Source organism: Osmerus mordax, chromosome 14 (assembly GCF_038355195.1).
Source record: "Osmerus mordax isolate fOsmMor3 chromosome 14, fOsmMor3.pri, whole genome shotgun sequence".
Classification (NCBI taxonomy): domain Eukaryota; kingdom Metazoa; phylum Chordata; class Actinopteri; order Osmeriformes; family Osmeridae; genus Osmerus; species Osmerus mordax.
The window spans coordinates 7,360,664-7,642,154 of record NC_090063.1 but is presented as its reverse complement, the minus strand read 5'-3'; the positions used below and the strand labels follow the sequence as shown (position 1 = coordinate 7,642,154).

Sequence of the window (281,491 nt, the reverse complement as noted above, 5' to 3'; positions counted from 1 at the left end):
TGTGTCACTCCCTGGGAGTGGCTATGTCTTGACTGGGACAGCTGACCTACGCACACACACATAGCCACTCCCTCCAGGAAGTGAGTGGTCTACAAGCTTGAGGTTACACTGCTAGTTAGAGGATCTGAGACCTGTTGATTCCTTTACCAGCCTTCTAAGGCCTCAAGACAGAGATTACACTAATAGGTGCACCGTCAACAGGGATTTTGTTGTCTTAACATGGCACTTGACAGCTTTATTTGCAGAACATTTTACATCATTACAAAGTGTATAGTTCTAACCAGTTAGGCTTTTCATTTAGCCTCGTCCTTCATACAGTTGGCCTTAAAATGTGGACAGTCCTAAATAAGATGAACACTCTGAAGTATACAGTATTGGTATGCCTACTGGCTTAATGAGTTAGGCCTATTACTGAATGTCAACATCAGATGCACAGAGCTCAAATCTGACCTGGAGAGGCAAGCAGACATTTAGTGTGATGCCTTCAGAAAGATACTGACAGTGATCAAAGTAAACTTTTGGCAGAGTTGTATGCTCACTGACTGTGAATAGAGCACTACAAAGAAGACTAAGGGTATGTCATGATTCATGAACATAGTTGCAGGGGTTGTATTAATTTCAAAATGTGTTTTTTTACATGTGCAATCTTGATTATATTTGTGTTCATTGAGAACATCCTTCATGAAGCATGTATTGTACAGTACGCTGTATTGTACAGTATTTAATTGTCCTGAGTATGTGAAAGTCACTCACGCTTAACAACCTTCTTTGTTAACCTGCAGCCGAGGAGAGGAAATCCCGAGTGCCACATCTGACTGGGAGGACATCTCCCACTGAGACGAGTTTCTATCAGGTAGGACAGTGCTGCTTCTCCTCTACCCCCTTTCTTTTCTTCCCTTTGCTTGTGGGTCTCCCAGCAGCAAATGCATTCCTAAAAAAACTGTGAACACTTTGGATCTTAAGAAAACTGGACTCATTTCATCAATCTGTTTTTACTTGTAGACCAGTTTGGAGTGAGCTAGAGAGGCTTTTGTAGCTTGGACAGTAGGGACTCCTTTTTAGCACAGCAGGCTAAGATTAAGAGCTGGATATTCTATCACTTTTTAATGCTGATGGGCTTCTTAAGTTTAAACTTACAGCCTGTCAATGTAGTCAAGTGAGAACGTGTTTACGCATAAGAGCACTAGCGTGTCATTAGCGCTAAATGTTTGAGGCATAATTGGCACTGTCAAGGGTCCATTCAGCAAGTTAGAGGTGGAGAAAACCAAACAGCTGTGAGGAGAAACCCGGACACCCCTCTCCAAGTCTTGATGACTTTTCCTCTTCTTTAGGCCATTTCTATCCATTCACAAACAGTAGTGACTTTCACAAGCAGAAGCAACAATGTCTGGTTCCATTGTCTGAGCTATCATTTCACAAATCATTCATATTAAACACTAGCTACATAGTCAGTTAAGGTAATGTCCATTAGAATTTGAACTGCTGACCTTCTTCTATTCACAGATCTAGTGACCTTTGGATAACCAATACACTCATAGACTTTCTACCCACAAAGAAAACATGATTCTTCAATGATGAAATACAGAAGTCTAATTACTCATGCTTTGACTAAAACCTCTTACACCCAAATCAAGGGATCATTTAAATATCCAGGACTAGGTAGCAATATATAACAGTATTATAGTTACATAGGAACTGTTCTGTAGTTACTATATAGTTCATTTATGATTTAGACGTAAGTGACACTTGGTCGGGGGGAGTTTGGGCTTTCCAGGGGTAAGTGGATGTTGACACTGTAAAGGAGAGTGTTGCCCCTTTATAATCAAAATATTAGTATTGGTGTGCCGCTAAGGCATGCAATTGGTGGCTTAGTTTTGTTCTCAAAAGCATTGTTTTGTAGCCAAAGCACTTTGTTTCTTTTGTGAGCACTCTGTCCTCAATTTTTTGCAGCGACCAGCAAGCTTCTGTCAGTCGTCTAGTGATCGCCTGATGTCTTTTGTTGGACAATTTCCTCAGTCATCACATGTCCACAAGTTGTGTTGAGCACAGACAGAAATAAGCACACTATTTACTTTCACAGAAAGCAAAAATACCATTTGAAAGTCAAAGTGAATGCTGTGTCTGAATTTTAATACTTTGGATGATATCAAAAACGTCCTCCCTAGTCATCTTTCAGTTCTTGGACAGCTTTTATGTTTGTTTTTTCATTTAATTTAACTGGAAGCCTTCATGAGAAGCGCAAATACATTCATTCTTTGAGGTTAAGGTCACTGACCAATGCATGTGATCTTCTTCCAGGCCCATATAGGACCACAGAGTGGTCAATGAAGGCCTCCAAATCCAGCCACCCATTCAACAGAAGTTGCACCAAATATTTACATTTACATTTAGCAGACGCTCTTATCCAGAGCGACTTACAGTAAGTACAGGGACATTCCCCCGAGGCAAGTAGGGTGAAGTGCCTTGCCCAAGGACACAACGTCAGTTGGCATGACCGGGAATCGAACTGGCAACCTTCGGATTACTAGCCCGACTCCCTAACCGCTCAGCCACCTGACTCCCCATATATTGTGGAAAATTGACCCGTTTCCTTATGAATTTGATATCCCAGTAAACTGTGCAATGTAAACGTTTTACTGAATCCTCTTTAGAAATATTTTGCCTTCCATGATTTTGAAGAGGCAGAGACTCCCAGATAGTGGCCATTGTCAGTATATGTCTGTAATGATGCAATCTCCTTACCTTAATACTCAGCACAATTTGGCCTTGGAGCTGTCAAATGATATTTCTGTTGTCGGTTTTATACAAAGTATAAATCTGGGATGTGCCTGGTGTAACATAGTCAGGATTCACAAGCCTTAAAGTTGAATTCCTCTGTTTTGGCTGGATCTGTAGAGAATGGATTAGTGTGTTTATGAACAGTGGTAGCCTTGCACACAGCTCCAACTCCAAGTCATTTTCAAATTAACTCCAAAATTCCAAATATGAATGGTATATTCTTGAACTGCTGGCTTTAGAAATTTTAGGAAATGAACAGCATAAAAGTTACAAGCAAGTTAGAAGATCTGTAATAATTTTGCCATGATGCAAACTGTTATTGAAATAACTTGACGTGTTAGATCTGTAACTGAGAGGTGGCCATACTGACCATTGTAGTGACCACAATCCCCTGAACATGAGTTATTTTGTATAGAGATAGACCTATTTTTATATTTGACACCCTTTGATGCTTAACAAGTTGCTGCAGGAACTACGTGCACTACAAAACATGTTTGTATAAAGGACTCAAACTCATATCTGTGGGTGTGAACAGTTAAGGGTGTTCTCAGAAGTCACACATCTGAGTAGATTCTCAAAGTATTTACATTTTGTTTGGTCAGACTGCTACTGCACCAGACTAGATACATACATCATTCCTTTCCAATTGAACTGAGGGGAACAGTAGTAATTCTATAATAAGCTAGATAACACACAAACAATAAGACTCATCCACAAGACTCATTTTAGGATGGTGATGGTTGTATACTTTAGCTACACTAGCACCCTAACGGTTACCCTCTATAGTCAGTAACAGCATTTATGTGTTAGAAGTCATTGGTCAGTATGCGAAAATGTGCACTTTTAAAAGAGCAGAAGTCACACTTCTGCTAAACGTCTGCAATTTCCATGAACGTTAACTTCGTTTTGGGACTTTTGAAATGAGTTCCCCCTTTCTAGGCTTGTCATGGAGACTTAAGTGAAGATTCTATAATTCCCCTCAGAAAGGAGGAAGTAGCTTACTGTCTGAAAGATTCGACTTGGATGCTTAACACCATGGCCCTCTTCTCCCATTTCCCCATCAGTTTGAATATTGCTTTAGTTTCTTGCACGGTACAGTAAGAGGTGAAAAAACACACTTTCCCTTTGCCTCTCATAATGAAATGATTTCACAGAAACTACTGTTGAAGGTAGTGTTGAAAGTATCCTGCTTCTCTTTCCTCAGTCACTAAATCATGCATTTTCAAAGAACTGTTTTAAAATGGCATGTAACATCATACTGTGGCATATTTACACGGTTTTGGGTACGCCTAACAAACCATCCGGCTCGTGTTCTGACGGCAGGTGTAACAGCGGTGGAATCAGAGAACGGCAGTCATGGTGGCACTGTCACTGAAGATCGGCGTGGGGAACGTGGTGAAGACCATGCAGTTTGAGCCCTCCACCATGGTGTACGACGCATGCCGCATCATCAGGGAGAGAGTACCGGAGGCACAGCTGGGCCAGCGTGAGTAGTGAGCTGCACACACAAATAATGTTCCTTTCACGGCTCATATCGTCGATAGCCAATATATTCGTCAGTTTGCCGACCAGGTGTAAACGAACCGTAGATGGTCCGTGATCCGTAAACGGATCCCCATAATTCCCTAAATCTCGATGCAAAAATGCAGTGAAAAAATAGTGTGTTCAGTGTTTTGCTCTGAAGTGCTAAAGTTTACTTTGATACGAATTAGCGGCCACCTACATTTGATACGAATTAGCGGACACCTAACCTACAGGCCCTGCATGGAATTTTTGTGAACTGACCGACCGACAGCGCGAGCAAGTTGTTGCAGTAGGCAAAAAAAAGAGAGAACAAAGTTTTGTTTATGAACCGGGCATGTCCCAACAAATAAATCCAGGATGCATTGCAAAAAGCCAATAAGAAAAGAGCTATCTTCCGAACTGAGTTTTCTGCTCCGTTGCACCGCTATAGCATGTGCACAAGGCCACATGCCGAAGGGTTTAATTGTGGCACAAATGTTGCCTTCATCAACGCTCAAGAATGGCGTAGCCTACACTAAAATGACAGAGTAAACTTTAAGCTGACGATTACAAATATCAGCATCGTCAAACGTTGTGACAATGACGAACCAATGTGAGTTTATACGCCAATTACACTCGGTGCTAGAATTAATCATCAAAACATACACACAATATACCAAACTGTGGCAACAAGTGATGATTCGTTGGTAGTCTAACACCACCATGACAAAAACATTTAGTAATTAGAAATTGGGAAAGCCTGTGAATCCACACCCATCTTTCCTCATACAAAAACGCCTTCTTCTTGTGTCCTGTCATTGTCCCCAGCCAGTTGATTTCCCTCGTGCAATTGGGTCATATGCACCTGGTCCAATTGGAATTTTGCAATTGCTAACGACCATAAAAGTTACACAAGTCTTTCTAAACTTGTGCTTTGTGGATAGTCTCTTCTTTACTTGTCCCAACCTGTAAGTCATTTTCCACTTATAGCAGGGGGGAGAGAGACTGAGCCAGAAAGAGCTAGAGGGAGCATGAGCGAGAGAGGACAGAGCTGGCCAACATTAACAGCTAATATGGAATGTTCAGCAGCTTAAATGGCAGAGACCTATGTAGCTCTGGGGTGCAAGCTATAGGCATTAAATATATATATATATATATATGTCCGTGTGTCCCTGTAGGGCGTTATATATAATGCCCTACAGGGACACGCTGTTACATTCTTTCTAATGTGGATCAAGGTAAAGCACTACAGCTGTTAGTTGTTGACACCATTGTAGCTGTCAGTGGTTGCGTCATGCTTTCTAGATTGTTTTTGACAAAAGCCACACATCATCCAGATGCATGGCATATTTAAATAAATCTGTCCAATAAAGGTTGGTATAGCTTACATGGATGAATACACACACACAGCCTTTGACAGGCTATTTTGCTCGTCTTCTACAGCCAACGACTATGGCCTGTTCTTGTCGGACGAGGACCCAAAGAAAGGCATCTGGCTGGAGGCAGGCAAAGCCCTGGACTACTACATGTTGAGGAATGGAGTGAGTAACTTCCAGTTGACCAGTTTATGCTGTCCACCAATATGAATCCCAACACTCCTCAGTGGTTTTGTATCCTTGTCTTCTTTTTCACCCAATACAACATAACCAGTACTGAAGTACTTGTCACCTACTTTTCTTCTTAGGGCCATACATGTTCGGATTAGTATTCTGAAGGGCTGTATGTGAACTTGGCATGTTCAAAGTTATTCTACACCAGAGTGTGTGGCACACAGCGGTATTTAGATATGTGCCGTGATGATTCTAGTAGCAAAATCGAATTACAAATTGTACGCAGTCATCTTATAAATCGACTGCCAGTGAATGCAATGGCTAATGTCTAACCTTGTATATTTTCTTTGTCAGGACACTCTGGAATACAAGAAGAAGCAGAGGCCACTGAAGATCCGCATGCTGGACGGGACAGTGAAAACCGTCATGGTGGACGACTCCAAGATTGTCAGCGACATGCTTATGACCATCTGTGCCAGGATAGGTAAGTCTGGATGTATGGCAGTATCCTCGTCACTAGCTAGCTAACACAGTCACAATCTCTTAGTTGTGGTAGTATGCTAATGTGAGTTGGTTGACTACCTAACTAACTAAAGTTTGGTACACCTTATGATGTAGTTGATGAAAAGCATTTTGACAAGAGTTGTCAACTGCCTCCTGACAATCCATTTTATTCAGGTATCACAAATTACGACGAGTACTCATTGGTTCGTGACCTTGGTGAGGAGAAGAAGGAGGAGACCACAGGCACTCTGAAGAGGGACAAAACCCTCCTCCGAGATGACAAGAAGATGGAGAAACTAAAGCAGAAACTTCACACAGATGATGAATGTAAGACGCATAGAAACTCATTCACTCAAAGGCTTCTCCTCACCAGGATAAGGCATCTTATATCCTTGCTGCTCACTATATCCTGAACTGTCATCTATTGACATGAATTACATTGTTTCACATGAGCGAAGTATTTGACATTGCTTGACAATGATATGCAGCCATACTGCACAATAATACAAATTTATTGATTGTGACTATTCATTTATTGACAGTGGTCTAGTGATTGACTGACTCACTGTATAACTGACTGTCCAACTGCTGACTGATTGCTGTTATCAGTGAACTGGCTGGACCACGGGCGTACCCTGAGGGAGCAGGGCGTGGAGGAGACGGAAATGCTGCTTCTCAGGAGAAAGTTCTTCTACTCGGATCAGAATGTGGACTCCAGAGACCCCGTTCAGCTCAACCTGCTCTACGTCCAGGTAAATGCAACCACAGACTCAGAACTCAGGCTGATGCCTCTACACCTGTGAACAACCGCCGACACCACGTATCCATAACACGCCTGCTCCGCAACACTGAAAGAAATCCTAGGGGAAACACTGGGTGTCTCTTTCTGTCCTTTTACTCTGTCAATTTAAAAATAATTAGCAATTTTGCGGAAGAATCCGACATTGCAGCATGAAGCTATATTTAGTTTTGTATTTTCATTGGAAGTTACTCAGAAACCAAAGGGAAACTCCACAGTATCCAGTCACGCTGTTCTCCGCCCTGTTTCTTTCTGCTGGCTCTGTTGAAAATCCTGTGTTCTCTCTTGATTCATCATTTTGTCATGTTTTGCTTGTAAAATGGAGAGACCTGCAAATAATGACCCGATTGTGCCTTTTTATCCCTATGCAGGCACGTGATGACATTCTGAATGGCTCCCATCCTGTCTCTTTTGAAAAGGCCTGCGACTTTGCTGGTTACCAGTGTCAAATCCAGTTTGGTGACCACAACGAGACAAAGCACAAACCAGGATTTTTAGAGTAAGAACCTATTTGATCAAAACATCAAACAGGTTTATAAATGGTATCTTGTTGGATGAATTGCAAATATTTAGTTTTTGCCCATCAACTCTTTTTTCTTCTTCTTTGTAAAAGTTTTTTTCTATTTAATAATAACCTCCCCCTTTTGTCCTATTCATTCTTGTTCTCAGTCTGAAGGAGTTCCTCCCTAAAGAGTACATCAAAAACAAGGGCGAGAAAAGAATCTTCCAGGTAAGGCTTTGCAGTTGGCCAGTACAGTGTCTAGACCCTCAGCCCCATGTGAGGGGGGTCAATGTCAGGTCAGTCATACTTAATCTGCTCTGGCGCTGATCCAAGGCCATGCAATAGAAGTCCTTTGGGTCTGAAAATATGGTAGTCTTTTCAGCGGGTGTTTGTTATAATGTAAAATAATAACAAAGGCCTGCTTCTCTGTCTGCCATCTTTTTATCATTGTCAAAATATGCATGATAACAAGTAAAAAGAGTCTGACTTTGTTGAGTTTATTGTTGCACATAATACCAACCTTATTGATGTAGATTTATTGTACCTTGTTTTATATCACTTGTTGTAAATAATCTAGCCTTTGATTATTGGGCATATTTACTTTTTCCTTTCTCTACAGGCACACAAGAACTACCAAAACATGACAGAAATAGAGGCTAAAGTCAGCTATGTCAAACTGGCCCGGTCTCTCAAGACCTATGGAGTGTCTTTCTTCTTAGTCAAGGTAAAGTAAGACCTCCCGAGATGTAATTGAATGTTTGAATGCTGTGTGCTTGTGTGCAGCCTACATAGTGCTATTATGCAGTCAACAAACAAAAGTGCTATAGTATGACATTATGGCATCAATTGGCAATCCTTATTCAGTCCAGTTTGTAAGTTTTTTTTAAACCCCTCTCAAATGCCCCAGACTGTTGAGGATTTGAAAATGCTGTTTGGCTCTAAACACTTGTGTTCTTTGTAAGGAAATGCTAAAGTGATTTATTGTCATTTTATGTGCATTGGCCTTTAACCGTTTATGTGGACAATCTCTCTCCTGCAGGAGAAGATGAAGGGAAAGAACAAACTGGTACCTCGTCTGCTGGGCATCACCAAGGAATGTGTGATGAGGGTGGACGAGAAGACCAAGGAAGTGATCCAGGAGTGGAACCTGACCAACATCAAGCGCTGGGCTGCCTCACCCAAGAGCTTCACCCTGGTAGGTCATCTTTCTCACCTTGACCCACTTAAAACTCTGTATAACTGCTGGTAATCAGCTGTCCTGAGAGTTCACACCTCAGCTCACTGTACTGTGTACTAGACTGTTAGTGACCAGTATGTTGTACTACTTGGAATAACCATAGTATATACTAGGCTGTAGTTTTGACCCAAATGCTGCATTCTACATGCCACAGGGACATTTTAATTAAACATATTTATCTTTTCTGACCATGTTTATGTTTTTTCTAACCACAATACAGTTTAAGTTGATGTTATCTGAATTCAAATGGGCATAGAGAGATGTGTACTGTCACTTCCTCTGAATATTTGTACTCTTTCGGTGAACTCAGTGATGAGACTAGTACAGTAGCACTAAGGCAAAGCATCACTGTATTATATTACTAGTAGATGAAGTGGTAGTGATGGGAAACATGAGCAACAATGTTAATCTCAGAAACGGATGAATAATGACAACAACATAAATATTTGTTCTTATTATTTCATATTTATTTTTCATGTAGTTTTTGCTTTATCTTTGTTCATCTTGAATATTTTGAATGCTTTAAAAAAAAGAATTAAAGCAGTGTTTGGCAGGCTTTGTTGATTTTGTTACAGCCCATAAATTCATGGTCTCCATATATTTTATACTGTGATTTATATATTTCTAATCCTGCTGTAGGATTTTGGGGACTATCAAGATGGCTACTACTCTGTCCAAACCACTGAAGGAGAACAAATTGCCCAGCTGATTGCCGGTTATATTGACATTATCCTTAAAAAGGTAAATGTGCAACATCAAGTCACACCAAATGTTGTTTGACTCATGAAGCTGGTTGTGGTGTAAATACTCTTTACTACATTAGGACAATTAATTATTATCTAGTGATGAATCCTCTTTATGTGGCACAAGTGGTGTCTGCAATGCCCTTTGTGTAACTTCTGTAGGGAGGGACAGCCAGAGATCTTGCATCCTCACATATTTTTTATCCTGCACGGAAATAGCAGAGCTTCATGGAAATACTGAATGTACAGTCCATAAACAATACATGCTGTGTTTTCTAAGTTAAGCACATCACAGGCACTATACTGAAAGTGAAATGTGCTCTCCAAGAAATTGTAACCTTCTAAAGATCCAGCCAACAGATTCAAAATGTCCCTTTGAACTTCTTATAGATCTTGAACTGTAGATTCAATGACTAACCCTTGGTTGAATTACTACATAAACTTAAATATCTCATTTCCTGTCCTTCCTCAGAAAAAGAGCAAAGACCACTTTGGCTTAGAGGGAGATGAGGAGTCCACTATGTTGGAGGACTCTGTGTCGCCCAAAAAGTGAGTGCAGCTGTTCTGCAGCAGTGTGTTTGTGTGTTTCAGATATTTGTCATCCGGTAGCATAGCTTCCTGTCCGTGGGTGTGTATTCAGAGTGGAATGGAGTGAAGTCAGCCCTGTCATTGGCTACATTCTTGTTTGTAGGGCGTATGCAATTTTTTAGGGGCTTGCAATTTTTTTTTTCATGTTTAGTATGTTTTATAATATGCTTCTGAACTGTGTTGCTTTAATCCTTATTTGTAGCCATGAGTGATGGTCCATGAAGCACAGTATCGTATTAGTTGCCTGATATTTTCCCTCTGCTCCCTCTTCCCTATCCTCTCCCAACCCCTTTTTACCCTTCCACTCCACTCCTTTTTACAGGTCCACAGTGCTACAGCAACAGTTCAACAAGGTGGTGAAGGTAGAAACGGGCTCTGTGGCCCTGCCTGCCATCATGCGCTCGGGAGCCGGGGGCCCAGAGAGCTTCCAGATGGGCTCCATGCCTCAGGCCAAGCAGCACATCACCAGTGGACAGATGCACCGGGGACACATGCCCCCTCTGGTGAGACCTAATGTCACAAGATGAAGTAAATGCCAACATATGAGGCTAGATGTCGTTGCTGTAGCTGGTTATTCCAGAAATACAGTAGGACTGTCATTTTGCCACACAGATTTTTGTACCATTTTGAAGGCTCGGTTTATAAGGAAAGTCGCATCACATATGTAAATAAAAGATGTCTTTCATATGGTTGTGCTGTAATGAATATGATAGCTGAAAATTGAGTATAAAATAGCATAAAACAAAATGTATATTGTGAAATGTATCTGTGTTTTGGGATAATTTCTCTAATTCTGTCTCCCTCCCCTGCAGACGTCTGCCCAGCAGGCCTTAACTGGCACCATCAATTCCAGCATGCAGGCAGTGCAGGCTGCCCAGGCCTCGCTGGATGAGTTAGATGCCTTGCCTCCGTTGGGCACGGACGCGGTAAGACACAATTGAAAATCTGTGTGCAATATGACTTCTCCCTTTTTGTTTAGTGTTGATGATGATCTTACTTAGTTTAGCACATTTTTTGCAGTTAAATGAATACTTTGAGGAATTCCAATCATACACACAAACAGCATTTGTTCAACTGCTGCTAACTTTAAGAAGACCAATCCAAATGGAAAAATGTATATTCAGCTTCAAGCTGAGTCTTGTTATAAACTGTTACCGGTTCCTCCCCATGTCCAGGCCTCCCAAGCCTGGCGCAAGAACAAGATGGACGAGTCCAAACACGAGATCCACTCCCAGGTGGACGCCATTACTGCAGGAACAGCCTCCATGGTCAATCTCACTGCAGGTGCGGACAGCCCAGCATGGCCAGCACTGTCTTGGACTCTAGAACCTTAGACGTCTGGTGGTACTGGTGGTGAAACTGCTCCATCTCCTTTCAAGAAAGGGGAAAGTAGCATTTCGTTTTATTGTCATTTCCACCCCATTTTTCCAGGTGATCCGGCGGAGACTGACTACACGGCAGTGGGCTGCGCTGTCACCACCATCTCCTCCAACCTGACAGAGATGTCTAAGGGTGTCAAGCTGCTGGCGGCCCTCATGGAAGACGAGGGCGGCAATGGACAGCAGCTCCTGGGCGCCGCCAAGAACCTGGCATTCGCCGTGTCCGACATGCTCAAGACGGCGCAGCCGGCCAATACTGAGGTAGGGTCAAGAGGATGAAGGGAAATTAAGTAGTGTTTGTTGCAGATATATTTATCAGGTATTCGATATTCCAAGTTGTATAGTAAAAGTGTTTGGTCATATGTTCTTGGTTTTTACATTGCATTTCATGAATGGATTGCATTGGGTAAGCATTTTAATTTAACTAGTCACTTAACAAAATTGTTTTGTAGTTACCCTTTTAGCTATATGTATTCAATGTTTCTACTCTATATAATATTTGAATTCAAGTAACAGACACATAGTAAAGAACAAAGGTATTCAAGCTCATTAGGGAACCGTTAGCTGCCAATGTTGTTCTGTCATGTGACCTGTGTTTTTGTTGTCTTTTCCCCCCAATCAGCCCCGCCAGAACCTGCTGCAGGCTGCAGGCAATGTAGGCCAGGCCAGCGGCGAGCTGCTTTCTCACATCGGTGAAACGGATGCAAACCCTCACTTCCAGGTAGGACAACCATAACCCCACCCAGAGTGAACCAGACCAGACTAAACAGTTTGGCTATGCTGATTCTAATGAACACAATCAGACCTGATGTATATTTGTCTTATTGAAACTTTAGTGGAAATACGTAGCCTAATGACTGGCCAAGTTCATATTCTAAATAAACAAGGCCTTCATACCAAAAAATAATCCACAGTTGTTGTGGACTAACTATCTGTATAAGACTACCTGGCCATCAAATACTATAACCTTATCTTTTATGACTGCGTTATTCAGTTTTTAGGTAAAGGATCTTTCAGGGCTGCCATGTGGAACGTCCCTCCTTATTGTCAAATGATGGTAACAAACTTGTCCTTCAAAACGCAAGCAAATCAGTCTCACTGGCCAATCATACTACTGTGTAATTCAACATCAAATGATGGAGATCCTAATTGTGCCTATGCAATCTCAGTAACTGTCTCCTTTTTTTCAACTCGCTGTCAAATGATTTGCATTTCAGAAATCAATAGTAGTTGCATCTGGTTTCTCCTTTTGTCATGAAATTGAAACAGTCCCGTTTTTGTGAACTATATTGTCAATAAAGGGTACACCATTAGTGTTCCGGGGATCTCGTTTGAGCCAAGATTCAATGTGGCTCTGTCTGTTCCATATCAGGAAGTAAAGGGTTTGTGGGTCTTTCTACTAAGCTAAAACAATGCTTTGGCAGCAGTAAAATTCTAACACTAAATACGCAATACACAATACACACTGTTAGAGCCCAGTTAGTGAGAGTTGGGACACTGAGAATATGTCCCAGACAAGATAGATGGGTCTCACACAGTAAGTGACAGTGGAACGTTGCTTGACTTCAGAAAATCAGATAAGCCCTCTTGTTCCCTCCGCCCCCTCCTCTGCTATACTTCCCTACAATAATGATGTAGCAGAGGGAGCTTCCAGACCCCCTTTCTATCTAGAAACACCCTCTCTAAATCGAACATTTTGTGTATGTCCACAGTTGTGTTCCATATTGTACCGTAGCATTTGGACAGCGAGCACATATCCTGTATAGTGGCGTATACTCTGGAGCAGCTTTTAAACCCCTTTCTTTCCCCATGTCAATGACTTCCATGTGTTCCGTGTGCGTGTGTATGTGTGTAACAGCGTGGCCTGGCTGTCTGGCACGGCAGTGTGATAACAGCCAGGGTCTCTCCAGCTTGCTCGGATCATGTTTCACACACCTAGCAAGGCCCCTCGTCACTTTTTCTTCCAGGGGGAAAATGCTACTGTGCTGACATAACACGTTTGGCAGCACATGCATCAGTTTTCCTCCGTTAAGAAATATCTGATATCAGGATTTAAACAGTTACACATGTTTTAAGGCATTTCTACCTCTTTGATACTCGGGCCCAAACTAATGGCAAGTCCAGTTTTAAATTAGATAGAATTAGTTACGAAGCAGAAAATATGAAGATCCATTTAGACATAGTTGGTGACCTCTTCATTATAAACCTCTAAAGCCACCTCTCTTTCAAGGGCAAAGGGTCAGTAAATTCAGGAGGGGTTGGCTTCTGATCACCCCCGAAAAAGTTTAATCAATATTGTTAGTGTATTTTAAAGCCACGAACAGAGATGACTCTTCAATCTGGAAATGCGACCCAACTCTGATCCATGCAATACAGAGCTTGACTAGAGTTGAACTCTTTCCCCTTCTGTGGGTGAAAGAATTTTGGGAAGTTATATATATATATATAGAGAGGGATGTATAGATAGAAGAGTCACCAATACTACCCTCCTGTTTACCTGTGTGCCACCTGCTGGGGTGATGTCATATATTCTTATAGCAGATGCTTTTATCCTAGTGACACACCGAGGGGGGGACTAGAACCTTTGAAATCTTGATCTGCAGGGCTGTGTTAGGTATATTTGAATTACATGAAATGAAAAGTGTTCTATACACTCTTTCTATCCTTTGTAGTGGCAGTTTTCCCTAAAATCTTGATGCAATATTCTTAATTTACACAATTTAATTTCTAGAATTTTCCAAACAACTTGTAATTCTGGAAATTCTTTTTTTTCTTTTTTCAAACTGTCAACATAATTTTTTTCATTTTAGGTTTGGGGTTGACTAATAATAAAGCTACCTACTGTACGTTAACAGGATGCAAAAACAGGTGTTTACCAGTGTGCTTACTTGGTTTCCAGGACATGCTGATGCAGCTGGCGAAGGCTGTGGCTAATGCCGCTGCTGCACTAGTGCTCAAGGCCAAGAACGTGGCCCAGAAGACGGAGGACTCGGCCCTCCAGAATCGCGTCATTGCCGCCGCAACCCAGTGTGCCCTCTCCACCTCCCAGCTGGTGGCCTGCACCCGCGTAAGTGATCACTAACTCAATCCTTCTGTATTTTGTTACACTCTCACTTGTTAAAAAGTTGTCATCATCATACTAATGATACTTCTACCCAGACCCTGACATCTCTCTCCTTCATCTTTACCTCTGCTTCTCCTCCCCTCCCCCCCTTCCAATCTTTCCCCTCAGGTGGTAGCACCCACCATTAGCTCGCCAGTGTGCCAGGAGCAGTTGATTGAGGCGGGGAAGCTGGTAGCTAAGTCGGTAGAGGGCTGCGTGGAGGCTTCGCAAGGCGCCACCAGCGATGAGCAGCTCTTGAAGCAGGTGGGCGCCGCCGCAACTGGTGTGACGCACGCCCTCAACGACCTACTGCAGCACATTAAGAAGTATGCCTCTGGCAGCCAGCCAATCGGACCCCACGGCGAGGCCACCGACCGCATCCTAGACGTGACGGAGAACATCTTCAGCTCCATGGGAGATGCTGGTGGGTGTGGGAGCCGGACGGGTCAATGTTTTGCTGGGGGGGTCAACCTCCAACTAGTGATTAGTTATCATGCCCAACGTAGGGAAATGTATGCATTTAAATGACAATTTCCTTGTTGGATCCTTCCTACTTTTGCTCTTGCACCATTAAAACCAAATATGGATTAAGATCTTGCTGAATCTTTTCCTTCTCCATTCATCCCACTCTCTTCCTTAACACCCCCCTTTTTGATTCTCTCCTTTTCCACTGCCCTTCTCCTTTCCTCTTTTCTGCCTGTTAACATCTCTTTCTCCCCCTCTTTCCCCTTCCCTCCAACCCTCTTTCAGGTGAGATGGTGAGGCAGGCCCGTATCCTGGCCCAGGCCACCTCTGACCTGGTCAACGCCATCAAGATGGATGCGGAGGGCGAGTCGGACCTGGAGAACTCTCGCAAGTTGCTGTCCGCTGCCAAGCTGTTGGCCGATGCCACTGCAAAGATGGTGGAGGCTGCCAAGGTCTGACATTGAGCTACAGCCCCCCCAACATACTCTTCCCTCATCCCATCCCCATCTATTCCCTCCATCCAACTTCTAAGATTTGAGTGTAGTATTAGGCACTGAGGCTTCGATTTAGGAACTGTGTCTGTCTGTGTGGAGCAGTAAGATTTGAATGTTGGAGTTGTGTAAGGCCTTTCCTAGCGTTCATAAATGATGTACCTCCAGATCCGTTTCCAAGCTGTGAGTGTTTGTACGTGTTCTCAGGGCGCTGCAGCGAACCCAGACAGCGAGGAGCAGCAGCAGAAGCTACGCGAGGCTGCTGAGGGGCTACGCATGGCCACTAATGCCGCCGCACAGAACGCCATCAAAAAGAGACTCGTGAACAAACTGGAGGTGAGGAGGAAGATTAGGAGGATTGTGGTGTGTGCCTGTTTGTCATGGGAAAGAGAATACCCACAGGGCTGCCAACTGTCACGCATTGGCCGTGAGACACCTGCAGTTCACATGCCCTCACTCCACACCTTGTATTTCTCACGCTGAGAAGGCAACGCCAACCAAGTAGTCCTGCTAACGTTGCAAACAGTAATGGACGAGCCGCAGGCACACGGAGTGAAGCAACATAGACCCGCGAAAGCTAGCTCCAAGGTTTTTTGAAAAGTTGGCAGCCCTGTACCCAGACAAACAAGTTGAGACTAGAGGCTAAAACGAGTAGGGAATATTTGAACATCTGCAGCAGATTTACTGATGAGCTTGAGAGCTCCCTATTCAACCATACTGAGAGCTATTAAAGTCCGCCTACTCACATTACAATAGCCCCCCCCCCCCCCCCCCCCCAAAAAAAAAAGAACAATCAAAAAACATGTTAAAGAGCACAATAATCAAATGTTTTGGTGTTATAAATTCACCTATTTGTGTTGCCCTATGGCTATCATTAATACTACCTAATGTTTAGTAATACTGCAGGTCCACAAGAACAGCTTTGTTGGAAGTTCCGCTGTAGCAACACGTAGCTAAGACATGTCTTAACTTAGTAGAGAGGCATAGGCGTGTAGAGCAACGCTTCTGAAAGCTTTTATTGTCAATTCTGTCATGGTCACACAATGTGTTTATGTGTGAAACACCTAGCGTCATTACCTCTTGCTGCTTGTGAGCATGCATAAACAAACATTAACATATGCACAAATATTAAATCACATCAGGATGTTTGCTTTGTAGAAGTTAGCATAATTCTGAGCCAATTTTGGTCTGTGCTCAAATGAGCAGATTAGCTTCAAGCGTGCATACAGTTAGCGCATGTGCTGTTTACAGAGGCTCAAGATTTGTATCTAACATAAATAACCATTTTATTTTTTTGTCAGAATGCAGCCAAGCAGGCAGCAGCAGCTGCCACTCAAACCATCGCCGCTGCCCAGCACGCTGCCTCCTCCAATAAGAACCCAGCTGCCCAGCAACAGCTTGTACAGAGCTGCAAGGTAAGAGAGCTGATGCCATGGCAACACCCCCCTCACTTCCTTGTCTCTCTTTTAGGCATTGGTTTAATCTCATACTAGCAAATGTTGTGGGTTAGGTGTCACACCTCCATACAATACACTGTGGGAAAGCAGTCTATACATGTGTCTCTATAGACTCACTGTGTGTGTGTGTGTGTGTGTATGTGTAAGGTGGTGGCAGACCAGATCCCACAGTTGGTCCAGGGGGTACGTGGTAGCCAATCCCAGCCAGACAGCCCCAGTGCCCAGCTCTCCCTCATCGGGGCCAGCCAGAACTTCCTCCAGGTCAGTTGGTGTTTCCTACAAAGAACTCTTGCCACAAATTTCAGTTGTATGAATATAAGATTTCCTTTCTAAGAGGTAAGTGCTCTGTCATGCCATATCAGACAGTGCAGTATAGACAGTTTTTGCTTTGTATTTACAATATGACACTTTATGACTCGCTTTTGCATTACTGTATGTATAATTGTTTCAGTAAAGCTTTTTTTTGAAGTTTTGCAGTGACACTATGTGTCTGAGTATCATAGAAGGATGCATGTTATAAGGAAGAGACCAGCGGAAACCAAACACAAAAGCAGGAAGCTTGGATATTTCTTCCGAAATCCTGTTTTATATGGCACACCACTGGGTGTTTGCTTGTCACTTTTGCAGCACCACTTAGCCCAAAATAACGCAAACACGCTTTCCTTTGTCTGTGAAAGAAAATATAGTAACCAGCAACACCTTTCTCTACCTCAGCCCGGTGCCAAGATGGTGACCGCTGCCAAAGCGACAGTACCCACCATCAGTGACCAGGCCTCTGCTATGCAGCTCAGTCAGTGTGCCAAGAACCTGGCCAGTGCGCTCGCAGAGCTCCGCACTGCCTCCCAGAAGGTACCATACCCCACCCTGATATCACAAGCAGGGACTGGGCTAGGGTGTGTTTCGTGTTTATTCAGGGCTTTAGGATTGTTCACCATTATTCCAATGTGAAGGTGAAATTTGTTGCCTCCCCTTTTAATTGTGTTCAACGGCTACGCTTGGGTTTTATTTATACCAATATAGCAGGACATTCAAAGACATACAATTATCATCAACATCAAACATAAAAACTGGACTTGATTTACTGCCATCCTCCAAGCTAATTGTATTTGTAACATGTCCTGCCTCTCTCAAAATGGGGTACCTATACTATTCCCCAACACACTGCTCGTATTCTTGTCATCACTTCCTGTTTTGTGGCGCAGGCACAGGAAGCGTGTGGCCCTCTGGAGATAGACAATGCTCTGACAGTGGTGAGGGGACTGGAGAAAGACATGCAGGAGGCCAAGGTCTCTGCTGCCGACGGCAAACTCAAACCCCTGCCAGGAGAGACGGTGAGAAAGGATGGCCAGCACACAAACACACCCACATGCCGTCTTACACACTCAAACAGGTCCAGAGGTGTACCGCCTACTCAAACAGATGGCCATCTGTAAACTTCTTGCACACGCACACAAACAAACTGTATTCTCACTCGAAACAGGAAAAAGTTAATTTCAAACTTGAAAACAAATATAAAAGAAGACTGTATAAAGTTCTATATTGAGTTGAAAATGTACAGAGTAAATGAGCTAGTGTCGATGCGGTTCTTGTTTGTTCCCGTTCAGCTGGAGAAGTGTTCTCAGGACCTGGGCACTTGTACCAAGGCTGTGAGCTCTGCCATGGCCCAGCTACTGAGCGAAACCACCCAGGGCAACGAGAACTACACAGGTACCCCTACATTAAAGTACTGCAGTACACTACACTCATGTCTGGATTTAATCAAGCGATTTAATCACTTAATAATGACTCATCTATTGTAGATAAAATATCACATTTTATCTACAATAGATGAGTCATTATTAAGTAAACAGGTATGTATATGATAAAGGTCATTACTGTCGGCATTACTTGCATATGTAGATTAGTTTGCTTGAGAAGCTGTGTGTGGGTGTGATTCAACTGGAAGTTATGCAACAGGCTCAGACAGAAGGGCCCATGACTGAACAGCACCCCCTAGTTACCCCTCCCCATACTTTTCATATTCCACTTTTCACTAACTGCCTTTCTCTCTCATGTCTCACCTCTCTCTCCCACCTCTCCCCCATCTCTCTCACCTCTCTCTCCCCCATCTCTCTCCCACCTCTCTCCCCTTTCTCCCCCACCTCTCTCTCACATCTCTGTCCCACATCTCCCCCACCTCTCTCTCACATCTCTGTCCCACATCTCCCCCACCTCTCTCTCACATCTGTGTCCCACCTCTCTCTCCCATCTCTTTCCACTTTGTTTCGCTCTCTTGCTCTCCTCCCACCCTCTCCCAGGTATGGCCGCCAGAGACGTGGCCCAGGCCTTGCGTTCCCTCGCCTCCGCGGCAAGGGGCGTGGCAGCCACCACCGTTGATCCCCAGGCCCGTGAAGCCATGCTGGACTGTGCCGGCGACGTCATGGACAAGTCAGCCAACCTGATCGAGGAGACCAAGAGGGCCATCGCCAAGCCGGGTGACCCCGACAGTCAGCAGAGACTGGCCCAGGTAGGAGATGAGGGAGCAAGAGAAAGAGATGATGGGAGGTAGTGGTAGGTGGCAAGACAGCAGGGTTTTTCCTGCATAGAGAACATTTGGGCGCACGCCTAAGCCGTTTTCCCGAGCGCCTATGACAAATCCCAAGCGCCTAAGGCAATTGCGTGCAATGCATGTGAGCGAATATGTTCTCAATAGTATGTTTCAAGTAGGCTACAGCCGAACCCTCGTTCTGTTTTGATCAATAGTAATCGAGTTGATAAGCGTGTCTTCTTGTCTGATCAATACGCAACTGTGAGGTGCGCAAATGGACAGAGTGGCCAGTAAACTGTCATTCCGCTGCGAGGGCCAGCCCGATGTGCACGAATACACCTGTACAAATGCTAATGAAATTTCCACTCAAAATGCTGACAAAAGTTTGATTAATGATTTCCAACGCAGCCTCCATTGGTATTCTTAGCCTGGAATGATAATATATAGTGTAGGCACGAAGAAAATAAAAGGAAATGGCAAAACACCTGGGATAAATACATTGATTTGAAAATATATATATAAAGTTCTATGTGCTCGCTATAACTTCTATTGGAGCCGTCATCGCAATTAATCACTTGTGCAGTGCATGTCCGCGAATATGTTTAATAGTATTTTTCTATTGTCTATTTCTATTTTCTATTGTCAATCTATTAGCCTATCTATTTTTATCTAAAGTGGAAGCAAAATGATTTCCTCAAGCATAGCCTCCATTATTTATGAAATGGTAAAAAAAAATACATAGATGCCTGCTAATAAGGTGACACGGTAACATACTTCTTTTTTTTTTGAGCACCGAAGACCCATTTTGACCCAGGAAAATCCCTGGACAGTACAATATACTGTATAGACAGCACTATGTCTGTGTGTATCTGTGTGTAGGTGGCCAAGGCTGTGTCCCAGGCGCTGAACAGATGTGTGAACTGCCTGCCCGGACAGAGAGAGGTGGACAACGCCATCCGCACAGTGGGAGAGGCTAGCAAGAGGCTACTGGCCGACTCTGTAAGTCATCTTAATGTTCTGCCGCCTGACACTTTTGTAAGATTTATAAATATTTATATAACAATTTTTATCGTTTTACTAAGTATTCTTATATTTTTTAAAAGATTGCTCTAATCACCAAAATACTGTTAGAAATAAGAATTTTTTAACCTTAATTTCCCCCTCCTCTATTCTCCTGTCTGCATCTCTCTCCTCCCCTCCTGGATTCTTCTGTCCCTCGCTCTCTTCTCTTCTTTCCTCCATCCCTTCCTTCTTACCTCCCAAGTTCCCAGCCAGCGGGAAGAGTTTCCAGGAGGCTCAGGCTAACCTCAACCAGGCGGCGGCTGGCCTCAACCAGTCTGCCAATGAGCTGGTGCAGTCCTCACGTGGCACCACTCAGGACCTGGCAAAGGCCACCGGCAAGTTCGGTCAGGACTTCAATGAGTTCCTGGGAGCTGGTGTGGACATGGCAGGCCACTCGCAGGTAGTGTAGGGGTAGGGGGGAGGAGAGAGACACCTACCACTAGTGATCCGTTTTCCCCCTGCATGTCTGACCCCTGTCAAGTGACATCACATTCCCCCATTATGCTTGACACAAGTGCATGTCATCGACCCCATTAACCCTGTTTACCCTCCATCTTCTCCTGCAGTCCAAGGAGGACCAGACCCAGGTGGTGTCCAACCTGAAGACTATTTCCATGTCTTCCAGTAAGCTCCTGTTGGCTTCCAAGGTCCTCTCCACAGACCCCAACTCCCCAAACCTCAAGAACCAACTGGCAGCCGCTGCACGGTAAGAACCTAAAACAGTTCCTGATCATTGCACCTTATCTCCGCTCATCTAATGAAACTAGTCCCTGGTCCCATAGCATAGGTGGTTCTAAGTTCTGGAACTTGATAGAAATCCAGTACAGTTCTGTCTGTTTGGGATTTTGCTGCAGGGCAGAGTGTGCGTGCATGTTTGTGTGGTGCACCTATGATGATGATGAATGGTAATTATGTCATGATGCCTCTAGACCTGTTGTTCTAGTATCATACACACACACACACACACACAAATCATATACACGCACACACCCATGCATGGATTTACAAAAAAGAAACACCCACAAGCAAACGCCCACACACAGATTCAGTATCACATACTGTTACGTAATAAACACACTCACATAAATGTGCAATAAACCAACCCTATTGAGTATGGGCAGCATCACAGTGCATAACAAGGTGCCTGAAAATACCGTAGCAGTTTTTCTGGCATGTGCTTGAGTGCTGTACTCCTTCTGTCCCCACCACACCTGGTTGTCTTTGTATTGAGAGAACTTTGACAGTGGAGATGTCTGATGAGATGCCAAGCGGGAGAGCACTGGAGCGGGTGTGGGCGAAGTCTAATTTACAGCGGCTGTCGCTCTCCATCCCTCTCTACCCCTTTACACACACACATACACACTCAATCACACATGCGGTCTGTCACTGGGTCTCTCACTCACTCTCTCTTTCCCTCATGTCATTTCAACATCTCTCCCTCCCCCTCTTGCTCTCTCCCTCTCTCTTACTCTCTCTCTCTCTTTCTCTCAATATCTCTGTCTACCTCACCTCCTCCCCGTCCACAGTGCCGTCACGGACAGCATCAACCAGCTGATCACCATGTGTACGCAGCAGGCACCAGGCCAGAAGGAGTGCGACAATGCTCTCCGGGAGCTAGAGGTACAGTCCCCCTCTTCCTTTTAATTCCTTCTCTCCTTTTTTCCCCCGCTGTTGTTTTTGTTTGCACAGTATCTTCTGTGTGAACAGTTTTTCTGAGATGACTCGCCAAGTGTTGCATGTGTGAATGCTACTGAGTTAGTGGTTGCTAAGGCGTTGTGTGTGTGTGTGTGTGTGTGTACAGTGAATCTTTTTCGTAGTATTGGCCTGACACTGGGGAGGGATTCACTGTTGATGTTCTGCTATTCTCTCCAGATGGATTCTGAGGACGCCCTCAACGTTATTCATAAAAATCGGAAATTAGGATTTAAATGTACTATTCTGTAGAGTTTTTGTAGTCTGCAAGAGGAATCTTCTGTTTTGAATAGTTATAAGTATGTCTATTTGTTTTGATGGTGGAGATCATAGATAAGAGTAGTGTGATACTATATCAACCAGAACTACAGTCGCTAGCAAAGGGAAGTATTTGAGGGCTAAATATTGGATGCTATATACTCTAGTTGTTATTCCCAAATGGCCATTTCACCCGGAGTATGTAACTGACAGGTGTGATTGTATGTATGTGTGTATGTGTGTGTGTGTGTGTGTCATATGTGTCTGCAGTATTGATGTATTTGACTCTGCATGTATGTGGAGGTGTCTTGACCTGAGCACCATTTCTCTCCAGACTGTTCGAGGGATGCTAGAGAACCCAACCGAAGCCGTCAATGACCTCTCTTACTTTGACTGCATCGACAGTGTCATGGAAAACTCCAAGGTAAGCTAGACATAAAACACCTCATTTTTCCTCTCTCCTGCCTGCCTCCTCCTCCTTCCACCGCCTCCTACCCTCTTCTCCTTCCCTGCTTCTCCATCACTTATTTAAGATTTGTGCCCTGATCCATTCATATTTCTTCCATCTCCCCAACTTCTCCCTCCTTGCTTCTACCCATCTTCTACTCTTCACTGTTAACTACCTCTTCTTCTCTTCTGTGGGGAGACATGTACTTTATCGTGATAATGAAAACAAGGGCCATGTACTCTTTCAGTTGTAAACATTGATAGGGGAAAAAATGGCTGACTTCAATACATACAGTACATCATCATAACGCCATTTCATTGGTGGCATTTAATAAAATTCATACAGTAATTACAATAACGTCTTCCTGTAACTTGAAGAATTTTTAGTTTAAAGGGTCTGTTTTAATAAAATTTCAAATGTTTTCAACTAAAACTGTCAAGTTATTTACCTTCACCCCTTAGGTCCTTGGAGAAGCCATGGCTGGAATATCCCACAATGCCAAGAACAGTAACCTGCCTGAGTTTGGGGACTCTGTGAGCGCTGGCTCCAAAGCCTTGTGCGGCCTCACTGAAGCAGCCGCTCAGGTAATCCATGTCGCTGTTATTGTGTATATTCCATTGTGTGTTTCCTCTGTTTTGTATTACTTATTCTCTCAACTATACACACAGAGTTTCAACTTAGACTCAAGTTGCAGAGGGGTTCTTCTAACCCAGTAGAAACTGGTATTGTACAGTCAGAGCCCATAGGGGAACAATGTGATGCATGCTAGACGATGAGTCACGCTCAAATACACCTGGCCTAATTGTGCTCTCGGCCAATTGGAAGACTCGTTACTAAGGCCCCAATGCGTGAGACATTTGTTTGAAACATCTGGAGCAAGGGGGAGTGGGGAGCTTTTCAGTAGTGGATTTACTCAGTTTTCATGCATGTACACACACAATACATCTTTATCATCTTACAGCAAAGGCAAAAACAAGCACAAATATTCTTCTTTGGAAGAATTCAGATCTAGCTCTTAAGTTTCTCTTCAGTATCTATTTTGCGGGCACGCACACACACACACACACATTGACACACAGACAAAAAATAAGAGGTGGATTACGTTCTGTGTGCTTTCCTCTGAAATCTCCACTCACAACCAATCACTACCTGCTCCTCTTCCAGCACTCTCTCATTGTGCTTTCAAATAGCTCTCAAATAGGGCACATGCAGTAGACAACTGCATGTGATGTCATGTGCGTTGGTTGTTGCCATGGTAAAAATGACCAAAATCCTGTAGCTAAAACTTTGCATCAACACATCTTAACTGTGGATTTCCATGATCAGGATGTATGTTTAAATGTCCTGTTTTGGTCTACTGTATAATTTGTTAAACAAAAGATACTTTGGTTTAAGACTCGATATTAAGATTGGTACAGTATTATACTAAACCTAACTGGTTTGTTTATGTCAAAAAAAATTCTTATTGGCTGGATTTTTGTGAATCAACCAATGATCTTCCTTGATCTTGCAGGGTGCCTACCTGGTGGGTGTGTCAGACGCCAACAGCCATGCCGGTCAGAAGGGGCTGGTGGACCCTGCCCAGTTTGCCCGTGCCAACCAGTCCATCCAGATGGCATGCCAGAACCTAGTGGACCCAGCTTGTACACAGTCCCAGGTAGAAGAACGCACACATGCTCACACACACGAGGAATCAAACTCAAACATGCACACACATCATGAATGAATGAGCACAAACTCTCATTCTTGAATGAGCAGAGACTTCTGTGTGCTCGATCACTTACCCATCCATGTGTTCATTGTGACAATGACCTGTGCAAAGTGTTGTTCACAAAAATGATAAATCTGTCTGTGTGACTTCCACGTCTCATAACTTAAAGGTACTTTATAGGTTAAAAAATAAAACTGACAAAGCAAATTGTTAACAAGGTCCTTTGGGAGTTGTTTAGCAACACAGACAGCTCAGTGCCAGTGGAATGTCAACTTCAAATTTTCCAGCCAATTATATTCCAACATTCCGGTTCCTTCTCATCTGGTGAGATGGTCTTATCTTCTTCGTTTATTTAGTCAAGCCAGTTTGAGCTGAAGGTAAGCACGGTAGTTCAGACAGGATGGGGGGTGCTGTTTCTTAAGTTAACTTATAATGTTACCTATTGAAGCATTAATTGCCTCATCGGTCAATGCCAATGGACACTCCCACTTCATGACACTTCTCTTGTCATTTCCCAAGGTCCTCTCTGCCGCCACCATTGTTGCCAAACACACCTCTGCTCTCTGCAATGCCTGCCGCCTCGCCTCTTCCAAGACCGCCAACCCAGTTGCCAAGCGACAGTTTGTACAGTCAGCCAAAGAAGTGGCTAACAGCACCGCCAATCTGGTCAAGTCAATCAAAGTAAATCACAGTCCCACTGAGTATTATTTTAAATATTATAATAATTCTGAGCGGTTGGAAATTTGGATTTGGTGAATTATATTTATTTGAAAGCAAAACGAATATATTGTGAATGTGACTGCAGATGAGAACTTTTTGTAGACTTTATAAGGCTTTTGAACTGGTTCTGGAGAATAAACTTGTTTTTGATTTTGTTGAGAACGCAATAACAAAACACAGCCGTTATTCATCAAGCTTAAGGCTGTAGTCCGTTTAGAGATCTCTGCAGACACACAGAATGTGGTGGGGCATGTAGCCTATATAGGAGGGTTGTAATATGAGTGAAATGTACGTAAAGTATTACAATGGTAAACTAATGTTGCATGATGGTCCTTGACCAGGCCCTGGATGGAGCATTCAACCATGAGAACCGACAGAAGTGTAAAGCGGCTACAGGCCCCCTGATCGAGGCAGTAGACAACCTGACAGCCTTCGCCTCCAACCCAGAATTTGCCAGCGTGCCTGCTCAAATAAGCCCTGAGGTACCTCATTGTACTAAGTAGCACCAGTAACCTGCCCTCTTAAACTCTACAGATCAATAGTGTGACACTATTGTGACCCACAGCGGTGGTCATTCGAGTTACATTATTTGTGTGAAGATTGAATTTATAATATAATCTTTTAAAGTATTATGATATTATTGCCTTCCTGCACAAGCTGCTGTTTGTGGGAGAGTATATATTAATGTTATGTTCCGTTTACATGCCCAGCAAATTTAAGCCAATTTTGTCTCACTTTGTCAGATAAGTCATTCACCATAAAAGATTCAACCCTTAAATCTGTCAGGGTCACGCAGCCATGGAGCCCATTGTGGTGGCAGCCAAGACCATGCTGGAGAGCTCCACGGGCCTGATCCAGACCGCACGTTCCCTGGCCGTCAACCCCAAGGACCCACCCAAGTGGTCTGTCCTGGCGGGGCACTCAAGGACCGTGTCCGACTCCATCAAGAAACTGATCACCAACATGAGGTATGACTAGAGTGGAAGTTGGATGTTTATTACATCATTTGAGTGGCTAGGGATATGGAAATAGCACAGGAGCTATGAATGAATTTGTCAAATAAACTAAATATTTCTCAATATATATACATTTCATTTGACTATACTTCACATTTCAATGAATGCAAATGTTTAATCACCATGCAGCACATGCAGAGACGCGTTTCACAAAATCGTGATTGGCCAAGGGAATGCCTTGTTTTTTGTCATTAAGATGGGGCCGTTTAATGTCTTATCTGACATTGATTATTTGTGTGTACAGAGATAAAGCCCCAGGCCAAAGGGAGTGTGACGAAGCCATCGAGGTTCTTAACAACTGTATCCGAGAAGTTGACCAGGCCTCCCTGGCAGCCATCAGCCAACAGCTCACTCCCAGAGAGGACATCTCCCACGAGGTTTGTGTACCTTTAGTCATTTAGCAGACGCTCTTATCCAGAGCGACTTACAGTAAGTACAGGGACATTCCCCCGAGGGAAGTAGGGTGAAGTGCCTTGCCCAAGGACACAACGTCATTTGGCACGGCGGGGAATCGAACTGGCAACCTTCTGATTACTAGCCCGACTCCCTCACCGCTCAGCCATCTGACTCCCTGTTTAATGTGTATGCTATTTGTTTATCAAAATAATATACATAATTAAATGGAAAGGAGGCAGAGGTGTTTGCTTGACTGCTGGCTGTCGTTAGATGGTCATCAGATTACATGATACATGGAAAGTGCTGGAAGTTAATGGAACATGTGTTTGTGTGTCTGCATGCGCCCATCAGGCTCTCCATGATCAGATGGCTGCCTCAGTGCAAGAGATCAGCAATCTGATTGAGCCAGTGGCCATCGCTGCCCGCTCTGAGGCCTCCCACCTGGGACACAAGGTACTCGGCTTTCAGACCTCCAATAACTGAAGTTCACAAGTTTAGGCTACATGCAGTATAAGTTGCCTGGGGGGAGGGGGGGGGGGTGCATTTACTCTTCAAAAAAACTCATTTTTGTAAATTGCCATATAACATACTGTATTTAATTGTTTTGGTAATTTCCTGTGTGTAAATACAGGCATATTATCCCTTCTTATTTTGATATATCTTGCTGCTTTCTCCAGGTGTCTCAGATGGTGAGCTACTTTGAGCCCCTCATAATGGCATCCATCGGCACAGCCTCCAAGATCCTCAATAGCCAGCAGCAGATGGCAGTGTTAGACCAGACCAAAACGCTGGCCGAGTCTGCTCTACAGATGCTCTACACGGCCAAGGAGGCTGGAGGAAACCCCAAGGTCTGCTCTAGTTCTACTGCACTGTCAAGTTGTTCAATTAACTACTGTTACACGATTACTAATGTTACAGTTACTACTGTTATACTACTATTACTGTTAAAGGTACAGTAGCTAAATAACAAAACATTCCCTAAACAGGTTGTGTTAGCTAATGAGAGTAGACCTCTGACAGTTGTGTAGCAACACAGACAGCTCAGTGTCAGTGGAATGTCCATTGCTAATTGTTGGAGCAGCCCGCTTTTTCCAGCCATTCCTGTTCCAGCTAATCGCCTTTGGCGAGGCAAACTTTCGTCCTTGTTTTATTTTGTGAAACCACTGCTAATCTAACTCGAGCTGGAGGGAAGTATGGAAGTTCAGACAAGAATTGGGGGCACCGTTTCTCATATTTGAATGTATTAATAATATTACAGTATAATTATATTGTTTAGAATCAAAACTCTTAGGTAGTAGTGGCCGATGTCTCAGTATACTGCACGTTAACATGTGAAGGATATCTAATTCTCATGTTATGTGCCTCCTCCCTCCACAGGCGGCCCACACTCAGGAGGCTCTGGAAGAGTCGGTCCAGATGATGAAGGAGGCCGTGGACGACCTGGCCGCTACCCTGAACGAGGCCGCCAGCGCGGCCGGCGCCGTCGGCGGCATGGTGGACTCCATCACCCATTCCATCAATAAAATGGAGGAGAACCCTGGTGAGCCCGAGGGCACCTTTGTGGACTACCAGACCACCATGGTCAAGACTGCCAAGGCCATCGCTGTCACTGTCCAGGAGATGGTGAGTCAAATTGGTTTCTAAATTCTAATAAATGCGGCCTCTTATACTCGTAATGAATGTAACTTTTTTCTTATGAGTACAAGTAATAAAGTGAAATACAAAGTATTTGTTGTGTTGATTTCAGGTGACCAAGTCCAACAACAACCCAGATGAACTTGGAGGCTTGGCCAACCAGCTAACTAATGAATTTGGAGATCTGGCCACAGAGGCTAAATATGCTGCCATCACTGCTGAAAACGATGAGGTAAAAAACGTCTTCTATTGGTTTGTTAGGCCAACAGTCTCCTCGGTCAGTTGTTGGTGTCTTATGTCAATGCGATACAGAAAATCAAAGACTATTTTACAGCAAGGAAAAAATACAAAATGTAAACATAGCAAACACCCATTAGGCCTACAATTATGACAGCTGGCTCAATCATTGTGCATGTAATGACTTGTGTAATGAAATAAATGTCTAGATGTTTGTGGGGGTCATCTTACTCACCAACTGCATCACGGGCACTGTGCCCTATTTATAATTCCAGATTGGCTCCCACATCAAGAAGCAAGTTGGGGATCTGGGCTTCACCTGTACAGGCCTGGTCACCAAGGCTGGAGCTCTGCAGTGCAGCCCCAATGATGCCTTCACTAAGAAGGAGCTGATCGATAGCGCTCGGAAGGTCTCCGAAAAGGTGAGCAATAACCACAAGTCTAGTAGGGGAACTCTCAGTATATAGTCACCGTAGTGCAGGAATTTGACTTCCTTAAGCACCATTTTATATACATTGTCGATTCCATATATGCTATACATATAGAATACAGTACATGCAACAGTATTATATGTAGTACTGTAAATAATGTGTGTATATATACAGGTTTGTGCAATATCATATATATATTCCATAGTTCTCTATTTACTGTAAATTGAAATTGAATCTTCTCTCATCCTCAGGTGTCCCACGTGTTGGCAGCTCTGCAGGCTGGTAACCGTGGCACCCAGGCTTGTATCACTGCAGCCAGTGCTGTGTCGGGCATCATCGCTGACCTGGATACCACTATCATGTTTGCCACAGCTGGCACACTTAACCGCGAGAATTCCGAAACCTTTGCCGACCATAGGTAGGGCAACGACCATTTGGAATGGAGAATGGAGTGGAATGATCAAATCACTGACATTTTCCTGTATTCTGTGTTTTAATTAAATGCGCTCACTATGGCAGACACAGTATTTTATTTTATGGTAATGCTATGCTTCACTATACTGTGTCATATAGAACACAAACATAATAGTAACAGTATCTTATTATGTACAATCTAAAGTGAGAGCATCTAATTCCTTCTGATAATGTGTATCTGTCAGTTGACCCTGCTACAATGCTTGTCCCCCAGGGAGCATATCCTGAAGACTGCTAAGGCCCTGGTGGAGGACACCAAGCTGCTGGTCTCTGGTGCCGGGGCCAGCCAGGAGAGACTGGCCCAGGCCGCACAGTCCTCAGTCACGACCATCACCAAACTGGCCGATGTGGTCAAGCTGGGTGCTGCCAGCCTGGGTGCAGAAGATCCTGAAACACAGGTAGAACACCTGAAACACAACACGTGAAACACAGGTAGAACACCTGAAACACAACACCTGAAACACAACACGTGAAACACAGGTAGAACACCTGAAACACAACACCTGAAACACAGGTAGAACACCTGAAACACAGGTAGAACACCTGAAACACAACACCTGAAGCACAGGTAGAACACCTGACACACAACACCTGAAACACAGGTAGAACACCTGAAACACAGGTAGAACACCTGAAACACAACACCTGAAGCACAGGTAGAACACCAGAAACACAGGTAGAACACCAGAAACACAGGTAGAACACCTGAAACACAGGTAGAACACAGGCTGCCTGTCGTTGTCCCTGTCTGGCGAGGGACTTCATATAACTGTGTCTAGTATCAACAATTTAGCTTACGGTACAAGCCAACACATAAAGTACATGTTCAATTTTCACAGACTGATTTTTCGAAGGCCGTGTCATGTATAATTGTGTGCTCTGTGTGTGCTTGCTTTCCTTTCCTTATTTGTGGATAAAGGCCCTTTTCTCTGACCATGGGGCTTCACTTTCTGATGATGTGGGTACTCTCCTTGTATCTGAACTCACCCATCCGTCCTGTGTGTGTTTTAGTGTGGAAGAAACGACTGTCTATGATGCAAATTATTAGGATGAAGAAAGACATGTTGGGTGATATCACCCAACATGTCTTTCTTCATCCTAATAATATATAATAATATATCCTAATAATATATTCTATATATATACAGTTAGGTCCATAAATATTTGGACATTGACACAATTTTCATCATTTTGGCTCTGTATACCACCACAATGGATTTGAAATGAAACAATCAAGATGTGCTTTAAGTGCAGACTTTCAGCTTTAATTTCAGGGTATTTACATCCAAATCAGGTGAACGGTGTAACGTGGAAAGATCAATCGATTTTTTAAATGGGAAAGGCAATCAAAAAAAGACAAGGGTTTGTACTTGCCTTCCTACTTTCTTTTCAGTTAGTTTGCCACTCTGTGACTGGCTCTGACCGTCACAGATGAGTCAAGGAGGAGACATGCACACCATGTGACATCCTTATCATGGTTTCACAGTGGCAGAGAACACACAACACACAGCTGTGCCTTCACTTGTCAAGTTGTGAGCACAGTTTGTAAACAGGAAGTTTTACAAACTTCCTGTTTACAGAGTTGGCTGGCTCTGCGTTTTGTGGCCATAGAAGTACCCTTAGCCTATCAGCCGTCTTTATTCATGCAGATGTCTTGCAAAGGGTCCCGTTCTCTCATATTTGGTGGATTTTGGATGTACTTTGCTTGCTTTGCTCTTAGGCTTTGACTAACTAGGCTAACTATTTTGCATAAACCTGGTATTTATTGAGTGTTATTGGCTGGTCCAAATTCTCATATATACAATTGTTTGGCATCTTCCTGTGGCTGTTCTGCCCCCTTAACATCTTTTTTTTTTTTATGATCATGCTAGGTAGCATTTGTAGTTATATAAAATAAGAATAACATATAAATAATTATTCTTTATTGATCTAGTTCAAGGCTGAAACTGAAAAGTTATGTTGGGCCACGATGGTCTTTTGAGGAGTTACAACATAAGAATGCCACTGGGATCCATCCCACTGCCTGCATCACAAGAACCATTCCCATCCTCACTGAGGTTGATTGGCTGGCACGTTCACAGTGGTATCTTGTCCATTCATCATGTTGTGTAGTGGAGTTAATCATGCAATCCTGTGCATGTGTGTCTGCGTGTGGCCTGTGTGTTTGAGTCATTGTGTCCTTGTCTGTGTGTAAGACAGGAAATGCCACCCAACCACATGGGTCACATCTGCAAAATGTCAACTCACATGTAACTGTTGTGCCCCCTGTAGGTGGTTCTGATCAACGCGGTCAAAGATGTGGCTAAAGCTCTGGGTGACCTCATCAGTGCCACCAAGGCGGCGTCGGGCAAGCCCCATGATGACCCTGCCATGCTGCAGCTGAAGAACTCTGCCAAGGTAAACTAGTCCTTCTCTCTTGTGTAGAAACACTACGGCTAGTTGACAACCTAGACTACTACTTACATGAAGGTAGTACTCTACATACAGTACAGTTACCATTTCCCATAACCCAGTTTCACATAACCCTCGCACCTGTCATTCATATAGCTCAAACCTGACCACTGTATGTGGTCATAATGAAAGTCTACCATCAGTTTAGCAATGTGGCAGGATGTACCTAATGTCATCTCGTTATTGCATAGCCAGACTACACCTCAGCAGTCCATCATCTACTTTTAGGAGAGAATAAAAGGGTTATTGGGTGTAAAGTGGTGTGTGTGTTTGCTCCGTTACCAGTTTGTCTCCTGCAACAGCTCATAAACAGGTCCACACACTTCTCAGTGTCCACCTCTTTGAGGAACTGCTCGTTCACATGCAGGAGACACTCCTGACGTGTCTACAGAGACTTCTTCAATCCTGGTGTCTAGTTTTTCTGCCCTTTTCATTTAGATTTTCCGGTCATTAATCATCTTAGTTAGGGCCAGAAGTATCTGACAACAGCTGAAGAGTAACATTAGACTACCCCCCCCCCCCCCCAACACACACACACTGTCTGAAATGCTCTCACAGACAGACAGAAAGGATTACGACAATATAGAAACAGACACACACACCCACAGACTCTCCCAACCCCAGATTCAGACATGGAGGTAACATGTCCTACCAGTTTCAGTAGAGCTACATTATACCACGACCCTCAAACTGACATACACACAAACACTTTGCAAAACTGGCTCATGCTTTCTCTGTTTACCGTCTTAGTGATTACCTCTGTATGTCTTTCTCTGTTGACCTCTATTCTTACCTTACTGTGCATGAAAACGCAACGATACAAGGGTACAAGACGCACAAGGGGTACAACACCATCCCATTTTATTTAGAAGCCCTGAAGCACAGGTGTCTGTCCCCCCAGGTGATGGTGACGAACGTGACGTCGCTGCTGAAGACTGTAAAAGCAGTGGAGGATGAAGCCACTAAGGGCACCAGGGGGCTGGAGGCCACTATCGAGCACATCAAACAGGAGCTGGCTGTGAGTGCTACTGTCACAGCAGCGCAAGTGTCTTCGTGTATTGTATTTTACAGTGCAAAACGTGCACATATTTTCACCAACATTATTGCCCAAGAATTTCATATCATACTGTACTCTTTCGTAACATCTGAAGAGTTTTCTAATTATACCTTTTGTTTAGCTGATATGGTTATGATAGAGTTCTGGTTATGATAGAGTTCATTAGTCAGCGTTATGATGTCATTAAGTTCAAATGAAACTAATGTTGTGATTGTTCCGGTCTCAGGTGTTCAGCAGCTCAGACCCACCTCCTAAAACAGCCACACCAGAGGAGTTCATCCGCATGACCAAAGGCATCACCCTAGCAACTGCCAAAGCAGTGGCTGCTGGGAACTCCTGTCGCCAGGAGGATGTCATTGCCACAGCGAACCTGAGTAGGAGAGCCATCGCTGATATGCTGCACTCGTGCAAGGTAAACAGAATGTTAATACAACAAAACAAACCATAACCATCAGACAACCCTTCATAAACATTTAAAATGTCAGGAAACCTGCCAGATAAATAATATTGACAAATTCAGGTTTATTCTAAAATATCTGTCACTGTTTTTACAATTATAGAGTATAACAGAGTTACACAAACTTTAAAATTCACAGACCTACTAACTCATGTTTGACTATTGATTCTTCTAACTGCTTTGTTGACTCTTCAATAACTACCATGTAGATTTCACATTTACCCTTCCTTTCTCACTATTTGTATCACATACAAATCACAGCACCACAGTGGAGGACAACAATGGAGTGTATGGATATGTACAGTATATATGACTGTCACACTAAGCTAATGGTCTCCCTCATGTCTCCGTAGCAAGCGGCCTATCACCCTGAGGTCAACATGGAGGTGCAGATGAGAGCCCTGCGCTATGGCAACGAGTGTGCTGTTGGGTACCTGGGTCTGCTCGAACATGTGCTAGTGGTGAGAGGGCTCTGCTGTCACACACACACACTCAAAAACACAAGCACAACCATGCAAACACACACACTGTACATTTCCTGCTTTTGGATTCCTGCTATTCTCAAGAATCTGTAAGAATATATTTCAATTCACAGATGTTAGAATCTTTAGAGTGCACAGTTCATGGACAGCTAGCTGTTGCTAACCAATCCAGTTCAATCACACAGGTATAACTTCTTCATAATTGAAGAATGAATTTGTGGGTTCAGTAACCCAGTAACAGACCCAGTCTGTTACTGCTGGTCTGGCAATAACAAGCCTTTCAAAGAAAGGTGTCTGCTTACAGTGAAGTGCACATAAAGACCAACAGCCTTCCCACCCTGCTTACGGTCACAAAACTAACAGACCGTGCCCCCAGTGAAATATCGCCCTAGCCAACCCGACCCTGAACCCTTTGTTATTTGACATTTCATGTCCTGTTTCTACAGTGGCTAGCTCTCCGTCCACTTATGGAGTGCCCACTCAGCCACTTGTTTGTGAAGGAAGGGTACAATATAAAATAATAGGATGGAAATGTTTAGCTTAATTAGAAATCCTAATATACATTATGTTGTGAAGCATTTAAATGTTTTTACCAATTTAAACTAGAACATCTAAACAAACCATTGGTTCAGCATTAGATTTTTTTTGTTTTTTACCAAGGTAGGTAGGTAGGCAGGTGTTAAGCTCCAGTAATATCCAAAGTATTTTTGAGATTTCACTCATGCAGAGTTGTAAAGGGTTAACCATTAACATTTCCACTGGAAGAATGAAGTATCTGTTGTTGCCAGGTATGTTAGGGGTGTCCTCATGAGAACCCCAATAGAAGATGCATCAAGCTGTTATCTTAGCTAGAATTAGTTCATTTCCAGTTTATTGGTTCAATAACATCACAGTTATCTTTCACTTGCATGCCTCCATTTGTATGTCCATGAATGCAGTGTTAATATAAAATTCCCACATATGAAAAAAAAGTTAAGAAAAAAAGAAATGATTTTGCCCCCTCTATTCTTCCTCCATCCAAACATTTTGTCAATGTTCCATCAATGTTGACTGTGATAGCCGGTGAGTAAGGCAACATGATTGACCTGCACGAGTGTGGAGCAGCTTTGGTTGGGTGCCTTGGGACATACTTACAATTCAGCAGGTCTCATAAGAATAACCCCATCTCTCCTTACCTGACTCTGAGCAGACATTAACCCCTTTGGATCTTTAGATGAATGCCATGAACTACAGTGTATCACATGATGGAACAAAACCATGTGAAAGGTTTGATGTAAACTAACATGATCAGGCTCACAATCCTTTTTTAAATAAAATGGCTAATTTGAGAATGGTGCACCCCCCCCCCCCCCCCTCCTCTTATTTTTTTATTGCATGAAGGTTTGTGTGTGTGTGTGTGTTACCGTGCGTTTAACATACCATGCCATTCTTTGACGCTCATTTTGAAAACATGTTCTGGTGCCATTCAAGTGGGGCACGGGTGATAGAGCAACCATCCTATGTGTGAATGTGCTGTTCATGTGTGTGAATGTGCCGCTCATGTGTGTGAAAGGGCTGCTCGCTGCGTGATTCGTGTGTGTGTGCATGTGTGTGCAGACATGATGCATTGGCGTGTGGCTGCTGTATTAGTCACTGTCATTCTACGCATTCCCATGCAGCCACTCTCATGCGTCTCCTGTCTTTTCTTAGTAGCGCATTTATAAGAACTTGAGCACGGTATGCCTATTCGCTGTGGGCCTGTGGGCACAGATAGCTCCAGTAATGTCCTGCACCTGTCATCCGCCACCCACGACCTGGCGAGGGCGCCTCAGTAGAGGACACTCTGAGGACAGTCACTTAGACTGGAGCCAGCTTCCCCCCCCCCTCCCCATGAGCCAGAGACAGGCAAACTGTTATTTGAGCTGAAGTGACAATGGTTGCCATGTTGGCCCAAAAGGTTCCAGGGCTTAAATAAAATGAACAAGCTTTTGGTTCTGGAACCTCTTGTTCACGCTCTGTACACTCTACGATTCTTCGGCAGGCCACCCTGTGTCACAGTCAGGCAAGCCCTTTTAAATCTCTGACATTTCCCAATCTATTATTGTCCTAAACAAGACCACAATAGTAACTGGTGGTGCCCTTATATGTGTAGTCTGAATTGACCACATTTATTTTCCTATCATGTCCAAACAGTTAAATACCTTACGCTTCGTCACCCTAACTTATTCTTAACGGAAGACACAAATTTCAAAATGTTTAACAAGCCCATTTTATTATTGTGATATGGGATGGATGTTTGAGAGACACGAGCTGTACCCCTACAACCATAGTATGCAAAGTGAGACTTGTTCTTATTACACCTCCTACTGTATGTCAATTAATTACGCATGTTTGAACACAGAGGTTGTCGTGTTTCCAGAGCCATCTGATGGTTGTCCCTTTTTTGTCCCCTTCCAACAGATAATCCACAAGCCCACCCATGAGCTCAAGCAGCAGCTGGCCACCTACTCGAAGCGCGTGGCTGGGTCTGTCACAGAGCTCATTCAGGCTGCGGAGGCCATGAAAGGTAGTTTGACCTACGGGCTTTCAGATATCCAAACTACACACACCCCCTACGCGCACTCTTCCTCTCTCACGTCTCCCGTCCTATAGACTGTGTATAGGTTCCATAGTTCACTTCCTCATAGTTTTCTCCTCCACTTCAGTGGAGGAGAAAACTCACTTCAAAACCCACTTCAAAACCCACTTCACTCCTTATCCACTTTCCCTCTCTGATCTGATAGTACAAGATATGCAATACCAGTACGGACCATAGCAGTATGGATGAATATCAATAGCCTATAAACAGTGGTGGTCTGATTGGCAAGGGCAAACCAACGAGGTCAAGATGAAGTATGTCCTTGGAATGAGACGCAGCCAAAGTATGTCTTAAGAGGAGGGGGGGGGGGTCTCCCTCGCTGTTGACAGCCTCATTTTCACCAATGCTTCTCAGCTGATGTCCCCAGGCCCTTCTCCTCTTACACACGACCATCTCCACACTCCCCCCTGCTCTGAAGGTGTCAAGTACAAACTGCATCGTCCTCAAGGCAACAGCATGACTGCATCAACCACCGATGTTGTGATCCCGCCCCCCGCCCCCACCCCCCCACCCCCAAAAGAAAAAACACCCCCTTGCTTATTTCGACAAGCAATCTTCAACAGCTCTCATGTAAGAGGACTTAAGTGTAAGAGAACCCTGCTGGCTTTCGTGGTGATAATGCCACATCTTGATTTAAGGGCAGATGAAAATGGGATGTCTATATCTGCCCTTTGAGAGAGAAGGAGCAGGAGATTGATGTGGTTGGCTGGAAGTGGTAAAAGGCCCACTGAAAAGCACATCAATTCGCCAGTATTAAATACTGCAGTAGTCATTTCCAAATAGTTAGAGAATGGATTTACTAGTCTACGTCTCTATACTTAGCCAATATCAAGTCACAGGGAATGTTATGTAATATATTTTCTTATGTATCATCATTATATCGTTATAAGACACAGAGAATGTACAAGTGAACATGTAAAAGTTCAGTAGTATATTACAGCATGTTTCCTATGCCCTAACATTCCTGAAGGATAGTAACTGTGCATGATCCCTGACTTTGGGGATTGCATGCTTTTGATGAAGGCCAAAGAGTGAAATATTTACAGTGCATGTGAGGTTTGGTCAATAGTCATTAATGACTTCGAATGATTGTTTCTTACAGGAACAGAATGGGTGGACCCCGAAGATCCAACCGTAATCGCAGAGAACGAGCTCTTAGGAGCAGCAGCCGCCATCGAAGCTGCCGCCAAGAAGCTGGAGCAGCTGCGGCCCCGGACCAAGCCCAAGGTGAGAGGGGTTCCTCCACCTGCCTCAGGGCTTCCCATGGCTCACACCTCCACCCTGCTAGCTTAACCTCAGCCCTTCCCTCAGCCCCGCTGTTGCTCACAGCCTGCGTGCAATGCTCCTCAACTGGTGGTGCAGGTCTTGACTCTTGACCTCAGGCGTAGCAGCTTCAAAACGCATTGCCTTTGTTAGCTTGTGCATTTTAAAGAGAGGACTTGGCGGTGGTTAAGTAGTTGACACCCATGGGTCCTTGTGGAAGTTGCACAGAACCACACTATTAACATCAGAATGGGTGTGCTACTGTGTTTTGATGGTGTTCAAAACGGGTACTTGCACAGTCACGTCAAGGTAGTTGCATTGTGTTTGTCAACTAAAGCATACTTGCTGACTCTGTAAACAGGAAGCTGATGAGAGCCTGAACTTCGAGGAGCAGATCCTTGAGGCGGCCAAATCGATTGCGGCCGCTACCAGTGCACTGGTGAAAGCTGCCTCAGCTGCTCAGAGGGAACTGGTCGCCCAGGGAAAGGTAAGCCTTCTCAGGTTTCATTGTAGCAAAGTGCTTAATGATCCCTGGCCCTATCCTGAAGTCTCATAAAGATTCTCATTCTGTGTTGACACTCTCTTCAACCCTCCTTTGTGCCCGTCTCCTAGGTTGGTGCCATCCCAGCCAACGCAGCGGATGATGGACAGTGGTCTCAGGGTCTCATTTCAGCTGTAAGTGTCATGATGTCTCACACTATTTGATTCTCACAGCAAATCGTCCTCACTAACATACTCCACACATGCGTCAGGCCCGTATGGTTGCAGCAGCCACCAACAACCTGTGCGAGGCAGCCAACTCTGCAGTGCAGGGCCACGCCAGCGAGGAGAAGCTCATCTCCTCCGCTAAGCAGGTGGCCGCCTCCACGGCCCAGCTTCTGGTGGCCTGCAAAGTCAAGGCGGACCAGGACTCCCAGACCATGAAGAGGCTACAGGTCGGTGTGCCCGTGTGTGTGTGGGGGGGAGGGGCAGAGAGGCGGTGTTCATATTTTGGTTGGTGTCTCAGTTTCTAGGTTTACTTGTGGCTCCCCTTATGTGTACAGCTGTCACATCAGGCTTAGGTTGTCTATATTTATCCCAGTTTAAAGCAAGACTTTATATGCAGCTTTTATTTAATACAAACTAAGTAGCACTTCAGGTTGGAACACTGCTAGGAACCACAGTTTATATTGATTAGAATCCTGCAAAGGGAGTGGGAATGTTGAATTTAGTTGGGTGATGTGGGCATGTCGCTTTGAATAAAAGTGCCTGCTACATGAATAAAATGTAAATGTTAATTCAGGAATAATGGATGTAAGGAAGAAAAATATTCCAGCACACTGTAATTAACTTTGGTGTACGCTGAAAGTGATCCACTCATCTCATATCCCAACTTGTCCTGTAAGGTTGTCATGGTTGACATATTGCCAACAATTTTCAATAGGTGACAGGAAATGTATGAAGTTCAAAACGTACACTAACGTATTTAAAGCAACCCTGTGTCAATTCTAGATGCCCAAGTATGTGGTTAGTTTCCACATACAGTACATTTACATTACATTTAGTCATTTAGCAGACACTTTAAACAACCATGATCCCATACACTCCTTAGATATAGTGTGTCCAGGGCTGTGAATAAGTCAGCTAGCTCTAGGCACACCAAGCACATCAGGGAATCTCATAATCTGTGGTCCAATCAGCAAAGACTTATCTCCTTCTTCTCAGAGCCTGCAGCTGCCACTGGGGGTCATTCCCATTTGTTTATACCATCATCCAGTACATAGACTTGAGATGTTCAATCCGCTGCTAGAAACTTTAGCCTCTGTCTATGATTTCTGCGACACTAAAGAATTTGCACACGACAGTCGTTGAGTCCTTTCCCTTTTTGAAAGAAGTGTGATTAGGCCTACTCAAGGTGCCTGACCTCATTTATAAAGGTGCGTACGCATAAAAACCATGCATACTCAACCTCTGTACACAAGTCGGCATTTATTACAAAAAGGAAAAAAGTACTTGAGACTACACACATTCCCATGTGGCTCTAGATCATGCTTAGGCACATTCTGATGAGAAGGGAACAAAGCACCTTTATGCACTGCCTTTATTTAAAAATATATATATCAGGGGTGGGAATCTTTTGGTACCTTTCGAATCGATTCTTGGGGTCACGATTCGATTAAAAATCGATTCACGATTTTTTTATTCAAATTTCAATTCAATATATGCTTACAGAATATTAAAAAACAACTAGAAAAAACAACAACTAGAAAATCTATTATTTTAATTTGTGAATCGATGTCAATCGCTAGAAGACTGAATCGAGATTCATATGTGTATATCGATTTTCCCCACCACCCCTACTAGGTAGTGTGCTAGTATGGATGTGGATATGAACTGATATCAGTTAAATTAATTATCAATTGGTTTGAGTGAGATTTTAACCAGGGGTACCGTGTTTGGCAGTAGACTCAAAGGTACACATGCTTACCCACTGAGCCACAGAGGGTTCCTGCAAAGTTACTTTCTACAAGACATTGTAATTGCCGTTATGATATTTCGATTCAATATATGCTTACATTAAAAAATATATATAATTGAAAATCGATTTTTTAAATTTGTGAATCAGTGAATCGCTAAAAGACTCAATCGCGATTGATATGTGAATCAACCCCTAATATGTTTTTTTATTTTTATATTTCATCCTTTATTGGACAGTTTTTAAAGGTCCCATGACATGAAATGTTCACTTTAGGAGGTTATTTAACATTAATACGAGTTCCCCTAGCCTGCCTTTGGTCCCCCAGTGGCTAGAAATGTTGATATGTGTAAACCAAGCCCTGGCTATTCTTCTCCGCCTTTGAGAAAATGAAAGCTTAAACGCTCGGTTTTGAAAATGCTGGTTTTATGATGTCATAAAACCGAAGGTTACCTCACCTTTTCTGCTTTGCCCGCACAGAGAATTTGGCCCACCAATGACAAAATGAGCTACGACCGTGCGAGCGCGATATTGGTTTTCCTCGAGACATCATGGCTTGCAAACGACCGAAGCATGGCAGTTAGCCCCGCCTCTTTCTTCCTCGTAGAATTTCAAGCTACAGACACAGAAATAGCACGTCCTGAGGAAAGCTCATTGTTGGACTGCTCGTAGTGGCTGTAATTCTGCACCAAGGCTGAATTTTGGGAAAGAAACTTCAGATACAGTATAAGGGGACCACTAAGGCCTATATAAAAGCATCCAAAAACAGCATGTCCTGGGGTCTTTAAGTGAAGTGTGACAGGAAAGGCAGAGAGAAATGGGGGCTACGGGCAAATTTGATCCCAGGTCACTGCAGTAAGGCATCAGCCTACATTTGAAGTGCGTGTCCATAGAGTGCCAATCTTTATCCAAACTGAGCCTTTCCTCAGTTAAAACAGTGAGCACCGACCTTGCGTCTTGTACCCTTGAACAGCTGTTAAGTATCTGAGAGGTTTATATAGCATTGTGTGTTTATGTCAAGGCAGGGTCCAGTCACATTCCAGCATGACATTAATCAGGAGGCGGGGAATTTAACAAAGCCAGCTTTGTGGTGCCCTTGCCAATGCAGCGCTTCTTTCTCTTAGCAAAGCCTCAAAAGGAGAAAAAAAATCAGACTCCTTGTTTGCAATGCGCCGCCAAGAGTCTCTCAGAGATGTATGTTTTGCTTCAAGTGAGCTACGACGAGCAGCTTTCTTGCCTTTTAAAGTAATCTCCTCAAGTACAGAGAGGGGAGAGTGTTTTGGTTTGCTCGTCTTGCTTTGGTAGGGGCTGACATTTCCTTTCCAGGGGCGAAAGAGAATTGGATTAGTCATGTTCTTAAGTCTGTGTGCGTCAGTCACCAATGCTGTACACTTCTGTAAATACCTAACTCATCTCCCAAAACCCTTAGAAATCCAGGTAATATCTACTCAGAGCACAAAATCAGTTTGATTCATGTGAATCCCTGACTGTCAGACAGACTTCTAGGCCCCATTCTAATATTGTTTGGCCTTTGGTTCGGTGGTCATGACTCCCTTTAACCATTCTGACCTTCCACAGGCTGCAGGAAACGCTGTGAAGAGGGCCTCAGATAACTTGGTGAAGGCAGCTCAGAAAGCAGCCTTCGATGCCCAAGATGATCAGGCTGTTGTGGTTAAGAGCAAAATGGTGGGCGGTATTGCCCAGGTAAGTCCTTGAGTTTCATAATTATCCTTAGAATCAAATACTCTGTTCTAAGATTGCATGTGCAATCTTACCTGCACCGTTTGGGGTGTCTATAATCCATTTTGAGTGTGAAAGCTCATTGGTTGTGTTTTGTTGCAGATTATTGCTGCTCAGGAGGAGATGCTGAGGAAGGAGAGAGAGCTGGATGAGGCCAGGAAGAGGCTGGCGCATATCAGACAGCAGCAGTACAAGTTCCTGCCCACAGAGCTTAGAGACGATGGGCAGGAGCAGTGAGATCACACACACACACTTTTTAGACACACAGCGGAGACAAATCAGATGCTCAGGGCCTCGCCCGGGCTATTATTAGAGAAAACTATATAGTGTTATGCTTTAAAGAGCAATATTGGGAAGAGTAATTAAAGAAATTATTGGGGTAAAAAGTGAAAGTTGTCTATTTTCGATGTGTTTTTCTTAGTTTGTCACTTTCAAGAGCCTTATTACAGTGCCACTGATTGTTTTTTGGATTATGCAAAAAATATATGCAAGTCCTTGAGGTAACTGCGCTTTTCATAGTTTCTATGTTAATAATACAATAGTTAGATCCTTTAGGCTAGCTCTTATATCTAGATTGCATGTCTGCCCAGCATCTACACTCTTTTTACTCAATAAATTGTCGCAAACAAAAAATATATTTTCCTTCACTGCTAGAGCAATACTATTTTTATAGGGAGCACAATGACCATCTGGTTGGAGGTATCTATGCTGTGTTTTTAATTAGAAAAATGCAGCCACCAAAAGTACTGCTGTGGGTGGTGGGTAAGAGTGAAAGTCATACCTGACTGCTCAATGATTTAAACTGTCCACTAGCTATATCATGAAACATAGTGATGTGATTGCCATGAACGAGTGTGGGTCTGGTCATGTTCCAAAGACGACAGTTCAACTCAAACAAGGGGGGTTTGTCAGGTGCTCTTAACCAAGGACATTTACAGTAACTGCATTTTGATGCAATTTGGACCAGAGGTGCAATGATTTACTGCGATGAAAAATTCATAGAAAGAATAAAAACATATCATTTTTTTAAGATAAATAAAGCTATGACATGTGTTACCAATGGTATCTTCTATTAAATGTGTATGTTAATAAAAGTGATTTGTTTGTCAACGTTTGGAGATCATCAGTTCTGTTTGGCAAGCTGTCTTGTTTGAAGCTCGTAAAGCCATATATTTCTTTTCTTCAAGACATTGTATTTTTAAATCATTAATGCTATGTTTCTTTGGGTGCTATTGAGTGGTTAAATTGTTAACTGTGTTGTGTCAAATAGACCTAACCAACTGAAACCAGTACATTTTGAGAAACAAATTTAAATATACAGTATATTGTGGATGAAATCCTCTTTACAGCACAATCGTATGATAGCAATGAGGTAGAAGAATATGTACCCACGTTCTCTGTTTCTTATGAGTAATTATTTTTCTTGAATTAGCTGCCTATTTCACATTTTCACAGGCTTCAATGTAACCTTCTGTCTGTTCAACATATCAATGCATCAAAAATTGCCTGCTTAATGTATTTTACAGTAATGTGTAACTGTTAACCTTTTCCATCATCAAGTGCACTTATCCATTTGTTTAACTTAACAAAATATAAATTCACTCTTTTACAAAATGTTTCTTGCATTTGTTTATCTCAATAAAATATTAAAGGTACAGTTTAAAAAGTTTGTGAACCCCTTTGAATAATTAATTGTTTTCAACTCTGCAGCCTGAATTCAAAATAAACAAAACGTTTCTGCTACACCAAATATCTCTTAGTAGAGGGAGGTAGTCATGTTTGGTACCTGGTGGCTTGGTGTCTGGGTACAGTAATCTGTCACTCTCCCAAACTCATATTACAACACTAATATGTTTTTTAATGAGTCAATGATAATTCAACAGTGGACCATACTCTTTTTTTCTACTCTAAACAAAGTGGAAAGTGAGCAGCAGAGGTACATGATGGATTGATCCTAGTGTGTTACTTCAGACCTGTGCTGGAACTCTAGATGTACTCAGGGTCACATATCTAGTGTATTCAGATGAGAGGTTCCAGTATTGGATTATAATAATAGTAATACATGAAATATCTGTATTATAATCAATTTTGAATGTGGGCTGTTGGATTGAAAATGGGAATTAATTAAAAAGTTCACCAACTTTCTTTCTGAATTTAAGATACAGTGTTAATGTATATTTAATAACAATAAACATACATGATTTCTTGGCATAGGCTACTGTTTGCTCATTTACATAAATTTTCTTAAAATAGGCCCTCAGGATGTTTAGGGGGAAAATAACCATAATTATTAGAATAAACACAATATTTTAGACGTGTAGGCTGTAACTGCTTAGGTATTTAACTGAAACAGTCATTGCAAATAAATAGTCGTCAACGGTAAATGCTATAAAAGAGAAAGGCTTGGACTTTTCACTACATGTTCCCCTAAAATCTTCCATCCGTTATTTACTATGTTTGTCATAGTGCTCTTACGAGTTAGGAAAAGTCCATGAAAGCAATTCTGTTCATTTGAAAATGACTATTTGAAGACAAAGGGGCGCACGTGCGTGACTGTCACCCAGATAACACACAGAATCTGTCCGACGTTTCGGAACATCGTATTCCATTCTGAGTCTCACAGACTTCGGGCCACAGGGGGATTTCGTCTAAGGAACTGTTAAACCATCGTGCGTAATGTTAGATTCATATCTATATATATATATATATATATGGATCACGGATAAGATTTATGCAAAAACCTTTGAATAAAGTGCTATCAAATCTATACTTTGAATAAAGCACTTTGAATAAAGTGCAAAAATATCTTTACAAAATCAAATATACATTAGAATAATATTATACCACGGTGACGGTTAAGATGAGACACTCCCAAAGATGGACAAAATATCTGCGCTCAATTACAAGCCAATGCTTTGTAACACTGACGCACGACGTCACTCACAATTCAAAGTGACCTAACTGAACTTTCCAAAAAAGTCTTGACTCCTTTGCTGAGAATTCCACGTTCCCCTCCCTCCCTACCCAGTACAGGACAAGCTTTGGCTCATCACTCGGCGTGTGCTGCTGCTCCTGTGCACTACAGTCATCTGCGTCTCTGGGGCTCGTGCGCGTCTGTCTAAACTCCCAACTCTTATCCCTTTTCGTCTGATATTAGGAAAAAACACCAAAAGCAGCCATGGATGCCATCAAGAAGAAAATGCAGATGTTGAAACTGGATAAGGAGAATGCTATTGATCGGGCAGAACAAGCTGAGGGAGACAAAAAGGGGGCAGAGGACAAATGCAAACAGGTATGGGAACACTGTAGGACAGTTATTCTCAAGACAAGACATTTTAGCATTAATGATGGTAAATATTCACCCCTTCATAATAAGGCTACAGTGGAAATCCCCCCCCCCCCCTTAAGAAGGCATGGAAAGTGATTTATTGCTCCTGATTTTGAGTAGCATTTGCTTATGGATGGACTTTTCCAAAAATTGAGATAGACTCTCATTCAGGGTTGTCCCTGATGTAGATTGATAGGTGAGACAAATAGCCATACAGGTGACACCAAGAGACCACACTTATCAGTCCGGACCGTTTGAGGTTATTTAGCCAGTGCTAGTTTCCCTGACTCAAAGCACACTGATGAGTGGTCAGAAGCTTATTAAGTTCATTCTTGGAATTTTACTGAGCCTAGTGTGAAGGAGAGACATTCTAACTCCAACCTCATTTGGGATGGTACATCTACAGTTAAGGGAGTGGAGAGTTACTGACATGGTATTAGCTAATGACCATTATTATTTGGACCTTCCACATTCTTCTTTATCCTTAAAACTTATGCGATTAGACAGAACTGACATCAGTGAAGATAGCAACAGATGCCCAGTTACATGACAGCAAACTAAGTGATCTTTAGTTTTTGAGCCCAAATCTGAAACCAATCCAAAGTGTCACATCTCAACTTTTTGTCCACAACATTTTCCCCCATCGTCTGATTTCCATGATGTACTGACACTTGGAGACACAATAAGACTACAGCAGCTTCAAATTTATCCTTTGAATAGTCAAGCTTGTCAAACTTGACATTGTTCGATTTTAAGGGGACAGAACCTTTGCTACACTTCGGAAAGTCAGGTCTACATGATATGAGGTCTTAACATGTGTAGTCCAAGCCTGGCCACACCTCAGTTTCTTCAGCTAAAGGTGGCTGCGCTGTTACTATAGATAAAGTAGTTCATACTTGGGTCACTTCGTTATTGTATTCTATTGTTGTTTTCCATAGCAGACAAATATATTTTGCTCTGAGTTCCCACTTCCATTTAGTCGTCAAGACACAAAAGCCTCCAGTGGATAGGGAACCAGAAACCCTTGAAGATTTGCTTTGTCTCTGGTGTGTTTGCAATACCAAGGCAATACAATCAGTTCTAGACTGTGAATTTTAGAAATGGAGTAAAGTAAAATGTTTTGGGTTTTGTTACCAGACACCAGAGACTACTGATCTTAAGTCAACACATTTTCATCTCACTCCACCCCAGCATTTAATTGATGGGCTCAGCATGCAACATATGGAGTCTATAAATAGCACCACTGCCTTAACAAGTATTTGTTTTGGAAGAACACACCTTGGATCTATTCCTATACCAGCACCACTATTTGTCTTCACTGCAGCCTTGATACTGGCATGTCTATTTCTGTGATCAGTTTAAAGACCCGCACCTTCTTTGAATTGTTGTCTTACAAAGAAGGGGTCACAGCTGGGTCCAGGGTCAGAGATGTCACCCCCTTTAAACCACATAGAACCAATCCAGTGCCAGGTCTGGGATGAGAATGTCCCAGGGACTAGAGGAGCTATTTCTGACCCAGAAGCTACAATGCAGACGCATAGTCGAAGCCTGAAAGCTTGTCAAAATCTGTCAGATGTAATAAAAGAATGACATGGGGTGGAGTTCATGCATTGTCATTGTCATTCACAATAGGCTTTTATTAGGACTGAGGTAATTCTCTCTCAAAAAGCGCTTATTGAGTTGTAGTTCACCTCGTTAAAGACTAAATCAGATGTAAATTATCTATAATAAACACTTTACATGACCATGGCTTTATATGGTGTATGGCCAGCGCATTTGATCTATTATCCTTCATTAGCAGGCGCAAGACCATATACAGTAGCATATCTGCTTGTGTCACCAGAGTACAATAAATAGGTGGTTACTTTTATGAGAGTGGGCTGTGCCCTAGGCCTCGTCTAACAGGGTTGTGTATAATATGCAGGACTTTATTTGACGCATGTTGAAAGGGGAGAAGGTACACCACCAGCTGTAGCCCACAGTCACTCTGTGGACTCTCTGAGGGGGACTATGACAGATTCCCCCCCTGCCCCCCACCTAACCTTCCATAACACTAGATGCCAACAAGCTGCCACTAGAAGTAGATTTATAGCAGGACTCATGACTGGAGGATGGGGTAACCTTCCATGGACCCTGGAACAAGGAAAATGTATTATATGAATATCTGAAATTATATGTGTATTATGTTTAATATGATCAGATAGCAGCAATTGTTAAAAAAAAATCTATAAAAATACTTGGTGTATGTTTTTAATAACCAAAGTCCAAAGTAACTTGAAAATGATCACTGACGTTTCCTGGTGTGTGTGTTGTGTGTGTGCCGTTGTACATGTGTGGCTCTTGGTGTGTGTGCTAGCTGGAAGAGGAGTTGCTGGGCCTCCAGAAAAAGCTGAAGGGAGTGGAGGATGAGTTGGATAAATACTCAGAGTCGTTGAAGGATGCCCAAGAGAAGCTGGAGCAGGCAGAAAAGAAGGCCACAGACGTAAGTAACACGGGGAGAGACCAAAGTGACGTCACAACATCAGCACATCTCACAACATCTCACCCTTGCCATTTACTTGTCCATCAAACTTACAAACATGGACATAATGAAGGGATATGGAGATCGTCAGTGACGAGTGAATAGAAAAATGGAGCAGTGGTGCTCTTCAGCTTTTTTGTTTATCTTAATACTATTTGACTTAAAATGTCATCCACCAACTCTGCTGCCTACTCTAAACATTACTGATATAAGTAGTCTAGGCCTACCCAAACAATGACATATCAAACTATTTCATTTGGAGCTATATACACAAGGATTCCAAGCCCCACCGCAAATATATTTTCTCAATTTCCCTATTGCTGTCATTAGAGCATACTAGTAAATTACACTCTGCAAAAATGCACACATAAAAGTATTGGATGAATATAGCTGCAAGCAGCAATGTTTTTCGAAAAAGAAACAAAAGGTAGAAACACAATAGGTGGCTTCACTGCTTGGCCCCCAATAAATGATCACACTTTTACACCTAATATGATATGTCTCCCTCTTGTGGTATTAAACAACACTGTACAATCTGTGCCTGTCCTACAGAGAACTCCACTTCTCCATAATCTTATTTTTATAGGGAAGAAACTTTAACTTCACAATTTGGGAGAGGGATATTAATGTGTGATATTAATCCAACTTCCCCAGAGCACACTTCCAGGTCTAGGTGGAAGTTGAACTAAGTATAAAAAAATCAGATTCCCTTTCCCCATCTAAACAAAAATATGAATGTAATTGTAACCTTAACCATGTAACCATTGGTAATGCTAAACCAGAGACTTGGGTGTGACAGCCCCAACCGCCCCTCAATCAGTCCTTGTGGAAACCACACTCGCTTGTCGACAGCTGCAGAGGAGAAAGTGCCAAACCCGTCCCGTATCAGATTCTATCAACACGTCATAAAGCTTGTCAGCACCTTGGGGCAAATGTTGGCTTTTCAAATGAATTTGATGAACTTGTGATTCGACTTTATCGGCTTCCTTTGATTACTTTGTCACTGTCACTGATCTGCACACGAGGACGACCAACCTCTAGTGTTGTGTGTTAACATGATGTCCAAGCTGCTCACAGTTATTATATTACTGTTCTACAGGAAGGGTCGTCCCTAAAACAATTGCAGACTATCTAAAAGCAGGATTTATTACTCTTAAGTAAACATTTAGTTACATTGTATTTTTACACTATAAATCATTCTGTGGTGTTATTGGTCAGGATTTTTTGTCACAATATACATAACAAACTTTCCAAGAAAATGTCCAGGTACACACTCTTCTAACCAATTCAGGAGCTGTTATGATAAATCCTACAGTACCACACTGAGTTGGTCACTGCATCCGAGTCATAAATGTAGCCTGCAAATTGCAAATTGCCCAGTTTAAATACCAATAGTCATCCTCACTACTACAAAATGTAAGGTATAAAGACAACCCCTATGAGACACTGTATCTCGTCAATGTAGGCTATGTTACAGAGCATCTCACATTAGCCTACTCAAATATCCTCCAGAAAACCTGAAGTTTAAGCTAATGAACAAGACTACCACTCAGTTATTAACTTGAGTCCACCTACGGCAAAAAATTGTAGGCCTATTGATGGACAGGTTGACCGTCGACCACTGTATGACGTGGAACAAAGTTTTTTATCTAGACCACTACTCCTTTAAAAAGCGGGCGGCCTGTGACATCATTCGGCAAAAAGATAAAGGAGGAGGCGGAGAAAGGAAAATAGTAACTTTTGTGCCTATCCGTTAAATTCCAACGGCATAGCAGTTGTAGTAAGAAGGGGTAAGCAAGCAAGTTACACTTGACACGTAATATTCGCGTGTTGCATATGGATGCAAACGGCAAATAAATATTGCACAGGTACATTGTGCCAATTTGATACTGGTGGATATAAAACGCTGTGTTACTCTACAATCCCATGATACCGCTGACGCTAGAGGCACCGCTATAACGTCAAATTCAAAGCCGTCTTATCTTTCATCGCTACAAATTGCATTGTTTCTTAGTAGCATCTAGAATGGCAGGATTAACATCAATTGAAGCCGTGAAAAGAAAAATTCAGACTCTTCAGCAACAAGCGGACGATGCGGAGGACCGTGCTGAAATGCTTCAAGGAGAGGTGGATGTGGAGAGACAGGCCAGAGAAAGGGTAAGATATGTCAGGAATAAAACCGGGTTATTCGACTGGATGCATAAGCTCTGCAATTTTTCACATACAATGTGGAAATACGTCCTCAAATTTTTCTCAGCACATTGTCTCTGTCGAGGGCAAATGCCACATTCCTCAGTTAATATACTGCGACATACAAAGTGTAATTTACGCTGTGTGCGAATGAGCCACAGTCTATTATATAGGACTACATAAATAGATTTAGGCTACAAGATTAATAAATTCTTTTATCTGGACAGTTGTGGGTGCTGGCCACAAATGCTCCCAAACGAGTGGCTTCTGAACTTCACGTCATTGCACAACACGTGTAATATACAATTTCTGAGTGGTGTTAAATATCATAACATTACATGTATTAATTTAGAATGAAAATATAGATTGGCGAGGACTAACACACATTAAGAGGACACAGGTCTAAGGCTGACACAGGAAGTGTGCCTCCTTTTGCATGAGGACACCTCAGAGTTAAATGGATCTCCCTTTGTGTCAAACTGACAAGTGTGAGGTGCTCTGTAAGAATACATTTATGAATGTATGTTGTTACAGGTCTATAACCGAATATTATAATCTGTTAAACTAAACATGAAAGAATTAATAGGTTATTCAACCATCTTCAGATAATTGGAAATATTGCTGAAGTCAGCTCTTTTAAACAGGATAATTTGTTCCCTCCCTTCCCCATCTCCTTCTGTCTCTGTTTCGCTCTCTTTCTCTGTCTCTGTGGGTACAGAAGGTTAATTATTTCCCGACTTTACTCAGCTGAAGGGGAACGGCCTTGGGTCAAACCATACAGCCCACCCTGAATCACTGTACCATTAACACGACAGCTGGACCTCAACCTCTGTTTGCCTGCCTGCCATGGGAATATGACCATACTAGTTTGAAAGATTTTGAAATCCCCATGCACACATTCGTGAATTAGGAAAATAGTAAACAACGTTTAATAATCTTCTTGTTCTCAGTCATGTAGCCTAATAATCTATATAGACATTAGAAGGTATTTGTGAAGTGCTAATCTTTGGTCATTTTGCCTGTAATTTGGTATGTTTTTTTTACTAAAATAAACTAATTAAGTAAGGTATTAAACAGGGTGAATTGTTTCGTGTGTTGTGGACTGCATTCCTGAGTTTCTGGGATTTGATAGAAAGTGTGTGTTTGTGTGTGTGTGGGGGGGGGGGGGGGTCTGGGTAGTTGTCTTCTGCTGAGAAATGAAGTACTGTAGTGGTAAGAAGTGGGGAGAGGGGACAGTGGTTCTTTTGTTTTGCCATCAATATCCCTCTGGGAAACATGGAATGCTTGTTTGTCTGATTGTCGTATCATCTCTGTGATCTACAGCTAGTCATGGACTGGCTTGCTTGCTGCTTGATCAGTGTCCACCTGATTGAACTAGTATGGGAAAATTGACATTTCATCTGCAAATGGAATGTTTTGTACAAGGTTTCATGTTGCTGGGACAAACATATTTATTTGGATTTACTCATTTGAACGCGTATCCAAGGGCTGACTTCTGTCCGATGTTTTTTGATGGAAGGTCGGTACGACTAACAAGGTCAAGGGCCATTATCGTTGGACAAATAAACTTGCATCAAGGTTCCTCCCCAAGTTATCAGTGCTGGATTTCTTCCAGACTTGTTTGCCATCCCGCTTGCTTAAAAAAAGGTAGTCCAAAAACATTTACATGCTGTAACTGTTACCATAGCTATCTATCTAAAATGCTGCAAAAATGTAACAGTTGGACAACCCAAAATTGGTCTATTTAAGGTTAGACTAACTTACAGACCAGCTCTAACTTAATAAATAATTAATTGCCAACACAGTGCGACAGTCCTACTGTATAAGGATATGTCCATTTGACCCCATTTAATAATGATTAATTATAGAATCACTTCCCAAGAAATACATGAAGCAGACAACTCGTACTGTGCAAAACATGTAGTAGATGTTTGTCCTAGACATTGTATTCATGTCGATGCTCTGTTGACTCAGTCCAGTTGAGGGGTTCAAATAACGATAGACCTACTGTATACCCTAATTTAAACATATTACATACACCCTCACAAATAACTTTATAGCACAAAACACCTACACCTTCTCTGACATGGCATCAAATACTTTTCTAAGCAGGTATGTGTCAGTCTCCCTTTGGTGCTTTCCTGTCTATCCTCTCTGACTCTGTTTGTAACCCTCACAGGCAGAGGCCGAGGTGGCATCCCTGAACAGACGTATCCAGCTGGTTGAGGAGGAGTTGGACAGGGCCCAGGAGAGACTGGCCACAGCACTGCAGAAGCTGGAGGAGGCCGAGAAGGCGGCAGATGAAAGCGAGAGGTGGGACCTTCATCTCTTGTTCTGGCCTACTTAACTCATGTCAGATCTAATCTAAGGCTGTGTCAGGATCCAGCTTTTATTTACTTTTACTGTAGTAAAGCTAGCTTCTGTTCGATTCCTCCTCGTCTATGCAAGTGTTGAGAAAAAAAAGGAATCAAACCTTACCTAATACAAGACTATAGGGGAGAATTGCTTAGACAACTCCAACTATGCATCTTTGGAAGCCCTTTCAGTAGAATGTCTATGTACAGTATGTGCTATTTGTGTCACTAGAGGAATTGTTATTTGTTAACAACAATACAGTCCAAATTGTTCAACCTTTTTGTTCTGGCCTCCAGAGGAATGAAGGTCATAGAGAACCGGGCATCAAAGGATGAGGAAAAGATGGAGATCCAGGAAATGCAACTGAAGGAGGCCAAACACATCGCTGAGGAGGCTGACCGCAAATATGAGGAGGTGGGTCTTCCTCTGCTCTGGTGTTTGGTAGACTAGAGATGCGCTGCTTCGGAACCTGTAGAGGTTGGCTGTAAGTTTCTTAAGCTCAACTTGGAAGTTTTTTTCTCAATTTCAGCATGGAAGTCTACAGCTAGTGTCTATTGTCTGTGTAGTTTAAAACATAAACTGCCATAGTGCAATAGGTTTTCATATGAGGTGTTTTTAAATAAGCACCCATAGGTATTTCTTCAAAGATGTCCTATGAAGCCAGGTTAACTGGACAGTCTCTTAACCAGATGTAAGTTTGCCTGCTACATATGGTGTAGCAGAGCAGAACAGGCCTATCATCTGTAGCTAACATCACATTCCTGACTCTTCATACTTGCAATAACCTTTGGAAGTGCATACTACTACATACTTGTAATAACCTTGTCTAGGCCCTTGCCTTCAGGAATGACAGGAGACATCACATGAAACACGAGATGATTCCAGTTATTCACACTTACCCCCATAGACAGATAATACATACTGTAGATAAAGTTAATGTTCAACTGCTTGACATCAACAGTTCATCGCAACAGCACTCAACAGGACACCTTCTAGATAGCTTGTTTAGATTAGCAGTATTGTTCATACAGTACTATACACGCCACCCACCAGTAGTTAATTACAAACTCCCTCCCTTTACTAAGGTGACTGCCAGTCTGACTTTGACTCCACATTCTCACAGTGTAATGTGTTTACAGACTGCTTAGAGCTTAGCTTGTCTCTGGAATTCACATGAGAGTCCTGTATTTCAGTCTGCAGGAATAGGCTGACTATAGATGTGACTATAGATCACATCTATAGTCTAAGAAGCTGGCTCTAATAAGCTGGCTAATTGACTTCCACAGTCCCAGCCCTGTCATTGTTGGCCCTTCTTCTTCTCCTACTTACACAGTAGCTAATAACACTCAGGCATTCGATTGCACTTCCCCTTTTAACGGCACTCTGGGAGATGGAATTGTTATGTCATTGGGGTTGCACGCTTGATAATGGCACGTGGATGGCACCACAGAATGCGTACCGTCCCTTTCAATTTCAAAGTTTAATAATGCACCTTCAATGTATGATTGTATACACCTGTTTACATGAGTGTACTGTTCGGTGAATGGGCTAAGCCTTTCTGTTATATTGGACCTCTAGACTGTAAATGGTACAGTGAACACGTGTGTGTGTTTTTCTGACTGCAGGTGGCACGTAAGCTGGTGATCCTTGAGGGTGATCTGGAGCGATCTGAGGAGCGTGCTGAGGTGGCAGAGGCGTAAGTTCAGCTCCTCATCCAATCAACACTAAACTGAGAACATTTTAATCTCTTTTATTTATGCGCCATTTGATGGTACTGTGGTTTGATATTTAAATGTCAATTACATTCAGCTGTGAAAATTTGAGTTGGTTCACCCATCACTAATACAGTATGCCGTAGCCTTTGGCAAGCAGAAATGTGAATCTGAAATCCATTGTTGGGATATTATTGCATGGACCCACTGTCCTGTTTATCAGATGCATGACTGTTTTAGTGACTGAAATGGACTAAAGAACAGCAGGCCCATTCATTTACACATTTCAGGGAGGTTTTCAACTATTCTCAGAAAACAATACACTTCTCCATTCCTTTGTAGTCCCATAGACATACATAATACACAAGTCACTTTGTGTCAGTGGAGGGGGAAGGTGTCCTTTCCCTGGGACATGTACGTCTCCAACCTGCTGCTTTTAGTCGTTTCAGTTTTCCCACACACCTCCCCAACCCCACCATACCGCCCCAAGTGTGAAATGCGAGAACACGGAATACACTAACCCACAGGTGTGCACCTGGATGTGTGTGCGTGTGTGTTTGTGTGTGTGTGTTCTCTCCCTTGTGTTTCATGTAATGCATGCCTGAATACACCACCACCACGTCCACAACCCCTCCACCTGGGACTTGCCCTGTTTCTGGTTCCACTGCCCCCCTCCCCTCCTGCCCCCTCCCTGGCTGTGGACTAACCCAGTCGAGTCAGAGAGCTGGAGGAGGAGCTTAGGCTAATGGACCAGAATATGAAGTCCATGATGTCCGGAGAGGAAGAGGTACAGCTGCCCCTCCCCCTTCCTGGAGCTCTAGGGCCTGATTTCAAACACTGACTTGCTTCCAAGTCTCTTCCTCCTTCTCCTCCACCCTTCCTTTGGCTTACCCTTCACACTTCTTTCAGACTTTGTGCCCTTCACTTGCACTCTATGGGGTTTTCCTGCCACTGATATCATGTAAGAGGATCATGTCCTACAAATCATAAAGGCAATATTCCATGAAGAGGGATCCTTGATGTGTCAATGTCCTTAGAGATGCGTTAAAAAAAAAATACTGTTCATAACTGTTCTCGATGGTCCGATACTGTCCATCAAGGATCCTTTCTTAAACTAGTTGAAAAGTTATTGGACTTAAAACTTCAGGTAAGTGGTTTATGGCATGCACTCTGCAAACACACTCCCTTCCCTCTGGCGGGCGTTGATTTTCCTCTGTCCTCTCAACTCGCTCTCTCTCCTTGTCCTCTCCCTCTTTTTCCCCTACCTCTCTTTCGGGATTTGTTTAGTAAATCTGGTGATCTTGAGGAAGAATTGAAAAATGTCACCAACAACTTGAAGTCTCTGGAGGCGCAGGCTGAGAAGGTAGGAGGGAAGCTGTTCAGAGACAGTGTAGTTTAGGAACACTCACACTCACACTCTCACACACACACACACACACACACACACACACACACACACACACATACACACACACTCTGTCTTAAACAGCCTTAATTGCAGCCATGCCGTTGTAGACGTTACTACTGTTTTAACATGTTAACATTTGAAGGATACTGTAGTCAGTTAGCATTGACAAGAGCTTGTGTGTTAAGAGACGAGAGAAAATAATGGAATCCCCGACATGGTGAGGTATTAGAGAAAGATATGATGCTACGACTTGAGCCCTAGCCTGGGTCAATACTATCAAGTTGCTCCCGTCTTTTCTTTGTACAATATAGCTCTCTCCTTTTACTTAAACAATGCATCTGCTACTCAGACTTCTACAGCATACACAGTAGCTTTGCAAAGACATTTGTACCTCAATGTGACAGTCCTGTAGGTCAAATTAAATGTCTTGAGTATGTATGGTTAATTGATTGATACATGTGAGTTCTTGGAAGACAAAGATTTGCTCACTTGTCAATATGCTTATTGGTTGTTTATTTTCTAGTACTCACAAAAGGAGGACAAATATGAAGAGGAAATCAAAGTCCTTACCGACAAACTGAAAGAGGTGAGTTTGTGTCTTCCTTTGTAAAAGTTTAAAAAAATCATACACCATTTTACGGAATAAGGATAAACTATTCAGATGCAGGTTAGGCTTGGGGGGGAAAGTATTTTGGGAATCAGACACTTCTTGGTGCTGGTGAAAATCAATTTGAAATACGTGTGCTCTGTTGCGTTCCAGGCTGAGACTCGTGCCGAGTTTGCTGAAAGGTCTGTGGCCAAGCTTGAGAAGACCATTGATGATTTGGAAGGTATGTCTTAAAACGCTCTTATTAAGTGCCACTCCTCTCTAATGTGAATCTGTACTTTCCCTGTAGTAAAGCCACTAACAGCATCGTCAGACTCACTAAGCATGATGGACTTGTTCTTACTCTCAAAGGTGCAAGAAAAACAGTTGCAAAACTTACATACCTATTTTTATATTAGTTTATCTTAGTTAACTTGCCACGCTAATTTTCTAGTATAACCATATGGCACATTTAGTCTGTATATTATTACTTAAATGTTGTAAAAACCACAAAAGTCTAGGTTTGCCTTGAAGTTGGAATGGAAATCAATATAATAATTTGTAGTTTATTATGACCACAGTTTATGGTAAATAAAACTTTTACCAGATTACGTAGTATTGGATATTCTAGCGGTACTATTTTCAGTCACAACATTTAAAATGTAATCGAATAAATCTGGTAGGGAATAAACCCAACTGGAAAAAAGTGCTTGACTTTAATTTACATTTTGTCTTGTTTACTCAAATTGACTTTTTCTCAAAACTTGTTTGATAGACACATTTTTGGCTAACTTTTAATAGTTTGGCACCATGTGCATGAGTTGTGTTTTAGAGTGGATTGCACTGCAAGTAGAATTTTATGATATGCTAAAGGCATCATGACCTGCTAACCTTGAGTGGATTTGGACCGGAGTTGGTAAGGACCTGGTTTGATTTTATTAGAACATGACTCTAAACTAAGCTTTTGCAACAGCAATTCTGGCTAAGTAAATGCACGTGTGGTGATAACCGTGTTTGATCTGTATTGATACATGATCTGATACACTAACTTCATTGGATTTTGACAGAATTTGATGGATTTGTTGCGTGTTACATCTTTGATGTTTTGTGGGTTGTTGCGGATAGCTTTTTAGACATTTATATGTTGTTTCATGATAATATAGATTATTATAGTTTTGTTTTCTTAGCATTCCTTTAGTTTCTTACTTTCCTCAGCCATTTTCTTAATCTGCTCATCTCATTGTTCTCTTCTTGTCTTGTGCGTCTCTGTCCTCTCTGTCCTTCCATGCCCCCTGCAGACGAGGTGTATGCTCAAAAGCTGAAGGGCAAGGCCCTCAGTGAGGAGCTTGACCTGGCTCTCAACGACATGACAACACTGTAGATGCTCCCTTTCCTCCTGTTTATCATCCCCCTCTCTGATGCTGTCCACCTCCCTCTCTGATGCTGTCCACCTCCCTCTCTGATGCTGTCCACCTCCCTCTCTGACGCTGTCCACCTCCCTCTCTGATGCTGTCCACCTCCCTCTCTGATGCTGTCCACCTCCCTCTCTGACGCTGTCCACCTCCCTCTCTGATGCTGTCCACCTCCCTCTCTGATGCTGTCCACCTCCCTCTCTGATGCTGTCCACCTCCCTCTCTGATGCTGTCCACCTCCCTCTCTGATGCTGTCCACCTCCCTCTCTGATGCTGTCCACCTCCCTCTCTGATGCTGTCCACCTCCCTCTCTGATGCTGTCCACCTCCAACGGCACTGTGTGGTTCACGCATTCTCTCTGTCCTGTCTTTTTTTCATTCCCAAGCTATTCAGACAGGACTGTGATCGATAAATCCATTGCAAAACACTCTTGGTTGAGAAAGGTACAATTCTAAATAGAAACATCGGATTCATAAAAGCTAATGCTACGTTTACAAGATTGAGACCCTAACTTGAGACCCTTAGGGATGAAGCTGTGAGCACTCCACAATGTTTTACCCAGAGAGACACGTCCCCTTTCCTTTTAGTTCCTCTCCCGTCCGTTGTGTCTAAGGTACTGGCACTGTCAGCAATCCTCATACAGTTTCAAAACAGCCCCTAGTATACCAGCCACCCACTTTGTGGTTTGTCTTTCACAATGTTGATACCTCGAGGAGATCTGGGTTAGACTTTGTTTGTCTCTTCTGTATTTATGTATTAATGTCAACTCTCGTATCTTTTCCTTTCTCTCACTGTAATAAATGTCCAAAAGCCTTCTCTTTACCCTCCTGTTTTCTTTGTGTTTATTTTCTTGATTCAATTTTTTTCATGATTCTATTTTCTTTGAATGTGATTCTTTCTCTATGATTTCTGTGATCCATATTTCTAATACAGGGTTAGAGTTACTCTACATGCAGATGTAGAGTTGGAGACGCTTGGGCTTGTGCCCGACTGAAAAATTATTTGATTTGATGCCAAGGAGATTGACTCGTTAATATCTGACTCCAATTTTGAAATGTGCATTTCAAAGTTACCTGTAACCTTGACCGCTAAACAATCAATGACATGAATCTCTGATGTAGGTGAGAATTGATCAGGGCAACAACCTTAAAGTAAGCTTTTTCACAAATCAGCCGTTTATCTCTACTATGGATATGGACATATCCACTGCGACAGTATGCAAGTTGACCCCCAGAGGCTACGGTATTAACTTCAGAGCATGGAAAGCCCTACTGAAAGTGACTCAGAGGCCTTAAGTTAAAACCTACTTCAAAAGTGTATGTCTATAAACAGTAATAGCCGTATCAAACCAACTAGCTCAAGCTTTTCACGGCCTTAGTGTGAGAGAAATGTACAAGGAGAACGTGTAACTTTAAATGCAAAATGATAGTTTATTATCTAAAAGATAATCAATCCATAATAATAATGAACCCAATCAATATAAAACATACCTTCAGAGCAATCGTTAAAGAAGGTAATCACAATGAAACTAGGTGCCTAACGCACGGAGATCGTATAGTAAACAAAACTTGAATTGATTGGTATAGCTTCGCCATATATACACCCAACCTGCATACTAAAATAGGGACACTGGCTATATGAAAAAACGTATACAAGTTGAAATTGGACCATCACTGGTTTCCTCAATGGCTGCAGTAGACCATATGTGATGCCTTTGCAAGACGAGGGAATATGTAAACACGTTTTGGACTTCTGTATGCACAAACTTTGTCAACCCATGTGAATATCCGTTTTACAACATTAAAAGTAGAACTGGAATGTGATATATAAAAGAAACAAAAACGTATCAAACATGACATTAAAAGCTGTTTAGAACTGTATTTACATGAACACAACTTTTAATGATAATTTCAGTCAGTTTACCTTCCTCGTCAACTGTTGAGAGCACCTCTGTAGTCCCTTTGGTGCAAATAAAGAAATGATGAAAGACAATCAACCTCTTAAATATAGTATCTACATTTCCATTGACTAGGCCTCAAATAAAGTTTGATTTTAAAAGTTTATATTCAAACATTAAATTCAGCCAAAATAGTAATTTTGTTTAATGATGGATACATATGTGTGAGTTGTCCTTCAATCAGTCTACAATTTTAGTTCTTAATTCAAACCATACTTGTTTGAGAATTTTTCTGTGTATATCCCCATTATAAAAGTGCCTGGAAGTTTGAATGTAGTGTCCCACTATTGCTCCATGTCATGCAATGAATGCCTTTGCTCTCCAGAAAGTCAAGTAAATTGACCAAGCCAAGAAGTGTCAAGTACAGTACCTCTTTGAGGGGCGGGGAGCTTTTTTCTCTAGTCTTCCTTTACCTTGTGAACTTTAATGCACTAACGTTTCCCTGTTTCTCTTTCTTTTTCTCTCCCTTTTCCTATATCTTCACACTGGCTTTCTATGATTCTGCTGGCGCCACAGATCGCTATCACAAGGAGGTGGACAAAAACCGAATTCTCAGTAACGAACTGAGGGTTGTTCTAAATGAGCTGAACAGCTGTTAAGGCTGAACCTTTTGCTGACTCGCTTCCACAATTCCACTATTCCACTATGAACGTGCACTTAATATTCTGACAAAATTTGGAACCGGTTGTTACTGTTGATTTTAAGGTTGAGAGAGACCAACTAGTACTGTAGGATATTTAGGCAAAGGGTTGATTAGGTGTACTCCAACGGATGATTTGTTTGGTTTGTTGAAAGGACGTCAGGATGTTTTTAGTTTGTTTTGTTTTTATGTGGAGGAAAGCAATAATAATTGGAAAAAAAATCATTGGTAGACTCAAATCATTCATATTTGGTTCCAAATATGTCAGAATAAGGAAATATCACCAATTTTACATTTCACGTGCATCTCCCACTGGTCACCCTTGAGAGGGCTTAATCGAGAGCAAGTCTAGCAATCTCAAATGTCATACAATCAACTATGTTTTTAACCAAGTAATGCCTAAAGTAAAGTTCTAAATAAGAAAACCAATACGGTAAATGTTCATTAACAATAACAAATAAGAACAAATCTTTAAGGTTTACACATGAAAGTATAGAAAAAAGACCTGCTGTTTATTTATGCATGGTATTCTGCTGCTCTAACAGATACATGGCCATACTTGTGCACAAAGCGTTTGAGTTTTTTTTATGTATTTTTTTAATAACATTATGCTCAGACTGTTATGCATGGATAGATAACCAAATGTGACTTTATAGGCCTTGCAAAGGTTTGAAGTTACCCTGTTTTGTGCATTCTTTTTTAAACTAGGATTATATTCAATAGTTGTTCAAGAAGCATCCATTCTTAATATGTATAGCCCTTAAATGTAAGTGCATTATCCTTTTACTAGTTTAACTTCCTCAATTTATTTACAGTAGTATCTCAGTTTTACTTGGACACCCACATTTAATAGATGTCTTTTGGGTGTTTACTGAAATAACTGGACTTCACTGCATGGTGGCCTCAAGCAAATTGGAGTAATTTTACCTTGAAAATTTAGCGCAATTGAAATTAGATTGTGTAGTTAGCTAATTAAGTATTGTGTTAAGTATTGTGCTAATTATAGTCACACTAGCTTTACTCTCATTGCTCTAACTACTATCTACCTTCACCTGGGCCATTGAATACTATGACAACCAGTAGCATCTGCTATCCTCTATATAAGAGTGTCATTGTGCACACTGAAATCCAATGCATCACCTGACATTCTACGGACACAGGAAGCACTGTCTTCTCATTTCAATGGATTGGTGCGGAACTCTCACTATGGCACTTCACCAGCAAGTAGAGTACGACAGACCAGCCTCAATGAAGTCTGGAACAAGGATGACTCACTTGTTGATGTAGATTAGACTGACTGGCTTTTTAATGACTTGCCTCATCTGACTTTGCAGGTTATCTTTACAACAGCCATAGATTCGCTTGCCTTTTTTTCTTTCTTTCTACTGACCACTTTATTCGTTTCGTATTTTACATAAACATGCAGTATGTGAAGTATTTTGTCAATTTTACTGTGTCACATTCCATTGTCGTTTGTGAGCCAGACAAAGCCTGGCTCAAGTTGGTGCTCACTTATGCTTTTGTCTCCCCCTTCATCACCAGAGAAACTGGCTCAAGCTAAAGAAGAGAACCTAGACATGCACCAGACATTGGACCAAACCCTCCTGGAGCTCAACAATCTATAAACAGAGCTCTGTCTGGTCTGACAAACAAGAGCCACAAGGAGAAAGAGAAATTTGAAAAGCTTTACACTTTATTGGGGCTCTTTCCTCTTTAATGCATACTCAACCAAATAATTAAAGTCTTGCCTGTTAAAGTGACTGATCTTTATGCTTTAGTAGTAGTTTAGTAATAGTGGTCAAAGCTGAGATAAATAAGATGCAGAAAGTAGAAATGAGTCATCTTATATAAGGTTTTTGCACACATGCAAGTCACAAATTCCAAACTTCACCAACTACAGTAGAATAGATTTTACAGGTGTAAATGCAAACAAAAGACATTGTGCGACAGAACATTTGTACATTTATACATTTGTATGTTGCATGTCTTAAGTTTGGGTCAACTTCAGATGTCAATGTAAAGAAATAGGATTAAATTAGCTTCATTCTTCAGCAATCTTGTCTGTTGTTATTCGTACCCATTGTATTGTAATATTAAATGTACAACAGACAGTATAACCCAGTGGTTTGAGCATTTGACTGCAGATCAAGAAGTCGCAGATTCAAATCCCCTCTGTGCTATACATCCCTGTGGATAAAAGTGTGTGTTAAATGAAGACATTATTTCTAAAACGACTGGTATTATTATACATTATATTATGATGTGCCACCTAATAAATTGCTCACAGTAAATATTACATTAGTATAGATTTGATCTGTACAGGGAAAATGACAATTTACTTGTTTGAGCTATTTCAGTCTTTTATCTGGGATTAATACTTTTGAATGAATGTCCATGTTAGTGTTTCAAAATGACTTCCCAAGGGATCTGTTGATATCCTCATAAACAACAAGTTCAGCAATCCGGTTTTGTTATGCCCATTTGCTTGAAATGTCATTCTTTTGATTTGGTCAATGAAAAGGCTTGTAGAATTGACAAATTCCACAGTGTACTATCTGCCCTTAACATAGAATTTGGCAATGTCCATATTTAACTATGTCTTTTTCTCAGTAACCCCCAATAGAATAAAAACTATTATTTTTGTTTCTTTTTCATCTTACTACGTAGTTCTTTTTTAATACAATCACTTTCTGTGGTCAGCGATAATTGCTAAGAGCATTCTAATTCGAGGAAAGAGTTTCAAATTCTGGAGGTTAGAAATTATTTTTTTCTTTCTTTTTTGTAATTATATAAACTTTCCAATCAACTGTGTAGGCTCTTTGTTTATGGCAAATACATGTTTAAAAGCAAGATGGATTTCAATTTTCAGAGTTGTTTTTAAGCTTCTCAAGTTTTTTTGCAAAGGAACTGACTGCTACACACTGTGTAACACTTTTGTGCCAATATGTTAATACTTTGCCATATCATTGGCAATGAAAACACAATGAAGTGTAGCCCATCATGTAGAAGAACTAACCCATAATTGCTAAAATATTACAATTTCAAACATTTCATTTAGCAGTCTAATAAATAAAAAATCCCAGTATGCAGAGCCAATTAAAGATAATTATGTCAGTGGCTTGGATAGTAAAATATACAGTGGTCTAAAGATGCATTAAAACCTCCTTATTGTTCATTTGATTAGTTTCAAAGTATCAGTTTACTGTCATACAGTTTTCGACTATACCCGCTCTTGACACTCGTGAAAAGCATGGGCCTGTCTCTTGATACTTCTGTGTGCACTTTTGATTAATAAGTCTTTAAAAATCGTTTTATTAAAGGGTCCTATTATCGTCCAGCTAGCTCTCCGCGCTCGTCGGAGAGACGATTGTCTTGATAATGGGAATAATGCCAACGCCAAAGGGCCCCCGCCCACACTCATTTACAAGTGCTAACCTGAAGACGAACCCGGAAGTGCTTTCGCTTTCAAAGTTGCAACCATTATCATAGTTTAGTAGCTAGCTTCTATTAAATCGGACTTCATTAACAAAAGCCGCAAGTTTTATACAAAGTAATTGATACATTCTAAATAATTTCGGGAAACGCAGACTTAATTTTACAAGCTAGCTCGGTATGCAGTTTGCTTAAGATGTGTAAGAAGTATCCATTAGTGCTTAGCTAGCCTACGGTAGCTACACCAAAACAGCTAAACCAGTGATATTGGGACTTCTGAAACAATAAATTGAAGGCTTCTAATATTTTGACGACGCAGATTATTGTATATGTACCACCTATGTACCTTTTTACGTCAGTTAGGTCAGCCAATAGCTATTAAGGTTTCACAAACTTTCTCTGATGCTAGCCACAGCCTAACTGGATTGAAATGACAGCTGCAGTGTTTTTCGGGTGTTCCTTTATTGCCTTTGGTCCAGCTTTCGCCCTGTTCATCTTCACAATCGCTAAGGACCCATTACGAGTCATAATTCTAATCGCTGGGTAAGATATACCCACATATAACTATTATGTGTAATGATGATTTTTCATTGAGTAGTCAACAGGTAGTTGGAGCTAGCTATGTGATCCATGCACCAGTACCGGTAGCTGATAATGCCCTCCCACCACCACCATTGTAGTTTACAATAAAACCTTGCTAAACCACGTTATTTGATTTTTGGGGGGAGTCTACTTTAGCACATTCATGGCAGTTGCTGTAATGGCGTTTTGTTGTCTTAAATCAAATGTCCACTTTAATCAACGCCACTAATGCTGCATAAAAACTAGCTGTACATAGGGAAAGAGTTCATAGTCCAAACGGATTAAGCTTTTTTGGTATGTAATAGTCTACAGTGATCCAACATACAAAAACACTTAAATTCGTGTTACTCTACCTGCGCTGGATTTCTATTGCTCTGGTAAAAAAAAACAGATGAGGACATATCTCTTCGGATATCATATTTCCTAGGATAAACATACCTAGTGCTAGGTCTTAGGAGATGTCCTCGTAGCCAGCTACATGTCCTTACCCCAATTACCGGCCTCATTTAAAATGAATGTGCCATGACTGAGGTGCGCCGAAAACAAGTACATTAAATAAAATAATAACTGATTATTAATAATCAAAAAGTGGAGTGGCTTCCACATCAGCAATAACTCCTAACTCCAGAATAATGTCTAAATCTGACTACTTTGTCTTCCAGGGCGTTCTTCTGGCTACTGTCCCTCCTGCTTTCCTCTTTGGTGTGGTTCATAGCTATGAAGGCCACCAGTGGCCAGGACCAGACTCTCCAGAAAGGCCTGCTTATTTTCGGTGTAATGTTCTCTGTGATATTGCAGGAGGTGTTCCGCTTCGGTTACTACAGGCTCCTCAGGTCTTGCTTCTATCTTTCTCTATTTTTTTTTCTCTCCAGATAGGATAAGGAAATGAAAAAAGCAAGACATCTGGTTATGGTGGCCATTTTAACATTATTTTATCATTTATTATGCATCTATATTGGTTTGCCAGAAGGTATATTACAAATCACAAACTGATTTGAGAAACAATATATACAGACTGCAGTCAGTCATTTGCCACTTTTAGTGGAATTAAACCATTCCCGTGAAATATAGTTGTCAAGTTGTGTTGACTGTCTAAATCTACAGATAAATGAAGTTCTGTCAGCTACATTGTGTGTAAATATACAGATAATGCAAAAGATGGTTTGCCTATGACGTCAATTTCCAAATGTTAAATATTTCAAATATTTTCCATTGAATCATCAGGAAAGCCACTGAAGGACTAGCAGCCATTAGTGAAGAGGACAGCCCACCCATTTCAGTACAACAAATGGCCTATGGTATATCAGCATCTTTAATTCCCTAGGATACCTATTGTTTGATTGACAGACCTCTGTAATAGATACATATTTCTATGACCATTTACTTTCAGTGGTGTTTACATTATGACTAATCTATACATGGACTTGTGTGCCACACAGTAGTGTTTCCCCTAGGTTTACAGATTTGTGTGTGTGTGTGGGGGGGCGACCATGTAGACAGAAATTACATGCCGTCGTGTAAATAAGATAGGGCCATTTAGTTTGTTTAATAAAAGAGCAAACTATAGACCTGTTTTATAGGAAAGGTAACCTTAAATGACTTATTTTGTGATCTGGCGCTATATTAACCAGGGGGGGGGGGGCTAATATAATGGTAGGTGAAACACTGCAGTACAGAGTACAGAGTTTTTCCCTGACAGCTCCCTTGCTCTGCCAGTGTGTAGGAACCTTGCTGACTGTGTTGATGTGGTTTCTACAGTGGCTGGGCTGGGCTTTGGCATTATGAGTGGCGCCTTCTCTATGATCAACACCCTCTCTGACTCCTTGGGCCCAGGGACTGTGGGTATTTTTGGAGACTCCCAGTACTACTTCATCACCTCAGGTACATGTGAAGATCACCAATAACCATTGCATTGTTCATCTTTTGGATAAGATATTTGGCCTTTGATTGGTATTTAGAGTTTTCCCTTGTTATGGATTTGGGTCCAGATTAATTACTGTGTAATTGTCATTGATCCATCTTTTCTATATCCAAAATCTTTAAATATTAAAATGTTGCTCTATGGCTTTCTCATTTGCCAGCCATCAGCCTGTAATGTACCCTTTGTGGAATTTTGAAATCCATTCAATTAAATGATATCTTAAAAATTATGTGCAGCCTTGATGTGGGTTTGAAATCATTAAATTATGAATGATAATAAAACAGCACTGACCTGTGACCTCTACCTCCCTGTAGCTCTGATGACCCTGGCACTGACTCTTCTCCACACCTTCTGGGGCGTGGTTTTCTTTGAGGGCTGTGAGAAGAAAAGGTGGTGGGTCATTGCTGTGGTACTCTGCCTCCACCTGGTGGTGTCTGGTCTGGTAAGGCACACACAAAAGCCTGCACATGCGTGTATACAAAGGATACACATGTTTTGAAATGCTTTTATAATTAGTCTGACTTTTTTGGATACATGTTGATGCCAGAACACACTACTGTCATGTGGCATATTTGTAAGATTCTTTGGCTATGTGGTGTGGATTAGGCAGACAGGTGGGATTTAGGCAGAAATATGTGGCAGACTTATCCTATTTGATTGACTAATATATGGTCTTTCTCTCCATCCAGTCTCTGTTAAACCCCTTCTATGTGGGCAGCCTCCCCCCTGTCTTTGTCATCATGGTGCTGATGGCTGTGTGGGCCTTCTTCTCCTCAGGGGGCTGCCTACACAACCTCACCTTGCTCTGGACTTGTAAGACGTCTAATAATCTGACATACACACACACACACACACACACACACACAACATGCACATACCAGGGTTCCTACAGGGCCTTGATAACCTTGAAAGTTTGTGAATTTGAGAGAGAAAAAAATCAAGGGCTTGAAAGTTTTTGAAAATAGACATGAGTCATTGAAATAGCTTGGATTTACATATTTTGTGCAAGAATAGAAATCAAACTGCTCTGCTGTGTTAAAGAAGGCAAGAGATCGCAGTCTGCCATCACTGTAAAACGTCACAATTCAATTGATATTCGATTGATGGTTTTATTTTTAACTGTTGTCTGTGAGCTTCTTTAAAGCCTGCTAGTTCTCATTAAAAAAATATTAGTGTTGTAACAGGAATCAACGATATCTGTGTCTCAAACAATGCCTTGGGTCCATGGATTTAAGGGAATTGGGCCTGGAAAGTATTTGAAAAGTCCATAGATTTGATGTTTTATAATACGCATACCAACATATGAATACATTCATTTGTTGGTAGGTGTATCCTTCAGTCTCAAGTTTGTGATTTCAATTTAGATTTAATTGCACTAAATTAACATGATCGATTGGTATGGGATGGCAGGCATTCATCCCATAGTGTTAATGTCTATACATTAATATATTGACATTCAAAGAAGCTACGTATAGACTACATTGTGTATGTTGCAAAACATTTTTAGCACAGGCTGACCCCAACCATAATGATGTCTGTTTCTTTCTGTGTTTCACAGGTAAGAAAAATAACGTCAACACCTCCTAACTCTCATCCTCTGATATTAACTCTTATGAGTGGTCAAAGGACATCTAAACTCTACGTGCTCTAGTCCGCTGGACCAACTGCATGAGACATCACTCTTCTCACTGAACTACTCCAGTTAATCTGGATGGGTCGGCCTAGCAACATCTAGCCCAGCCCACTCTTCTGAAAGTGAGTGCAAGCATCTGAAGGGAAATCCCTGTAAATAACCTAACAATAGTTTACACAGACATTACTACAGAAGCTTTCATGAATGCAGGGGATCTCTGTTTGTATTCAATTTTTCTGCTTTAAATTTCCTGGATTTTGATTAGGATTACCTTAAATATTTCCTGTTCATTTCATGAATGACGATTCACACAATAAATACTCAAAATACCTAGTAAGAGCATGAAGATGGACACATACATGTAGCTCAAAAGAACAATATAAAAAATACATTTTTGATGCTTTGTTTGAAGCATAAACACAATAGCACATTCTCTCGACTCAGCTCAACTTGATCTTTAGTGGTAAAAATCACGTGCAGGACACGTAAATATAAATATTCACAGTGTAAGACAGTACAAGTGTTAAAGTCCAAAGGTTTTTATGCAAATTATTGTTTTATGGGGCATCATTGTCCACCAGATAATTGTGGAAAGGAGACATGCTTATATCAGTCTTATGCATTATACTATTAAGATGGGCCAGTAATAAACCATGGTAGGCCTATCTGAATGAAGAAATAAGGATTTAATGGTTATGACAATTACGATTTCCTTAAACATTGAAAGTTAAAATGTAGTGTTCAAACAGGTGCTGTGTCCCTGCCATCATGACACATTTTCCACATACAGTATTGAATGCTTTCAGATTGATTATAATCTTATGTGTTATAATGAGCTTTTTTGGATTTCACAAAAAAAAAATTGAAACAGTTATGTAACTATATCTTGATGCAGTGAATCACTTTAATCATTCCATGTTTTAAGTGCTATATCAGTGCTGTGCATAAGTCCTTGTGCAGACCAGTTTTGTATTTAAATTTTGAAATGTACCTTTGATTGAATGCATTGACCAAGTCATTCATTTTACCAGCTAGTATAATAACCTTCCTGTAATCCAACCAATCCTGGTACTGTGTATCATTAGTAACATATATTTAAATTCTACAGTTAATTCTAATGTTATCATTGATTTTTTCATTGTTTTAAGTATTCAATATTTATCAATGCCAGATTTGACTGAGATGCTTTTGCTTCGTATTATGATTTTCTCACTTCTCACATATCCAATAATGTGTTCCATACGTGTTATGAAAGAGAAGTACCGTGTGAGTTTGGTACACTAGCAATCGCTGTACATCACTGAGTCAGCAGGCATATTTAATAAGTGTGTATTTTCTGCAGTGATGAGACACCTCACATTATGGCCAATGTGAAGTGATATTCTACAAGTGTGCATCATTCCATCTATACAGTGTTTTAAAGCACTGTGAAAACTATTAGTGTTTAAAACTCCATCAACGCTTGAAGAATGAAAATGTAAACTTTGTGCACACATGTATTGTTAAAGAGAATTGTGCCAAAAAGGATCTGATGTCACAGATAAAGCATTTGTAGTTAATAAAGTTGTGTTGTATGATTCCCATTATGTGGTCTCAGTTTCAACATTTTGTAAGGGGTGTGCATTTAATCAATCAAACCCTTTTATACAGCGCGTTTCATGCCAGGAGGCAACACAATGCTCTTCACAGAAGGAGGATACAAACACGTTTGACTATCTATGCCACCGACTTTTAAAGCCAGTAATACATATCAAAGAGTATGAAATAGGCAATATTAAAGAGGTATGTCTTAAGATATTATTAAACTCACTTAATTGTCCGTTTCAGCCATTCTTAGGTTCTCTGGAGTATTCCAAAGGCTGGGAGCATAAAAACTAAAAGCTGCCTCCATGTCTCTTGGTCCTGGCTTTTGGAACTGTTCAGAGTTCTGAGCCAGAAGACCTCAGGGTTCTACTCTGTGTTATCTTAATAAATTCAGGTGCATGACTAGGAGGTAATTGATGAATTAGTAAAATAATCTTAAAATCTATTCTATAATTAACAGGCAAACAGTACAGTGATTTTAAGACTGGTGTGATGTGCTGCAGAGTGTCTAGTTTTGGTGAGGACTTGTGCTGCAGCATTCTGCATCATCTGTAGTTGACAAATAGCTTTCTTCTAAAGAGCAGACAAGAGTGTGTTACAGTAGTCCAGCCAATTTGTGATAAAAGCATGCATCAGTCTTTCAGTGTCACCCTGAGAGAAAAGGTGTCACCTTAGCAATATTTCTTAGGTGATAAAAATATGTTCTAGTTATATTTTTTATATGGTTTTCAAAATTAAGGTCAGAGTAAATTGTCATACAGGCATTCTGTAACTGTTCATAGCCAGCAGGTGACACTGTTGACTGTTCAGTAGAAAATACTATCATTTCGAATCACAGACTGTTCTAGGATAATGTTTGGGTTGTATTTTATGTATTTTTAATAGGATGTGGCGTACATTGACCTACAGTACTGACGCGACTTCATCATGGCCAGTTGACCTATTGACATCACTAAACCATGGTCAATTGGCACTTATGGTTCCCTAAAGGCCAACTGGAAATAAGTCTATATTACATGTTTGCCTACATTTCTACGCTACTGAACATGAATGAACTTACAGTTAAATATTATTTTGGTGTTCCACACAGCCAATATCCCCAATATCGAATACAATGCTTAGGTCCGATTTGTTTATCAATATTGTAGTTTTAAAAAGTAGTGGTGTAATTTGCGTGTTGGTAAAATAGGACTATAATCTAAATTGATATTTTACCCCTCTTGCGGAGAACCGTCGTGTGCGACGTCGAATAGGGGCGGACACCTCTTTATTAAGGTCGTCGCGTCTCCACAAAGTCACAAGTGCATACAGCACAGAGGGAACAAGAATGGATATACTCAGAACCATCGCTCACCAACCCATAAGCAGCCCTAAAATGTGTGACCACTCGTTAAACAAGCCATCGGAGATCAAACGGAAGAAATCAGAGGAACACATTCAAGGGACACAAGAGATGTCCCGGATTGTTACAGACTCTACTACAGGGAAATGTTATTGTCGTGGAAAAGTTCTTGGCAAGGTAAGGATTTGCATAGGCTATGGATACTGCTTTAAATATAGAAACCAGCCATGTAGTTCTATTTTCCCCATGTTTTTAGAAATCTGTTTTTCGATTTTAATTATCATTATTGTAGGAGTAGTATTATTATTCAAAGTCAAAATTATTCCAACCATTTCGGTAGGATAGACTGTTGATGCATCTCTGTGTGCGTCCCCGCAAGTGTTAAGAGTGAAACACGCTACATGATTTAATATGCGTGTCTGTTTCAGTAAACCACATAATCAATCATGAATCTGCTTTGTCCCCAGGGTGGATTTGCCAAATGCTACGAATTCACAGACTTGACAACAGGCAAAGTATACGCTGCGAAGATCATTCCACACACTCGCGTCTCCAAGCCGCATCAAAGGGAAAAGGTATGCGCAATGGCATCTTGGTTTTTCCTGGTGGTAACGCTTTTGTTGATTGGCTATACTTTACAAATGCATTACCATAATTTGATTTACAGATCGACAGAGAGATTGAGCTACACAGTGTTCTCCACCACAGACACATCGTCCATTTCTACCACCACTTTGAAGACAAAGACAACATCTACATTCTGTTAGAGTACTGCAGTAGGCGGGTAAGATGAACCCTCCCTTGCTATCTAACTGCCCAACAACTAAAAGGAAGCTAGAGATATATTTCTGTACATAAAACCATCTGAATTACTGTCCTGTGGTTGTTGGTGACATCCTGTCAGTGAAACCTATGTAACCACTTTGTTTACCTTGCAGTCACTTGCCCACATCCTGAAGGCTAGGAAAGTTCTGACAGAGCCAGAGGTGAGGTACTACCTCCGACAGATCGTCTCTGGTCTCAAGTACCTCCATGGGCAGGAGATCCTCCATAGAGACCTTAAGCTGGGTAAGTTAGTTGACCAGTCACCTGTCACCTGAGATTTTCTTACTACCCAAATGTCATTGGCATCACTCTCCTTGGGTTGTGGGTGTTTATAACGGCTGTCTGCTTCATTGTTATCTCATTGCAGTGAGCATCTATACTTTGACAAAGGTTCAAGAAATTTGAGACCTTAAACGCATGTTTGGAATTGAATCAATTAAGCAAAAAACCCTCCCCAGACTTATTTAGCACAAAGGTCATTCCCCATCTTTTAATGACATCTGGCATGCCTCTCTGATGATGCCACAGATGTGCATGCAAACCCAGTTAAAATTAAAAACGAATTACCAGGTAGACCCGTGTCTAATTATCTAGTTATCTAATATTATATAGACTCTCTTTGGTTTACCTTCTTTCTTCACAGTAATTCTCCTCACCAACAACCAATTTTACTAAACCAGTCCCGCTATGTCTTCTATGACAGGCAATTTCTTCATCAACGAGTCAATGGAGTTAAAGGTGGGAGACTTTGGGCTGGCAGCCAAGCTAGAGCGGGTCGAGAACCGCAGAAGAACGATATGTGGCACACCCAACTACCTGTCCCCAGAAGTGCTGAACAAGCAGGGGCACGGCTGTGAGTCGGATGTGTGGGCCCTAGGTTGTGTTATGTAAGTTTACAAATAATTTGTGCAATGATTTGAATATGCTGCTTGTTATAGTAAAATATTATAGTGTGTTGTAATATTGATACATTAATGATACTAGTAGTAAATAGCTTTTGGACAATAAAGAGTGCATTGACGCATAGGATCAGTGGTTATTGACAGTTCTCTGGTCTCTTCAGGTACACCATGCTCCTGGGCAAACCCCCATTTGAGACGACCAACCTAAAGGAGACGTACAGGTGCATTCGAGAGGCTAGGTTCTCCATTCCCTCCTCCCTGTCGATCCAGGCCAAGCAGCTGATCAGCAGCATGCTATCCAAGACCCCAGCAGACAGACCCCACCTAGAGGACATTCTCCAACATGACTTCACACAGGTGTGTGTATGGGTTGGTGGGGGGAGGGGGGAGGGGGGGGGTAGTAGGCAACGGCTATGTTACAACCCATTAATTCCTTGCTGCACCATCCTCTTGTTCTAATTATCTCTCTCTTTGTCTCTTTCATTCTCTCTCTCTCCAGGGCTTCACCCCAGACAGGCTGTCATCTAGCTGCTGCCACACCGTTCCAGACCTCCACCACAACAGCCCGACCAAAAGCTTCTTCAAGAAGGCTGCTGCTGCCCTGTTTGGAGGGGGCAAAAAGGACAAGGCCAAGTACTTTGAAACTCTGAGTAAGCACTTTGCAGTACTCATCACCTTGGTGTGTTGATTACCAGTGAATGCAATTTTGGTAAATTGCACAAAGATCCTCCATATCAGTTGAAAATGACTTGACCTATTCAAACTGATTTAAGAGTACACATTTTGTCAATTTTCAATTCAATAATGACAGTCAATTCAGTATGTGGAATTGAAAATTCCAGTATATACAGTAATGTCTTACTGTATAAAATAGTTAAATATCCCCTCGTTTGTTCTTTACAGACAGAATGACCAAAGAGGAAGAGGACATCAACAGGTTACACAATGACTTGAGAAACACCTCAATTAGTCATCCCCCCTGCAGCAGACAGGCCTTAGAGGTGAGTTACCCAGATTCTTGCAGCATCATCCCCTCCAGACAGTGTTCTAAACTCCTCTCAGCTTCCCTTCTCTTCTCTTATTTCCAGTCCACCAAAACATTAAATTACTTAATATTTCAAAGCAGTACTGACATATAATTTTGAAGTAAACATGTATCTAATGTATTTACAAGATGTATTAGATTATACTTTTAATAAAAATTGTATAACAGTCCAACTCAAATCCCCCCTCCTTTTCATCCTTTCAGGACAGCAAGGCTCTGTGTGTCCCTGTGGTACACAATGCTCTACCACTTAAAGTAGGGGTCAGCCACAACACCAACAAGCAACAGCTGAGGGGCACCATTCGCATGATCGTCAAGGGGACACTGGGCAGCTGTAGCACCCGCAGCGAATGTACGTATAGTTGGCATGATATGACATTGTGGATGACATTGTGGATTTGCGTAAATCTTTTTCAATCGTGAAATATAAATTAATCTGTGGAGGATGGATGTGCCATGTCAAATTTTTGTTCTGTGCCACAAAACTCCATGTGGACCTGCAGGATGGATTTAAATTAGATTTTTACTTTAGGTCTGGAAGACAGTACAATGGGCTGTGTAGCCGACACTGTTGCCAGAGTCCTGAGAGATTGTCTGGAGAACATGCCAGAAGGTAGGTAGAACTGGAAACAAAATTCATCAAATTAATTTATGGAATGTAGACAGTATAGTTTTAAGATCTTTCACTGAATTTACTGACAAAGAAACTACAGTTTAGCATTCCAGATTAAGATAATTATCTTAAAATAATTTCTTGTTTTGCTCCTTCCAGCTGAGGACATTCCCCAAAACAGTATGGGCACCAGTTTCCAGTGGGTTACAAAATGGGTGGACTATTCCAACAAGTATGGCTTTGGCTACCAGTTGTCTAATCACATTGTAGGAGTTCTCTTCAACAATGGCACACACATGAGTCTACTGTCTGACAAAAGGTGAGTTTGCAGATTCTAAGCTTATCTGTATGGATTTCTTTGAATTTATGATGTGTGTGTATGGAAAAGTCCAGATCACTCGCGATTAGGTGAGAAGATTTGGGAGGTTCTGTTCAGAAAAGGCCAAAATTTTTGCTTTACTGTATCAGAATAGGAAATATCAAGATGTCAAATACAGTATGTAGGTATTAGGAGATGTGAGAGTTTATACATGGGTATAAGTAGAAAGGCAATTGGTAGATCAAGTCTTGGATTCAACATCATGTTTTTTCCCCACCAAATTGTTTCCCTTCCCAACTGTTTTCCATTCCCTGACTCTCCTGTTCCGTGTTCTCTGTAGGACTGTGCACTACTATGCAGAGCCACACAAGTGTTTGGTCTTCTCCACAAGCAAGGCACCAGAACCCTTCATGGGTCAGTTGACCATCCTTAAGTACTTTTCCCACTACATGGAGGAGAATCTTATGGACGTAAGTACTGTGGCCATTTTAAAGTTGACTCCATTAACTGTATTGTGACTATATAAATTTAGCATCTTAATATCTTTCTTATTACAGAAACTAAAAAGTAATATTGTCACTTGATATGACATACTACACTTAATCACCCTAAAGAGGAAGTACAGATACTGTACACACCTTGTCAATATAAAATACCTGTATGTCAATAAACCAAAGGAGTATACTCAAATAAATGCTGTATGTAATGTAAATATTGACCCCTCTTCGCTTTTCTATGTAGGGTGGAGACTTGCCCAATGTGACAGACATCAGGAATCCCAGACTCTACCTTCTGCAGTGGCTCAAGTCTGATTGTGCTCTCATGATGCTCTTCAATGATGGCACTTTCCAGGTATAGTCAGCGTTATATCTGACTATAACCCTGCATGCAAATGAGAATGTCCATTTCCTTTCATCTTATTTTCCTTGCCTGTCTGACTTCCATATTCCCTTCCTTGGTGATGTTCACACTGTTTCTCTGTTGAACTCTTTTCTAACTGACGCTATTCAAGTGATAAAAATGCAAAAATAAATTCTGGGTCACCATTCATCACTTGTCCTATAACCTCAACCATTCCTCTATCGCAGGTTAACTTCTACCACGACCACACAAAGATCATCCTGTACAACCAGAACGAGGAGTACTTGCTTACTTACATCAACGAGGAGCGTGTCTCTACCACCCTGCGCCTCAGCACCCTGCTCATGTCCGGCTGCAGCGCAGACCTGCACAGTCGCATGGAGTATGCACTCAACATGCTGCTTGAGAGGTGCAGCTAAAGCCAGGAACGACAGCCATTTTGGACCTTTCAAGGGGTTTGACCAAGCAGTTAACTGGATTTGGTGGACTTTGGCATTCAAAATAACCAATCCTATTGTGACTTGTGGCTTTGGATAAAAGAGGAAACCTGTCCTGAGTGGAGTGAAATTGGAGGTACAAGTAACTCATCCTTTAAATGAAGTCTTGTGAAAAAACAAGGCCGAAGATGAATAGAAACCTGCTGGGCTGGAACCAGACAATAGACAAACAAACCAAAACAATTTGGTTTCAACACTTGCTGTGTTGAAATGGACTATGAGACGGCAAGAGTTTGGACAGTTAATGCTACAGACTTCAGAAGGGCGCTATTGAATAACGTACTTCTCTGTAGAGCAGAGAACGTAAAAAATGAAAATGGTGAAAACTGTAAAAACATTCCTTAAAATTGTGGAATGGCAACAGCCCTATTGTGACATAAATGTTACAACAAAATCAACAAGGACCAATAGCATTTTAGTCTCATCCCAGTAATGATGAATTGTGCAGTATTAATTTATAATAAAAAAAAAGATTACATCCCATTTGGATTATTTTTGGTTATAACTTGCTGTTTGCTGGTTGAAAGATGCCGTTTTAAAATGCTCTAATTTCCAATAAATCATAGTTATTTTGATGTTATAAGTCTGTGTTATTTATATCCTTTTACTCATTATGACCCAACTAGACTCTTCTGAAGGACTAAATATTGGATCAATGATTGTGGTCACCAAGTGTTTGTGACAAAATGTTTGTTGAGTCAAAATGTAAACCCTGGAGGCCCTCTTCAGTAGATTTTTCGAAAGTGCCATTTTTATTATTCAAATGGAACTTTAGATGTGACACAGACATTGCTGGTTCTATTGTAAATTATAGTATATTGGGCATAACCTTGATAAGGTAATATGTGTAATATATCCAACTTCTTTACTTATGTCCATACACAACATTGACAAGCAAATGAATGCCATTCTACACTACTGTAGGCAACCTAGATCTCTCAGTTTATAAGTAGTTTGTAGCTAATGCTAATGGACCTGCAAAATATGGTGATTGACAAACACACGTGGAATTATTTAGCAATTTCCGACCATCAGTTTTCAATTTAGCAGGCATTCTTAAATCCATGGTGGCTGCTGCAAACTGCCTTCAAGTCACATTTTCTGTTCTGCTCTAAGACTAAAATCCATAGCGAGGCTCAGTGACTTCCTGTCTGATGGGGACCCTGCACTAAACACTGGTTCTTGGGGGATTAAGTCTCAGGAAATTATAAAGTTTTTTCTAAGCATATTTCAAACTACCTGGAGTTAATAAACCCAAGTATTCACTGCAAAGTGTCTGCTGGGGCACCAACAGAATTATAGAAAGACAGGGAAAAATACATCTGACAAAGATGAGCCTATCCAGAAAGGATTCTAACAAATTATAATTTAAAGTGGAAATGGACACACATTGTGCTGTGCCTACAGTGTACAAATACATTTCCAATTCCCCAGGTCTATCATCACACCACAGCAGACTCCATCAATAAACACTGAGGAGATTACATCATTGTGAATGTAAACCAGGGCAATACTAGAAATATATTTAGGTGGATTTCCATGGAAAATTATGTCAGTTGGTTACCATGTCAACGTCACTTGAATCACTTATTTTTTCCTGTGTGAACAAATGTTGCTCTCTCCAAAAGATGTTCCAATTGGCACTTTGTTCACTTGGTTCTGATGGAGAAAATTCTAGAAAGAAATTGAAAGAAAAACCAAAGGTTGATGACCTGTGCCATCCAACAGAATGGTCCGACAGCTGGCATCATTAGATTGAAAATGTAGGTCACTTCTGAAATGAATCGAAATAAAATGTCCTAACACAATAAATTAGGCAAACAATTGACATTCCTATTTGCATGAAACAGCATAATACTTTCAGTGCGTCCTTGTGGAACAAACTGTAAGGGAATAATTGCTTGCAGGCTCCTTGAGGTAACTTTTTACCTTATGTGCAGCAAGGTCAGGAGCAGCCATCCCTCAGTTGATGCAAAGCATTCTAAAACACTTAATATCTAATTTCATCTTGAACATAATTAATTCTCCACCACCTCTGAAGAGACACAATACCTTCTACATGATTGATAATGTTGTGCAGCAGTCCTCTTGTAACATGTTGAAGTTAACCCAGTGCCCATCTCATCACTTAGACAGCTGGTACTGAGGCTAACACTCACAGAAGACTTCATTTAGTAGTTTCCCCCTTAGTTGACATTTACACTGTATGAATATACTGTATGCATGCATGGTATAGTATACATTTTAATAAGTTTTTTGTTGACATTATTTTATTTAATACTTTTACATCTTCATGATTACATTTTTGTATGCCAGCTGTAGCTAGAAACCTCGATTGGATTTGAAGGATTTTGGCTTGTTCAGGTGTATTTTGGCAAAAGTCATTTCATTTATCCTACCTATTGAGTCTCCAGCTATGTAATGCTTTCATTATGTTGGCGAGGGGTGGTGTCACTTGAATGTACTGTTACATTGTATCAGAAGAACAGATGTACTGTAACGAAATGCTGAGAGTTGTACTTTCTCCTTCATTTGAACAATCCACTGAAATTTACCATCAAGTTCTCTCTTGTAGCCACATCCAGGGATGTTGTCAAATGAGCCACATCCAGGGATGTTGTCTACAGCACCATTAGCCTTGAAATTCATGTATGGTAGACACAGGAACAGGAATCAAGACCTCTGGAGAAGGACTCGTAGCCTTGAAATTGTAGTATATGTCTGACCTCAGAAAATGTCTTAGTTTTATAGTAATTTCTCTATGCTAGTTGTAGTGTGGTACATACAGTGACACATAACTGGAGTCCTTTTCTATTTTTGAACACGATGAATTTTTATATTCCAGGCACATGCAACTCACCACAAGTGAGACTCAAAAGTGCAATCATCTGCTTGAAACCAGTTTGTAACAGGCACAAATGGCATATAATTGGTACTTTGGTAAAAGTACAAAGGTGTTATGCTAAGCCATCAGTAAAGATTAATTTTATAATAGAATGTCTTCAGTTATTTGGAAGAACTCAATACTAATGTAATGATGTGCAGGAATAGCAAATAAGACTTTGGATCCAACCAGAGGATATGGCACATGCATGCCATACATTTCTTAGGGGCAAACAACATCTGAGGCCTGTGAATCACACTGTCTTACATAACTCCATCTTCCAGAAATGGCCAGGAATCCTTTGTGAGTGTCCAACTGCCCCAGATAACAGCATGCATCATGAGAGTCTGACCTATGTCCTTTGGAGGACAGACGGACAAACAAACGGACGGGTGGGTAGACACATTACCAGATGGACACTAACAAATGAAAAATAACACCAACGAGAGTAAAGCAGAGCGTTAGCTGTTACATCAAAACATTGCTGACATTTTCCCTCCTCTTCACAATGCCATGTTTAATCATACCGATCTACTGTGCCAGGTGAAGAATGTTGGTAGACATGGAGGTTGCTATGGTGGCAATCAAATGTCTTTTTTTTTTTAAGCAAATAAGATTTTCTGGGGATAGACCTTGAGGAGTTGTAGTGTTTTCTCAGTTTTTGTTCTACTACTGTTTGGCATCAACGTGTAGAAATCACCAATGTGTACAAATTACTTTGTATTGTATTTAATAAAGCCAGATTGACTGAATCTTCTGTTTTTTTCCACATTTAAATGGAATAAGCTGTCCTAGAAATGTATTCGTCGGGTGTCCTTCCAAACCTGTTTCCTGAGAAGGTGTCCTGCGGTGTCATCTACATTTTTGACATGACATAGCTTCTGTTGCTTTCTTCCCTCTAAATCTCTTCCAAAGCTCTAACAGGAATGGCAAAAAGTAAACCATCTTGACTTGCCAACCCTGCATACAGGTTTGAGAGGAAACCGGATATGATAGGCTCAGGCTGAAACAAGCAAATTCCTTAGAGGAAAACCCCCATGTCATGAAAATATGTAAGGCAGCAGGCAGGTTGGGTGTGATGGAACTTGAGGAGAACTCCATTCCCATGGACATACATGAAATGTCTGGACAGTATTACTAAACACAAAATGAACACCTGTTATGACCACAGAGGGCAGTGACTATTAACTGAATTCAATACTTCTTAACTCTGAAAAGGTGCACCCATTTGACATTTTGACAGTCTTTAAATACTTTTCAAAAGACTGGGAGGATTGTGATACTGTACATAAATCATACCTGATCTGCCCTGCATAACTCTGTCTGTTTGACTTGCTCGCTCATGTTTGCTCGCCCATGCAAAGGTAGCACCTCAGAAATTTCCTCTGAACTGATACCACACCTATTAGCACATTCCAAAACACTCCCAACCAACACACACACACACACACACACACTGTATCTCTCCCTCTGCCTACACATGGGCATGCAGAGACACACACAAACCCTTTCTCTACCTATAAACAACAGAGCATGGTGGAATCCTATCTCTACAAACAGCAACATTAACTGAACTTTAGTAACCTTCCTTTCTAAAGATTTTAGACATTTTGAACTGTCTAAAACGATACAAATTGTAAAACCTAAAAACTGTAATACCACCTTTTCTGTTGTATGTGAACCTGGCTAAAGCCTGTTGTTACCTACAATGGTGATACTGTAGGCTGCACAGTAATAGTAGTATTGTAAGCATTGTGAAACCAGGTACTATACCATACCAAAACACATACTCTAGCAATGTAGAAAGAATGTTTGACAGTAGTGGAAAAGCTTTCATCAATAAAGGAGAATATGTGGAGGATATTCTATATTCTCTATTGCCCCCAACTGTTACTGTCTCCCAGCCTTTTTATCCTTTGTGGAGGATCACCTTTGTGAACACATACTATACAGGTTCAGACTCTCTATCTCTTTCTCTCATAACCCCCTCCCCCCCAAACACACAAACAAATAATAATAAAAGCACACACACACATTGTCTTTGGGCTACGTGTGTGTCCCAATCTTTTCATATCCAGATGGTTATCCTATTGAGAAACCAGGTGGAAACTCATAGGCATGTTTCCAGCTGGATGTGAAACTGACCCCAGGACTCTGGACCACAGAGCAGAACAGCACCTGCAGTCCTAGTTACCTTACCACGCTAAGGCCCTTCCTCCCCAACTCTTAATGATTCCACAAGGGACTGGCCACGCTCGAGTTACTAGTGATTCCACTAGTGACACTCAAAAGCATGTTGGCATTCAGATGACCAAACAAAACCCACTGACGGCCTGAGTAGACCAGTCAGAGGAGACGCAATGGTGGAGAAGTTACTGTAAAAACCACAATAGTAAACAGCCATCCACAAAACCTGCACAGCTCACGTCTGGTGGTCGGAACTGGGAACACAGTGAAAGCTGCCACTTTGGAATCTACAGGACACACTTGACCATGCCCAACCTGTTTACCCAAGTAGGTCACCGATGCCTTACCAAATAAATCCTGTGATAGGAAGTGACTTGTTTGTCTAAGAGCACTTGACGGGGAGATTGGACTTGATAACACCAGTAAGTACAAGAGGGATAGAAGGAGAGAGGGAGAGAGAGGGAAAGAGAAAGAGAGAGAAACAAAGTAATCAGCAGTCAGGCTTAATACTGATGAAGGTGTAGAGCAAGCTTCAGGTCAATTGAGTGACGGTGACTTTTACTGAATGGTTTATTTGTGGATGTTTTCTGGAGAACACCCTCACCAATAACAACAATTGACTTGTGAATGTGACTTAAGTACAAATATGCATAGATCCCAGCAATAAATGTAATCAGAGACAACTACTAAAATAAAAGGTATGGAAAGGTGCCCTAGAGTTTCAAATATATACATTTAGTCATTTAGCAGACGCTCTTATCCAGAGCGATATACAATGAATTCTCCTTTTCCTCTTCTTGAATAAATTAATGAAGTCGTATCATGATGTGCAATCTCCATGCCTTTTAGCAAAGATATGAAATAATAAGAGGGTGTGATAATGAAGGGAACCCTCTACAATGCGAGTAAAACACTTGCATATTATATAGCTTGACCAAATTTCTCGCTATATAGGCGACTAAAAATGATATAATTAGCCAATGGAATATTATTATTATTATTATAACTAATTTATTATTCGTTTTCAATGACGCACTGTTGCTTGACTGAGAGCGCCCTCTGTCCAGTGTTGGAGTGCGAGTTAACATGATTGGCGGCAGGGGCGTCGAAAGGTTAATTTTTTTTATGCATGTGCTGAGGGGGTGCTAGATCTTTGACAGGGGGAGCTTATATTTATATTATATATAAATACTATTAAGAAATGAGCAAAACTTGGCCACTTTTGATGCTAATTTGAATGGAACTGCAGTTGTGCTAGCTGCCGTCTCTGCATCCGCGGCTAACGCATCAGCGGACTGCTCTGTTCCATAACTAATTTTTTGGGGGGCTATCGGGGTGCTTTGGTCTTTCTTTGGGGTGCTGAAGCACCTGCTAGACCCTCCCTAGCGCCGCCCATGATTGGCGGCTATGAAAACCCAGAAGTACAATTAGTTATTTTGCTCCTGCTCAACTAAGAAAACGGAGATAAAGTAGTAGAACAAAGTAACGGAAATTTGCTAGATTTGTCGCTGCACTGCCTCTGTTGCTTTTTCGCACAAAAAACTCGACGTGCTTTTTCGGCACTTACAAACACCGGCTTATGGATGCAAAGTAAAATAAAATTCGAGTATGAGCAGAAAACGCTTGATATTTTTTTTTGTTAAAGAGTCCTGTTCCTTGTTCAGATTCATCATTCTCTGCCAACTGCTAAAGAGCCTTCAGTGCTCATAAGAGAATAACATAACTGACTGCTGTTATAGTCAGTCTGGAGAACAGAATTTTGTTGGTTTGAGTTTTTTCAAAGACCTTTGAGAATACCGTTACTGGTTCTTTTGATTGCTCTTCCTCTGCAGCTTTACCTTTTCATACGATGAGTATGTCAATACATCAACAGCTCCACATTAGGCTACTTTGCACGTGTGTTTGCATTTTTCCAGGCTTTCAAGATTATTTAACTTCAGTTGTAAGCTGCCAGTTTAACTTTGGGCCTTATCAACCTCTGAAATTGCAATTTCTATTTTCATCCACTTGTCCAATGAAAAACATTCAGCATCCTCACATTGGAACTAGTTTTGTTGAAGGGTCTCCATGACATCCTTTCTCCATGAGTTTTCCTGCCTCATTCCTGCCATCCCCCTGCCCCCCCCCCCCTCCCTGCTTGCCTCCTTCTGTCAACACATCCATTATTTATGAATATTTCACCGGCATTTATGTAATAACGCCATGAGTGGATGAATTTTATATGGTGGGCTACTTGACAGGCATCTGGTGTTGGGTGAGGTCATCGTGTTATTAAACAGCCTTCCTAGCATGAACTCATTGTTGCATAACACATCCAGCACACAAAACAGCCTTTCCATCAATAATCTTTCAGATTCTATATGCTCTATTAGGCATGACTGATGGACATTGTTATTTGCAGTGAGTGATTAGACAATAGTCAATTTGTGACTTTTTCATGTACATGGTGAATGATGGAAAGAGGAGTGAATATACATGGATGTGTGCAGATCAGAAAAGCAATGACGAGCTGCTTACCTCTGGGTTTTAATTTTATGAACTTACTTGTTTAATGATTAGGCTGAGAGTGCTTTAAATGGGAAGAACTCTGTTGTTTCCATTTCCTCCTGTATACAGAGGCATAGCCCTGGCACCACTCAACACCACTTCTTCCTCTATCATCAAGAAAACACAAATATACTGTATGTTAGAGAACCTTCACATAAATCGCATAATGGTCTATAATGGTTTCACACAGTTGTTTTAGGAGTAAACCAGAAATCAGTTCCAACATGTATTTGAAACCGTCTCTCCATTTGATACTTCGTTCCCCTTGTGATGCCCAAATTAATTTCCTTCCCCAGGAGAGAGGAATCAAATCATGTGCAGAGGGTGGGTCCAACACATCAAGGCCCAGCACCAAATTGCAGCAAATTGTTTACAGCTAAGAAACGGTGCAGTCTCACGATAATGGCAGCCTTTGGCCAGATGACAGAATGGAGAAAGAGCTTGGCTTCAACACTGCCATTTGCTTTCCACCCCCTTCAAAGCAGGGATGTGTTTTGGCTTTGTATACTTGTGATTTGCGGCATACCCCTTCCTGAGATAACATCATGTTTGGATTTTCTAAATTTAGTCTGTGTGATGGCCCGATAGATAGGGTCAAAGCCCAAATTACTGACATTAGAATGAGAAGGGACCAGCGATGGTTTACCGTCAAGAAGAGAGATAGATAATGCAGATAGAGATGGCTGTTTCCATCTTTTGTTTACTAATGGTGGTTCTAGTGTAGCAGAGATAAAATGGTTCTGCATAATGAAAATGAAGTTTGACAAAATGTGTTTCATATGCACTGGCATTGTTCTCAAGGCTTCACCATGTTGGGAACTAGTATTTAAATGTAGTCTTTTGAACACCACTCTCCTTCCATTTCTGCATGTTCAGAGATAAGACTAGTGGGTAGAGATTGATACTACTGTACGTTTTGCTGTATTATGTTTCAAATCCGGAATGTAAACATTAGGGTAATCTGTGATCTCACGAGTGGGGTCGGAAGTAGGCTTTGATGGATAACAGCCCCACCCACAGAAATATCTTATATCCTCACCTGATCTTGTGAGTAAATAATCTAATGTGAATTTTGATTATGGCACAGAATCTATTCATTTTCAAATGTATAAAACTTCAGTGATTCTTTGTGCCTACAACTAATCTGTGCTCAACACATCACTTCCCAACAGAGCACTTCCCTATGTACAAGACTGGTTTATAATAGGGCTAGTATTATTTACTTGTCGTAAATAATTATGTTTAATGTTGGTGAGTATAATTTGAAGTCCGAAGTGTGATGGTGGTATTTTGCCAACTCAGAGTCACTGTACGCCTTGAGCGTCAACCACATGATCCAGCTCTGTCCTTTAATAGCAATTTATTAAAAGACTCTGCCTTTGACCAAAATCCATTAATCCCCAAACAACACAGTCTATTTTTAGCTGTATTGATGTTGTTTTGTTCTACATTCTCACTAAAAGTGCACTCCTGGTTGCTACTGCAAATAGCAAGCTACTCAGAATGTTGTAACTGGATGCCAAGTGGTGGTCTAGCATGCTCTCTGGTTATCCTCCAGAGATTCGTCTCCAAATCAGGATCAGACATTGCATCTGGGTTGAGGCAGAGCAGCAAAAGAGAGATAATAAGAAGTCCGGTAGAAGAAGGGCTGGATACAAATCAAATATGTTATGTCTTTGATATTTGTTTCTTTTTACAGTAAGCATCACAAGTAGTTTTGTTATTGTGGCTTTCATACACTTTGAACATTATACAATGACTATGAGTTTCAAGGGCTAACGGGGAATGAAAAGGGTATACAAAACGTTTTTGGCAAAGTTTTTAAGTCTTGATTCCAGGGTTTCGCATTTGCCTTTGGAGACAACTGCTGGGATATGACAACATAAAAAAGAGGAGTATAAAAAAACTCAATAAAATTATCTGTCATAGGCAGTGCAAACATGTTGGGCATGCTGCAAGGTTTGGTTTGAACTTTTCACCCTGTATGCTAACACTGCCCTTGCTCTGTGCAAAGTTGAGAAGAGGAGAAGAGCCTTTGGCTGCAAATACAAGTCTTCTTGATATACCTCTTACTTTGCACACCTTGAGCAGCTTCTCTCTTTATTGTTCTTAACAAAAAACAGATATGTATAGGTATATGTTTGGAGAGCGTCTTTCTTTTTACGGGCAGATTTGAGCTTGAGGTTAGGTTATTAGCCCACAAAGAGGTGCCATCACCAATTCTAGCCACCAATGGAGGCTAGAATTGCCTAGATATAGATATATAGTTTCTAAAAGCTTAGGGTTGTTTGCACAATGCAAGACAAAGCACATGCACCTTCATTTCCCCTCCAGGATTCTGACTGTGCATTTAGTTGTGTTACTGCTGCTCCTGTGGATTCCCTAATGAGGTGTTTTCTAATTCACCCCCCACTCAGGTTCTGAGTTATAATCCAAACTATGCTAGCATGTAATTGCCTCATGGTACTCTTAAAGATAGCCTATGTGATTTCCTGGCATCTGAACGTTCTAGAAATGTTCTTTTGAATCTTAAACACTAATGCATTTTATATTTGTAGCTGACTTCATTTTCCAACTACACTATTACACCATTGAAGGCAACGGGTAGGTAATGTTGTTGAGAAGACATTTTTGCAGAAATGAACTTCATATCCTGACAGCAACCAATACATATAAAAGGTTTGACAGTAAAATGAAATCAATCCGATATTTGTGGGCATCAAAGAACAATAATAAACACGACCAATTATTAAGGTCGGACCGGTACTAATGATTGGACGGCTTTCGGAACGAAAGCAATGACTGGACAGGCTACTTGTATGTTTGTCTACTTACTTCCCGGCAGTGTTCATGTGTTTTGGAGGAGTGGATTTTAAGGGACGGGGTGGGATCTTTTGGTTTGAATACTTTCAAACTCAAGCTAAAATACCTAGGTTCACAAAACTTACCTATCCTGCCTTTAATGTTGTGCTGTTGTGTTGGAAGGCTAAGAATCAAACTAGCACCTTGGGAAAGAAATACATGACTAACATGATTCATCTATTGATAAAAATTCAATGCTCAAAGTGAGAGAGATAAAGAATGATTGAAGAAGAATAAAAAAATACTTTATATTATCAATGTCACATGTCAATGTTGTTTCTAATTGATTCATCTGGCTTAATTGGTTTTGCAGACATAAAGGATCAATGTGGCTGGGAAACTGCAATTTAGTGATGTTAGGGCTGTCAATCCTGAGGTCAAAGCTTTTGTTAATAGAAATAGGATTTGCTCAGACAATGGTGATTACAGTATAATTGAAGTGTTCCCTTGTTAGGTCATCTTGACGTAAATAACAGAGGCTAACCCTTTCATGTCTAGTCAGTTACCTCGTAAAAAATAAATAAAATAAAGGTAAAATGTATAATCGAAATGGTCTTATATAAATAAAGTCAACTGATTAGTGGAGAGTAGCATTGTAAAGCTATGGCAATTAAGTAATAATTACATAATAAGGACTGAGTAGAACTCAATTTAACATCCCCCAAAAAACGAGTTAGGACAGAAACCCTCCAAATAACTGAATGTTCAGTAAATAATCTACCACACACAAAGTGAGAGGCTCAAACCACACCCAGAAACGTGCAATGTTAGCATGCACACGCACCCACACATTTACATCCCTGTAGTTCTAGGTCAATGACCCCTCATTCACAAATTAGATCAATTTTCATTATCTAAGTAAGGGTATCAATATTAAAGAAACAAGAAAGAGGATATGTGTGTGTACATTTCCATTTGAGAGTGTGCCCAGTATCCTTGGATGCCTGAGATTCCAGATAAATTCCCCCTGTGCCAATTGGAGAGAGGTTCCGCAAAGCTTCCGACAGCTTCAAATGCCCGTGACACATGGCAGGCAGAAAGGGAGACCATCAAGAAACCTTGAGATCTTAATCACAGTCATCTGTAGGGATACACTGAATGTTTGGCAACCAAAAATAGCACAAAAAAAATACACTTTCGGTGTTTGGCCGAACAAGTGAAAAGGGTGAATAAAGTTGACCAGATAATTATGTTTTTAATGACGCAATCAAATAACAACCAGCGTGGAGTGAGTCGCGAGCACTTTTATGCAGCAAACATTGTCAGCATGATGAAGCATTTCAAAGTTTCCCCGAGAAAGAGGCAAACATCACCACATCAGATCAAAGTGCCTTCAGAGTTACAAATTACAGAAGTAAAGATAGTTTTGTGCCCTTTCTCAGTGCTAAAACTCCATGGTATCAAATTTACATTACATTTACATTTAGTCATTTAGCAGACGCTCTTATCCAGAGCGACTTACAGTAAGTACAGGGACATTCCCCCGAGGCAAGTAGGGTGAAGTGCCTTGCCCAAGGACACAACGTCATTAGGCAACGCCAGGGAATCGAACCGGCAACCTTCTGATTACTAGCCCGATTCTCTAACCGCTTAGCCACCTGATATCCCATTCAAGTATCAAATAAAAAGGCATTCAACTGTAAAACTAATGGAAAATGAATTACTGTCATTCACATGCATGTCATTTGGCAAAGAATCATCCGATCTAACCTCTTCACATAAGTACACAGAAAGTACATGCCATACATGCTGGAAGAGGATACACAAGCCTACTAATAACCCAACACAGCCTGGTCCCTTTACGTAGTAGTAGTCTTTAGGATATTACTTCAAACCCACAGAAACCCATTACAAATCCAGTTTGGTGATGTGGACATCAATGGCACTCTCTCATTGCCTTTAACCCTTGTGTTATCTTCGGGTCATTCTGACCCATCAGTCGTTGTGACCCACCGTCGTATTGCGACAACTTTACCGCATACAAAAACAAAGTAAAGCATTTTCTTTTAACCGTTGGGCTGTCTCAGACCCCCCACATTGCGAAGGTTAAAAGAAAATTATTTGTATTTGTTTTTGTATTGGGTAAAATTGGGTAAACACAACAATGGTTCGTTATGAACCTTTGGGTCATGTGACCCGAAGGCAGCACATCCAACATGAGAGAGTAGAAAGCTTCTGAAGTTCCTAACATGCTCTTTGCGTGCTGACCACAACTGATTAGATACACCATTGCATCTGAAGAAAAGAGGCTTTCAAGTAGCTAGTTAGGATTCCAAATGTTGCACAATGACACAACAGGCCATGAGTAACTCCCACCCTACAAGTGGCCCACATACGCCCAGAAGAGGCGCTATAGGCCACAACCAAAGTGTACGTGATTTTCCCTCTGCCCTGCCTCATAAGCAATAAGAAAAAAAAATACAAAAAGCAGCCATATGACATTTGCACAAAATCTATGTACGTCCATAAATATAATTGTTTTTCAAACCTAACAGCCTTCAACATTACATGACACGATAAAAAGACTGAATTGTATGGGTGAATTTGTCCAAGGTTCCCCTTTCGGCTGTTGTTGCAGGCATAACTGATGTAGGCCTACACCATGATATGAGACCGAGTCGGTCGGAAAGATGGCGGTGCAAAGCTACAGTGACGTCATGTGACCCAAATGAATAGTAGTGCACATGCTAGCAGGCATATGTAGGGCTTACCTGGCGAAGCCTGCTGTCGTCGGGACTTTGTTTTGCTCCTAGCTTCAGGCCTGACCCCCGCGGTCAGTAACTTCTAGAGCTAACTACTGTTGAGTGGGATTGCTAGAGCTAACTGGGCAGAACGAAAGGGAGCCCACTTCCGTTTTACTGATATAGGATAGCACTATGCTAGCGGTAGGCTGGTTTTCGCTGAAACAAACATACAGGGTGTTACGGCCTGAAAATATAGCTAGCTAGTTACATAAGATGTTGTCACTCTGGCCAGCTGTGCCTGTGCATGGCATTTCTGCAGCTGTATATTTACATGTTGAGCTAGCTATCGCCTGAAAGCTAACTAGCTTTAACTAAACCAGACCTGTACTGCCGTAGGTAAATGCGCGCAGGTGTGTAACGTCGTGATGTTGGTGACGTTTATGACTGGCTAACCTTCCATAAAGTAATAGCAAAGCATTTGGAACGAGATGCACATTTTAGGACCATTCGTGTGTCTATAATAATTACAATTATAAACTACAAAAAGGTAATTGCTGAAAGCAGTTGAACTGTTTCATTTTGATAGCTTGTATATGAAGATTTTTTAAAGGTAGGCCCTATCTGCAATCAAATTTAGCATGTATCTATCATTATTTCATTCTGTGATATTTTCTTACTGATGGAAATTGAGAAACTATGTAAAAGAGTATCTTTCAGTCACTTACATTGGTTTTATAGCGTGAAAAGTATAAAAGATTGAAAGGTTTTACAGTTGTAAACAGCTGCTCAGCTTTAAGACAAGACAGAAATCATGTTATCAATGTCAAAAGGTCAAAACACACAAGCACATGTTAGCCTCTATCAAATAAAGTTGGCAGTGTTTACAGAGCAGGCAGCTTTGAGAAAAAGTAGAAACACAATAGGTTGCCTGCACAGCTTCGATGCATGGCCCCTATAAATATTGTCCTTACATACTATAAAGGTGTACATTTATTTGTGGTAGTGCACACAATTCAGAGGAAAGTTGTTTTATGCTGTCTGTAGGATGAATTGGCATCATCACCTATTTAGGAACCTATTTAAATTGAATCAACAAGTTTACGCCCCCTATTGGTATAAAAAGCTGTTTTCCATCAGTAAGTACTTTGGTCAAAACTGATTCATAGGACAGTGCGCCATCCCCCAGTAATGTTCATTAGAGGGAAGAAGCATGTGAAGAACAAAGAAAAACTTTTGCATGCACTTTTAAAGTCATTATACTACATTGATGCTAGGGCTGTCCCCGACTAAGATTTTCTTTGATCGACCAAGACTCGACTAAAACGTCTGAAAATCGACTAATCGAAATTTGAAAAAAAACGTACAAACATTTTCCCGATCTGACTCAATGGCTGCTGGACATTGTAGATTCAGCCACTAACAGCCTACTAATAATAAGACTCGTATCACCAGTACTGTTGTAACCGAATGCCGATGGTATTTAGTATCTCTTACAATGTACTACAAATTAAAAATATTTTAATTACTTTAATGAAATGCTGCCATACCACCGATTTCTTTGCCATTTTGACTAATAACACCGACAAAGTAGGCTATGGCAGAGTTTGTAGTTCGGCAGCCAATTGTGCTCTTGCCGTGTGCAAAATACCAAAACAAAGCGCAGATTAACGAAAGGGAAAACAGTAACACCTTTTCTTTTAAATTATATATTTTTAGAGTTGCTTTATTTGTCTTAAATAATATAATCTTCAATTTCTGTAGAACATTTCGTTAATTCAGCAATGATGACACAAGCGGGAATCAGATCTCACACTGCCATACGGCAGCTCGACTAAAAAAATCTTATTCGACCAAGAGCATATCGACCAGAAAATCGACTAGTCGACTGAGTGGGGACAGCCCTAATTGATGCAGAATTGCAATATAGCCTTTCATTATTAAATAAGTTTTTTAGAAAAATATTTATTTCTAGGTATGTAGACCTTAGCAGTGAGAGTATTTCCATCACCTGTCTCTACAGTCCACACCTGTAAGCAGTGCACATTGGGTAATCTGGTCATGGTTCCAGAGTACCAGAGTTAAAGGTCACCTTTATTTTAAGAGTGGCCTCGTCTGAAAGAGAAGTGTAAGGTTGAACAATTTAGCGAGTGTAAATCTAAATGCCAAACATTATTGTGAAAATGTCACAAGGTGAATATAAAAATAATCTAAATGTTTTATCTTACCATTGCTCAATAGTGAATTACAAAAATAATGCATTTAATAGACAACTTCATTATGTAACTATTATTTTTCATAATGAAATCCAAACCTAAAAAAGCCATGAAAATCGACAGCCAGTCACCAACTTCACATCTAATAAGAATTGGAATCAACCAGACACAGCTCACATCTGCAGCACAGGTAAGGATGTGAGCCTGAGATGTGAGTGATTTGCTAGTAAATATGTGGTCAGACAAGGAATTTTCACTTCAGAGGCCTCTGCCTGCCACTAGTTCATTTCAACCTTTCAGAGAAAGGTACCTACCTACTGGATAACCAGCTATTATATTACCTAGCTGGCTGTACACAGGTAAGCATGTTCTGCTCATCGGTAAGTTATTTTGTATTAGTTATGGCTACTACAGAAGAATCAGATCAAGAGGGTGAAAATTTGCCATTTACTTCCATTACCGAAGAATTTAACCATTTTGACCTTTCCCCCCCCCCACTTAGCAGACCCTATTTCTACAGTGGCGTACCCAGAGTCAGCCCAAGGCATAAGCAAACTAAGCGGCTGCTTAGGGCCCCCATGGCCACCAGAGGACCCCCAAGAGCACATGAAATTACAGCTTAAATCTTTTTTTTTTTTTTTTTTTTTACACCTCAGCGTCACAGAGGGCCCCCCAAATCAATTCTGCTTAAGGCCCCTTAAAGGCTTGGGCCGACCCTGGGTGTACCTGTACATGGAGGGGTTTAAACATAAGAGCTACACCCACCCCCAGTCAAACTATAATCAGCCAGAAGGACATCCACCAGAGAGCCACCAGCTGTGAATTGCAATCATTTTATTTAATAGCCTCCAGAACGGACTTTATTTTCACATTCATCATACGGTACGTATTATCAATCTTTTTCAATGATGGAACAAACATGTAGTCCAACATTGAAGTCTCCCACCGCCCCTTTGCCCCAACAAAAAAGGGGGGTTTCTTTACGGAAACAATAATAGTGTTCTTTCTCAAGTCCATTCTGAACGTTTGTCTGGTGGGTGAGGGGTGGGGTCTGTGAAATGGTGGGAGGGCCTCAGAACTGCTCATTCATCTGCTTTTGTGGTGGTGGTGCAGTTAAATGTGTGTTGGGGGCGAGGTTTCGGATGAGGGTTGGTCCTAAGCCTCGTCATCCGAGGTGTCGCTGCTGCTGGTCTCCGTCTCCTCTGTGGTATTGGTGACAATTTTGAAGTTGGTGGTCCTCCAAGCAGTCATTGGGTCAGAGGGAGGACTATTCTTCAAGAGGCCATTCTTCCTCAGACCATTTTTCTGTAGCTGTGGATGGTCAACAGACATTTAGGTTATATAGTCGGGGTCTGATTTGATAGTATCAGTATTACATCATGTGTGAAGGGAGTATTTACCTGTTCGCTGATGGCCTGAAACTCCCTCATCTCATCCTCAGTTAAAGGAGCACATGTCTCATCATTCTCACTCTCCTCCTGCCAGCCCATCTCCTTCAGTAACCTGACAAATTATAGATCGCACTTGTATGAATATTAACAGATTAAGCAATTACACCATCATCAGCAGCAGCCATTTACAGCACGACTGGAACCACCACTGGTGACCATTTCACGTCAATGGTATTGTTCCATTTCCTCCCCAATCATATCCTTGCCTTTGTTGCAAGCTGATCTTAAACAGCAAGGTCTTCATTACAATTCCTTAATCATGGCTCTTGCACGATAACACAAATCCAGCTGCTTTACATGTCTCAAAACAGAACACAGTAGCTGAGGTCTGGGGCCCGTTCTCCGTACGTCGCTTATTACATCCGAGATCAAATGACACATCCAAGATGACATCATCTTGCTTATCATGATCTGGCTAATTCGGTTCTTCGAACACACTTGTTGTTTATGATTAGTATAGCTGGATTGAGTTATACGTTGGTCTAAAAAGGGGGTATGTATCGATAGTAGAAACCTTGATCAGCAACGCTGCTATTGGCTGCTCACATAAGTCTATGGCTGCTCACCGTGGTCAAAATGAGCGCCCTGTTTTTTCCCCAACAGAGCAACAGCTTGCTCGAAGGTTACTCCGAATTTGAAGATTTTATCAGAACGCCAGGGAACACCTCAAAGTCTGAAAAATCCAAGAAAGAGGGCTGGCAAAAAGTAGCAGACCAAATTAAATGTAGAGGAGTGACGCGTTTTATCGCTTATTACAGTAAGCTATAGGCCTATGTTTTTTTTATTTTCATACTTTCATATTTTCATTTATCATCTTTAATGTCATATGATGTGGTTTCAACAAATGTATTATGTAAATGACACCCTCACAAAAAGACGATAGGCTATCCTCTCAAAAAGTATAGGCTAGCATATCGTGCTGTGCTTAAGGAGCCTCACGCAATGAGCAATTAATTCGGTTTCATGTTAAATTCTGCTAATTATTCTTGCACCTTCTGCAACAGGTTCCTGTAGTAAAAACGGACAAGACATGTCTGTGACAGACTTCCTGTATCACCTCTGCTTGTAAAGCCTCAATCTAATCGTGTTTACATAAAATAAACCTGCTCCCGAGCAGGTTTAAGCTTACGGACCTGTTGCTATGACAGCAAGTCCAGGATGAGCTTCGAAGAACCGAACAATCCAAGATAATGACAAATCGTCAACAATCAAATCCAGCTAACTGAGTTAGGGACGTACGGAGAACGGGCCCCTGGTTGGAATGCTTAACAACTACAGCTTTCCTTCCTGAGTCTTGGATCGTCTGTAAATGGATAGGTACATGAGTTCTTCTAGACCCAAGTCATCAAAGCCAGAGATTTCCAAAAGGAGTAAAGGTGGGAGCATCCTAACAGAGCCTTAACCTATGTGAATGCACAGCAGCAAGTCCATTCTTTGTGTACCTGTGCTCTGCCTCCAGGGAGCTGGACAGCACCTCCTGCTGGGGGAAGGTGGAGGAGCACAGCACCTGCTGCCTCATGCTCATGGTGCTGGGCTTGCTGTTGCCGTTCTCCAGTGGGCTACTTCCAGTGCCGCGCTCATAGCCATTGAGGTTCTCGTCCCCTCCGCCCAGGTTGTTATTGTGTAGGTGAAAACTATCCTCATCCTGGATGGTCAATAGACGATTAAAAGGGAAATTGTCACATAAAATACACTGCACAAACCTTTAGACGCAAACTGATTTAAGGCTTTCAAATTGATTGAAGGGGCATGGGAACTTTGATCAGTCAGCAATTGCACCATAAAATGAGCTACTCACACAAACACCCAATTACATGTTACACAAATTAAGTATTGACCTTGCAGTGTAGGTGAAGTTTCTCTTCTCCCACCATGTCCTGTTTGAGGGTTTTCAGGAAGTGGCTTTTCTTGTCGGAGCGCATGCGGGTCAGACGCATCATCAGCCGGGGCTGGCTGCCCTGCTCAACAGGGGAGGACGAGCTGGAGCGACTCACCTGGGAGAGACAAACATAACCAAGCACTCCATATTCATATATTCATCTGAAAATGTCAAGCAAACCTTAAGTAACATTTGGATCTAAATTTACATGTTGAAACGCAGAGGTACTTTTGTGGCAATAATCCTTGAGTGCAAAAAAAAAGTAGTTTACACACACACACACAGTAACCTATCCTAACCAAGATCAGTAACTGAGATTGTAGGATGCAGAAGGCCAATAATTCATTTCTGGGACCCAGATTGAGTGTTTCACCTTGACTGGAAGACTGACTGATTTCGGTATGGGACCCTTGTTAAGAGATGGGCCAGTGCCATTGCGAGATGGGCCCTGTTGCTGGGCTGGGCTGGTGCTAGACAGTGCCGGCAAAGATTCTTCCCGTGAGATGCGTCGGATCACCATCATCTTAGAGCCTCTGGACTGGGGGTTGGGAGGGTGTTCTAAAACAGTAAATGGAAAATTGAAGATCTTATTTCAACTGGTATTTCAAGAATTTGACTTTTTAATGCATATTGTAAAATAATGACTGACTTCACAGTTGGCCCAGGTGACCTTCTGGAGAGTACACAGCATCCACATAGAAAGATTCTAAGGTCACTCACCCCATACACCTGCAGCTTTGTTACGGTTGACTTCTCGTTCTGCATCAGGATTCAGAGAAGGCTGCAAAAAGTGTGTGTGTGTGTGGGGGGGGGGGGTTACATACATTTGGAATTTTACAAGTAATATGACATCCATATGTCTTGGCTGTTACTGGTGCTCATAAGTTTGCAACACAGAAAATACACCAACAGCCCTAACAAAGCACTTACAAAATCTTCAGCTGCAAACTTCTTGCGTTTATCCCCATTCTCCCTGTTGTCATGCTCCTGCAGGCCTTTGATCTTAGAGGTGCAAGAAGGGCCAACATCGCAGCTGCTGTATTGGAGAGGGGCCCGCGGGCTAGATCCCTCACTAGTGCCATTGAGGACCTTCCATCCATTCCTCTCGATCCTGGAGTAGCCTCCTATGGAACATGCATAGTGTGTGTTAATAACACTGCAGTGTGAACAGATATACACAAAAATATACATTTGAAAACGATCTGCTGATGTTTTCTGTGGCAAGTGTAGGTTAGTGAAAAGCTTCTAATGAGAACCACAACCCCTAACCAAAGCTAACAATGCACAAGCTAGATTTAACAGCACTCTATGCTATTACACCTTTACAACCAGGTAGCTATTGGTTTAATGTGCATCAAACATCATAAACTCACCACTGGGCAGTTTACTTGGGATTCGCCCATTGACTGACTCTGAGCCATCTGAGGAGTTGTGACATCTGCGACTCACATTGCCTTGGTTGTCAAGACGGTCAGGGGTAGATTCGTAGCTGTGAGAGGGCTAACACACACACACACACACACAGTCAAACTTACAAGAGCCTATGATGAGACCAAATACAAAAGTTTAGAATACAGAGGTAAGCATACAATGGACACACACACATACATGCCAACATGTTCCCATACCTTGGCCGGTGATGGTGCTGTGGGAAAGTTAAGCCAGGCTGGAGTGAAGTCATGCTGCGCCATTTAGGTTTGCGTCTCCAATAGGTTAGGCACGACATCAACACCTCATCATCTCACTGGCCCCTGAAAGAGAATGGAAACAGAGAGGTGAGAAACCAGCACATAATGCACTCATTGAAAGGGGACTGAGACTCAGTAAGCTTTCTCTACCAATTGTGTTTATGGCGTTTCTAGAAGCTAATGTTCTTGTACACTGTTTCTTTCCTTGTATAGGGCATAGAGGGCCTCTGCATTTGTTCACTGGAATTTCTCCTGTCCACTACAAGTATCCTTATACTGCACACATAAAGGATGTAGCTACATGCACACATAACTGGCTTAACTTTACAATGTCATAAGAACTTATACAAACCAGCTACGGACGACCGAGCAGAGGCGTCTGCTGTAGCAGTTCTGTAGTCCCACAGTTCTCAGTCCTTTACTGTTGGTTTTCTTCTCAATATGGATTGATGTCCAGTTAATCTGCTCCCCACATGAGGCTTGCAGATAGGATATTTTTCTAAATGTTTCCAGGTGTGTTTACAATCAGCTATCCATATCGGTCATGCAATTTCAGTCAATGATGATTCCTTTTAAGGGAAGGAGAACATTTCCTGTGGCCCTTTCTTGAGATGTTACAAAGGGGACATTGGGGTGTTTCTACTCTATAGTAACGCTTTAAAGTGATGAGATGTGGTATAGAAATTAAAGCAATCTATCATTCACCATTTCATATTTTGAGCAGATACATAAGTAACATAGAACTACTCAAATAAGGGTCACATGTTGCCACTGTTGACTTTAGTTCATGATTAACGGTTGGTGCATGACCCAATTTTAGCAAATCAATGGAAGACTTGTGAAGTAGTTGGTGAGAAATCGTTTCAATGCATGCCTTTGCTTATGTCAACTCAACTCCCATTGAAACTTGAGACACGAAAAACTTGCTAGCTAGCTACTTAATATCCAAGAAACCATTCGACATGTTCGGTTCAGTAGCTTCTCAGCCCATCCATAACTGTTCAGGTACTGGCGAATCAATCATCAAGACGCGTGAGCTGTTCCATGTAGCTACAGTGCCCACCTTGATCTAAAATGAGAAAACAAAACAGCTGTTTTATGTTTGCAACTATTACTGTAGCCAGTAGCCTAACTTAACGAGTTAGCGTAGCCTAGGTAAATTCACTATGAAAGCATACGGGCCTGTTAGTACTCAGCGAGCTAGCCATGCCGTTTACCTCAAGGCTCAAGCAACAACATGACAGCTTGTAGTTTGCTAGCAACCAAAGCTAGAACAGTTAGCCTAGCTAGCTCGTTAACACCATTGTAAATGTGTTAGCAAGCTATAGTCCGGTCCTGCACCCAACTCTGCTGCAAACTATAACCCGGATGGTTAGCTAGCTTGCTCTACACTGTTACAAGCCTTACAATCATTTTACAATAGCCCACCTAACGTACTATAGTAACTACCGTACACAGAGCAAAATCATCTCCATTTTGATGAGCGTTAGCTAGCTACACTTCAATTCATGCTAGCTAATAAACAAGCCAGCCTAGCCAGCTATGCAAGTGGTTGGCTAGAGCTATCTGTGTTGTTTGCGTTCGTTACCTTGCCGAATCTCACAGCTCAGTCCCCATTCGAAAGTTGTCAGTTAATCATTTCATTTTTAGGACCTGACTTTAACGTCAAAAACATAACCAGGTAGTTAGCAGTATATGTATTCACAACAAATATTTTCAGAAGTTGCTCAAATGTTTGCAAAATACTCCTTTATCTTTAAAATTTTGCCGCTTTTGACAAACTCCTTCCCAAAATGGCGCAACCGCAATGCTTCGCTAAAAGGAGAATCTCGTTAGCCTACCCCGTTGAGCTTCGGAGTGAAGTCGACCCCTAGCGGCTGTTGTCAGGTCACTTTTGGAAAGTTACAAAGCAGGTGTGATGAGACAAATAGGCACAAGTATGTCTCTACACTGCAAGGATATTCACTCACCAAGGCCCAACTACTGGGATTCTAAAATAATGTATTCTGTTTTGCCATTAGGTTTGTTCTGTGTTAACCTACATATCTGACACATCCAAAGATCTACAACTGCGACAAGTCAGAGGTTTTAACAAGTCGGTGGTTTCAACAAGTCAGAGGTTTCAACAAGTTGGGGATTTTAACAAAAGCAGTGCCAAGGTGCTGGTCAAGAATGGGTGAAAACATCCCTACAAACAGGCACCAGGGACCACATCACAGTGCTGGTATGCCGGAACCTAGCTTGGGGCGGCATACCTCCTTTCATGGGGGGGAAAATAAGAATTTTTTTTTTTTTTTTTATAAAATCCTATTTTCAAAAGTATTTATTTTTCCTAATTTCGGATAGGCCAGTTCTGAAATATGAAAATGTACAGCATGTGCAACAGGACATTTGGCTTAACATCAAATCACATGGCTTCTTTTTTTACCACATACACTGACAACACGTATCTGCAGATATGTTCCTCTGCTTTCCACCCTCAGTCCCCCAAGTCATTGAAATAATGTTTTGCATGTCTGGTTGATGCATCCTCATGGATGTCTCCACCTGAAACTATATCACAACAAGACGGAGCTACTCTTCATCCCTGCCTGATCCTCCCCGTCACCAGAGCTCTTAATCACGGCATCTCTGAGACAGCTTCTAGCTCAGAAAGATCCTCAGCAAGATGACAACCTGGATTTCAAGAAACACATTGCTGGCATGATGCAGACCTACCGGCATCAAGAAGATCCATCAGTATCTGACAGAATACTTCACCCAACTGCTCGTCCAGGCCATGGTGCTCTAACGTGTTGACTTCCATTCCATGTACCATTATGCATTCTACAGATCATCCAGAATGCAGCTTCCGCCTAGTCTTCAAGCTAGGCTGTAGGTTTGCTGTATTTCTATCTGCACTATTTGTATGTCATGTTGCTTTGGTTAAAAGCGACTGCTGAATGAATACTTTGTAATGTAAAATGTTTACATTTGGTGTTTCCTAAGGCGAGCATGGATCCAGTTAAATATGCACATAAATAACCAATTTCTTTTCAACACTCATTCAGATGAACACAATCTATTTATCTGTACGGCGTGTCTAGGTATGTGAATGGAGACAATAACTAGATATGATCAGAGCATCTGATTATTAAATAGATTTTACCGCGATGGGTTTAAAGTTTTGTAGCAAATGGCAATCAAGGAAAATAAATAACTGGCCATGATTGGCTGTGTACTTCATCCGGGTATCCATCGTAGCTAATCTGGTATTTTAAAGGTACCAATATGGCGGAGGTGAGTAGGAAATCGGAAAAGGAGCGTCGTAATATAAATGCATATCTTTATTATAATAGGGGGTTAACTGTACTAGGCTGTAATCGATTGTGTTTTTAAGGCTTTCATTTCAATTTTAGTGGAAAAAAAATATTTAAGAAATTACATTAGACGTCAAAGATTGTATTAGAAAATAGCGGCGTCCCCTGTTACAGATTTTTAGGCCCCGGCGTTTGCATAAACAAACTGCTAGCTTGCTGCTAGCGTAGTGGACAGTTTATCAGCTTGCTATCGAAATTATTCATTATATATTGTAACTTTTAAAATATTCATACACTTTGTATGTGACGTTTCAAAGACGATTTATACTGGTGGCAAATTCAAGAATTGTAGCTGATTGGTAACATAGATAGCGTTAGCTAGCTAACTTGTTTCTCCGTAGCTAAGATGGTTTGTAACAATTTCCAGCCAACGGGTGATTCAGCTGTTCATGAACATGAAACGTTCACGCTAGCAAATAATCATATCAGCGGAAGGTGGTGACAAAATATGATGCATTCACTGAGTTTACCTAAAGGCACATAAATATAAAATACAATTGTGTAATCTACAGTTTGCTATTTTCTAAGTCGTGCAGCATTTGGTCATTGAAATCTAAACTTCTTTTACTTTGCAGGCTTCCTTTGGAAGTACGAGCCCAGGTTGGTTATTGTATAATTGGTCTTACACACAAGACGATAATGCTGCTGCTGTTGCATGTTGTGATCACAACTTCAAACCCCTTAATGTCTTTACCATGAGCTTTATGGAAACGTGAATACACTTTGTACAGATTTCTCAATTTTACAATTAATTGATCAAGCCTACTGTGTTTTCTAGTTGGCTCTCTGTCTTCGGAAGACCATGACTTTGATCCAACAGCGGAGATGTTGGTCCATGACTATGACGACGAGCGAACGTTGGAGGATGAAGAGATGCAGGAGGAAGGAGCAAGTGTCAGTGCAGAAATAGATGATTTAGAAAAGGTAGGATAGTACTTGAAAACCGAGGCTTAGGTGTCCAAATAAATACTTGATTAAACGGTAATTTGCTGCAGGTAGACTAAATGTATTTGTCTGCATATCAATTTTTTATATATTTGATTATTTTGTGAAAACACTAGTAATAAGTTCTGTCTAATTTATCTCAAAAGAGCATTAATTGACTTGAATGGCTAACTGGGAACAGAGAGTTCTAGGAACAGAATATAGTTTTTCTGTAAACTTTGACTGTAAAGCTCATTTGAACCTTTAACATTCTTGCTAGGAGGGAAACATGCCACTAGAGGAGCTGTTGACAATGTACAGATATGAGGCCTCTGTCAGCCTGGCAGGAGGCTCCAGCGCAGATAGCTCTTCTGCAGAACTAACAGACGAGCTACCCGACATGACTTTGGATAAAGTGAGTAAAGGGACTAGTTTCCATGATGGAATACGTCTTTACTTTGCCAGTTGAACTAATTCAAACATGTATTTAATCTATTTTCTTTTTCTCCAGGAGGAAATTGCTAAAGATCTACTGTCGGGTGACGATGAAGAAACACAGTCCTCAGCAGATGACCTCACACCTTCGGTCACATCCCATGAAACCAGCGACTTCTTCCCTAGAACATTGCGCTGTAAGTTGCTTTTCAACAGGTGCTAGATCATATGTTTAAATGTTACATGTACTGCCACTGTCCGTCCACCCTGGTCCTAAATTTAAGTCACTTATTTGTTTCCAGCTAACGCCATATATGATGGGGACAAGGAATCAGAGGGAGAGGAAGATAGTGTGTGTCCTGACGATTCCAGAAAGGTGTGCTTTTGGTGATCTTGGAATGGAGACCTCATTGGTCAGTTGAAGCAGAGTTGTTCAATTGACTATACTCTGTATTTTCTTATTTTTTTCTTCAGGAAATAATGGTTGGATACCAGTATCAAGCTGAGATCCCTACACTTGTCTGCAACTATGACGATGATGAAAAGGGTGTGTGAAGACTTTTGTCTTTACTTTCATGCCAAGTATATTGTTTTATTTCGACATATATGTTTGGATGTGCAATGTAGCTAGCTTTCTGAAGTTCAGCCAACATAAGGTAACTTAAGGTCCTGTCTCCTCCAGTGTATGAGAACGAAGACCAGTTGCTATGGCAGCCTGACTCCCTGTCCGAGCAGAGAGTCAAAGACTACCTGCGTGACAGTGCCGCCCCATTAGTGGATGGGAAGGTGGCCACAGTGCCTCAGGGTTGTCTTGTTCAAGACAATGAGCAGGTAAATATGTCCCAACGTTTGCACACGTATACACTGACGGAGACAAACTTGAGACATGACTAATACATGTGCTCATTCTCAAGGCCTTGTATGAGCTTGTGAAGTGCAACTATAACGTCCAAGATGCTCTGGAGCGATACCGCAGGAGTGGCAAGACTTTGAAAGGTAGGTTGAAAGTAGATTTTGACCCAGATTGTGTACTAAGAGTTTGTGGAGTTTTACATTTTCATCTTCTGCCATTGTAGGACAAATGTCCCCGTGGTCCGAGGAAGAATGCAGAAACTTTGAACATGCACTGCTCCTGTACGAGAAGAACTTTCACCTTATACAGAAGCATAAGGTGAGTAATGATAAATTAGTAGTCATTTAATAAAGTTACCGTAAAGGAACAGTGCCTGAGAGTGTTTTGAAGATAAAAATATTCTTTTTGCCATCCTGACCTATTGTGTTACCCCCCCCAGGTGAAAACAAGGACAGTGGCTGAGTGTGTGGCCTTCTACTACATGTGGAAAAAATCGGAGCGCTTCGATTTCTTCGTCCAGCAAAACCGGTTTGGGAAGAAGAAGTACACCAGCTACCCCGGCGTAACGTGAGTGATCATCTAGCTGACATCAACCTTCACTATCCCAGAGTTCTGCTCTTTCTGTCAAAGAAGAACCTTTTGAAGAAGCATCTTTGAAATGTTTTGCCCCAAAAGTATCCTTGTAGTATTGCTTGACATGCACATTGCGCATCGTATTTATTCAATTTGTATTAATCAGGCCATACCTTCTCATCTTCTAAGTATGTTGCTAGTAACCCTGCCACCCTCTTCACCTGTGTCCCATGATGCAGGGACCTTATGGACCGCTTGGTGGATGAGGCGGAGGGCCTGGTGGATGGTTCAGCTTCTGTGTGCTCCAGCAGCAGTGGCGTTGGTGGGATGGAGCCCACAGCCGAGCAGCAGCTCAGCCTTCTCAACTCCATCACTGCCAGCGACCTTTCTGGTGAGTCACTGGAGGGGCTGCAAGTTTGCAGAGGACAAAATGGACCAAAGATGAGGCTGACACCGTGTCTTAACTGGTTACGACGCGGGCGAGTGTCAGCAACAAAATCAGTTAGATTGCCTTGTTTTCTACGGGAATGTCCCAACTGGACACAAGCGACACTGTGCGACGCGCCTTTGGACGTCTTTCGGGTGTCGGATGCCCTGTTTCGATTTATTTTTTGTCGCTCTGTTGAAAGCTCTGTAGGACACGGTGTCATAGGGTACATGGTTTACATGACATGTCAATATGACGGTTTGTTTGGACAGTGTCCCCTGTGACACGATAGTTGGATGCTCGCATTCAGTTAGGACACGGCCTTAAGGATGTCTTAGGGATATAGTGTGAACTGTATAAGGGTGTAGATCTCCTCAGTTGGTTGCTTGGTCGTGTGTTCAAAATGCAGTATAAACATGTAGATATATTGTAAGAAACAGGCATTTTCTGCTATGGTCATGTGTATTAATCCAGAGGAATATATGGCAAATAATAATTTTTTCAAATCCTTTCCACAGCATTGACCAGCAGCGTAGCATCGGTGTGCAACACTGCAGATGTAAACTGCTTGGACTCATACAGTTTTCCCCAGCTAGAGGGCCTCCACCGGGCCTCCCTGAACCACAACGAGGCCCTGGGCTTCACCCCCAATGGACCGGTAGATCCCGACTGTCTCAACCTGCTTGGTGCCGGGTTCTACCACTCTGACCTGGGACAGCTGGGTGCCTGTGCCACAGACTGCGAGCGCCCACCCTCCAAGCGCCTCAAGTTGAGCTTGTCGGAGCCCTTCAATCAGGCAGCCGTGGGGAACTTGGGGCTTGATTATGAGGCTGCCACGCTCGCGCACCACATCACCAGCGCCAAAATGGCTGTGTCAGTGACGGACTTTGGCAGCCGGGCATCTGGCGAGGCTAACAGCTACATGGGAGTACACTCGCACGCTCACACTCACACATTGCACCAACAGCATACGGCGGTACAATCCGAGTGAAGTGTGACCCTCCCACAGACTGTACATATTTGTTAGAGAATCTATTTGCTGTTCTAAATATGTGTGTGTGTGTGTGTGTATATGTGCGCACAGACACAACCTTTTTTACTATGACATCAGTGATGTCATCTTGTACAGAACTATAAGGAACTAGAGGAACAAAATCTTGAATTGTCAAGAGTTGAATAGCCATTTATTTTTCAGTCTTAAGCTCTGTGAAAGGTTTCCACAAACCACCACACACATGATCTGTAGTGTCTTCATATGGTGGGATAGACCATGCCCCCCCCCCCCCCCCCCCCAACCCTCACAGTGGCCCTACAGTCACACTCACTAACCTGACCCTGGATGTAGCATTTTTTTTAAAGGGTCTTAGTTTTTTGTATATTTTAAACAGATGCACTTACCAAGTGCAAATAAAAGACAGACTTTGTAAATTTGGGACTCAGAAGAAGCACTTCAAATTATATAATGGTGAGAAAGGAGCTTACACCTCAGAAATTTGCAAGTCAAACCAGTTCAGATTATTTCCCCCCCATGTTAAAACATAATTATTGTTTGTGGTGAATTCAGCCATGTTGAGATGAGCTGTATTGCAAAATGTAACAAATGACAGTAAAAATGAACAATCTTTGCATATGTGTTTAGCTGATGAAAAAGTTTGCTAAATCGGGGGGGGGGGGGGTGTCTTGTTTGGCAAAGTGTTCGTATTTATTACAAAAGGCATTGGACTGCAACTTAGTCACTGACATTGTATACTTTTTCCTGTTTTATACCTCTAAAAATGCTTTGCAGGCAGAGAAAGGCACATAAGCGCAATTGTGTTAGAAAGCACCAGGGTAGTATTGTTTGCTATGATTGCTATTTATACTTGGTTGCGCATGTATATCCCACAAGTTGTACTGTAAGGTTAAGTAAAAAATGGTTGGAGTCTTAACACCAACCATTACTAATAAATTATGCAAATGCTTGGGGTTTAGATTGCTGCTGCATATGCCACTACTCTGCCCCCTCTTTATCTGTTTGTATTTAGGAGGCCAGTGTAACTTTTTTTTGTCTATGCATTGGAAATGAAGGCAGTTTAACTGGAGGTAACTTTTGAGAGAATGTTGATGAGCATTTGAGAACTTACTGTAATAGTTTGGACATGAGTATGGTTATTGTTGCTTAAATCCTGACTTCAGATGTTTTGTCCTTGCCTATATCATAATGTTTAAACTTTCATATTGACCTCCAACCCTCACTACAGTTAGGGTTTTTCATTGTTCTAATCTCATAAAGGTGCAATTTCTTCCATACATTTACACCTCTGCTCCCACACCCACCCAACCCCCAAGTCTTAACAAGATGTTTGATATTTTTGCCCTGTCAGTGAAGTATGATACTGTATTGCTACCCTTGGTTATGGCAATAATGTGTGTAAATATGTACAGAGATCCAGGTTGACCCTCCTCTTTGTGGAAGTGGAACACAAGTCTAGTCTTAAAGCCAGAGCCACAGAAAACCCAGACAAAACAGGTTTATTTTCCATTTTTTGGGGTTCATTTTTGTTATGTTTTTGCATTCATGGAGAACATATAATTTATTATTTATTCATCTGATTAGCATTGATAATGTACTTGCGTTGTACAGTGCCCAATACTGGACTCAGGACAAGACAGTACACTGTTTGAAATAGTGAAAAAGATTTGGTAGTGAGAAAGTATGTACAGTATGCAGTATTAAAATTGTATCAGAGAATTTAGTCCACGAGTGTTCATGGGAAAGTGTTTGGAGGGAGAATGCCATTGCATTTCTGAATATAGAATAAACGTACTGGAAGACAGTTTGCTTGCAAGACTGCCTGCATAAATATAATTCCAGTTTGTTTTATTCCATATGGTGGCAATCCAGTGATGTTTATATGCAATGCAAAGAAAATTTGAGTTATACAGGACATGGCTTAAGAATGGTGTTTTACCAGCACTAATGAAGTCAAAGGTTTCCATTTGTTTGCAGTTTCTTTTCCCCCTTATACATATATATATACTTGAAATATGTTTATTGAGACCAGTGGTTTAGTCAAACTTAACATCATGCTATATTGGGCAATATAGTAATATGTGCAATTACTCATGTCCTTAAAGGAACATAACACATTTTTACCCAGAGCTTTAGAAAATAAAAATACTGGTGCAAGAATGTTAATGTATATCTAATGCTGTATTTTTAAATAGGTTGGGACAAAATAGTAAATCTAGTTATAGCCATTTTCTTACAGGGGCCTACATGTAAACTTTGTATCCCCTCACTTTGTTAAGGAAAAATTTGGTTTTTAGAAATAAGTCTTGATTGTCTTTTGTAATATTTTACTTTCCATTCGAAAATGTTTCCATAGAAAGAGTTTTCACATTTGGGGATTTAAAGACAGTTTAGGTTAAAATAGACAATCAAGACATGATTGAATATCGGTTATTCAAAGTAAAATGTATTGTTTATAAAACTGTACATATACATTTGTTTGTTTCTGACTATTTTGTATTTTATGTTTCAGTCCAATACAGGCTTTACAGATGCAGAAATAAATAGAAATGTTCTTATGAATATGGACATCTCTCTTCTTCATTTGACTTAAGAGAACCAATCCCATTTCAGCGTCTTCAAGGGTTGACCACTTAATGCACGATGGTGTAGTAGTTGGAGAAGAGTTCCTCTCCAGGGTGGATGTTCTGGAGTGAGACGAGTACCACACATCGCAAAGGCCTTGAAGAAAGGAATAACAAAAGGTGTGACTCTTCTCTCTACTGCTGTCCTGTACATGAAACTGATGGTGAGCAGGTAGAATTCAATGAATCTGTCAGTTGAGGACATGTGAGGCATCTATTTCTCTAATTAGAGACACTGATCTACTTTTCCTCTTGTATAGTTGAACATCTTGGCCTACCGCATCTCATGCTATCCTTGTTAGAGCCAGCTGTACTTGGTCTTTGAAGACTGTAGTGTACACTTTTGTATGAAATCTTCAGTTTTTTGGCAAAGTCAAGCATTGTCTGGCCTTCATTCCTCAGAACATTGATTGACTGATGAGTTTTCTAGAGAAACCTGTTTCTTTTTAGTCATTTTCACCTAATATTGACCTTGCCAGTCTATTGTATACTGCAGAAACTCAAAAACAAAGTTAAGCTTTGTTTAACAAACTAAATAGCTTTGAACTGGTTTGATATAATGGGATGGGATTTTCTAGTGGCAAATTAGCAATTTACCATGACTACAATGACTGGATGGAAATGGGACCTGTTAGATTAGTTTCGTTTTTTAAAGAAGGAAGAAGAAAACATATTCTAATAGTGATGGTGCTGTTTGCGTTACATTAGTATTGTCTTGACCGTACTTTGTAATTAGTTGAATGCCACTTTGGTTAATAATCTTACCAATTTCTTCCCTGAGGAGAAAAATCTGTACATTATTCTAAACGTTTGCCCCCCAGTGTATACACTGCACTGTTGTCAAGTCAACTGAAAGATTGACTTGAAGAAAGTGATTTCTTAAGTCTTGCCTCTGGGCATCATGTGTGTAGTTCACGTTAGGTAGGTACTGGCGAAGCTCCAGAGGAAATCCATCAGGCATGTCATACTCCTGATAGCACACGTTAGCAGCCCACTCTGCGCGGGACAGGAAAATTACAACATGCTATTACTCTGTGGGCCACACAATTGACAGTATAGAATAGAAAACAGTAGGGCCCCAAAATTAGAAGCTGTGTTGCTATGTCTATAACACTGAGAATGCTGCAAGAAGCCAACAGAATGATTTGATGAAGTTGACGTACCATTGGTGCAGTTATTGACATACTGACCCACTGCAAGTGGATTCACTGGATTGGCTGTCAACCAGGTGGTGTCACTCAGCGTTAAAGGACCCAGTCTGTCCCTTCCGCTGCATGACCTGGCGTACACAAACACATTCTAGAACCAACACTCACTAACGATGCATGTCTAATTGTGCAACAAAAACAGACATACTTGAGAACAGCAAGGATTATACAGTATATCATATTATACTTTACATACATGTACAGTGGGTTCCAAAATTACTGGCACCCCTTGGCAAAGATGAGTAAAAAGGGTTCTTTTTAAAAAGTCATTGTTTTGTAATTTAGCTAAATGTCTTTCGAAAACATTTGAAAAATCCAACATTCAAATGAAGTAGAGGCCTTTTATGCCGAATGCCTTCCAAATATATATTTTTTTTGCAAGGCATGCATGGAACTTTGACCCAAACGGTGTTCTAAGGAAGATTAAACAAAATGTAGCTTTTTGGCAAACAAATACAAAAACATTGGTGAAGTATGGTGGAGGGTCTGTGATAAAGTGTGGCTGTTTTTCCTCCAAAGGAGGGTTTGTGGATATTTCCACAAATGTTATATTGCTGGCTCAGCATTTTATGTGGTATGAGTCATTCCATATAGGCTACCGTATATGAAGTATGGTTGAACATAGCATTGTTTGAAATCTCAGATAATAACTAAATGGTTTAGCCATAGAATATAGTTCCTTAAGCATCTGTCTCACCTGTACACCATCTTCGAAATGCCTTTATCATTGCCGTCAATCAAAACACAGTCAATGCATCGAAACACAAAAGGGTTTCGGATGGACTGGAAAAGAATTGGATCATAAGCCTGGTAGACAGTGCCTGAAAGAAGGACACAAAATTTAGTAAATCACTCAAACATAGCAGTACTTTACAGATCAGTATTAGAAATGTCTTCTCTTAAGCAAGTTCTTATCATGACAGAAACTACATGTGTTTAATTTCATATGTATTCTGTGTTGTTACAGTCACTGTTTGTGTCTGAATGTGGTGTCCTGACTTCTACCTGGATACATGGCAACCGTAACTCCTTTAGGCACCCATCCTTTGGTAACAAATACCCCAGTTCCACCGAATGGCAAGGTGCTGGGCTGCCGCTCAAGACAGAACCCAACATTGTGTAACATCAAATCAAATCCTCTTTTGGGTCCATCTATTTTAAAATACATAAACAATGGAAGGCACAGGCATTGTGTCATCTGCAAGGAAAACACTGGAGAGAAAAAAACAAGCACATAGATTTGGTGGCATGTAGTAAAAACCAAGTTTAACCTCTACCAGCCTCTTCTGTGCTTTCCTTTCCATTGTCTTGTTGTCCGAGGTAATGTGTTTGGGCTGAGGTGGGGAGCTGGCTGAGTACGTCTCCCTGGTTGACCAGGTCATTTCTGAACAGGGCCCTGAAGAGTCGCAAAAGAGTCTCTGTCACCTCCTCATCAGGCACCAGCTTGTCTTGGGAGCGCTTTGTGACTTGACGAAGAGTTCTGAGAAATGATAGCGTATGTTGTCTTCAACATATTGTGGTAGATCTAAATATGGTTTCAAATGTAAATATCCTGGATTTCTGGGTAGTTTAAGGTAGCTACCTTTAGCACATACATTGTAAAAAATCTTTATCAAAATTAAACAAACACAATAATGGTAACTGCAAAATTACCGCTCATTTTTGCGGAGATTCAGTGCAATCCACGGGACAAATCGGTGTCGGTAAGACTTCCATTTCTCTTCAAATATTTTCAGTGCAGTACGAAACATAATATGACAAAGGGGGCTGACATTTTTCTCACTATCAAACTGCCTGTTAGTGTGTTATCGCCATCTTCTGGGCGGGAGAAATGTCATCGACGTTCAACATAATTAAACAATTGGTTTTTAAAAAGACAAAGGATTGATTTGCCCAATAATTAGGCGTACAATTATTTCCATTCAATTACAATCATTTCTGATTCATGTTACACAATAGAATAAGATGTCAAGCAGTTTTTATTGACGTTTAACACCTGGGGCCTAGACAAGTCTTCCAATCAAAACAGTGCGTGCAATTGTCTCACAAACCAGCCTTTTAAGACACAGCACAGTCCATACCATTACAATCTGCTCAAATTGCTCTATTAATCCCAATGTCATAACCCAATGTTGTAGCTAGCTGTAATCATTGATTAGTATCGGTTTCAGTCAGTGCGCCATTACATTGGGCAGAAGGGAGGGAAAGGCGGGTCTTCCTATCCAAGGGCCAATAAAATGAATAGGGTGAGTGTATCCGCCCCTTGTCTGAGCGTTGATAGAAAAAGTGAAAGATTCCCACCTATCAGAACGAGGACTTTTAATTTTGGTATTATTATAGCCATACGCTACGTCTGTGTTCGTTCCGGTGGAAGCAGAGGTGCAGTAACCGATCTTACCCGTTTCATTTGAGTGACGTAACCGTACCTTTCTGTTGACAACAGCACTCGAGCTTTTTCTAGGCTCACCGTGCAGAATGGCAGGGGCGGTGGGAAGCAGAGGGTGTTCCAAAATCAGAGGTTCTCAATTACGAGAGCTCCTCGACGCAAAGCACAACGTCCTTTTCGATTGCGACGGCGTCATCTGGAATGGCGAAACGGTGGTGACAGGCGCTCCAGAGGTGGTGACACTATTGAAACAGCAAGGCAAAAAGGTATTTTTCGTGACTAACAACTGCACCAGGCCCAGAGCTAACTACGTGACAAAGTTTGCGCGTTTGGGGTTCACTGATGTGGATGAGGAGGATATATTCAGCTCTGCGTACTGCTCTGCAGCTTACCTGCGCGACGTGGCGAAGGTGCAGGGAAAGGTGTATGTCATCGGTTGTCAAGGGGTTGTGAAGGAGCTACAGGAGGCCGGAGTTCCCATAGTGGAGGAGAGTGAAGACGCACAAACGGGGACCATTTACGACTATCCATTGGACCAGGACGTGAAGGCAGTGCTTGTTGGATATGACGAAAAATTCAACTTCATAAAACTGGCAAAAGCTACCTGTTATTTACAAAACCCCAACTGCCTCTTTGTAGCTACTGACCCTGACCCTTGGCACCCTCTGCGAGGTGGTAGAATAACACCAGGTAGGTTTGTCTCCCCAAGGGTTGAAGTGCATTGGCATGTGAATGGGATTTACAATGGGAAAGAAGGCTATAGCCCTATCAAGTCACTAGAGAATAAATAATTAAGTTCAGGATAGTTATTAAACTGCAGTCTGTTTCTAACCAACCTCTTAATCTACCTACTTTTGGTCTTTCATAAAATAAGTCAAACGCAACATAACAATTATACATGACGCAACATAATTATAAGCATTCAACGTATAAAGACAAAGATTTGGGAGTATGGAAGAGCCTTTGGACATTGCATTAATATCACTACATATACTACCCAATGTTATTTGTTTGATTAATGGAGAGTTTCCCATAGCCATTTATCTTCTGGCTACAACAGAGACCTAGTAAAACTGCTTTAAAATCGTGCAGCATCATGTTGAGCATCTGTTGGAACAACAACTGGGTGACTAAATGCCACATCAGCATCTTTCGTTGCATTTGTTAGCTGTGGCCATAGATGTGGATTTCTATAGAACGGGATTTAATGCAGTTTGAAAAAAAAGTTTCTCTTTTTGTCAGGCTACACACAATCCTTTAATGTATGGTGTTTGATATATGTGTGGCTGGAATCACTTTCTACACAATTACCCCCCCAAAATTCTGGAATCACTTTCTACACAATTACCCCCCCCCCACACGTTTTATCGGTTATCTGTAGAAATGTATTCCTCCAACCTTCTCACTCCTCTCTCTCAGGATCGGGGAGCCTCACGGCTGCCGTGGAAACGGCCAGCAGCAGGACGGCTATGGTGATTGGCAAGCCTAGCCGTTTCATGTTCGAGTGCATGGCCAGCCAGTTCGGGCTGGACCCTGCCCAGTCCATTATGGTTGGCGATCGCCTGGAGACGGACATCCTGTTTGGGGCTAAGTGTGGCTTGGACACCATGCTTACTTTGACAGGGGTGTCCACCATGGAAGAGGCGCAGAGCTATAAGGACAGTGACGACCCAGAGAAGATGCACTTTGTGCCAGATTACGTGGTGGAAACCATTGCCGATTTTGTCCAAGCATACGAGGAGGAAGGGAAGGAGGGCTGAAGTCTTAATGGACATAAATAAAACCGCTAAAGCTGTGCCTGTGCTTAGAAACTTGGACATATCACTGAATAGTGAAGTAGTGATCTGTATTTAAGGTGGTGTTGTGTAGTCATTCCTAAAAGGCCTCATGAATTCTGCAATGTGTTATTAGTCTTGCCATAAGCATGCACGGCGTTGTTCTGCAAAGACTGTGAGATGGCATGAAGCATCTGATGAACATATCACAGCATGCACCCATGTTTGGTGTTGCTTTGCATGCTTATGGCAGGTCTTTGCAATGACACATTCCCTAACATCTCAGAGGGTTTTCTGAATGATGACTTCAATAGTGTATACACATTAGAGCCTAATCAACACAGTTCAAAGGTATTGGCTTGTTGTCGAAACAGTTCCTTCAGTAACAGTGTTTGTGTTTCATGAGTTGGAAAATGTCTTATTTCCTTGATCACTGCTGACTCGTTTCCTCCAATAATATGCATATGCATGAATGTTGTTCTGCAAATGCATACAGCATCTGCTGTCCCAATATGGAAGGAGGTGAGCAAAGGTACCGTAAACTGTAACATACACAAAAACAGAGAATGGAAACAAAATATATATAGGTGTATCCTTTGCTTAAGTTTATTTTAGAAACAAAGTTCATGCCCTTAAGCATATCAAATGTGCAGTGCAAATGACATACACCCTTGTCTACAAAAAGAAGAAACGTGAAGGGGTAACTTAAAGCAACAATATTTCTCAATCCGGCAGTTCAATCCACACAAATGTACCCACACCGATGAGCCACATAATTATGCTGTTGGTCCTTCATGTGCCGCCAAAACAGTGCAGACCCGTCGACACATGGAGGCAATGCACTCTGTTGTGACACATTCCTCTATTAACTAAAAGTAGTTTGTCCCTCCTTGGACCACTGTCTGTAGGTACCATGTCTGACCAGGAGCACACCATAAGCTTTGGCTTTTGTGAGATGCTCTGACCCAGTTTTCTGGCCATGATTTGGCCCCTGTCAAAGTCTCTCAGGTTTTTACCCATTTCTCCTGCATCCAACATGATGACTACAAGAACTGATTGTTTGCTTACCATCTAATATACCCAGACCATGACCTCATGTGCCCTTGTTAGAAGATGATGACGTCACTCACTTCACTTATGCGTATAGTCATAATGTTTTGGCTCATTGGTGTACATACACTTGTAGATTAATAAAATGAGATCAATGTTTTTAGAATGTAATTCACAGTAGACACATGAATGGTGAAGTATTAAAACGGTAAAACAAAAAATTGGATGTTGTAAAAGCACCAAAGTGTATGGTGCCGGAATAGATAAGCATCCCAATAGTCCCTTAATCTGCTCAGCCCCTCATGTTGTCTAACCTGTCTTCATTTTTTGGTTTTATTAATCCCACGTTCTGATGAAATGGTGGGGAACACAACAGTGTGTTATGGATTGTTGCGCGTCAGATATCTATACCCAATCTGTACCTAACATGACAAGCACTTTTTCTTATCAAGGTTTAAAGACAATAATCCAGAAAGGCCTGCCATCCATTCAGAACCAAATGTACTTTTCTGTAGTCAAAGCACAGATATATGTGTTCTTTAATGTCCTCATGCCTCCTTTTTACATAAGGCTTTCGACATACTATGAAATGTGGGCTGATTTAATTTGGGTTATTGTTGCATCAATGTTTAACTTCAGCCTGAACATCTGTCCTGATGTGTAATTTCTTGAGAATAGTTTTGTGAAACTCGAAATGCCACAATTGTATGGTTCCTGTAAGGACCCTTCCCAATAGTAAAAACAAGATTAGCTTTGTGCCAAGATTGACCAATAGTCAATTGCAATACTTAATTTAATGAATCAGATACTTGAAAGATGTTGCATCTTTTACTGTCATTGAAAATTGAATTTGTTGTGAACAGGATCAATGATATGTTGGATAATAAATGCAGTATCATGTTAGAAAATGGTGTAGCACAAGAAATTTATAAATGCCATTATGGGTTGTTTCCATTGCAGTAATTCTGCAAAACAGTTTGCAAATAAGTGCAAAAGAGATGGGTTATTCAATTTAGTTTCAATGCATTTTTCGATTATAATTGCAATTTACTTGTTTTAGAAAGTATGTGTGTTTTCATGGGTAACATTGATAATGGTGAAACAAGATATGATTGATAATTTGAGAAATAACATTTTGTTCTTAAACTTAGCTAAAAATTGTACATAAAAATATTTTAGACTTGAAGACTACTTTCATACTGTAGATTAATTACCTAATTCAATGAGGAATGCCAAACAGTTCAGTGTGAATTACAACAATTAGACGTTATGCATATAGTGAATTATGTTTGAAATGTATGACTGTAGTGCCAATAACGATTTGATTTCTAATTAAAAACTCCTGCTTTGTATCAGTTTGAATTGTTTCTATCTATGCGATACTAACAAGTGCAGAATCATTTAAAAAGAGGTATGGATGTGAAAATGGAGGATTGTTGCCATGAATTATCTTGAGCTTTGATTTCAATGTTCCCTCATTTAACATGAAGATGTATGAGGTGTTCCTCAAATAGATGCTGCAGTCAATACACTTCTTCATAGAGGAAATGACAATAGTCTACTCTGAGACTGGTCCCCAGTGTGCCAGTGTGACATCTTGAAATGCTCAACTGTGTACATTTGGACTTTATTTTGCTGGTGCACAGGCAAATTATCTTCAAGTTATACGCATACTGTAAAAGCACCTCAGAAGTCTGAAATATTAATGATAGCATGCACCATAGCATACACTTATTATATATTCTCTAAGGGAGATTGCAGAATAGGTAGATCCAGCCTTATGATTTATTCATAGCTTCTTAAAACAGTAATGGTAGTAATAACAGTCAATGACTCACACAAAAACATTTGACATTGTAAATGTTTAATGTTGGGTTTATTTGGATATATGAAAAGTATTTTCAGCATGTACCATCACAAGTTATTAAAAAGAAACGGAGTGGTAATAAAGACTGAATATGGATTATGCCAATAGTCTGAACATGACAATACAGTCAGTTGTACCCATAGGCGATTTTACCACGGGTGCAGGGGATGCATTTGGTTTGTTGTTCTCTAATGATTAATTATACATTTAAGATCTAGTATTAATTCTGACAATATTTTTTAAGCAAAAAAAAATGTATCCCTACCCTTTGCACCCCCAGTTTTAAAAACTAGAATCGCCTATGGTTGTTCCCCTAGAAATGAACTGAAGTGGAAGCACGCAACCTAATTTTCTCATGGTTGAGATCTGTCTGAGCATGCCTCATCTGCTTGAGTCTTCTCAGGATCCTCCTCACTCTTGGGTCAGAACAGTATTTCTTACCATTTGCATATAGTCTAGAAGGAGACAGAGTGAGATTGTTAGACCAAATGTTGTAAAAAGTAAACAGAGGCTCTATAGAAATGTAAAATTAATTCTATGTGGTACTGACAATATAAAATGTGTAGAGTTAGACCAATAGGCAACTAGCATAGAGATGTCAAAAATGTAATGTCCTTGAAAGTGTTCTTGTAATCATGCAAAAGTATTTGATTCGGTATTAAGTTGTGAAACATAAGTCAACAATCATTCACTCAAGTGTATCATGTAAAATGTAATCCACCAGGGTGGTGTACTTACACCAGGGCTTCAATGTCACATGGCCCGTGGCTGTTTTGCATTTCATATCGTTCCACACTCATTAGTAAACTCAGAGGAAAGTGCTTTGAGGTTGCAACACAACATTTAGGAATGGCTCCTAAAAATAAGCATTGGTGGTTACATCAATACAAAATAACAATTAAATTATATTAAGTGGAGCTAAATGGTAAGATACTGCTGGCCATGTAGTCATTCACTTTGCACAGCTCAGAATTTTGAATACATATAAATGGTATTACCTTGCACACCAGCAAACCAAACACCAGCACAGAGCACTAGAGCAAAAACCCTGAGATCCATCAATGAAAGGAAAAAGTCCAAAAGCTGGAGAAGAAAGTGTTGTCTATCTTTGCCTTATCTCAATATCTGGTTTCCTTCTTCTAATCTTTCCAGCCTTTGCTTGTACGAATAAAAACCACTCCCTTTACAGGTAAGACCTCATTGGCTTATTCAATTATGGTCAACACACACAGCCTTTGGATAGGTTTTGTATGTTCTCAGTTTTTCTACATTTTTCAGTGTAAATTAAAAATGATAGTCATTGAAAGACTTCAGACAATTGTGTAAAAATGATTTGAATCCACAAAATACCCCATAATGAGGAACTGAAAAAACAATTTTTGAAATTGCAAATTTTAAAACACTGCACAAACACGTTTTATTACATTTTTGATTCAGTTAGTGCAAATTCTATAACATTGAAGCCCATGTGAGCAGGGAGAAGATACAAACTCCACACAGACAGGCCTCAAAGATGGCCTACCTGTGCACTGCCCCAAGCAAACCTTGGACCTCTTGCTGTGAGGTGATCAGATGAATGTGCACTCAGGCAGACACATAAGAAAAGTGGGATAATTTAAAACATGTTTATTCAGTACATGTAATAACTTAATTTACAATTAAATAGAGAAATAAACAGCTAAAACACAAATGACCCTTACATTTAAAACAACAGCCAGTAAAACTGAAATTAAAATACTATCATTTGTAAGGAGGTTTTTCCATAAAATTTGTTCAGAAGTGTTAAGACATTACAGAAAATTGTCCAGGTTATTCTGTTTTTAAATCAATGAACAGCAGCCATGAGTTAAAATACTTCCTGTGGATTAGGAATCTGCAAGAAACAAATAAATACAACATGAACAATTTTTATCTTTACTGTATTATGCCTTAATTGACTGAATTATCATGAACAGATCCATGCATTCAAGACTAGGTAGGATTAGATGTGAATATCGACAACATGTGCATGTGTAACTGGTGTCATCGCATCGCTCGTCAGTATTGCTTCCTCCCTTTCTTGCCCAAACTGGGGTTCAAACTAGGGTCCTCTTGACTCACACATGCAATGATGAACTCTCAAACAACGATTTATCCAGCTACGCCACCAAAAAGCTAGCAATTAGATGCTGCTTATACTGAGGAGCGAGCCATAACAAATGCAACTCAGTTACATATGCAGATGCACTCAAATTCTGTACCATGACCTACCAGGCCTCTTCCAAGAAGGTGTAATGTGAGGGATAGAGGACTGATCCAGACTGCCTGAGAAGTGCTGAGGAGGAGAGAGATCGAAGGGCAGGAAAGAGAGATTTAGACACTAAACCACATTTCTTTTCAAATCCCAATGGGCTTGAAAATAAAAGAATAACGTAATAGTTTACTGATACCTAACCAATTCAAAGTTGTTGTTTTTATCAGCAAATTCAAATGAACACATTGTATTGGAATATTGAAAGTCATGTCCCAGCAAGAGCTGTAGTCCTACATCATGTTGCTCTAAAATTGCTGTGGCAACTTTATTAGTAAATTCCGCGAAGGCACTTGTACTGACATGTCCGATGCGAGTGTTTATGTATCTCACAGAATGTGGCTTAAATATAATAATCCTCTATTGAGGCTCCTTGGTGATGTTTTTCTAAGGCTTGTATTACAGTTTCTCAGTCTCTGGTGGATTTCTCAGATCACAACTGAAATTCTCAAGAGTACATGTTCAAACACCACATCGAGTCACTTGTGAACGTCGTAAAAGCAATTTATCCTTCTTTTGAACAAATTGCAAATGCTGCCTGCATTATCAATGGCTCATGTTAATCAAAATAATAATACATTTTATTTTTACGGCGTCTTTCTCGGCACTCAAGAACAACTTACAGAGGTACAAAAAGCATTAAAAGCAGCAGAAAAATAAAGAATAAAATAACTTATGATATGGATCCCTGTAAAAAAGTCTTATTGATCACAATATCTCACCTGTTGCACATGCTGAATCTCCCGCATAGCCAGCCTTATAGATGGGTACAGCCTGGGAAATGTCCTCTTATTATCACCCTCACCATCATCCCCCCCAACACCTCTCCCCTGCTGGAGTCTGCCCTCCCAGCTCTCTCCCTGAGCTTCCATCCTATGTCTGCGGTCAGAGATCCGCCGAAGGACCGGAGGTCGGTTGTCAGAACTAGGATTTTGACTTGGGGGCATAAAGAGACGCTGAAACTCCTGGTGGATCTGGTCTGGTCGGGATTCTTCCTCCAACTCCTCCCCAGGCTCGAGGGACCGGGAGAAGGGGTGAATGCCATTCAGCTCCTCGTAGTCTGGCTCCTGGTCACACATCTGGAAAAAAACACATGAACAATTAATAGTTGTTGATGTCATTCTAAAATATTTCAAATTAGTATATAAACACACAGCACACACCATAACCGTGTGTATAGTCTAGTCTAGTAGTAGACCCCACCTGTCCACAGGGGCAGGTGAGCAGTTCCATTAAGGGCTTGATGCCAGTGTGGTTGTGGTATTCCACCAGGTCAGGCAGGGAAGAGTGGGCACGGTCCTCACCCAGGATCACATACTTCCCATTGGACTGCATGTCAATCATGTAGTGTCTGCAGCGGTTCTCCCCTCTGATTGGACACAGGAAGAAGTCACATGTCATGGGGTAAGAGGGTTTGGTCCCCAAAACGTTTTAGGAGTGTTTTTGACAGTGTGTGCGTTACCTTTAGCCTTACCTGTATGACAGTGTGTAACCCTTTCGGCTTTGTCCCACTCGGATCAGGAAACAGCCGACAGGCTTGTCTGTCAACAGGTCCTCAGATTGTCTATAAATCAGAGACACACCGACCAATGACAGTTAAAACTAAACAACAACCATGAACTGTCTGTTCACTGAATTCTCACACCGAATCTGAAGAACCCTGTGGAACATTTTTTATTTCCTGTCAAAATCAGCTATTACCTCATAATCTGTTCAATCCTGTCTTAGTTATCCATTCATTTGTATGTATTGCTACTGTAACTGACTGTGTTCTGATGACAGTCACAGTTCTATGATCTAGTATCCGCCTGCCTACAATAACATACAGCTATTGGCTGTATGTTCTTTGTTTTTCCCTATTCACTATAAACACTGTCCTCTGGCCTTCAGCACAGAGAGAGACATGATTGAGATCAAGCCTGGTGTTCATCTATTGTCAGAAATCCGGTACTCTCCCAATTTGCAGATTGCAAAATACTTATAAAATCCAGAACTCACCTGAACGGTCATTCCGTTAATAAAGACAGAGACTGAACCCTTTATTCGTCACCCCCCACTTTGTCTCTCACCTGCGTGTGATCATGCCATGGAACCAGCCGGGGAAGGCTCCGTCGCGCATCACCTTACGTGCCTGCGTCTCCTTAAACCAGCGAATGGTGTTCCTCCTCTTTGTGCTCCTCTCCCTGGCCCGCTCCTCTATGCTCCCTGCCTCTCCCACCAGCTCAGCCATGTGGGTGTTTAACGGGTCCAAAGCATTGTCGAAGGGAGTGGCCTTAGTGAGGGAGAATGACCGATATGAAACAAAACAGACAGAAGAGGAAGACATTGAATAGAAACTCATGGAGGTTGATGTGATAGGTTAGGATGTCATTCTGAAATCACAATAATGGAACCAAAAGTTGTAAAGGGTGGAAGTGGCAAGCCAGTGGTTGAGAATTACATGTTGATATGTTACACCACCACACTGCTATTTTGATCTTAAATCTTGTATCTTAACCACAGTCTATGATCTCAACTCACCTCAAACATTTTACAGCGGGGTCGAGGGACAGGTGCAACCTTGGGTCCCCCGATCCCAACGAGGATGGAGCGAGGCTTTGGCTGGGGCTTTTTGCTCCTGGGCAGGGGGACAGGTGGGGAGGCTGGTCCTGGGAAACACACAGGTAGGCAACAAACCATTCAAACAACCCCTGACTACAAAGCTTTTCTATTTTTGTTATCGATACTACCAATATTCCTGATCACTTCCTCAGTGATACAGATATAGAACACGAGTGACAAATATACACACACACAGAAAAAAGTTAACAAAATGCATGAAGAGATGAGAAAAACAGCATGAAGAGAGGGAAAACTAGCAGAAGAAAAGAAAAAAAACTCACTCTTGTTCTCTTGCTCCATTTCCAGACGCTTCTTTATCTCCTCCTCCAGCAATATTGTCCTCCTCCTCTCCTCCTCCTCCCTTGCTTCCCTTTCCTCCCCCTCTCTTTGGGCCTGTCTCTGTTTGCGCAATTCCACCAGCAGAGCCAGGTAAATCCTCCTGCAGCAAAAAGTGCGGTAGTCTGCAGAAAAGAGACAATTTATAGTTTTGTTTTTGCTTAAAATAAATTGAGTGGACAGTTCTCTCTTAATCTGAAGTTCCTCCCATACAATCACAGATAATAAAATGGACTCTGCGGGATCTTTGAGTTTTAGTGCTACTAGCAAGTGCATGAGTACATATTGCCGTTTGTACCACCATTGAGTCTTTAAGTCTGCCAAGACTAGATGCCAGGGTAACACTGTGTACTCAGATTCAAAAACAGTCTCTCTTTGTGCAATCATGTCCCATCATGTGCTGTTTAATTCAAGTGTTCACTATAATGTACACATCAGAAAAGAGATTTACCTTCAGGGTTCAGTCACAAAGCCAATAAAACTACACTGACTGGTTTCAGTGTCTGACTGGCAGTTGACTTTTTTGCCAAACGATAAACAAAGCCATGAACGTATAAGCTGAACTTTTGCAAGTACATACCTGTACACAGTATGACATTTGTTTCTAAAAAGTACATTAATATTAATCATTACAAGCTTATTTCTAAAGATTTGCATTCATGTCAAAAGCATTGCATCTATTGGCAAAAGGGCAAAAGCATGCTCCATGGCAGGGCTGACAAACTTTGCTCCTGGAGAGATCCTGGAGACCCTTCTGTAAAACCTTTCACCCCAACCCCAGTTGTGACAAACATGATTACGGTTGTCAACCAGCAAATGATTAGAATAGGGTGTACTGGATTTAAGTTCAAATGAAAACTTATAGGACAACAGATCTTCAGGGCAGGGTTGGTCAGCCCTGTTCTACAGTATTGAAAACATTATCATGTGCTTGGGAGGCTCATTACTTTTCTGGATGATGAGGGCTGCTCTGCCCAGTCTCTCCAGCAGCCTGGCCAAGTCGTCCTGGTGCCAGTGCTTAAAGAACAGACGAGACGAACTGCCGGAGCATAGAGAGACAGAGGAAGGAAAAAGAGAAGATTTAATAAATAAATATAAATACTAAAAGTAGCATGACTTCTTATGTAGTGCAGAGGATTGGTGCAGAGGATTACCTCCACTCCTCTAATCAAAGGGTTATTGTAAATTGTGAACCTTGACAATAAACTGACAAGAAATCTATGTGCAGCAACGCTTTTGTAAGACATTCCTAAAAGAGTCAACTGCTGACACATGTAACTGAAATCTAACAATTCAATTTATACCCAAATTAAATCCCAACATTAAATAGGTGTGGAGGGCATTCTTACCCACACTTCCAGCCATGGATCTCAGTAGTATTAAGAATGGACATGCAGCTGAGGAAAGTACAACACAAAAAAAGGGTCAAGTAACTTTGAGACCATTCTTCTAGATATGAAATAGACAACTGTATTTTGTGTTCAACTAAACAAAGTGCACTGTGAAAAGGTAAGCGTCCATGTTTTAGTTTAGGCTACCATTACATCCTCACATTTCCACAAAATACAAAGAGTACATCTATCCTTATGTATTAAATAATGAAGGGCGTACCTTTCTTTGGTAAGCGGTAAATCGGGTTTTACTAGCAGGATGTTGTACCTGGAGGAGAAGGAGACTCAGTGTGATAACAAACCTGCAGGTCAGTGTTACACCACTCATGTTACATACACAGAAATATATAACTCATTCTCTCACTCATGCACACACATACACACCTCTTTGCAAATTCTTGGAAGGTGGGCCGCCAACAGAATCCATCTCTTCGTATCCTGATGGTCTCCATTAAGCCATTATATCTCAACTGCAAAATAGAAGATGTGTGGTTCACATCAATATTACACAAGAGCCACTGGCACTTACTAAAATATCTGCACTGATTTCTTAAGCACAACACTGAAACCACCGCTCATTTTGCATTCAATTTCCATGCACCCATTTGAGTGCAATGCCAGTTCTGAACAGCAGGTGGCCATGTAGCACAGTGTCAATTCAAACAGATCAGAAAGCAGCTGGGGTCGTCTTATTTTAACAAGTGCTTAATAAAGAGTAAATAACATGCCTCAAATCAGCGACAAAGACACATGACACTTTTTGACTGACGCGTATTAAAGCTGTAAAGCTGAATCAGGGGTACATGACTAAATTATAATTGCATTCTCATGCGCTACAGATCTTGAAAAAACGATGTGAAGAGTATCTAATACTTTAATAAGAAGTAGAACTGTAATAATAATAATAATAATAATAATACTTTAATAAGAAGAACTACAAAATAAATATTAATTGAACCGCTCAAAGACTTTACAGGACCTCTAACGCCATATATGTCACTAATAGACAACACCCCTACAGGCTATACACTATAATGTTTAGAGAACAATGTCCCCTCTTCACTGTGTTAAGGATGAACCTCCTGAGGCAGAATTCCATTGACATTTACAGACAGTCAGCCAACCGGAAACCCTGTGACCTAGCAAGCTAGCGGCCTGTCTGGCTTACCAGCCACTGATTACTTTCCTTACAGAGCATAGTGGAATCACAACTATATGGTGGAGCACCCTACACCCTCACGGTTGGTCATAAAATATTTTGGAAGAAACCAGGTAAATCTAGTAGTTTTAAAACTTAACTATGTTGAGAATGAAAGAACGTGTATCCATAAAGCTAGAATATGTACTTAATTGAGTCATTAAGACATTTGATGTCGGTCATTACAGTACAATGGGACAAGACAGACAGCTCAAAAACAAGCTTCACCCGTTCATCAGGTTAAGCTAAAATGCCACTGAAAAATTGCCCTGGTTGCTGCACCTCTACAGTATAATTTGGAACTTGAAATATGGCCCCTTTAATGAAGCCAAGCCCATGTATTGTACTGTTGTATAGTAATGGTATTGTAGTGAGGATTGGTGTTGTAATGTGTTTTGTTCCTCACCTGGTCCATGACTAGCTTGCTGTCCACCTGATCTGGCAGCTTACTGCCATTGGGTTTGATACAGCGAACAAAGTGAGGATTGGCGGCAAACATTTTCTCCATCAGCACAGCCAAGGAATGCTAGAGAGATGCACAGGGTTTCATTATCCATGATTCTCTGCAGTTGGAGGCATGTGATGGAAATGCAAACTTGCTTATGGCTTTGAAATCTGTGACAGACTGATTTGCTTTCAATCCTGCCATACCTTAAACTGAGCCCCTACAGAATGTTTCCTGGTAGAATTGAAGTTGTCATCCTCTTTCTGTAGCAGCTAAAAGGAAACAAAAGCAAGATCCGTTTATAAAGAAACAAGGAAGTTAAGATAACCCCTGATGCCTACTTACTATTTTCCAGCCAGTCTGAGTTCTACTACACACACACACTATCATATGATGATTTCCTCTGTGAAATGAGACCAACAAAAGTGCCCACCTTTGCTTTGCGTGGCATCAGAGTCCCTGTTCTGGATATGGTGGCTGAAAAACACATTGAATGTGAATCACACGTGATTCGAGTTTAAGACACCAGACTGACAAGAATTAAAGTTTTAGCAAAGAGCAATAATAAATTATACCTCTGGTCTACTGGCACACACATGCATGGATAGTAGTGTATTATAGCATCATAGTACTGCAGCTAAACATACACAGTTCTAAATTAAGGGGAACTATCAGTACAATACTATTTTCAATAAGTAACCTTTAGATATTGAACTCTGAATAAAAGTAATCCCTTCAACTTCTCCTTTTCACCTGCAAAGAGCACACTGAGGAGAGGAGTAACACTGTTGATAAAGAGGCCTCGGATACTGGCTGGAATAGTGTCTCGGTTCTTCTCCAGGAAACCCATACCGTTATACTGGACCTGAGGAAAGGACACACACACAAATCACTGAAGAACAATATCACACAACAAATGATTTGAACACAAATATATCGTTACCTTGCAAAAGTAACATGCATTTTTCCTGACCGTCTAGACATTATACAATACCCCATACTGTATATTGACGAAGAAGAAAATAATGTATGATAACAAAATACAGAAATATCTCATTTGCAGGGGTGTTTCCCCCAAATGAGGGGAAACACACTACTACTACAATTTTTTTTGTTGTAGTAGCAAATGGTTGTCACCTTCCCGGCATAGTGCACCACGGTGAACAGTGGGCTGTGACTGCGCACCAGTTCGTAGTGGGGACTGCTTTTGAACTTGCTGTTCAGCTTCTCCACAAAGTTTTTATCTGAGGCCTAACAAAGAAGAAAGATGGTGGTAAGAATGTCTGTGTAAATCACTTTTGTTCAAATGAAAACACAGTCATATTTGCATGTCACGCTTTGTTTGGAGGACATTTTGCAAGGTTACCTGAGGGAAGGCACTCTGCTCGTCCAGGAGAGACAGTATGCCGATGGGCTTTGTGAGGAAGAGGTCCTGCAGGGAGAGTAAGGGACATGATTTAGGGTACAACAGCAGCTGGTCACAGACATTTGGTGACAACCAATGAAATGCATGCTAACTTGAGCGAACCAAATTCAACAAAAATTCAAATGTCTATCATGTGGCTTCAGCTAAGCTATGGAGAGATAAAATAGTTTTTGCCAAATTATACAAGTGTCTCCCCCTCTAGATACAGATAACTAACATACACAAACTTATGGTATGTTTGCATATGGCCTCTTCTGTGTCTGAACTGTAAACTAAATCATACTGTCAGCAGAGAGACAGAAAAGCATAGTGGTTTATTAGTAGAATGACAGAAGTTGCAACAGAACAAGAAAATAAATAAGGTGCAGATGAGTGTATGAGAAAGGAAACATAAGAGGTGAATATAAAGATGGTGTTGAGCATCCCTAACCAGTATAGGTTTGTTGTCTTTAAAGGCGATGTTCTCCCATTGGATCCCTTCTTCTTTGTATTCATTCTGTTCCATCAGGAAGATATGCTGAAGAGTAAAAAACACCATGACATGGTTATGCTTGACCCAAAAGTAAAGATATTAACTAACATCCCCTTTTCTGATTAACATCCCATTCCAAAACAGAGGGTCCAAAGAGGTCTGATGCAGTAAGAACATAGAGGAGGTTAGGGAGTAAGGATACAGCTGGGTGTTATTGCTGTCTGGCCTGTTTGTACTGTAGCACATGCATTAGTGCAGTGGTATAGAGCTGACTGAAAATGCGGGTACTTGCACATCATTTTTCTGTGGTGATTAATGGCAGAGGTGAAGATACTTGTGTGTATATATATATATATATATATATATATATATATATATATATATATATATATATATATATACACACACACACATTATACAAGTATCTTCACCTCTGCCATTAATATATATCACGCGTGTGTATATATATATATACACACGCGTACACACCCTGTACCTAACCTTAAAACTACTAACCTAAAAAGCATCAAAATCTTCTCACACACACGGCCTGTGTTACCCGCACATTTGTGTTAGTATTTTAGGTCAATAGCTTTTGTTTAAGAGTTTGGGTTGTAACATATCTTTTCAAGTCCTTCTAAAATGACAGTTAAAGCATGCATGCCTGGGCCCCTTAATAACAGGGCAACTTCCGTCTGCTGCTTCTATTTATACTTACATGGTTAAAGAAGAACTGCAACTGTTCATTTGCCAGATTTATGCAAAGCTGCTCAAAACGGTTGACAGCAAAATTTTCAAATCCAAAAATGTCAAGAATACCTGGAAAAAATAAAAATGTTAGTGGAATATCTACATACTGAAAAAGAAACCTTTTAGAAGGTTTATAAACTCACCTATTTCATGCATCTCAAGATCAACATTTGGAGCCAGAAGTTCGTTGATCTTGCTGACTATCCAACCAAACACTCTCCCATAGGCCACTTTAGCTATAGAATCCCTAGCATCTGTATTTGCAAAAACATGAACAAAACTTAAAAGCAGCATGTGTGACAAACATGATTTACATGGCTTCTCAATTGGCAACTTAAGTTGAGAAAATTCAGAAGTTTTTGGCATGGTAGAGACAATTTGTCCATAGTTTGTAAGTTATTTATGTGAGACATGCCCCCAGACAATTATATCCTAGATTTTGCATGTATCCATCTAGACATGCAGAACACAAATTATGTCAAATCCAGAAAGAAAAACATTAAAAGCTATGCAAATACCATCCCATTACTCTCTGGGATCAGTTTCACAAAGGAACTGTGCTCTCGGGCAGCCCTAGTGACTAGGGCAATTGAATCATTGAGGGTCTGTTTTAAGTGTACTCCTTTAATGTGCTGACATTGAAAAGACTGTCTTGGTTCTCACCTTCAGCTTGCTGCTGGTTATGAAGTCTTCGGATGACCTCACCTCGAGTCATGGTCAGGGTACAGGTCAAACTCCTCAGTAGCTCCTCCTCCTGAACCCCAAACTGACCCTGGGGGCCCAAACACATGCACGCACGCACACACACACACAACTGTCAACAGACTCCCTGAGCTCTTTCCACAATAAGATAATGAAGATGTTAATTCACAGCATGTTGCACTGCCTTGCTATTACTGCTAACAATATCTGACGTTGTACAAAAGTTAGTTCCGACCATGTAATTTGATTGGACGAGGCATTCCAGTGTGGATATTTATCAATAACAGGATGCCTTATAACTATGGAAACCTTTACCCTGCTACTTCTAACTTGAGGTTGTGCATTATTGTTGAATATCAGCACGGCTGCAGTCACCTGTGGCCTCGCTTCTACGACCCAATCACAGATCTGCTGATATTCATCAATAATGCAATCCCTCATGTGATATTGCTTAATTAACTACTGCCTTGTACTGTGACAGGCATTACTTGTAAGGAATAGAATACACATTGTGCAACAGTTTACCCTGAGAGAAGTAGGAACAAAAAGCCCTCAAACTTTCTGGTGACTCATTTTACTGCAACATTGTATATTATTTTGTATCATCATGTATATTTTGTATTATGCTTGTCAATACAGCTATAACAGCCATTTCCCCCGGGATGAAGAAAGTACTAGTGAACTCTCTCTCTGACTAGAACATGTTAATCATCCCTACAAGACGGCCGTGAAACTTACGTGTCGTTGGGCAAGACACTCCACCCTACTTGCCTCTGGGGGGAATGTCCCTGTACTTACTGCAAGTCGCTCTGGATAAAAGCGTCTGCTAAATGACTAAATGTTACAACAAAATGCAAGGAGTGGACGAGGGCTGGCTGATCCAGTTTAATCTTAGAAGTGTTGTTCACAGTTACTCACTCCCAACATAGCCTTGTGACCTTTAATGGCTATTTTGTCTTATCAGACCAAGCCAGATGAGGCTCAAGCTCTGCTTTAAAAAGGGTGTGGATGGTAGAGGGGGAAGGGCAGTGATTCATTAATGGTTGTAGAATGGGTTTGCGATCAGGCATGCACATGGTTACCTGTTAAATAGGGTTTCATGTTTTCTAGCGCACTATACAATAGCTGATGAACACATTCACAAAAACGTGCAAAAGGTACACTATGAAGTATATGTGCTAAATAGACAAATGGGTATGTACATCGTTTGCACAAATACATTTCAGATGGAAAGATTATAGATCAATATGCGGGTAGAGGACTGTAACAATTAAATCAACAATAATCTTTACCCAATGTACACTCAATGTAAAGTTTTTGGTTGGTGTACTCTACATAAACACACCCCTCTGGCTTTCGAGCACACACCCTTCATTCACCGCATGACTGCTGCACATGACGAATATGTCAAACAGAAACCATCCTCCCTTTATCTAGCACCAACCTTTGAATCATCTGAACATTTCACAACCAACCATATACTGTCGGGTAAACTGTGTTGTTATGTATAAAAACATGCACTACCATTTTAAGAGGAAGTGATGAAGGCAAAAACATAGAGGGAACATCATTTATGGTCTGTAAAAAGTTAGTTCTTCTAACCAGGCCAATAAAAACAGGAGTGTCTGATAACAAAAGAATGACTAATGTAATGGGAGAATAAGTAGCAATGACAGGACTTAACCTTCCTAATCAATCCAAAAATCTTACCAAATCATCCCATACAGATCCAAAGAGAATTGAGAAGAATATAAACTATCCCAACAAGTTTACCCCCCACCCACCCAAAACATACCAACTTAATCCAAATAACCAACCTTAGTATCCCAACCAGCCTAAAAGAGCCAGACTGACTGAAAGTTGTAGAGCGTGACTTACAGCAGTAGCTTTGAGCCAGCCCATGGACTTGTCTGTGACCTTGACACCATCTGTGTCGGTGGGTTCAAACATAATGTTGCCTAGAGACAGGATTCCTGCCAGAATGGTCATCATGTCCACCTTCTCCTGGATAGATGACAAAATACAGATCTTTCATTTGTCAAGCATATCAATCATTCAAGGAAATCAATTGACTGATTCACTGTTTTCGGAAATACAAAACTGTCAATAGAAAAAAACAAAATAAAGATTTGGCAAATTAGAAAATAAACTAATTGTCCTCGTTCATCAAAAACAATTCACCTACTGCAGCTCCTATGAGGAAACTACAAACACACCAAGGAAAACATAGTAGAAGCATGTAGAAAGGTACATAGTACCCGTACAATTCGGCAATTCATTTGTGTAAACAGTGAGGATTGTAATACCCAGTTGTCTGAGGTTTTACCTGTTCCTCGAAGCCCACCATATCCATGGCGTTGCAAACCTCGCGATACTTCTTGTTCCACCTGCTCCCCATAGCTTCAGAACCGAAGCGGCCGTCCAGATACCTAACATATATTCTGATTTGTTCATTTTTGTACAGATTCTATAGACAAAAGTATCACTTCCAGACAGCCAACAAATATATACAAACAATCCTACACAGGCATGTGAACAGTAGTAGAAGTACGCATACCAGGGTTTCCCGCAGAAAATGTGTTAGTTAAGGTTGTAGGGTTTGCCGTCAGACCAGGGGGGGGGTAGTTTGTGCGATAGACTAATGCAGGGGGACTAATGCAGAGTAACACGGCGGATATCGCTATTAAAAAATTAAATAATACTTTTTGGCGACGTAGTTAAGGCGGCAGGCGTGTTGCTTAGGCGGCCACCTTAACTGAAAAGTGCTGCAGGAAACCCTGCATACCACAGTCTTACAGAACTTTCTATGATGCATTCACACAGGCTTCCTTTCTAATACTCTACACGAGGGTACATGCACAAACTACCATCAGCTATCGGCGATGGACGCAGTGACAGTTGACAACATTTTGAATTTGAAAATGTGCTCCTTTTGCCCAACCCTAGGCTGAGACCCACCTGTACTGTGTAGGATCCAGAAGTCCGTACATCTCCTTGTCATCTGGTGAGATGCCTGCAAGCATGAAGTAGAAGATATGGAAGTTCTTCTCTCCTTCATCCTGGTGGACCACACGAGACTTCTCCAACAGATACTCGTTGATCTTGGCACCTTTTACTATTGAGACAGAGACAGACACAGTGACGACAAATACAATAACCCTACCAAGGGAGAAGAAAGCTTACACAACTGGTAGGCAAACACACAGAGCTGCTCACACATGATCAACACAAGGTCCATACACAAATATGTGACCCACCTGAAGAGTTGTAGAAGCGCAGCTGAATGTATTTTCCAAAACGACTGCTGTTGTCATTCATGACCGTCTGGGCATTGCCAAAAGCTTCTAGAAGAGGATTCACCTAAGGATGACAAAACACAACATTATTAAAGTAGAGGAACTCAGATGGTTGTCGACCGGAAAAGGGTGGAGTGCAATCTCCGGGTCGGGGAGGAGATCTTGACCCAAGCAGAGGAGTTCAAGTATCTCGGGGTCTTGTTCACGAGTGAGGGAAGGATGGAGCGCAAGATCGACAGGCGGATCGGTGCGGCATCCGCAGTGATGCGGGCTCTGCATCGGTCCGTCGTGGTGAAGAAGGAGCTGAATCGAAAGGCGAAGCTCTCTATTTACCAGTCGATCTACGTTCCTAACCTCACCTATGGTCACGAACTGTGGGTAGTGACCGAAAGAACGAGATCGCGAATACAAGCGGCCGAAATGAGCTTTCTCCGCAGGATGTCCGGGCTCTCCCTTAGAGATAGGGTGAGAAGCTCGGTCATCCGGGAGGGGCTCAGAGTAGAACCGCTGCTCCTCCACGTCGAGAGGAGCCAGCTGAGGTGGCTCTGGCATCTGATCAGGATGCCTCCTGGACGCCTCCCTGGTGAGGTGTTCTGGGCACGTCCCACTGGGAAGAGGCCCCGGGGAAGACCCAGGACACGCTGGAGGGACTATGTCTCTCGGCTGGCCTGGGAACGCCTGTGTCCCCCAGGAAGAGCTGGTGGAAGTGGCCGGGAGAGGGAAGTCTGGGCCACCCTGCTTAGGTTGCTGCCCCCGCGACCCGACCCCCGGACAAGCGGCAGATAACAAACGAACGAACTCAGATCCTAGTACTATGGCTTGAAATAATTGTCTGAAGCCTAGTAACATGGCTGGAATCTTTTTTTTAAACACCGTGAAACGCTTATGGAAACACTTGAACAAATTGATTTAAATATAAACGGATCAACTTAGTACAACCTATGGAGTAAATATAGTCCATACTCTCCGTCCATTTGGAAAGTGTTACAGAACCCTCTGCTGTCACTCTAGTGGGTTCAGAAACAGCTTCTTTCCCTCAGCTGTCCACCTTCTGAACTTGGGACTCAAGCGCTGACCACTCTCAGTAACCTTCCTTAGGTTTATTGCACTACACCGTTTTTGCATTTTAACTACTTAATCTGTACTTCAGCACATGTTTCTTGCCTCAATATACTGCACTATTAAGGACAGATGATAGAACAGTAATGTGTCTGAAGATATTGCACACCATCTTTTCACAAGTTGAACCAGTAACACAGGATCTCCTCTTAACTGAAAATGTGTGGAAATGTTTCAACTGGCCCTATCAAAGCTAGTTTATATGGGCCAGGCAACTGAGCTTGGTTCAGATCAAAAGAACACAGAAAACCAGTAAACAGTAGGTGGAAATGGAAAACTTGAAATTGCAAAAAGGCCTACTCCCTAATAGCTCCACTATACTGGAAGAATGTGTCCTGCTAGCCACTCCTTCTGTGACTTTGTGCTAAGGTACGCAAGGGAGCAAGGTATATGCACTGGTTCCACCTGAAGGAGGGCTCTGTATTTATTTATATATACTGATTACATGCAACGATGGAGTTCAAGTCTGAAATGCCTAGTGTTCCCTTGAATTAGCTGGAAGACATTCAATTAGGTCTAGGATAGTATTTGGCTACATACTGTCTGTACCTCAGATTAATTAAATGATGTACTCACCATCTACATATAGGCTGTAGATGTAGTGTGTGTAACACACACACGCACACGCACACACACGTTCCTGACCCCAGTGCAGTGTAGTTCACAGCCATGGAACAACTCACTTCAACTGGAGTTTAAATGCATTTTCTAGGAAGAGCCATTGGAATTTTCCACACTTCCTCAAGTTTTAGGGGGCCCACATCATCTCCTCTCCTACTGAGAATTTCTCCTGGCACAAAATCATGCGAAAATGAAGACTGTTGAGTCATCGGTAAAGTCAGAGTATTTACCAAACACAAACAGGGAAGCTATGGGATGTAAAGACAGAAGCAAAAAACATTCTGTTTTGAAATATCAAGTCAGTATCGAGTGGTTGAAAGGGGTTAGAAAAATTGCTATTGGTTGACTCAGAAGAGTGATAGGTTTGATTGTTAGGAACAGCTCAAATATAGAGATCTATAGGTTCGAATTGCATTTGAGGTTCAAAGGGGCTAGAATAATCTCCCTTTCCTCCCAATGGGTTGTCGCCAATCTATCAAAAATCCAAGGTTATTGTTGATGTTTGTATTACATTTTTATGGGAAATGTACAGAAAGACATGAGATAGGAGAATAGTACAAGCCTTAATCCATATAAACTACTTTGTTTACATAGCCTTGGAGCATACTTTGAGCTAATATTCCAGACAGAAAAAGACAGGGGCAGTTCCGTTACATCTCATCTAGCAAATCTCCATAGCGTCCAATTTCCTTCTAAGGATAATACAATTTCCTCTTTACAACAGCATAAATAGTTCAAAAGAAAAAAGCACAACCCCAGGTTCGTAAAACTAAGCTAATTTTTTTTACATACCTAATCGGAGACTATTAGTTTTTCACAATTGTTAACACACAAAAAGCAAAAATTTGGCACAATTTTCACAACCTTAACTTCATGTACCAATTGCTCGACCCAATTTGGCACTACTTCACACTCCCTTATCTGCATTAGACTCTGACTTTCCTTGTTTACACACTGATGTCAATTACACATCACCTTGTTGTCAAAACACTACACACAATGTTCAGTTGTTGCACACACTTCTCAAGTAAAGTCTCAAAGCATCAACCTACAACACACAAATATTCAAATCTCTAAACACTCAGGTCTGGTGAGCAATTTGCGATCAGGACTGCAGCATATAAAGGGCCTTGAGCCTCTGTTTTGTTTGGTGAACAATGGAGAATTTAGAACATATCAACAACCAGAGAAGGACAGGGATAAGAGTGAGAGGAGGACAAGGAAGAGGATTACAAGGAGGAGGAGGAAGAGGAGGACGACAAGGAGAAGGAGGATGAGGAGGAGGAAGAGGAGAAGAAGGAGAAGAAAGAAGAAGGAGAACGGTGATCTCTAATGAGATTCGGGCCACCATGGTTGACCATGTGCTCAACCATGGTTTGAGCATGAGGGAGGCTGGCCAGAGGGTCCAACCAAATCTCAGCCGCTTCACAGTTGCTGCCATCATTACAAACTTTAGAATGGAGAACATGTGTGAATTATATTTGCCTTGTGTACTGAAATACTGCATATCAATAGAAGTGTGCTCACTGTATTTGTATTTTGCAGGACTGAAAGATAACCACACCGTGGAGGAAGAACATGCACTTTCACAGCCGAACAGGAGACTGACATTGTGAAAATGGTTCGTGAAAACAACACTATCACACTCCGACAGATACAAACCAGGATCCTGACTGACCATGCCACATTCAGAAACATCCAGACCGTCAGCCTCTCTACACTGGACCGTGTTCTCCGCAGGAATGCCATGGGATGAAACAAGTGTACAGGGTCCTAGTCGACCGGAACACAGACCACATCAAGGAGTTACGGCAAGAGTTTGTGCTTGTAAGTCCCATACATTCAGCACTGACATTGTCATTCATATGGTGTGTTCCATTTTTAGAATTGTGTTTTCAATTTTGCACTACTGTGTGCTGTGAATGCTTGGTAGTGTGCAGCAAACGCTTATTGTGTGTACTGTTATGAATGGTATGTATGTTTCATTTGAAAATATGGCTGTGTGTACCAAATGAGAACAGAGTTGCATGTTGTGAACAGGCAAGAGATTTGATGGCAAAGAGTCATCTTGCAAATGGAGTGTCAGGTTTAGCATTTTGTGTGTGAGGTTTTCAGTTTTGTGTGTGCAGTTTTGAGAAAGCCGTTATTGTTTTGAGAAACGTGTGTTAACAATTGTGAAAAACTGTAACAGTTTGGTATTGAACCTCAATAATCCTTCCACCAAACACTCCTTGGTTGGCTGCTTAAAGTCAATGAACAAACTCTGCTTGTAATGTAGAAAAACGCATTTCTGGACTAGATGACGTTGAGCACGTTACAACCTGTAAGGCAGTGCTACAAGTCCAACCAGAAAATCTACTTGAGTAAAGGCAGTACAAACATACAGGGTTGTCATAAATTAATCAACATTTTGGGATATGACGTGAATACAGCTCAGTGGTAGAGCAGCTGACCACAGATCAAGACACAGCCCATGCCTTACTTCACAGGCAAACATACACAGACTTGTAAAACTGACAAACACACCATAATCTCACATCACACCAGCCTACTCCCTAAAGTACTATTGATATTACTTACCAATGTTGTAAATTACTTACAACATTTTGGGATATGATGTGAATACAGCTCAGTGGTAGAGCAGCTGACTACAGATCAAGAGGTACACCCGCCTTACAACCAGCCTGCTCCCTACATTACTATTGATATTACTTACCCTTATAAAGGGTAAGAGGACTACATTGCTGCTTGGTTATTCTTCATTTTTATACAATATTCTACCTGTAGTATCTGTTGTTCCAGTTGGGAGTTGGCCGTACATAACTCCATGATCTGTCGGAGCAGTAGCTTGGTGCTCTCAGTCTTTCCAGCTCCACTCTCTCCACTGTAAAAAACAAACAAAACAACAACACATACATTTAAAATACTGTATTGAAAAGAAAAAAACATGATATCCACAATGCCATGCTAGCTAGGCCTGAACATGCTTGTTCACAAACAAGTTGAGACTGCTACTGATCCAGGACTGGAAATAATTTGGCAGCCAAATTACCAGAGCCATGTATGCTTGCCTACCAAGCTGATAAACAATTGATATTAATTCACCCTAAAAAGGTTTTTTGCATGAGGCTCACAAATGTGCACATGCTTTCTTGTGTGTGTACAAACATGTTTAGAATACTTCTAATACTTTGATTCCAAGGCCATGGTCACTAATGTGTGGGAGTCATTTCCCCTAACTGATAACGTATAAAGCACAACACAATTTTCTGTGTTCAGAGGTTGTCGGAAGTTAGACAGAGCCAATATCAACTAAGGGGAATAGGTATATAAAAAACAAAACCTAGGTATATGCATATACTTTGAAAAATTGTTAATAATGGCTGAAATAAACACACTACTACCACCACTACTACTACATTCTTTTATCACCAATGGCAACTATCGCTTTAGCCCGTTACACACCCTGAGTGGCTGACCGGTTCATTGGTCAGTGACATTGTTGTTACCCAGGGTGACAGGGCCCATTCAAAGGCTGCTGGAACCAAGAGGCCAGTGTGCTTTACACACAATGAGAGAAAGGCTAAATAACCCAGATGTATGGATGGAGAAAAGTACACACGTCTTTGTTTATGCAATGTTAGGGTCAACCTATCCTATCGCCCAGACAGAAACTGGAGGCTGCCCACAAAAAAAATCACAAAGCATGAGAAGACTTTTTGTAAATTAGTTCAGTAGACCTGGTTGCTGGTTAAAAACAACTGCCAATTTGGAATACTAACTCATTGAAATCTTGCATTTATAGCTACATGTCACTAAATAATTGTTTTCCCCCCCCAGATAGAAATTCCCTGCAACACTTCTGGAAAGGGTTTATAACCTAAGCTGGCCCCCTTACATTTCTGGCTTGCAGTGCATAAATGCAGTCGTCCCCCTCAGAGGTTTGTGTGGTGAGAGAGTTAAAAAAATAACTGGGCTCTGAGATTAGGGTTAACGTGAACTTTGATTAAAAATGTAAAGTAAGCAACTAAATTAGAAACATCGCTAAATTTCACAAATACTAGTAGAAGAGTGCACTGAAATTGCTGTTGATCTGATTTGAGGACAGCTCATGCTTTCTTCAGCACACGCATAGCTAATCTATGGGAATGTTGAACAAAAAGAAGACATTTGCAATTTTACAAACTGTGTTTTAGAGTTTTGATACTGCTGCTTATTTTGATCATTACATGCTCATTTACAACAACTACCAGTTTTGAAGCCAGAAATAAATTATGTGTGTGTGTGTGTGTGTGTGTGTGTGTGTGATATATATATATATATATATATATATATATATATTTAAAAAATATATATACTTTCACCTTTGACAGCAGGCTCTAAACTCTTCACTGCTGCTAAATCCATTGAGCTGAACTTCCTTTCCTCAGCCATGTTTACAGTGGTTGTGCAGTAGGTTTATGCAAGGGCAGTGTTTCAGTGTAAGCTACATCCTTAGGGAGATATTCACATATTACAGTGGAAAACCTCTGCTTGATTCTGGAGTCACATGTAAACCAAACCAAGCCTCCCTCCTACAGTGGAAAAGTAATTATGGTTTCATAAAACTGCTGAAATATCATTTTAAGGATTTCTTTTTTTCCTGTAGAGGACATCTTGGATAGGTTACCACCCAACAATTATGAGAAATGTAGGTTGCTAATAAGTGGCGGATGAAGAGTGGTAAGAGAATGAGAACAAGACAGCAAGGGAAAGTGGAAATTAATGAGAATAAACAGATGGTGATGAAAAATACTGGTGCAACCAAACAAAACTCAATTTAGCCAGGCACACAAGAAAAACTGTGTTTCCTCAACAACTTATTCAGACAATTGCCTATTCAAGATGAAAGGTCATGCTGACATGACAAGACTGGTGTTTTTGTGACCACAAAAAAAAAAAAAAACACCAGCTAGCCCAACTGCAGCAATGCTAATGCATGCATATCCACTGACAACATCTTCATACAGCAGACCTGCAAGTTCTTACTATAAATCATTTATTGTATCCATCCATATGGTGAAAGGAGGGTCGCATTGTTATTATAATGCTTTAACTGAGATTAAATGGATTGCATAAGCCTGGGCTGGGCAGGACATGGTTGCATTGGTTTGAGTATTCTTCACATTATCATACTGTAGCACCCACCTGATAACAATACACTGGTTCTGTGGTTCTGTGGCCAGACGTCCAAGCATGGACTGGTAGGCTCTGTCTGCCACAGCGAATATGTGAGGTGGTAGTGAACTTTTCTCATGGCACTTGTAGCTCTCTGACACCTGTGGCCAGATTCAGGCAAGATTTTAGGGAAGGAAATAAAACTATCACTTTTCATTTGTTACACAATTAGTGTCCCTATAAAATACAGAGAACTGGGAAAATGTTGTTCAACAAAATATACTGTAAAGTGTGGATGTATATCCCTGACAAATGCACTCCTACAGGGCAGGAATGTTTGATTGCAGACAAAGGGGAGAATTAGCCTTGTCAGACTGAGTCATGAACAGGCCAGCCTTGAGGAGAACCTGCCAGCTCAACTAAACCAGTCTGTTTGTCTTGTGGGAGTACTTACTTTTTTCTCATAAAGAGGGAGATATTTAAAGGGATTGATGGCCACCAAGATGTCCCCAATGTAGGTCTGAAGAAGGGCAGCATGAAAGATAAATAAATGTTAGTTTACAAGCAACGGCTGACGTATTTTCATACAAATCTTTTATATTTTTCACAAACAGAAAATAATCCCTCGGTGAGATTCCAGTAAACCCTCACTAAATATTGGTTGATAAACTGCACCTACCAAAACAGAGATGAAAAAAAAGCTTTGCTTGAAAGAATTTAGCAACGTTTTAAAAGCACTGGGAGCTAAACGCAATAGAGGTGCAATCATGTAGGCTAATCATATTGCAATGAACCGGTGTTTGGTCAAAAAGTATGTGCAGATCTAGTAGCTTTTCTTTTTACCCATTTCTCAAAGCCATCATGAATGGCACTATGAAACAAATACCAAGACAGGGCAAATGGTCTATAATTTGCCTTGACGTGGAACGTACGGCACTTGAAAAAGAAGAGATAATTTAGTAGACTATCCTATGAATGCAAATCTCAAATATCAACCTCTAACATTTAGCTGTCGTCGCAGGATATGAATGTCTGTTTTTCTAAAAGGACTTTCAAATGTGGGTGAAACAGCAGAGTTCACGTGAAATTTTAAGCCTAGCTGTTTGTTCACTCACATAGATGCGATCTTGATTAAAACGTCGAGTCAGGGACTCCAACAAACTCTTCTCATCTAAGTCCGACAAGGCTGCCAAATCTTCACAGAGCGACTCCTCCATTGCTTAAATTTAAGGAGAATTTAAAACACACTTGCTAGGCTTCAAAAATGTTCCAAAACTTGACTGAAACCATAAGCGGACCATTAAGCCCCTGCTTGTGGAACAGCAGCAAAGTTTAAACCGCAGTGACCGACTGTATGCTGCGTATAGTGTGCAGTTCAAATCACATTCTATCTCCCTCGGAACTGAAAAGCTAAATTGCGAAAGGTTTGTTTGTTCCCGCCCCTTTCTTACAGACAGAGCGCTTTAACCAATTTCTTCCAACTTCAAATTTTAATCCAGAAGAAATCCAAAATAATGCCTACCAAAAGCTTTCATTTACTTGTGTATTAATTCATGATTAAATAGCCTACATGTTTTGATAGACGTCGACGGATGTTTTTTGTTTTATTGATGTAGGCTGTTATAAAAATAGTATGATGAAAACAATTCAGTGAAACATTATGTGTTTATCTATCAGCAAGGTGAAGTTAGTTTATTTGACATTCAACATTCGTCTCACATTCGGGAAAGCTAGTTTGCAGCATCGCGTTAAGGACCGGGTTTAAACTACCCATACAATTTAGAAAAATTAGGACATGATAATGTAATCAAAATGATGATAATATTTCTATGAATATAAAACGTCAAACGGACACCTGAGTATTCTAACAATGTCTTGTATACTTCCACAACCTTTACTTTTTCAATTACGTTTTTTTTAAATGATAGAAAATTACTAATCTCTGAAATAGCATGAAATCCTCGTTAATCGTAATAACTTTTTCAAACTTTTACTGAAAATTCTCAAATATAGGCTACACCAGATTATTCTAATAATGTCTGACCTACTTCCACATTATTTACTTTTTCAACTAGGTTTTAAACAAAATGATAGAAAATCACAAATCTCTGAAAATAGCATGAACTGAAAAAGTAAAGGGTGTGAAAGTAGGCCATACATTATTAGAATAATCTGGTGTATATTTGAGATTTTTTGACACAAATTAGAAAAAGTTGTTAAATTTGGCGAGGATTTCATGTGATTTTCAGAGATTAGCGATTTTCTATTATTTAAAAAAAAAACGTAATTGAAAAAGTAAAGTGTGTGAAAGTAGGCCAGACTTTATTAGAATAATATGGTGTCAATTTGAGATTTTTTGACACAAATTTGAAAAAGTTATAAAGTTTAGCGAGGAGTTCATGCTATTTTCAGAGATTAGCGATTTTCTATCATTTGTTTAAAAACGTAATTGAAAAAGTAAAGGGTGTGGAAGTAGGCCAGACATTACTAGAATCATATGGTGTATATTTGAGACTTTTCAGTACAGATTTGAAAAAGTGATTACGTTTAGCGAGGATTTCATGTTATTTTCAGAGATTAGCGATTTTCTATCATTAAAAAATCTACGTAATTTAAAAAGTAAAGGGTGTGGAAGTAGGCCAGACTTTATTAGAATAATATGGTGTTAATTTGAGATTTCTTAACACAAATTTTAAAAGATTGTTAAGATTAACAAGGATTTCATGCTATTTTAAGGTATGAGCGATTTTATATATATTTCAAACGTAATTGAAGAAGTAAAGGATGTGGAAGTATACCAGACATTGTTAGAATACTCAGGTGTCCATTTGAGATTTTATATTCATAGAAGTATTATAATAGTCATAATATTTTATGACTATAGTTTAAACCCGGTCCCTAAAGCGACGCTGCAAACTAGCGTTTTCCGAGACGAATGTTGAATGTCGAATATGAAACTAACTTCACCTCGGTAGGTCAATCATCATTATGGAGGACCATTGTATGAAGTGTAAAGTCTATTGTTTATTTTATTCATGTAATATTTCTAGCAATATTTTATATTTCCCAATTTGTTAATCAATTGCCTAATTAATTTCTGCCTTACCATTTTCATTTAATAAGATTCATACTAAATAGTGCTAAGTGCCTGTGATGCAGTCGGTGATGAAGATGTCGGTGAAACACACAAACCAGGGGCGATTCTAGGATCAGACCTTTAGGGGGGCTCAGCCCCCAATGAGAATGTGACATCTGCGCCATGAAATTAACTACCTACTTCTTCTCTCCTCTTCTGAAAGGTGCATGGCAACACTGGATATTAAACCTGTTTAAAGCCCTTTGAACCTGTTATTGTTATTGTCCTCTGTCACTAACAGACAGAGGGAGTCAGGTGGCTGAGCGGTTAGGGAATCAGGCTAGTAATCTGAAGGTTGCCAGTTCGATTCCCAGCTGTGTCAAATGACGTTGTGTCCTTGGGCAAGGCACTTCACCCTACTTGCCTCGGGGGAATGTCCCTGTACTTATTGTAAGTCGCTCTGGATAAGAGCATCTGCTAAATGACTAAAATGTAACAGACACTATTGCAAACTCTTACATTACAGCACGAAAACTTATTTAAGATAATAATAATTCATAATAATTAATTTTTTTAAATGTTTTATTATTATTTTTACGGATGCTGGGATTACATTTAGGTGTGCTTGAGCACCCCTAAAAAGAGTCTAAAATCGCCACTGACACAAACACTGATTCCTGGAACTACAGACAACCCACAACTGACCGAGGAGGCTAAACTTGTATGCTCGTTTGCGCCTCACTATATCCATGCCTCAAGAAACCAACCGAAGAGGCTAAAGTGTAAGGAATAGTGTTCTTGTCCTATAACTTTTGCGGCTCGTTTCAACACCGACAACCGACCGAGGAACACCTGAACTATTTATAGGCCTATATGAAAAAGATTATAGTCAAGTTTCGAAAAACATATTTATTTTTGTCCTTTGTACAGTACAGACCAGATCAGAAATAAATCCATCCATTAATATACTGACAATTAAGTATGTGTATCATGTCATTTCCAAATGGTATCAATATGTTTATGCTACATTTCAATCCATTGCTTCCAGACACCAGTTTCAACTTCAAAACATCAGCATGTACAAAATCTTTTATGTCTAGTTTATAAGTTAAACATAGATCTATGCTCTTAATTTGGCTCATAGTCTTAACAGTACAGTGTATAAATAATTTCCTTCAAAACCGGCATGTCATATTTGTATTCATAATAAACAAAAACTGTCTTGACAAAGTTTAGAAATACCAAACAGATTGGTGATAGCATGTAAAAATGATTCTCTAGTTCATTTCAATGTCCGGCACTGGCTGTCTCTTTCCTCTGTTGTCTTTCTCTTTCCTAGAAAGGAGAGAAGGTTGTCTGGTTATTTTTTTACTCTGTCATCTGAGTGTCAAGAGTTACTATTAAATTACGTTCAAACCAATTGATTACCAAATCTATATCTGTTCCTGTATTGTAGATTGCATACAGTATAAAAGCAAATGTGAGTTCCCTTCCCTTCCTTTCTTAAATGCTTTAACCCTTTAAATATTACTAAAACATCTACTTTACTTACTTTTGTTTGACAACAAGAACAATAGAAGCGATCACAGCCACTGTGAAAACTACTCCTCCCAGAATTCCCACAATCAAGCCTGAGACAAAGCAAAAACAAAAGCAAGGATTAAGATTTCAAAAATAATTGTTCAAATTCACATATAACCCTAACCCTTGAGAACAATTTAAACTAACCAAATGTATCAAATTATATCATTGAACCCAATCACATTTGTATGTTCAACCATTTCATACCTGCATCAGTGGTGGCCTGATCTGGGTTAGGGATTTCCCCAGCCCCAATCCTGCCTGCTCTTGCTGTAGAGAAAGAGGACACCTCATTTCAATTAGTACACACAGGAAAATGTTATCCGTGGTCATGGTGAGACTTCTTGTGGATTAAACAGGAACTGCACAACTGAGCAACTGCATGGCCAGGGGGAAGGGGCTGAATAATGTGGGTTTATTGCAGTTGCCCAACCCTGTTCCTGGAGGGCTATGATGTGGGTTTCCGGTTGGACAGCCCTGGTACAGCAGGGAATTGTGCGAAATGGGTGACTTATGCAGAATAACTTAATTGGAAAGATTGCAATTTTTTCATGGCAAATACCTCAATACATTTGTTTACTTAACATTCAAAATACACCAAAACCCCTTTTGTTTACCTTACAGTACTCTATTAGTCATTTACATATTTCTTTCAGTACATTCTTAATATGCTTATATGCTAATATAATATATTAGTATATTGTCATATAGTAATATACACACTATATGACAAATATTGATAACCAACCCATGCAGATACTCTGGCAATCCTCTCTGGTCTCAAAGCGGTTTCCATTGCCCTGGCAGCCTCCGTAGATGAATAGACGACAGTTCTTCTCCTCTTGGTTATAGTGGTACCTCAGGAGCATGCCGAAGCAGCTGCCTTGGTCTACTACGAGGTTACATACAGCATCTGGGAGAAAAGGAAGAACAGGAAACATGTAGATTAAATTGACATTGACCAGTACTTGAAATATATAAACGGTGTGGGAAAATTGAACTCTAAATAAGTGCAACTGTAATGCCTTAATTTAAAATTATAAGTGAACCTCATACAAAGGTTTATAAATGAACAAACAATTTTGCGGCAAAAGAAAAAATAGTTCTCAACTAAGACTTTAGTTAAATAGTATGATATAAATTTTAAAAACAATCTTGGTAAAACATTGAGTTTAGTTTACAATTTCCTTTATCATTTACTGCAAACAAAAAACATAAATCAATGTACAGGTCAAAATCTAAAATGCGAGAAGTTTGGTACGTTAACTTCCTTCCCGCCTTCTTACTCATTAAACCTCACTTCTCACAAAATGGCCACGGGCATGGCTAGGTGTCTGCCTACCTGCAGCTGGGTACAGATCATTGTACTTGGAGGAGCAAGACTCCATGCAGTCTCTGTCGTTGTGAAATCGGTTGTCATTCCCTCCCTGTCCTTTGTAGAAGAAAGGCATGCAGAATCCAGTACTGTGGTCATAGAAGTACTGCAGTTCAGACTGTTCGCCGGTCCCTTCTTCCATTTGCTTACTGCAGTTTGGGTCTAAGAGAAAAATGGCTGTTAGTCAGCATCATAGGAGTGACAGAGGTCATTCAGGCATGGTTTACTAGATACAAATGTTAACATCCTAAGCTTTTTTGTGGTCTTTGTTCTAAAAGTAGCCTTCTGCACCTGTTTGACACATCAGTCCTCCATACATTCACCAAAATAGCAAAACACAAACAAAATAACAACTGGGTAATCAAACACAGAATTATGACATCATACTAAATATGACAAAACAAATATATAATTGATCATGTTTTGTATCTATGTAAGCATTCTAACATGACAAAATCTGAAAGTAAGAAATTAAACATTTGGCCAATGTAGGGTGGCAAAATCTTACTGTTACAATAACACAATGAAAGCAAAGCCACGAGGTACTCCAGACATTGAAAAAAAAGTTTAATAAACTTACTTTCAGCTGAATTCATACAAAGTGTTACACCAAGTAATAACAATTGAAAGTAGATTTTTGCCATCGTGTTGCCGTTGCTAGAACCAAACGTAAGTTTACCGTTGAGGTAAAAGTGTCTCTCTTTTCAAATCCTACTCTTGTTAGTCCAGGTAAGTTCTGTCCTTTGGACCCCTTATCAAGGATTTTAGAGTTATACGACAAGGGAGTGTCTCTCTGTCTCTTCCCTCTGACTTCATGGTTTCTATCATAAAACATGAAAATGACTGACAGTATCGAAGCAATAAAGCAATGGTCTTTATTGTAGTTCAGTCAAGTTCAAACGAATCCATACAGTTCTTGATTCTTTGTCATAGTAGTTGAGGAGCAAGAAACAAACAAAATTAACAGTTAAACTTATGAACCAGTGCTTTCACATACAACATCATCATAGGGTTAAGAAACTTTCCACATATGATTTATGTAAATGTGAAAATATTCACCAGAATGAGATTTTGCTTTTATGATATCATAAGTGACTAGATGATGTGGAGGTTGAACAAGTAGCCTATTTTGAGAATTGTAGTTGTGATCTGAGAAATGTCAGTACCAAACCTGAAGAACTGTCATCATTTGCTGCATCATGGGCACTGAACTACTTATCTATAAATCCAGATATCTGTGTGTCACCCACATATTACTGCCTCTTTACTGTGCCCTATCTATAATTTTAGGAAGCTGTGTGTGTGTGTGTCGCCTACTTCATCACAGGCACTGTGCACTATCTATAGTTCTATCTATAGTTCTATCTATAGTTGTATCTATAGTTCCAGAAAGCTGTGTGTGTGTCACATCTTAATCGCCGACTGCATCACGGACGTGCACTAGTAATAACTAAAAGACAGGAAAGATTTATGCTGCTACGTATTTTTTAACTATTGTTTCATCTTCTTTTATTCACTTGTTTGAGAGCGTGGCGCTGTTGCCTTATTGTGAAAGTTTCACTGAAACGTGACGAAATATCTGCATGCACATTGGTTCGTTGTCTGAACCAGTCCAAAGCATTGGTTTCAACCCAATGGTTGGTTACCAGTCGCCATATCAACAATAACTCGTTAGCAGCTAGCTAACTGAAGGAGTAGAAATTTGTATCTGTCTTTCCGTTTAGGACGTCTTGTTCGACACGTAGGCTAGCATGTTCACGACACACACGGAAGCACACTCCAGCTCGCTTAGCAGCTATGTTGTACATGGTGTTGCAATTTGACCGATCTGGTTAGGCGATGTGTCAGCTAGCGATACTCGTGTGCTGGACAAGTCAATGTAGCCGATAGCTATGTTCAGAAATTTGTTTGGGTCAGGATTTCTTGTAAGGACTGCGCACATTATCCTAACATGGGTGATAACGTTAATTCTATTCCTACATGATACAGGTAACGTTATAGCTAACCAGTTACTTAAAGTGGATTTGCATGGACGAAGCTTAGATATTAATGAGAAAATCGTCTCCGAAAACTGACCCTAATTAGGGTCAGTTTGAGGTTTCCAACAAATTATTAGACTACAGTTACTGTATTAAGTATTTTCTATCTAGAATAGTTATTGTGCTAGTGTATGATACTCTAGCTAATGTTGCTTTAAGTTGTCACTGCATACAAAACAACGTCCATTCTGTGTGTAAAAGAGTTGAATTTTTGCAACTCTCGGGCAAAGTCGGCGTCTAGTAATATTTGTAATAATATTTGCTACTCATTATGTTGCAGATCTCCGAAAACAAGAAGAGTCAGGGAACCTAATACAACCTGTACTCTTCGTCCTTCTGGTTCTCTTGTCAGTGTTGCTGTATTTTACAGTGTCACTGATGGACCCCGGCTTTGTGCTATCTGATGACCGCGATTTGCTAGTGAGTTAGACATGTATTATGCTATTATTCAGTCTGTTATTAATGTCAAAGTGATGTGTTTTGCATTGAATGTACTGTCAACACACCCGGTGTTAAAGGTTCATATGACTGACATGCACCTGTCCTGCATTCTATTGTCAGTTCACTCTTGGCATTACTGAAGAGCAAGATGATATGATTCCACCAACTACAAAATCACTTAGACAACGTCGCTGTGGACATTGCTTACTTCAGGTAAGTATGGACCTGATAGCATGGACATGTCTAAGACAAATATTTAAAGTTATTAAAACATGAACATGGCAAACCTGACTGATTGACAATAACCGGCTTCTCCTTCTGTTGTTGAGCAGCAGCCAATGAGATCCAAGCATTGTCAGACCTGTCAGCATTGCGTCCGTCGCTATGACCACCACTGCCCCTGGATAGAAAATTGTGTTGGGGAAAGGAACCATCGCTGGTTTGTGCTCTACCTGGCTGTCCAGTTGCTTGTTCTGATGTGGGGTCTACATATGGCATGGTGAGTACTATTGCCATTGTTTGGACAGAGTTACACTTACAAGTCATTCACTCCAGTGGTTCCATAATGTTGCTCATACGGCACTGATATGGACATGCATTTTGTGATTAATGTAGTCATATATCATATGACTACTATAATTACTATAATAATAATATATTTTGCTTCTTCAGGTCAGGGTTCATGTTTGCCCCCACCTGGCAGCTGTGGTTACATGCTAACGGAGTGCTATTGGGGGCGGCTGTGATGGAGGCTGTCCTCTCCCTGACAGTGTTGCTCCTCCTCGGCTCCCACCTCTATCTTGTCTCTCTTAACACCACCACATGGGAGTTCATGTCACGCCACCGCATCTCTTACCTCAAACATTGTGGGATTGATGAGAACCCCTTTGACCGTGGTGCATTGCGCAACTTGTGGGGATTCTTTTGTGGCTGGGGGACTGTCGTGTGGGAGCAGGTGTACTTCAGGGAGGGAAACGACCCCATTTAGCTCATAGTTTGTCCTATGTCTACATACCTACAGTAGACGCGGTATTTATTATATTTGTCAAATAATTTACAATGTTTACAGAACAGTGTCTCTATTGGAAATAGATATGATTTTGATATGCACCCTGACCCCAACAAACGAAAATGTTTCAGAAACACAGACGTTATGGGGAATGATTACATTATACCATTCCATGTTTCCTTGTGCTATTCCATTAGTTCTAATGTACAAATATTTTAAAATAGCAGTGCAATTGAATTGCAAAATTGTTACAGAATTATAGAAGTAGACCAGAGAAATACCAACAAAAAAGTTCAAGGGGACTGGTACATGTATAGATTGATAGCAAGTAAAGCATGTGCAGACTTACCTTTATGATGATACAGGAGAAAAGTGAAAATGTTTATCTGGTATTGGTTCCTTAGCCATGGGATGAAGCTAGTTCTTTTGTGTGTTTTTTATAGACTCAATGCTTTTTAGACTCATTGGAGTAGAGCCCTATGCTGGGCATTTCTATAGGTGAGTCTCATGACTTCAGTGGAACTGGATGGGCAGCTGTGGGAAACTCGACCAGCACAATCATAATCTTAGTCATATCCTATTGTCTTGTCTCAAGACTTTTATACTCCTCCCCACATTGTTCTCTAGCCTGACAAGTATAAAAGACCAAAATGCACCTTTACCAGGTTTTAAATGCTGATTATCATGGATCATACTAAAGTGAGCAGTATTTTCCAGCTCATCATCTTGCCTACTGGGAATGAATAGAAAACATTGTATTGTCTGACAGGAACAAATGCACTCAATTCACTTTTGATCTCCAGCTGTATTATAATCAACCACATACCACACTACCTGTTACAAAGGTAGACTGTATCTACTAAGGAACCTGTTAGTTTCTTTAGTTGTGCTGATACTGAAAATCAACAACAAACATTGATCAATTATACTGCTCTGTACTGTTTTCCAAAGCACATTCCTGTTTTATGTTGTGTTTCTTGTAAGTAGTGTTATTGTCTAATCACTAAATTATGTGTACTTAATCTGTACAATAATGCAGGCTTAGTTTAGGCCCCACCACAGCTCAATGATGCATTTCCAGAGGAAAACATTCGAGCCAAATTATTAATGTGTACTCGTTTCATACTATTAACCTAATAACAGTAAAAAAACACTGGTATGGTACAACACCCGTTCTTTTTGTGAAAGGGGTATGAGGTGTTTACAATCAAGAAATACAAACACTGTTTGTATTTGAAATATCAACATTTTGTGAGCTTCTGTGGTTCATTGTGAAATGCTAAATAGGTAACTGTTTCTTATTGAATGGTACTGAAGCATTAAGATATTTATATAGAGTGAATCATTTTTAAAACAAGTCGGGTAATAGCAAATACCATGTCTAGTAGATAGTCACTGGGATTACTGAGATTATTTTTGTAAACATTTATATTTATAGTTCTAAATTAACTTCATCTGTCAATTTGTTTTATAAAAGAAAGTCAGTTTTACATTTTTAAAGTTGTTGTGTATACTGTGAGCACTTAAGTACTGTTAGATGAGGTGAATTTGAGAACAAGGAGGACTGTCTTGTGTATTCCTTTTACATTTTCTGCTGTGGAATATAGTGACTATTAGAGAGCAATAATTGTAAATCCTTATTTTTAAAGTTATTTATTTTGTAACTGTAAATTGTTATATTAGGATTTTGAAATGCAATTTTACATGATTGTTTGTTCAGTTGACTTAAAATTTTTCAATATTTATGCAACATTCCTTGGTTCTATATGTTTTCTACTTTGCAGTGTTTCCTCCAATAAATGTATTAAATGCAATATTTATTAAACGTCACTAACATTTTTGTCAAATATTGCTTTATTAATTTACATTTTTCTTCATGTGTATCATGCATATCAACTTCCAATTCAACTTAAACAATAATTGTTCACCAAATCTACTCTGGTAAATGAAATCCTATTCATTACTGTAAAAGGAATGTAAAGCAAGCTTTGATCATATATTTAACATTTCATATAATTTATCTTTGAGATAAATAAAGACCTTGTATTTTAGCGATGTTTACTGACAAAATTAGAATATGGTAATATAATGAAAAGTACATTCGACTGAACCCAAATTCAATCCCACAAGAAAAATGCATTTAAATGTGTAATAAAACAAAGCTTTTCATTCTTAAATTTGACAAACAATGGATGACAAATCAATAACAAACATTTGAACAAGGAAGAGACAAACAAGACCACCTACTGTAGTTAACAGAAGAACAAGAAATCAATTTAGCTAAGAACAGTGGTTCTCAAAGTGAAAGTAACAGACCAATGTCTCATTAGTATGCACAGATGTTGTAGGCAGAGTGAGGGTAGGATGCCAATGAATGTGTGAGTACACCAGACAGTGTACACGGGGGCTTGACTTTGCAAAGATAGGGGCAAAACAATAGAGCAACAGTGCTTATGTTGCCAAGGGAAACCATTCAAAATAGCTTTACACTAAATGCTTTGAGCAGAAGTCAAAATCAGCAAAGATATCATTCTGCTTGGCAGTTAGGAAGTAAGGTGTTTGGGGAGGGGTAAGTACAGGTCTGAGAGATGTGAACTCTTTGTCAAAGTTACTGACATCTGTTGGTGCTTTAATCGAGGGTATGAACGGCGGTTTCACCTTTTTGGCTAGCAGAGCCTCCCAGACAACACCCTGCAAAATAAAAAATACTGTACATTCAGCAAGAAGAAAACATTGAACATTGAAACAGTTTGCTAAAACAACCAATGGCATTCCTTTAAAAAATGTGTACTTCAAATTAAAAGAAATACCAGTAGCCAACCCAGTCGCTAAGGTTACATGCAACACCGGTTCTTCTCTTTTGACTGATATACAAGGAAAATGATGAGCTTTTTAACAAAAAGAGATGGAAGGACCACCAAACAGTGAGTGTTTACCTGGAAGAACCTGTGTCTCTTGACCTCGTTAGAATCCTGTTCTCCTGCTCCTAGTCTTCTCTCAGGGTTCTTTTGTAGCAGCTACAGCAACGGGAAATTGCGAGTCATTATCCAGGCAAAGGATATTCAACCACTCTACTTATATGATTCCATCTACGGACTTCTGTTAAGTGGCATCAATTCAAATGTTTTATTTAATTTAATATACACACTTGAAATGATAGTTAATTTTAACTATTAACTTACCTAGATTTACTCAACAGAATTTTCACTTCAATACCATTTGTCCTATGCACTGCCATTGATGAAACTGATCTTACTCTGCCATTCTTTAATTCAAGACAACAGACTACGTCAGTGCAACACACTATCTTACCTTTTGGATGATTGACACAGATTCAGGTGATAGGAATCTAGGATAGCGAACTTCATCATTCACAATGCTGTCAAACACCTCCTCTTCGTCATCACCAGGAAAAGGAGACTGTCAGTGACAAGAAAACAGAGGTAAAGAAATGCATCATAGATATCTTATGTATAACCATAATATTCATCATTAATATTTGTTCTGTTATAGCAAGCAAATTCAAAAAGTATATGTAACGGCGAAATAGACTTTCTATAGGCACTGTACCTTCGGGTCAACACATTATAGAACTTACCTCCCCCACCAGCATTTCATAAATGAGCACTCCCAGTCCCCACCAGTCCACAGAGCGTGTGTAGTTATTTTCTGTTAACACCTCCGGAGCTAGAAACTCAGGTGTGCCACAGAAGGTGGAAGTGTAATCCCCGTGGCCCATACCTGCATTCAGATACACAGAAATATCAAGGCTTGAAGCAGGCCAACACGGGTGTAGTTAATGAGCATAATGAGTGCCGAAGTGCCAATGCCGTAACTAAACTTCGCTCATATGTTGTAAACTACTCTTGCCATGTTGCTGTAGCTTGGCTTGCTACATTTCCCTGGTGGGTAGCTTCAGTGTAGCGAAGCTTCATTTAATGTAACTGGTATCTTAAATCACTACATTTTCCAAGTAGCTTGCCCAACACTGAGTATGGACATTTTACCATGCTTAATGATCTATGGACAACTCTGATATTGATTAAAAGTCACACCCAAGTAAATGGCATGTTGTCAAAACTTACTTACCTTCTTTGCACAACCCAAAGTCTGCTATTTTTACAAAGCCATCTGCATCCATTAGCAGGTTGTCAAGCTTCAAATCACTGAAAGAGTAACAATTCATAGATTCATTTGGCCTTCCACTTAAAACAGTTATACATCTACTGCTACTGGTATTTAGCCTCTAGTTCAAAATTGGTGATGTTGCAGCACAATGGACCCTTAATTAAAACAACTTTCAATTACATTTATTAAATTGCACCTTGCAATGAAATTATCCACTATGTGGTGTAGGAATTTTCCAAATAGCAAATTTCCTTGCCTGGCGATTAATAATGTGATTATATCAACTTTTTAAAGTAATCATCCTCCAATATTAAACGGGTTGGGTCTATTTCAGACTTGTTGGTTTAGATTTGTTCAGATTTTGGGGAGGTTGATTCAATCCCCATTTTTAATTAGGATACTTACTACAGTAGCAACACCCCTAGGCTAAAAAGGTTTACATCACAGCAGCACAAGACTGTCAAGTTTACTGATGTGAGACTAAATGTTGATGGAATGGTCAGTCTGGTTAGCTGGGCTAGTGACCTTTGAACTCACCGGTAAACTATTTTGTTCTGATGAAGGAACTCCAGTCCGAGAAGCACACAGGAAGCATAGAACCTACACAATAAACATGCATGCACTCTTCAGACAGTCAAGTTCTTGAATGGAATTGAAGTGTTACATTAGTAACTGTATGGTTGTTATAGTATTGCAGGGCTTGAAATGTATGCCACTCAAGGACCTTGTGCGTGAAAGTTTTTACCGGGTCTGTTTCTCGGTGAAGATGTTTGCGTGTATGTGAGTCATTAAGTCGCCCCCAGGTGAATAGTCCATCACAAAGCAAAAGTGTTCCACTGTCTGGAAGCTGCCATGCAGATTCACCAGGAAGGGATGGTCTGATTGGTTGATTGTCTCAAAAATCCTCTTCTCACACATAAGACTGATTAACGACACTCATGCACACACAGACACACAGAGAGAGAGAGCAAGCCATCTTAAAAAAATAAAAATCTTCAAGTTATGTTATAGACTTGCTTAATTAGGGCTGTGTTGGTTCTGCTCCATGCAGGTTGTTGCCGCAGCAGTATTTTTAAATCAACTCATCAGCCTCTCTCACCTTTCCACTTCATCACGTGTCACCACGTCACCTTTCTTCAGTGCTTTTATGGCGAATATTTGCCCAGACTTCTTATACTGTGCCAGCAGGACCTTGGGACAAAAACGCACACTTAATTTGTTATCTGACCATTACTTTGTTAATCTGACCAGTTATTAAAACTTGGACACTAAGCTTCTAATATAATTATACCCAGCAACCTTTGCACATGAAATGTGCACTTCATTCTCCGAGGACCCTGAATTGGATGACCCACCACATATCTTTTATGAGATATCCCATCCAATGTGGTATCCATGAAGAACTACATCTCAGCACAGATATTTACCTTTCCAAAGTGTCCTCTTCCCAGAACTGAGAAGCAATTGAAATCGTCCATCTGCAATCCTTTTTTCCTGAATAGAGGCATTATAGATTAGATTAGTTGGCAAAGAGGGCTAGGTTTAGGTAAACCCTGCATAGGAAGATCCAGAGTGACATGGAAGACCAACTTACTTAGGGGAGGGATGGGATATGGTCTTTTCTATGGGTGTATGGTATTCAGATGCGACATCTGTAAAAGGCTTAAGGGAAGGAGGTGAGATGAAGATGTGAACACAGAGAGAGAACAAGCACTTGACATCAAGCAACTGACTATCCAAGGAAGTGAAGAGCGAACAAGCTTTTAATATGAAGCTTCTCAAGTGAAGTACAAGGTCAACATTGTGTTACGAGTTTGAAATCCCAAAATACAATCAAACAACCAAGGACTTCTTTCTTGCACTTTGCCACATACAAATAAAGAACAAAAGGATGTGTAAATCTGGCAGACTCATACCACAGAGGGAGAGATTTGTGGTGCAGGAGTTTTTTCCACTGTGTGACGTGAGGCTTTAGCAGGACGGTCTTCACTAAAGTCGAGTTTCACCACAGCAGCATCTCTGCAACAGTGTTACTGTTCCTTTAAACATCTGATTTCAGACAGTTGGCCAACATTTTTTTTTAAACTTATTCCTACAATATAAAGTCTTCTTTTTGTTCTGTACCTAGACCTAAATATTGTTGGTACATTTTTGGGGTTAGAGTTAGGCCTATCTTAGTTGCTTTAATCCTTGTTCCTAAATAGTGGTTGAAGCTTCATTGCATACCCTTGAAGATTAGGGGTGGACACAGTTCTCTCAGTTATGGGGGGAGATATAACATCCAGGCCCATGGCTGCCAGGGAGCCACAGGGGGGCAGGATGCTCATCATCAGACGACCCCACGTAGCAAAGTTCATGTTCATCTGGGCTGCCCGTAAAAAGTTTTTCCCTGAGGAGATGGGCTCAGTTTAAATCTGCTAGTTACTACTAGTTAATACTATTACATAACTTTATTAAATATAATAAAGGTCAAATGTGTGCCTCTACACAGCTGTACTCGTGTCAAATTAGTTTACTAGTATATATAAAAGTATATTTGTGCACAAGGTAGGGTAAAAAGTTTGAATTAAATACACAAAATAAACATGGGATATTTATAGACAATGAGGAGTCGTCAATTAAGACTGAGCTCAGTAAATATGAGGCACTGAAGTAGTACTATGCAATCATTTAAATGCTCAACAATAATGTTCCAAATAGAAGCTAGGAAATGGAAAGGTTGAACCACTGGGGGAACCTATTTTCTACTTCCTATCATGACACTCAGATGATGCTTTTATCCAGCTTGAGACTGCTTTAGGTGCACACTTACTCTACAAAAGGGCCTGCAAATACTTAGTCTGGAAGGTGTATCTCAAACATGGCTTAGGCCATACCAGGAAAATAATGATTTCATGAATAAATGATACATAAATAATCTACCTTTTTCTTTCGGAAAAATGCGCTTCTGTCTCTGGAGTTTGGTGAGCCGCTCTATGACAGGTTTGATAAAGGTGACCTAAAAAAAGAAAACAGTGAGATACTAATTAATATAAATAATAATACACGGCTAGTGTGCTTGTAGTGTATGAGTAATTTTTAAAAGCATTGGCTAAATAACTGAATTGTTGTTTTGATACCAAATATTATAGTCATGTTTGTGAAGTGTTGATTCACTAAATAGTTCTGATGGTTTTGAGTTATCGGAGCACCCACTTGATGTGCTGAGCTCGATCTCCAGAACAATAACACACTTAGAAAACACTATGTGGCAAACACTTGGAAAATATGGGTAGGTTGGTACTTCGAAATACAGCACTCATTACAAGTAATACTGCTTAGTGTTCCCTTGGCTAGTCTATGAATGTACTAACCTTATTGAAGAGGAACAAACTGCACCTGTGGTACACATTGACAGTCAGGCCTTTGATACATCACCCTGTTTTCTCACTGGTCTTCACACTAACCTCTGTGAACAGCATGCCTTGGGGCTCAAGGTCCAGACACAGGCTATGGCGCTGGTTGTCCAGAAAGTCCTCCAGACGAAGGAACTGGATTGCGCACAGGTTCCTCCAATCCCGCCAGTACACACCAATGTCCAGCTCTCTGGACTAAACAAGGGGATTGAACAATGGTGACACAAATACCACAATTTTATTGGCTCTAATGGCACTAACTCTCTTCTGATTAGTTGCCAAATTGATCATTGTAATGGTAATAAGAATCAAGATAAGATGTATAGAAAAGACTGAGTGACTCAGAAAGACTGACTCGCTCAAGTTCAATGCTGAAGCTCTGGTTCCAGGCATCTTTGTTGAGGGATCTCCAGTTGGTGCGACCGACCATTCTATTGTCCAACTTCAGCACAGCGCTGATCTCAGCTGAGGAAAAGTGTCAGGAAACAGGAAACACAATAGTTTAGTGGCAACGGTTTCTAGTTTACTTTCCTCAATTCAGCAGTTTGTGAATACATTGTATTTGTACATTTGCTAATTGACACGAAGAGTCATTCAGTGATATGCTTGATATTATTGGAAAGCTAAGAGTCTGTTGTTTCATCTGATATCAAATTTAAAAAAATGTGGAGTCAGTTGAAATCATTATTTGAACCAGCCAGAAGAAAAGGTTATCTATATTTGGATATGAGAGTAAGGAAATGTAAAAAAGGGTGGGAAAAGCATTAATAAAACAAAAAAATTGTGGCTGTGTTTACAGGGGACACACTTACAGGAGAGTTCGTCAGTTTTAGGGGCTTTGCCATTGGTGCTCCGACCATAAAGGCCAGCTCTCAGCTTCAAGGACTTAGCCTCTGAGGGGCTATCAGGGGTTGTTTGGATGCTGGTCATGTGACAGCGGCTGGGAATAGATTCCAACAGGTCCTGACAGCCCATAATACGTACCTCAAGTCTCCCTGGAAGTCCATATAAGGGTTTGGGCAAACAAATTATAACACATTTTGGATGGATGGAGGGTTAGATAGACAGGCTTGTATAATACAACAGGCAGAAAAACTAGATCATAGAAATGTCTTATTTATTGTACCTAATACAATGAGAGCTATGAATCAGAAATGCAAATACAATGCTATTGTTATTTACCTGTAAGGCTGACGGGTTTAAAGAACTTAGAAGAGCCAGAAGAAGAAACTGAAGTAGTACTGGAGTTTAAGCTTCCTTTCTGCAAACCCATGGAGGGTGTGTTCCCCTGAGTGAGTTCATCCTTTATAGCAGCACGTTTGGGATGGTCTTGGGGAAGCTCATTCAAACGCCGTTCCAAAGACAGATGCAGCAGGTCAATCTTCTGAGAGGATTCTTGAAATCGTGCCCGGGCCTTTGTGGGAACGCCCCCATACACACAGATCCAAACATTACAGTACAGGCAATGAGTGGTAACAAAAACGGGCAGCAGAAGATTTGCAACATTTAGCCTGTCTTACTGGAAGTGTGTTTTTATGGTTGACTATTTTATTGTGATATTTGGAGAAATCATATTGATTAAGAGCTAAGAGTATTCTGTCAGAATGAATACCTTGCATACCTAAATTGCCAAGAGGGGAATAATGAAGAACACTGGTACAATTAACATTAGGATAAACCAATTTGGGTCATTTATAGGTTACAAGTACTCTACCTCTGCTAATCCCCGGTGATCCAGCACCTTGAGTCCCCCCAGTTGCTTCACCACATTCTTGGCACCCTCAGCCACAGCTGCCTCAATCTTTAGGTGGTGCCTGAGTTCTGCCACTCTTAGTTCAAGAAGACCGATATCATCTAGCTTTCGACCTGGGTGGGAACAGATGTACATAAAGGTGTCCCAACTTTGAGATCATTTCCGAGAAGCATGGTGGGTTTCATTATTGTAAAATGAAATACATTTGGAACCATTAAGAGTGCTCTAGAGTGAATGCACACATCCTCAGACTGGGGCTAAGATTTATTTTTCTGAAAAATAAATCTTAGCCCCAGTCTGAGGTTGGGTGCACTGCTATCCATGTCCCATTATGGTTGTGTTGACTAACTCACCATCCATATCTGTGGCATCTCTAACCCCATTTCTAGTCTGGTTAACTTTGACAATTTGCATGCGGAGCAACTCAATTTTGGTCCGACTGTCTTGTAACATTTTCTGGGCTGTAGAAACCAATTTACGGTCCTGGAGAAGAGAAGTTAAGGACACAAGGCACTGGGGTTCCTAGATTTGAGAAGATAGGTAAAAAGCTTGTTTAACATAGCAACAGGCCATGTGTGTTAAGGCCCTCCCAAACCTTTACGGAGCTGCTGGCGTAGGTCTGAATGATGTTCTCAGCCCCCTGTTTAACTTTGGTCTCCATGGTCAACTGTTTTTTCAATGTGATGACACGATTGGCCAATGGTGACATGGGTTCCTCCCAACAACATGGGTCAGGTGATGTGGTGTCCTCTACTACTCCAAAAAAGTAAAACAAAAGTTTTGTTTTATTCAGGTACAGAAAGAGACCCCTTAAGATGTTTAGCAGTATTTGTAATCTATACTAAATACTATATTATTTACACGCTGATAAAATGATTACCTGCATTTCTGTCCTTTTCTGTGGCCATGGCACGAGCAGTGAGTTCTTGCAGCTCCCAGTGTAAGTGCTCCAACTTGCGGCTTGATGCTCTCAGCTGGCCTTCTACATCAGCAGCACTCTTGCGGTTAGTGACAGCACGTCGAAGCCTCTCTGCTGCCTCCTTGATCTTCAGCTCGCGCTGGATCTCCTGCCTGAGCGTGGTGCGTGCATCTTCAAGTCGCTGCTGAAATGTGGGGTCCAGGATGTCTCCATCAACAAGGCCTTGCATGCAAGTGTTCTGCCAAAGAAGAAAACAATTGGTTAATTCCATGTGAAGATCAAGAAGCAAAACCAGACGTCATCACTTGTCAACCCCAAGGGAGAGGTAGCTGAGTTGCATGCATTGCATTTGAAAAGACAAAGCCCCTAAACATCAACAGCTGAGGTGTGGTGGAAGAACTTGACTAGCTCACACACATATGTAAAACCCCAGAAAACACGGTTAGAATGAATAATGGAAAAGGAAACAACCCCATAATTTACTATCACACACTACTACTGCTACTTTCCCCTAGGCGGTGAATGGAATCCAGCCACAAGACAATTTTTATTTTATGTATGGTACATTACCCCAATAAGACTTTTGTAAGCGTTCAAAGCCAGATTCATATTTTCTCTTTGAGTTAGACTAATTTCATGTGCCCGTGGGTACAGATTTTTTTTAAGGCCTACAGTAGGCTAGCCTACTACAGAACGTAGAGAAATTGAGTTGAGTTATCTACATGACCTATGCTGCACACGAATTACAATTTCCCAGTGCTTACCTGGAGTGTTAAACCTGCCATGTCAAAATATCACTCTTTCTTTATGACAATGGGGTTTCCAAAACACAAACCCGCCGACCGCAAGCCTGAAGTTTGCTTGGATAGCTTACCATAGCTGGCTAACAAACGTTTCCACTGAAATCATTTCAAATGTCAATATAGGTTAGAGAACAAACTTTGTAACTTGTTAAGAGAAAAGCAAAACACAATACAGATGGGTTTACCCCCCCCAAAACAATACTACATAGCAGGATACACCTGTCCGAGTCCCTATAGCAGCACACTAACGGGCTAACAATCATCCCAGGTGAGATGAGGGCGTGTCAAAATGGTGGTATGAGTTTTCAAACTTTTTGGAGGTTCTAAAACTTGACTGTTTAAAGACCTTTTCAATTGCCGAAGCTTATATTACTGGAAGCAATTATGTGTTCGAGAACAATAAGCATTGTATTATTTATCTTAAGAAGTGAATTGGTCTTCATCTTCTTCTTTGTCGATATTAGGCCTATGGCAGACTGCATGTGGGGCAGCTGTTCAATGCTTAAAACAGAATTACTTGGACCTATTCAGGGTATCTAAAATGCATGTTGAAGGCAGTTTGGACGGTATCAGAAACTGTGAGATGCTGTTTAACGCGCCATTTCTGATCACCATCTGATGGTTAGCCAGTGTGTAGCCTATTGTCTGTTTGTCCCATGGTGATGTTTGTGTATAGTGGTACCACGTGGCTGTTTAATAAATACTTGTTTAAAAGACATTTAAATGTCTTTAGCAATTATTCTTAGATTGCTCGATGTAGGCCTATGTGGTTAAGCTACAGTGTTCCATAGACTGTCTATATAGCTATATCCATCCATCTAAAATTGTGATTGGCGTGAGAACATTTTGTATGAGAACCCCACTCTCCTTTCAGTGTCAAGTGTGTGTCTGGCATTGTGGTTCCAAACAAATTTGATGGTTTAAGTTTACTAATCCACCATCAGTTGGAACCACGACCTCTAACGGGTGTTCGGCGTAGTAACTCGGTATCTTCCGACAGTTTCCGTCATTTTCGGTTCTCGCTGCGGTGTATGTCGTCACTGCATCATATTCACCAGATAGACAACGTTAGGATCCGACATCATAAGGGTACTGTAGCCCGATTCTTCGATCCAGTTCTTGAAAGCCTCACACGTTTATTGCAAAGGTAGGCATTATGCATTATTCATTATGCATACTTAACACAGATTCGACAAATTTAATTCATTAAATTGTAGCCTATGTTCTTTTGTTGGCCTCGATGAACAGTATGTCAGAATGCTACCTAGCTAACTAGCATTAGCTAGCTATAATTTGGTTCTAACCTAGCCCCGACGTTATTCTTACGCCAGTTAACAAAATTATTCAATTGACGCAAGTTAATTTAGAAAGCTACTGTGGCAGCATCACCGCACCATGTATCACATTGTCCATTAAGCCTATCTATAGGAACTTTTTTGCATAACGATCATCACCGATACGGGGACCAATGTTAGCAGAATAAATAACATTGCCTAGTAGTATGGCTGCTAGCCGACCTTTGCTCGCGCAGAGAGTAGCACGAGTTTACACGTAACTAGCCATACGGTCATTATGGCCAGAAAATGTTTCTGTATAATGTTATCAAAGGGATTAACTGCATACAGTAGAATGCAAAATTGTAACTCTACAATATAAGCTTTTATTTCAATGGAAAATATGCATACTATCGACGCTATACAGTGGAGTTTCTGTCGGCCTTAAATCGACGACGGACCCGCCCAGCATAGTTGGAATGCTACAGCACAAATGGCTCCAGCTGTTATCTGACCAACGCCTACATGTATGACATAACGGCAATGATCACATTTTCTTCGAGTGAAATACAGAAAAACGTCTGATTAATACTTTAGAGATTGTTGTTCACTGTCAATAAAATTGTTTTTACAGAAGATACCAAATGTAGCCTAATCTAGAGATGTGAGTCTTAATACGTTGCTTCTTGCTGTTTCATGCATGATCGTCGGTTCGGGTTCGGTTTCTCACATTGGTATTACTACGAGATTCAGAATATGTCTCGGGCAGGGGTATAATGGGTCACTTTTGTGCTTAATGTTAGAAAATCAGTATGCAAGCTTGTGGGATTTTGTATTCGCTACGTCTACATTTGGCGTGCACAGATGGGACCAGGAAGGCTTTGCATCCTGTGAACGGTTTTAGTCAGTTGTGGTAGACAAATAAGGTCACATCAAGTTGATGACCATTGTTAATTTGGACAGGGTGACTCACTAAGTCCTGCATCATTGCTTTTGACTGTCTAACAAGCTTTTTCAGAGAGTGGCATCACTTATTGGTTAGTCAGATGCCCCTCCCCACTCAAATAAAAAAAATCCAGGGAGTTCATCTCATCCATCAGAAGCCTGTGATAGTCCTATGAGTGAATATCCACTCTGGTGGTCTTAAGTAACCATCAGTGCTCATTTGCCAATTTCATTTCCAGGTATAGTCTGAGTTGAAAAGAGATTTAGTTATGATAAGTGTCCAAAAAAGGCAGATTTGTTTTGTTTATAGCTATACCAGGGGTGGAGCTTCCTGCAGATGGTTGTGAAGGATGAGAATCAGATGAACAATGGGTGTTCTTATTACATACTTAACCTTTTGTCCTTGATAGTTCATAGACTACCAAGTAAAATGTTTTCACCCTGAATTACTCTATTGGTAGACTGCAATTGCCCTAATATTGCATTAACATTTACTTGTCACCACGCTCTTTTGGTAAAAAAAAGTTCTAATGGAAATGTTATCTGTCAGTCCTCTCACCAAGTTGGGACGTCACTTCTTTGTTCACTAACTGAGACGGCGTGGCCGAAGTGATGTGCCTACTGTGCAATTATCCAAGTCACTGAACAAGGAAGTGACGTCCTAACTGAAGACCCTAGTCATAAAGAAAAGTATGTTTTTGTTTTGTCTTTGAATGGAGTACCCCCACATCGGTGCCAACATGTCGAAATACCTGTATGATCATTTTTATTGCATTAGCATTGGCTCAGTAATAGCCTAAACTGAGACTGGACTGAGAATGTGCTATCATGCTTGGTTTGCACATGTTAAGTCTTCCATTTACCGCACATTTAGGTATTGCCAGAATATCAGGTATCAGGCTGCATTCATTTGTAACCAGATCTAGTGCTACTTTCTCCTTCTTGCCTGAGACTAGATTAGTGAGTGGGTGTTTCAATACGCAGAGCTATGGGCTAGTGGATCACTTCAGTTACCTAAATAATTATAATTGTTTTGGGTTGATTCTGTTACACCGTTGTTAGTTGGATTGGAAGTCTATAAATGTTTGACTTTATTTTACTATGAATCCTTCTTACTTATTAAACTTCATAGTCATCTACGTGTGTATTCCAATACATTAATTTAGTTTGATTAAATCCTTATTGATTGTTGTGTTCACCGTTGTGCCCTGTAGCCAGCCACCAAAGGCAACTGACACCATGTCCAAGTTTGTTAAACCCAAACTGAAGGTAAAAACGTGTGTCATTCGTGTGTGTTTTATGTGTGTGCTTTTCTAGGTGTTTCTCTAGGTGTAGCCTACGTTGTAGGTTTATCTAGACAGACCAATGCATGGAAGGTTCTGGAATGCTGATAGCAGAGGGTTAAGTGTTTGAAAGTAAATGATGTTGTTTTGCTGAGTAGGGAAAGTGAAGGATTAAAAGGGAGAGAGATGGAGAGAGAAGGGATAGGCTGGGCTGAGTCTTGGCTTTCTCCCCACATTGCCTAGCCACTGCAGGGGCAATGCGTCTGTTTGTGCTACACAGGACGTAAGACGGGAAGGAATGGTGTTGTTTTTGTCTCCTTTTGCCTTAGTAAAGACTGTTTTTGGAGGGTAGACTCTACAGACTGGCTGTATATCCACATCACCACAGGTAATGATGGTATACAATAAGGCAATAGACAAACAGTAAAATATCTTAAATTACTGGTGTAGTCGGTTCTTGTGTAGGCTTTAAGACACAAGATTTGTTTCTTAAATTGTCTTTATTTCTTGCATAGCTCTGTTATGTATAACTAATAGATTCATAATGGCAGACTTGGAAGCAAAGGTGCACCTTGACTGAACTGTAAATCTAGCTTAAATCAGTTAATTTGGTAATAGATTTCACTAGATGTGCATGCGCACATTAATAAGAATGAATCTAGGCTGATTGAAGAACAAGTGGGTGAGGCTTAATGTATTTAAGATAATTGTCTTATGACTTTGAGACATTAAGGGTAATTTGATGGGTTTTAGCTGCCATGGCAAATGAATCATAGTCAGGCGTGTTTACTGCATGCTGTGTATGTGTGTTTTTCTCTTTGCATATCTGTATTAGATTTGTTTTGTATAGTCCTTGGCCTAAAGTGTACAATTGTTTAAGGGTGTTGTCACACTTTGTCCCTTTCAGCTCTAAACAAATTCAGATCGATTAGTCAGATTTTTTGCGCATAGTCAGGTGGCTGAACGGTGAGGGAGTCGGGCTAGTAATCCGAAGGTTGCCAGTTCGATTCCCGGTCATGCCAACTGACGTTGTGTCCTTGGGCAAGGCACTTCACCCTGCTTGCCTCGGGGGAATGTCCCTGTATTTACTGTAAGTCGCTCTGGATAAGAGCGTCTGCTAAATGACTAAATGTAAATGCATAGTGCCATGTCATTTTTAATACCGAACCTAAACAAAAGGCATAAGGAGAAACCTGATTGGACAGCTTTCATGGTTAAACTTTAGTGCGCACCAAACAAGCGGGCCAAGACCGCCTGAATTGTGGGTCTCAGTCCGCTTCCAAACAAACTCTGGTGCGGTTCGACTGATATATGAACACTACATGGACCATAGACATCTAAGCTCCTAACACCTTGTGTCCGTATGTTAAAAATACCAGTGTGAATGATAAGAGAACCTTGACTAAATCATTTTCTTAAGAGAACCGAACTACAAATGTGAACACACCCTGAGAGGACTGAGTGGTTTGTTCAATAAGGACTATACCGTATGTGAAAACACCATAACTCTGCGCTACTTACACATTTCTCGGTCAGTGTTTAGTTTTCCTTCAAGCCATGCTATGGATTTGTATTTGATTGTGTGACTGCCATAGGACCATAATTCTTTCCCCCAATCTTCAGTTTTAAATAGGTGTTTTAAGATTGGTCTGTTTTATTTTGCTGAGATTGTGTGGCCACAATGTTTTCTCCTCTTTAGCATGAATTCTGATTGATAAAACGATAAAACTAAGAAGTTTGTTTTTAATATTTTATGGAATGTATTTTTGAGGCTTTTGATCTTTCAGGTGATGTTCTTCAGTTTCATTTAACATTTGGTCTGCATATTACATATTAGGGAAACAATAAGGTGGCGCCCTCGTGTTTCCTGTATATTCCTTTTGGAATTCCATCCTCCCAGTATTGCGTCATCACCCATTCACAAACAGTGGTGTCCAAAAGTGTAACTTGGAAACCAGGATGGGGCTTTTTGTTACATGACCTCATCCATTTCCCCCGCTCTCTCTTTGGCCTCCCTTTTGGGAGAGGCCTTTCTGATTATAAGAAGTCATGACTGCTCTACAGAGTTAACCCAAGAGCAGCATGGTGTCAAGGCCACACTTATGGCTCTCTTCCTTGTTTTAATCCCTTTGTTTCCTTCATACCGTCCTGCCTACCAAGTTAGTGTATTGGGAGGCTGTAGCCTGAATAGTTGGAAATCATTTCAAATGTGTTAGTCTAGTTATAGGAAGGCAGGAAGGTCCTACAGTAGCTACTGAATTATTCAGGTGCTAAAGGCAATGCGTAGGCAGTAGTTCTAATGGAATGAATCAATAGCCCATGCCTCCCTCCACCCACTTATGTTGCATAGATTGGAGCCTCACAGGGTCTCTATAAATATGTATTTCTTTTTCACAAATGGAATCTGTGGCACCTCTGTACTTGACAGACCTGATTATGTTGGAGAAGTGGGAATAGATGGAACACCATCACATAAGAGGCTTGATTGTAGACCACTCCCACTGCTGTATTTCAGCACATTTTCTCTGCACACACATCTAGATCTCATTAACTGAATGTAGATTGAAGTGTTCCACTAGACCACTAATCATATGCCACGGTGACTGTTCTGGTTATGGACTTGTTTTGTCTCCTCTCTGTGACTAAAAGAGTGACTAAAACAGTTGGTGTTGTCAAAGTTAAATACCAATGGTCAGGTTGCTAGGATTTAGGGAAGGGAGGTGACATGTTTGAAAAAGATGTGATTTCTGCCACATTGTCCAGGAGCATTGGCGAAGTAGTATCTTAACTATGTAGGCTGTATCCTTGACCCATTCCATTATGTGGTCTTGATTCATCTAACAGGACCCAAGGACATGCAGTGTTGAGTGGGAAATTGTCCAGTCTGTGAGAAATAACACACACGTTTGCCACCATGTTGGGCTTCACTTAGCCATGGATCTCGCCAGAAATAAATATAAATGTTGAGCAGCTAATATGGATCTCGCGAGTAGTACAGGCACTGCATTAGATTACCACCAACATGCTGCTCTAGTTTAACAATGTTGGGGTTACATTGGTGCAATGTTTAGAATTGGACTTGCTGATGTCATGACAATGGAGTCTGCTCTGGGCCAATGGAGTCTGCTCTGGGCCAATGGAGTCTGCTCTGGGCCAATGGAGTCTGCTCTGGGCCAATGGAGTCTGCTCTGGGCCAATGGAGTCTGCTCTGGGCCAATGGAGTCTGCTCTGGGCCTTTACCAGAGCTCTGCTCCTCCGTACTAAGAGTGTGAGAGGGAGAGAGAGGGAGACTAACTGTTAAATGGACAGTGAGCTTTGAGGGGTTTGTTCAACTATGCTTTTCAGTATTGTAATGTGTGGGTGTCTGCGAGAGAATCCGCCAGGGTAGAAAAAGGCTTTGTAAAAATGGCAGTGAAATGGAGGACGAGTAGGTGTTATCTGCCATTAGCAGCATCAGAATGTTGTGCTATCTGCAGTTGCAGATGTACTGTACTTTGGGCTTTCATGTGGAAAAGGAAACTTTCTAGTTCAAAGTGGCCTCTTCTATTTGACTTAACTATGAATTCCGTCATTTACAGTTTGCAAACCCTTGTCTTGGAATCCACTGACCTGTTCAGATTCTCACTGGAGTGAGTGTCGCACCTCACTGTAAAATGTGCTGTGTCATCCGCAATTACGTCATGCCCTATGCGAAATGACACCACTGAAGAATGGTTGTTTCACTAAAGACTCACTGTTATTTGTCCGCGTAACTGTCTGTGTGGTCAGTCCTGTGATCTTTATTCTTAATCCCCCCACAGGCAAATATCTGTCTAGAACATAGCACTAAATCCATGGATGATTTAAGCCCTCTGTGAATTGGGACTAGTGGTGGGGGATGGGTCTGGGTTGGGGGAGGGGAGACATAGTTATCAGCTGGCCATAGCCAGTTGCTGTTTACAGAAATGGGGCAGTGAGGAGAGGGTGGTAATCCTTTTTTCTATTTTTTTTTCTTTAAAATCTAGTCAATAATTTAAATATTTACAGTAGATGGAGTTGGTCTAGTTTGTCCTATGCCACAGGAAATGCCCATGTTAAACAGTTGGGTCTTCATAAGAATTCATGACACCTTTGTGAAAGCACTCATGACATGTCCATGAATTGTGTTGTTCCATTTATGTGACCTTTATAGTAACAACAACAACAGCCAGATTAATTTGGATTCATGATGGAGCACATTTTGTAGATGTTGTGTTGGGTTAGTGTAGAGGTGCATCTTGGTTGCCAGGATGTTGTCTGTAGTTCAGTACATTTGTCTTTCTACTCACTCACCTCTTCAGATTTCTCTGCATCTGTCCTGACTCCTAACATAGGCCTTTTTCATTCCCACATGGTGCATCGCCTCCAGGGCTGGCCTGCTCTCATTTTCTTTCTGGCCTACTATCTCATTCTACCCACATGAGGCCATTGACCTTGAGTTGGTTAAGCATATCGAAGTTCTTTCCTCTGAAATACAATTGCCACTCAGTTCATTGAATTCTGTTCTTAATGCAATGCAGTGTAGTCAGCATATCGAGCTTTGCCAATTACATTCTTTATCCTTTAAGACATATTTATGAGGAGTCTTTTGTATTATTGTATGATGGATGGATGTCATTCTTTGATACGTTCCTTTATTTCATACCTGTGTAATGGATTGTGTGAGTGCATTTGGATGTGTGCTTGTTAGGACCTATTCACTTTAACAGAATGTGACTAGGGGCACAGGATGGGTTTAGTAATGGGGGGCTGACGACAGCAGTCCCATTGTGATGTGAAGCTTGGTGACTGTTTGTTCAGAGCTGTGTGGAATTTTGTCCCACCCCATCACACCCCACCCCACATCATTCTCGTTACAGCTGCTGGCCTCACAGGAAGCTATTTTAACCGGCCACGGCAGCTATTTCTCCCTCAAGATAGCTACATATCCTCGTCTTCTCCTTTTCTTTTCTTGAAGTCCAGTGTCTGACTTGGTTAAGACCATTTCAGTGGTGAGTTAATAATCCATAATGGGACCACTGTATTAAAACAAGTCTACTTTATGAATGTGGAAGGGGTGTAGAATCTGCCAGTGTGCTATTGGAACAAAACGAATGGGGGTAGGATAATTTTAAACGGCCAAGTAGGAATTCTGGAGAACATTCTCGCGTTGCCATGGCAGCCTTGGACTTAGCACTGAGTGTTCTCTGCATAAGGAAGTCCAAATGGGAGCTGCCATAATGGATAGAAAAACTGTTTATCAAGATAGCTGCCAGAACCTCCCCAGGAGCTATCTTGCATGCTTTCTTCTGGGGGAACGTTCTACTTCCTGCTGTAATTGCAAGCCACTCGTGGTAACACAAGTGATGACATTAATATCCAGAGAATCTCACTCAGTTCCAGATCCGTTATTATACCTCTTTGTTTTCTGTGTGTTAAGAGAATGGATACCAGCGGGGCTAAAGTGCTGGAGTCGGCTGACGACATCCAGGAGCGCCGGCAGCAGGTGCTGGACCGCTACCGACGCTTCAAGGAACTGTCGATGGTGCGCCGCCAGAAACTGGAAGACTCCTATCGCTTCCAGTTCTTCCGCCGTGATGCAGATGAGCTGGAGAAGTGGATCCAGGAGAAACTGCAGATTGCTTCAGATGAGAATTACAAGGACCCCACCAATCTGCAGGTTTGTTTGTGTGACACTTTTGAAAAACCGACCCCATGAGAAGACAATGTTTTTTGCACCTTCAGTGCCCCAGTGATGAGGATTGCAATTTGTGCCAAATATTCTACTGTTATTATTAATTCTGTCTGAAATAGGCTAATATAGAGTTTCACCAGATTAGCATTGTGTGGGTCAGCTCTTAAGTTACTTATCAAAGTGAAAGTACTTCATGTGTAGTAGCCTACCCACCCACTCATACTGCAGGGAGGGTCGATGAGTAATCCATCACTACACCAGATGGACTACAATCATCTCTACCTCACTTAGTAAGGCATGTACATTTCCAAAGGAATAGTATGGTTCGGAACATTGAGTCAGCCTTAGTTTAGTTCAAAGCATTAGCATATACAAGGAACCATATTAAATGTAATTGCAAGCTTTTACTGAAATACTCCTTGTGTTGACTGTTGTTGGGCTTGCCACTGGCATTTAACGAGCAGCATGATTGTAAACCTTGTGTTGAAATGACTGTCATAAGACCTTGTGGTGTTGTAACTTTCCGACACGTTTTTTATGGCAATGCATCCTGTATGAGTAGGATACTAAAGGTGCACTGCTTCTCCTCTGCCCAGGGTAAGCTCCAGAAACACCAGGCCTTTGAGGCAGAAGTGCAGGCCAACGCCGGAGCGATCATCAAACTGGACGACACTGGCAACCTTATGATTACAGAGGGCCACTTTGCCTCTGAGACCATACGTGTAAGACACACTCTCACATCCTTATATGCACACACACACCCTTCCTTACCATACGGTAACTATAACACCAAATCTTTATTGTCCCAAGTGTTAAATGGCATCTTTGTCACCTTTCCCCAGCACTTGATATTGATGGATGACAAAACAAAATGGTTACCTATCAATGGTCATGACTGAAAAGAGACAGAGAAAGGAAGCCGTTTGAGGATTGGGACACATCCATTCAATTTGGGTTAAAGAAAAAAATGAATCACACTGCATGAAAAATGCACCAACTTAAGATAGCAAGAGTGTTTGGTTATCAACCCATGCCGCAGTCGCTGTCTCCATACAATGCTTTTAAACCCCTCATGTGTGGTTTAGTCCTACACGCCCTACCGGACTCAACAGAGACCCATAGTAAAAAGTTTCAATATGGCTGAGTATATACAAGTAGGTAAATGGGTGCTGTGAACTGCCTGGACCTTTGTCCCCTTCTCCTTCTGTTTGGCTACTTAAGTCATTATCCTGTGTTTGCTGTGTTTTGAGAGATTTTTTACAGATAAGGCAAGATTAATTTCTCAAAAGGTATGATTGACCTAAATTGAGTTTATTCTCCATTTTCTCATCAATTGATGAGCCATTTATCCTGTATTGTTAAAGACCCTATTATGCCAGTGTCTGCTATTTTAAACGAAGCTGTGTCTTTTTTTGTTGATGATCTTTAAGTTTAAAGAAGTGGACGTGAGTGAAGGTCCATCATTTCTTAATACACATCCTTAAGCCAGTGTCGGCTTCTAAATGAGGCGTTTCAGTCATGGGTTTTGAAGTTTGCCTGTCATGCGCTCTGACTCCAGCCTTTCCTGTTGCCCATGCTTTTCTCTCCTTATTTCTCTTTTACCTCCAAACTTTCTTTCCTGAGTTTCTTTGTCATTTAATGAATTTCTCCATACATTTTTATCATTCGGTTAAAACTTTTTTCACGACTCCCCCTGTCTATCCCTCTTTACCCACCTCTCCCTATCCTCCTCTTTTTTGACCCTGTTGTCTTTTCTTCACTGTTCAGACTCGCCTGGAGGAGCTGCACCGCCTGTGGGATCTGCTGCTGCAGAAAACCAAGGAGAAGGGTGTGCGTCTGCTGCAGGCCCAGAAGTTGGTGCAGTACTTGCGGGAGTGTGAGGATGCCCTGGACTGGATCAGTGATAAGGTCTGTCTAATTTAAGGACCGACACATTTTTGAGTGACGCTAAGCCAGGCAAAATGTATACTCAAACTCTATACCAGGGATATTCAAATACAATTTAAGAAGGTCCACATACATTTCTAAAGTAGGAAAGGTCTTGCCGTGGATTCTGACAATTGGATCTGCTTTGTCTTTTCCTTTGGTTTAACTTTTTGTTTACGGTCGAGCAAAGTCAGCAGCTTCACTCATTCTTTAATCAACTTTGAGTCAGAAAATGGCTTTTTGAGTTTTCCCAAGACCTAAGCTATACTCTGCGAGCACTCAGTTGTACAATCTGGAAATGGAATGAACATGTCAGGGAATGGCCAAGAACTTTGGTGGAGCGTTCCTGTTCGTCTTTGAGGTCATGCATCCCTTCTGTGTTTTGGGGATACGTTTGCTTGAAATGACTGTCTCACGTTGCGTAGAAGAGTGTAGAGTCCTTCCAACAGTTTGCAGATGTTATGTAAACATGTTAACTTGCACCTATACAGGAGGCCATGGCCACCTCGGAGGAGCTGGGCCAAGACCTGGAGCATGTGGAGGTGCTCCAGAAGAAGTTTGAGGAGTTCCAGACGGACTTGGCGGCCCACGAGGAGAGGGTGAATGAGGTTAACCAGCTGGCGGCCAAACTCACCCAGGAGACCCACCCCGAGGCTGAGCTCATTGTCAGGAAGCAGGATGAAGTCAACGCTGCCTGGCAGAGGCTCAAGGGCCTGGCCCAGCAGAGGCAGGGCAGGCTCTTTGGTGCTGCAGAGGTGCAGCGCTTCAACAGGTACGTTTGGGATGTGACACTTGCAGTTATATTGATATACCAGCTAGAGATGATAGACCGAGATGGCAGTTGATGTTTTTTTTTTTTTTTTTAAGAGCCAAATTGTCACTGTAAAAAGCTGTGGACGGCTAGTCATTGCGTCTTATCTCTTAGGGATGTGGATGAGACCATCAGCTGGATCAAGGAAAAAGAGCAACTCATGGCATCTGATGACTTTGGTCGTGACTTGGCTAGCGTCCAGGCCCTTCTTCGCAAGCACGAGGGTCTGGAGAGAGACCTGGCTGCCCTCGAGGACAAGGTGCGTGCTGGGGCCGATACATCCTTCACAGTGTTAGGTCTACATACAGCTTCCCAGACTTCAGATTTGTGTTTTTCACTCAATTGAATGTAGAAATGCTAACTACCTCCAATCCTCCTGATCTCTTCTCCCTCCTCCTGTCCTTAGGTGAACACCCTGGGAGGAGAAGCAGAGCGCCTGCAGCAGACCCATCCGCAGAATGCCTCTCAGATCCACCTGAAGAGAGACGAGCTCATCACTAACTGGGAGCAGATCCGCACGCTGGCCGCCGAGCGTCATGCCCACCTCAACGACTCCTACAGGTGGGCCGGTGGGACGCAGTCATAGCGGGTGCAACATTACATTTACATTTATTAATTTAGCAGATGCTCTTATCCAGAGCGACTTACAGTAAGTACAGGGACATTCCCCCGAGGCAAGTAGGGTGAAGTGCCTTGCCCAGGGACACAACGTAATTTTGCACGGCCAGGAATCGAACTGTCAACCTTCTGATTAGTAGCCCGATTCCCTAACCGCTCAGCCATCTGAACCTAACATGAACTTTATGTTTCATTGCAGTCAGATGATTGTTTTCGCTTGCGACTGGGTCCGAGCTGCTCTGTCAGTAGTTCTATTATCCAAGTAATCTCATTGTGGTTCTAAATGGGTCTCATCTGTGGATGTTTTTTTAGGTTGTGTCTAGAGCAGTGATTCCCAACCTGTGGGCAATGGCCCACTCGTGGTCTTTGAGGGTAATGCAGGTGGGCTGGGAAAGTGAACTGTTTGGCTCCTGTGGTGTTGATAAATATATATGATAAGCATGTGAACGGATGTGTTGCGGGGCCGCAAAAATATTTGAGCCATGCAAGTGGGCCGCAAAGTGGAAAAGGTTGGGAATGGCTGGTATAGAGCATCCAGATGAGGCCTTGATGACACTTATGTCTTAGGTAGTTGGGCTTGGTTTTGTTCAGTAAACGGTCATAGCCCTCTTGACTGACAGTCCGAGCGACTCTCTCCCCTGCAGGCTACAGCGCTTCACCGCCGACTTCCGTGACCTGACCAGCTGGGTGACAGAGATGAAGGCTCTGATCAATGCTGATGAGCTGGCCAACGATGTGGCTGGAGCCGAGGCCCTCCTTGACCGCCACCAGGAACACAAGGTGAGGTTACATCTTGTATCCAGCCACAAATACATTGTTCTTTATGAAATTAAATTATGAAAAGGGCCAGATTGAAGGGGAATCAATACAAGTTAGTTTCATTTAGTTTTTAAATTCATTTTCAATCTTCCGGCGTCAATGTCATTTTGGTTTGTTTGACAAAATATTAATTTAGGAATAGCATAGAAATAAAAATGTTCTAACAATATCTACAGAGATAGAAATGTTCCTTCTCTATGACTATAGCAATGTGTTTGTTAAAGAATACCATGCGTGTTGACTGACTAGGGGGAGATTGATGCCCATGAGGACAGCTTCAAATCCACGGACGAGGCTGGCCAGGCCCTACTTAACACCGGACATTATGCCTCTGATGAGGTGAAGGAGAAGGTAGGATTCTCTCTTACAGTTTTTTTTATCCCAGCCCTTCAAATCCACATTTTTTGTAACATGTAGATAGTTGTTCCTTCCACTGTCTATTTTACTAGGAGTTTTATTTGCCATATTCTCTCATCTATCTTGACTATTGCTATCCCTGTGAGAGCCACATTTTCTCCATAATATTTCCCTGCATGCATTTTGAACTCAAAGAATTTGGTGTCAGCGTCATTGATGTGTGTGTGTGTGTGTGTGTGAAGCTCGGGGTGCTGACGGAGGAGAAGGAGTCCCTGCTGGAGCTGTGGGAGGTGCGCAGGCAGCAGTACGAGCAGTGCATGGACCTGCAGCTCTTCTACAGGGACACGGAGCAGGTGGACAACTGGATGAGCAAACAGGAGGTACGCCCATCTCACACACACACACAAATTAGTGTCCATGCACAGACCGTTTAGTTCCTTTGAAATAATTCTGTTTGATATTTGAATACGGCACACAACTTGAAATTGCTTCTGTTCCGTCTTGTCTTGAAATGTAATGATCCATGTTGTGGTTAAAGGCGTTCCTCCTGAATGAGGATTTGGGAGACTCCCTGGACAGTGTGGAGGCCCTCCTGAAGAAACACGAGGACTTTGAGAAGTCCCTCAGCGCCCAGGAGGAGAAGATCACTGTGAGTACCAACTAGATTCAACCTTAAAAGTTTATGAGAAACATCTACAAGCTCTTGGATTGGACTGATATAGGACATTTGGGAGCTGTGTCCATTGCTGTACTATCGCCACTTCTCTTTAATGAACCATTTTTGATGTTTGGCACATTCAAGTTATCGTTTGCTCATATCTATCCTCCTCATTTAGGCTTTGGATGAATTTGCCACCAAGTTGATCCAAAACAATCACTATGCCAAGGAGGATGTGGCCACTCGTAGAGACGCTGTAAGTATTAAGGACAGAAACTTGCTATGAAAGAACAAGATTTAAGAAAGAATCTTTACAGTTCATATATTTACATTCCCCCCCCCAAAATGTTTTTGCCTCGCCAGCTGTTGAGCCGTCGGAACACCCTGCATGAGCGCGCCCAGTCTCGCCGTGCTGCCCTGGAGGACTCCTTCCACCTGCAGCAGTTCTTCCGCGACTCTGACGAGCTCAAGAGCTGGATCAATGAGAAGATGAAGACCGCCACTGATGAGGCATACAAGGTAATATTTAACTTCAATTTATTTTGCCTTGAATGTGTGCATAATTAAGGAGACTCATACAAATGGCATATTAGAATACTATTATTGACAACTCTTAGAACAAACGGTCTTCATATAGACCTGTACTTTATTTGTTGCTTGATTCTGTTGACCAAGTTATATAAATAAAATAAACAGTTACTTATGTTAGATTCTCCAACGTGGATCTGTATTTTGCAGCCATTTTCTTGTCCCACAACTCTTCTTCTTATCATTTCCTCCCATCTCTGTCTTCATCGCAGGACCCCTCCAACCTGCAAGGCAAGGTTCAGAAGCACCAAGCTTTTGAGGCCGAGCTCTCTGCCAACCAGAGCCGCATCGATGCCCTCCAGAAGTCGGGACAGGAGCTGCTGGATGGAAAGCACTACGCCTCAGACGAGGTGGCAGCCCGCATGGAGGAGGTCAGCTCCCAGTGGAAGAAGCTGCTGGAAGCCACTGAACTCAAAGGTGAGAAGGCTTTTGCGTGTTACAAAGTCAATTCAAAATTGCAGTTGCATTCTCAGGAATGCCGCTCTTTTGGATCCCTTTTATGCATTATAAATGGAATCATTATTATTTTGAACTCATCTTTCCTCATAGGCATCAAGCTGCGTGAGGCCAACCAGCAGCAGCAGTTCAACAGGAATGTGGAGGACATCGAGCTGTGGCTGTACGAGGTGGAGGGTCACCTGGCCTCCGATGACTATGGCAAAGACCTGACCAGCGTCCAGAACCTGCAGAAGAAACACGCTCTGCTTGAGGCAGACGTGGCTGCACACCAGGTACAACCATGAAATCACTCAAGAAATAAACGTTAAAACTAACGGATTGAGAAAAGTCAATCTCATTAAATCAGTGAGTGCCACTCATTTAGTGCCGAACTCGTCTCCCAAAAATTGTAATGGAAGCACTGACTCATGTCTGAACTGTAGCATGTACCACCTCATCATTTTCTAGAACGATGGCTATTCAAACTATATCCTCTAAATTTATAGGACCGTATCGACGGCATCACCATCCAGGCGCGTCAGTTCCAAGAGGCAGGGCACTTTGACGCCGACAACATCCGCAAGAAGCAGGAGGCCCTGGTGGTGCGCTATGAGGCGCTGCGCGAGCCCATGGCGGCCCGCAAGCAGAAGCTGTCTGACTCGCTGCGTCTGCAGCAGCTCTTCCGGGATGTGGAGGACGAGGAGACCTGGATCAGGGAGAAGGAGCCCATCGCCGCTTCCACCAACAGAGGTGGGTTTGCGTGGGGTTAAGCGTGGTAACGGCTGGGATGGAGATGTGCTAATATAAAGGGAACATTCATATATTGCTCATATTAGTCATTTATACATTTTTACAATCCTTGTAGAAAGACTGAGAATACAATTGAACTGTAGATGGGTTCCCTTTAGTAAAGTTTCAAAACGGTTGCCTTCACTGCTATTATTTTTCGAAGACAAGGAAGTCCATCTACTAATGAGGATCCAAATAATGTGTATATATATATATTTTTTTTATCTTTCTCTGCCCCAGGCAAAGACCTGATTGGTGTCCAGAACCTGTTGAAGAAGCACCAGGCCCTGCAGGCTGAGATATCAGGCCATGAGCCCCGCATCAAGGCAGTCAGCCAGAAGGGAGACGCCATGGTTGAGGAAGGTCGGCATCTCACAAACTCTGTATATCCATTGCCCACGCCACAATAATAATAAAATAAAAAAAGTGATGGCTGTTATCATAGGTAGTAAACAAACATTGTTCCATACTCACACATTTCTCTGGTACCCCCAGGTCACTTTGCTGGAGAAGAGGTCAAGGTAAAGTTAGGGGAGCTGAATGGCCGGTGGGAAACCCTTAAAGGCAAGGCCTTCCAGCGCAGGCAGGATCTGGAAGACTCCCTGCAGGCACAGCAGTACTTTGCTGATGCCAATGAGGCTGAGTCTTGGATGAGGGAGAAGGAGCCCATCGTCGGAAGCCCCGACTATGGCAAGGATGAGGACTCTGCCGAGGTGAAGAGAAACAAGTGTATCATGTCTGTGTATCATTTAGTCATGTAGGACGCATGTTCTGAAAAACGTCTGAACTTTTTGTCCCTCAAGGCCTTGCTTAAGAAACACGAGGCGCTGATGTCTGACCTGAGTGCCTACGGTAGCAGCATCCAGGGTCTGAAGGAGCAGGCCCAGTCTTGCAGGGTAAATACAACTTTCTATCCTTAAATGTCCGATTATTCCGTTTTCTGCATTGATCTATAATCTTTCCAGGAAGATTTTCCCTACCATGAAGTACCCAAGACTTCTAGGGATCAAAGTCACTTTTGAGTTACTATTCTGCAACGGAGAATGTGCTGTATACATTTTTGGATTGCCATTTTATATGTGATTTGTATACTTTATCTTATTGTTATCTGACAACTTTATATTATTCTAATCTACAGCAACAAGTGGCACCTACTGATGATGAGACTGGAAAGGAACTGGTCCTGGCTCTGTATGACTACCAGGAGAAGAGCCCCCGTGAGGTCACCATGAAGAAGGGAGACATCCTCACTCTCCTCAACAGCACCAACAAGGTATGGCACATCAACCTGCCTGATTGGATGAATAGGCCATTGTGAACAGCCTTTTGATGAATCTAAGAGGAAAAACCCACTGTCCACCTTCGTCATTCTTTCTTTTACTAGTGCAGTGCCTGTTGACGTCTCACATTATCCATGGCTCCATTACTTAGTGCAGCTCAACATGGTGGCAAACGTGTTAATATAAATAGACCTATTTTTTTAAATGTTTTAATGCTAATGCAAACTTCTCAGCCAAACAACTTCACACTCATCACTGCAGGTCCTTGGGTCCTAAGCCATATAATGACAATTCTCAAGATAATCAAGCCATAAACACACAGACAGACCGAGATGCCTGCCTTTTATAGTTTCAATTGTATTTTCTTACGTGTGTTTCTTTTCTGTAGGACTGGTGGAAGGTGGAGGTCAACGACCGGCAGGGCTTTGTCCCTGCTGCCTATGTCAAGAAGCTGGATCCCACCCAGTCCTCTTCCAGGGAGAACCTTCTGGATGAGCAGGGCAGCATTGCTCTGCGTCAGGATCAGATTGAGAACCAGTAAGAAAATCCGACACACTCTTAATAGTGAACCTGAGCCCCCTTATAGCAAGTGTCTGCTCTAACTAATACTTCTAATCAAAGCCCTTGCTCCCTAAGTTCTCTTCTGTCACTAATGGGCTTCCCCCCTTTCTCTTGTGTCTCTTTAACTACTAACACCTGTGTATGTCACTGCGTGATCTCTTACTCCCTGCCACTGTGCAGGCTGGTCACCAAGGAGACGTGCAGCGTGTCTGTACGCATGAAGCAGGTGGAGGAACTGTGAGTAGGACAGCCCCTCTCGATGTTGTGATTGTGAAGCAACGCGTCATACCGAGAAAGTGCCACCCGTGACACTTTTTTCACAGTACCCCATCCTCCTATTATGTCCCTTGTGAATTCCTTGTCCTTGTCTCTCTCATGCCATTGGTCATCTCTTCTATTCAGTGGTGGGATAGAAGCATTGTTTCCCTCCCATTCCTTCCTCTCTTGTCCAATGCTTGTCTGTGATTGGATGGTGTGAGTTACAATTGAGGTGTAGGTTGTTACAATGCATGAAATAAAGTTATGCCAAATACTTGCAAAATTGTTGCTATTATCCTGCCTTCTGCCATTCCAGTGGTGCCTTCTGCAAGTCCTGCATCAAACCATCTTTTGGCATTGTTATAGTTCCTTGTCCCTCACATTTAGCATTTTAAACATGGGATTTTAACACCAGCTGCTCTCTCCTCCTCTCTAAGGTACGGCACTCTCATGGAGTTGGGTGAGAAGCGCAAGGACATGCTTGAGAAGAGCTGCAAGAAGTTCATGCTGTTCAGAGAGGCCAACGAGCTGCAGCAGTGGATCAACGAGAAGGAGGGCGCCCTCACCAACGAGGAGGTGGGCTCCGACCTGGAACAGGTGGAGGTGCTGCAGAAGAAGTTTGACGACTTCCAGAAGGTAACAGAACAAAGTTGTCCTTTTGAAAATGTCTCGTGCTTCCTTTAGGTGATACAGAAACACCTTCACAAATGTGCTCTGCTGTAGAGATACCAATAAAGTTTTACAAACAAATCCAGAATTACTTTATAACAGATGTTTACCAGATTATTTTGCAGTCTATGCTTAAAAGGCTGCTTAAAGGCTGCGTCCATACAAATGGTCAACCTGTCCATTCCTGAACTGTAAGTGTAATTTGTGACGCTTTCCCTTGTATTCTTCCCTGGCCATTAGGACCTGAAGGCCAATGAGTCTCGCCTGAGGGACATCAATAAGGTGGCGTCTGAGCTGGAATCTGAAGGGCTCATGGCAGAGGAGGCACCCATGGTGCAGGCCCAGGTAACACTCGAGATCTTTGTGTATCCCACACTTTGTGTCATATGAACAGGCATAAATGGATGCAAAAAATGCATTTTTCAGAAATGCCTTAACAACTATAGTCTACGTAAGTCTGACAGCCTTCTTGTGGAGTTACTTGATGGGTGATGAAATATGTTCTGATGAGAGATTGTTTTACACCCTATACATTTCACAATATCAAATATCTTATATAAAGGATTAATGAATGCTGAACAAGAATTTGACTAAGACAAAGTTTGTATCTCTCTCCAGCAACAAGAGATGTTGGGTTCGGCTCCTGGCAAAGTAAGACTCCTTTCACTATTGCATGCTTATTTGGATCCCCATTTGCAGTTCCTTGTACATACACTACCTGTTTCTGTTGGTAGATTGACACCAAAAGAGACCTGTGTCTTTTGAACTGATAGGGAAGCTCTGTATTTTGTTACAAAGGGGCCGGAGGGAGTTTTTCTGTCCATGTACTGGGTTGAGTTGTCTTGTTTTATACAACATGTAATCGTTGTGCTAAATCTCAAACCCTTTTCATTCTCACAGGACGAAGCCGATTCCAAGAACGCCTCTCCGTGGAAGGTAAAATCATAACATTAACATGTCATGTGGAGAAAACCATTTCTTTGTTGAATCTGTCCATATTCAGCTTTTTGTTTTCTTCTTGTCTGGTTGGTGTATTAAAGGTTCAAATGCACAAGATTCGATAGCACACAGATGTTTGTGCTATATTGTCGATCTTGATGTGGCCTTGTACCTGTGCATGCTGATGCTGCATTTGAGGGGTGCACTTAATCATAATCATGACAACAATTAACATAACTCTTTATATAACTTAATTTCACAAAATACAGAAAGCTCTGAGTGGACACTTCTTTAGTATGTTTAAAGGTCTAGTATCCACTACATGCACAATTATGGGCATTATTTGCAACCTGGTGGTCTTGAATCAGAGTGATGGTGCTGCTAACTGTCTCTTGGGAAATGTAAAGACATGGGGGAAGCCTTTACACTCCGTTTGGTTGTGGTCTTGACTCTTGTGATTTTTGTTTTTGTCCCCAACCCACTCCTTCCTTCCTTCTCCTCCATTTTGTTCTGGATTTGTTTTGGGTTTTTTTGTTTTGTTTTTGACACTTTATTGTAGAATGTACGATTGGCTGTTCAAACGACTGCTAACTTTAATACTATTAAGGTAAGATTTAAAAGACCCTCTTTCCCTTCCCTTCTGACCCGCCATTTCCTTGCATCTGTATGTTGTTGTTTGGGAGACTTAACCCCCTCATCTCATGGTGATTTTACTGTGAACGGCCTGCTCTGGTTGCCTCTGCCAGACGGTGCTGCAGTATAAATGTATGTTAGTTCTCCATCCTGTGTATTGTCATAACCATGCATCCAGCTCCCTGCCTGACTCACCTAGATGTTGATCCTCTCAGTTTGTGTCGTTATTGTCTTCATCGTCATCCAAAGTATGTCTGTTTCTCTATCAAGTACACAAAAGACTAAACAAACCAGCATTGTGAATTATACAGACTTAATTGTGTAATCAAGATGAAACCTAAATTTAAATTGAATTGACATAATAATGCATTCATTCTTCTAATTCATTCATGAGATACAAATATTTAATGGAAGTAGCTTGTCTTACACACACTTTTGATTTTCTAAATTCCCTTTCAATATATATATTTATTTCTTATTTGAGCACTGAAAAAGGAAGATTTACAAAATGTTGAAGGCCCTCCTCAAGCTTTACTGAAGATCTCTTTTAGTCTGAAAACCTTTATTTGCTGGCTTGTTGTAGGAGCTGAACAATCGCTGGAGGTCTTTGCAGCAGCTGGCTGAGGACAGAAGCAATATGCTCGGGAGTGCTCATGAAGTGCAGAGGTTTCATAGGTACAAACACAGATACACACACAAATGCACACTGTCTGAATACTCTCAATGAACTCTTGGCAACAAGTAGTTATTGACTTAAAACTCCAATTGTACTATTAAATAGATACTAGTAGTATTACAGCCAGCACCAATCAAGACTGGAACAATGGAACAACCCAATATCGTCTCTCGGTACATAACAGATAGACGTTCATTCATTGCTCTGTTTCTTTCAAGGGATGCGGATGAGACTAAGGAGTGGATCGAGGAGAAAAACCAAGCCCTTAACACTGACAACTATGGCCATGACCTGGCCAGTGTTCAGGCCCTGCAGCGCAAGCACGAGGGCTTTGAGAGGGACCTGGCTGCCCTTGGAGATAAGGTGAAATGGAACCTGACCTCTCACATACTCGCAAACACACATTCCCTCTCAAAACACCCAATGTTCCCTTTAAACCAGTTTCTTACAGTAACTTTTGTAATACACGTCTGGTCACCAACCAGATCTCCAAATACTATTAGTCTAATCTTGATTGACTTGACTGATTACTCGCTGCCTCCCCCATTGTCCAGGTAAACTCCCTGGGGGAAACGGCGGAGCGTTTGATCCAATCCCACCCCGAAGCGGTAGATGACATCCAGGAGAAGTGCACCGAGTTGAACACCGCCTGGAGCAGCCTTGTGGGTCGCGCTGACCAGCGCAAAGACAAGCTGGGAAATTCCCATGACCTGCAGCGGTTCCTCTCCGACTTTAGGTAAGGACGGAGGGAATGAATAAAGGAGTGGAGGAAAGACTGAAGGACCAAAGAAAGACTAAAGCCTAATGGATATTTTTGGTTAACAGAGACTTGATGTCCTGGATCAATGGCATCCGTGGCCTGGTGTCATCTGAGGAGCTGGCTAAGGATGTGACCGGAGCCGAGGCCTTGCTGGAGAGACACCAGGTATTTATGCACATATATGAATAATACATAACTCCTAGATGTGCACCAACTCAATGAACTTTTTGGGGGGGGGTGCTACTCAATAGTTATTGGACAGTCTTCTACTTCTTGCTTTCTAAGGCTATTTGTCCTCCATCTCACTCTTTCTCCCCCCTCCCTTCTTCCAGGAACATCGTACAGAGATTGACGCCCGTGCTGGCACCTTCCAAGCCTTCGAGCAGTTTGGCCAGCAGCTGCTGGCGCGGGGACACTACGCCAGCCCAGAGATCCAGCAGAAGCTGGAGGCTCTTGACCGTGAGCGTGCCGACCTGGAGAAGGCCTGGGTGCAGCGGCGCATGATGCTGGACCAGTGTCTGGAGCTCCAGGTGATTAATCAATGCATCAAACGTACCATTTTCGCTCCCAACACAGTAAATACCATTTACAGTAATTTATTCAGTGAGACCCATCTTTCAGGATACACGTTTGAAACACATGTGCAGCAAAGGCCCAGTCAATTCATGACCTCCCCCCGTATCTCAGCTGTTCAACAGGGACTGTGAGCAGGCGGAGAACTGGATGGCTGCCCGCGAGGCTTTCCTGGCCAGTGATGACAAGGGAGACTCCCTGGACAGCGTGGAGGCCCTCATCAAGAAACACGAGGACTTTGACAAGGCCATCAATGTGCAGGTTCGCTGGTGAAATACTTTAACACATCTAAATGCTTTGAATATCAAGCTCATTTGATCGTAACAATGGTACTGTTTTCATATTGTACCTGCTTTTCCGCTCTATAGGAGGAGAAGATAGCAGCGCTGCAGTCCTTCGCCGACCAGCTGGTTGGAGCTGACCACTACGCCAAACCTGAGATCTTCAACCGCCGGAACGAGGTTCTGGATAGGTTAGTCACTGCTGTTAAAATGTGGTGATGTGTTCTCTTGTATGCATGTGCCTGTTGTAGTGTGCGTACTTGTGTTCATTTCTCGACGTTGCTTGGACTTGTGTGGCCTAACACTGATTTGACCCATAGGTGGCGCCGTCTGAAGGCTCAGATGATTGAGAAGCGTTCCAAGCTGGGTGAGTCACAGACCCTGCAGCAGTTCAGCAGGGATGTGGATGAGATCGAGGCTTGGATCAGTGAGAAGCTGCAGACCGCCACGGACGAATCCTATAAAGATCCCACCAACATCCAGGTAGGCATCAAGCTAAAACTGATGTGGAGGTCCGATCTATAGACCTCATAGTGGCATTTGTCAAGATCTCCAGATGTTACTATGAGTCTGAGAAATGAAAACGGCTTATCCTGCATGTCTCTGAGGGCCATATCTTCAACCACATGTTTAACCAATGACAAATACATCTGACCTTTGGCAATGATGAGGGACAACTTCCGCTCTTCTTTTGAGGCTTTCCTCCTGGTCTTTCACTTCCCACATTTGACATTTTCTTACTATCTGTTACTTGACCTTAATGCGCAAAATGCTCCTTGTGTTTGGAAGTAGGCAGTAGCACAATGTTGCATCTTATTTGTGAGGATATAATACTGGAAGGTCAATGTCTTGTTTCTCCCTTGTTAATAATGAATGATGTACCCCATCCTTTAACCGGACCAAGTCCCCACCCCCATGTCTGAGACTGAATCTCTCTCTGTTCTTTTATTGTCTCTGTTTATAGCTGTCCAAACTGCTGGTAAGTTATGTAGTGTGTCAGTTGAACTAACATTGCAGTAGGTCACTCTTGTTCACATGTCCTCGTCTTTGCCTTGTGTGTAGACATGCTATAGTCAACAACAACAAAAAACAGTTCATCCTAGTGTGTATTCATTCATGCCGGCTTTTCATGTTCTTTTTTAAATTTTATTTCGGTTTATTTGTCTCCATCTTGTGTAAAAAGCACATTTTGTGTGTAGTTTAAGTTGTGTTGTGTTGTTCAGCGAATGTCCCTTCTTTGGACCTGGGTGTGGCTTTCATCCTTCTATTTATTTATTCTCTCCATTGTCAGGGTCATCTTCAGACTCGCTCCACATAAAAAGTGCACATCTTTTTTTTGTGCTTTTAGTCATTTTGAGAATCGATCTTGAGTTGTATTTATTTAAATATTAACATTTTGGTCCTTGTTATTGTTGCTTATACATTTGATCATCAAACATGATTCAATTTGTAATTAATCTTAGGGATTACACTGTCCATATTTAATGCTGCACCTGAGAGAGAATGAGAGTGAGGGCACCGCAAAATGCTTTGCTTTATTGCTTATGCCTTTAGTGAAAAAGCTAGTAGCGCATTTTTGTGAAGTAAGATGCTTTTGCAACACGTCTGTCTGCCTCCAGTAGTGTTTTTACAAGTAAGCTATGGAAGAAATCTCATACACACCATAGGTGTGCGTGGTACATGCGTGGTACATAGGTGTCTCATATCTCTCATAGGGTGTGTGCACGTTGTGGAACGACTTGAAAAAGACCCTCTTTTCCTTTTGATTGTTACAAGCGCATTCTTTTGTCACAGACATGGTCCTTTGTCTCTCCACTTTTTGTCTGCCACTGGTGTCTTATGTTTGTAGACGCCAACATATTGTCCTGTCAAGTTATGGTGGTGTTTCAACTTTACCTCTTTTTTTTCCCTTTGTTCATACATACACACAATTGGAGACTGCACACACCTGTTTTAGTCTTGTAGATAAGTTAATAGTTGTATACTTTCAAGTAGAAAACATAGCATACCATACCAGATTATTGTCATACAATTTCTTTGAGTTGAAAAAGTATTTTTGTATTTCTGGCAATTGGAAAGTTTAGTATGTTCAACAACCAACTTTCATTAAACCAAATAAGGCTTCCATTGAAGTAACTGAATGGAAATAAAACATGTACACTTAATACAACAATTCACTTATAAACACACTTATAAGTCCTAGGAGACTGAACCACCCCAACAGCTCACTCAGTCACTTTTCCTCTGTAGTTCTCACATTCTCTTTCTCATGTGCTCTCTCTTCACCCTCCAATTTTGCTCCTTGCTAACAGAGCAAGCATCAGAAACACCAGGCCTTTGAGGCAGAACTGCATGCCAATGCAGACCGTATCCGGGGGGTCATTGACACCGGCAACGCCCTCATCCAGAGAGGCGCCTGCGCCGGAAGTGAGGATGCTGTCAAGGTGATCTAACCATTAGTCCTTTCCTTGCACATAAATGGGTCAATTTGTATATTTATTGTGCTTATCACAAACAGAATTTAAAATGGAAGATGAATTACTGTTATTCCTGGAACTGAAAACAGACACCCTAACAAGTGTGTGTACCCCCAGGTACGCCTTAATGCACTGGATGAGCAGTGGCAGTTCCTGGTGAACAAGTCAGCAGAGAAGAGTCAGAAGCTGAAAGAAGCTAACAAGCAGCAGAACTTCAATACTGGTATCAAGGACTTTGACTTCTGGCTCTCTGAGGTAAAAAAGATTAATTCCTTTAACGATTACATAAATCAAACTACACATTTAGAAAGATGTAAACATGTGACTTCTGAATCTGAACCTTACATCTTCTTGATGCTTTTGTTCTGTAGGTGGAGGCCCTTCTTGCATCTGAGGATTATGGCAAGGATCTGGCCTCGGTCAACAACTTGCTGAAAAAACATCAGCTTCTGGAAGCAGACATATCTGCCCATGAAGTAATGAGTCTTCTCTGTACCAGATTAGTTTTAGTGCATGAAAACAAAACAGGAAAACATGCACATTGTACATGTTAAAACAATTCATAGGCCTTGGCATTTGGGTCAGACAGATTGGTCTTTGTGGTTTTAGCAGATTTTAAGAATGTTCAGTCTGCCATCACCTGCATTTACAATTAGCCTCAGATGCTCACCTCTCTGACACCTTACTTCTCATTCCTCAGGATCGCTTAAAGGACCTGAACGGCCAGGCTGATAGCCTGATGGGCAGCATCGCCTTTGACACCACACAAGTAAAGGACAAGCGTGACGCCGTCAATGTCCGCTTCACCAAGATCAAGAGCATGGCAGCTGGACGCCGCGCCAAGCTGAACGAGTCGCACCGCCTGCACCAGTTCTTCAGGGACCTGGATGACGAGGAGTCTTGGATCAAGTAAGAAACCTTCCCCTGGAACACTTAACCCAGGGAAGGGTGCCAATGTGCCCGTAACAATATCTTAAACTCTTGGTGTCCATCTGACCTCAGAGAGAAGAAATTGCTAGTAAGTTCGGAGGACTATGGACGTGATTTGACTGGAGTGCAGAATCTGAGGAAGAAGCACAAGAGGCTGGAGGCTGAGTTGGGGGCCCATGAGCCAGCCATTCAGGTAAGAAAGATTGTGGAGAAAACTACAATTATGTAAACACACATATTAAAGCATTCAATATATTTAAATGTCTACTGACTTCTGAGTCAGGGATATGCATTTACATGGAATTAACATTTGTATGTTAATTAACATTGGAAAGCAATAGATACTAAACACTAAGATGTTTTTTGTGTATAGGCTTTGCAGTCGAATTTATATATTTTTCTCTCCACTGGTAGTCTGTGCTGGATACAGGGAAGAAGTTGTCTGATGACAACACCATTGGCCAGGAGGAAATCCAGCAGAGGCTAGCTCAGTTTGTGGACCATTGGAAGGAGTTAAAGGACTTTGCTGCAGCTAGGTAAGACATGACACTATGATTACTGTGCACACACACAGGAATAGCTATAACTATGATGGTTTAACAATGAAAAATTAACCATCTACCATGCACCTTGATTACAATTTGTGTAATGTAGCATGTTTGAATTTGTGGTTTAGGATAGGCAGATGAATGTTAATGTTGGTGTGTATTACAGAGGACAGAGGTTGGAGGAGTCGCTGGAATACCAGCAGTTTGTGGCGAATGTAGAAGAAGAGGAAGCCTGGATTAACGAGAAATTGAACTTGGTAGGAAGTGAAGACTATGGGGATACGCTGGCTGCTGTGCAGGTATGTAGTTCGTAAGTCATAAACTGGAAAACAAGTTATACATTCAGCTGGTTTTGCTTCCTACATTCACTGGCCAGTTTTATATAGATACCTTTGAATAGAATCCGTTGTTCTGTCATTCTCTCCAGGGCCTGTTGAAGAAGCATGAGGCATTTGAGACCGACTTCACCGTGCACAGGGATAGAGTGAACGATGTGTGCTCTAATGGGGATGAGCTCATCAACAAGGTACAGTAGGGACAAATGCACATCTAGCGTTGAGACATTTAGCAGCAAATGTGAATTACTTTTATACTAATCCCAGAAAAATGTATAGCCCAAAATGTTACTTACTTGCATGTGTGTCTCTCCGATAGAATAACCACCATGTGGACAACATTAGTGCCAAGATGAAGGCTCTGAGAGGCAAAGTGACTGAGCTGGAGCGAGCGGCTGCCCAAAGGAAGGCCAAGCTGGATGAGAACTCAGCTTTCCTGCAGTTCAACTGGAAAGCTGATGTGGTGGAGTCCTGGATCGGTGAGGGCTTTCATCAAGATTTTCATAAAAACACCCCAATTGTTGTTGTTGTTGTTATTATTATAGACAATGTATTTACATGGACATACATATTACAGTCTTTGAACATTCTGTCCATAGACTGCAGGTCACAGATAGTTTAATTGGTAACCCTAACACATTTGATATCTTGATTTATTAAAAGTTCAAACTGAACACAGGTTCTAGTGCTCGCAATGTTGTCACTGACTACTTGATGTTTGTCTCTAGGGGAGAAGGAGAACAGCCTGAAGACTGATGACTATGGCAGGGACCTATCCTCTGTACAGACCCTCCTTACCAAACAGGTACACAATTGCCTTAATTTGGGAAACTGTTGACTGAACGTGCCATTTGTCACAAGCAGTAACTCTGGTTCACTGGTTACTTTCTAATCAGCTAAATAAAGCAATCCTCAGAACAAAAAACTGCAAAGTCAATTTGGAATTTCATTCTATCTACATAAAAATATGGTAACAGTTGTTTATCCTCTGTGGGTTTACAAGAGATGACATTCCTAACTTCCTAATCTGTTATTCATCATTACTCTCTTCTGGACATCAACAGGAGACATTTGATGCAGGCTTGCAGGCCTTCCAACAGGAGGGCATCACCAACATCACAGCCCTCAAGGATCAGCTGCTGGCTGCCAAGCACGTGCAGTCCAAGGCTATTGAAGCACGCCACGCTGCCCTCATGAAGCGTTGGAACCATCTGCTCTCCAACTCGTCAGCCCGTAAGAAGAAGCTGTTGGAGGCCCAGGAGCACTTCCGGAAGGTATGAACGAAGTGTCATCTGACAGAAAATAATTTGCCCATCCAAATAAAGAACACTCTTACCTACACCACATTTCTCTTTCCCCAAGGTGGAAGACCTGTTCCTTACCTTTGCCAAGAAAGCCTCAGCTTTCAACAGCTGGTTTGAGAACGCAGAGGAGGACCTGACGGACCCGGTGCGCTGCAATTCTCTGGAGGAGATCAAGGCCCTCCGTGAAGCACACGAAGCCTTCCGCTCCTCGCTCAGCTCAGCACAGGCCGACTTCAACCAGTTGGCCGAGCTGGACCGACAGATCAAAAGCTACCAGGTGGTGTCCAACCCATACACCTGGTTCACTATGGAGGCCCTGGAGGAGACCTGGAGGAACCTTCAGAAGATTATCAAGGTCAGGAGGGAAAAAACCCCAGGAAGAAATTAGACAGTGAAGGCTTCGGGAAATATCTACTACTATTAGACAATTTTGTGTAGAATGTGTGCATTTTTCTTAGGTGATGAATGCCAAGAAGTAATAAATAATAACAATCTTTAATCACTAGTTGTCTCCCTCTCTCATGCTCTCCTGTCTGTAGGAAAGAGAGCTGGAGCTGCAGAAGGAGCAGAGGAGGCAGGAGGAGAACGACAAGCTGCGGCAGGAGTTTGCGCAGCACGCCAATGCATTCCACCAGTGGCTGCAGGAGACCAGGTAACGTCTTCTAAAGACAGAGGAAAAATTTGTACCAACATCTACTCTGCTGCCATAATACAGCAGAGACCAAAGCCAAATGGGTGTGTGTTACGCAAGAGAAAGCAATGGCCATAATGTCCCCTGCTTGGTGTAACATTTGTCTCCCCCCCTTCTCTTTGCTGCTATCTTGATGATGCTTGGAAACACTTTGATCAGGACGTATCTTCTGGATGGGTAAATATCACCTTTCTATATTCATGTGTTTGCGAGTATGTGTGCGTGTGTACATCTGACAGTCAGTGTTGTTAATATATTGCAATCAGGTCTGTGATTCAAAATATTGAAATGGAATCACTTTACACCAGTCAATGCATGACATCTTTATGAATAGCACATTTTGGGCTATACAAAACAAAAAGGTACCAAAAGCTTATAGATTAATGGTAAAAACATAACAAATGTAAAAACAAATATATTGTGCCAATGCTATTACTTTTGAGTGTCTTTCCTTCCTTTTTTATGCCCTTTGTTTCTATTTCTTTTGATTTACAATATCTGTAAATTAATGTAATGTGATCAATTCCCTGTGTCTGTCTTCCCCTTCAATTTTGTTTGATTTGACTTGTGTCACCCCCCCCCCCCCTGTCTAATTAGAATAGCCTACCGTCGAGTTATCCAAGTTTATCAGTATGAAGTCGGTGATGATCTTTCTGGAAGGTTTTTCTTTCCTTTTTCCCTATTCTTCCTTATTCCCCCCCACCCTTTCATGTGTGACCTCATGCACCAATCTAAAACACACCATTTTCCAAGTCCTGTGTTCTCCAATGGTTTTTCTTTACTAACAGTCACCATAATGTAGCACCCAATGACATCTTCTTGAACAGATTGGGCCCTGTTTGCAGTAGTCTTAACATATCATGGTATACCATGTGTAAATTAGCTTATGTGATGTAAACTGATGGAGCATTTCAACTGCCACTCTGAGCTGTGGTGTTTGGCTGCAGAAGTATCTGCATTGGGTTTCTGCAACAAGAAATAGCCAGAAAAATCTCAGGCAGTTGGACGTGGGTGGACCTGGACAGAAACCTTTCAGACTTCTAATTCATTTTTTACAACATCAATCCCTTCTTTCCCCTGTAATCTAACCTTCACCTTGGATAAAACATGAATCCCACTAGTGCTACTGGCCCAAAGGAAGTCATGGGACACTGGTGTGCAGTGGAAAAGCACCACTTAATTTGTAAAACACCATTAGAGTAGTTGCACAAACTAACTGAATGACATTTAGGAATCTTGTGGTTTGTGTGTTTAGTTGTGGTGGTCAAATCTGGTTTTAATGCAAGGAGCCTATTGACCATAACCATGACACAGACCATGGTTGGATTCTCACACCCAGATTTGAAAAGAGTGTGTGTAGTTGAGTTTATTGATGGCTGCAGCTTGTTGTATGGAGTCTAAATCAAAAGCCTCTTTGCCTTTAACTAGTGTTTATGCACATTTATTTGCAGGTCATGTATGGTAGAAGAGTCTGGAACTTTGGAGTCGCAACTTGAGGCAACCAAGGTAAGATTGTGATTTAATAAACATTCATCATATATTTCATTAAATCAAAAATCGAGACAGGGAAATGACAGCTTGTCTACTCTACAGAGGATAAGTTGAGATGTTGCCTGGATTTCTATGGACTCCACTTGGCATAAATGTAGATTCCATTGTCGACCAGGCTTAATGCTCCATGTTTATATGTGTCTGTGTAGCGTAAGCACCAGGAAATTAGGGCCATGCGTAGCCAGCTGAAGAAAATAGAAGACCTGGGGGCAGCCATGGAAGAGGCTCTGATCCTGGACAACAAGTACACTGAGCACAGCACGGTGGGCCTGGCCCAGCAGTGGGACCAGCTGGACCAGCTGGGCATGAGGATGCAGCACAACCTGGAGCAGCAGATCCAGGCCAGGTCAGAGAGACACGCATGCAAGCCTCTAGTCAAACAAACATTCAGGGAAGAACTGTCGGCTACAGTACTATAGACATTATGAAACTGTAGATTGTCATGGTAGATGCAATGAAAGTACTATTGAAGAAGAAAAAAAGACTATTCACTGAAATGTTTTCACAATTTCTTTCCCTAATTGTATTTTGTTTATTTGCTTTGTAGAAACACCACTGGAGTGACAGAGGAGGCCCTGAAAGAGTTCAGCATGATGTTCAAGTAAGTAGCCATCATTTATTGTCAGGGATTTGTCATTTTGAGCATAGTAGCTGGGTCAGTGAAATGGAATGACCGTACTCTGGTAACTTTTTCTCCTTTTCTCCCAGGCACTTTGACAAGGAGAAGTCTGGCCGTTTGAACCACCAGGAGTTCAAATCGTGTCTTCGCTCCCTGGGATATGACTTACCCATGGTGGAGGAGGGAGAGCCAGATCCAGAATTTGAGTCCATACTAGATACAGTGGATCCCAACAGGTCAACCTGAACTCATAAAAGTTCCTTTGTATTATTATATTAAATTATTAGAAAGAGCACCAGAAAATGTTGTTTGGTTAGGCTCTAAACTATTTCCTTTTCTGTACAGGGATGGCAACGTGTCATTGCAGGAGTATATGGCCTTCATGATTAGCCGTGAAACTGAGAACGTCAAATCCAGCGAGGAGATCGAGAGCGCCTTCCGAGCCCTCAGTGCGGAAAACAAACCTTTTGTCACAAAGGAAGAGCTGTACCAGGTAACTTTCTTGTTCTTTTATCTCCTCCTATGCCCACACAATACCTTATCACTTCAACCTTTTGCATCCTTCCATTATCACAAGTATAATCCATAAGTAAAATGAAAGTCAGTGGAATAAGACGCATTCATAAATGTCAATAATGATTAATTATTTTCCTTCTACTTTAAGAACTTGACCAAGGAACAGGCGGACTATTGCATTTCTCACATGAAACCCTTCCTAGACAGCAAGGGGCGTGAGATGCCATCGGCCTTCGACTTTGTCGAATTCACCCGCTCTCTTTTTGTCAATTGATCCTTCCTCTTGCCTGCCAGTGACTAATCGGGATGCGTTTGTCCCCCACACTCAATTACACGGCTGAAACTGCATGAATCTGACACTAGAATATAGTATAGTTCAGTAACTACCTACTTATCCAAGTCTTTCACTCTTTGTGCTTCAATGATAGCTTAGTGGTTAAGTCTGCATTTTAATGTGGTTATTTTAGCTTGTGCTTTGCTGGATTTAAGAAACCTTATAGACACAGTAATGCTGTAACATCACCGTATAAACTGCAGTGCTTTAATAAACGCGACTGGTTATAACTGGAAATTGTTTATTCAGTGTGGTTTTATTACAAAGTCAACTATATTACATTCCTTACTTCTTACTTAAATAAATAAGGGTGCTGATGACTGACACACAAGTAACAAGTGTCATTTAACAGATCAATGGGAAACATGTTTTCAACATACAACACAAACATACTGAACCACAAATGATCACCAACTCTGATGTGATTTACTCGTCTTGTTTTAAAGGTGCAGTTTGTGGCTCATTCAGCCACTTCATTTGCCAGTTGCTCTAGCTTGGCAGTCTCTCTTGGCCCCTGCTCTGTTAGTTTAGTGCTCAGGTGCCATATGTTGACACTGCCATCTGCATTGCCAACTGCCAGAAGGTGTGTCTGCCGAGTATTAAATTCCAGGCAGTAGACTGGTTGGCCGGCTGTGGTCTGGTCAATCGTGGCTGCTGGTTTCCAAGATCTCCTACCCAAATCAAATATCTGCACCAGACCTAGAAGGAAAAAGTATATCCTATTTCATGTATGGGCTATTTGCCAATCATATCACAGTTAACATTTGACATTTAATAATTTAGCAGATGCTCTCATCCAAAGTGACATACAAATGGCCCATATAGAAAACACAGCAGAAGATCTGTGGTCAGACTCAAGAAACTATTTCCTTGCCTCATTGCAAAGTACCATATCTCAGCTACCAGGCACTGTGGACAAACAAATACTACAGTGCACTTATATCTCAGTAAATTGCATCAACACAAAACAACTACAACAACTTAGAAGTGGAGATTCTGGCCAAAAGCAAATCATTTTCTCATCTGAAAGCAAACATTTGTCCCTGGTCCTTGTGTAATCCCTGCCATGCATGTGCAAATTACCTTGGAGCTTAATACAGTGTAGAAGTGAGAATTCCTAAACTGTGCTGCAGCAGAGGTATATTACATTTACATTTAGTCATTTAGCAGACGCTCTTATCCAGAGTGACTTACAGTAAGTACAGGGACATTCCCCCCGAGGCAAGTAGGGTGAAGTGCCTTGCCCAAGGACACAACGTCATATAGCACAGCCTGGAATCGAACCGGTAACCTTCAGATTACTAGCCCGACTCCCTAACCGCTCAGCCACCTGACTCCCTGTTTTAAGTAATTGGTATAAAGTATTATCTAAACAGAATACATCCATACATTATTATATCTTTGTATTGGAGTACCTTGTCCTGTGGCTGCAGCAAAGATGAGTGGCCGTGTTGGGGACCAGCGCACCCCAAACACGTAGGATTCTGACACCTGCAGCGAGGCAAGGGGTTCAGCCTGGAGCAAAGAGTGGAGATGGGCCATGCCATCTGTGCCGCCCGTCAAAAACAGGTTCCTTTAGAGGGTGGGGGAACATCAGTTAATACTATAGATTCACAATCATTAAAGCTTCACAAACTTGGGGGGAAATATTTGGGTGAAAATTTGTAGCAACTTGCAACAGGTGTAACAATTTATATGGGCCACAAACAAACAAAAATCCCTAATATTCAATGCAAACCAAAGACTTAAGTGATCAGGTTTGTATACATAATCCAAAATTCCATGATATTCCAAAAATTCCTGTACCCGTAGCAACCCATTTTCATCTGAACAGTCAAGTTAGGAAAGATTACCTCAAGGACAATTTACCCCTTACCTATGGAAAGGTGAGCAGTGTAAGGAATGGATGGGACCTCCTTGTTGGCTAAAAGCAAACTGGATTGGTGCTCGCAGTACTATGTTCTCGCAGTCTGAAGGTGTGGCAGCAGGAGTTTGGGCAGAGAAGGAACACTTAAGAACCAAGCCGCCCTCTGAGCCAATCAGGAAAATGTCTGGGTCCCAGGGGGACAGGGCCACAGAGGTGACCCCAACATTGCCGCTTCCTTTGGCCTATGGGTCACATGGAAGGACAAATTGTGTTTATTATGTTTACCAACTGGCCAAAGAACATACTGCTTTTAGAGCATGTTATATTTGCATTTTCTACATCAATTTTCTGAGATGACTTAGGCTTTGAGGCACCTGTTGTTTGACCAAGGCATAGCCTGCACTGAGCACCAGCTCCCCCTTGGCCGCATCCACACTCCAAAGCAGGACCCTTCCCCCTGAGCCAGCACTCAGAACTTCAAGTTCTCCTTTTTTCTGGCCCGGGACCCAACCAACCTGCAGAAAAAACAGACGTACTGCTTTTTATTTAATTTTTTACTTCTTCAGAAGACCAAGACATTAAGATTTAATACGGTGGTCTTCAATAGTTTCCTTAAATTACTCAAAAAGTTAGTTTAGACTACAATTGGTGAATAATTTAATATTTTAATATACACCATTTAGTCTGTGGTGGACGTCTAAAATGGACGTACCTGATAGACAGGCTCTCTATGAATGTTGGCGGACATTCCTGTTTGTGCCAATACAAGGTCCTGTGTCCGACTTGTGTCCCAGATAACAACCTCTCCACTGTAAAGACCCCCTGCAACAAATGACAGAATGTTAAGAAAGGCAAAAGATTACTGATTTATACATTCTCTTGAGTTACAAAGTATTTTTTTTTAGTAGAGTAAAGCTCTTCCATTCTGATACTGGGGGAGAGGTATGCAGACAAATGGGTTTTTAGCATAACTCAATTGACCGACATACCAGTGATGAGAGAGGGACGGGAGGGGTGGAATGAAAGTGCCATGACAGGCCTTGCCACATCTATCACTGTGTCAGGCCGCCTGGAGTTGAGGCCTTTACGATCCAGGTTCCAGGTGCAAATAAAAGACCTTTCTGTGATCCAGTCTCCATCATCAATGCTGTGGCAAAAGCACTTTGTTGTCATCGCTACACTAGACTTTGTCATCATTATTGTATATTCTTTGACTCTGGAGATGCATGGTGTATAATGAGTACATCTTTAACAGTGGGAAGTTTAATTCTGCGCCATGATAACACTTTTAGCAGCAAAGCACAGTATAGCCTGAATAGAGAGCAAACTTACCGACCGAAGGCACATGCAATGACGGAACCTGTGCAATTCCAGGATATACTGGTAACATGCAGACCTCTCTCCTGGGCTTCAGGATATTGAAGGCGGTGTAGGCATGAGACCTATACATTACAAGGATGTAGAGCATCATGTAAAAACAAATACAAAAAATTAACTATTTAGCCTTGTGCATTGAAACCCATTTGTTAACCATTTTAAGAGGCTTTGCAAGCACTCTCTAAATGATCTAGCAACCAAACCCAGGACCAGGTTGAAAGAAATAAAGCTTGTCTTCCAACATGGTTACTGGGGGATTGAGAATTAACTTACAAAGCCATTTGTGATATTTTAGCCTGTGAAGGACTCATTGATCTTTCCTACCGTTTGATTCTGATCTTCCCAATTCACATCAAATCTATCAAATGCATGACTTCTGTCATTTTTTTCCAACTCTTTGACAACCATGTCCTCAACACAATGGAGGAACTCCATCAACCCAGGGGACTTTGGTGTGTCACCATCATGGAGTTGCGTGAGGTGGTCCAGTGGGTCAGTCTGGGTGTCACTTTCTGACACAGACAGAGACTGTATTTGAGCATCCGCAGTGTGTAGTGGTTGAGTTTGACATCCTCTCTGAAACCCAAATGAGAGAGGGTGACTTATTATATTTCTATCATATCTAGTTAGCTATGTTACATGCATGCCTACAATTTGACCAATTTTTCCTAGATTCAAGTCTATGCCTTCTGAGAGTATGAATTCAGACCTGTAGTTTTAGAAGGGGAAGGTTCCCATGTACACTAACAAGACTGATAATTTATTATGGTCAACCAGTCTTTCTATCTAGCACGTCACAAAATTATGATGACACTCATGCTTGCCATCATTGGCATTGTTGTCATCATGTGAACATACCGAGTCCTGTGCAGACTGATGTGATTTCCTCCACAGTGAATCGACACCCACGGCATCAATTGTTTCATCTTTAAACATGGTTGTCTACAGCTAGCCAAGTAAACACTTGACTCACATTCACCAAACTCTGTTTCCCCTCTTTCTGTCGGCGAACTAATCAGTAATGAACGCGTTAGGTGTCCTAACTAGACCTAGACTACTAGCTAGCTAGCATCTACAGTACAGTAACATGGTACTGTAGTTACCCTTTCGTGCTAACTTAAAGATAGGCCATCTTTTAGCTACTGATTGAAGGTAACGTTAATCTGTGGTCAGTTCTGCCTCACAGAAATCCACATTTTGTTCAGCATACACATATTAAAAACTTTACATCAAAGCATTGTTGGGGATTTCTCGATTTCGCCTGCCTGTTTACCACTAGGTAATACTACCATGGCAACAGAGTTTTGTAGCTGCTCTGGTTTCTTCCGGGTAATGTGGCAGAATGCAATCAACGTCAATGAAGTGCACCATCGCCATCTATTGTTGGGGGGTGTAAAGCCGGTTGCCTTAAACATTGATAAAACAGCTCCTTTGGGCTAATTTGAAATATTCTCTTCTGTCTCTTGTCTTGCGACAAATATGACTATGGTGCCACGCTGTATATAGCCTGTAGCCCCTGGGATTAAATTCATACCATTGCTGTTTTAACTAATGATGCACAGCGGACTACATTACCTCGTGTGTACAAATCTTCAAGTATATTAAGGGCATCCTCCATTCACAATATTTTATAATCTTATCTGTACTTATACAGTATGTCTGTAGGCTATTGTCTTCACTATTACTGTAGGCCTACATGTTTTTTGTTTTACCAAGAATGTATGATTTACCAAAACAACCAAACAGCGCTAGAAAGACTGGCAATGTTACGTGTTAATTATGTCTATAGCCTATGCCATTGTCAAGAGAGCATTTAGGTTACAGTAGGCCTATAGTTGTCTACTGGAGTTCGAGTTCATGCAATTCAATCAAATGTTTTTTTTCACTTCGCCTCAGTGATTTGTTCATTGTCTTACTTTAGTGCGCTGCGCAATAACCGTACCCATGCTTGTTAACTCACAGCGACTAGTTAGTGATTTGTACTATTATAGGCGGTCTAGTGTAATAATTATAGCTCTAACATTGGACCATTTAGCAATATGGAATTTTGGATAGGTTTTGCACCAGACATTGCTCAACTGCACTGCAGTTGGATATTTTGGATAGCAGTTGGATATGGCTTTGTATGGCCGAACAAATCCCCGAAATTATTTCGGGGATTTGTTCGGCCTTTGAAGTCACTGGCAAGCGTACGTTTTCCAGCATTGCAAGGGATGGTTGCTACGAGAGCGAGCGGAATTTTCGATCGACTTTCGAAAAGCGCGTGCATTATTAGGAGGCGCGAGCATGCGCTACTGGCGGGGGGTGTGCATGTGCGCAACCTCTTTGGTTATACACCTCGGGTTCACCACGGCACACGTTGTATACACGCGAGCCATTTAAGGAGTAATAAACAATTCTCTTCCAAGAGAAGACTACAACAGGCAAAACCTACCCAGCTATCAAAATCTGTGTTTTTCAAAATCATGTCGGCCTCGGCGGCGAAAGTGAGTAGAAAGGAGAACTCAAATCATGACGGAGCGGACGAGACCTCCGGTAAGGAATGGCGGCCTCCTTGTTCAACGCCATTTTCACTTGTTAATCTTTCATTGTCTATGGACTAGATAGTATGCTTCTCAAATGTTACCTGCTTATCTGTCTAGTATTCAGTGGTTTGTCTAAGACGTCTTGGGTCACAATTATCAGGGTAGTGTACAGGACTTCCTTGATTGAAGATTTGATTAGCTTGCTAACGCTAATTCATAAACTAGCTAGCTATCTTAGCAACACAACACAGCGTCCGAGGTAGGGAGCCATATTTGCCTGGGACTGGCTCGTACAAGTTCATTGTGCCACGCACGTTTAGCTTGCTAGCTATACAACATAAACTAAGTTAAACAGCTTGCATCCACGATCAGTCTGCACTACTTATATAGTGTTTAATGGGTTATAACAATTGCTCTATAGCGTTATTTGTAGAATTAGGTACAGTACCTAGTTAATGCAGTCTGAGATTTGGTATGCTAACGGTGTTATCTCGCTATGGCTTTAGCGGCATTCTGTACCGTGGCTAGCTAACAAGGTCCAGGCCGCCTTAAACATTGCCAAAGTGTGAATTGGCAAGCTGTCCAACTAATTAGCAATATGAATTTAACCCAATTTTACATATAACCTTTTTCAGAATCATTTATTGTGTATTTTTTGCTGCTGCATGTTAAACTGGTAGTTTGTTATAAAAAGTAAATATTGTCACAAACGCAAAGTAAAATGCCCCCCAGTGTGCCCCCCATTCATTCAAGCCACGCGCCCCGAGACGCTTTAAAGCCAATTGTTGCTAGTAGATAGCTACTGTCTAAGCAACGTGTGGTATGTATGACACTTTTTGTAAAAACTAATATGTCGTTTGTCTTTGTCTGCCCTTTCCAGAAAAGGAGCAGCAAGAGGCTATTGAACACATTGATGAAGTACAGAATGAAATTGACAGGTAAACCTTATAATGTAATTACATTAAAGATAATTTTAGATGTGTAATTCATTATAGCATGGTTCTAATGTTACCCATCTCTCTGTCCTTTAGATTGAACGAACAGGCCAGTGAGGAAATTTTAAAAGTAGAGCAGAAGTACAATAAATTACGCCAGCCATTCTTTCAGAAGCGGTCCGAACTCATAGCAAAAATACCAAACTTCTGGGTCACAACATTTGTCAACCATCCACAAGGTAAATACTGATCCTTTTTTTATAGCTATGGCACATGGTACCCTTGAACTGTGTGTGTGTATATATATATATATATATATATATATATATGTGTGTGTGTATTTAAGGAAGTTTAGGAAACTGTCCATCAATGTCTATCATTTTAAATACAATTGTGTATTTATTGCTTTATTCTATTTTTGCTTGAATTTTCTATCTTAATAGAGAAAATTGAAGATTTGTGCAATTGTAGGCAACACTTTAAAAGCCATTGAGTACATGCTGACATCACATGCTTCCCTATTAATGTGCTTATTCACATTTAAAATTGTTGTTTTATTTTGTTGCCAACAGTTTCAGCTCTTCTTGGTGAGGAAGATGAGGAGGCACTTCATTACCTTTCCAGAGTGGAGGTTACCGAGTTTGAGGACATCAAGTCAGGCTATAGAATAGATTTTGTAAGTGTCTGGATTTTCAATACAACACTGCCACACAAGTGATTTTCACACATAATGAAATGGTGTAAACCTAACTTGTAATTGTTTTTGCAGTACTTTGACGAGAACCCATATTTTGAGAACAAAGTTCTTTCAAAAGAGTTTCACTTGAATGAGAGTGGGGACCCATCTTCAAAGTCAACTGAAATTAAATGGAAAGCTGGAAAGGTTTGTTTTTCCATTCACGTTGCATAGAAATGTCTAATTATTCTCAAATAAATTGTGTACCTCCACAACCACATGGACCTAAATAATTTAGTACCCGCAGAAAGCTTTAAATGTGTGATGGAAAGATCCAATATTTATTAATGCTGAGAATTCATGAATCTGTTGATTATATTTGTTTTCACGTTATAATAATAGGTGGTTCTTGTGCGTAGAAGTTAGTATATGGACCTATACTCATGAAATTCTTCTATATTCTCCTGTCCAGGACCTGACAAAGCGTACAGCCCAAACGCAGAATAAGGCTGGGAAAAAGAGGCAACATGAAGAACCAGAGAGCTTCTTCACCTGGTTTACGGATCACTCCGATGCGGGAGCAGATGAGCTTGGAGAAGTGATCAAGGACGATATCTGGCCCAACCCATTACAGTACTACTTGGTAAGAGTCTGTCAAGAAATGGGTTGCAATTCACTAACCATTTCAATGTTTAAAACTGTCTAGAAGACACTAACCTATTTGAAGGCCAATAGGGGGTGCTCTGGGTGTAAGTGCCTGATCAGCAGCCATGCACCACCCAGTTGGGTGCTCTATATTTGTAATGCAATACTTTTGGATTATGTGTAAATGAATGTAAAACGCATGCATCTCAATTTATTATAGGTCCCTGACATGGAAGATGATGGAGAGGGTGAGGATGATGATGACGATGAAGAGGGCTTGGAGGATATTGATGAGGAGGGAGATGAGGATGACGGTGAGGAAGATGAAGATGGTGATGGTGAAGATGGCGAGGTATGTTGGCCTGTGTTTTATGTTTCTGTTATCTGGGAGGTGTGACAGGATACATTTATTCAGTTATTACAAATATTTTCCCCATTCTAATCCAAACACAGTACCCCATAATGGTAAAAACAAGTGTTTAAACAAGATTGTATTGGGGAACAGATCTCTGCAAGTTATCAAACGACTTGGATAATTAATAAATGGAAGATGTTTAAAACAGCTATGACTGTTCCTAATGCTGGCTCTCCAGCAAAATTGGACTTTGGTCACGGAGGTGGCGTCAGTGACCTGATGGTCACTCTAAGATGCAGAGGGTCTTAATGAAATATGCTCCTCAGTAAAAGGCAGTTTCAGTTTGCCAAAAAACACCTAAAAGACTCAGACTAGGAAAAACATATGCTATAGGGTTATACCTAAATATTTGACAATTACGATATTTGTTTGTTGGGTATGTATTCAGTTTTCAATTTTGGGATTACGATATTCGTTTTAATAGTCGGCTGCAAAATAAATTTTCAGTGCACCTGTCATCCATGGTCGTTAAAGGGAAGAGAACACGTTAAATTGAGTGATGACCAGACAAAGGCAGTGTGCCAAATATGCTATTTGAAACTGGCCTACCACAGTGGTACAACCGGTACTAAACATCACCTGAAGTACCAGGCTATTGCTTATCCCTGTGTAAAAAAAAATACAATCAGAGACTAGGCTATCTAGCAAACTTAGCTTAGCCTGATTTATCTCTATTGTCCAGTCGCCATGATGAAGCAGCTTTTGTCCACCGTGTAAACAGTAACGTTGCACAAATGTGACTGTGCTTTGCTTTGTTGCAACTGATCCACATATTTAAAATATAACAAGGAGCAAGGTGACATTGCTCCTTGTGGAGCAATGTCACCCACATTGGGGTGGGTTGAGGACCAGGGTTGACAACCACGGAGCTAAAAGTACTCTTAAGTGTCTGAATGTTTATGAAAATGGTCTTTAAGGGGTATTGTGTAATACCCCATTGCGATGAGAATATCATTAAATCCGTCTTAGAGTAAGACTTGAACAAAATGTGGAAGAGGCAAAGTGTTTGTAATAATTGAATGAATACAGTGTTTATATACAGAGGTTGAAACAATCCAATTCGGGTCTGGAATGTATTCCCAAAGCCAAGATATTGTATTAAGCCTTAATTATTCTTTTTAACACTTTCAGGATGATGGCGAGGATGATTAAATAAAAGCAAGGACATACTCCAACCAATACTTTTTCCGGTTTTTACCCTATAATCATCCTCACCCTTGGGAGCAAGATTTTTTTTTATTTTTTCTATTTTGTGCCGTCTTCTCTTCTCCTGAAGCCTTTGCCTGTTTGTACCATGTCTCAAAATGAGTTAATTTTCTGGACATGCCATCTGGACAAGTAGTTGCCATCTAGAAAGTCTCACCTGTCATTGAGTTACCACACATCTCCAAAGACCAATACAAGAAACGATATTCATAATCTGCACGTCATTTTATGTAGACAAAAAGAACTTAGTGATTTACATGTAAGATATATAAATAAGGTTTCTGTTCAAGTTGTGAGTTGAATAAAAGAATAAGCCATGGTGCAGTGACAACTTAATCATAGCATCCCTAGCGCCCTTTTTATATAGACCATTCACAAAAAGTGGGAGGAAGGGACTTTCAAGGGCCTAATAGAATTCACACTGGTTTTGTTTGACTCTTCATACTAATGGAACTGATAGAAAGTGCCGGCTTGTTTCAGTCAACTATTGTAATTGTTTTGAGGTCAGACTGATACTGTTGTTGGTGGACAATGAAATGGTTTGTGGTGGGGAAAGTGGGCATTCAACACATCAGCATTTGGGTTTGTTGATTTGAATTTTCATTGTATTGTTTTACCCATGAGGTTTGAAATATACATTTTTAATAAAAACAAAACACAAAAAATTCCTTGTAATTTTAAGCTCTGCAAATAAACTGAATATGATGAGAGAAAACAAAGACCAAGTAGACTCTAATACGGAAGCTACATTGGTGTATTTCTCCACCTTTTCCACTGGATAACTGTTCACGTTAACATTTAAGTGTACCAGTTGCTTTGTTACAATAAATAAATGTATACACTTATGTTTGAAGTACTTTCTGAACAAGTGTATAATTTCAAAATACAGAAATATTGCCTGAACAAATGACACGTGTGAAAGGTTTTTAGTGAATGTTAGTGAAAAAGGTGTTGATAGTCAATATAACAATTTTTTTTTTTACATGAGGCTATGCTGTATAGCTGCAATACTATAATGCAAGGAATCAGTGTGTATGTTTGCAAGTTTAATAGTGGGATTTTGGTGGAACAATTAGCTTGAGAAGCTGTAATTTTGCAGGTGTCCATGTCAGGACCCAAGAATGTGCGGAGCCGTGGCTGACATTGTTTGGATCAATGCCTCGAGATAACAAAAAAAAATTGCTACCATGTTTTGTGACGGATCCCTTTTAAAGAATGTTATGGATCTTGTGAGAAATATCACAGCATGGAGCTGAGTTCCACTAAGCGCTTGAGCCACTGATCTTGAGAGCCAAAAGTGGGTAAAGAGACTTTCCTTCAATTCTTTGCCACTGTAGCACGGAGCTGAACATCAGCAAAATCAGGTGTACTTTCTATCTTGTAACAGTTTAAAGCTTTTAGTCAAGTTATATTGTAATAGTTACTTTTAATGGCTACGTTTCATTTTCCGATGAGGTACAGGGCCCCATAATGAATAAGAGCTATTCTGTATATGCCCAGCATGCTGATTTATTAAAGAAAAAAAACCTGCCCACCAAAGCAAGTTGGCAATGAGCCATCAAACATTTGTGCCCAGGGGTGTGTAACTTGATGATTCGGGCCTGCTCCTCGGACGGTTGTCGGTGTCGAAATGAACCGCAACGGGCATGACTGCATCACAAGCACTATCTATAATTCCAGGAATTTCTGAATGTGTGTCCCCAATATCTTTATCGACTGTATCACAGGAACTGTGCACAAGTCTAGGTCAAGTATATATTGACGTTGCAGTTACAGTGCCACCATGTGTTTGGTTCAATTTTTTTTCATTTTTCACATGGAACACAATTGTCAGGAATGAATTTCTTGTTCAAAATTGTAATATTCCAAACAAAAGATTTCATTTAAAAGTGGAAAAGATACAGATAAGATAGCAAAAGTCTTAAGATTTTCTTTTTACAGATAAAACCTTTTGGGGACCCCGGGAGCCATAGGTCATTTCGAACCCTGAGAAATACAGCCTTAGAAAGATGAACTGCAGAAACCTTTTTTTCCAAAAGGGGGCTTTTTTGAGTAGATTATAGTCATAAGTAAAAAAAAAAATGTTTTATTGCATTCAAGTTATATAAAATAACATTTAAACTGCTGAAGCTATAGCACACAAATCAATCTTTACAATAACTACCCTTTTCTAGTTTAATTGTAATCTGGATACAAAGTAATGGATTTTTGGTCATTACACAAGTGGAATAAGGACTGTAGCAATTATATAAACTGTTCAACCCTATATGCACATACAAACCAAACAATACATGTTTTTATGTTACAAGTTTTATGATAATTTTTTTTCCACAGAGAGCAACATTAAATTATACCATAATATATGTATAAAAGTGTGCCTTTACTGTACATTGAGACAAGCCGAGCTAGCCTTTTTGTGCTTGTGATTCCATTTGACCTGGACCAATGGTCCAGTGTGATCAGGATATGAATGGGTTGAGTTTAGGCTTGGCTTTCATGCTATCCCAAACAAACTAAAAGTTGTATTTAATTAAGAAGCATTAATTAGGATAAATATTACAACAATGTTCACAAAAACTAGTCTGCAGTCACTGTTACCATTGAGCAATATTCTTGACTATTGTGATTAACACACAAAATATTAAAAGGTTATTAGGTTAGAGAGTGAGGTTGGGATAAAACTAAATGAATGTATGCTTCTTGTCATGCCTTTTTACCAACAGCACAAGTTCATATTTCCATACAGTGAAGTGCAAGGCTACCATGATCATTATCACATATAATAAAATAGTACCATTACTATCATAGTAATACAGGGAGGGTAACAGTGGCAGTTTCCCCCTGACTCTCCATGTCCTTGGAATGTAGGCTGAAGAACAGAAGAGGGACCCACAGAAAATGATGCAACATTCACAATATGCTGATTGCATATATCCTCACACAATTTGTACATTAAACTACCTTACTACACACATACTACAGACAAGAACGTATCTGTGCTGAAAGCTATTATTTTGTCTGTAAACATACAATATCCACAGTGTAAAGTACACAAATATACACATTTTAAAGATGATTGCTTTCTTAATTTAGTCTAAGAATTCAAATTTCTTAGTAATTTAAAAATCTGCTTAGCAAATTGTCATTTGTGACCGTAAGCTTGTAAGAGGGCAGTTTTTTCCCCACCTGCTTGCTCAATTACAATACACATTTAGTCATTTAGCAGACACTCTTATCCAATACACATCCATTATGGGTTCCATCAAGAATACATTAATTTAACCTTGGCAACATGCAGAAAAAATCTCAACAGACTTGCAGTAACACTGACATTTACAGGGCAGCATAAGCTAAGGACAATATAGACATGCAAAGAAATACAACAAGCAGCAGAATTAACTTGCCAAAAAGGCTTGCGATAGTATACCGGTTACGGAATGCAAGGAAGGGTGTCAAATAAAATAGAGTAATTCCTAATGGTCTGAAGTTGGTTTCCCAAACTCGCCATCATTGAAGTAGGCTGTGTTTTTTGATGGTCTACCAGTTGAGCTGGAACAACAATATTAAATGGATGCGCTCTGCTGCGATACGTGGCAAGAACCAAACAAATAAAAAATAATTGGAGGCTTAAAATAATACATAATAATGCATCCAAAAAATATAAATAAAATGAAAATGAAAATATACTACCAATATTATAAACATTTTAGTGCATTAATGTATATCAAATATATCTATGGAGAAAATATTTTTGAATACTTTGAAAAGTAGTCAATGGTCAGATTAGCATGCAATTTCCTATTGATATGTATGCTCTAAAAACAAAAAGTTAATCAACCTACCTGAAAATTTAAAGGTTTTAAAGTCAAAGAGGATTTTGAATTTTCCACAAGATCTGTTGAGTGCCCATTACCTGCTATAGCAACTAGCTTTAAAGGTTTTCCAAGGAGGGTCTATTTCACTGCTGTGTGTAAGTCCATAGTTGTTGTTATACATAATTCCCAAAGTGTATTCTTAAAATCCATTAGTATCCAACTTAAACGGTAAAATGTTAATTGGCAATGGACACTAAAATGGGATGAAAGCTAATCTGAGGCCAACTAAAAACTTGTTAGTAAGCAGATGTCACAGTATTTAAACATTCTTCTTACAAACCCCCCTTCATGTGGCCTATAATTCATGTTTATAATATTTTCTATTCTGCCACCTTCAAATATTAATTTAATCAGGATTGACAACTCAGTCAATGTTTAAATTTAACAACTTAAATTGTTGACACCAAAATAAAACGTTTCCACCTATGTTGATGAAGCTTAGTAATGGTTAGACTTACTTCAACAAAAAGCAGCAGCATAAAGTGTTGGACCCTTTGGTTACAACGCACAGTGTTTTTACAAACAAACCTACCTCAACGGGAAGAATGTTTTCTTATAACACATACAACTGCTCAATATTATCAACAAGCGTATTGAAAATACTGTCTGTATTTAACTTAATATATTTACTTTTGGGTACACTTTTTGTATAATTCTTTTTTTTTAATGTGCTGGCCTCAGAATAGTATGCTTTCCAAACGTGTGCTAAAATACTGCTGCATATGTTCCTGAGTATCTAAATTACATTTCAACTAATAAAAAAGACAATAAAGAAAACTTTGGCAAATATTCACATTACTGTTCACCGTCAGTTTGAAAACAACTTCACTTAGCTTATGTAATTTACCAAGGCAAATAAGTGAAAAATGGTAAAGTGTGTGAAGTTAGAACACTCAGTTGGAACTGCTTACATAAGTGTACACATTTAAAATGGACTTTGCATACATGTTTAGTCAGGTACTACAGTTTCCCCCCCCCCCCCCCCCATCATACCTTTGTATAACCAAAGTTATACTCCCTGGTATAAAAATGGAGAATGTTGTATAAAATAAGTATAAAGAATGGATCTTTTTTTCCAAATCTAATCCTAAATAAATGCAAGCAGTCTTTTAGAACCTATTATCTACTCCACCCATCATGACATGATTTAACCCTTAATTGAAACTAGATTCTTTCATGTTTGTATTTTAATGAGCTAAAACAAGTATGTCAACTATAATATATTCACAATTTGTTCTCAATGGAGATTGATCAAGTGCTCTATACTATCAACAATTATACTTGAGTGATATTAACTTTACCGCCCTCACAATCTTTCCTTAAATCCCATCTAAAATAACAGATTTCAAATAAATTAAAAATAACCCCCACAACTATGGGGGCCACAAGCATACACATGGTGCCAAACAATAACACTTTTGAGAGTGTCACTGAGAAGACAAATTAATAAATTATTTATCAAGCCAAATGACTTATTGTTAAGTTTGAAAAAATAATTCTTAGTCTCAGCAACCAAAAATACCATTGGCTCGATTAATCAATCTATTTTAGTGCAATCTCACCTTTCAGCATACTGCCACATTCTGTGTTTGCAAGCATGAGCTGAGATAATAAGTCAAGGACGCGCACACAGGCAGTCAACTTCCTAAGGTCTAGAGCGTAGCCTGTTGGTCACATAGTGTAATGATTGGTATTGTTTTAAAGAATCCACAGGTCCACTTGATACTATTACCAATTTTTTATGTGGATTTAGCAGGAAAGGGAAAATAATCATAATCATTTTAAAACTAACTTATATTTTCAAACATAGGAAGGTTTATTATTTGTTCTTATTAGTTTGTTTTAGAAACATGTATGAGGACATATGAATCATAGACAGCTGGGTCTACTCCTTTTGATAATATACAGCTTGCAGGGATCCATTGATTAGTGCCTTGTTGATATTTAAAAAGATGGACTGACAGGTGCATAAACAAAATTATTGTGTCAGATGAATATTTTAAAGATCCCATGACATGCTGTTTTTGGATGCTTTTATATAGGCCTTAGTGGTTCCCTAATACTGTAGTGAACTATAAGTGAACATTTCATGTCATGGGACCTTTAAAGGTTTGTGTAAAAATTAAATGTGTCATATTTCTTGGTATAATTCACTGTTTTTTTCCAACATAATTCTTTTTTTTCTACTTCAAATCTTGGGAGGCCTTGATTTTGAATGTGTATGATAAACAAATAAAATAAATTATACATACCATTGATGTACAGGATTACCCTACAAACGATTACCTACCCTACAGTTTAAATGCATGTCTTTTGCAGTCCAGACATCTGGAATCATTACCGGCAGTGGTGGAAAATTTCTAGGTCAATATATATATATTTTTGGGTTATTCTGTTCTTGTGTGCCCTACATTGACTTGATAGCTGGACCATGTTGATTTCATCGCAAATATACAGTATGTATATTGCATGTTAAACCAGATTCATGTATTTAATATGTCGCTTAAAAAGTAAAAGAAACTGGATGAGCTCAACAAGCAATTAAATTACCTGTAATAGACAGTAAGGTCTCTGGCGTTTACAAGTGTTAACATTTGTTTCCTATTATATAACTTATGAAATTGCTGACTACTCCTTCTCACTTAGTTGTTCTCCTGTATGTCATTCCAGAAAAGATTTTGCACATCTAGCATGGCTGCCAGCTCGAGAACATGCTTCTGCAAAACACTACTCTCCACGGTCTCCTGTTTGGATAGCTGAGGGTATGACTCTGGGAAGCTTCTGGATTCCTGTGAGAAGGGAAATGTGTGCAACTGTTACAGTGCAACTAACTTTTCACCAAGCAGTAAATATTTCTTATAATAAAAATGTTCTATGCAGTAATTGCACAAAAAGTGAGTGATTTACCCGGAAGAGTTTGTGGAGTCTCAGTGTAGCTGAGCAGAACACAAAGCGAACCAGCAGTAATCGAAGGAACTCGTCTCCATAGAATTGTAGAAAGGCTTGGTCTAAGAAAACATTTTCATTGAGATAATATTGAATAATAACCAAATGTTATCGGTTTGTGTATTAAAAAGTATTACAGAAGCCAAGACAGACAAAATTGTAATTCAAATAATAATGAATAAGAAACATTTTACACCATATTTAAAGGCAGGGTAGGTAATGTTGTTGAGAAGCACTTTTTGTCATATTTGCCAAAAGTAACTTCACGTCTTGAGAGCAACCAATATACCTAAAAGGTTTGACGGTAATATGAAATCATTCCGACATCTGTGGGCGTCGCAATATTGTAATAAACACGACCAATCATTAAGGGGTACCCTGACTATGGATTGGATGGGCTACCTGTCTGTCTGTCTACCTACCTGCGTGCACTTTGCCCCTCCAGAAAATAGCTAGCTTTGTGCAACTCTACCCTGCCTTTAACCCTCTAAATGACAGGATAAAAAGGAGAAGAGAGAGTCTAGCAAAGACTGGAAAAAGTATGAGTAAGCAACATAAATTATATCAAAGGGGCCTGGGATAGAGGAATGAGACTGAAAGTGTGTGATAAGTAGTCACAGAGAAAGTGGCTGGGAGCAAGAAGGACATCTTGTGATGTCTGTAGTTCACAGTCTACAAGAGCAGTGAAAAATATGGCAGCCTTTGCATTTCCCACGTTGAGTGTAATAAGGTTTTGATGAACTGCATTTGCAAAACTTGCCATGTAAAGACTGCAAAAAATACATCAGTGTTCACTATTCCATATCACCTCTCTACAGCTTAACCGTGAACCAAATCTACTGACTGAATTTAATAAGGCCTAATCATTACCAAAGTCAAGATGTGGTGGGGGAAAAAATCTATAATAATTAAGCAAACCAATGTTAAATTAAATGCTTCAAACGTCTCACAAGCTGTATTTAAATATATGTGTAAATGTATGTATACATGCATATGTATACGTAATAAAATAGCCTTCACAAAGCTGGGAGATACCTATGGTTCGCGAGCGTGTCATCATCTGGCCAATGTCACGATACACCTTGCGGAGAAACTCTTGAGCCTTTTCCCACAATACTTGGCGCACATTGCTCAAGCCACACACTGACAAAAATGCCATTAAGGGGCAGTACAGGAACAACGTGAAAAGGCTTCCACGCTGGGATTGATCTGAAATAAAGGTAGCAGTTATGACTGTGAAGAACAGAAAAGCATCAAATGTGTCAAATATTTTTTTATAAAAGGAAATATAACTGAACATGGTGTAGCATTATGAAACGCTACTTTGGCATGTCAGATCAGGCTATAGGAACTCATTGCTACAGCGGCACAACACATGAGAGCATGTAGCCTAATAGGTCTGACGCACTTTTAATATTTTCTGAAGCTACTGTAAGTTTAATATTATATATACTGTATACATCCAAGAATGTCAATATCTGATATCTGTCCTAAATAGGTTAAACATGCAAATATCAGTTTTTACACTGCAGACCTTAGGCAACCCCTCTTCTCCCCACTGCATGACGCCTGACTGAAAACACCCTCTGATCTCCCCCCCATGCTCCCTAACTTCCCAACGTACCCTTCATATAAACCTACCTCTCTGAGGCCCTTGTGTTCTAGTCACAGTGTTTTGTCATTTCCCTTATCTTTATTTAGATCAGGTAACATGATATTTATTTAGATGAGAAAACTGACTCATATGGCTTAATACTGTACCTTGTATACCCTTAGGATAGGATATGGGAGATAGCAGGCACACCAGCGGCTGGCCAAAGAGATTTGAGAAATTCTGTAAGAAAATATTTAGTGTCACGCCACATCTTCTTCTTGACATTGCTTGAATTTAATTTCATTATATCACACTGATTATATTTTCAAAATTCCATCATAGTAAGGGGTGAAGACAAATTAATGTTCCTTTGTCCTTGGGAATGTATACAGTCGATTCAAATTTGAAAGCATCTTTTTGTATATGGATAAGAGCTCTTAGAATCCTTCTCAGCATAATCAAAACTGAATGGGCCTGAATCATGCAACTATATGCAAACATTGTCACCACTGCAAGCTGTAGGAGTCGTAGCAAGACAGACGTCAAAATATATATTTATGTTGGATATTTAATGCATTTATTAGTCATTAAGATTTTTTACAAAATAACATTATGCTATTTTTAGTTGATTACTATACTGATAAATGTATGGATCTTTGCTACTAAGGTTGTGACCATATGTACACAATATGGCCAATAGTATATGGACCTTGCTTTGTGCATGGGGCATTTTCAAGCCGAAACAGTAAAGGGCTTTCCCCAGACTGTTGCCAGATTGCCAATTTGATTCATAGAGATGTCTAAAATGACATATTATGCATAATTATTATTTAATTTAATATATTTAGCATAATTATGTCCAGCAGTATAACTAAGGGATTTTCATCTAAATCCATGAAAAACTGCCCAAATTGGTAATTGGTTTAATAATGTCCCCAAGCAGAAAACGACAAAATACATGTGGGATCAATTCTAATGCCATCTGCAAGCCAGGTTTAATTACCAAAAACAGTGCCCAACCTCTCTAATGCTCTTGTGACTGAAGAGGCACACATTCCCAGACACAATCCAAAATCTTGTGGACAGCCTTCCCAGAAGAGTGGCAGCTGTTATAACCCCAAACGGGGGGCAAATCCATATAAATGCTCTTGGTTTTGGAATGGGATGTCCAACAAACAGCAAATGCTTACTCCTTGACAGGTCTGCAAACGCCTTTGTAAACCGAGATTTGTTAAAACGTTTGTTAACCGAGACCATAGGTCGAGGTTTACAAACAAATCGTTTTAACAAATCGAGCTCCAGCACACCTTATTCAAATGAATGGTCATTACCCGGCTTCCACAGAGCTTGATAACAACCCATTCATTTGAAACAGGTGTGCTGGAGCAGGGCAACATCTAAAACATGCAGGACAACTGCCCTCGAGGACCAGGATTGGAGAACCCTTGTGTATGGGATTGAACCTTCTCAAATATTATTACATACTTTGACATATGGTCAATCAAAAATAAACGGTAAATCAATGTAACAAACCTTATAGGCTGTGCTGTTGGAAGAGTCCACTATGACAAACAGTGGCTTCCGGGTGAAAGGGAACAAGTCTCCGGGGTGAAGGCTTGGGCACATTGCAAACAGAAAATACATAAACTTCGCAAATGTAATATTTATTCATATAATACAATACATACATTCTACATGTAAGGACATGTATAATATGTAGACTCAGTTGGTCCTAAAAGAACTGCAAGATAGTTAAACGCTGTATTGACTAACTCATTCTCACCAGTGCATTTCTTTCTGTGCATGGTTCCTTTTCTGCTGTGTCTCCCCATTCACCACATCTCGATTTGTGTTAGTAAGAACTCCTCCAAAGTCATATGGCCCTGTGAAAAAATGGAAGTTCAAGTCATCAAACCAAGAGAACATTTTAAGGCAATGACCCTGATCTTATTAATATAATCACACATGGCAAAATACTATTCTTATGTGACTACCACTTCCAGCATGACTACCTATTCATCATACGAGTGGCAAAATGAATGATTTGACTAAGGTGTGTCATTCATGCAGCACATATTAGCTAATGCCTGTGTTTTCTTAAAAAATACATATGACATAATTTATAACAAAAACAAGGCTCAAGGCCCTACATACCCTCATAATCTGAGCGTCCTGTAGGGAAGACTCCAGTGGCTGAGATATAGACAAGCAGCACACTGTTTGCTGGTAATTCCTACAAAATACCATCATTTAAATTAGAATTCAGATCATTTCCCTTTTAAATTAAACCAAAATAACATACACTGATCAGATCAAATAAATGATGACACCAAAATAACATATATATACACTGATCAGATCAAAGAAATTATGACACCAAAATAACATATATATACACTGATCAGATCAAATAAATGATGACATTGAGATTTGCCAACAAATATAAATGAGCAGACAAAGTGTCTCATTAGACACAGACCTTAAAAGAGGCAGACAGGAAAGTGTATAGCTGGCTGAATGTCGGCTTGTACAGTAAATACTTGTGAGGATTTTCTCTCTTCGCTGGCTTCTCGCTAGGTTCCTATAAATAAATACAAATACATATAATTTGTAAACTTTTCCACAAAGGAATTTCATTTTTTGCAGCACAAAACAATACCTTCAAGTTCTACAATCGATTTATATTGTCGTTCTGTTAGCTACCCAGCATTTCATCCATAAAAAAAACTTTGAAAGCATATGCCAGCAGTCAGAGCGAAGAGAGCAAACTAATTTTCCCTATTTTCCTTACTACGAACTCCGGTGCGTTAAGCACTTAATTTCATTTCATTACGAATGCCTTTGTTAATCACATTTGTTCATTAACTAAACTAAATTCACTGAAGTTATCATACCGCCTCCTATCTGTAGTAAATAGTAAGTCCAAGTGCTTAGTGAAACGTATCGTGCAAGCTGAACATGGCTGAAAAAGATCCATCGCAAAACTGGTGGCAAATTATTTTTGGGAAATGTCAAAATGCTTATCCAAAGAACATCAAACGTGTCACTCCACTCCATTGGATTCTAAAAAAGACACCTGCGAAATATGAACTTTGTGCCCAGTTCTCGAGATAATCGTGGAAACTCGCTGCCCTAAAATCCCATTCTAAAAAATACACACAGACACACACATATTCCTGACATGATTAGAGAGATGAAAGACACTAAGTGTATTACACTTACCAATGACCCTGTTTTAGTTGTTTGAATAGCCAGATTGACCGGTTCCCTTTCTAAAGCTTGAAGCATGCGAAACATGTCGATAGTTAGCTCACTGAATTTCACCTACCAAAAAAGAAAAAAAGAATGGGAGAGAAACAGGTTTAGAATGTTAAATTGCCAAAATATGTAAAATAATGCCTTATTATTTGAGCAAGAAAAACATTTAAAGCGAATTTCAGTCAGGTTTGAGAGCAGGTCAAAGCAGCAACATAACCTGTCCCAATTACATTTGATCAAACTTGGATGAAAGATCACCAAGCTGCCTTATTAATTTACTTATCCAAAGGTTTATACAGTTTTATTTATTAGCCATCTACCATGGGGTTATGGCAGACAATGAATAATACATGTTTGGTTTGTAAGGTACTATTACATCACAAGTTTACTTTCCCAATACCAGATGGGAACAGTTACAGAAAGTACCAAACTTGAGACGATAAGAAAAATTTACGGTTTCAAATGGGATAGAAACAGATAAAATCACACAAAATACAAAAAAGAGTGTTCACAGTACTGCTACAATCTTTCAAGAAATCACAATAAGTTAATACCTGGTTGTTACAGTTTCCAACGATAAGCGCATCTGCCAGGATAAGTTGCCCAACAACCATTCCCTGTTCCAATGGTGGCACACCACCCTCCTGCAGTCGATTGGTGGTAACGGCAACAGAATTTTCATTGTTTAGGACCATCACTGGGTCTGCCTGCTCAAATAATACAGGAAAACAACACATAACACACGATAAGCATTCCTGCATGAGCGTGAAATAAATGTAGACATTTATATTTGACAGGAAAGTGCAACAAGATGGTTCCTTTCTTTTTAAAGACCATCCTGAATTTAGGTCAGACCACATCTTGACTTTCTCTTTTTTGCGCTGCACTGCTCCACTTTGGTTGGGTAATGATGTAATGACTATATACACGACACAGAAAAAGTTTGAATGTCCCAGACATGCATTAATATCAAGCACCAACCATTTCCAAATTGTATAGAATACACCCATCACCTGGTGCAAACACACAACTGTAGCATATTGATAAATACTGTATACATCTGTATAATAATAAAATTAATTTTGTTACCAACAAAATGATTCTTTATATCAGTCATTATGAAAAAGAAACAATGGAACCAACAAAGGACAACTTTGAATGCATTATTAGTTTATAAAACTTTTTTTTGATTGACAAAGTAACATGTTATATAAGGATCTGACCTCCACAAAAGCTGCAACCTCTTGTAGAACAAGATTCCATTCTAACTGATCTTCAGTATTGAATCTCTGAGTGTAGTCTTCTATTTCCTCTGACAGCTCCTACAAAAGAAAACACAAGACATTATAAATATGGTAAAATATGCATGTATAGAGTTTGTGTGTGTCTAAAGATAAAGTGGTGGGGGTCAGATGGCTAAGCAATTAGGGAGTTGGGCTATTAATCAGAAGTTTGCCGGTTCGATTCCCGGCCGTGCAAAATGACGTTGTGTCCTTGGGCAAGGCACTTCACCCTGCTACAGGGAGAATGTCCCTGTACGTACTGTAAGTCGCTCTGGATAAGAGCGTCTGCCAAATGACTAAATGTAAATGTCCAGATGTTTGAAAAAAGTTCAATTAAACTGCAAACTATATTAAGTGTAGGTTAGTGTAAAGTAAGATGGTTAAACACTAATTTCCTTAGCATTAAGTGTTCATTAAACAATGAATCATGTATATCTTAAATTCATACTCAATTCATAATGTCAAAAATGGGTCACATTAAAGCCTTCATTGACCACATTTGCATGAATTTGGACTTAACCCCTGATCTACACTAGACTCTTTATATTCCCTTGTCATATAAGCACAACATCTTGTTCATAAAAAGGGTTCCATACCTTGACCAAAACTTTCACAAGGTCCATCTTGTTCAGCAGTAAACAGACGACTATGTAGCGAGCATAATATCGAAGCTTCTTCACTACCAACTCTGGCCTAACAAGGAGGGGAGAAGGGGTGTATGAAATAAAGCAGGACACAGTTAACTACTTAAATCAAAGGGGAATTCGATTAACCACTGCCCTAAAGATTACAAATGTTAAATTATTTTTTAATTTTTAATTTTATTCACACAATCAAATATTTATTGATAATACTGAACACTACAGTAGGTCAATCAAATAGCTAAGCTACTTACGGTAAATAGCCACCTACTAAGCTAAAAAGTATACATACATTACTTGTATTGCCCATACAGCAATGCCAGATAAATGAGCCAAGGAAACAATAGTGTCTTTACAAACATTTCTAAAACAAGATGACTTTACTTATTCTACTTACCTATCTTCTTTGTTAACCTGATAGTAGTAGGAACGCTGTCGGATGGCAGAGTAGAATGAAAATGCTTCATTCAGGTAACTTGTCTCTGAGGTACGAAGGCTGTAACAAAGAAACTAAAATAAAAGGGCTTGCTTTGTCTCTGACACTTTTTAACACATCAATATCATCATTGGTTTCCTTTACCTATCAAAAGGACAGTCATGTTGTACTCTGCCAGTCATTGCTATGACTCTCGACATAAATTAATTGTGAGTAATATACCATGATACAAATGCTTTTACACATCAACAGAAGATGTTCCAACTGAAAGGCTTCAACTAGCCAATTCTGCTCTGCCCAAGACTGGCAGTTTATATGTTTTGTTGAGGTCAACCAGTAGGAAAATCCATTATTTATGAGTTCATTTATTGACGACCACACCTTTCACTTAAATAAATGAGTACTTAAATATAACTTATATATATTATTATTAAAATAATTCAAATTGTTACAGTATACAGCATTTGGCATCAATTTCTTATAACACTGGAACACATCTGAAACTACTGTAGAGGGGAATTTAAGTCATTTATTGCAACGTAATTATATGTATTTTACATGTGGTAAATCAGCCAAGCCATTTCTATGCATTTTGACCTGGACACTCCAATCTTGTGGTGTATGGTGACAGTACAAACAACGATAATACATTATAATGCTTACTAATAGTGATAGTAAAGCTGCCCAATTTTGGACGCAACCTCTCCAATCTGCCATCTCTTCAGGCCATATCGATTGTCCAGCACCTGCCTGCACTCAAAAAAGGAAGCACTGTTTAGCTATAACTATGGAAACATTTTACTTTGACATTTGTATTTATATATTAACTACTGAAAGGATTCAGTCATTCAGAAAAAGAAAAAGAAAATTGCCCACTGGCTTTTCTTCCCTTGACTCACTAGTCTGACCCCAGTAGTACTCAGCAGTAAAAAACGCCCAAAAAACTATTTAGTGTCACCTAATGCAGTGGTTCTCAAAGTGGGGTCCACAAACCATAGCCAGGGGGTCCGCGAAATAATTTGCCATAAATTATAACATTGTAAAATGAATTGTAAAATTAATGTGTATCATTAAAAATTGAAAAAATATATAATAATCTACAGATGGGGACCATTTACACCAATAAAACAAGCATATTGTGTCAATTTAAGAGCACAAAGGGTACGCTGAATGGATGTTTATGGGGGGTCCTTGGAAAATGTTGAGCCCCAAAAAGTTTGAGAACCCCTGACCTAATGTACAGGCCTGTAAGATTGGCTGAAGCCTGCCGTCATAAAGATTTCACACAAACAACAGTGGACACTATCTTAACTGCATACTAGGTTTGGAATATTCTACATTGATGGTGTTTAGAGCAATAGCGGACACGCAAAATGTAGTCAAGCAAGGTATTCAAATGTATTCAACTGACCTGTGCTGCTGTTGAAATTTCCATAGTTTTGTATAGACATCAAAGGTGCGCCCAAAGTAGGACTGCCACTGCTTATGTCCGTACTGTGGAAGGTCTCTATTTTAACAGAAGATAGTGCCAAATGGAAATAAATAAATAAGAAAAAGGTAAGATCTTACTGCAAAACAAATCATCAATTAATTTATCAAGGGACAGCAGCAAAACCACTAAATCTGAATACATAAATAGATGCTGATGCAAGCATGGCAGTTAAAAATTAAACAATATATTAAAAAAAAACATGCAAGACCTAAACTAGCGGAAAAGCTGACCTCAGCCCATTGAAGAGTTGTTTAGACTTGTCCAGCAGGTAGCAGAAGTCTGTAACTGTCTTCCTTTCACCTGATGGAATGTCATCTTCAGCCCCAGCTCCAGTCATGGCACTTATTTTTCCACACCTGAACAAGATATTATTGCTGCATAAATGCTGCCCTTAACATTGTGCGTTTTCTTAAATATTGTAGGCTATGTTCTAATAGTCATTCATAATTTCAATATTTAAATAAAACCTAATTTTTGAATTTGAAAGAAAATGGGATCGGATGTGTTCAGCAAAATGTAAATAGGTAAATTCCTAAATTTAATATGAGAGGCTCCAATTTCTACTAGGTCAATGGTGTTAAATAAGAAAAGGAGCCAGAAGACACAACTGAGTGAGTAACTAGCTATAACTAGCAAATGGATTCTCAAATATGTAAAATTATTTGAAAGTGACGGGATGATGGTTGATCTACAGTAATTAAAGGTATATTAGTTATGTCAAATGTAGGCTGGTTCAAATTGCATATGTTAATTCAAGTGGATATGTTCCACATCGTTGCAATAATCTAGCAGGTCCACAGCCAGAAGATGCTCCAAGCGGGTTGTGCACATCATCACTGTCTGGCTTGTCTAGGCTAGCATGCCCGACTCAACACAATTCCATTGTGTGGCGCTTAACACTAGTTTCTAGTATCGGTTTTTAGACGCAGCTAGTTACATGCTTAAGACATTCATCCAGTTAACGTTATAGCTATATAGGCAGCAATCAATCTTACCAGAATAGTTCCCCAGCTAACAGACACAACACAGCTGTTTAATGATGCCCTGCTGCGACGACCCTTATCCTCTAGCTAGTCGAAAATGTTACCTAGCTTGCTAGCCAATGCTTAGTTTCTCCAGCATTTCCGTCAAGGCTAGCTACCGACTTTTTCGATTTACTGGGTGACAGTCCTGCTGTATGCAACTGTTCGGCTGTCAATCTGGGGATAAAGTCCCGCTTTTAATCAATGGGAATGCAGATGTCGCTCACTTCTCTGATTAGCTTGATACAACTGCTGCATCTCGCAGCTACTACTACACTAGGTCACAACAGCATCCAGTCGCAGGGTAGCCGCGAGAGCGAGTCCAGCATACCTTGCTGCAGCTGGATTCGAATTTCAAAATAAAGGTCATACAGCGCCGGAGTCCTTAAAGGTGCAGTGGGGGATTTTGTGAAACGACTGCACAGTGCAGATGTCGGTCTGAAGCACAAACATACTTTCCTGGAACTATAGATAGTGCACAGTACCTGGGATGTAGTATGCATTATATAACATTGTTGTATGCCCTTTTGTGGATCACTATATCCATGCCTCAAGAAACCGACCAAGGAGGCTAAAGTGGTAGGAATAGTGTTCTTGTCCTATATCTGTTGTGGCTCGTTTCAACAGCCACCTTTTTTATTTGGTGGATGCTTTCATCCATGCAACGTACAGGAGTGTTGAGCTTGCTACTTCTTGATCTGCTCATGTGGACAGAACAAAAAGTTAGGATCACCAAACAAAACAGAATGTTTTTTACGTTTTACAAATACAAAATAATAATGGGTAATGGGTTCACAATTTACAAATGTCGTGCAGCAATGGAAGTGACTTAAACTGTATAAATTGATTAAATAACAATTCCTTCGGTGTCCCAACTTTTGTTGATTTATTACAAACTCAGCATAAAAGCAGTGTTGAAACTGACTGTGTTACAACACCCTCTTCAGCATTACGTGGAGACTCCACATAATGCTCACTCCAAGTTAATAATCACAACAAAGCAGCTGGTTTGTAGCTTAGTGGATTTCTTATTTGAGCTCCTCCCTCTCCACAGGTCTTAATTACACAGGGTTACCACAGACAAACAAATCTGGGTTACCACAAACAAATCAATGTGTCAGGATATACCTATTAACATAATACAAATTAAAAGGTACCTTGAGTTTAAAGTATTTTATTTTCAATTGGTAAGTAATTGGCAGTCTAAAACAATAAGATAAGGATAACTAAGACATACAATTGTGTATAAAACCTTTACAACCCACATGCCAAAAACTGTGCCCTGCCCCTCAAATGTTTTCCTTTTAATATTGAAATAAAAAGAAACCGGATAGAGTAAAACTTCACTTTCGTTATTACAAGTGGAACAATGGATGTTGGAGTGCAATTCTCCACAGATAAGTTAAAATAAAATAATAGTTTATTGCCAGCAACAAAAAACATTTGTTTCTAGATGTTACTATGCTTTTCTTACGTACAAGGCCAATATTTACTGGATCTTAAAATATTCTATTATTAAGGACTGAATTGCACTACAAAAAAAATCTTAAGTGGTATACCGGATGCACAACCATTCACAAAGTGATGCATTTTTGTCATTTTGTATATGGTGGTATTTTGACATGGGAACAGAATTTTTTTTGTTTTTTATGAGATTCAGGCAGACTGGATATTTGTTTTATAAGTATGTTATAGAAATTTCTAAAGAATTATAAATAAAATTTGGAGGAGGAAACGGGCATGATCAAAGAGAGATCCAGTCAACTAAAACACTCATTCCATGTATGAATATATAGGTATAAACAGATTTACCAGAGACAAAGTTAAGATTTCTCCAGAACATCAGATATGACTCACAACACGTTCCTACTTACAAAACTCGCTGGAAATCTACAACTGAAAGGTTCTGGGATACGACTGTTTAGATTTAAACTGGATGGAGCAAATACCATGTTAGTTGGTCGTGGGGGGCAGGGAACACCTTCTGGGGGAAAAAAATATCTTAAAACTACAGGAAGTAAGGTGTTGTTGTTCGGGGTGGAATAACCCGCTCCGAGTCTGGAACAGCACGGAAAAGCTTGGGCTCTCGTGTATTCACATCCTTGAAGACCATGATTGATGCTATGTTTCCACAGCGGTAGCAGTAGTTGGGTGCCGACCACACAGTCACCAGCTTCTCATCAAACATGAACTTGTAACCCTCGTGGACCAGCTGATGTGCACGACAAATCAGCTTCAGATTGTTGATGTGAACAAACTGGAAAAAAAAATCAGAGCTATAATTGAGTTCCTCTGACAATCCCAAGGAATGTCTTAAATCTATTTTGGATACAAGGATTTGAACACATTTTAAAAAAGGGACAGAGGCCCAAATGTAATTGTTCCTTAAAATTGGAAAAACAGTCAAATTCATGGCGTTTACCTCATTAGTAACCTTGGCACCAAAAAGCCATCCTGCACCTCGTGGACTGATAGCCCAGGTGTCAACATCCTCTGGGTCTGACCACACAAGGTCACAGAAGGCCCCTTTGTGGGGGATTTCTTGGTTGCGCTCAATAGTGCGGATCTGGTCCAGGGTCTTGATGTCGGGCGAAAGGCCGCCGTGCACACAGAGTACCTGCTCATCGATCAACTGTGAATACAAGCTCAAGTTAATTACCCATTTTGAAAACCTTAAGTGGGTGTACAGTCAGTAGTTAAATTAAGTATATAAAAAAAGATAATGTAAGAGTTTCTGGGAAAGTAAATAATTGGTTTTACTCACAGCAGCAACAGTTAGCATGTCAAACACTTTTGTGCAGTATCTCCATGCATTGGCATTTCCATATTTAGTTTGGCACTCATCTGGAAAATTGAAACAAATATAAACATTCATACTAACTATATCACAAGTTTTGAAAGTTCAAACCATCCCCAGAGTACAATTTATTTTGTTAGGCTGTAATTTAAATGTTCCCTCTATTTTTAGGATAAATATGCTGCAAGAAATTCACAAATCCATGTACTTGTAGTAAACATGTTCATCAAATGAAAAACACATACTGTAATAGCACATGTACACTGTACATGACACTGGGCAAAGTTGAATGATCTACGGTTAATGAATGGAAATCTATGTATAGTTCTCATCAGTACAATGACAACTGATATGTTTTAACCATTCAAGCTTTTGGAGGGGTAAATTAAAAGTAACTAATACATATTCATGTCCATTGTATTTGGAAAATATTGCATTATTACCATAAAAACCATACACTTGTGTAATCTGTCTGCTTTCATGATTCCCTCTCAGAAGTGTGATGCGATCTGGCCACTTCGCTTTTAAGGCTAGCAGATGTGTAAATGTTTCCAAGCTGTAGTATCCTCTATCAACAAAGTCTCCCTGGGGAAGATAAATGAACATACATATGATTTATTTCAGCCAACTGCGGCACAATCAGATAAGCAGAGAAATGTAACACTTTATATTTAATAAAATATAAGGCATATATGGCAGTGAAACAATCCAATATAATTAAAGGCTGCCTACAGTGTATTACAAATAGATCTATTATAATATATCTATATTATAACCAATTTTTTAACTCACCATGAAAATGTAATTTGTGTCTGGAACTTGTCCACCAGTTCTGAAGAGCTCACATAGGTCATAAAACTGAGAACAATAAGCAGAAAGTAAAGTGTTTTTGACAGATGCATGCATCACATGTCAGAATGCTAAAAACCCAATGACACTATAAACGTATTCGGTGGTGGAAGTGCGAAATCTTCCAAAAATTACGTGTAAGCGATGGAGCTAAACGAGTAAAATAACGCAACCAATTCGAACGACATCTTACCTGACCATGGATGTCTCCACAAACAGTGACAGGAGTGGTGACTGGTTGAACATTTGATTCCTCTAGTAGCAAGTCACACACATAGTCACATAATCTCTGCAACATTAGGAACATGAAGTCAATTTACAAAATCGTTTGAAAGTTAATCTTACAAAACTACTGATAGGTAAGTTTGTGTACAGTAAGTTTTTTTTAAATCAATCAACAGAGTTTGCTATGCACTGGATATGACTGATTTAACGAGCAACAGTAGTCCGTATTCACCATTGACTTGATGTCAATAATTGCCCTCAGCAAATACTAACGTTTAATTAGCTACCTTGCTCGTTAGTTGGTAGATATTCTGCAAGGCTAGTTCAATTCAAGATAGACTCACTAAAATAGCTGCTCTAACTAGCCTAAAAAGCTAGTTAGCTTGCTAATAGCTAATGGCTACCCTGCCTTGTCTGTTTGTAATGTTTCCTTCAACTGTTAGCTCCTGAAAGACCTAGCTACTTTTAGCACAACTATTATTTGCTTCAAATATTGTTCAATAAATTTAATCACAATATGTTCACTCATTAAAACTTACCTTTAAGTCGTTTTCTGGTAAATATTTGCACTGTCTTGCAATCTCCACATATTTATCTAAATCTAACGGCGCCATGTTGTGAACAACATGTAGGACGGGAGACGCCAGTAAAAGATTCTAATTTCCGGTTGATTTCTTCCGTATTAACATAAACAAGTTGAACTTGAAAAGTAGCTAATCTTTCTTTCCCAAAGATACAAGAATATTAACAAGATAATTTAATACTACTATGGAAACATAATGATTAATTTCAGAAAACTGATAAAATAATAAAAACCTTTAGGTTCAAATTGTGAGGTTTGGCAACCAACAAGGCCTACACAGTTTTTAACCAAATGTGGGCCTGCTTATTTATTGTTCTCTAGGACAGATGTTTTCAACTGGTCAGATAATAAACCCATAGACTTTAAAAAGAATGGACGAGGCGTCTCCGCTTCTTCCCACTGCACAAAAATGAAGCCAAAATATCCCAGATACGGGTGCTGCCATCTTGCGCTTGGGATGTCATTTGGAGCCAGAGTACATGCTACTCGGTGGTGGAGCCGCGGTATCGAGGTCCCACCAGCCACCAAGGGGCGATTGCGATGTTTTGGCTTCACTTTTGAGGAGCTGTCACGCGTCCATTCTTTTTACAGGACCCACATTTGTAATTGGTCATTAAGTGACGACCCCAAAATAATTTCATTTCAGAACCATTTTAGGCCTAATTTGTTCTACAAAACAATACGTGCAGTAGGCTAATCCACAAAGTCTATAGGCCTACTGTTCAAAACATGAAACAAACAAAAAACATTAACAAGGTATTATTCACAAAATGAATAGTGCAGTAATCGCAGAGCACTTCATGCACAGGTAAAAACAAGAAACAAATGAAAGTGGACATCAACCGGAAATGTCTTATTCGGTTAACTTGGCCTCAAGAACTGGAGAGAGACAAAATAAGGACTGAAATGCACACAGAGACACACCTGCAGGCAGACAGAAAACACTAGGGGGCCTAATTACAGCATTAAGCAGTGCTGTTTCAGGGATGGATGACTATAGACCAAAAGCACTTATTTGGGAAACATTTGTAAATGTAAAACGTCTGTAAAACATCGTCATTGTAAATGCTTTTGTAGGCTGTGTTCTTGTAAGGGAAGAAATTATTACTCTGTCCCTGTGTGAATCAGTTTGTTCACAATTGCTGTTTGATGTCCAGTTTGCCTCATCTGCAGGTTACCCTTGAAAAACTGTATCTCAATTGATTTTCATGGGTAAACAAACATTAAATGTTTTTTTATTTATTTTTTATTATGTGTGATGAACTTTCTTGAGATGTGTTATATTTGACCTATACCTTCATGCTCTCTACCATGTACTTATTTACAAGACTTTCAAATAATATTTGTCCTCTCTTTGATGCACTTACATTACATTTAGTCATTTAGCAGACACTCTTATCCAGAGCGAATTACAGTAAGTACATGGACATTCCCCCTGAGGCAAGTAGGGTGAAGTGCCCTGCCAAAGGACACAACGTCATTTTGCATGGCCAGGAATCAAACTGGCAACCTTTTTATAACTAGCCTGATTCCCTAACCGCTCAGCCATCTGACCTCCACTTGCCTTACTGTTTTGTCTCCAATGAATAGATCCCTACATCCTCTTTCGGCTCCAGTCGATCCTCTTTCTGCTCCAGTCCACTTTTGTTTATTAAAACAATCAATAAAATAATAAACCATGGTGATTAAATAAATTAGATGCATTTCAGTCAACCAATATAACAGGTTACAATGGTCACTTCACACATAGGGTATGCCACATGCCGGGCTACCCCAGGTGCCTTATGAGATACTGACAGACATTCTATGGAATGTGCAAATATTTATTTGTCTGGATGTTGATAAAATCAATACAATTTAATAACACATCTAAAAACAAGAAAAATACACCCTTTAGATTATTTGCATATTCCTCTGTGTGTGGCTGTACACCACTTAATACGATAGGAGAAACTAAGCCATGATATGCCTTAGTAAGACACCAGTAACCCTTAACCTAATTTTCTCTTTTTTTTTCTTTGATCTCATCATGATAAATAACTCTGGAGCATAGGGTGTTATAAAGTGTGCAATAACAGCACAGATTGTAATGTGTTTGCAGTACAGTAGTATAATAGTAGTGCTATCCTTGAGGATTTGCTTAGATGTCAACATGACTTTTGTACATTACAATAAATAAATAAATCAACTACTTCTTTAAGGCAAGGTAGGTAATGTTTTTGAGAAGCACTTTGTGTCATATTTGCTGAAATAAACTTGACATCCTGATAGCAATCAATAAATCAAATGGTCTGACTGTAAAAAAATAAAATAATCCAATATCAGTGGCTGTCGCAGAACTGTAATAAACACAACCAATCATTGCTTTGGACCAAATGCAATGATTGGACTAAACAGGCTACTTACCTTAGTTTGTACCTATCTACCTGCATGCCCTCTGCCTGTGTATCATCGCAGTAGTCAGGCAGCGTGTTCATGTGTTTTGGGGGAGTGACTTTGAAGGGAGGGTGTGGGATATTTTGGGTTGGATACTTTCAAACTCAAACCAAAATAGCTGGTTTGGCAAAACTTACCTACCCTGCCTTTAACATACAGAATACCTGTACAAAAAATTACAGCAGCAGCCATTCAAATGTCTTCATTGGTTTTTAAATCAACAACATCAACAAAAATGTACTTTGTGCAAAATAAACATTTAAGGCGCTACTTTATAAAACATTAAACGCCATAATCACATCAAATAAGTGTGTATTTCCAAAGCATTCCAATGACCGTGGGTGCATCATTTTGTACTCAGCAGCAATGTTCTTCAGTTGCCTGCTCCTTGTAGTGGCATACTGACACTCATTAACAAAATAAATAGATAGAAAAACATAGTCAACGTTTGGATCATAGTTCATCAGCTGCGTTTCTGTCAACTCTCCAGTAACATTTAGTTTTGATCTATGCTTTCTTCCTTGTAAATTAAAACAATTCTCATGCGGGAATATTAATGTCACTGGAGATTCCCCCCATGATGTTTATATAGAAGCCATGGTCTTGAATGATTATAGACCAAGATCCGCACTACTTCCGTAATACTGTGTCCATGTTCATATGCTCTCTTTAAGTAGCTGAGAAGGGCAAGGTGGGCAGAAAGAGTAAGAGGGCAGAACAGGCAACAGATCTGTCCCTTTCAGATGACAAGGAGCATATTAACAGTCCACACTAGAGGATGGAGAGAAAATAAATTAATTTTCTACAACATACCTCAAATACAAATTCATTGTTTACAAGCAAAATAGTTGAAGACAAAAAGACAGATTTCTTCTTCGTAAATTCAGTAGATCCAGAAATTCTGTCAAGAACCTCAACTCTCTCTACCCCCTATTTGGGTGGAGAGAAAACTTTTCCTCCCATATATTACAATCAACTATGCCTGGAGAAAGTGAACATGGTTCTCTTGATGGAGTCAACCAGTACTTACAGTGTGGAGAACCAAGGGCATGCTATGCTACACAAGCCCGTCATACAGCGATAGTGCTTGGACAATGGAGGGGTCTGCTTTGGAGCCTTCCTGGAATTCCTGCAGAGTCAGCATACCATCTGCATTCTGACAAAAGACACATTTTAATCTTTTGTTTATATCCAGACTACGGTCCCTTTGGAAAGTATTCAGTATTCTCCTATTTTCTGGCATCAATCTACACAGAACAAAATATTGTTATTATTGTTTGTTGACTGAAATATCTCACTGCATGTATATTTACCCTAAATCTGGTAAATCTGCGCCAAATCATCACATTTTTTATATAGATTTTAATTACATTTAGCATGCTGATTTGGTCAAGGAAGAATCCCATGGAACCAAAATGTCAGCCGTTTCGGATACCTATAAAGGGAGATGTAGTTTTTATTAACGTGTAAGAACCTTGAGTCTTGGGTATCCCTCTACTAGCTTTGCACAACTAGATTTGAGCATTTTTTCCTCCCATCTTCTCTCAATACAAGCTCTGATCCATCGAATAGTGGGAACTGCAATCTTAAGGTCTCTCCATACATATTCTATGGGGTTCAAGTCTGACCTTTGGCTGAGCCACTAAAGGACCTTCAGACAAATAAACCAAGGACCTTATGTCATGGATTATTATATTAATATCAGTTTTACTCTCAAAACAGAACACTGTGTTCCAAATCAGTAAAAGAGTATTGAGAGCCAGATCCTTTATCTCAGAATAGAAAAACCTACCCACCAGATCAGCACAACTGCTTCGAGTTGCTTAGTATGTATTCATAACTGATCTACTTATGTGTCCCTACCATGTTTGTGTTTCTCTACCTTGTCCATTAATGCAAAGATACGGTCCACTCTCTTCTCAGGTGTGTTTTCCTCCTCTGGCAACTCCACTGTGTTTCCCTGAGAAGTGCACGCAAACCCAGATGCACACATAAAGACATACTGTATGTGGCCCACAATGTCCAATTCTTCACAATAAATTGCCATTTGTTTATGTGTTGTTAAATAGCACTTGGAAGACTGATTTCACTCATTTGAAGGGCAGGAAATAAGAGGAAAGACGTACCACCATCTGGTAGATTGCATCTACAATGTTCAGCATCTCGTCTCGCGTTATGTAGCCATCATTGTCCAGATCGTAAAGCTTGAAGGCCCCTGTGGGAACCGGGAAAGCAGCACATGGGAAAACATCTTTACATTTGTTTTTACGTTTACGGTACATAAACAGACAAGACATTTTTCATACATATCTGTGATATTAAACGAGAGAAAAAACAGTGGTTAGAGCAGACTAGAAATCCAAGCTTTATGACTACTCTTCATAGTAAGTGATGACAGCTTTGAGGTTTGACATAGGTTCACTGTCATTAAGAGTCCTAACTTCAACAGCCTTAAACATCTTAATTAAAGATGTAACACCTTTCAGCAGTTACTCAAACACTGTAAAGCCCAAAGGGAAATGTATAACAGTATGTTTGCGTGCGTGTAATTTTCTTTTAACACCTTAGTCAGTTATGTTGGGAAATGTAATTGTTATTTCCATTTGTAATAAAAAAACTTTTACTCCTAAAACCTACACCACTAACTGTAGTGACACAGTGTAGTGTTTTTTCTTATTAAACTAATTCAAAATGAGGCCATTTGCTTCATTTTTGTACCTATAATCACATCCAAGGAATTCACAACAACACACGCCATGAATACATTCAAATGTACAAAGGTAAGAGAGGTGAACAAAATAGTGGTTGGACTAAGGTCACGTAGTGGATTATATGGTGTTCTCTTACATCGTAGTTTTTCATCCAGTGTGCCCCTGGAAGTAACTGACAGTGCCTGAATGAATTCTGAAAATTCAATACGCCCATCCTGCAGAGAAATATAAAATGTAGAACACGATAGGGACAGTGTTGAAAGAGAGAGTGTTGAAAGAAAAGTAGAGTAAGACGCAAAGGCAGAAAGAGTTAAAGGGCAGAAGGAAAAGGGACAAGGTTGTAAGAACAACAAATAAGAATAAGACAATAGGAGACAAGTGGGGAAACAAGAAAGTAGTCAGATATTTCATTTCCTTTAATTTCATGAATAGCACTAGACAAAGGTGGTGTCCATTATATACATCAAAACAGGTTGGACAAACATAGCCCTACACTTGCACATACTTGCACAAACACACACAACCACAGACAAGACCTAAACTATACTTGAACATAGTCTGCCTGTTACCTTATTCTCATCAAAGACATTGAAGACAAAGGTGGCAAACTTGGTTGGGTCACCAAAGGGGAAGAATTGTTTATAAATCTTTTGGAAGCCAGCTGAGTCTAGCTGACCACTGGGGCAGTCTTTGATGAAGCCTTTATACCTGTGAAGAAATCATTCAGGTAAAAAGAGTTTAAAAAAGTGGAAAACAGGGGAAGGAAAAGAAAGAGATGCAGAGCAATAGAGAAGAGGTAAAAGTGGTCTACGTATATCGTACAACAATCACCTTTGGTTTGAACTTATCTCCTGTCGTGCAGTCACTCCCCGGTTCCTGTCTGTCTGCCTGCCTGCCTGTACCTTTACCCTGCCTGACCTGCCTGTCAAACCTCCCTGCCCTGTCATCCCAATTATCTTTCCTGCCCTACCTACCCCGTTGGCCTAACTGCGCTGTCTGCCTCGCCTGACCAGCCCTTTTCTCCTGCCTTGCCCGCTTCTCCACAACCCCCGATCCTCCATTAAACACCCCTTCATTTGAACCCTTCGTCATTAGTTGCGTTTCTCCTGCATTTGGGTTAATGCAAAGCCACTTTTAATCACTTCAATAGTGTTGACTGTGTATTACCATCAGCTTTTGGAATGGCCGAAAGGTGGTGGCGACACATGGACTTCGCCCCAGTCTGAGGCTGTGTGTACTAATGGAGTTTTTTTTAATGAATCTCTCAATATGTGTCTCCATTCATCCTTCCCTCAGTCCTGACCTGTCTCCCTGCCCCTGCTCCTGAGAAGCAACCCCAAAGCATGATGTTGCCACCAGCATGCTTCATCGTAGGGATTGTTTATGTGAGGGCACAAGGAGGCTATGGTTTAGGCCAGAAGAGTGCTTGGCCATTTAGTAAAACTTGCCCTTGTGCATTCATAATCTTTGACATGAAATAGTTTACCAAATGTTCTATGCCAGAGATATTCCTACCCCTAAGTGAGTTTAAACTTTATATAGAAGGATCTAAATCTACTGCTGCATCCATTATTACTACATTGATAAGTGTGAACTGAGCACTACTGTCTTGGCTCTCAATTTCTTTACAAACTGTCAAACATCACATCTGCTTTGTGCATTTATCCTGTACTCCTCACTGGGCAATGCAAACACCACATGTCAGCCATGTTAATGTACAGTACAACAAGCCAAGCAAATAGTTACATGCTCTAATGCACACCAGCCACCAATTTGAATTGTGATCTTAATGTTTGTTGTGAAGGGCACAGTTTATGCACTGTCTACATTTTTACTTGTGGTGGTAATAGCTATGAAAGCTGTTGAAAGCAGTTCAACAGTGACTATTTGTGTGCCTGCAATTTTTTCTATTTCTATCCAAGATCTTGTGGAGAAAATACAGTGTTGTGTTTGGTGTCCATGGCAACAGAGGACTCAAATAGAAGGTTGCTGGAACAAATAGTGTAAATATTTCTGCATGGTATTTTATTGAGATAAATAAGGTGGAAGGAACATTGAAAGGAAAGATGATTTAATTTTAGCTGTTTACATCTGTCATCAGACTCAAAGACGCATGGGTAGAATATTCAACATTTATTATGTAGAAAGATTATCGCACAATGGGCTGGAAAGAATTTGCTTGATGAAAACATTCTGAAAACTTACCATTGTTGTACCTCTTTTTCAGTGACTGGAGAAACAACAGAAAAGGAGGAGTGTTAGGATTATAAAGCCTGTTCCTCAGCTTGTGGATACTGATGTTTCCTGTAAAATTTGCTTCTGTGTTTAAGAACCTGGTCATGTTGGCAACAATTTATGTCCCTCTCCCAGGACTTTTGGTTAGAAGCATGTTTACAGTTTGTCCTGTACTCTAGCATCTCTCACATGGAGTACAGTGGGCAATCTTGCAATTCTGCTTAGCCCTTGTTAAATAGGGCTGGGAAACACATGACACTGGATCCAAGACAGTTTCTTCCCTGAGTGCTCTATATGAGGCGTTTACAGATGAGGAAACCCTGTTCTCTATCTCTAATACACATCCACTAATAATTCACGTCTCCATTCGTGAGTGGGCTGTGAGCCCTATGCACCCTCAATCAGCCACGTGTGGATGTTCTTCCCCATCCCAGTTAGGGGATGGAGGGGAAAAAGGGATTAGCTTTCATAAAGGAGAACAGATAGGGGTCTTATAAAATAAGAAGGACAGGCAGATAACAAGAAATAAGGCTAGATAAACTGCAATTTGATGGGAAAATTACTGATTATAAAAGAATGAGGAATGGAAAATGAAGCAAAAGACAACAGATACAGAGTGAAATGAGAAGAATGAAGAGGGAAAGAGGACTGTAATTACATATCACATTTCTCAGTCAAAGAGAAGCAATTACAGACTGGGAGGGAAAGCTTGGAGACAATGGCAGAAAAAAGCAATGTGGTTATTTTTCCCTGTAACCAAATGACAATCACCCTTGCATACTTCTGCCAAAGGTCACTATTGAGAAAGAAGTTATATTATAAATCAATAGATGGCTATTTTTATTAACAATTACTCTAAATATTTGGTGCCAAGGCAACAGAGCAAAACCCCATCTGAAAGCATCTAATAATTTTGAGGAAGCTATGATTAAGATAAATGTGTAAGCCATAGCCTCACTCACCATATCACCAATCAACTAATGGATTGACTACTGCCTGAAGGTTTTTCATATTCCTCCGAACTAAGGAGTCCTTTTCATCTGTTCTCACTTGCCAGCGAGCACCACTAGCACACACCCATAATTAGGATACGCTTTGTGAATCCCAGCAGGAAACTAGCCCCTGTGACACCCTTTCTTTCCCTCTGCAGGGGGTGTTCATCCAGATACACGCTATCACACACCCAACTCCCCTCATGGTGGTGAATGACAGTTTATATCCTACATGTACACTTTACATTCTGCTTATAAATAATACATACATTCTACTTAATTGGTAAACTAATGGGGCAAAGCTCACTATGTCAAGCAATGCAGTCACTCATGTCTAAAGCTGTCTCATAATTGATGTCAGTATCCTAAATACTGTTAAATAACAGATCATATTATTCAAAACTTGAATAAAAACAACAACACTTGGATCAACTACATATCGGTATGTAATTCTGACAAACTGACCATCTTCCAATGACTGGCACCTGTCTTTATGGGTACCCAATAGGTTAAATTGTGAGTCTAATATAGTTTTACTACAGACAAGAACAAGCCCTCCATGACCAATAATATCAAGTGTGTTCACATGAGGGGACAGCTGAATGCTACAAACGTGGCTGAAGGACAGGGGCAAAAGTGAAGAGGAAGACAAACGTGGACGTTTATTTGACTCTTTGGCAATGGATCCGCAATTCAAATGACAATGCATTGTGGCACAAATGGCAATTCAATGTGCAAAGTGACAATGCAATACAAAATTATGTTTGAATATACCGTGGAAGTTTATTAAACTATTGTTTATCTTAAAATAAGGTATATTAAAAAATATAAATCAGGAGAAAAATCTAGCTTTAGAGATGTTGAAGAAAATAATGTTGTGATTGAGGGCAATAGATACATGCTGATGGCCTGAGAGGACAAAGTTTATTTGTTTAAGCTTTTATTTTTATTGCTGGAACATGTATAGTTGAGACGAGGCCATCGCAATGTTTGTTGAACTTGTCTTACGTACATCAAAGTCTACTTTTGTGATGAATAGTGTTTCAAACGATTACAGAAAACACAGAAACGTTATGACAGAAACAAAATGGACATGAATAATTGGACTTTTAATTTTTCAACTAGTGAGAGGTGAATGGAAAACATTAATTTTACCGTTTGCCATCTTGAGCAGAACTAGCTATATCATTCAGCATGTGGCAGGTTTGACTTCAGCATGCAATTTATATTTGGAGGGACACTGGGCAAAGCAACCTATTCAATTTGAGATGGCTCAATGGTTTCTCTATTTTCCATCAAGCCAAACCTATTGCTTAATTGATAAACTTCTCAGTGATGTGCTTCAAACTGGTCTCTTCAATCAGACAGTTGTATGTTATGTTTACAGTATGTTTGTGTCTTAATATTCTTTGGATAATTGATATTAAGATACTATGAATTTCACACTACAACATGTCAATGATATTATAATCAGGTAGTCTTCAGAAATGTATTTCCGACTAACCTCATTTGAACTTGTGACTAAATTCAAAATTTCCACTTATCTTGTTGATAAAATGGGAGTGTGTACTACCTGTGGTTACAAGATTCACTAGCAACTGCAATTCAAGTGAATAGAAAGAGAGAGAACTTACAGTAGGTCTTCCTGGTCAGTTCCTCCACAACCTCAGGCTTGAGTTTGCTGTTAGACTTCCCCATGGCTCCCAATTAGCCACGGTGGTATAAGCTTCCGCCACAACCCTCAAAACACTTCTGATGTTTTAGCACTCATTCTAAATGCATGGCAACATTTTCTGGGCACTTGCTCCTTAAATGGCAGTCAAAGTAGGACAGGAAGTTACGTTGCGGTAAAAAAAAATCTAAGACAGAACATTAAAAGGGTAGAAATACGATTAGATAGCAGGACCGGCCCATCCTTGGGTAGAAAGACTGCAGCGAGCAAGCGAGAAGCAAGGCTGTCTGGGGAGAAAGAGAGAGGGGGCTGTCACCCACTCTGTTGTGTCCCGCCTGCTTCCTGTGATCCTGCTTTGCCACCACCGCTACTGGAATTGAAACTCCCTGTAGAAAACAGAGATGTTGTTTTGGGGGGGGGTCTAGGCCCAGTGATATCTCTCATGCCCTGAAGATTTTCCAGCGTCAGGCTAGGGACAAATGGAGGGATTGGGCTGGCACAAAGACGAAAGCTCCCTGTCTCCCTCACTTCTCTGAAAGAGGGTGGGAGTGTGTCTGTGTGGCTGAGAGACGTGTTGATACTGTTGTCCCTGACAACGGGAACCACTCCCCCTCTTTACTGGCCTTTTCTATTCTCTGTCTCTCTCTCTCTACATACAAATATACAGCTGATCTGCTCAAAGAAGATAAATGGCTTATTTTCGTTGACTTAAAAACAGGGCGTTTCTAGGGTCCAGCCAACTATCATTTGCATATGTTAAAATCCCTTTAGACAAAGCATGTAAGAGGGCTCATGAATATTAAGAAATTGGCAGGCAAGCATGCTACTTCGAAATGAAGTAAAAATACACCAATAAGTACTAAATCTCAATGAACTAAAAGCACAATCAAAGGTCAGAAGTGTATATGTTAGCACAAGTCAATGGATTTGATGATATGGGCAAATGCCTTTCCCAAGACTCAGCAATTAAATTAAATCACTATTATTAATCCCAAATGAAACTGAAGATAGGAGACACTGATGGGACTGATGTGGTGACTCCAATTTGTAGGGCTTAGTAGTGAAATGTGGCCCCTTTTGTCCTTTGTTTAGATCACTCAATGCATTTCTATGCGCCGCTGACCTTCTTGCTGTATAAGAACAAAGTCTAAATTAGAATCCAAGCAGAAATACTCCCCGTTTGTACTGAGTTTTTACAGAAATATGACAGAAGATGTGACAGACTCTTATTGGAGTGAACACAGGCTCCAGTTTTTCCTCTGAGGTGTTTCTGGAAAACTGGAACAGTGACTCATCACTGTTCCAGTTGTCCAGAAACACAGAAACAGCCCTTTCTGAGATGGGGCTGGGTGACCACCACAGAGCCAGAGACATGGGTAATGTCAGGGGTTGATCCTGTGTATACAATCCTGTCAGTACATGCATAAAGAAATGTACTCCAAACCCCACTTGGGATTGCATGAACTGCCGAAGTGCAAGTCTACTTTACCACAACATGAGAAACTTTCCGAAGCCCAAGTCCTTGTGAGGCACCATCACTCTGTCGAATGCAATGGTCAGGCCGGTCAGTACATTTCAAGTTTTGTAGAGTGGGTCAGTGAGGTTGGCAGTGGCATTGTTCACAAAGTGGAGAGCTCTCAACTAAAAGAGAAAGTGGTCATGTGAAAACAGCATTATTATTATTTTTATCACAGCTAGTTAGATTTTCTTCATAAGGACAATTGAAGTAATTTCACAGCATTAACAGCATTGTAGTACCTGACTAGCATTATATCTACTTAAATCAAGCAGCAGGAACTGTCTGTATATTTTCTGCAAGTGTCCACCCACATGGCAGAGCCTGTGTCATTTCCAGAAAAATTCCATGCACAAATGACCAAATTATTGTAACTTTGCCAAGAGCGTTAGACAGTACCCATGATACACTGGTGCGGTCTGTGGTTTCATAATCTGGGCATTTGAAATTATAGACATATCAGGGATAATCAGAGGAATTTCTCAGATCAATTGTTTCATAATAAATTGTCAGACTCTTTACCTTCAGTAAATGATATACATTCGTTTTTCATAAAACCATTATATTCGGCATTATGGGTTATGTTAATTTAGGTCCAGGAGTATATACAGTTGCTGCATTGCATTGCCAAGAGCCTTAATCAAAATGAGAGAAAAGGCAGACAAACAGGGTGAAAAGCCACTTTATGAACACTGTATTTTCACATTAATGTATTCTGTCATTGATCTTAACGGAAACTTAAGGTGCTATTGAATATGTAGATGTGTAACATAACCCTGATAAAAATTCAAAAAGAATGCAACTGTCTTAAAAATGAAACACAAATAAAAAGCTTATTGGGCCAAGTACATCTGGCCTATGCACAACCTCCACCATAACAGCAGCATAACTGTCAAATCGGTTAATGTGTTGTCTATATAGGTTATGCAGTCATCTACACAGCAACACTGCACTCGACCCTTTCTCTGACTCATGCCTCTGCTTTGGCAATGCTGACGGTAATTACATTCATTTATTTGGGACTTGGGATTGGACCTCAATAATATATCTATCTATCCCTACCAACTAACTAACCATTGGGTGATTAGGCATTCCTCTCGAATAGTACGTTGACATTTCCATCCGTATTACAGTGCTGTTGTTTTCAGTTAGCAACCCATGAGCTAGACTGGGAATTTTAACCCACAACGATCAAAAATTGTAAACATTTTACTTGCCTCAACACAACCACAGTACCACTCCACAGTAAAAGCGCACATTGCATAATTCTGATTCACAACACAAGTATAACTAAAATAAAAGTTTACTTTTCATAGTTTTTAGAAGATAGGATATATATATATATATATATATATATATATATATATAAAGTCAATAGTCAATATATATATACACATACTGTATAACTCCAGTTGTGTATGCACTCATTTGCAATGTTATATACTGTACAGTAGAGTGTAAAAGTATTTTGCCACTCTGAACAGTGCCATTGGCCACATCAGACTTGGTCCCTAACCTCAACATAATTGAAGCAATTTGGGATCCTTTGGACAGGTTAATGAACCAGAGCTGCCAAAATAAAGACATTATGCTATGGCAAGTTCATTGCAGGAAAACATGTAACTGATGTTATGTTCTAAGGAAGGCCATACAAGACACAGCCTTCTAAAAACTAAACTAGAAAACGTTTTCCCTCTAAGAATGCTTCTTTCCTATCAGCGTTTTTTAAAACAAGTCAGTATTTTGTGTAACAGCTTCTATTATGTTGAGGCTGGGGCTTTTTTTGTGGTTGAAGACTTTTGATTACTACTTTATATAAAAATAAATAAACAGCAATAACAAAGTTAAATAAATATTGAGCAATCACCAGAGTGTGAAAACAATACATATAAGGAATCAAAATAACTTGGTTATTAGGAATTGACTGAAAATTTCAAATTAAGTGTCCACATATATTGTACATATATACACTTAGATACTGTACAGTTAAGTCCACCTTTGTGTAAAAGAGGGATCTATCACCCAAGCTCAGGTAGTGTGGGTATGTAGTACTCTGTTCCTTCACTGAGTAAGCAAGTATCGGAGACCAAGTGCAAGCCAAGGAAGTACATTTCACATCAGGCCATGCTTTCCCTCTCCTCTGGGGAAGACCCGTTTGACACCTTCTTCACCTTCTTTACACCATCTCCCATTGCTGTTGATGTGGTAATGCTAACGATTGCAAAAAGAAAGAAAATAACATATGGGTCAAAAACATTTACAGCTCTGAAAATGGATTTAAAAAAACATACTTTATATACAAAATATGTCAAAACCTCATTACTGCTTTGAATTATTCTTACGTGCATTCAGTTTATTACCATGCTGTTCACACTAATGAATGGCTATTTGTGGAGGGTCGAGTGGAGTACATTTGGGAACAATAAAACATCTAAATAAATGCACAAATGATGTTTGTAGCTTGGAATACATCTATCCATAGTGTTTTGATGGAATTTGGGATACATTCAGAACATGTTTTGCCTTTGTGTATTTTCCAGAATCAGGGTGAGGAATGAGTTTCTTGAGTCCACTTAACAGCTCCTCCAAGTCTGATGCCAGTTCCCTAGGCTGACGACCCAGTTACAAGCACCTGGGTTGACGGTGATTTTGGGAGGCAGAGAGAGCCAGGGAAGTACTAGGGGGAGAATGGGGGGACTAGGGGGAGAATGTATCCTGGACCCAGTTTGCCAGCAGCAGCAGGGGCTTCATTTATTAAAACTTGATATCTATATTTCTCGTTGGTAAGCATGGCATAAGCTTGAGAGGAAATGTGTGTAGTGTCACAAAAAATTTTACCTTTGTCATGAAGGGCATAAAATAATTACTGATGCTGTAGGAAATATTTGGTTGCACAGTATTTGTCAAAATAGGAAGCAAATAAAGCACTTAATACAACTATTGTGAACTTCCTGCATATCTCTACCGGAAGTCTGGCTCATTCAAACTGCTATAGTTCTTCCAAATGTAAGCATGCCTTCTTTTTACTTTTTACTGCTGTGTGAGGATTTCTACACCGGTTTCCTATCAGGACGCACTTTTTGGCAATAATTATTCTGCAATAACCTAATCTAATGTAATTACACATTATATAAACGGGAACCCCAAGGTCACTGGAGGTGGTATCGTAGCATGTTTGAGGTGAATACCTTAATATTTTATACTACATATTTTTATCTTGAGTACATTGAATAACCCTGTTAAATATTTAGTAAGGGAAACTGTCCTGCATTGAAAGAAAAGTGACAGAAGGGGAAAAGTAGAGTATGTAGAGAGAAGGAAACAAGCACACTTGCTATGGTTATTTCTGGGAAATGGGAAAAAGAGAGACGAGGCAAAAAGTGCCTGGAGGAAGGTGGAATGAAGGAAGAGAGTCTAGCTATAGCCCCATGTAGCAAAGGACAAAGACCAAAAAGTATATAAATGGGAAGGATGAGAGGAGAGAGAGGGCCCAGAAAGAGCAGACAGTGATTAAGTATCAACGGGATGTTGAGACACTAAAAAACAGACACGGACAAAAAAATATAGTAGAATGTAGGCTGAAGTAGGTGCAGTCACTAAAAATGTCCCTATAATTGGGTTACTCTCAATCAGATGTCATTTGTGTGCTACTCTTGGGGTTGTAACAGATGGCACCTAGAGTGGCAAACCTATGCCACACAACTGCATCCTGACTTACTTTGCCTGACACTGAGGACCAAGAGGAGACAAAAACAACAATATAGGCTACAACTGAACATTAAAAGGGGAGATATCAAGATGTGCAACATGGTCTTGCACTAACTCTTCTAAGCTGTATTCATCTTAGATGAGATGGTAACGATCTGCTTTTACAAATACAACTTTGTAAATAGGTGTTCTGGGCACGTCCCACTGGGAAGAGGCCCCGGGGAAGACCCAGGACACGCTGGAAGGACTATGTCTCTCGGCTGGCCTGGGAAGAGCTTGTGGAAGTGGCCGGGGAGCGGGAAGCCTGGGCCTCCCTGCTTAGGTTGCTGCCCCCGCGACCCGACCCCCGGACAAGCAGCAGATAACGAACGAACGAACTTTGTAAATATTTAAATGCTACCATTAAAGACTGGAAAGTACCCATTATGTTTTTTCCAAGTCCTAATGTTGAATTTGCATCTTTAATCTTGTACTGGTAAATTGGAAAACATAAGAAAACTGTGTAAAACTAGTCTTTAGAAAACATCCATCCCCCACCTCATTTAACAGCATTGAAGCTTTTAATAATAAATGAGGAATGAGGAAACCTTGCTGGTTTACTTACACGTCATCCATCTCCAGGTCCTCCTCATCCTCTGCAGACAGCAGCAGGTAAGGGTTATAAGAGGCGGGACGGAATTGGTGACCCGTCAGGAAGAAAAACACCAGAGTGGCCAGCTCGTCCAATAGCTAGAGAGGAGTGTTGGCAGTAGGGAGAGGGTAATTAAGGAGAGGGGGGAAATGAAACAGTGGGAGAGGCATGATGAGGAAATGAGACTTCCAAATAATCGCATTAGTGTTACAAATATGATGTGAGGAAACAGTACTGTAACTGTTGGGTTAACAAGGTCCATTGCAACTTATGTTGCTTTTGTTCATCTTTGCAGACAACTTTCTGTGTACAGTCAACAAACTGGGTCTATGAACATGGAAAAATGAAGGCAGATAAATACACTCACCTGATATAGCCATTTCCACTGAAAAGGCACGATGAATTTGATGAGAATGGCTATTATACGAGTGAAGTATATATAGCATACAATCTACAGAGAAGAGAAATATGTCAGATACTTGTTCAAATTATAGTATAATCACACATTAATAAGTCATCGACCGTTATTTGGACAACACAAATTTCCATTGACTAAATTCCCATACATTTTCCACTTACTAAACTTAAAAATACATTTTCTTAGACAATCCCATTTACAAGAGATGATCTAGGGGGGGTGAATGTACGGTGTGAGTGTCTGTGTATATATATATTGAGTAAAATAAGCTTCTTACCATCACATAGTAGTGCCTGAAGAGCTTCAACTGGGCAAGATTGATGGCAGCTACAAAGACCAAAAAAGCATGTTAGTCACCAAGCAAGGCCCAAATCCCATGACAGCACTTCAGTTCTGTGCGTCTGACTTTGGCATCTGTCAACTCCATCCCACAAATAAACAGCTCTAAAGAGTAACTTTTCAAATCAGTTACGGTAGAAAAACAAGTTAGGCCTCCAGAGGAAAAAGGTTCACCAAAAATATTTGTATCCATACCAGACATTTCAGACATGATTCTGCAAGTTTTTTCTCACAGTGATAAATGTACTCTACTGTGCAAAGCAATAACAGAAGAAACACAATTTTTCAACCACTTGTAACTTTAAAATGGAAAGGTTGCTACTTGGCAGGGTTTAATAGTCATTCAAGTATTCTGGGTAGTTCTAAATTGTGTGAAGGATAGCTACATGACAGGGATTTATAATAGTGGCTGACTGTCCTCATTTCAAAAAGGGCCTAAAAAGTTAGTCCCTTGCAAATATACATAACCTTTCTCAAAACCAAACAGGTGGCTTAGCAGATGATGGATTAACTTCAAGAGTCTTTGCTGAAAATTTGTACAGTCATTTGAACAACAGTGGCAATGATTAACATTTGGATTTGAAGCCAGATTTGGCTTGTGGACTTAGGTTGAAGGTGAAAGAAAAACAGATGAGTTAAGTGGGATATTATAATATTGAGTGGCAGCTTACCTTTACCATCTGTGGATGAGGCTTCTTGTAAATGTCTTATTGACCTGTTGGGGGCGGGAATATTACTTACAAAATATTACCAAACAATATTGACAGTGATTGACTTAGTTACTACACAACAGCATCAATATTAAAATATTGTTACAAATATATTTATTTTGAGGTTGTGAATGGGGTTTTGGCAAACAGATGACAAATTAAAACTTACCAAACCACAGGGAAGAGAATGGCCCCACAGCAAAGCAAGTCGACCAGGAAAAGAATCTCCTTCCACAAGCCATATTCTGTGGTGCCCTCCTCAGTCGACTCAATTATGATGTATGCAACGTTAGCCAGCACCTAGAGGCCAAACATAACATTTAGAAGAATTTGCAAAGAAAAAGCTCACCTTCTACTTCAGAAGTTAAATATGTTTAACTAGGTTTATAATGTTAAATAACAATGTGCATTACAAATCTTGACTTTAATGGATGTGTGTTCAGTTAAAGGCTTTGACATTTGGGGAATTCATTAAGGCCGTGTTACCTGTAGTGGAATGACTATCATAAAAATCTTCTTGTCCTTATCTGAGAGGATATGCTTGACAAAAGCCCAGCCAGTCCCTATCAGAGCAATGGTGATGAACAATAGCGCCCCCTTCAGTCTAACAACATAACAGAAATCATATATTAGTCACACAAATGTATGTAATAGGTATTCATGAAGAGACAGAATAATTTAATTACTGAATAGTAACTTAGTGTACCATTATGAAGCACTACATCAAGTTATGGGACAATTTATAGGAAAAACTTTGTGTTGGGTAAATATAGTACTGTAGAACTTACAGATGAGTAATGTAATACACAACTGCCCAGCCTTCAATCGGGAACCCTTGGTTTGAGATGTAGTGGTAGTCAATCTGAAAACATACAATATGCAATGTCTTGTTACTGCCAACTCAAACTTCAAAAAACTTGAGAGGGTAATAGAGGGAAATAATATGAAAGTGGTGTTAAGTCTGACATGCCCAATTCAGTTGTAAATATTACAAGTACGTATTTTGTAGAGCCAATGTATGGGAAAAAACACAGTAAAGTTGCTTAAGATAAAAACACTGTACAAACTACAAACTTGAACTCACCGCATGGAAGATGAGTGAGAGACACTTGGTGAAGGGAAGAGCTGCCATCAGCCAGTGGATTTTATATACATCAGTTCTGAGATTAAAGGACAAATAAAAACATTTGGTGGAAAACTTTAGAATCCAGAACATGTTTGACCATGTGCTGTCCTCTGTTGGTTGTTGTGGAATACAGCCAGAGACTATTGTAGAATTAACACTAATGTGATCAAAACCATTAATGACCTCTAGCATTATGAAAACATTCATCTTATTTTCAGTGGCCGTACCACGCCTGCAAAGTTTACCTGCGTGTGCGGAGGATGTGGACCCAGAGTGTGCCGATGACAAAGAAAAACATGGACATGATGATGTACAACTTCGGCAAGGGTATTTCACCAGCAGAGAGGTAACTGTTAGGGTTTTTCTCCACAATACTAATCTGGAAACGGCAGACAGGGATGTGCAATTTTTAGTAAACAGAATGCAGAGGGATTAATGAAGTGTCATTTTTTTTTTTTTTTTACATTTCCCCCCTCCAAATATTTGTGTTAGTTGTGTCCAATATCAATATCTGCTGTCATTGAATTTGAGCAAGTACCAGGATGCACAACATTGTCTATAGCAGTTTTGATCATTCTAGCACGTAACAGTGAAAATAAAAGTGGGGGAGAAAACACAGATTCCAGACTGCAGATCAACTGCTAAGATTTCATCAATTTAGTAGACTTGACTGTCAAATATATACATTGTAAGGTCTCACCTCCATGCTGAAGCGTAAAGGGTTAGCTATTACAGTAGTGTCTTTGCAGTTGTGGAAATAAAAGTTGTAAAGTCCTTGCTGCTCATCCGTGCTGATATTGAAGTGAAACTGCATATAAGGGAAAACAAACAGTATGTCACATCTGTGATTAATAACACAAAGTGCCATAGAGTAGTGGCAAAATTATTGTAAGATATTGGTAAGTAAACCCTAGTTTTCATTTATCCTGTTCCAAAATGATTTTACTAGCTATATCCTCAATATAATTCTCATATATATATTTAAAAGTTGTATATACTGGAGACTTCTCACATAATGATCTTTAAAGGAGACTTTAAAGGAAACTGTACCTGGAATGAGTATGAACTATCTTTCTGGTGGAGAGGGTATGAAAGCACTGTCTTTTTCTGCAGGAGTAAAAAAAGGAGTCACTCCAGACATGAGAAGACAATCATCGTTAATATTAGTAATTTCTAGAAAATAATCAAGCAAGATCATGTAAATGCATGCCAATCAAGCCTCTTACCTCTGAAACATCTCTCTTGGTTTTACTCCCACCTAACATCGGAAAAACAACATTGATATCTTACAACAACGTAAAACGTCAAACTAAAAACCATGTTCTCTCTGGATCTTAATTTTTCCCATCGTCAACAAAAGAACACAGCTATGTCCTGGCACATTAATGTATTTTTTTTTTAATGAATTGTTAAAAAAGAAAAGAACGGTAAGAACGTATAAACATACCATAAGGTACTATTTAGTCTTTTAAACTTGAGGTAAGAGATGAGAGTTGAAGAGACAACACCTACCAGCATTCTTCCCATTCACTGGGTCTGTCTGGGGGTTGGCAGCTTCTTGCACTTCTGCAGTTTTGTCTTGGTCTCCTCCAGCAACAGTCTTCCTAACTCCATGGAAACCGCTAATGATGTCGGGGAACTTGTTCTCGTCTACGGACATCTTCATCTTCACGCTAAATATATGCATCATGTTTTTCAGAAATTAAACCTCCAATGTACAACCTTCTGCAGTTCATTAGAAATAATGTGTATGTGGTAGTAATTTACTGAAAATGATAGGGTTACCAGTCTATAAACAAGAACATTCTTAAAAATACATTCCAATTACCACATTACAGTATATTATGTATTCTGGTTCAACAAGTGTGCCGAAGATCACAATGATGATTGAGACAGATTTCATGTATTGGGTGTTTAACTCACTCTTCCTTTTGGAAGTCAAATAACAGCATTGCCACAGGAACATCACTACTGGGATTCTTCTTCAGGACACAATAGTCCAGGTCTTCATCCTGCACGATACAAGCACAGACACACACACACACACACAGACAGTTCACACACTGTTAGGTCCTCCAAGAGTAGGCTTACTTAAAACACAATTAGAATTTTCCAGGGACTTAAAGAAAGAATACTTACCAAGTAAGTAGAGAATCCATTACTGCTGGTTCTATCCAGGCTAAATCCAACCTGAAAACTAATTAGTATCAATAAACTGTCCAGAAAAAAACATTCCGTACTGAGGAGTATTCAAAATTAATTGGTAAAGATGACACTGAAACAAATATGATGATGATTAATTTGTCTCTCTCACTCAAGAACCACTCATTGAAATACAATGGAAATGCTCCTTACCGTGGAGCTGTCAATCTGGTCAATGTCCTCTCCTGAAAGGGTTAGGCTTGACATGTTCACAATCATATAACCGTGCTTGTAGAATCCAAAGGTGTTCAAGTGGACTTTGTGTCGGATGTCATCCTGAGAGAAATTATCAAATTAAGGGAGGCATATTCTTTATTGAATTAGTAGATTGACAATGTGTTTATGTATGTGTTCAAATATACATAGTGTATGGAAACCTTTGCAAAATTAGAGAGGGCATTGTGCTCTGTCTTCATGTGTTTGATTGACTTCAGTAAAATTATGATTTGGAAGAAAGTGCTGAAATTGCCATTTGGGAGGAGGAGCAGCATTGTCCTCATGCGCCAATCCTGCTTGCCTAATCCATAGCAAAACATTTTGCTACCGTATAAAATACTGCTGCCAATACGCAAATATTTAGGGCTAACCCAAAACCTAACCTTAACCTCCCTGTGCTCAAGAAACTGCTACCTGCTGGTAGCAGTTTCACATGGGTAGCAACACCGGAGGCAGAGAGCAGCAGCATGGTCGCGCTCTATAGTATCATAGAGTATAAGTATGTGGCAGTCAGAGGGGCTTGATATTATACTGTGTTGTTTGGAAAGGGAAGTGCCAAGTAATTACTGTATGATGGGCCATACAGATTGAAAACGCTGTGGAGGAGGGAGGGGGACACATCCATGTCCTGGTCATAACCAGGTACTGTTTATCTTTAGCAGACGCGTTCATCCAAACAAAGCGATGTACAGTAGGGAATTTGAACCTGCGACCTTTAGCTCTGCAGTCAAATGATCAACCACGGAGCTATACCCACCCAAATTCGTCCTTGAGATAAAGAGTAGCATAAACAAACCTGGCTAACAAGCTAGCTAAGCTAAGCGGCAAGGTGTTACAGAACATCACCAGCTGTTTAGTTAGCTCCAGAGCCATACACGTCTCCTTGACAGATTAAGAAGCTTGTCAATGCTAAATTAGGTGACTATATTAATAGTTACATCATCGTATAACGTCTTAAACCGATACATTTGGCTAGCAATGGATTTATAATTTAGGAATACTAGACTAGCACTACCCCTAGGACAAACTTGGATGCTTCAAGTGGGCTGATCCGGACCACCAAGCAATTGCCAGCCTGGTAATGTGAAACAGCGAACATAGCATATGCCCCATTAACACATACCTTGAGTACTAGGTGATGAAGCCTACAGTGACTTTGGCTGAGATGTAAAAAAACTAATACAAATACTCCCGTCCATATTCTTTTGTCAGTCGCCATTTTTCTATTAAAGCGTTTTTGGATTCACTTCCGGCAAGTGCACGCGTTGACGTATCAGAAATGACGTTTAAAGGTATGGTAAACGACTACCCTGAGGCTACCTCGCTGACAGGTGAAACAATTGTCAGTTAGTTAGACAACAAGTAGCCTTCTAAATAATTCTGCATTAGTTGTCTATCCTTTTCAGTGAGTGAGCAGGATGATCAAGGCTTGGCCTAGGTTGGTGCTTGAAGGCCATCTCAGTGTCATGTTTTGTTGGGTTTCACAGTTTGAGAAAACGTTCGATTCATGACTATTAACTACTCAATCCAATTAATTAATTTCAGCATTGAGGAACAGTGGATGTAGCCTACGGGTAGAGCGAGGCAAGGAATTCCTAAATTCTTCGGAGCGTATTTTAGGAAATAAAATCTGACTGCTCGAGTCTCATGTTTTTATTTTCATAATCTGTACTCTTGCTACATTTGTGTTCAGCACCTGTGTCACATAAGAATTTAAAAAAATATGACTGACATGTGAGACTGAGTGCAAATCATCTGTAAAACTTGTTGAACAAAGTAGCAACATCCGATGGACTAAGGAGGGGATGTGGGTCTGGATATGGTCAAAAGTATTGGCAGTTACTAATTTTGTGTTTTGCAAAGTTTGCTGGTTCAGTATTTGTGGATAATTCTTTCACATTTCTATGGAATACTGGAAAACAATAATACACATTTAATGTTTTAAAAACTTTTGTTGGCAAAAAGGTTCAATATATGTAGCAATCAATCAGAATGATAGTGATTACACCTTACTAGAACTACTTTCCCAAGTGCTGATGATAAGATTAGTGAAATGATGTTAGCAGTCATTTGGCCAGGCCCCAAAAACAGTTAAATGTTTTTTTTTTAAATTATATTTCATTTTTAGGGGGCCAATGAGGCTTTTATTAAAAATCCTTCTGATCACTCTGCACAATAATTGAGTGACAATGTGAATCAACACCACAACAACTGAAGCAGCAAACTTTGCAAACACAAAATGTATATCACTGCCAATACTTTTGGCCATGACTATACAGTCAATATAAAAAACGAATACCCCCCCCCCCCACACACACACACACACAAACCTGAAATGAATGTGGACATCCAGCTTATTGTGGAACAGTGTTAATCATAGTAAATATATACCTGACACATGCTCTGTCCACATTCCATCCTGCTTACATCAAAGAAACATTACGATAATTACCAGTCTGTACATTCTTTAAGTGTTCATGTATTAACATTTACATTTAGTCATTTTAGCAGACGCTCTTATCCAGAGCGACTCTTATCCGATTAACACATGTAATATTTGTACAAAACTGTAACTACAAAAAACCTTCCACTGTTTCTGTATCTTTTGAATCTGAATCAAGGAACATGGCACAGAGTGGCAGGCAATCAATCAATCAGTCTCATTGTTCATCATTAAACACAATACACACATATTCTTTAATGTTTCCAAAACCTAGCCATGCATTAGCCACTCCTGTTTCAGATCAAATAATTTAACCGTGGCCTAGTCTATAGTCTAGCCTACTCTCACAGCTTGGCCTTAGGTGTCTGCTCCAGTAAGCTTCGCATATCCAATAAAGCATCTTCCAGGGCCTTGGCCATGCGTGCTGCATTCGTTTCATTGCAGCTGTTGAAGGCAGATACGGAAAAGTTGATGTGATTGGCCATGGGATTGTAGCACACTCCATAGCCATCAGGCACCACAGGACCAAAGCACATGACACAGTCCGTTTTGGCTGGCACCTGGTAGGGGTTGTGGAGGTAGAGAAGAAAAGTACATAAGAATATAAAATCGCAAGATGTTGCAGCTCTACAAGAGCAACATATTGTCTTGGTGACCCAGGAGCCACCAAGAACTAGGCAGCTGCCATTTTGCTCAGGTTCAGAAATGGGAATTACCGTTTTCACACTGAGGATAATTTCAGGTTTTAGTTAGGGTAGGTGATACAATATCAAGAGGCAGCCTTACATCAATGTAGGTGGTTTGGTTTTTGGGCTCCATGAGCCATGAACTCACTTAATCACTTCAAGGTCATAAGGTACAACAACAACCCCTGATAATTTTGTGTAAAGGCAAAAGTACTGTGATTCTAAGCCCAAACTTCACCTGGCTAGTGGAGAGGTTGTAGTGCAAGGCCACAGCATAGGATGTGTCCATGAAAATCTCTGGCATGGAGGCCAGGTCCTCTATTGCCTGCAGTTTCAGGCCAAGGAGATGCCTGTCAATGGCCTGGCCATGGATGGCCTAGGGACAGAGTCCAAAAAATATATTTATATAAATAAGGGAACAAGACAACTCAGTACACAGGTTAGTCCTCTGCAAGCAAAAATCCCTCTCCCATGGGACTTCTCATGCATCTCATTCACACAATAAATACACTGAGATAGTAGAGAAAAGATAGTGTTAAGAAATATTCTGTATTAATTGTTGATTGTAGGGTAACAAGAAAAACTCACAATAGCTGTGATCACATACGCACCAGCTACTTTTCTGGACCAACAAACTGACCGAGCTATAGAGCTGCTACCCGTAGCTAAAAGGTCTTGTCTTAATATATACATAATTTATTTTACTACTGTGATAAATATACTCACCATGTTAGTGTATGCCCTATGTGCTTTCACAGCTTTCTCCATTAAAGCCACCTTTTCTGTGTTCTGTCAAAGGATGAGATAAATTAAAGAAAATACTCACGACATTTAACCAATTGTAGATTGGTTTACAGCTCTCAAGTTGGCATTACAAATAGCACACACATACTTGCATCATAATACAAAATTAAATGTTGGTTGTTATATGAACTACTATAATCATCTTTTGCATCTACTTTGAATTGGGTTGTCTCTCTCACTTGTGTCGCTGGTTCATCAAAGGCCTTCACAAAGTTGGCAGAATCAATGGAAGCAGAGCGAATGGTGTCTGTACGGCCCAGCTTGAACATACGCAGGGAGGCACTCTCATATGTGGCACAACATCGCTGGTACATCCTGAGAGGGAGAGAGAGAGATAGAGAGTGGGGGGAGGCAGCAGAAAGACAGAGGCAGACAGGGGAGGAGGGGTAGGGAGAAAGCAGCAATGGAAGACAAAGAGAGAGAGGATATGGTGAGGAGAAAGATGGGGACAGGAAGAATATATGGTACATTATTTTTCATAATCAGATGCTTAATAGAACAAATTGGACAATATCTTTCCAGAGCTTACCTATAGTAGGCTAGCTGTAATCCCATCTGAATGAAGGCATCCGGGCTCATACTGTGGGCTTTAGGGAAGTTTTTACCAAAGTGGGAGAAGACTATCACTTTAACATCCAGGTCATGCACCATTCTGTGGGGTAGAGTGTGAAACAAAAACTATAAGTCAGTGGTCATAGAAGTGGTTTTAGAACACTAGAGTAATAAAAAAGTCCAGCTTTTTGCAAATGGTGGCAATAAAAAGTGATATGCTCCATGGACTTGTTCATTGCCATTTGTTGGACCTCACATGTTCATGTTCTGCTTGGCCTTCTCAATGTCTCTCTTGACTTCGGGTGTGATGTTAAAGCGTAGCTTCTTGGGCATGGGCAGGGGCACCATGGGTGAACGTATCATCTCAAATGTCTTCCTGTTTGCAGACAACAAATAGAAAACAATTCTCAAATGATTTACAGTATATTCAACATTAAGTCAGATGCCTGTCTGGTGTATCAGGATGTAAAACGTATTACTAAACAATTATGTAAATACAATTAATATCTCTATACGAGAAATTCAGAGTCAAATGTAGAGTTGATACAAAACACAATTACCATTATTAGCTTATTTTAGTCTTGGAAATTAAACAACAGTGTCCAATGAAACAATAACTTAAATCAAGTTATTAAAAACAAACTAATGAATAAGTAGGTGTTCACTTACGTGTACTCAACCACATGGTCAATCAAGGAAACAATTGGTGGGCCTTCTGCAGGGGCGTGTTCATAGATCAGACCACATGACCCATCTTCACCAATGACAAACTAGAAAGAGTGGAATGGTTCAACTCTAGGGCATGTTAAAATTGAAATCTAGCAAAAAAATAAGTCTGTGCCTGGAATCTGTTATTAGTGCATCAATTATTAGTTATAATGCTTTGCGTTTGTCTGTGTCTGCAAGTGTGTACATTTTGGGGTTTTCTAACTTGCCCGCTGTGCTCACCTGCAGGGTCTTGTCAAACCAGCGGTTGCCGCTATTCCAGCGACTGCCTCCTCCATGGATCATCTGGACGGCGGCCCGGCTGTGGTACATCTCGTCTGAGACGCGTGGCATGGGAGCGTCCAGACACACAGTGAAGATGCTCTTCTGGATGGCTCGCACAGAGTCCTTATTTGTCTTTTCTGGAGGGGAAGAACTCAATTAAAAGGGATTGATAATTGGTCAAACGCGGTGTGCAGTGTAGCTTCAATGTTGAGACGCAACTGAACTGGTTGTTCAAGGAAAAGGGACTTGCAGACTTGAGATGAACACAATTTGAGATGACAATAAATTCTTCAGAATAAAGTCTGCAAGACAGAAAGAAATCCAAGTAATCAAACGTATTCCGTCTGTGCTAACCCTTGATAAGGTTGTTGTAGGCCTTCCCCCAGGTATTGCGATGCTGTGAAGTCAGTATTCCGATTGGCTCCTTGTTAGTCTGTAGGGAGGAGTTCCAGATCTTTTCCAGCTGCATGTACAGCTGGTCCACCGTCAGTGGGGTTCCATCACTGTTATACACGTCCAACACAAAGAACTGGAAGATGTGTAAAATAGAGTTATACTGATGTATACTTTGGTACTTTATATGATTCATGATTTGGTCCAATAGTGCAAATCTACAGCGGTGTATGTGTGCCAGACTTCCTTAGACACACACACCTCAGTTAAGATGTGTCCTGTACCTGGAAGTTGTGTACCACAGTGATGTGTGTGGGGGGTCTGGAGCTTTGGGCATGGTTGACCACTGTGTCTTGCTTCAGGCCAGGGATGCGACAGGAGGACAGGATCTGGTAGTACTGATGCATACACAGGGGTTTCCCTCCCAGGTACTCCACTGGTACAGTCTCACTGAGAAGATAGTCAAAAGAAATGTAACTGGTTGTGTCTGCATACTTGGATTATTGCAAATGAGAATATAATATTATGATATTGATCAAAGAAAAGTTCAATTAAATCAAATAAATCTGGATCCCTAAGTCAGTGCTTTTTGGGCATACTTGATTATGTGGAGACATCGTTATAGTATAAAGTAGTAACTAACATGTAGTGGGCTATTACAGTATGCAGCCCTTAAATCGAGTTAATTGGTACACTATGACCCCGATGGTAGGTGCAGAGTGTGGACATGTGTTGTCATTGGTTTTATTTGCTGTTTATCAAGACCAATGTCAACAGCACTTACAACCAAGTCTGAATAAAAATAATTTGAGCCTGTTTAGAAAACAGAACATTTAAATAGGGATTAGTATTGCTGTGGCAATCCCCTTAAATCTGATTGATTAATTTAGCATGGCTTTTTAATGGGTGGCTTTGTGTCTGGCCTGGCCAAAGTTCCCCTAGGATAAAGAAGTGGTACTCACTTGTCAATCATTGCCTTAAAGTCCAGAACTCCAGCAATCAGTTTGGCAGCAAATCTGTATAGAGGGTGTGAGATTGTTGTAGGTTTCCAAATAGTGCATGATAATCAAGCACACCAATCAATCACAAACATACATTTAAGATTTTTATCTTGCATCTCTGCCTTATTTTCTTCAATTATGGACAGCTGATATCACATCTAAGTCAATGTGATAAGTCAGCTAGCATACTCCTAATATCACAGTGCAGACTGTAGGTTAGTGTGTACAAAGGTCATGGCCTAGTGTAGTAAGGTGTAAAGCACACAGTGACTACATTATGGTATGCCATCCAGTTGCCAACAGTGCACAAGGGTAAAGAAAAGACACAGCAAATCTTTGTTTATTTGGGGCAGAAGTTTATATGTGGCCTGCTCCATTTAAAGCAAGACAGTAATGCTGTAATTATTTATTTTTACAGACTGGACTCTGGACTCTTTTTAAAGATCCTTCTTCTCAGATGACAAGACAAAGGCCAAGAAATGCAGAACACCTGTTAATTTCCTAATGGAGCCTAAATCTGTGTTTCTTGTAAAAACTCCCCACACGATTATACCACCTGTACCGTTGAAGCTAGATAGGATGGTCCACTAACTCATTTTGCCTACACCATATCCTGAATCGGGACTCATCTAGCCATGTGTTCACACCTTAATTCATTAGTGTTGGTGATAGTTGGTAACCACTGGAGCCACTTCTTGTGTTAAGCAGACAGGAGTGGAACCTGGTGTGGTTGTCTACAAACGCAGCTCCTATTTTTTGGGTGTACCTGTTAGTTTTCAGAAAGTTTCATTGCATAACCCTAATTGTTTATCAATAAGCTGTTTATGTCCACAGGACTGCTGCTGGATGTTTTTTGTTACACAATTTTGGTGGTAAACCCCAGACATTGTAGTGGGGGAAAAGCATGTGTATGTGTGTGTGTGTGTGTGTGAGGGGGAGGGTCTCACCTCATCTGTCCCTGCCTGTCATTGAACTCCATGCGTGGCAGAACCACCCCAGGGCTTGAGTGGATCACCACAGGCATCCTGTAGTCTAGATAGGCTGTTTGCAACCACCAGTCTGAGAGCTGTTGTGTAGGTGTACATTTATATGACAGAGAAAGTGAGACAGACAAAAATAAAGTAACAGTTAAAACCTGATTTTAAATTTAGTGGAAAAAATCCCAGTGGACACCTCAGAGTCCAGACCTCAACATAACTAAAGCGAGGGATCACTTGGACCACATGCCAAAGTTGACTGAAGGAGGACTGTAGTAGCCAATGGGATTTTTTGGGCCATGGTTACTTTACCATGTCCAATTGATCCAAGATAGTATCCCAATTACGTTAATGTTGAGGCTTCCTACTGCATACTACTGTAGTTCAGTCAAGGAAATGAAGGTGAAGAGGAATTAATATACTGTCTGTAATATCATCCGTTTGTCTGTACCTCATAAAGTCTGGCTCATCTGCTCTGTCACTGGAATTTGGTTGGTTTTACTTACGGGATGTATGATGCCTAAATACAGTGTATTTAATTCCATCTATGTTGGGGCCCATTATCAGGATCTAAGCCTACTGCTTTAGAAAACCCAAAAGATACACTGAAGCAAACCATAATTGTCCCTACTTTTCAGCAAAACTTTTTCCATCACTCAGCCTCCAAGGCATACAATATCCCAATGCAGAAGCAAAGGTCAGCTCAGTTACTTTCACAGTCCATAAAAATGGAGGTAGCACATTTTGGATGGTGATTTATACTGCAGAATCAGAAACCTAACAAATTGTTACACCTGTAGAGCACTAGTGAGGGCCATCTAAGGTGTAGGTGTATTAACGTTTTCTATGTATATTGTTACACTGTCTTGTAAAACACAGACTGCCTTGGGACTAATCACTGTAATACTGTTAAAATGGCTTCTGTTTTTTTTTAAATATCTGCAGCACTTTTTACATGCACTTTTCTACGTTGCTTTGAATAAAGGTGTCTGCTAAATTAAGAAATGGAATGTAACAACACAACATCTGGTCTGCCCCCCTCACCCAGTTCTCAGTCTTTTGCGCCCTCCTCTCCAGGCTCTTCTGTAATCTCTCCCCCACACCCCCTGGCTTCTGAAATTCAGCTATCAGCTCCTTGGTGTGACTGAGCTCCTCCTTGTCCACGATTGGCTCCATGGCCATGATGAAGCGTTGGCACGTTTGCTGCAAAGGAGGCACGGGCAGGTGGGGGAGCCCTTCCTGGTGAGCCAGGTAGCGACCGGTGATCCGCGTCACAGACACAGGCTTAACCAAGCAACAGGATTTCACCATACCTGTCTTTGCCTATGAGAGAAGATAAAGTAAAAAATATATATTGTCTGGTCTGTACTTAATACTTTGTAAGTTTATTCTTACAAACATATGTACTGTAGGGATGGCTTCAACCAACAAAATGTAGTGGCACAATGAAGCAAGCATCCGACTGACGAAAAGGTGACTCCGGTTCAACCTCGGTTTACGCAAGAGTCAGAAGTCTATAGACAAAATTACTTATGATATTTTAAAGGAAAGTGATAGATTCACACAGGATCAGTCATTATTGAGTTTCATTGAATTGAACTTTAACTAGTACCTTTTTAATAATATGGAAAGAAAATTAATAAAAAGTATATGAGTAGTCTTTTGAAAAAAGATTGAGAACGTAGTAGGTAGTATCAAGGTTATAATAAATTATACAAAATAATGTAATAATGTTATAATAATGGCGTTAACTCCAGTTACAAAGTCCGACTCCAAATCCAACGTAAAGACCCTGAATCCTGAAAGTGCAAAACACTGCTTGGGCCCGATTCAAAGCTGCTTCCTTTTATTTTTTATACAATCTTCAACTTCCAATTTACACTTGCCATGGACCTGCTGTAAATTCACCAAAAAGAGCTGGGGGAGAAAGAAAGAAAAACGATACACAAACAAGGTGATACTTAGGGTATGATGTTTGAAGTAGTAGACCAACATATCTGTGGCAGGTGTAGAGGCTCGGTAGGCCTACTGGAATAAACCTGGGCAGTTAGGCTAGGTTTGAGGGGTCATTAGAATTTCCTTTCTTGTGAGGCTTTTCATAAACCATAACTTAACACATAAAATAGTTGTTTTTGTTTCAAAGTGATTAAAGCCTTGAAAAATTAGCTTCTAAACCCTGATACAATATTTACAATTATTTTTAAAGAAACATATAACCGGTTGAGACTTGCTGTATGGAGGGTGTAATCAGAGATTCTAGAGGTATCGAAAGATGGTCCACATATTCACCAGTTAATGTGAAAACATGTTACACATAAATTCTGTTGTAAAAAGTCAAAAGATTGCAATGTTAGCTGACTTAATCATAAAGAACATAATTTCATAATTTACTCATGTTTTATGATTTCACGTAGAATTATAATTAGTGTTCTTCCAGATATAGGCTACAGTTACAGCCTAGGTAGCCTACTTCCCAACAATAAGGTGTCCTTTCACGAAATCGAAAGCTACAGTAAAAGTAGAAATATAATGTAAATAGAGCTTGACAGTACCCTTGTAGTTCAGAGGTAGTTAGTTAACGTGGGTAGCCTGGAACTTTATCCCCAATCGTAGTATGTTGTAGTTTATGCACCTCTACCGGGTTTGTTGTTACATTACATTACAGTCAGCAAGCAGCATTAATGCGTTCATTTTGTTCATCAGCATTTGTTCACACTTAACTAGCAATTCAACAGTTCGCAACAACATTTTACTGAAGATAAAATATGTCAGCTGCAACAATGATTTATGTAGTAAATCTACAATGACAGTGAGCTACGACTCACAGTCACAGCACTACAGTGCAAGCTGCGCAAACAAAGTTTAAAAGTTTGATGGTTTTGGCTCGCTGAATAGTTACACCAACATGCACTTGTTTGTTAATAGCAGGCAAGCTAGTGCTAGTGTTATCTGGTTGACAACGAGAAAACTGAAACGCTGGAATTTGGCGAAATCCTTTCTACTTACCATGGTCCTGGCCAAAATACTCAACATCGTGAATTCCAGAAATACGCCCCCAAAGGGCCTGTGTTAGGTAGCGCTCGAAACACAAGAAGAAGGGTAAATTATTAACTTCCAGAGATTCTAGAAGGTTACCAAGATAGTCAACATCGTCACTCGTCAATCTAGTACCGAAGTCCCGCCTCTTCCTGTTGCAGGTCTGTCTTGATAGCGGCCAACGTCGATGCATCACCGCTACCTACTGTACGTTTATGTGTAGTAGGTTATCTCAGTGGTGGAGCTATTTGACTGCCGACCAAGAGTTTTCAAGTTAAAATCCTAAACTGGGTGACACCTAAACCTCTCTCCCTCAACTCCCTCAGCACATAAATAAACTCACATGTCAACACAAAACATGATTTACAGATTACAAGAAGTTTCATAAAAGAAAAGTCTGAGACTATAGTATAGCTCTGACAGGTAGTTGACAATGACCAAAAAAACTTTGTCAATGACAGACTTAATCAAGGTCCTATTAAAACGAATACATCGCATTCGCACCCCATTCATGACACTACATGCACGAGGTTACGGCCTCTCTTGGCTATACTCTTTTACATTCCCAACTATATTTAAAAGGCTATGCGTTCCAGGTCAGTTTATCCTCAAATCATGATAAACCGTAATACTTAAATTCACAGCATTCCTTGTCCTAAGGGTAAAAAAAATGACCCACCTTCACCAAACCCCTAAAATAAAGCATCTTAAAGCACATATAGAATATAGATTATTTTAGCCTACTATGCACGTGTACTTTATGGTAGCTCAAGTCATGTGTCCAGAGGTATAAAAAGCGCGTTTCTTAAAATTGCTGAAATGCTTTTTGTCCTCCGTACCGGTAGGACGACGCTCTATTCTAAAATGATGTTCATCTAGTTGTCTAAATGGACTGAGGCAGGTGAAAGTTCAAAGTTTATGTTGTCAAAACTATTCACTTCTTTCAAAACATGGCGGAGACGGAACAACACCCAGGTAACTAAGAAATATAATAGATGTGGGGCTGCAGTACTAGGTATATTGTAGCCACTGGATTTGATATTAACTAATCATTTTATGACGACTAGTCGACTGTGCTAGATAGCTAGCTTAATCTAGCTAGTTTATCTTGTAGCCTACAGCAGCAGGAGGCTAGCTAGTTGGTTAGCCATTTAATTTGCGTAATTATCACGTTTAGTACAGTGGCTTCCATATCTGCCATGTAGCTTGATGTTTACGATTATCTTAAAATGAGTCAGGCTTTAGTTATAAAATTGTATTCATGTTTGGATTTTGAAATGCCTAATATTAGCAGCTGCCGTAACATGGATATAGCCTATCCAGCTAGCCTACTTCAATAAGATAAATACTTCACTATTATTATCAAGAAATATAACTGCATTGGCAAGTCATTCTCTTTAGTTGATGTCAATGTGTGATCGTGGATTTTCCACAGGATGGCTATACAAATATCTGATGGCTGGTCGAGTTATTGTGTGCGAGTTTTTTTTTATTTTTTTTGCACTTTTTTTTAACCACTATAAATTCAATATGTATTTATTGAAAATCAACTAAATAAAACATAAAATGAATTAATGCATAAATTATGAATTTTTGGAGCAAGCTTTATGGAACAGGCCCATTGTGTATGTGTCCATTATGATAGGCATGCTTATGTTTTTGAAGGATTTCTGTAAACTCCATTGTTGTTGTTTTGCATGAGTATTTTCCTTGAAGCTGCTAGATAGCTCTGTGGGATGAGGACATGCTTTAGATTGGACAATTGATTATGTATGCAATCAAAGTCTTAAATCCTACAAGATTAGCTAAACCACAGGTGGTGTGCAAGGCACCACATGAAATTGACTGAAATATTAGAAAACTATTCACTTTCAGAGAATAGAGCATGTAGCTTAAGAATCTTCTATGATTTTGTCTCCTGCTACTTGAGGATCCTCCCCTGAAGATGACCTGGTCCCAGTCCTGAGCAATCTTACCTTCATGGTGCCAAAGAAAGAAATCAGCATGGTTCCGGACATGGGGAAATGGAAACGCTCACAGGTAGCTCACACAAACAGCATAGCATGTTTTTTAGGCCTACAGTAGCTTCAACCTCTTATTAGACTAAATCATTTTAAGACTAAACTAACCCCAACATTTTTACATAATTACTTCTTATTTGCTCCAAAGGCGTATGCTGACTACATGGGATTCATTTTGACGATGAATGAGGGAGTGAAGGGGAAGAAGCTAACATGTGAATACAAAGTGTCTGAGGTAGGTATGTGCAAACTGCTTGTCTTGTCAAGCACAATTAAAGTTGGCAATCTGGTGGTCGAGGATCTGGGTGTAAACACATGGGCAAACTTAGACTCTCTTGTACCCAAAGTATAACAAATGCATTAAGTTCCTACTGAACATTAATATAGAGAGTTCTTGTAAATATATGTGTACGTTTATATTGAAATGCAAATTAAATAATGGATTCATGCACAAAAGCAAATGCTTTCTGTGTTTTTACTAGATACTATGCAGTGTAAGTTGATGATGTACAACCACAATTCTTAGCAACAACTCTACACTGATACATTAGAAAATGTGCTAACTATCAAAACAACAGATCCAGTGCTGTGATACTTTTGGGATCCTAATGATCCTCAGTTACTTTATGGAGAGCGTTGAGTGACTCCTCTGTTGATCATAATGTGTAGGAATCTTTGGGTTTATGTGGGCTAGGTTGATACATTTTTGCTTCATTGCAATGCCGAAACTTTGTGGTAGATGTTGTGTCACTGACATAGGATTACATAGGCAGGAGAATGTCCTTGTGAGCTATGGGAAACGGGATCTAACGCTGGGCTGATAGGATCCGTACAGGTTAGCTATGTGCAGCCGGGCCAGCATGGCACCCACACCTTGACAGATATTTGGCAAGAACCTTTAGTTTTTCTGTGTATTTCTTTTTAACAGGCTAAAATTCTGCCACATTAGAAACAAAAAATGATCTCTTCTCATTATCTGAGCTTTTCCAAATATGGTATCCTGCTTTAGATACATCATTCCACACGCATGCACACACACACACACACATGCAGAAACATGTTATAACACACATACAGACAGACACATGCAGTCTGCCTTGCTCTGGAGACTGCTAATGAATTATGGAATATTTTGTTCAGGGGGAGGGTAGGGCAATATCTACAGCCATAGCAACACTGTCACTCAGGGTGTGAAAGATGGGTGCCGCCCTTTCTGTCTAATGGGTCCCTGGAGGCAAAGATGGAGAGAGAGAAAATAGATGAAGCTGAGAATGAATGGCAAAAGAGGAAAAATAGTGCTTCATGTTAAAGCCCAATTGCCAATTGCTGCAGTATGGATGTTTTTAAATGGACTAAATAAAAATGTCTTCCATAATAACAAAGCAATAACATGTTTTTCACAATTTGTTTAGAGAAATGTTTGTGTGCTAATTCAAAGTTGGTTTTTATACTTTACTATTTTGAATAGGTTGTCATTGTAAATGATAAATAGTTCTTAAGAGACTCATGCTAATAATAATAAGGGTGAAGCATTCTATTTCAGACGATAGAGAAGTTACTGGGTCTGTTGAACACACTAGACCGCTGGATTGATGAGACCCCCCCCGTAGACCAGCCTTCACGTTTTGGCAACAAAGCCTACAGGACCTGGTATGCCAAGCTGGACCAGGTTTGTACATACACATGCACTAACACATGCTTTAGAGGTGAAAAAAGTTAGAACTTAAGATATGATGTGTGCGTAGGAGGCAGAGACACTGGTTGCAGAAGTGATCCCGGCAGACAAGAGTGCAGCAATTCCAGAGATAGCTGTGTATCTGAAGGAGGCTGTGGGCAACTCCACTAGAATAGACTACGGAACAGGTAATCACACATGTAGTCTCCCCACATTTTTGATGCGAGAGACATTGCACACACAAAACCCCCTTTTCACCTTTTTAGTAGTTGTCAGTTGTTTTAAATGTAATGGGTACTTAAGTAGCAGATAACTGACTGAGGGGGTGGGGGGTTTGTGTTCTCAGGTCATGAAGCAGCCTTTGCCACCTTCCTTTGCTGTCTCTGCAAAATAGGAGTTCTCAGGGTAGACGACCAGTTGGCCATCGTTTTTAAGGTGTTCGAGAGGTAGGGTGTGCTCTTGTTTCAAAGAAACAATGTTCTATGTGTGTGAACCAACTAAAAATGCCAATTATTTTCAAAATCAGAACCTGTCATTGCTAATTCAGCAGTGTGGTATCCATCTCACCTGGTCAGGTATCTGGCAGTCATGCGAAAGCTTCAGCACTATTACAGAATGGAGCCTGCCGGCAGCCAAGGCGTTTGGGGGCTAGACGATTTCCAATTTCTCCCCTTTATATGGGGTAGTTCCCAGTTCGTAGGTAAGAACCCTATCCTAATACCTGACACCATTTTGTACATTTTTCTCACTTGTCCTGCTTAAAAACTCTTAGAATGTATCCTTCTTGAGTTTAAGTCACTATGAGAAAATCACTGTCCGCATTGAATAGCTTCTTTTTATCCATGCAATCCTTTGAGATGTCAGGGCTTAACATACAAGCTAAATTGACCTTCTACTTGTCCAAGTACCTTGTCCATACAATATACATTGCAGTCATGGTTTGGTTAGGGTTATGAAAACTGAATGTGGAAAGTTCAATGAAAAATCTCAAATTAAATGATGGTTCCTAAATTAAATAGGAAATAAATCATATTTTTATCATACTTGTGAAGGGATAGGAGGACACCCAGTGGTGTAAACGAGTAAGTACATGCAATTCTCCTTTCTCTCTCCACCCTTTGTCCCAGATCACCCTACACTTGAACCAAGGCACTTTGTAGACGAGAAAGTGGTGAACGAGAATTACAAGGACTACATGTTTCTGGAGTGCATTAAATTCATAAATGAGGTGAGTAGGAAAATGTCTCACAAGGATCACACATGTTGATCAAAGGAATGAAAATAAAATGAGGATGAAGGCCAAAGCAAAAACGAGGGGGGGGGACAGGCTTTCATGTAGGACAGATTTTCTTGTTCTGGAGTAAGACCCTTAAGCACACACTAAGGAAAAGGTTGTGTGTTTCTATATAACTTTACATGAGTTAGCTAGCTGGGATACTTGACCAAAGAAGGAGTGGGAATTTATTTAAAAAATAAAATAATGGAGGGTTGGGGTAAAAGATGGAGGGGAGTAAAGAGGGGGAGGAGGCAGCGGCAATGTCATGTCTCCCACCCTCCCGAACTTTTCACCTTACTTCTTCCCCACCCACCCACCCACCCACCCACCCACCCACCTCCCTCCTCCCCACCCTCCCTCCTCCCCACCCACCCACCTCCCTCCTCCCCACCCACCTCCCTCCTCCCCATCCACCTCCCTCCTCCCCACCCACCCACCTCCCTCCTCCCCACCCACCTCCCTCCTCCCCATCCACCTCCCTCCTCCCCACCCACCCACCTCCCTCCTCCCCACCCACCTCCCTCCTCCCCACCCACCTCCCTCCTCCCCATCCACCTCCCTCCTCCCCACCCACCTCCCTCCTCCCCATCCACCTCCTTCCCAACAACAGGCTACGTTAAGAGAAGATGCTACAGCTGCATAGAGGGGCCTTTCTCTCTCTTGCTCTCTCTCTCTGTCTGGCGGGCCCTCTCTTTGTTTCCTGATACCAGGACTCGTTCTGTGTTTGTCAGCCTCTCACAATCTGTCTGTTGTATGGATCTCTTTTAGTGTGTTTGAGTCTTATTTGTCTCACTGCTCTTTTTTTCTATTTCACTCTGTCTGCCTTTCCCTCTCTCTATGTTGTGTCAGACTGTCTCGGTTCTCCCGGTCCCTCCACCCCCCCCCCCCGCCCCCCCTCCCCTCTCTGGCTCAGTTTCCTGTAGCAGAGGAAGGAAAGAAGGGGTGGAGAAAGGAAAGACGGGGAAATAGAGGAAACTGCATAAAATAAGAGCGAAGTGGTTTAGGGCCCCTGACTCAACTGAAGATCATTTTTCTCAATTTTAATGTCACTCCTTCCTTTTCTCTACTTCTGCTTTTGTGTGAACCTGGGAAATACCATAGTTGTCACTTTTTGGTGTTTTTGTGTCTCTTGACCTTGCCAGCTCCTTTATTTGTATGTGTATGCCATCAGCACATTCCAGTCCTTTTCCATGCTCTCCCATGCACACAGACACTCAAATGGGTACTTGCTCTGTTTTACACTCATGCTCACACATTATGTGTGTGTGTGTGTGCGTGCGTGTGTGTGGAGTCCTAAGCTCACATGAGTCACTTCCTTCCCCACATACTGTTGTGAATCACTCCTTCCCCAAGGGACCCTCCTTCAACCCCACCCCCATCCCCCTCTCCCTCCCTCCCTCCCATCTCTCTCTTCTCCCCTCCCCCCTTTCCTTCCTCGCATGAGGCCATAGCAAATGGTGTAGTCTAAGAGGGGGGTTGGTGGATGGAGGCCTGAGGGAAGCCAGAGACTAACTTGGGGTTCCTGCCCAGGTCAAAAGATGCCCTCTGGGTAACGAGGTGCTGGGAAAAGAAGGGGGGTTATGGGAAGAGTCCCTACAGATCCAGGGTATTAATTAGTTGAAATATTTCCTCATTCTTAAAATATATTGAGACACACAGCATAATATAAGGTCCTAAATAACAAATATGATTTGATTGTTGACTGAAAGGTCAAATGTCAATTTGTTGCTCCTCCTACTTTTGTCTCTACTTCATTATTTTAATCCATTCACAAGTCTGTTGTGTGCTGAATTTAACTGATATATTTAAACTCCTTATATCTCATATATTTCCCTTCCCCTCTCCTATTTCAACCCTGCCTTCCCTACCCCCATCATTGTCCTGGCCCTCTTTCTTTTTCCCCGTGTCTCTCTCTGTCTCTTTCTTTCATCCTCTTTCTGTAGATGAAGACAGGTCCGTTTGCCGAGCACTCCAACCAGTTGTGGAACATCAGCGCTGTTCCCAATTGGTCCAAAGTGAACCAGGGTTTGATCCGAATGTACAAAGCAGAGGTAGGATACATTTACACTCTTATAGGCATATTCAGCACATTAACGTCAACATATTTTAAAATCTCAACCAGAGATTTAATGTTCTTCTTATTCCTCTCCAACCTACTCTTAAAATATATACATACATACATATTTTCCTCAAACACTGCCCAAATACTCGCTCAGTCAGATTGATTGTCCAAAAATCAAGGTTTTAAGTTGGTTCTATTGTACCACAGTGACACCTGTGCTAATAATTGAGGAACACATTCAAAGAGAACCTACATTACAGTCATTACTTTTGTTCATTTTGTGGATGAGCAAATCTGTTTGTTGTGTAAGCATCTGGGTTCTGTAGTTTTAAGGTTTTAATTGTAATATTTTAGTCACACCTTGCTTGCGCTGTACACTTTAAAAGGAGTGATTTTATCACGCCTTCCAATTTGAGAGGGAGTGTGACAATAAAGGGTTAACTTGAGAGGAAAGAACTGTGTGTGTGTGTGTGTGTGTGTGTGTGCCCCACCCCCTTCTCCTGCCTGTGAGCCCACATCCTGTGTTTTCGAGTGCAGCCTGTGACTCTTCCCAGAGCTGAGGGGCCAAACTGTCTGCCTTCAGCCCCCACCTCCCCCGCACCCTCCGCCCATACACTATCCACTCTCACCCCCCCACCTCCCCCGCACCCTCCGCCCATACACTATCCACTCTCACCCCCACCCCTCCCCCCTCTCCTTCCAAGCCTGGAGCAGCCATCAGCAGGCTCGCATTCCACTCTCCCTCCCCCGGCCCCACACACACAGGGAACAGGCTCCTCTCTCTTCTCAGCCTCTTTCCCTCTACTTCTGTGGCTTTCAATCTATATTTTGCTTTCACTGTAGGTCTATTCTCTTTCCGAATCTCTACATTTCCCTCATTATGCTTCTCTCAGAAATTACCCTTACTTTCTTTTTTGTCCTCTTTCTCTCTTTGTAGTTCCATCTTTTTCCTTGTCTCTGTTTGTCACTCTCTCAACCTCAGCTAGTCTCTTTCCCTATTTGCTGGCGCTCAAAAAACAAACATTCAGCTCAGAACAGTTAAGTAACACCAAGTGACTTTCTAAAAAACATTATTTATGAGCCATTTATGAAACAGATGAGTAATGAAGACGCCCCTGTGTGAGGTGTTAAAATAGTATTCTTTGTTATCCTTCCACTCCTGAACTTCATACACGTACGCCATGCTGTATTGTAGTGTGTAGGATTCAAAACCATTTACTAATGATTTAAAACTATCCACAAGCCACTTTAAATGGTTGGTTAATGAAATAATATGTGTATACTGGGTAGTTATGTTACCTATAATTGAATTTTGCTCATGATGCTTTGGGAGTTGTTGTTTGAAGTTTACAAAGTAGAGTAAATAGATGTTATATACTTTCAAACATTAGAGAACAAATTGACACTTTCTGCCATGTAAAAGTAATTAGCATAATCTCTTTGTCAGGCTAGTATTTCATCCTGTTTCAGTTCAAGTCGTTTTGAAAATGATACTGATGTTCAATTAATTACCTAAATTAATAGCAAGGACCATTTTACTGATCTTTGATTAGACTTGTTTAAATATTTACACTGTATTTACCCCCATCCCTTTTATAGGTACTACTTCACCCAAACTTGTTTAAGTGTTTTACTTTTGAATGGTGAAGGCTCCAGTTCTGGCATTTATTTTGGTATTAGATTGGCACATCCAGAGAATAGCTAACCCAATCACATGAGAGGAGAAATGAAAGAAGTTTGAGGTAGTATCTACTCAAGTTGGGAACCCTGGGGTTGTTCAAGGTAGGAACCCTCAGAACACAAATAAGACCAAATGTAAGAATTTGGAGGTGTACTGTTGTCTCAGGTAACTAAGCTTCCAGCTAACCCTAAACCACTGTTTTCCATGTTAGAAATACACTTATTATCACGGTTTACAAACAGCATTTATGTATTTACAATCTGTTCCATCATTAAGTGCATCATTCTTATGTCGTAGGTGTATTATCAAGTTTGTATTCGCAAATATCCTACTCTGTTGAAAACCTTGGTGTTCTTCACACACAGTCATATTTATGTTGGGCTGAGCTTAACTATTTTGAAAGCTAAGTTTAACACTAACAGCTATCATGCAAATTTTGAAATAATTTGGATCATTTCAGATTTATTGCATTTGGTAGTCCTCAAATATGATCATTAATATTACATCAGAGAGTAAGAAATTACGCTCACTTTCTCTAGAGCAGCAGGACTTACTTTGGCTCATTTAATATTAAAACATACATTCTATACCAACATTTCATATGGGTTTCAGTTATATACTAGTCTCATGCAATACCTGTGCAGGAAAATGGCCACAGTTTCACATAAGATGTTTCACAGAACATGTCATTGACTTTGACTTAAGTAATTGAATTTGATGTTGAAAATAAGGTGGGAACTCTGCAAAAGGCACATTCATAAATATAGTTTTACCACTACACAAGTAAACCAGTTTGCATGCCGTGGTGGAAATGTAGTGTTTGCTTAGACAGTAGAGCACTTCAAGAGTTAAGGTGAACCACCTAAAACAACAATGTTTCAAAGTGATTGTGGTATGTAACTTAGGAAATATATTTATTTTCCTTTTACCTAACAAGAATCCTTTTCTCATCACCTTTTTGTTTCCTGTCTTTTTCTCCAACTTTTCTCCTCTCTTTTCCATCTCCCTTGTCCCCCTTTCTTTACCTTCCTCGCCATGTCTAGTGCTTGGAGAAGTTCCCAGTCATTCAGCACTTCAAGTTTGGCAGCCTCCTCTCTATTCAACCTGTGAAGCCCTAATCGTGTCATTGAGAGACCTCATGTATGATGGAAAGACCAAACACCCAATCCACCACCCAACCAACAGTAGCATACAATAACCAATATTAGGTGTCTCTTTACACGTCTTATGTTCCACACAATTGTAATTAATGCCACCCATCATTCATAGTTAGGCTTCTAGATGATACATTTCCCACTGAATGTTGCAACTGCCGGAAATGATTTGTTTTGTTGTGTGTGCATACGGTCCAAAAAGTTGTAAATTACTAAACATTGCAAAACTGAGCATAAATAAGTCTCTATTTATTTGAAAACATACTTAAATTGGATGGTCCTTGGTACATGGCACACAGCAGGAAGCAAAGTGCTTGTGCTTAGTGTAACTAGAAAGATACGTTTAACTCTTAGTTATTAAGAGATTCAGCATTTAAAAGAATTCTGAATTGTTTTCATATTTCAGCAGTGTGGTTTTGTTTGAACAATCCAGATTTTTCCATCTTGTTTTGGCCAATTGTATGTGCAGTTTTGTTGCAAATGTCTCACTGTCATTGTTGCCTTTCCACAGAATGTAAGTCATATTACTCATTTTTTTAACGTTTGCTGTTGGAATGTTCTTTCACAGAAATGGCTTTGATTTTGAGCATACTCTAAAATGTTCCTTAAACTGTCTTTATTTAAAAGGATGAAAACAAAAATAGTATGTAATTGATTCTTCTTTACTAGATGGTTCTGTAAGTACTACAAAACAGGTAATAAATCGAATAAGCGTGAGTTTGTAAATACATTCAGACTTCCCATCACTTAACACTATCGAAGATTGGTTAGGCTGCTTCTTATGACTACATGGCCCTATCAAGTGAACTTGAAAAGCTCTAGACTGCCACTGCAGTTCTTCTGTAGCCTTCCCAGTAATGCTTGTGTCATCAACAATGTGCGTTTGCCAATTCAAAAGTTCACATAGTGGAGATTAAATGCATAATCTTTTATAATTGTTTACTCTCAAAATATGGCTGAAGTGCCATGATTGGATTAGTTACATATAAGCAGATGTTTTCAAATCATTCAGGTGAGATGTCTCAATGAGGAAAGGATGTGTTTGTATTTACAGTAGATACCTAGAGTATATCAGTGTCCACTGAGTACACTGTATGTTTTATGAGGTGAATTAGGTTTGTTGAAACCTGCAAAAATAAGGACATTCAAATGACCACCAAAACCCTAACTTTACAGATGAACTATCGAAATTATTTAAATACACAGTTTTCATAGCTATAGGACTATAGGTGTTGGTCTACTGTACTTCAAAAAACAGCTATTCACCACTGGTCAGGGTACTTAAGAGTCCAGCCTCCACATTAACATGTCATAAAGTGCTTTAAAGTGCTTTTTAAAATGGAAAACATAATTCCCATTAACACGATAGTGGTCACTCATTCTTTATCTCAGTGTGGTTATTCATATCAATACTTAAATTGTGCTCTTTCTATCCATATTTCAGCTACTGTTGTGTTGGCTAACTACATGCAGTATCCCAACCTAAACCTGGCATAAACCTTGTCTTGAAGTAGGCAGTTGAAGTCACACAGTGGCACAACAAAATGTCATTGCCAATTAGCATTTTTTTTTAATAAAGGGAATGATTTAGATTCATTCATTCATGTTAACAAGGCTAACTTAAGAGACATCTTGTAAAAAGGTCTAAAGTACAATACCAAACAGCAATTCAATTAAGTAGTTACGTTCATTTATTACAACACTGCTAGCAAACCGCCTGAGCACAACATCATGATTTTTAAATCATCAGTTCTAGCAGTTCTCAGTATGCTATTTATGTATCCTCTCCATTCATACTAGTATGGTAAACAAATTACTTAGTCAGGACACTCTTTAGCCAAGGGTGAATTGAAAATGTTATTCATATAAAGTTAAACATATAGGAACATAATTACTTAGTATAGGGTGTGTGTATACAATTATTATTGTTGTTGCTATTAATGTTATTTATTTGGGACATGTTTTTGTTGGGTGCATGCATCTGAAAACCTTTGGGGCCCCTGAAATGCGTAGTTAATGGTTTGCTGAGTAATGCGAAAGGAGATTGTGGTATATTAGGTCTCTGCACCATTCTACAAATCAAAACGTTGTTCTTTTTCACACCACGTGGAGGAGCTCGCTCTACGCCACGAAACGAACGAAACCAACTGTTCATAACAGTTTTACTGTGGGAGTGCGCTGCTGCAGGTTTATTTAGGCTAGAATAATTTCAAAAAATATTTTCCGCGCAAATTGTATGACAGGACTATTCGCCCATAACCTACATTTAACATATGCTAATACACAACAAAAAAAAACGCATTCCAGGCTGTTATGTAGCCTTTAAGGTTGAGAAAATGCACATTATTCCTTAGTACTGTAGCCTAGCCTACATGTTATTCATTTTCCAGTTAAGATAATGTTAACTAACTATAGGATATAGCCTACAACTGTAATAATCCGAAAAGTGGCACACATTTTAGTATTGTCCTAAAGACTGCGTTATTGAGATGTAGACTAGGCTTCGTCAAATATGGAGAAACGATGAAAATAGTCACGAGAACTGAAGAGACGTAGCAGTATGATGTTGGACGTAGCCTACTGCGGTTTCTCATTGAAAGGAGTCGAAAGGTCTCTGGTTGGAATAAAAACGAATGAGACAGAGGAGGAGGGGTGGGAAACGGGGTGGGTGAGAGGGAGGAGGGGGTGGGATGGCGGGGGTGGGGGATGAGGGCAGCGGAGCCGAGGTCATCCCGAGGTGCCGCTACACAGGCTCTCTAAAGCCTTCATTCATTGATTTTGAAGAACACCACCAAGTGGCATGTAGCAGAGATAACACGACTGCAAGTTTTGGGTAAAAAAAGATATCTGGCAAAAAGGCGGGCTGCTTCCGCAAAGCTCACAACAGATTCACAACCCGCGAGAGTATGGGATTTAGACTAACCAAACGTTTTTAAGCGTTTTGAAAGCTTTTCTGCGGTCAATAAAGATGCAAATGTGTCGAGATCCTGAGAATAAAGGTGGAATTAGTTGATATTGCTATAAAACAAAACAGTTTTGACATAGGCCTATCACTCAATGTAAAAAATATCGCTTACAGGATGTCTTGCATATTTAAACATTAGCCTAGGCCTACAATGCATCATTGTCATTTATTCAAGTTGTTTATGTAGTAATGTTTTAATGTACGCTATCATGATTTAAAGTGTACACTATCTATTGTGTAGGCCGAGTCCAACGGTAAATTTCGGTAAAACAGTCTCCCAATTATAGCCTTAATATTCTCACGTGTTTGTCACATTATGAAAAGACCAAGATGTGTGTAGGCTAAGGTCTCAAGTGAGTGGCAATACAAGAAACAAGACAGAATAATTTTCATTTTTTATTAAGATTATAAATTTTTAACAAATATGTTCTAAAACAGTTTTACCCGGTGATATACAATTTAATATGCACAAAAATACAAGAATACCAACAAAATATGGAGAGAACGCCTGAAAACGTTATTTCAGTACACATAGTGCTTATATAATGTGTGGGTGTATGGCTAAATTATGATTTTGCCTTTTTAAAACAAAAGGTCTAAGATTTTTAGAAAATTAAACAAAACTCACAAAACCAAGTAATGTTGGCATCATGAATTACTGTAAAGGCTCGGTCAAACTTTGTGAAAGATTAAGGGGGAGGGGTTATGCTCAACAGACCAAAACTGTCAAAAAATACCTGGATTGATTCGATTCCTCGTGCATTCTGGGAGTTGGAGTAATTCATGGTTCCAATTCTGGCTTGATAGAAGTTGGGCCAATTGAGATGGCTCATAGTTGATGTACCCATCCCTCGTGAGCTTTAAGATTCATATTTAGGTCTGAACATTGATTGCTCTAAACTTGGGCTATGATCAAAACATGCCATAGGTCCTGCTTGTAAAGGCTTTATTCAATGCTCATCCCAAGACACACAATATACGATATGTAGGCTAATAGCCTATGTTATGAAGCCAAGCCTTACATACATGTGCTTTGTTGTTTACAGAACACACTATTTAGCTAAGCCATCGTAATGGACACATTTTTAGACTGTGTAGAGGGCAATAGCATGATATTGGGTCTTCGTTGTATAGTGTCTCAAAGTATTGTGTTTACACTTTTTAAATGAGAGCAATTCTTGAACATAATATGCGAAAGAGACATTCAACCACTTTGAATGTTTGCAACAACAGCTAGCAGTAGTATGCGTTGGGTTTAAGGCAACGAAATGTACTTCGTTTGATAAAATTCACAATGTGTATGTCGACATTTTCGGTTTAAAAGGAAAGCCTGCACATCACATGTGGTAGCCTACAACCTTTCTCTCTCCCTCCCCGTAAAAAACAAAACCCAACAAATAAAAACTGGTCAATGTTTAAATAGCAGGTTTGTGTAAAAATAAAGTCGATTTGATTTAGACTTTGTACAATTATCATAAAGTGTTTGATTCTAGCTTACCATGGAGTCAAAAAGCTACGATAGCTCTTGTCCATGCCCCGAGGCTCGCTAGGGCTTGTTTGCTACAGAATTGTCCGTTTAAGGCTTGCTCAAAGTCCGCCTGTCTGCTCACTAGCCCTGAAAACCCCGAGCCAAAGATCGAGATCAGATTGGAAATGTTGGACGGGTCCAAGTGTTCCGAATTTGCATATGAACAGTCCTCGAATTTTGCTCTTTTACATGGTGTAAAATCCGGAATCTCCTCGATATCTGAAAGATAATAACCGAAGTCAACCTTGCGTTTCTTTGATGGGGTCTGTGCGCCCTGGCAGCACTGTTGGAGCGACGCGCAGCAGTCCTGATGAAGGTACCCATTCTCTACCGTAGTCACTACGTGTGTGTCCAAATCCAGCACTGTCGTTTTGTTGCAGTGCATGTTATTCACCGGAGAAAAGTCACAATTCGATACAGGGAAAGCCTCGGCACAACAGCTTCGGTAGAACGAAGGCTCTGTTTCCTTGCAGACCTCCTCGCTTTGGAGTGAGAGAGTGTGCGCCGCTGACTGCACTGCTGCTAGGTGGCACACAGGCGGTAGCGCGCCGCAGAGACTCGCCGGTTCGCTCGCTCCGACGTTGCCGCAGCAATCCCCACTCTGCTCCTCACAGTCTTCGGGCAAGTCGAGGGGGTTTAACTCCTGGATCTCGTTGCAGACGGTCATCACCTCCTCGTACTGTTGCATTCTGTAGATCTCCGCGTACTTTTCGTTCATGTAGACCTGCCTTGCGTTCCTCAACACATAGGAGACCAGGAGGTTTTTGTGCAGCTTGATTCCTCCTCTCTGCGTCCTGGAGTTGTGGATTTTTCGTAAAGAAATCGAAATTAGACTCTGTGCATCCACTGCACACTCCATAGTGTTGATCATTGTAATTATTTAGTCGTTTCCCCCTCCTCTCCTTTGAAGAAAACCGACTTTATCTCAGTGGAAGTCACGATATTTCGTTCGGGGGCGAAGGCTTAAGTCAGTTCTGTGGAGAAACATTGAACACGCTGTCCGCTACACTCTCTGTGTGAGCAAGCAATCATTTGCTACGAACGCTTAGCCAGAGTATATATATTTCGAGAATGAGTCTGCCCACCTCGACTTCTGCCAATGAGCGCCCGGGTTTGCTGTTGATTGACATGCAAAGTCCGCCTTCAGGTGTCGTTCAGAGCGAATCAGAGTAAGGCGGTTGTTCTGTGCTATTCAAATTCCAAATCGACTTTATCAAGCTGGAATAAGATGCACTAAACAGTGTCAGGTCAAACTGTGGTGTATATGTGTCAAACGTATAAACTTAAATCAAACTAATGTTTTGTACAAAAAAGATTAAACAAAAAGAAAACATCTAAAATTCAAAGTAGTAAATGAGAATGGGGGGGGGGGGGGTCCATCCAGTGATTTTATTTATTTATTTATAATTACTTGTGTATGTAAATCCTACACAAATCCATTATTACATTGTTATATAATTACTTTATTGATCAAACATATTTGTACTCAAAAATATATGTTCTGCTTCTGTAATGCTCACAATATGTTTGTTAAGTTGATCATATACAATATAAAGTATAAGATGATATAAAGCATGATATGATTATACTGTTATTTCAAGAACTGTTAGACATTTGGAGCTCTTCATTTTTTTGGACAGGATCAAGACGTTGAAGTGACCTTATCTCAGCTATGTTTTACCTATAAAACAACTATTTATTATCCAAGTCCATACGCAAATCACCATACCTAAGAAATCAGCTCTTGTTTTTCAGACTTGTGGTCATTGACAATTACAATCTAAAAGTCAGATGTACATCAGATGTCAGATGTACATGTTCGTTTAGCTTTTATCCAAAGTGAAAAGCAAATAGTGGAACATAGAAAATACATCGGAAGATCAAGAGTCAGAAGTGCATAGTTAAGTTGTTGTTGTTTAGTGTTGTTGAAACCAAGAAATTAAGCCATTATGTAATAGCGTTAATCAACAATAAATGCCTTCTGAAACTCTGAAACCTATATGGAGGAATCAATGGGATCTATATTCAAGTCCATATGTATTGGCCATCTAGATAAACATGACCAATTACAAAACAGGCTGTGAAAACATTGAATTGTTGTTCTTTTTTATATTAAAAAAAGAAGGAATCCCAGCTCTAATCAAATGAGTTAATGTTTTTGTAAATAAATATGTATTTTTAAAACATGCATGTCACTATCATTGGCACCCCTTGAGAATCCTATGAATAAAATATAATTCTATAAAATATGTATATTCCAATCAGTATTTAAATTCAGAAAGTTTCTTTACATCTTTAGGAACTCCTAAGTGGACATCCATGACATCCGATTTTAGTGGGGGAATAAATATGAAGTGTCCCATTTGTCCTCAATAAACATGGTAAAGGCAAAAGGAACCCAGAAATAACATGAGACAAAAGGTTGTTTACCTTCACAAATTAGACAGTCCATTCAAATATAATTACTTGCTGGAATATAAATATAACACCTTGCTGGAAATCGAACTTATTTGGTAATAATGAATACATTTAAAATAGCTGGGGTGTGATGAACCTGCCTGTAATAGGAAGCATTTGTGTTCTACTTCCATGCATGGTGATGAGGTTTGTGGCAAAAGAAATGTTCAAGGATCAGAGTTGGATCATTGTTAAAGTTAGTTACATTTAGGGGTCACCAATTCTTCAAAACAATAAAAGACACCTCCATAACAAGTCATTTGGAAGTGTTTCAAGGAGAAAGCCAAATGTAAGTACCTGGAGTTTTATAAATGTTATTGGAACCTCAATTGGGACTAGATTCTATTGTCTGATTAAACTAAAATGACGTTTTTTGACAACAAACGCAGATGTTGCCGCCCTATTTAACGTCCAAAAGTCTTTGTAACTTTGTTAGACTACATGGCAACAAAGTCCATAAAGCACCAGGAGACATTAAGTCAAAACCTGTTTACCTTAGCTGGCACTAAGTGGTCATTGGATCTTCAGACAGCAAAGAGATTCAAAACATATCTCCAAATCCATAGCATCAAACTTTTGCATTTGCTATCATAGTCCCCTGATCTAAATCCCATTTAAAACCTGAGGGGTGAGCTGAAGAGGCCACATGCAAGCACCAATGACTCCAAGGTGAGAGAGTTGCTGTGTGAAGGAATGTTCTCAGATTATTTCCTGTTATGTTCTCCCACCTCATCAAAAATAATAGGAGACACTCAGATATGTTAACTTGGGAAATAGAGGGTGCACAAAGTAATAAATGCAGGGCTGCCAATATTAGGGACATATTATAGGGTTGATTTAGAAATAAATCAAGATTTAAAAAAAAGAATAGAACTCAAAAGTTAGATCCTGTGTGGTCATTTTAATGGCTTTAACTTAAAATGCTTTATTTGTAAATCCTAATTAATTAAAAGTGAGTAGGTAAGGATTGCAGGATATTGTTATGGGATCTTCAAGCATGTTGCGTAGGGTGGCAAACAATCTTTTTTGAAACTTTATGAATTTTGGGTACATACACACAGGCACACATATAGACACATTTCCATATAGCCACAAACATAAAACATACCACATCGACTTGCTACTTGTATCCCTCCTCTACACCTCAGCTTGAAAATCCTTGAAGGGGAATGATGGGGGAATCATGCAGATACAGCACATCTAAAGCTGCACAGCTATTCCAGCGCTGTCTCAGATCTGCTCCTCTCTACCTCTCTCTGGTTCTATCTCTCCTTCCACACACACACATACATGCACCTTTCCAATACCCCCACCACCACCCCTCTGTCTGTCTCTCTCTCAAACATACGCACACTTTCACTCTCCCTTAGATAGAGGAGAACTGCCGCTGCATCTTAACAATACCTGGGAACGGAGGGCCCTTCTCTTAGCTATGCATTGAGAGGGAAGAAATCAATAACCGCATGTGTAACTAAGGCAGACTACCGAACTGGAATAGTGATAAGCCCCTCTTTTTCTTTACACACAGGTGGATATTGTGTATTGTGTAAGTGTCTGTCTGTCTATGTGTGAGAGAGATATCTGATTATGTGAATCTGTGCAGCTTGTGAATGTGTCTGCCATTTGGGTATGTTTAGCATGCAGGCATGTCCAGGTGTGTGTGTTGCAGATACATTTATTCCACTCATCATGAAACATTCTGTGGTATCTTTGAGATGAAGCCTTCTCTGTGGACCCCTTAGTGTCCATGGTGTATCTCTATGTTGTACATACTTTTGTTTTAATCAGGGATCAGTCCAAAGAGTATAAAGAGCCATCATCACCTAACAGTACACCTGAGCTCTCCATGTGATTACAGCACAGTGGGTAGAAAAAGAGAATACATTGCAATTATTAGAAACCAAAAACATTTCTTATAAAATAAACTTCGTACTGGGATTTGAAGAGCTATATTTTGGCTGTCTGATAAACTTGGTTATCTGTTGCATTACATTTTGATCATAACAAGTACATTTTGGTCTAATAAACAAATCCACTTTGATTCTGTGAAAAACAGACACCAAACAGATTGATGTATTATAAGGTCCAATGGAACACAACTTTACTTTACTCTATTAACTGCACTTCATAATTTGTACCGTGTTTTGGTACTGATAAGCATACATGGGTTGCCATTGATTGCATCATTAATTTCATTACTAAATGATGTCTCATATAAAATGTTTTTAAGCAATTATATATTCTGTTTTTCCTGCGACAAACCAATAGTTCCAGAACATCTCTTAAGGGCACATTACACAGCTGATTATGCTACTCTGTTAATGCAACCATCATGCAACAATATCCACTTATTCCACTCATTATGAGAGATGTCAGACCTAATACATACAACACAGCATCATAAAGCATAGCCTAAATGAAAATTATGATGTGGAAAAAAATCTGATTCAAATGTTATCTATCTACACATACATACCTGTAGTTTTATTGCCCTATCCTTCCTTTTTGAATCATGTGTTTGTTTTGGTATTTACACTTTTAAAATGAACTTCCGGCTAATTATGTCCATGCGTTTTTATGCATTGTTCAGTTATTGTTTACAGATTCAAGTAGGCCTAACACATTGTCAAACTGTTTAGATAAACAACTGTAAACAAGTCTATATGTTACTGCTTATAATCTTATAGGCTAATTTGTGACGCCGGCCATGAATTCTACATCTTAAAATGTTTTTTGGAGCGCACCATGAACAGGATTTCTGACCACGCATTTTTTTTCCCCGTCATATAGGCTAAGCCCAAATTGGAGTTTAGAAAACTACAGTTTCCGCTTTATGATTCAACGACAATTTAGGGAAACCTACCATGAAAGCATTGTGGGATTTGAAGTTTGGACCTGCACACGGGACATTTGCAAGCACTCGGTTGCAGCAGGACTTGTAGCCTAGGTAAAATATCAAGGCGGAGCGTTCAGTGCTAGACAGGCAGATGCTTTCTGAACTTAAAGGCAATGTAATCAGCTAAAACGTAAATAGCCCGTTGCCAGTTCAGAGAGCCATTTGCCTCCATCATTCCTGGACACTTTGAACCGAAAACAATCCGCAGGGCGAAATTCTTTAGCAAAGAAGAAGCACGTTTGTATTCGATCAGCACGTCTGTGAAGCCTATTTGAATATATCGGGATAGACGAAAGAACAATTAACCTACTTTATTTACCCGAATAATGATTTCTTTGCTGTTTTGATGGGGTGTTTCGCAGTCTATTGATGAGTCCTAGACTCACAGTATGACCATGTGTGTACGGTAAGGTTCGTGCTCTCTTTATCGATCAATTCATCTTCTTTTGCAAGAGCCCGAAATATGAATACATATGCAACACAATGTAGCGACAATGTGTCACACCTAATATTTTATTGGTTTTGTACCTGGTGGTATTTATTGGCCTAGTTAATGCTAAGAAAAATAGGACTATAGCCCGTTAGACGCAAAAATGCTATGCTAAAAAACGTTACTAGTGTTTTTTTGTCTTTTATCCTCACGTTTTGAACTGGACAGTAGCCTAGATGGTTTGACAAGTGTTATGATGTGTTGCAAAAATAAACCTATACAGAGGCCATTAATTTACTGGCCTGGAACCACAATTGGAAATCCTGTATATATACTGACTTTTACGTTTGTGTGTGACGCACTATCGCATAGTCCTGGATTTAATGAATGGGTAAAAAAAGAGTTCCTCTCCCCTTTAAGAGTGTACGACCCTGTCACGGAGGAGGCGTTAAGCCTAGAGGCAGAATTTCAGCCAATTAAAAAACTCTGACCCCCCTCCAGAGCGCATGTCAAAGGAAGGGCGGGCTCAAGGCTTGAGCAATGTGTGCAGTTTCCAAGGAAACTGAATGTCTTGACCTCTCCATATCCCTCCACCCTCCCTAGGCAAAATGATCAGTTTCCATGGAGATGACAGTACCTGCAAGCATGCTGTTATTCCCGTAAAGTGTGCCGATGAAATGGTCGGAAAGAAGTCTCAATAGCTGTGTGTAAAAAATAGAAAAAACGTGGTAATAGAAAAAAAGCCTAATGTTTTTTTTTGGGGGAAAAGGCAGTTATTGGAATATGCACACACAGCCTATACTGTGTACCTATAAACTCTCTCTTCTCTCTCTCTCTCTCTCTCTCTCTCTCTCTCTCTCTCTCTCTCTCTCTCTCTCTCTCTCTCTCTCTCTCTCTCTCTCTCTCTCTCTCTCTCTCTCTCTCTCTCTCTCTCTCTCTGTCACTCTCTTTCTCTCTGTCGCTCTCTCTCTGTCTCTCTCTCTCTTTGCATATTTATATATAACCGGTTCTGAACCTTACACTTTAGTTCTGAATCTTATAAACAACAACCAAAAGCACATCTTGACAAGCTGAAAAGGTTCTCAAATGGAACCCTAATTTACTATTTATAACCTTTTTTTAAGTATCAACACCATTGTTATTTGTATGTAGGGTATGACAATGTTTTTTATATTTTGTTATTTTACTTTGCATGCAGGCTTGTGTTTGTGTGTGTTACGACCCCCTATATCTCTACAACCTTCTATGTGTTAGAGCCAATGTTCTTGAACGAGAACCGAGTATTATGTGCTTTACAGTGCTCTCCTGTGTTTGCTGCTGCCTCCCTGCATCTCCCCAGGAATGTGACTAGCCTGCAACCTGTTCAGACTTATATGCATGCCTGCCTCTTTGGGTGTTTTTGCCAAGGAGCCACCCCCACACCTGCAAGCAATGGCTAGAGAAGGTAGGAGTGAGGTATTGGCTGTAAGTATGTAACAGTCGTATTCCACTGCCGTAATGATGTCCTGTTAAGTTTGACAATATATGACGTTTTTGAGTATGAAATCATGATATCAGGTGTCAGACAGAATGCTGAGTAAAATGTTTTAGTTGGTGTCCCCTTTTGTTGCATAGTTAATGAATCATCCAAATGTTGTCTTCCACAATGAACACACTCATTTACACAGAGGAGAGCCAAGAATTGTAAAACCCCAACACAGCTTTTTAATATAATCCCTAAAAAATGGTAAACTTGTATTGAATCATGAACCTCTTCTTGTCACACAAAGCATTTATTTACATGTTTACAGAGTAGTATAAAGGTTATTTACTATAGCTTTGTAGCCCCTTTTACACATTTTTGTCAGGTTGCAAGAGCTAAGATCTATTTCAAACAACTTGGTAACCATGTTGATTGCCGCCCATGTGAGTCTTACACATAATGGCAGGAGTGAGAGAGAGGAAAAGCATGGTGTGCAATGCAGGCATTTTCTTTCCTGCTGAGATAAATAGTATAAAGAAGCTTGGAGTAACCAGGCCATGCACATTTTTGTTGCTTCATCTTTCCAACCAAATGTGGCAGAAGCTGCAAGAAGGCAAAGTAACCTCTGCCCCAGTCTCTACTGGATCATCAGAATATCTAAATTTAGTGACCAAGGATTAGTGAAAGATTAGCAGAATATGGAAGTGGAGCAACGGGATGTATAGAGCTGACCATAATCTCACATTAGACAGACACACAGTATAGTAGGGTTACATTCTTTTTCTTGGTTCTTCTTTTCAGGTGTTGCATCATAGAGGACAATCATTCTGATTGGTTCAACCAATTTTCACCATTCTGGTTGGTTCAAATATATATTTTTTCAGGGTACCTTATAGATGACAAAATGAAATAAGTTAATTACAGCTTAAGTATTTTTGCAGATATTGTCTTCGTAAACCAGATCAAAATATTGCTTTAGCACAGACAATTTGTTGATAAATGTTTGAGTTGAAGATTTTAATGTTGAGAATATGCTCTACAATCATTGAGCATCCAAGACATTTTAAGTTTGTCCAAATAATCAGTGACCAGAAATATCTGCACTTGAACAATTCACCATCTATGCAACAGTTCTGCCGCTAATGTGATAATATACAAAGTGTATATGAGAGATCATAGTCATTGTAACTGAGGTAAATTAATTGTTCTCTAGCATAGACTCCTTCTCCCTGACATATTCCACGTGTTGGCTCAAACTTGCTGAAATGTTTGATCAATAATAAAAGTGACACTGAGGCTGTAATGTTCCCTCAAGCAACTCTGCAGGAAAGACAAAATTAGTCCAATAAGCTTATTACAGAACAGCTACTTCCTCTATACTGTCAAGTGGAAAATTAAACATTTTCAAAACAATTTATTGTGATATTTCTTTTAGTTTTTATATGACTTTTAGTCAGTAGTCAATAGTCAGTATTCCTGACACAGACTATGGTTTCTTGAGACCAATGTCTGTGACCTGAAATAATTAGAGAATAGGTTCTGTCTTAGAAACTGGGCTTGTTATTAGCAACATTTGTCATAGGGTTGTAAATAGTATTATCATTGAAATGGTACAAAATCTTCAATATTCAACAATAAACACAAATCTGTGTTTGACCCTTTTTAATGCGCTGACAATGTAACAGGCAGAGGTTTCACTCAGCCAGGACAGTGTCATGAGCTGCTCTTCTTGTTGCACATACTTTGAGAAGAGAATCCTACTCAGTGGATGTTTTCTATCATAAGTCCGAAGCCAGAGGCTGGCAACCCATTAGTAGACATTTTATCATCTAAATGAAATCACTTTGTCTAATTAAGACATCTCCAGCGCCACTTGCTGGTCTGGGAATTATGGCACTTAGCCATAAAAGATTCTGCCCTTGTCTGAAAAGGAGGAATGGCAAGTTCTGGACAGTGTGTGGACTGTGGCTTAAATGTTCTTGTTTGGTAAATCATTGATTGAGGGTTTGTTTGAATCTCCATAGTGAGGTGGATTCCTGTCATCTACGATTGAGGCTCCTTTCCATCTTCAGACATATTTTAATATGGCACCAATGGAGAAAGGGGAAAGTACATGGTGCCACATTTTCTGCACCAAAGTTGTTTAATGGTCACTTTCCGAATGGCTGTCAGCATTTTGTTGTATTAAATAGTTGTTTATTCAGTTAGTATGCTGATTTACTATGATAACAGTGAAGTGAGCCGGGAATGAGTTTTATATGACTCAATGTTGTTACATTTATAATTAACCTGAAATGTACTCTGAATCCCCTCATTATGTGGCCTAGAGTGCAATGGTCCTCTCTCATGCAACACAGTGTGGTTACTCTTTAACAATTCCTCAAATATTGCTTAAAGGTGACAAGGTAAAAAATAACTTTTAATTAACTTTTGATTTAATTTAATCAAAAAGTTCATCAATGTCCACAAAGTGACATTCTGTGTGCAATTAGGGATAGTTCACCATAAATACAGTGTACACATGTCAGTTATTCAAAAAGGGTGAGTCATTTGTCTTTGAACAGCAATAGATTATCCTAAAATCTCAAAAATATGTATTAATACCTAACAACATTAAAGTTGAATTGGGATCACTGAGGTTCCATAAAACCATATCAAACCACAAAAAACTGAGGGTCTTAGTGTGTAATAACTACATCCTAATCAGAATGGTTAGGTCAATAATAAAGCAATGGCACAAATGTTCATTTTTAAGCGTCAGTCCAACACAGGGTTAACAAAGCAAAAACCAGATTGGCTGCATTCAGGAACTTACCAACCAAGATGATGTCATGTTTCCTGCTCATTGTGAAACTGCTTGTTTCATACCAGGAACACTTACAGTCTTGAAGCAGAGTGAAGTTGAAACATGTTCATTTAAACACTGCACCAATAAGGCGAATTGAAATCAGCCTACAAAACTTAAACATATGACAACAGAAATGGGAACAGAAGCTTAATTTAACATGGTTTAAAAAGACAGTTGTATTAAACTAACAAAGGCATTTTTAAAATCTCACAATGTCTCATACAGTAATAATTTAATGTCAGTAGTGTTTGAAGTTTCTGTGAAGTTGGTAGTGAATGTTGTTACTGTTGGGAATTGATGTGGAAGGAAAGCTGTAATATTGTGTGAGTATGACTGCAGTCATGTGGTGTACTCCCCTCTGCCTGAGTACACTCTCCTCCCAGTTCTCAAAGTCACACACGTACACATGCACGCACACACACACACACACACACACACACACACACACACACACACACACACACACACACACACACACACACACACACACACTGACTCTCTCTGTAACATTAGACAATGCTTATGGACAGAACACACAAATACACTTACACAGAGATACACATAAACTCATGAACCTGCAGATACACGTACATACACACAGATTTGGAGACTCATGTTTGACTCAAGATTAACAAGAAGCAGACAGAACATTATTGTCAAAAGGGACTTGAGACTTGGCTGAGTCTTGTGACCAAGGACTTGAGACTTGACTTGTACTGTATTTCAAAGAATGAATTGACACAAACACACATACTCACATGCTCAAATACATCCATGTAAACATATGCAAAAACATTGTTGTAGTATTGTCTTCTGCACTGCTATACAAACCAACGATACCCCCTCAACCATGTCCCTGTCTTATCTGCTGTGCATGGTCATGTTTGAATTTCCTTCCTTTCATTCCTACCTTCCTCATGATCTATCACAGGACTAAATATTTTCAGTTTAGTTAAGTCAGTCATTTGTTTTAGGTAGCATTCATCGTTACAGGATTCAGACAAGGTATACATATAATCTGGAGTCTCTACAGAGAACCAGAGAGTGAGAAGTCCTGGTGGACCACTCTCAGGAAGCACATCTCCTTAGCCCTCTTTTGGGAAATCACCCAGAGTGCTTCACAGTCTCAAATACCATTGGTGTTTTGCATCACTTCTCAATGTCTCCTTTTTCTTATTCATATTAGACACAAACTCTAAGGGTCTGGCTTGGAGCCAAAGTCTCAAAGGTAAAGGATGATAGAGAGAGGAGAAAAACAAGCCCTTAATGTAAAAATAATTCAGCAATCAATTTTCTTGAAGTTGCATACCAATGCTGTTCACCCATATATAGAGGCACTTACATCAGGTTAGATGATAAGAAAGATGTATATGTCTGTTTGTGTGTTTGTTGAAGTGTGCTTGAGACAAATCAACGCAGGCCTATGTGTTTCTGATGACAAAAAGGGGTTGATTGTGTGTGAGGTAAGAGCTTAAGAGTGAATGTGTGTTTGCACTGCATAATAAAATGAGGGATAGAGGAAAAATGTGTGTGGGACAAGCATGTGTGTACCTAAATCTTGTCGAACCAGTCTATGCACGTGTTTGTGACTCATACCATTGGAGTGAAGCAGCAGGAAGGAGTGTTACAGAGGCAAACAGTAGCCCATTCTAACCTAGGCTACCCTAGTCTATCCTAGACCTCCCTGTATTATGAAGAAGACATTTGACTGTACAAAATGGACAACCCGATGGACAACCCTAACTCTTGACCTTGAGTTTCTTTTTTGTCACCTGAAGTTTTGAGCCATTTCTTTTGGTTTCAATTTCGAGAAGGGAAAGCCACCGCCACTCCCCCCCACCCCGTAGATATAACTGTTTCTGTAACCTCCCCAAAAGTGTAAGGATGGGTTTTTGCTCGTTTTGCTTGTTTTGTAAATTGTTATCCACCAAATAATGCTATGATTGCATAATATGCAATCTGGAACAACCTAGATTCCCAAGAGCGCTCCATAAACAAACACTTAGTTGCTAGGGCTAATTCTAAACACATGGCGGCACTAGCAACCCCCCCCCCCCCCCCTTAGAAACACACAGAAACATTTGTGTGTTTAAACACTGGTGAGAATAAATTAATGTCATTAATTCATTTAAAGAATGTATGAGTTTACCATATTTCAAAGATTGGTAGACTACAAAAAAAATTCTACAATCAGCTAATGATGAATATCTCTATTTCACTTAGGATGTGAACCAGCAACCCTTTGGGTACTGACAGCTCTGGTGAAAGGTGGGATTCCCCTCCTTCAGTACAACACATTTAACAAGTCTCTTAACAAATGAGACCTTGTCCAGCAAACTCATCGCTCAGGATTGTTCTACACATGTCTATCGATCCTGCGGTGCGGTTAATCTCCACAGACACAACAAGGCAACATTCATCAGTCCAAACAACACATTTATCAACAACTCCTCAGGAGTGAATGGGTGAGTAAGTAAGGGGGGGAAGAGTAAAAGAGAGCAGGAAGAGATTAGCATCATGTACTGGGCTGCAGGTTGGTAAGTAAGTGAACTTTCATGTTCTTTTATTATTTGCACTTCATATGTAAAACATATGTAGGTCAACTAAAAATCTATACACTGAATGAGTGTTTTCTCCAAAGTATATATTTTAACATTTGGTCAAATGTCATAATCCTGTGTTTATGTGTGTGCATATAATTGTGAATGTGTAACTGTGTGTGTGAATACTTTAAACACATGTCTATGTATCTGCTTCTGTTTGCGTGCATGTGTGTGTTAGCTCTGTAACTGTGTGTGTGTGTGTGCATGTGTTAGCTCGGTAACTGTGTGTGTGTGCATGTGTTAGCTCTATAACTGTGTGTGTGCGTGTGTGTGTGCGTGTGTTAGCTCTGTAACTGTGTGTGTGTGTGTGTGCATGTGCTAGCTCTGTAACTGTTTGTGCGTGCATGTGTTAACTCTGTAACTGTGTGTGTGTGCATGTGTTAGCTCTGTAACTGTGTGTGTGTGCATGTGTTAGCTCTGTAACTGTGTGTGTGTGTGTGTTAGCTCTGTAACTACGTGTGTGTGTGCTCTGTAACTGTGTAGCTGGTGCTGGGCGTGGGTGAGCTTGTTTGAACTCTGCGGTTAAGCTGTTAGTCTGAGATGAATGCAAGGGGGGGTTAGTGGAGGAGGAGGGGCTTCTATGAGCCTTCTTTGAAGTCTGACACAGGGGGTTTACCCCTCCCACCAGGGGGGACAGTGGCAGAAAAAATGCCCCAGAAAAAGGAGGGAGAGAAACAACTTTAAACTGCTTTGTCTCAACAAAAATGACGGGTTCCTGTCCTTTAAGCCCACCCTCCCACTTTTGACGTGGGAGCAGTGTAAAATCTTTGGTTGTACAGAAATATTGAAACAGTGTAGAATGTATTCTATTAACAGTGTTGTCAGCTATATTTAAAAATGTCTGCTCATGCACACAAAATAATATTTAGTAGGTTAACTGTCTTGTTTCTAGTTTAAGCAATGTTTGTGAGAGAGAAATAGTAAATTAGTTCCCCTTTCTGTGTTAGAATATATTAGGGAAACTCCCTGCAAAAATGTAGGTTATACACATAACCAGACTGCCTTTCCACTGCTGGAGCAGCTGAAAACAAGTTGATGCTCACTTCTTTCCACAGAGAAGCCCCTAACCAACCCAATGAAACATTCTTTCATTATAGACAGCAATATTAAAAGACACACTTTCTTCAAAAGCCAGTTAGACTTTGAGATGCAGAGGAAAATCAAGACAGAGCAGAGAGAGTACAGAAGGAGAAAGAAAGACCAAAAGGAGCGAGAGAGAGAGAGAGAGAGAGAGAGAGACTAGAGCAGGAGAACAAAGAGAGAGAAAGGGAGAGAAAGAGAGAAATACCTGAGAAGAATTTCAGTGGAGATAAGCAAGGGGGCCGGGCTGGGATGCGTACAAACAGGCCCTCTGATGAATCAGCTCTGGGTGTGCCTGTGGACTGCCTGCTTCAAGTCGGTCTACAGTGCTTGCATGATTTATTCAAAATTGAGTCATCACTTTTCACTTAATTACAATTCCTCTTATTTGGAAAAGTGTCTACTGTTAGCCTATGTAACATTATTCCAATTATTTGTATTTTTACCTCAGGTGTGAACTCATCATCGTGGCTCTTAAACCATAGGACCTGAGTAAGGATCAATGCTTAAATGTATTCCCATGTTCTGAGTGTAGGGTAGTGGGCGAGTACAGACGAGGGGAAAAGAATGGTTGAAGCTGCGTCAGTCAGTCTAAAACACTAAGACACCTATTTCCACTAGATAGGGGCCATGAGTTGGCATACACCACTCAATAGCAAATACACTTTAACCTCAGAGAGGATACTGCTCTCCTTGTGACACAAGAACCCAACACCACCAATCTGTCGGCTCATTGACAGCTCATGTCAAACTTTTTTGACTAATAAAATTGAGGCGTGAAATACACCCAGTGTCCAGTGAAAAACTAAATGCAACGGCTATGGCTATGGCTAACACTAATGTACAATGATTATAGGTTACTATACGTGGTTTTGTATCTTGAAACACATAGACCCTCACTGCTCACATAACTCTTTCTTCTCATATTACTCTACTATAAACTATACTACTTTAAGCAATATCAAAATTATTTACATGCCATAATAGAAATAATAAAGTTAAAGAAAACTAAATGTAGTTTACTTAGACTGCAAGTAGGCAAAAGTTTGTGCTTGTGGAAATCTTTATATTTACATTTCCCTCTATGGCTTTAATAGTGTTGTCCTCTGTAACAAATAAACCTACCTTCTTTAAAGAAGTGTTAGGTAGGTCTACCATTCAGCTTGTTAGAGGTGTGTTACGTGTCACAGTCCCTAGTGGCTTATGTATTGATACCTATTGTGATCGCTTCTTTCTTGGAGAAAATAGAAACTATATGTTTTCCCTTAAATGCTAGAATAGCATGCAAGTATCTACTTACTGAGACCCAGTAAAAGTGTACATGATAGTGATAACTGTGACTAATCGAATTAATTGGCACTGTGTGCCTGAATTTAGCATAGCTGTAAAAGTAGTTAGACTGTATTATTGATTGAAAAAGGAAAGCTAAAGAATTGGATAATCAAGAGGACAGGCACAGGCCAAATCTTGCGTGGGTATGAACAAAGTGTCCACAATTGTAACTTTGTTATCATGATAGTTAGCATGAAGCTGTATGCAGTTTTTCACGCAGTAGGACATGTTACTGTGAAGAATGTTCAGATTTCCTGTCTTCAGTTCCAAAAACCAAGGCTAGACTGGTCAAGGATTGGGCCTCACTTCAAATACAACGCAAAGTTTTGCGAAACAGTAAACA

General features: G+C 40.5%; 22 protein-coding genes across 32 annotated transcripts in view; 10 read left to right on the top strand and 12 right to left on the bottom strand.

Moving 5' to 3' along the window:
* Positions 1–43,895, top strand: part of tln1 (talin 1) — a 55,876-nt gene extending 11,981 nt beyond the window's left edge. Inside the window, exons 2-57 of the mRNA XM_067249693.1 lie at positions 783–853; positions 4,102–4,264; positions 5,725–5,822; positions 6,186–6,315; positions 6,510–6,662; positions 6,945–7,087; positions 7,506–7,633; positions 7,804–7,864; positions 8,256–8,360; positions 8,676–8,831; positions 9,513–9,614; positions 10,089–10,165; positions 10,527–10,707; positions 11,017–11,130; positions 11,380–11,488; positions 11,636–11,844; positions 12,206–12,304; positions 14,483–14,650; positions 14,816–15,110; positions 15,437–15,603; positions 15,850–15,978; positions 16,944–17,057; positions 17,247–17,360; positions 17,814–17,948; positions 18,302–18,430; positions 18,704–18,806; positions 19,397–19,605; positions 20,506–20,625; positions 20,891–21,088; positions 21,255–21,394; positions 22,215–22,308; positions 22,973–23,062; positions 23,548–23,670; positions 24,600–24,743; positions 25,317–25,478; positions 25,859–25,999; positions 26,304–26,485; positions 26,778–26,910; positions 27,281–27,382; positions 27,607–27,777; positions 28,307–28,552; positions 28,677–28,796; positions 29,077–29,223; positions 29,484–29,650; positions 29,921–30,104; positions 31,978–32,103; positions 33,059–33,175; positions 33,441–33,626; positions 34,025–34,132; positions 36,593–36,698; positions 37,873–37,997; positions 38,395–38,520; positions 38,646–38,708; positions 38,786–38,968; positions 42,067–42,192; positions 42,331–43,895. Of these exons, the coding sequence (XP_067105794.1) occupies positions 4,135–4,264; positions 5,725–5,822; positions 6,186–6,315; positions 6,510–6,662; positions 6,945–7,087; positions 7,506–7,633; positions 7,804–7,864; positions 8,256–8,360; positions 8,676–8,831; positions 9,513–9,614; positions 10,089–10,165; positions 10,527–10,707; positions 11,017–11,130; positions 11,380–11,488; positions 11,636–11,844; positions 12,206–12,304; positions 14,483–14,650; positions 14,816–15,110; positions 15,437–15,603; positions 15,850–15,978; positions 16,944–17,057; positions 17,247–17,360; positions 17,814–17,948; positions 18,302–18,430; positions 18,704–18,806; positions 19,397–19,605; positions 20,506–20,625; positions 20,891–21,088; positions 21,255–21,394; positions 22,215–22,308; positions 22,973–23,062; positions 23,548–23,670; positions 24,600–24,743; positions 25,317–25,478; positions 25,859–25,999; positions 26,304–26,485; positions 26,778–26,910; positions 27,281–27,382; positions 27,607–27,777; positions 28,307–28,552; positions 28,677–28,796; positions 29,077–29,223; positions 29,484–29,650; positions 29,921–30,104; positions 31,978–32,103; positions 33,059–33,175; positions 33,441–33,626; positions 34,025–34,132; positions 36,593–36,698; positions 37,873–37,997; positions 38,395–38,520; positions 38,646–38,708; positions 38,786–38,968; positions 42,067–42,192; positions 42,331–42,465 (7,623 nt within the window). The 5' untranslated portion in view covers positions 783–853; positions 4,102–4,134 and the 3' untranslated portion in view covers positions 42,466–43,895. The remainder of the gene's footprint in view (positions 1–782; positions 854–4,101; positions 4,265–5,724; positions 5,823–6,185; positions 6,316–6,509; positions 6,663–6,944; positions 7,088–7,505; positions 7,634–7,803; positions 7,865–8,255; positions 8,361–8,675; positions 8,832–9,512; positions 9,615–10,088; positions 10,166–10,526; positions 10,708–11,016; positions 11,131–11,379; positions 11,489–11,635; positions 11,845–12,205; positions 12,305–14,482; positions 14,651–14,815; positions 15,111–15,436; positions 15,604–15,849; positions 15,979–16,943; positions 17,058–17,246; positions 17,361–17,813; positions 17,949–18,301; positions 18,431–18,703; positions 18,807–19,396; positions 19,606–20,505; positions 20,626–20,890; positions 21,089–21,254; positions 21,395–22,214; positions 22,309–22,972; positions 23,063–23,547; positions 23,671–24,599; positions 24,744–25,316; positions 25,479–25,858; positions 26,000–26,303; positions 26,486–26,777; positions 26,911–27,280; positions 27,383–27,606; positions 27,778–28,306; positions 28,553–28,676; positions 28,797–29,076; positions 29,224–29,483; positions 29,651–29,920; positions 30,105–31,977; positions 32,104–33,058; positions 33,176–33,440; positions 33,627–34,024; positions 34,133–36,592; positions 36,699–37,872; positions 37,998–38,394; positions 38,521–38,645; positions 38,709–38,785; positions 38,969–42,066; positions 42,193–42,330) is intronic.
* A 1,383-nt stretch (positions 43,896–45,278) lies between these two features.
* On the top strand, positions 45,279–62,097 carry tpm2 (tropomyosin 2 (beta)). Of its 4 annotated transcripts, none has more exons than XM_067249663.1 (9): positions 45,279–45,520; positions 47,913–48,038; positions 52,447–52,580; positions 52,919–53,036; positions 54,248–54,318; positions 55,046–55,121; positions 56,266–56,328; positions 56,503–56,572; positions 61,880–62,097. In XM_067249663.1, exons 1-9 carry the CDS (start codon positions 45,407–45,409, stop codon positions 61,960–61,962), a joined length of 855 nt encoding a protein of 284 aa, XP_067105764.1. In that variant the 5' UTR covers positions 45,279–45,406; the 3' UTR covers positions 61,963–62,097. The 4 variants fall into 4 exon arrangements, with proteins under 4 accessions (XP_067105764.1, XP_067105763.1, XP_067105762.1 ...); XM_067249662.1 differs by lacking the exon at positions 61,880–62,097 and adding an exon at positions 57,627–58,562 and having other exon boundaries at positions 45,280–45,520; XM_067249661.1 differs by lacking the exon at positions 55,046–55,121 and adding an exon at positions 55,622–55,697 and having other exon boundaries at positions 45,282–45,520.
* A 1,714-nt stretch (positions 62,098–63,811) lies between these two features.
* zgc:114200 (Gamma-secretase subunit Aph-1b-like) lies at positions 63,812–69,485 on the top strand. Of its 2 annotated transcripts, XM_067250380.1 has the most exons (7): positions 63,812–64,312; positions 65,014–65,184; positions 65,576–65,649; positions 66,110–66,232; positions 66,587–66,714; positions 66,962–67,085; positions 67,831–69,485. In XM_067250380.1, the coding sequence occupies exons 1-7, from the start codon at positions 64,200–64,202 to the stop codon at positions 67,857–67,859; spliced, it is 762 nt and encodes a 253-aa protein (XP_067106481.1). In that variant the 5' UTR covers positions 63,812–64,199; the 3' UTR covers positions 67,860–69,485. The 2 variants fall into 2 exon arrangements, with proteins under 2 accessions (XP_067106481.1, XP_067106482.1); XM_067250381.1 differs by lacking the exon at positions 65,014–65,184.
* A 1,326-nt stretch (positions 69,486–70,811) lies between these two features.
* On the top strand, positions 70,812–76,470 carry LOC136956452 (serine/threonine-protein kinase PLK2-like). The gene is made up of 14 exons (XM_067250345.1): positions 70,812–71,008; positions 71,299–71,406; positions 71,499–71,615; positions 71,770–71,899; positions 72,360–72,543; positions 72,720–72,915; positions 73,058–73,208; positions 73,462–73,559; positions 73,808–73,955; positions 74,136–74,216; positions 74,376–74,535; positions 74,876–75,005; positions 75,277–75,387; positions 75,624–76,470. Exons 1-14 carry the CDS (start codon positions 70,817–70,819, stop codon positions 75,813–75,815), a joined length of 1,998 nt encoding a protein of 665 aa, XP_067106446.1. The 5' UTR covers positions 70,812–70,816; the 3' UTR covers positions 75,816–76,470.
* A 15,606-nt stretch (positions 76,471–92,076) lies between these two features.
* Positions 92,077–98,082, bottom strand: LOC136956518 (vasculin-like). The gene is made up of 11 exons (XM_067250428.1): positions 97,877–98,082; positions 96,641–97,357; positions 96,229–96,351; positions 95,974–96,100; positions 95,531–95,724; positions 95,321–95,381; positions 94,974–95,158; positions 94,560–94,715; positions 94,164–94,366; positions 92,671–92,773; positions 92,077–92,581 (listed from the first exon to the last, which is right to left on the bottom strand). The coding sequence occupies exons 3-11, from the start codon at positions 96,289–96,291 to the stop codon at positions 92,426–92,428; spliced, it is 1,248 nt and encodes a 415-aa protein (XP_067106529.1). The 5' UTR covers positions 96,292–96,351; positions 96,641–97,357; positions 97,877–98,082; the 3' UTR covers positions 92,077–92,425.
* Positions 98,083–99,550: 1,468 nt separating this feature from the next.
* Positions 99,551–105,353, top strand: mier3a (mesoderm induction early response 1, family member 3 a). The gene is made up of 13 exons (XM_067250534.1): positions 99,551–99,567; positions 100,223–100,247; positions 100,426–100,571; positions 100,852–100,986; positions 101,083–101,203; positions 101,309–101,382; positions 101,481–101,553; positions 101,689–101,837; positions 101,921–102,002; positions 102,083–102,177; positions 102,299–102,426; positions 102,672–102,823; positions 103,378–105,353. Exons 1-13 carry the CDS (start codon positions 99,559–99,561, stop codon positions 103,848–103,850), a joined length of 1,662 nt encoding a protein of 553 aa, XP_067106635.1. The 5' UTR covers positions 99,551–99,558; the 3' UTR covers positions 103,851–105,353.
* A 1,070-nt stretch (positions 105,354–106,423) lies between these two features.
* Positions 106,424–109,458, bottom strand: setd9 (SET domain containing 9). Of its 2 annotated transcripts, none has more exons than XM_067250535.1 (7): positions 109,357–109,458; positions 108,975–109,183; positions 108,709–108,855; positions 108,401–108,524; positions 107,659–107,774; positions 107,386–107,491; positions 106,424–106,592 (listed from the first exon to the last, which is right to left on the bottom strand). In XM_067250535.1, exons 1-7 carry the CDS (start codon positions 109,452–109,454, stop codon positions 106,505–106,507), a joined length of 888 nt encoding a protein of 295 aa, XP_067106636.1. In that variant the 5' UTR covers positions 109,455–109,458; the 3' UTR covers positions 106,424–106,504. The 2 variants fall into 2 exon arrangements, with proteins under 2 accessions (XP_067106636.1, XP_067106637.1); XM_067250536.1 differs by having other exon boundaries at positions 108,981–109,183.
* A 686-nt stretch (positions 109,459–110,144) lies between these two features.
* Positions 110,145–114,255, top strand: pdxp (pyridoxal (pyridoxine, vitamin B6) phosphatase). Its single transcript, XM_067251161.1, has 2 exons — positions 110,145–110,779; positions 111,509–114,255. Exons 1-2 carry the CDS (start codon positions 110,179–110,181, stop codon positions 111,847–111,849), a joined length of 942 nt encoding a protein of 313 aa, XP_067107262.1. The 5' UTR covers positions 110,145–110,178; the 3' UTR covers positions 111,850–114,255.
* A 2,140-nt stretch (positions 114,256–116,395) lies between these two features.
* LOC136956808 (myosin-IIIa) lies at positions 116,396–137,947 on the bottom strand. Its single transcript, XM_067250804.1, has 30 exons — positions 137,701–137,947; positions 137,040–137,105; positions 136,616–136,746; positions 134,210–134,312; positions 129,650–129,752; positions 129,351–129,507; positions 128,719–128,821; positions 128,271–128,396; positions 126,354–126,462; positions 125,834–125,944; positions 125,659–125,759; positions 124,899–124,985; positions 124,409–124,474; positions 124,180–124,293; positions 123,796–123,907; positions 123,476–123,519; positions 123,249–123,314; positions 123,004–123,123; positions 121,784–121,869; positions 121,620–121,667; positions 121,358–121,405; positions 120,956–121,047; positions 119,954–120,133; positions 119,592–119,719; positions 119,141–119,343; positions 118,546–118,635; positions 118,275–118,440; positions 117,794–118,150; positions 117,032–117,095; positions 116,396–116,654 (listed from the first exon to the last, which is right to left on the bottom strand). The coding sequence occupies exons 1-30, from the start codon at positions 137,800–137,802 to the stop codon at positions 116,647–116,649; spliced, it is 3,291 nt and encodes a 1,096-aa protein (XP_067106905.1). The 5' UTR covers positions 137,803–137,947; the 3' UTR covers positions 116,396–116,646.
* Positions 137,948–140,583: 2,636 nt separating this feature from the next.
* On the bottom strand, positions 140,584–143,328 carry tfpil (tissue factor pathway inhibitor-like). Its single transcript, XM_067250965.1, has 6 exons — positions 143,198–143,328; positions 142,585–142,779; positions 141,991–142,155; positions 141,450–141,512; positions 141,214–141,292; positions 140,584–140,996 (listed from the first exon to the last, which is right to left on the bottom strand). The coding sequence occupies exons 1-6, from the start codon at positions 143,259–143,261 to the stop codon at positions 140,939–140,941; spliced, it is 624 nt and encodes a 207-aa protein (XP_067107066.1). The 5' UTR covers positions 143,262–143,328; the 3' UTR covers positions 140,584–140,938.
* Positions 143,329–144,316: 988 nt separating this feature from the next.
* zdhhc12b (zinc finger DHHC-type palmitoyltransferase 12b) lies at positions 144,317–147,131 on the top strand. The gene is made up of 5 exons (XM_067250098.1): positions 144,317–144,606; positions 144,937–145,076; positions 145,218–145,310; positions 145,430–145,596; positions 145,770–147,131. The coding sequence occupies exons 1-5, from the start codon at positions 144,510–144,512 to the stop codon at positions 146,083–146,085; spliced, it is 813 nt and encodes a 270-aa protein (XP_067106199.1). The 5' UTR covers positions 144,317–144,509; the 3' UTR covers positions 146,086–147,131.
* Positions 147,132–148,391: 1,260 nt separating this feature from the next.
* pkn3 (protein kinase N3) lies at positions 148,392–157,298 on the bottom strand. Its single transcript, XM_067250097.1, has 22 exons — positions 157,066–157,298; positions 156,263–156,539; positions 155,978–156,135; positions 155,736–155,865; positions 155,344–155,495; positions 154,812–155,043; positions 154,442–154,624; positions 153,985–154,094; positions 153,681–153,824; positions 153,157–153,232; positions 152,461–152,623; positions 152,151–152,253; positions 151,829–151,896; positions 151,662–151,728; positions 151,334–151,425; positions 150,980–151,156; positions 150,772–150,834; positions 150,196–150,272; positions 149,705–149,847; positions 149,419–149,526; positions 149,043–149,123; positions 148,392–148,797 (listed from the first exon to the last, which is right to left on the bottom strand). Exons 1-22 carry the CDS (start codon positions 157,084–157,086, stop codon positions 148,591–148,593), a joined length of 2,832 nt encoding a protein of 943 aa, XP_067106198.1. The 5' UTR covers positions 157,087–157,298; the 3' UTR covers positions 148,392–148,590.
* An 835-nt stretch (positions 157,299–158,133) lies between these two features.
* sptan1 (spectrin alpha, non-erythrocytic 1) lies at positions 158,134–189,474 on the top strand. 6 transcript variants are annotated; one of them, XM_067251119.1, is made up of 56 exons: positions 158,134–158,251; positions 166,044–166,283; positions 166,895–167,020; positions 168,066–168,206; positions 168,716–168,996; positions 169,150–169,294; positions 169,442–169,596; positions 170,298–170,433; positions 170,722–170,823; positions 171,072–171,209; positions 171,368–171,478; positions 171,666–171,743; positions 171,851–172,006; positions 172,288–172,492; positions 172,625–172,806; positions 173,020–173,263; positions 173,543–173,665; positions 173,798–174,015; positions 174,106–174,198; positions 174,441–174,575; positions 174,971–175,119; positions 175,324–175,380; positions 175,839–176,037; positions 176,311–176,415; positions 176,689–176,721; positions 176,971–177,006; positions 177,569–177,616; positions 178,226–178,317; positions 178,537–178,681; positions 178,873–179,054; positions 179,144–179,243; positions 179,411–179,608; positions 179,766–179,912; positions 180,020–180,123; positions 180,253–180,415; positions 180,897–180,911; positions 182,245–182,376; positions 182,527–182,664; positions 182,781–182,885; positions 183,110–183,318; positions 183,412–183,532; positions 183,754–183,875; positions 184,054–184,186; positions 184,315–184,413; positions 184,542–184,701; positions 184,951–185,027; positions 185,287–185,496; positions 185,585–185,881; positions 186,066–186,178; positions 186,377–186,394; positions 187,669–187,723; positions 187,918–188,114; positions 188,316–188,369; positions 188,477–188,623; positions 188,733–188,880; positions 189,052–189,474. In XM_067251119.1, the coding sequence occupies exons 2-56, from the start codon at positions 166,047–166,049 to the stop codon at positions 189,175–189,177; spliced, it is 7,440 nt and encodes a 2,479-aa protein (XP_067107220.1). In that variant the 5' UTR covers positions 158,134–158,251; positions 166,044–166,046; the 3' UTR covers positions 189,178–189,474. The 6 variants fall into 6 exon arrangements, with proteins under 6 accessions (XP_067107220.1, XP_067107224.1, XP_067107223.1 ...); XM_067251120.1 differs by lacking the exon at positions 158,134–158,251 and adding an exon at positions 160,841–160,994; XM_067251123.1 differs by lacking the exon at positions 175,324–175,380.
* dync2i2 (dynein 2 intermediate chain 2) lies at positions 189,475–193,719 on the bottom strand. Its single transcript, XM_067251125.1, has 9 exons — positions 193,340–193,719; positions 192,806–193,057; positions 192,437–192,546; positions 192,094–192,251; positions 191,817–191,926; positions 191,479–191,619; positions 191,114–191,346; positions 190,653–190,810; positions 189,475–189,936 (listed from the first exon to the last, which is right to left on the bottom strand). Exons 1-9 carry the CDS (start codon positions 193,415–193,417, stop codon positions 189,698–189,700), a joined length of 1,479 nt encoding a protein of 492 aa, XP_067107226.1. The 5' UTR covers positions 193,418–193,719; the 3' UTR covers positions 189,475–189,697.
* Positions 193,720–194,788: 1,069 nt separating this feature from the next.
* LOC136956944 (protein SET-like) lies at positions 194,789–198,970 on the top strand. The gene is made up of 8 exons (XM_067250993.1): positions 194,789–195,016; positions 195,887–195,944; positions 196,038–196,180; positions 196,514–196,617; positions 196,711–196,824; positions 197,090–197,260; positions 197,483–197,614; positions 198,809–198,970. The coding sequence occupies exons 1-8, from the start codon at positions 194,947–194,949 to the stop codon at positions 198,827–198,829; spliced, it is 813 nt and encodes a 270-aa protein (XP_067107094.1). The 5' UTR covers positions 194,789–194,946; the 3' UTR covers positions 198,830–198,970.
* A 2,040-nt stretch (positions 198,971–201,010) lies between these two features.
* scai (suppressor of cancer cell invasion) lies at positions 201,011–215,654 on the bottom strand. The gene is made up of 17 exons (XM_067251033.1): positions 215,404–215,654; positions 214,639–214,764; positions 214,328–214,423; positions 213,580–213,666; positions 212,878–212,976; positions 212,436–212,532; positions 211,780–211,878; positions 211,111–211,263; positions 210,521–210,622; positions 209,778–209,879; positions 209,453–209,531; positions 209,082–209,181; positions 208,832–208,913; positions 207,466–207,538; positions 206,740–206,913; positions 205,666–205,766; positions 201,011–205,547 (listed from the first exon to the last, which is right to left on the bottom strand). The coding sequence occupies exons 2-17, from the start codon at positions 214,743–214,745 to the stop codon at positions 205,401–205,403; spliced, it is 1,698 nt and encodes a 565-aa protein (XP_067107134.1). The 5' UTR covers positions 214,746–214,764; positions 215,404–215,654; the 3' UTR covers positions 201,011–205,400.
* Positions 215,655–217,292: 1,638 nt separating this feature from the next.
* Positions 217,293–219,933, bottom strand: LOC136956478 (serine/threonine-protein phosphatase 6 catalytic subunit). The gene is made up of 7 exons (XM_067250370.1): positions 219,841–219,933; positions 219,270–219,365; positions 219,020–219,085; positions 218,671–218,812; positions 218,195–218,274; positions 217,853–218,062; positions 217,293–217,687 (listed from the first exon to the last, which is right to left on the bottom strand). Exons 1-7 carry the CDS (start codon positions 219,913–219,915, stop codon positions 217,439–217,441), a joined length of 918 nt encoding a protein of 305 aa, XP_067106471.1. The 5' UTR covers positions 219,916–219,933; the 3' UTR covers positions 217,293–217,438.
* Positions 219,934–223,345: 3,412 nt separating this feature from the next.
* Positions 223,346–230,197, bottom strand: ncs1a (neuronal calcium sensor 1a). The gene is made up of 7 exons (XM_067250264.1): positions 229,893–230,197; positions 227,237–227,261; positions 225,601–225,739; positions 225,168–225,246; positions 224,447–224,535; positions 224,203–224,280; positions 223,346–223,476 (listed from the first exon to the last, which is right to left on the bottom strand). Exons 1-7 carry the CDS (start codon positions 229,954–229,956, stop codon positions 223,378–223,380), a joined length of 573 nt encoding a protein of 190 aa, XP_067106365.1. The 5' UTR covers positions 229,957–230,197; the 3' UTR covers positions 223,346–223,377.
* Positions 230,198–232,820: 2,623 nt separating this feature from the next.
* gpr107 (G protein-coupled receptor 107) lies at positions 232,821–242,015 on the bottom strand. Its single transcript, XM_067250407.1, has 18 exons — positions 241,920–242,015; positions 240,734–240,856; positions 240,518–240,568; positions 240,302–240,390; positions 239,891–240,051; positions 239,605–239,636; positions 239,429–239,485; positions 239,079–239,186; positions 238,624–238,757; positions 238,337–238,412; positions 238,041–238,114; positions 237,739–237,856; positions 237,422–237,552; positions 237,214–237,257; positions 236,481–236,530; positions 236,153–236,236; positions 235,759–235,883; positions 232,821–233,657 (listed from the first exon to the last, which is right to left on the bottom strand). The coding sequence occupies exons 1-18, from the start codon at positions 242,013–242,015 to the stop codon at positions 233,564–233,566; spliced, it is 1,647 nt and encodes a 548-aa protein (XP_067106508.1). The 3' UTR covers positions 232,821–233,563.
* A 1,229-nt stretch (positions 242,016–243,244) lies between these two features.
* On the bottom strand, positions 243,245–251,791 carry crata (carnitine O-acetyltransferase a). The gene is made up of 14 exons (XM_067250662.1): positions 251,649–251,791; positions 249,687–249,965; positions 248,613–248,731; positions 247,627–247,680; positions 246,949–247,114; positions 246,626–246,800; positions 246,230–246,408; positions 245,951–246,051; positions 245,538–245,657; positions 245,259–245,381; positions 244,909–245,044; positions 244,652–244,714; positions 244,164–244,301; positions 243,245–243,799 (listed from the first exon to the last, which is right to left on the bottom strand). The coding sequence occupies exons 1-14, from the start codon at positions 251,673–251,675 to the stop codon at positions 243,584–243,586; spliced, it is 1,896 nt and encodes a 631-aa protein (XP_067106763.1). The 5' UTR covers positions 251,676–251,791; the 3' UTR covers positions 243,245–243,583.
* An 807-nt stretch (positions 251,792–252,598) lies between these two features.
* Positions 252,599–262,261, top strand: ptpa (protein phosphatase 2 phosphatase activator). Its single transcript, XM_067250191.1, has 10 exons — positions 252,599–252,653; positions 253,609–253,718; positions 253,848–253,934; positions 255,243–255,368; positions 255,445–255,562; positions 255,721–255,820; positions 255,950–256,074; positions 256,502–256,602; positions 258,594–258,701; positions 261,437–262,261. Exons 1-10 carry the CDS (start codon positions 252,629–252,631, stop codon positions 261,509–261,511), a joined length of 975 nt encoding a protein of 324 aa, XP_067106292.1. The 5' UTR covers positions 252,599–252,628; the 3' UTR covers positions 261,512–262,261.
* A 2,645-nt stretch (positions 262,262–264,906) lies between these two features.
* On the bottom strand, positions 264,907–267,048 carry ier5l (immediate early response 5-like). Its single transcript, XM_067250610.1, has one exon. It carries the CDS (start codon positions 266,909–266,911, stop codon positions 266,018–266,020), a length of 894 nt encoding a protein of 297 aa, XP_067106711.1. The 5' UTR covers positions 266,912–267,048; the 3' UTR covers positions 264,907–266,017.
* Between the last annotated feature and the right edge of the window lie 14,443 nt (positions 267,049–281,491).

Coding starts and splice junctions, on each gene's coding strand:
- gpr107 (XM_067250407.1), bottom strand. CDS start 242,015: ATGGCGACTGACAAAAGAATATGGACGGGAGTATTTGTATTAGTTTTT. Junction 240,391..240,517: donor ATGGATTCTCTACTTACTTG/GTAAGTATTCTT, acceptor TGTATCGTGCAG/GATGAAGACCTGGACTATTG. Junction 236,531..237,213: donor CTCATCCACAGATGGTAAAG/GTAAGCTGCCAC, acceptor TGGTCTTTGTAG/CTGCCATCAATCTTGCCCAG.
- setd9 (XM_067250535.1), bottom strand. CDS start 109,454: ATGTTTCGTACTGCACTGAAAATATTTGAAGAGAAATGGAAGTCTTAC. Junction 109,184..109,356: donor AATCTCCGCAAAAATGAGCG/GTAATTTTGCAG, acceptor ATCATTTCTCAG/AACTCTTCGTCAAGTCACAA. Junction 107,775..108,400: donor ATTTCGAAGATGGTGTACAG/GTGAGACAGATG, acceptor TGTGTACGCCAG/GTCATGCAGCGGAAGGGACA.
- LOC136956478 (XM_067250370.1), bottom strand. CDS start 219,915: ATGGCGCCGTTAGATTTAGATAAATATGTGGAGATTGCAAGACAGTGC. Junction 218,063..218,194: donor ACATGCTAACTGTTGCTGCT/GTGAGTAAAACC, acceptor TTGTATTCACAG/TTGATCGATGAGCAGGTACT. Junction 217,688..217,852: donor GTGCCAAGGTTACTAATGAG/GTAAACGCCATG, acceptor TTTTTTTTCCAG/TTTGTTCACATCAACAATCT.
- zdhhc12b (XM_067250098.1), top strand. CDS start 144,510: ATGTTCAGAAATTTGTTTGGGTCAGGATTTCTTGTAAGGACTGCGCAC. Junction 144,607..144,936: donor TCTATTCCTACATGATACAG/GTAACGTTATAG, acceptor ATTATGTTGCAG/ATCTCCGAAAACAAGAAGAG. Junction 145,597..145,769: donor TGGGGTCTACATATGGCATG/GTGAGTACTATT, acceptor TTGCTTCTTCAG/GTCAGGGTTCATGTTTGCCC.
- LOC136956808 (XM_067250804.1), bottom strand. CDS start 137,802: ATGGAGGAGTCGCTCTGTGAAGATTTGGCAGCCTTGTCGGACTTAGAT. Junction 128,397..128,718: donor TGGTGGGCTTCGAGGAACAG/GTAAAACCTCAG, acceptor TCATCTATCCAG/GAGAAGGTGGACATGATGAC. Junction 124,475..124,898: donor AAGACAACAAACCTATACTG/GTTAGGGATGCT, acceptor CTCTCCCTGCAG/GACCTCTTCCTCACAAAGCC.
- dync2i2 (XM_067251125.1), bottom strand. CDS start 193,417: ATGTTTAAAGATGAAACAATTGATGCCGTGGGTGTCGATTCACTGTGG. Junction 193,058..193,339: donor ATCAGTCTGCACAGGACTCG/GTATGTTCACAT, acceptor TTTGGGTTTCAG/AGAGGATGTCAAACTCAACC. Junction 191,927..192,093: donor CCGTCCCTCTCTCATCACTG/GTATGTCGGTCA, acceptor CATTTGTTGCAG/GGGGTCTTTACAGTGGAGAG.
- ncs1a (XM_067250264.1), bottom strand. CDS start 229,956: ATGGGGAAGTCTAACAGCAAACTCAAGCCTGAGGTTGTGGAGGAACTG. Junction 225,247..225,600: donor ATGTCTTTGATGAGAATAAG/GTAACAGGCAGA, acceptor ATTTCTCTGCAG/GATGGGCGTATTGAATTTTC. Junction 224,281..224,446: donor ATGCAATCTACCAGATGGTG/GTACGTCTTTCC, acceptor TGCACTTCTCAG/GGAAACACAGTGGAGTTGCC.
- scai (XM_067251033.1), bottom strand. CDS start 214,745: ATGACTGGAGCTGGGGCTGAAGATGACATTCCATCAGGTGAAAGGAAG. Junction 211,879..212,435: donor TTGTGAAAGTTTTGGTCAAG/GTATGGAACCCT, acceptor TTTCTTTTGTAG/GAGCTGTCAGAGGAAATAGA. Junction 208,914..209,081: donor GCACAGAAAGAAATGCACTG/GTGAGAATGAGT, acceptor AATGTGCCCAAG/CCTTCACCCCGGAGACTTGT.
- LOC136956518 (XM_067250428.1), bottom strand. CDS start 96,291: ATGGCGCAGCATGACTTCACTCCAGCCTGGCTTAACTTTCCCACAGCA. Junction 96,101..96,228: donor CAGCACCATCACCGGCCAAG/GTATGGGAACAT, acceptor TGTGTGTGTTAG/CCCTCTCACAGCTACGAATC. Junction 92,582..92,670: donor TTCAGGCCATCAGCGAACAG/GTAAATACTCCC, acceptor GACCATCCACAG/CTACAGAAAAATGGTCTGAG.
- crata (XM_067250662.1), bottom strand. CDS start 251,675: ATGTTGAGTATTTTGGCCAGGACCATG. Junction 245,658..245,950: donor GACCATGTGGTTGAGTACAC/GTAAGTGAACAC, acceptor GTCTGCAAACAG/GAAGACATTTGAGATGATAC. Junction 245,382..245,537: donor GCCAAGCAGAACATGAACAT/GTGAGGTCCAAC, acceptor TCTACCCCACAG/AATGGTGCATGACCTGGATG.
- mier3a (XM_067250534.1), top strand. Junction 101,383..101,480: donor GTCCTGACGATTCCAGAAAG/GTGTGCTTTTGG, acceptor TTTTTTCTTCAG/GAAATAATGGTTGGATACCA. Junction 101,838..101,920: donor TTGTTCAAGACAATGAGCAG/GTAAATATGTCC, acceptor CTCATTCTCAAG/GCCTTGTATGAGCTTGTGAA.
- ier5l (XM_067250610.1), bottom strand. CDS start 266,911: ATGATCAACACTATGGAGTGTGCAGTGGATGCACAGAGTCTAATTTCG.
- pdxp (XM_067251161.1), top strand. CDS start 110,179: ATGGCAGGGGCGGTGGGAAGCAGAGGGTGTTCCAAAATCAGAGGTTCT. Junction 110,780..111,508: donor AGGTGGTAGAATAACACCAG/GTAGGTTTGTCT, acceptor CCTCTCTCTCAG/GATCGGGGAGCCTCACGGCT.
- LOC136956452 (XM_067250345.1), top strand. CDS start 70,817: ATGGATATACTCAGAACCATCGCTCACCAACCCATAAGCAGCCCTAAA. Junction 71,407..71,498: donor AGCCGCATCAAAGGGAAAAG/GTATGCGCAATG, acceptor TTTGATTTACAG/ATCGACAGAGAGATTGAGCT. Junction 71,900..72,359: donor CCATAGAGACCTTAAGCTGG/GTAAGTTAGTTG, acceptor CTTCTATGACAG/GCAATTTCTTCATCAACGAG.
- zgc:114200 (XM_067250380.1), top strand. CDS start 64,200: ATGACAGCTGCAGTGTTTTTCGGGTGTTCCTTTATTGCCTTTGGTCCA. Junction 65,185..65,575: donor GGTTACTACAGGCTCCTCAG/GTCTTGCTTCTA, acceptor TTGAATCATCAG/GAAAGCCACTGAAGGACTAG. Junction 65,650..66,109: donor AGTACAACAAATGGCCTATG/GTATATCAGCAT, acceptor TGGTTTCTACAG/TGGCTGGGCTGGGCTTTGGC.
- LOC136956944 (XM_067250993.1), top strand. CDS start 194,947: ATGTCGGCCTCGGCGGCGAAAGTGAGTAGAAAGGAGAACTCAAATCAT. Junction 196,181..196,513: donor ATTTGTCAACCATCCACAAG/GTAAATACTGAT, acceptor TGTTGCCAACAG/TTTCAGCTCTTCTTGGTGAG. Junction 197,615..198,808: donor GTGATGGTGAAGATGGCGAG/GTATGTTGGCCT, acceptor TAACACTTTCAG/GATGATGGCGAGGATGATTA.
- tfpil (XM_067250965.1), bottom strand. CDS start 143,261: ATGGCAAAAATCTACTTTCAATTGTTATTACTTGGTGTAACACTTTGT. Junction 142,780..143,197: donor TTGTATGAATTCAGCTGAAA/GTAAGTTTATTA, acceptor TTTTTCTCTTAG/ACCCAAACTGCAGTAAGCAA. Junction 141,293..141,449: donor TCAGGCCACCACTGATGCAG/GTATGAAATGGT, acceptor GCTTTGTCTCAG/GCTTGATTGTGGGAATTCTG.
- pkn3 (XM_067250097.1), bottom strand. CDS start 157,086: ATGGCAGGTTTAACACTCCAG. Junction 156,136..156,262: donor AGAAAAGGACAGAAATGCAG/GTAATCATTTTA, acceptor TTTTTGGAGTAG/TAGAGGACACCACATCACCT. Junction 149,848..150,195: donor CTTTGGGTTGTGCAAAGAAG/GTAAGTAAGTTT, acceptor ATCTGAATGCAG/GTATGGGCCACGGGGATTAC.
- tpm2 (XM_067249663.1), top strand. CDS start 45,407: ATGGATGCCATCAAGAAGAAAATGCAGATGTTGAAACTGGATAAGGAG. Junction 55,122..56,265: donor TGATGTCCGGAGAGGAAGAG/GTACAGCTGCCC, acceptor TTTATTTTCTAG/TACTCACAAAAGGAGGACAA. Junction 56,329..56,502: donor TTACCGACAAACTGAAAGAG/GTGAGTTTGTGT, acceptor GTTGCGTTCCAG/GCTGAGACTCGTGCCGAGTT.
- sptan1 (XM_067251119.1), top strand. CDS start 166,047: ATGGATACCAGCGGGGCTAAAGTGCTGGAGTCGGCTGACGACATCCAG. Junction 175,381..175,838: donor ATGAAGCAGGTGGAGGAACT/GTGAGTAGGACA, acceptor CTCCTCTCTAAG/GTACGGCACTCTCATGGAGT. Junction 188,881..189,051: donor CAAAGGAAGAGCTGTACCAG/GTAACTTTCTTG, acceptor TTCTACTTTAAG/AACTTGACCAAGGAACAGGC.
- ptpa (XM_067250191.1), top strand. CDS start 252,629: ATGGCGGAGACGGAACAACACCCAG. Junction 255,369..255,444: donor GGTATGCCAAGCTGGACCAG/GTTTGTACATAC, acceptor ATGTGTGCGTAG/GAGGCAGAGACACTGGTTGC. Junction 255,821..255,949: donor GTTTTTAAGGTGTTCGAGAG/GTAGGGTGTGCT, acceptor TCACCTGGTCAG/GTATCTGGCAGTCATGCGAA.